Here is a 245,341-nt window from a genome sequence, read left to right as displayed (position 1 = left end):
CTGTTGTTTTAACTCCATGGATATAACAGTCAATGAGACACTGTTTTCCCACTAAAGCGGCCACACCCAGTGATTTGTTTGAATTTGTTCTCATTTTGGCACTTAAATTCTCTTACCCCTTTATGCCCCTTCTGTTGGCAGTCTTTCTTGTGTTTGCCCCAGTGGCGAGCCTGACATAACTTGGAGCAATATAGGGCTTTTTGGCAGGATGTGCACACTCTTAAATTATGACCATATTTGAGACTGGACTCAGCTTCCTGTGATGCAAATAGGATCTTCTGTCTAAGATCCAAAACATGAATTAGAAAGTTCTGAGGTGTCTCCTTACTGACTTCCGACATCAGTTGCTTGTACAGCTCTGTGGCACCCCTCTCCTGGTAATGTGAACGAAGGATTCTTCTCAAGGTAGGCAGGGTTAAGTTTGCTTTGCCCTCTAGATAGCTGCGTAGCTGCATACCAGGTACAGTTGCTTTAATCACTGCATGGACTATTTCGTGTTCAGGGACATTTTTCTTTTTTCCATTCTTGATTTGATGGGCTAGGCTAGAAAACTAAGTTTATCTTTCTGGCCTGGTTCCCCAATCTGACCAGATATTTTGAACTCCCTTTGCCAAAGAAGTGATTGGGTAAGATCTTTTGTCGGGACACTGCCCTGGAATGTCTGATCTTTTTGACTCTCTGTCTGTACCTCTTGTTTTGATTCACCCTCTTTTGGCTGTAAGGATAGCTGTAAGGCTAACTGGAGTGCTTCGATCTGTTTTTGCAATTTTTCTTGTTCTGACATCTGAGTTACATGCAATTCCTTTTGCTGTGACTCTACTGTGTTTTGATTTGACAACTGAATTTCAGTGATTTTGTCTTTAAGGTTAAGGAGAAATGACATACCCTGGTCTTCAAGTTCCTCTACCTCATCTCTTTCAACATACTTTACAATATGTGCAATCAGAAATGAGCGACTCTTCCCCAAAACATTCTCTCTTTGCGTACCAACAATTTTTAGAAAGTCACATACTGCAATCAAATGATCACTCTTGAGTGAGTAAAGTGTCCCCACTACTTCCAGTCTTAAGTCCTCCAGTGTGCTCATGTTGGTTGTGAATAAGTGGTCAGTGTAAAGCAGAATGTCTACTTGGTTGGGAAGAACTGGCAGCTCTCCTGGTTGGATAAGGAACCTCAGATTACTCGCACTCCTGCCCGTCCGGTTATGAGACTACTGCACACTGCCGACCTCCTATCGTTGTCGTTGTGGTTGCAAGGTGGGATGTCGTCACATGGCACTACATCGATCGGCAGGACCAGGAACCATCCATCCTCGCTGGGGCCTCCAAAATGTTGCACCCCTGAAGAAGGGGAAATTAGGACATCAATAAAAGACCACACGAACTCATACTGCTGTCTATGCGTTGAGCTGTATTGGCTGTGACGCACAGCGTAGTTCGTGTCAGCTACTACCTGCAGTTTTTGATTTCCCCCTACTGGACACTCCTTGAATTACACTTTTCTTCACAAGTTAATCCACAGGATTCAAAACAATAACCTTAACTGTAATAATAACATCGAATTATATAAATCATATTGATTTTAACTCTTTCTATTTATATTCACGTTGAATCAAATTGATTCTGTAACACTTTTTTTTAAAGATCATTTTGATCTTTTTAACCACTACACTTACGGCACTTCCCATTCATTCCTATGGTATCTGTAAATGGCCAGTGAGTGTCACACTCTGAAATTTAATAGACGCTAAGGCTGTGATTGGTTATTAAGGGAGATGTAATACAGACCCTCTCATCTCCCTATAGTAAGAAAATCTCTGTTTCACCCCACTAGCAACGGCCCTGGCACAACAACACAAGAGGTGGGATTTGTTGCATGAACCATTCACTGACAAACATAAGCTGTCATATCCAATCGTAATGCGATGGAGACATTGTCGCCTCTGACATGACTTTGTCCATTAATTTTCAATTACCCCCCACCAAACTCACCACAGGCTTTAGGGGGTCTGGTTAAAACTCAGTGGGCTCAGGGGGGGGGCGAGAGAGACGCAGACTGCCACTGTAACTTTACCTGCTGGGGTCGACAATGTTTCTTTAGAAAAGCAAATGATTGATACACTTTTTAATGTTATGTTTTGTAATTGCCATTGTTTTGTTTTTGTACTATGAATTTTTTTCTCATCCAATATTTCAATGAGACACTGCCTCCACTTCTATATATCAGAAGTGCCAATGAAAGCTACAATTTGCCTTTTGCCGATGGCCAAATATTTGTTGGCCAAAACTGTGTTGCATAAACATTAATGTTAACAAGTACAGCACCATATTATAAAGCTTTACAAAATTGCAGAGGTAAGCAGTTGGGTGTTGGATATTTTGTTGTGCTTAAAATGTAATATTTAATTTCATTTGAAATCATTTTATTAAAGTAGTCCTTACAGTGTCTCTGTAGGGTTTTGATAGAGCAGATTTTTTCCTTTTGCTGAGTTGCACACTGATTAGCACAGGAAATCTTCGACCCTTTCGGTTACTGCCAACACGTCTTAACCGCTATATAACCGCCTCTAAACCCAGTGCATGATAAACATTACAAGGTAGAGCAGGAACCACATCAATACGTAGTCCTTACAAAAACAATCTGGAAAAAAATACAACGGATGTACACATCCAAATAGATATCTTAATATTTTAAAAGAATCTGAAACCAGAAAATCAAATCAATAATCTCTAATTATGCAACTATTGTCTACACAACAGAAATTCAGCTCAGACCTCTTCACACTGATAAAAAAGTTTCATGAAATTTTGTGTTTATGTTTCACCTGCCTAAAGGTGCGATAACATCTACCGTTGTTTCGTGGGTGAAATCCAGTCATTTTGAAAGCTTTCTTCATGATGTGGAAATAGACTTAAAACGAAACTTTTCGCAATGAATTCAGGTTGGCCACATGGATTTGCCACGGTGACCAACAGAAAGCTGCCTAGTTTCATGTTTCAGAAAAATGTATGGTACCCCTGTAAGCACCAGGAAACCACAACAGCTCGGTAGACTTTTCAAATAAGCTCTGCACCTTTCACACTCTTATTCTTCAGTTTGTTGCACAGATGAATAACAAAAATAAATCTGAACAACTACATCATTTTTCTCACTTCTTTTTTTTAACTGCATTGCACGTAGATTTTTGTCTTAGCCTCGCTAAGAGGAACTGATTATGCGTATATGAGAAAACAGCTTAAACATTATTTATTCCCATGAGAAGAGATTTCATGACAAACATTTGCATTAAATTTACACCATCAATTGTTAAGAAAAAACAGTTTAAATACTAACACTCATGACCCAATCAGCAATAAACCAAGTCCCTCTTAAATATCTATACTGACGTGGTGGAAATAAAAACTCCAGCAATTTGCATTTCAGAAATATACGTTTAAGAAAACATGTCTCTCTGTGATAAATTTAACGTTTTAAGGAAATAGAGAGAGAGAGAGCCTGTTATTGCAGTTTGTGGTTTCTCAGCATGTGACATGCTAGGTTTTCTCTACTTTGCCCATCACTTGTGCACAGATGGCAAACAGCACAGAGGTGGCACTCTCTGAAGTTACAATGAGCTTCACGAGCGATTACAGCTCCACGAGCGATTACAGCTCCACGAGGGATTACAGCTCTGCTCACGTTTTTCCAACAAACTTCACAGATGAGTATGACTACTACACCATTCCCGATGAAACGATGGACATGACATTGCTGCCCATGTCCAATATCTACATTCCTGTGCTGTACATCATCATGTTCCTCACTGGCTTCTTTGGGAACCTGTTCGTTATTGTGGTCATCGGCAAACGGCGTAAGAACAAACGTCTTGTGGACACCTTTGTGATGAACCTGGCGTTGGCCGACCTTGTGTTTGTCTTCACGTTGCCGTTGTGGGCGGCTTCGGCCTATTATGAGGAGTGGCCCTTCGGTGAGGCCATGTGCAAGATCAGCAGTTTCATCATTGCAGTCAACCGCTTTTCCAACATCTTCTTCCTCACCTGCATGAGCGTAGACCGATACCTGGCTGTGGTGCGTCTCATGGACTCTCAGTATCTGCGAAGCAGCAACTGTGCTCAGATCACTTGTGGCGTAGTGTGGATCATTTCTTTCTTCCTAGGAATTCCATCACTGGTGTACCGTAAGCTGGTAGACGAAATGTTGTGTTCGGAGGATTCGAAATCCCCTTTCGTCCAAGGAATGAATCTTCTGACCATATTTCTAACCTTCCTGCTCCCTGTACTGATTCTCTGCCTCTGCTATGGGTCGATTTTGGTTAACCTGCGGCGTCACTGCCACACCGCCGCAAACTCACGCGCAGAAGCCAGAAGACGGCATTCGGTCAAGATCGTGTTCGCCATAATCGCTGCCTTTTTGATCTCCTGGCTACCTTTTAATTTGTTCAAGACCATCCAGGTCATCCTACTGATAAAAACAGGAGAGCTCAGCAGCGAAACAAGGGAGATCATGATTAGTGGACTCACGCTGTCCTGCTGCCTGGCATTTCTCAACAGTTGTGTAAATCCAGCCATCTACTTCTTTTTGGATCAGCATTTCAGGCGCAGAGCTTTGAACCTCTGTGTTAGCTGCCTGGTTCAAGGAGATGCGAACCACAGCTACGTCTCATCTAATTCCCTCTCTAATGGCACATCTGAGACTTATCCTGGAAGTACATCGACCCGCGGGCGGCTTTTTTCACTTACTCTTAAAGACTGAAACTTGCTTTTCAGTTTTCAGCTCTCTTTCTTTATCAGTGAAACTATCAAAAAAAGCTGACGTTAAGATCTTTAGTTTTAAGCATTTGCTTAAATCAGATTTTAATTAATCATTTAGAGCATTTAATATGAGCATTACATAAATTCTTACATTTCTGAGCAATGTATACACAGATTATGCATTAAACAATTTAGTAATGTATACATTTTGACAAAAAATATTCAGTAATTTAGAAAACATCAATCTACTTGGTCATTGTGCAGTGTGAATTTAGCTACAATCATAAATATCCAGACTTTGTGTTTATAGGCTTCTAGCAACTTCTAGCAACAGTTTCTTTTTTATATGTACATGTCAATATATGCTAAATCATAAAATACTGCATATGATTTTGCATTTATGTATAATTTTTGAGCAATGGTCTATACATTAACTAATTTCTTACATAAAAATACATTATGCATGGTGAACATATCACTTACTGTACAAAGATTAATTCAAATGTACTGCAAGCAATGAGAGCATTCACATACTTTTTATAGTAATCTTAATCAGTCATCTAGAAAGCCTCATGGTTATTATATAGTGATTTAGTTAAAATATTCCTAGATACAATTTTAATATAAATGTTTTCTTTTTATATTTACTTGTGCATGTATGTGATGTAATAAAATGTCTTAGAGTTATCAAAGTCTCTTTCAATTTTATTTAGAATATTGTAGCATACACAAAACACTCGAATCATTATATATGCAAACTCTTAAATTTAAATAACATTTTAGCAGCCTTTATCTTTTGTTTTACAGCAAAATCGCCTACCGTTCGTCAAGGCGTGTTACGATATAGCATCCCAGTTGAAAATCATTGTACTCATCATTACTACAATTGCTGAACAAATGAGGATGGCATTGGTTTTAGAACAAAGGTTTCATTTTATTCTGAAGAAATTTTCTCATGAGAAACTGAGTGGGCTGCAGCGAGACTTGAGAGTTCAATGCTTCGCACTTGGTGGTGGTATGGCATCGCAGTTCCCCTTCTAAATGAATCACACAGCAGGTTTTGAAACAAGATGGTTCTCGCATGCACCGCTCAAAAGGCAAACTCAGGTCACAACTTTCGTCTTTGGAAAAATTAAAGAATGCACTGCGTTAAAAAGGAATGAAAAATGCTGGCCCAAAATAAAACACAGCGAAAGGAAGAAAAGCTACCAGCCACGAAAACGTCTTTCCATTGCCGTGTGTTGCCTTCCACAGCAAAGTAAATAATTACATAAAATGATTTATTTTTATAATTATTTTATTTAAAAATTTAAAAAGAAAATTCAAATGATCTGTCAGAGTAAGAGTTAACAAGTGCCAGCGTCAGTGACTCATTTCAACAATCGAGTAGGATGTTTCTGAAAGTTCAATGGTTCATTGTTTTCTTTTAGGCATGGCACCTAGTTTTTAAATAAATCATCAGATTTACTGATGATCACGGAGTTGCCCGTTATCACTAAAGCTGTACATTCATACAGCATAAAAAATCTTAGAATACAAATAATATAAAAAAATAAAATAATTAAATTATGCACCAGTGCAATTTTCTGAAATTTTTGCTTCTTTTTTAAAACTAAATAATTCATTGAAACAAATACAATCTTGAGTAAACATTTTATCCAGCCTCTGTTCAACTGACCCAGGTTCATTAACTTTGCTTACTTGTTTCATGTGCCATCAACAAAAACAGCGCCGCTTTACCTCGACACATCAATCCCACATGTTTTTTCTAAGAAAAAAAATAGGTTATGACCTATGTTTTACTTCTATGTTCACTTTTTTACAACTGCCCTCACCGACCACAGTTTAAGTTGACATAAGAACCCCGGTGAGAATGTTATTTCACAAACATTCTCATGAACGTCTTTCCCCTTCGTTGCAGTTACTGCTTTGATAAGCTACTCTCGGGTTGATTGTGAATCCTCTTTCACAACTTGTTATTCTGTCCACAAATTTAAAGACACAACAAAGGAAGTTTGTTAGTAAAACTGAAAGGTTGGCATACTGTATGAGATCATATCTCTTTTTTTAATATATGCATGTTTAGATTAACAAAACAGTCTCACTGTTTCCGGTTACTGAAAATGAAAAGATAATTATATATATATATATATATATATATATATATATATATATATATATTTTATAGGTACTTAATGTACTATAAAAATTCAAATAGAAAACAAAGTATTACTTTAAATATCTCAACTTTATACATTTTTCACGTTTTTTTTTTTGTTTTGTTTTTTCAGCTCTGTGTAATATGTGGAAATTTTTAAGAAAAAGTCATCTAGATAAGATCATAGGAAATAAGAAAAAAAGAAGTTGTACACGCCACTTTCTTGCACCAGTTCACTCACAGGGTGCTTCGGGGGTTTAGGTCTAGGCAAAGGCATTAATTTTGTCCACAGAAACGCACAAATTTACTTTACTCAGGAAACACATTTTCACAAGGTTTAGGCGGCCACAGCTTCTATTTACTCTCTGCGGTAAATGGACTGACAAAACGACTCAGTAGCACTTAAGCTTATACTGGTTATTCACAAAAAAAAGTTTTTTATTCATAATTTAAACTTATAAATGTGTGTACACTTGTTGGGTTTCCCTGTTTTATGGGGACATTTTTTCTATACTGTACAAACCGTATTTTCTATCCCCTAATCAGTGGTGTATAAAGTACCTGAAAGCCATACTTAAGTAAAAGTACAGATATCTTACCAGAAAATGACTTTAGTAGAAGTTGAAGTCACCGTTTAGAATATTACTTGTATGTGATATTTATTGTACTTAAGTACAAAAAGTATTTTTTAAATCTTAAATGTACTTAAATATCGAAAGTAAAAGTACAAGTAAATGCAAAATGGAAAAGATGCATATATATATATATATATATATATATTTATACACAGCATGACTAGCAAGATTGTATTTTTGGTTAAGAATCAGAAGTACTTCGTCTGGTACTTAGTGACTTCCATTCCAACATAAAACATTTCTGAAATCTGCATTTAGATGTGTTTACCAATGTATCTCAGAGGGGACATGGATGCATTTAAACTGCAGTTACAGATGCATAAATAGGCCTAATGTTTTGTTTTTAACATACAACTATTATTTAAATAAATTATTTAAGACATGAAAAAATAGTCGAAATGTGAAAACAAACCCGCCAGTAGGTGGCAGCAAGTGGGTGTTAATCATAGACTGTAAAAATGTTCATGAGTGAGTCATTGAGATTCAACCGATTCATTCAAGAACAAGGCAATTTGACTGTGTTAATGGGTGAAGCAAAAAGCTGATTCATTCAATAAGTAAACACCGTCCATTGCTCAGAGACGCAAAACAGCGCTGTGATCTTTGTTTGGAATTATTTTTGTTGGCAAAATTGAGCTAAAACAAGTAGTAATATGTCTAAAATATAAGTCACTTATTGCTTTACTGAACTTAATTATAATTAATGTGTGATTTGGTGATATATCCTACTTGATTATGTCAGATAGCTCATCATTATGCAACACTTACCATATTATCGCATAAGATATACAGTATAACGCACACCCCAGACTCGGAAAATGAATCAGCCGCAGTTGTGCACGCACTTGTTTGCACATGTGCAAAGGTGTTTTAGTTGTGTAACATGCAAGTGCCAGACCACTGATTCGTCAAACCTGTTTTTCTGCAGTCAGTGTTCTTCTGACTATTTTGTAGTAAGTAACGAATATGGGAAATGTATTGGAGTAAAAGTATACATTTTAAGTAGGCTGAAATAGAAAAACTCAAGTAAAGTACAGATACTCATAAAAAAAAAAACACTGGCCTAACCCCTTCACACAAAACTTTATGCATTTTTAGATTTTAAAAAAACTTCTGTATGAATTATAAGCTTGTTTCCTCTTGTTGACTGAAAAATGTACTCAAAATGTCAAAGTTTACTGGTATTACTATACATCTGGTGACATTCGGTCCCCATCATGTAAGGAAAACCAGTACACACACTGTAGTTATCATACTTTTTGTGGAGCCCATTCGGGAGAATAAAAATGAATCATTCTCATTTTCACACCTTGCTGCCAAAATGTAGGGTAGAGTTGGGGAAAATGCCCCCTTAAGAACTGTGTCATTTAAATGTGTTCAGAAACATTATCATAGTTTTAGTGAGAACATGAATTATAAAGAAAGTATGAAAAATGTCCAGAGTTTTCATGTTATTAGATTTTTAACAAAGATTACATTTACCAAGTCAGACAAAGCTATTTGCTTTAAACAATTTCAGCAAATCAGAGTACAGGCAGATTTAGCTTATTAATTAATTAAAAAAGAATAGAATCAATACTTATGAATGACAAAATTATAATAGCCAATTTGAAACATTTTGTTAGCTAATGCTAACTGGCTGTCTAACTAGCTACCTGATGCTAACATGAAGTAATTTTTAAATTTAAAATCCAAAAAATGTTATTCAACCAACTAGTTAGAATTCTTTTGATAGAAAAAAAGGAATTTGAAGTTCAGAACAGAATAACTACAGTAATTGCCCCACCTGGCTAGAGGTGTTTTACCCTACTTACTATGTTTGAGAAAAAAATGTTGTAATTCTTAAAATATAAATATATTTTTATTAAATAACACATACTCCCTATCTACAGGCCTTATTGTTCTTATATCATTTATAACTGTGATATTCTACAAAACAACAAGCTTTAAAACACTTTTTTCTTACTGATGAAAATTAAATCATTTACTGTGAAATCCGTTTTCTCTTCAGTACATCACCAGTGTAAACTTCATGGTGAAAACTTCTACATCACTCTTGTAAACATAGTTACAATAAAAATCTGTATTGATTTCATCTTGTGGTTATTTTGGGAAAAACAGTAGGGGGATGTTATACCCCATAGGAGCATTTCCCCCCACTCTACCGTATGTGGCTAATGTGTGACTCATTATAGTAAAATTCAATCCAAGTTTACAGTATGATTTGTCTAGAGACACAGATCAAAAGAACTAGAAATGAGTTCAATCACTTGCAGAGTAAATGTTTTTCCTCTTAGGGGAAACCACACAGTAGGTTCTGGCAAAGCACTTCAGGAAAAAACTGACAAACCCGAATTACACAGAACTGTTACTCCATTGATAAAAAAAAAAAAAGGTTCTGAAGCAATTATGCAAAAGTATGTAAAAAGTATCTTTTTTTTTTTTGTAATACTGACTGAAAACATGAATTGTCTCATTTGGGCCCCAAGTATTTAAAAAGTATCTTTTTTTCTGTAATACCGACTGAAAACATGAATTGTCTCATTTGGGCCCCAAGTATGTAAAAAGTATCTTTTTTGAAAACATTGTCTCATTTGGGCCCCAAGTATGTAAAAAGTATCTTTTTTGAATTGTCTCATATGGGCCCCAAGTATGTAAAAAGTATCTTTTTTCTGTAATACCGACTGAAAACATGAATTGTCTCATTTGGGCCCCAAGTATGTAAAAAGTATCTTTTTTTCTGTAATACCGACTGAAAACATGAATTGTCTCATTTGGGCCCCAAGTATGTAAAAAGTATCTTTTTTGAATTGTCTCATATGGGCCCCAAGTATGTAAAAAGTATCTTTTTTTCTGTAATACCGACTGAAAACATGAATTGTCTCATTTGGGCCCCAAGTATGTAAAAAGTATCTTTTTTTCTGTAATACCGACTGAAAACATGAATTGTCTCATTTGGGCCTCAAGTTAACTCATAAAGTAAATGAAACAATACTAACTTAGATCTGTTTCAACTTTTGTATAAACGAATCTTGGTAGATTTTTTATCTGTTTATATGTTTCATCATTATCATTTTTGTCAACTACCACAAAACCCTGAAGAAGAAACCTCACAGCTCGCTGCTGACATCTCGCGGTAGGTTTTGGAAGCATGTTGTGTGCTTTACAAGTTGACGGCAACATCAGTTATCTTAGGTAATTATTGATACCGTTATCATATGACTAAACTATTAGTGTGATTTAATATTTTAAGAACTTTTCACATTGCAACCCAGCTGTTATTTTAAACAAGCGGTAGCTACAGGCACTTTGTTTCTTGACTAATCACAGCCAGTTGTCGAGGAACAGCCAACCAATCATAGCGTACTTCAGTGTTTACCTCATTATATATTCATGGACGTTGTATAGAAACTTTCACAGGTTGCATATCCAGTCATGTGTGACGGAAGCCGTTTTTCTTCCTGTTTGTTACAGAAGACGCAAGACAGCTGAGAGATCTACGTGGTGACATTTCCGCAGACAGACACTATATGGAGCTGTTATTACAGGATTTACAAATGTATCGAAACCTGTTTTACTAACCAAGTATGTGGGGTGTGAAACCAGTGACAACACAGGGTTAACTTCATCTTTATATAACGCTTTCGGTATTCAGCTCTTTCCTTATGAAATAAGAAAACTGAATACTGCAGTGGAAAGTTATTCTATGTTCAAATGCGCTTCGGCAAATCAATTAACATTTCTCTGAGGCTGGCGCATGAGCGTTTACTGTGAGACAGTCTCCTTTTCAAGGTGAAACCTTTCATATGTTAATAAAAGGCACCAGCACCCTGCAGTCTCATAATGGCACATTACATTCTACCTCCTCTGCCTTTCAAAAGACTTGATTGCATGCAGCTCAAAGGCTCATTTTATAGAAATGCCAAAAGCCCTCATTTCCTATCCAATACAGTGCCGATGTGTCGTTTGCAAACGATTTAGGACATTAATAAAATAGATCTAACTGGACATGCTGCTCAGCATGTGCTCAGTTTAACAGTGTGCGATTTGTGAATGAATCTTTTGAACCGGTTCACCAAATCCGTCTGAACAATTCCTGAGTCAACAGTTCAACTGACTACTGAACTGAAAACCCGGGATTTGAATGATGGGAAGAATTTGCTGTCGTGGTTGCATACAGAGAGATTACAATAAACACACTAATTATTAAAAATATATATATATAAATATATTAATGAACATTAACCATGGTTTTATTACAGTAAATGTGTAGTAACAATGTTTTTTTGGCGTATTGATTACCATTTGTAAAAAAAACAAATGCCATAGTAAAACTATGGTTAGAATACCAAAACCATGGTAAATTTGTACTTGCCATGGTTTAACTATAGTAACCATGTTTTTTGGGGGGGTTTACTTGTAGTAAAACCTTGGTTAACATTCGTGGGGGTGAATATAATAATTATTAATAATCAGTGTTGGGGAAAGTTACTTTTTAAAGTAATGCATTACAATATTGTGTTACTACCTAAAAAGTAACTAATTGGTTACTTATTAGTTAATTGGTTCATATGACTAAACTATTAGTGTGATTTAATATTTTAAGAACTTTACACATTGCAACCCAGCTGTTATTTTAAACAAGCGGTAGCTACAGGCTCTTTGTTTCTTGACTAATCACAGCCAGTTGTCGAGGAACAGCCAACCAGGCATAGCATACTTCAGTGTTTACCTCATTATATATTCATGAACGTTGTGCAGAAACTTTCGCAGGTTGCATATCCAGTCATGTGTGATGGAAGCCATTTTTCTTCCTGTTTGTTACAGAAGATGGTTACTAATTGGTTACTTTTTATGGAAAGTAATGCATTATGTTACTTTTGCGTTACTTTTTAAAGTAATACATTACAATATTGCTTTACTACCTAAAAAGTAACTAATTACTTGGTTACTTTTTATGGAAAGTAATGCATTATGTTACTTTTGGTTACTTTTTAAAGTAATACATTACAATATTGCTTTACTACCTAAAAAGTAACTAATTACTTGGTTACTTTTTATGGAAAGTAATCATTATGTTTTTTTTTTAAAGTAATACATTACAATATTGCCTTACTACCTAAAAAGTAACTAATTACTTGGTTACTTTTTCTGGAAAGTAATGCTTTATGTTACTTTAGCGTTACTTTCAGTGCTTGAAGTGGAAAAAAAGAAGTGCCGGTACTCCTTGCCCCAATTAACACACGCTTTGACTCTGAGTACTGGCAACATGTCAGAAGTGCTAGTACACACAAAAAAGTGCCAGAACACGAAACACTAAAATACAGAAGTGCCGGTAATGGCCCACTTCAAGCACTGGTTACTTTTTAATGTAATGCATTACAATATTGCATTACTCCCTAGAAAAGTAAGTAATTACTTGGTTATTTTTATGGAAAATAATGCTTTATGTTACTTTTGTCTTGCTTTTTAAAGTAACGCTTTACAATATTGCATTACTACCTAAAAAGTAACTAATTACTTGGTTATTTTTATGGAAAGTAATGCTTTATGTTACTCTTGCGTTACTTTTTAATGTAATGCATTACAATATTGCATTACTCCCTGGAAATGTAACTAATTACGTAAGTAATGCATTATGTTACTTTTGCTGTACTTTTTAAAGGCTTTACTGTATTGCGTTACTCCCTAGAAAAGTAACTAATTACTTGATTACTTTTAATGGAAAGTAATGTGTTATGTTACTTTTGTGTTACTTTTTAAAGTAATGCATTACAATATTGTGTTCCTCCCTAAAAAAAAGTAACTAATTACTTTACCTGGTTACTTTTTATACAAAGTCACATGTTATGTTACTTTTGCTTTACTTTTTAAAGTAATGCATTACAATATTGCACTACTCCCTAAAAAAGTAACTAATTACTTGATTACTTTTAATGGAAAGTAATGCGTTAGTATTTTTGCTTTGCATTTTAAAGTAATGCATTACAAAATTGCGTTACTCCCTAAAAAATTAACTAATTACTTTACTTGGTTACTTTTTATGGAAAGTAATGTGTTATGTTACTTTTGCTTTACTTTTTAATGCATTAGAATATTGCGTTACGTCCTAAACAAGTAACTAACTGATTACTTTTTATGGAAAGTAATGCGTTATGTTATTTTTGCGTTACTTTTTAAAGTAATGCATTACAATATTGCGTTACTCCCTAAAAAAGTAACTGACTGATTACTTTTTATGGAAAGTCATATGTTATGTTTCTTTTGTGTTACATTTTAAATCTGGGCAGGGCCTGCTTGTTTGTTTTGAATAAAATGAAATTCTATTTTTGGCAAATGTAAAAGCCCTTTTACACCAAAAGTGAAATGAATAAACCTCAGGCTGAAGGAAAAGTAATTTCACGTCTGTACAGTAGAATGTAGGAGAATAAAGTTTAACATTTTTAAGCAATAAAAAAAAACATGAAGCACATATGTTAATCAAAAGTAATTTTTGCTTATTAGTATGGTTGAATTGGATCAAAGAAGGTTGGCAGCAAAGACATCAGTTAATAAAATGGGATTAAATTACATAGAGTCTAGAACAACAGTAACATCATGTTCACACAGTGCACACAAAGCTGGCACAGGAGTCAGTAAATATATCAAAACTTAATTTTTGATTAGTAATATGCTATGAACTTCATTTGGACAACTTTAAAGGCAATTTTCTCAGTGTTTTGATTTTTTTGCACCACCAGATTCCAGATTTTCAAATAGTTGTATCTCGGCCATTGTCCTTTCCTAACAAACCACACATCAACAGAAAAAGAAATGCACGCTTATGACTGGTTTTGTGGTCCAGGGTCACAGAACACAAAGTAACTGGCATTACATATTTGAAAAGCTCCAATATTTTATTGTTAATTATAAAGTAATGCGTTACTTTACTAGTTACTTGAAAAAAGTTATCTGATTTTGTAACTCGCGTTGGTTGTAATGCGTTACCACCAACATTGTTAATAATATAACCGGTTCACAAAGTTGTTTGAAAGAACCGATTCGGGAAAATGAGTCGGATTTCTCATCGCTAGTTCAGTCAGCGCTGTGAAAAAAAAGTTTCTGGAGGGGTGAGGGGCGTACCATTGTGACATGGCGGGGGGGATATGATTTTAAGTTTCCTTAAAAGTGCTGTCGCATAAGACATAGAATAAAAGACAGGTCTCGCACTTCTTCCGACGTCTGATGTTGACTTTGCTGCTTTACGAATTTCTTTTAAATGCTATTTCTATTCTCGGAACCATCAATGAGAATCTACGTGAGAAGCAACACCTTTAGTTCGCGTGGTTTGGTATCGTCCATTCTTCAGCGTCTCGCTTACATCAATTTGGAATGCGGCGCTGGAGAAAGCGTGGATAAATAATATCCCATGATAATGCATTGCGTAAAGATTTGACGACTCTGAGTAGCTTTTCCTGTTATGACGACAAAAGGTATGGTAATATTTTACTTAATCGATAACACATACACATAGCCTTATCTAACACAGCGCACCAGATGAAAGTTGAGCTTATACAGCACAGCCAACCAAAGTTTTACAAGTATTCAAACTCTTCAAACTAGTCAAAGTTGGACATCTATAAAGAAAAGTTATAAGCTATATATTTACTAATACGTAGTTTTAAAGCACCACGCATTTAAGAAAACTGAACAAAGTAACAGTAACCCGACTTTGATTTGAATTATTCTGGAAAATGCAACAAAATACACTGATTCAGATTTTGCAGCTATGACAAATGCAGGCTTTATGTTGAAAATATTTTATTTTTAATGAATTGTGATACTCTGGATGTTTAATTAAATTTAATTTAATTAATAACCAGAGAACAGTTTCCTAATCCATATTGTAAACTTTTAAGTACAATTGAAGTGATGCCTTCATACAACCTGCAATTTAATTAGTTACTAAGAAAATTAAGTTTTAAGCTCTAATAACTCATAAAGTTGAGAAGAAGTGACAAAATGATATTATATTGTGAAACACAGAATGGAAGTTAGTCAGCTCTTGTGATAGTTGTTTATATGGAAGTATAATATTGTGTGCACAGTGTAGAGAAGTTATAAAGCTTTGTTTCAAAGGAGGAAAGAAACCTGCACAGGTATTTTAGCTGCCACGTGAGAATCACATGCTTATATTGTTTTATTGTCTAAACCTGGATATTATTTTACACACCATTCATTAATTCAGCTGGGAACATGCATTTCTACAACGGGGGTTTGGTTTGATGGTTACAAAGACACAATGAGTCTCAAAACAGATCTACAATTTTACCTTTGAACTAATAAAGTCAGTGCTCTACAGCCTCATTTTATTATTTAGGTGTGTTGTTTCTTGTGTAGGAAAGACAGCTGAACAATTTTTCCTTGTGTAATTCTGTGGAATCCAGCGATCAGTGTGATTCAGAGCATCAAGGGTGATTTGAGTGGGCCGGCATCAGAGGGAGGTGTGTAGACCAGTGAACGTGAATAGCCCTGGAATCTGTGGCTTTGTTGGTTCATAGCCAGGGTCGGCCAAACCGGAGCCAAGCAGCGTGTGTGTATTGTTTGCTGCCGACAGCTCAGTTTTAAGGCTCTCATTAGCACCTCTGGATGTGGCCTAATACCATGACAGGCGCTGGAGTGATGTTTCTATTTCATACCTTCCTTCCCATACAAAATATCTTGTACTGTATGGTGTCCAGAGTAAAAGCGGTCAGTCTAGAAAAGTGAGTGAGTGGTTTCCTGTCTTGTAAACAAATGTATCAGCATCATTCGGCTCTTGTAAACCTGAAGGAATTAGTCAGAAATAGTCTTTTATTAACTGCATCACTGTTACACAGTCGCATACGTAAAATATCTATCTGCTGTCCTGTGCGGTGACACAAAGACTAAACAGGAACCGACTAAAGCCATAAGTAACCATAACACACTGATTTCAAAGAAACACTGCACTTCCTCTTGGATAAAGAAAGGGTGATTAAAATGATATTGTTTTTCATGAGTAATAGATAAAAGAACATCAATGCAATGCTGCCCTGTGTATTTATTTATTTATTTATTTATTTATTGTGGCAGTAATATTCCACTGTTTACATAGAACTATTCCTCAATACAGGTTAAGCTTAATCGACAGTATTACTGGCATAATCGTTAAATACCACAACAGTTAATTTTAATTCGTTTCTTGTTTGTAAAAGCAAACGTCAAGGTTACAGTGAATTACAATAATTATTCAGTTTACTTGAGCTGTAAACTTGTTCCTGTCACTTTTTCTTTGTTAGGGATTTAGTCATGGCAACAAAGTTGTAAACTCAGATATAACCTTACACTGAAAAGACTTTCATTAAAGGAGAAGTTCACTTCCAGAACAAAAATTTACAGATAATTAACTCACCCCCTTGTCATCCAAGATGTTCATGTCTTTCTTTCTTCGGTCGTAAAGAAATTATGTTTTTTTTTAATGTTTTTTGGTGCCCCTTCCAAAATGTAGTTTAAATGCAGCTTCAAAGGGCTGTAAACAATCCCAGACAAGGAAGAAGGGTCTTATATAGCAAAACAGTTGGTTATTTTCTTTAAAAAATTACAATTTATATACTTTTTAACTGCAAATGCTCAACTTGGTCTAGCTCTACTGAACTGTGTGCATTCCTGTTTATGACAGTTAGGGATGTCAAAAAACTCCCATCTAATTTTCTCCCCAACTTCAGAATCGTCCTATATCGCTGTTTTACCTTTTATTAAGGGCAGTTGACCTTCTTTGCATGTTCACTTTGTAAACACTGGGTCGGTACTTCTGCAGCGATGTTGGATGATTTTAAAGATTTTAAAGATGGGAGTTTTCCGACATACCATAACTGTCATGAACAGGAATACACACAGTTCAGCAGAACTAGACCAAGATGAGCGTTTGCGGTTAAGAAGTATGTAAATTGTAATTTTTTTAGAAAACAACCGATCGTTTCGCTAGATAAGACCCTTCTTCCTCGGCTGGGATCGTTTACAGCTCCATCTGAGATCGTTTGAAGCTGCATTTAAACTTTGTTTTGGAAGTTCAAACTCGGGGCACCATAGCAGTCCATTATATGGAGAGAAATGCTGAAATGTTTTCCTCAAAAAACATAATTTCTTTACGACTAAAGAAAGAAAGACCTGAACATCTTGGATGAAAAAGGGAGTGAGTAAATTATCTGTAAATTTTCATTCTGGAAGTGATCTTCTCCTTTAAGTGTGAATTGTGAACCAGATTTTTAAAGGAGACCAATTATACCCTTTTTTCACAATATGTAATATAAGTCTCAGGTGTCCCCAGAATATGTCTGTGAAGTTTCAGCTCCAAATATCCCACAGATCATTTATTGTATAATTTTGAAAATGCCTATTTTGAGTGGAAGCAGAAACACGCTGTTTTCATGCATGGCTCTTTAAATGCAAATGAGCTGCTGCTCCCCACCCCCTTCTTCAAAATAGGGCTGTGCCTTTACAGCTCCTACCTCAGATATTCTGCTGAAAAACGTCTGTTTGGTTTTGATTATCATGTCTATTGCTCTGACATCATGCGTTTTAAACTAACTTCTGATATAGGATTTTCTGAGCGCACAAATCTGAAGAACGCGCACAGAAAGTGGCTGTCATACAGCATGTGAGTACTAGTTCTCTTTCATGTCTTATTGCGCTTAAACTGTCAAATACACACAAGTTTATGTTAAAAACACATTAGTTGCAAAAGCAGTGGATTATGAAGGTAAACATCTGGTAAAGAAATCACGTTTATATTAGATCTGTGTGACAGCTGCGTAATATACAGTAAATAAATCAATAAATGCACTGCACTCTTGTCTCTTCTGAGGCTGGGACTCTAAATAATGTTCTGTGAAGCCAAAGACAGAAAGTTAGCATGCTTTGCTTAAACTTTTGCCATGGCGTTAGAAATGGTACATCGTTTTCACTTGCAAAAACAAAATGACGGCATTGTGGGTGAAAACATGCAGTTTAAGGGGCGGTGATATTATAATAAGATCCCTTTCTGCTCTTTGCCTATTATAATGATTATATTCAAATGTGTGCTACGTCCTGGGTGAACTAGCCACAAAGATTTTCCACTAGCAGACATACCGCCCAGTGAAACAGAGTGAGTTAAGCCAGGATCTGTGAGGTTCGTTTCATCTGCTGAGTCTTGCCGCAGTTGTAACGAATATACGTAGGGAAAGTACTCCTGAGGTTTGAAGCCTGAGGGATTCGTGCTGCGCTGCAGCGCTGGTGGTACAGCGCACGACACGTCAGTCCACATCAGAGAATCCATCTGTACTTTGGCTCATTTGAAACCAATTTCCACTTTACATCCTCTTTCTCCCAAAAGGGAGCCTCGCGGCCACACAAGTACCAAATGCCAGGGTGCGGTGTTGGTGTTCACAGGCCTCAGAGATCCTCCTCTCACACGGCAAAGCTTTAATTATCCAGTGTCATACTACGGATACTAGTTAGAAGTCACTAATTACTGACATTGACCCACAGAGGGTATATTTAGGATCTAGTTTGAGGCCCGTCCTATTCCTATTAAGGCTAAATGTAACATTTCCTCATGTTTGAAAATAGCAGTGTCACAAGATGGTTCGTGGAATGTTGTTTTGACAAAAGTCTTGCTATGGTTACCCCTTAGTAAACCATTTTCATCTTTTCTAATATCTGCCCTAATCCTACTCATCTGTCTGACATAATCCGTCTTCTTAAGAGTAACATCCTATTTCTATTTACACGCTATGCTTTAGATTGCGCCGCTACACTCGCAGTACATCAGATACCTTTGTTGTAATTTTATATAGAGTAGTTGTTAGACTGTAATTTAGTTTCACCTTATGGTCATTGTCTTTATGCTAATACTTTAATTGGTACAGAATGTTTTGTCTGCTAAACTAAAAACATGCTTCATGTGGTAACATTTAATTCACTTGTTTAATTCAGGTCAAAAGTATTATAGTGTTATTATGTTTTTACAGTGTGCATTCTGTCTCATGCATAACGTTACTGAGAATAATGCTTAGATATGTTTAGTTATGTAGTCATAAACTTTATATTTAATATATATTACCACTAGTGTATGTATTACACTACCATTCAAAAGATTTATTCAGCAAGGATGCATTGAATTGATCAAAAATGACACTTTTACTGTACATTGTTGCAAAAAGTGCAGTCTTAAATATATGCTGTTCTTTTCTATACATCAGCACAAGCATAATAAGAAAGTATTTTTGAGCACCACATCAGCGTATTAGTATATTTCACCATATTTCTGACATCGAAGACTTGAGTGAAACCTGTTGAAATTTTGCTATTACAGGAAAAATTTTCATTTTAAAATACATTAAAATAGAAAAACAGTAAATTGTAACATTTGATCAAATAAATGTAGCTTTGGTGAGCAAAGAGACTTATTTCAAAAACATTTTTAAAAATCTTCCCCTTCCCAAACATTTAAGGTTGTGTACACTACCAGTCAAAAGTTTTTAAACAGTAAGATTTTTAATGTTTCTTAAAGAAGTCTCTTCTGCTTACCAAGCCTGCATTTATTTGTTCAGAGCTACAGCAAAAACAGTAACATTTTGAAATATTTTTACTATCTAAAATAACTGTTTTCTATTTGAATATATTTTAAAATGTCATTTATGCCTGTGATTTCAAAGTGTGAAAAAACATTATACTGACTAAGTTTTTGAATAGTATGGTGTTTGAATGGTATATTGTTACAAACGCTTTTTATTTCAGAAAAATGCTGATCTTTGGATCTTTCTATTCATCAAGGAATCCTGAAAAAGTGTTTTCAACTATTTTAAATATTTATAATAATAACAAAAAATGTTTCTTGAACAGCAAATCAGCATATTAGAATGATTTCTGAAGGATCATGTGACACTGAAGACTGGAGTAGTGATGCTGAAAATTTAGCTTTGATCACAGGAATAAATTATATTTTAAAATATATTCAAATATAAAACAGTTATTTTAAATAGTAAAAATATTTTAAAAACGTACTGTTTTTGCTGTATTTTGAATCAAATAAATGCAGGCTTGATGAGCAGAAGAGACTTTTAAAAAAAAAAAAAAAAAAATCTAACTGTTCAAAAACTTTTGACTGGTAGTGTATGTGTGTAATCTTTGTAATGTTTTGACATCTATATTTCGTTGTATAAATTGGCAAAAGATGCCATATTTTATGCCTTAATATATGCATTTTGTACATCTTAAATGCAAATCAAGTAAATTTTCTCCTCAAAGACTATTTCTCGTTATTTTTCATGCCTGGTGTAGACAGGTCCTAAGTAAAGGTTAATATGCGACCGTCACAGTTCACTGGTGTTCCCAGCGTGCCTGAGCTCCCTGACTGAATGGGCAGGATGGGGGAGATCCCCACAATAATAAAATCCTCTCCGGCTCCCATACGTGCTAATCTAACATATCCCACATCCTCGGGAAGAGGCGAGATATGAATCTGCAGGCTTCCATACAATCTCAGCTTTAACGTGTAGACAGCTAATCCTATGGAAATCCAGTGGATGTTGCACTAAAAAAACAATGTATGTATTCTATTACAACTGTCTTGCTCAGTTTGTTAGTTTAGATGTGTGACCCATTGCTGCCCTTGCAGACTTCACTGCTACATAACTTCACATGTGCTTTTGACATGACCCAAGTAACCCTTTTACAGCAGGAGTCCTACTCGCTTTCTTATGAAAGCCTGTTTCCACTGCTGAATATAAAGTTAAAAAAGGTTACTGTGACTTTTTATCTCACAATTCTGACTTTTTTCACATAGTTCTGACTTTTTCCTCAGAATTGCATGGTATAAACTCAGAATTCTGACTTTTTTCATGCAATTCTGAATTGTGAGAAAAAAGACTGATATGTTCTCAGAATTGCGAGTTTATGTCTTACAATTCTGACTTCTATAACTGGCAATTGCGAGTTCATATCAGAATTCTGGAGAAAAAAGTAAGAAAAGGGAGATGTAAACACGCAATTACGAGAAAACCTACAGGAAGATGGAAAAAAAAAAAACGATACTAGAATCAACTAATCAGTGTCGTTCCACTAGTTACCAGATAAACAAACACTAATTAACTGTTGTTGTTTTCTTAATCATCCTTTATGCATTTTCTGTTCTTAAAAACTGTTCTCGGAAAGTTCCCTACTAAATATCAGCTGTGTTTTCCTAATTTGTCTGAAATAGTACACTTGGGCCTACAGTTTCTCCAAGCAGGGAAGTCCCTTTGGGATTTGTTTTGACACAAATAACATGATCCAGAAAATTTAATTGCTTCCTACATAAGTCTTGTGGCTAAATCTGGTCAGTTCAGAGGTCAGTGCTCAATTCAGTGTTTGTGGAACCCAGCCCATGGTTATGTTAGGCAAAGACAAGTAGTGATTTCTGCATTCAGCCATCATTTTTCAAACCCTTATGTTGTTCTAAACCCGTATGACTTTCTATTTCTAATTTGTATGGACTCAGAAAACCTGATGTATACTGTAGCTCATGAATCTAATTAAACTGTGATACTTTAATGGCATTTTGTATTGTTTTTGAAGTTTGAAAACTTTTAAAAAGCTGATGATTTAACCCTGTTGTTTGTATGTTATTTTAATATATTGGATGTCAAGATATAGAAATTAGGGAAAGTACTCCTTGTTTACTCAAAGTACTCAAAGTTTCTTTCTTTTAAATCAAATGTAAGTTCATGTCCCAGTCACATTTTTTTTTTTTTTTTGGTTAAATAAACATTACTTACACTATCAGAAAAAGAAAAACCTTGTTCTATTTATTAAAGTATGAATCTCAAAAAGTTAGTGTTTTTAAGCATTTCACATTTTTTCCAAAATAACTCGAGGCAGTAACAATTTAAACGTTATATTTCATTTGTGAACTTATGCTTAGTTATTCTTGTCAATAATTAACTTTTAACTATTTGATTTTTTGGATCATAAGTCAGCTCAGTAAATATTGGTCACAGACAATTTCACTAAGCTGATTACTCACTAAAAACTCCCACATATCATGTTTTCATGCCATTTGAAGTTTGATTTTGCCTTGACAAAGAGGTTATATCTAAGTGTGTGAGTTGTTTACTTACTTTTTTGAATTAGTATTCCCATTAACGCCATTATATTGTTCATTCAGACTGATTCGTTAACACGGAATGCGCACGTATGCAAGAGGCAAGATTTATCGCATGAACCAATTATAACTGAACATAACCAGTCATATCCAGTCATATCACAATGGAGACATTGCATTCTCTCACTCAAACTCAGTGGGCTCAGAAGAGGTGAAAAAAGACGAGGACTCCCGCTGTAACTACCTGCTGGTGTTGCTGTCAGACAATGTTTTTTTAGACTGGTAGAAGTTATTTATATTCTTTTTAATGTTATATTTTGTAATATTGCCATTGTTTTATTTTTGTACTACAATTTTTTTTCTCATTCAAAATGTTGAGGAGGCTCTGCCTCCCTTACCTCCTCAGAGGAAACGCCCCTGATGTGAACATGCGGTAGCCAAATTTTTTAACACAGAGTAATGGTGTAGACTAGTTGTGAAACCAGATACTGGTATGCTCCAGCAGTCTTGTTTCCTTGGACGATAGGATACTATCCCGTCTGGCAGCCGTGGTGGCTCCTATAGGCGTTTAACTGGCATTCTTGGAAAGCCAGTGTGAGAACAAGGATCCTGAATGTATGTGAACGATGCATGAGAGCAGCAGGTGCAGCGTCTCCCACAGTACTCTGGAGAAGCGTTCCTTTGACATCTGTGTGTGGGTTGGTTTCCTATTGGGTCAGAATGTCAGAGTGCAATGATTGTCTACACAATGCCTCACTGAGGTAACTGTATGCATGACAACAGCATTTGCATTACAGTACTGTTAAAAGAGTATCACTGAGGGTTTGTTTGCTTATCTTTAAATCAGTTGGTTAGCTTTAATGCAGATGGTGAATTGGGGTAATCTGGGACACCTGTACTCTGACAAAAGTAGGCTGTAGAAATCAGATGCCCAAAAAATATTCAAGATTATTGTAATTCCTTCTTTATACTAAATATAAATGTAATCCATATGAGTTTTTGAAGAAAGGCTAATGGTTTGAAAAAGTGTTGGCCTATGTGTTACCATTAGAGGGCAGTAGGATCTCATTAAAACACAGACCTGTGAAGGCCTATGCTAAAGAGTCCAAAAGTCTAATAGCACCAGCAAAAACGTATGTGTTTTGCATTTTTCTCATTTAATACACCTTTTCCATTGCTACGTATCCAATCTGACTGAAGTTAAACCAAAATAATTTAATTCCTACACATTTTTCTCAAACCTTTGCTCCAATATCAATATTTTAACTGCATCAGCTCCTCATTTGTGTGAAACCTGATGATCATATTAAAATCAAGCATCATTTTAGAAGATCTGAAGAGCATCTTGACCAAAACGTTTTTAGGGCTTTTTTAAGGAGTAGTTCACTTCCAGAACAAAAATGTTACAGATAATGTACTCACCCTGTTGTCATCCAAAATGTTCATGCCTTTTATTTTTCAGTCATGAAGAAATTATGTTTTTTGAGACATTATTTCCATATAGTGGACTTCAATGGTGCCCACGAGTTTGAACGTCCAAAATGCAGTTTAAATGCAGCTTCAAAGGGCTGTAAACAATCCCAGCCAAGGAATAAGGGTCTTACCTAGTGAAACAATCTGTCATTTTATAAAAAAAGAATAAAAATTTATATACTTTTTAACATCAAACGTTCTTCTTGTCTAGCTCTGCGATGCGCATGCGTACTCTGTGTAATCCGGGTCAATACAGTTAGGGTGTGTCGAAAAACTCCCATCTCATTTTGAACTTCAAAATCATCCTACATTGCTGTTTTACCTTTTTTTTTACCTTGTTTGACCTTCTTTGCATGTTCACACTGGGTAAACATTGGGTCGGTGCTTCTGCAGCGATGTAGAATGATTTTGAAGTTGGAGGAGAAAATGAGATGGGAGTTTTTTGACACACCCTAACTGTATTGACCCAGTTTACACAGTGTACGCATGTGCATCACAGAGCTAGACGAGATGAGCATTTGAGGTTAAAATTTTCATTTTTTTTAGAAAATGACTGATCGTTTTGCATTGCTGCATTGAATAGTCTTTGCATTTTGGAAGAGTCCTTTGAAGCTTGAAACTGCATTTTGGCACCATTGAAGTCCACTATATGGAGATAATTCCTGAAATGTTTTCCTCAAAAAACATAATTTCTTCACGACTGAAGAAAGAAAGGCATGAACATCTTGGATGACAACAGAGTACATTATCTGTAAATTTTTGTTCTGGAAGTGAACTACTGCCCTTAACCCTGGGTTATCTTTGTTCCAACCCCGCTTTTACCCACTGGGTAAATGAACATTTCACACTTGTAATTAATTGGGGTTTTAGTGGGGTTAACAGCATTGCATTTTACCCGGGGTTATTTTTTTTGTTAAATAAACATTTCAGCGTTTCATTCTTACATTTATAGTCCAAAAAGTCTTTGGGTAAAGTATGAGCAGTGTGAAATGTAAAGCAAGATAACCCAGGATTCTGTTTACTGAGTTTTACAATAACCCAGTTAACTATTTCAAGTGTGAAAAGCCTATTGTTTATTTCCAAGTTTGAATTACATTTCGCGTCCAAGATTTTCAATGTGGTCTCGACTTAGATGCCTTGTTTACACTTTTATGATGTGATTTCAACACTTGCTACATACTTGTATATGCACATGCTGATAACAAAGACAACAGAAGTTATTAGCCTTCATCAAGTGTGTACAGGAGGTGTGACACTGAGATATCTCTCTCTCTCTCACACACACACACACACACACAGAGGTATGCGCAAGACGCGCCCAGGTTCATTTCACAGTACGAACTCCTGCTAGTGCTCATCCAGAGTCAAGAGTGCAGTGTGGAGCTAGACATCTAATGGAAATCAACTGATTTTGTTTGGATACATTCATACTTTAAGGGCAATCAGCGTTTTACAATATGTGAGTAGTTTTATGTGATAATGACTGTAGTTTATCTTATAATCTAAAATGCTTAGAGCTTTCAAACACAGTTGTCTTGTATTCACTTTCTGTTGTTGAGAGCATGTTCTCACTGGTTGTGTCATGTGTTAATTGGAATTCTCACAACATTTTTGGGATTAGTTTATATGTTTTAATTATGCTTTTTCTAAACATCTGGTTGACTGACTTTTCTACTTAATCAGTTATCGGTTAATATTAAGTCTAATAAACACCAACTTTTTTAAGCCATTCAGTTTCAGTTAAGAAACGTTAACTTAAAAGTTATAGCGCCAAGCAAAAACAAACAATAAAACAACTTTGCAGGATTTTTTTTGTTTTAATATTACAACTACAACTACAACTAATAAAACGCAGAAATAAAAACTCATTCCCACTATAAACATAACTGCTACTGGTTATAGGATAGTGGAACACATTATTGGTAGAACAGGTAATAAGAGTTAGAATAATGTTGAGATGGCTGAGTGGATTCAAATAGGTATTATGATAGGGAGACAAATTATTATGAGGGGATGGCGGTCAGCAGGTTCACCATCTTTGGGTTGCGGAACTGGGGAAGGTGGCCGCATATGAAAAAATGTCATATAGATTACTCGAAAAAATAGAGGTTTACGAGAGAAGGTGGGGTAGATATTTGGCATTCCTTGAGGTTCTTTAAAATCCCTGTGGTGAGATGCATTGTAAGAATGTAAATGATTTATTCTGTTATAATTTGTGCTATCTTTCTCTTTTTTTTATTTTAAGTTTATTAGATATATTGTGTTTGTTAGATCTTCAATAGCAATTTACAAATAATTGTACCTGACACGTTGTTTGGGTGGGCTAGGGGAAGGGGTATACGAAACATTTGATTATCTGTAAATTGAATATACTGTTTGCCCATTGAAGAAAAATAAAAAGTATGAATCATAAAAAATAAGAGTTAGAATAAAACCTTATTAACATGAGGATATTTCTTTGCGTTGTTTCTCTTTAAAGTTTGTGATATCGATAATGACTGACCCGATTGCACTATTAGTGACTAATTAGAGAGCATGTTGGAGTTCTGCAGTTTCGAAGTAATAAACTCACAGCTGTAATGCGCTGGCAGTGATCCGACAGCTGACCAATTATAGACAGAATAACTGACATCTGTTAATCATTGTCCCAACTGTAGATATTCACAGCTTACTCAGGAAATTGTCATAGTGACGTAGAATAACACGTTGAATAACATTTTGACATACTGACAGGAAGCCAGTGAGACTCTTGGATTTGTCACAGTCATACACCGCAGAACATGTGTGTCATAAGCTGGAAGCGGTCTGGACTTTGGCACTGTGACACATAATGTTGGGAAATACCACAGAGATCTATATATGAGTTGTTCTTGACTATACAGAGAATATATATTAGGGCTGGCTAAAAAAAATATTGATTTGTTGAGTTTAATTGATTCTCATTATTAAATCTCAAGAGTCCGTTAGTCTGGCCTGTTTTCAGGTAATGAACAGAACATTATGGCACACCTTGCATCCAATAAATCGCAATAAGCTTTGTGCACTGTTACTTTAGACAAGAAACAAAGTAACAGATTTCAAAATCTGTTGTTTTATTACAGTATTCAAACCAGAAATGCCGTTTTGGCACTGTTTAATGTGGAGTAACAGATTGCTGTAGTGCCTTAGTTTAAGAGTGCCTTAGTAAACATGAATGAACATCCGAAGGTATGTTAAAAGAAAGAGTACAACTTACAGAAATCCGTATCTTGTCTTATGTTGTGTTTTAACTGCGGAAGGATATTCTTATAACATATTTGTTGTACGTTTTACTGTGCTTCAGTGTTTGATATATGTTAGAATAAATCCATCAAGTTTTTATGACAGAAACATAAAAAAAACACTAATTGGAGTAGAAGTATAATTATGTAATTGTAACCATATTATTATAAAAACTTCATTGAGTGTAATTTAAGCGTTTGTATACAAATCAGTTAATTTTACTAATCAAAAATTAAGTTTATATATATTTACAGTAGGAAGTTTACAAAATATCTTCATGGAACATGATCTTTACTTAAAGGAGAAGTCCACTTCCAGAACAACAATTTACAGATAATGTAATGACCCCCTTGTCATCCAAGATGTTCATGTCTTTCTTCGATCTCATTTGAGATCGTTTGAAGCCGCATTTAAACTGCATTTTGGAACTTCAAACTCGGGACACCATATCAGTCCATTATATAAAGAAAAATCCTGAAATGTTTCCCTCAAAACACAATTTCTTTACGACTGAAGAAAGAACGAAAAAAATTGTGCTACTTATGACTGGTTTTGTGGTCCAGGGTCACATATATATAGTTAATTCAGTTGTAAATTCCTAAATGTTGCCATTTTAGGTTACTATTAGGTTACTACAAGTATAAAAATGTATATAGAAATAAAAGCATTTTCTATGTATAATGTTATGTAAATGTAGGTGATGTGAAAACCAGTTTGTAGCTAATCACAATTCCTGATAACTGTAAGTAGTGCGAGAAACTGTTGTAAAAGAATCGAGGTTAATTAATTACAAATGAGTGCAATGAGGCATAGCAGCCCTCTTCATTAACCTCTTCTGTTGGGAGCATTCCAGTGTTGTAATCTAAGCACAGCACAGCCTTGTTCCTCCTGGAAATGGACATTTTTTCAGATACAGATGGATGTTTAAAGGAAGAATACTTACTTGAATGGCCTCTTAGATAAAGCTCACCCTGAGCTCCTGCTGACGGCGCATAGCCGAGAGGCGTAGTTAGACTGTGATTTTTAGAGGGACTGTGAAAACTATTGTCTCCTGGAATCCACTCTGACCCCTGCGGCTCTGGGTCAGGAGACCCATCACGTCCGAGGGGCTGAGTGGTTTCACGAGATGAGTTTTTATTCACTTTGACTTGAACAACTAAATTAGTCTCTGGTGAGTGTGATAAAATTAGTATTTACTTTTTAGGAACTCGTGAAGTAAGAGATAACCGAGGCTTTCACTTCGAAGACCACTTGACCAGCCGTCATGGAAGGAAAAGAGGAGATCAGTGATACTGACAGTGGGGTGATTCTGCATTCTGGTAGGTTCATCATCTTACAGTCACATTGTATGCGGTATTACATAGCATGTGGCTGTGAGCTTAAAGGGATGGTGACAATTCTGTCATCATTTACTCACCCTCATGTTGTTCTAAACCTGTATGACTTTATTTCTGTACTTCAAGAATAAATCCTAAAATTGTCTGAAATGCTCTTAAATCATAACACATAAATAAAATTATATTTGTAATACACATGTATACACTATCCTTCAAAAGTTTGAAGTCAGTACGTTTTTTTTTCTAATGCCTGGAATAAAAATGCATTACAAATTCCACAGAATATTAAGCAGCACAACTTAAATTAATTGATTTCTGAAAGATCATATGACACGTTTTCGATTCTGAAAAGGAAAATTATGTAAATTACACTTGTAATGGTGTAACGGTTGAATCGGAAGCAACGCTTTACCAGGTTTTTGAAAAGCCCTTTTGAACTGGAACAACTCAGTCCGTTTCTTACAAAGGGACATAATGTAGACCTAGTAATCACATTGTTTTTCTGTGCATTCATAAGTTTCTTTTTCTTGTCTTTGCTCAGTTATCTCTTTGTGCGCAGTCGCATGATTGATTGAAAATGTATGTTCAAGAATTCAGTAGATAAGCTCTCTAGACGTGCCAGAGGCATTTGCTTCCAGTCCCCGGATACAGAAAAAATAAATCCTTTGTTGTCACTCATTTAGCCGGTTTCATTGACTGAAACCACCAGTCATTGCCTTCGTTTTCATTTTTGATCATATCAGAGTTGTTGATGAACATTTGTTTCCTGAAAGTCTACACCAGGTTTGAGATATGCCCTCGCTCAAATGCCGATCCTAAATTGGTATCTTTAGAATTTTTTTTTTTTAGATATCGTAATTCGGTTACGATTTAGAGACAACATTTAGAGTTACACTACCAGTCAAAAGTTTTTGAACTGTAAGATTTTTAACATTTTTTAAAGAAGTCTCTTCTGCTCACCAAGCCTGCATTTATTTGATCCAAAAGTACAGCAAAAACAGTAACACTTTTAAATATTTATACTTTTTAAAGTAACTGCTTACTATTTAAATATATTTTAAAATGTAATTTACTCCTGTGATTTCAAAGCTGAATTTTTAGCATCATTACTCCAGTCACATGATCCTTCAAAAATAATTTTAATATTCTGATTTGCTGCTCAAAAAACTATTATTAGTATTAACTTGAAAACAGCAGTAGCAGTAGTCACTTTTCATCCTTGCTAAATAAAAGTATTAATTTTTATAATTTCTTTCCAAAAAAAAAAAAAATACTGACTCCAAGCTTTTGAATAGTATAGTGTTTAATGTTACAAAAGCTTTTTATTTCAGATAAATTTATTTCTTTCTATTTATCAAAGAATCATAAAAATGTAAATATTGATAATAATTGTAATAAAAATGTTTCTTGAACAGCAAATCAACATATTAGAATGATTTCTGAAGGATCATGCTGAAAATTTAGATTTGGTCACAGGAATAAATTACATTTTAAAATATATTCAAATAGAAAGCAGTTATTTTAAAGAGTAAAAATATTTCAAAATTTTACTGTTTTTGCTATACCTTAAATCAAATAAATACAGGCTTTGTGAGCAGAAGAGACTTCTTTAAAAAACAGTAAAAATCTTACGGTTCAAAAACTTTTGACTGGTAGTATATATCATCTATACTGACTGTACTCATGTTGAAACAAAAACTAATTCTGTATATAATTGCTGATTTTCTGTCATTGTTTTGAAGCTGCTCCTTATCAGGGTGTGTTTTATGTGTTGCAGGGCCTGACAGCCCCACCACAGTAATGAAGGATGTGAATACTCACACTCGGGTCATGAAACTCAAGCAGCAAGCTCTGGAGGACAGGCTGAAGATGTGCTTACTAGAACTCAAGAAACTCTGCATCAGAGAGGCCGTAAGTCACCGTTCAACACTCACTGTTCCACTAAAACTCTCCCGAAGAAAGATAAGGGAATTAAAGAGGACTTCCACTGCTCACTGATACCATCAAGTTTTTTTTAAAATTTTCCGGCCAAAAAACTTCTTCCGAAGGCTTATCAAACGCAAATCAACCAAGGGTTCATCATCTGCAGACCCTGAGGCTTTGTGCAGTATTAGTCCTTTAGATAAGAAGTCACAGAAATGCATCATTGTTTCCTGTTGGTTTCACGTGCTGTGGCTTGTCCAGGTGTTCTTCAGTGTCTGATGACACCTTTATGTCACAATAAGTCTGAAGTCAACAGTGTGTGTATCATCTGTTTTTGAAGGGCCTCTATTGTGGCTTTTTAAAGATCTGTGGGCTTGAGGTTTTTGTCTCAAAGAGAATTGTATCTAACCATATGTTGGCGAAGGAGAAGATAGATGGCTCGTTTAGGTTGGCAGGTAGGGCTCTTGGTACATCTTGAGCAAGAACTAAATCTTTCAACAACAGGCTTGCATAATGTAGCGGTTGAAAGCTGTAACTTGTCCCGACTCGCTGAAAGGTTTCATACCAGAGAAACAGGAATTCTAGTTAAAAGCCTGTTCGTGATAACATGCCTGTAACTCTTTTTTCAGTTTTACTTAATTGATTTATTAGCATAATTACTGTATACGTACAAATTACAATGACAAATTACAAATCGTCTTGACTGCCACAAAAAGTTAAAAACCAGTCTTGAAGAACAGCTGATATTCATAATTTTTATTGTGTATTTAATTGTGTTGCTCATTTCCTCGATTTTCATATTACATTTGTCATGCATTAAAGTTAATCTTTAGAAGCTTTAATAATTAAATTTAACAATAAGGGCTGTGTTTTGACACAAATTGCATGATTTGATTAAATTCTGATTTAGAAGTTTGCAATTCGATTAGATTCAGTATCAGTTATTTTGGATATACACTACCAGTCAAAAGTTTTTGAACAGTAAGATTTTTAATGTTTTTTAAAGAAGTCTTTTCTGCTCACCAAGCTTGCATTTATTTGATCCAAAGTACAGCAAAACAATTTTTTGCTATTTAAAATAACTGTTTTCTATTTGAATATATTTTAAAATGTAATTTATTTAATATTAATAATATTGTTAAATGCAGTCTTTAGCAAATCTCAAAATGAATATGCATTTTTCAGATTTACTTATATCATTTTAAAAAAGTAGTATAGAATTTTAATAGTGTAGTAAAATAATATATAGCATTTTAATATCTGCCAATAGTGGCCAAGTGGTGGAAGTTTAATATTGTTGCATTCCTGATCAATTCCGTCTTCTTCATCAGGAACTCACAGGACATTTGTCCTCAGACTATCCCCTGTTACCTGGAGAGAAGCCCCCTCAAATTCGCCGGCGCATCGGAGCTGCTTTTAAATTAGATGAGCCAAGTATCCTACACAGAACTGAGGTAAACATCTGAACTGACACTTGATCTATATTCACTGAAAGATCTGGATTACAATCAGCTGTTTCCAAGTCTGCAGACATCAAATGTACCCATCAAGTTTATATAAGTCTAAATCTGATGAATGTGCTACACAGAACTCTGAGCTGAGCTCTGTGGAGGCTGATCTGGCTCTTCAGCAGCAGATATACGTGGCGGCCCAGAGACTGTGCCAGGAGGAACATCTCAGCAAAGCAGTGAAGAGGAGTCGTCTACAGCAGTACCAGCGGGAGGAAAGGAAACTCAAAGAGCTACAGGAAGCTGTGTTCAGGCTGCGACTGGAACATGGCCGATCCTCACCACGCCCTGGCATGATCGCACAGAGAGGATGTGAGTGGTTTATTCGAACGCACACTTTTACATTTTTGTGGGGGTTTTCTTTGCACTTTACTCCACTATGTAAGGAGTTATCAGCTCGGTTATCAAAGATCATGTTGTTCTTATTTTATCTATGTTTTTACTTCATAGGTACTTCAGATGATAGCTCATTGTCAGACTCAGCAGTGCTGGATGAGGGTATGTGAAAACCATATTTGTGCAGAATATGTTATATATATATATATATATATATATATATATATACACTACCAGTCAAAAGTTTTTGAACAGTAAAATTTTTAATGTTTTTTTTTTTTTTTAAAAGCAGCAATATTGTAAAATATTTTTACTATTTAAAATAACTGCTTTCAATTTGAATATATTTTTAAATGTAATTTATTCCTGTGATCAAAGCTACATTTTCAGCATCATTACTCCAGTCTTCAGTGTCACATGATCCTCAGAAATCATTTTAATATGCTGATTTGCTGCTCAAGAAACATGTTTTAATAATATTTTTATTATCAATATTTAAAATGGTTGAGTACATTTTTGTTTCAGGATTTTTTGATTAATATAAAGATAAGAAATTATGGAAATTAATACTTTTTTTTAGCAAGGATGCTTTAAATTGATTAAAAGTTTATATTTAAGTTAAAGTATAAAGTTTATAACAATACAAAAGATTTCTGTTTAAGATAAATGCTGTTCTTCTGAACTTTCTATTCATCAAAGAAACCTGAAAAAATTCTACTCAGCTCTTTTCAATGTAATGATAATAATAAATGTTTTTTGAGCAGCAAATCAGAATGTTAGAATTATTTTTGAAGCATTATATAACTGGAGTAATGATGCTAAAAATTGAGCTTTGAAATCACATGAATAAATTACATTTTAAAATATATTCAGATATAAAACAGGCATTTTAATTAGCAAAAATATTTCAAAATGTTACTGTTTTTCCTGTACTTTGGATCAAATAAATGCATGCTTGGTGAGCAAAAGAGACTTCTTCAAAAACATTAAAAATATTAGTGTTCAAAAACTTTTGACTTGTTGTGTATGTATGTATATATGCATCTCTGGAGTGGAGGATGTGCTGCAGGACTGTGTTTCATTATTTTTTTATTTTGTTTCATTTTCTTAATGTAGTATTCATGTTTTTTTGTCAATAACCCTTGTTCATTTAAATAATCTCTCTCTCCTTCATATTTCAGAGGAATTGTCTTCCCAGCTTTCTTCAGAGCCGCCTGCTCCTGCTGTAGACCTTCACCCTCCACCTCTAACTAACTCTCATCCCCCTCCTTATACACCTATAGTCCCCTCCTACCGGCCCCTGGAGCCCATTGTTCGTCAAACCCCCCCACAATCCCTAGAGGATTTGCCCACATGCCAGAGTCCGGACTTAGAGACTGACCCTGCCCCCATTCAAAACTCTCCCTGGATGGAGAGTAGTTTGGATCAGCCCTATCAGAAAAAGAAAAAATCTAGTAGCATCAAATCCAGGTACATATATCCTTTTTAATTCTTTACATTTAACCAGTTGTTAAATGTCAAAAGTGTGTCATCCATGACCTTTGTAAAGCAATTTTGACTCACCTGGTCATTAAAACATCACATAGTAATTTTTGGGGTGGGTATGACCACACCTCCTTTTTTGTAATGGCTATTAAGCCAAACATCTCAAAGTTGATTGATGGAACACATGCATTGTTGTCAGCAGAGTACGTCATAAGAAAACTACAGCTGTACTGTTTTTGTCTTCATAATGGTAAAAGGAAGTCTTTTTGTTTTTCCACATGTAGTAGTCCTGCTGTTACCCCTACGCTGCCTCCTCTGGAGGTTTGTCTCGCGGAGGCCGGGATACCTCTGCAGATACCCACCCATGCTGCCCTGAAACACACACAGTCCTGCAGTGCACCCTCGACTCCAGAGATGCACCTGCGCAGGATACACTCTCTTAGGTTTGATCTCAATTTTTTATGTTTTTGAAAGCAACTCTTATGCTTACTAAGGCTGCATTAAATTTAATCAGAAATAGAGTAAAAGCAGGAGTATAAACCCTTATTTATTTTACAAAAAATATATTTTATAGAAGTACAAGCCTTATTTATTTCATATATAATTCGCTGCATTTTATGATCAAAATATACACTACCAGTCAAAAGTTTTTGCACAGTAAGATTTTTAAAAATTTTTAAAGAAGTCTCTTCTGGTCACAAAGTCTGTATTTATTCGATCCAAAATGCAGCAAAAGCAGTAATATTGTGAAATATTTTTACTATTAAAAATAACTGCTTTCTGTTTGAATATATTTTAAAATGTAATTCATTCCTGTGATCAAAGCTACATTTTCAGCATCATTACTCCAGTCTTCAGTGTCACATGATCCTTCAGAAATCATTCTAATATGCCGATTTGCTGTTCAAGAAACATTTTTAATTATTAGCAATATTTAAAATAGTTGAGTACATCTTTTTCATGATTCTTTGATAAACAGAAAAATCCAAAGATCAGCATTTATCTGAAATAAAAAGCTTTTGTAACATTATACACTATACCATTCAAAAGCTTGGAGTGAGTATATTTATTGAAATTATAGAAATTAATACTTTTATTTAGCAAGAATGCTTTAAATTGATCAAAAGTGATGATAAAACATAAACAAATGGTTTATGTTTAAAATAAATGCTGTTCTTCTGAACTTTCTATTTATCCAAGAAACCTGAGAAAATTCTCAGCTGTTTTCAGCATTATAATAATAATAATAAATGTTTTTAGAGCAGCAAATCCAAATATTACAATGATTTCTGAAGGCTCATGTGACTGGAGTAACCATGCTAAAAATTCAGCTTTGAAATCACAGGAATAAATTACATTTTAATATATATTCAAATTCAAACAGTTATTTTAAATAGTAAAAATATTTTCAAATTTTACTGTTTTTGCTGTTCTTTGGATCAAATAAATGCAGACTTGGTGAGCAGAAGAGTCTTCTTTAAAAACATTAAAAATCTTACTGTTCAAAAACTTTTGACTGGTAGTGTAGTAAAAACAGTAATATGGTAATATGTCACTGCAGTTTAAAAAAAAACTTGTTTGAACAGTTTTAATATATATTCAAATGTTACTTTCTGTGATGCCAAAGCTGAATTTTTATCAGCCATTAGTCTTCAGTGTCACATGGCCCTTCAGAAATCATTCTGATATTTTGATTTGGTGGAAATGTTAAAAACAGTTGTGCTGATTAATGTTTTTTTTGGAAACTGTTATACATTTCTTTTTCAGAATTCTTTGATGAATAAAAATAACAACATTTATTGCAATTTGTAATATTACAAAGGCCTTTACTGTCACTTTTGATCAATGTATTGCAATTAATTTCTTAAAAAAAAAAAAAAAAAGAAAGATAAATCATACTGACCCCTAACTTTTGAGCAATAGTGTATACTTCAGATAACATGTGTTTTATGGATATTATGGCCATCTCAAATCTTGACAACTCTATTAATTTCTCTTCATAACAGAGTTCCCAACACTGAACCCAACCCGTATGATCCCGAGCGGGAACGTGGGCGCTCGAGGGGCCCCAGGAGACGGTTGACAGAGTTTGCAGTGACACCATCAGATTACTCTCCTATGAGTCTAAATCTTGGAAACCCTTTGTACTACTCCAGTTCTGAGGACAGCAACTCAGAGCACTCCGTGCAGTCCTACACCAGCTCGCCCTGCCAGGAGCATCCTGGGGAACTTCCATGGCCCCACCAACCCCACTACGGATATCAATATGCCAGCTTTAATGACAGCCATGTACCACAAAGATGCTCTCCTACCCACTTCTACAAGAACCCTCAGTACCAGTCCTCACTGAGTTTTTCCAGAGGGTACGTGGAGGACGGATGGGGTCACCCCTTGGAAATGGACAGCGGAAGGGCATACATAAGCCACCAGGCCCCGTCGCCTGTTTATTCTTCTAATGGTCACTATGAGTACTACTACGGCGAGGCTTTGCCTCCACAGCAGCGAAGTTGCAGGTTGTTACCCACCCATGTTAAACTGTCACGGGCTCCTTCGCTGAGAGAGTATCCACACCATCCTAGCAGAGGCCTGCCACGGCAGGTAGTGTCGGAGGAGCTCAAATCATGGCACCAGCGCAACCAACTCAGACCGCCTCGACCGCACTCGCTGGACCGGAACAGGCAGGGCGCGCTCCGCATCCGAAATGTGCCTGGGCAAGAGTCCCCGCTTTCGCTTTCCCAGCACCACCGTTTCCAGGAACAGCAGGTAAATACTCGTTCCTCACAGTCACTCAGAATAAATGTGCGGAAAATTTATTGACCTGCAAAGAGAAAGGAAAAAATCTCCAAATACGTAACTATCTTGGCTCTTTATGAGATAGAATAGAGCTGTATCGCCTTTCTGTCAAGTATCAGTCTGTTGGGAGAGGAATTTCCAGAAAGGGCAGATCAGTTACGCACTGCCCAGGCCTGCCTAAGGAACAGGGAAAGGTGCGCTTGACGTTCTTGCTGTGTCAAAGTGAGATCACTACTGGATCTAGGTGTGGTGTTCAGCTATGAAAGAGCTTTTGATTGGAATTAGTGTAGGGAATGGCACAATAGCAAACCAAACACAAATCATAATTGTCTTTTTGTTGTTTATGGTTGCCCAGTGACATTAGAACACAATGCTGTAAATCACTGCACACTACTGTTCAATAGCTTCAATATTATATATAAATACACACACATACATGTATAAATTATATGTAAAATAAATTAATGACAAAGTATGAATGACTACTGATTCACTGTGTTCAAAAATAAGTAAATAAATACAAAATCAAGAAAATGATAAGATCCTCTGTCACACATGAGGAAATAAGGAAATAAAACCTAATGATGGATAACATGTCACTCTCTCCTCTCAGGTAGTCTTCTCAGGTTTCCCACAGTCATGTATAAACTTGAAATATCAGGGAATTTTAAAATTGGGCTTTCCAGGGATGTCATTGGAGTTCATAGAACCGGCTTGGTGTGTCCCTGCCTGTAAAGGATTAGTTCAATCAGAATTAAAATTTCCTGATAATTTACTCATTCCCATGTTATCCAAGATGTTCATGTCTTTCTTCTTCAGTTGAAAAGAAATTAAGGTTTTCAAGGAAAACATTCCAGGATTTTTCTCTATATAGTGGACTATAGTGGGTTGAAGGTCCAAATTTCAGTTTCAATGCAGCTTCAAAGGGCTCTACACGATTCCAACCGAGGAATAAAGGTTTTGTTCAACAGAACGATTGGTCATTTTCTTAAAAAAATAAAAATGTATATACTTTTTAACCACAAATGCTCATCTTGCACTAGCTCTGCAATGTGCGTTTTCGACTTCACACGTTACGTTACCGTGTTGGAAAGGTCACATGTGACGTAGGCAGAAGTGCCGACCCACAGAGTACAAAGTGAACGTGCAAAGAAAGTTAAACTCCCGTTACAAAAAAAGTTAAAACAACAATGTTGGGAATTTTTGAAGCAGTGTTAATTTAGTTGACAAATCATTTTCATCATAATTTTCATCAACAACATTTTTTTCACCATCGAAACTCGAAACCGAGACGATAACAAAATAAAAATCATTTTGAATGACAAAAACTGACAAAATTTATGGACATTTTCGTCAGCGAATGAAAACAAGACAAAATTGTTAGGGAGGGACCATCATAGATGAACGTAAACAGTTGGGAGAATATCTGACACATATCAATACATGTATCCGTGCATTCAGATACTCTCCAAAATGGCATTACGGTGACGCGGAGGAAACAGATTGTTGAATAAAGTTATTTTTGTTTTCTTTGCATAAAAAAAATATTCTTGTAGCTTTGTAAAATTATGGTTGAACCACTGATGGCAGACGGACTATTTTGACGATGTCTTTCATACTTTTCTGGGCCTTGACAGTGTTATTTACTTGGTAGTCAGTGGGACAGTCAAAAACCTTCTGGTTTTCATCCAAAATATCTTAAATTGTGTTCCGAAGATGAACAGAGCTTTTTTACGGGTTTGGAACGACATGGGGGTAGTGATTAAGGGAGAAGTCCACTTCCAGAACAACAATTTACAGATAATGTACTCCCTTGTCATCCAAGATGTTCATGTCTTTCTTTCTTCAGTTGTAAGGAAATTATGTTTTTTGAGGAAAACATTTCAGGATTTTTCTTCATATAATGGACTAAGTTTGACCTTCCAAAACTGAACTTTCCAGTTTAAATGCGGCTTCAAACGATCCCAAATGCGGATGTAAACAATCCCAGTCGAGGCAGAAGGGTCTTATCTAGCGAAACAATAGGTTATTTTCATTAAAAAAATACAATTTATATACTTTTTAAGCTCTGATTGTATTTTCTCCCTCAACTTTAAAAATCATTTCAAAATCATCCTACATCAAAGTGAACATGCAAAGAAGATCAAACACCCTTAACAAAAAAGGTAAAACAGCGATATAGGACTATTTTGAAGTTGGAGTTTTTCAACATACCCTAACTGTCTTGAGCCAGAATACACAGAGTTCAGGGAGAGCAAGACAAGATGAGCGTTTGACATTAAAAAGTATATAATTTGTATTCTTTTTATGAAAATAACTGATCGTTGAAGTGGACTCCTTTAATGACAAAATGTTCATTTTAGGGTGGAGTAACCTTTAATATTAATCAAGCAACAAAAGAAAGACAGAAAATCACTAACTGCTCTTGACTGAATCACTTTAGTAGCACTAATAAAGATTCATCTATATGAATTTATATAAATAAATATACCTGCTTACTGTAAATTTACTCTTATGCTATTTAGTTGACTAAAATATGACTAAAACAAATGGCAGAAGACTTGTCAAAAGACTATGACTAAGACTAAATCAAAATTTGCTGTCAAAATTAACACTTTTAAAGTTGGAGGTGGAGTTTTTCGCCTACCCTAACTAATCACACGTGATTAACTTGATTATATAATGTGTGTGAAGTCATAAACACGTCGCAGAGCTAGTGCCACACGATTTGTGGTTAAAAAGTATATCGTTTTTTTTGGGGTTTTTTTAGACAATGGTTGTTTCACTAGATAAGACCACTGAAACTGTAATTCAACCCATTGATCCCCATTGAAGTCCACTATATGGAGAAAAATCCTGGAAGTTTTTCCTCAAAACCTTAATTTCTTTTCAACCGAAGAAAGAAAGACATGAACATCTTGGATGACACTGGGCTGAATAAATCAGGAAATTTTAATTCAGGAGCAAACTAATCCTTAATATATAATAATATTAAAATATACATTTTAGAAGAACTTTACAGTAGATTGTTAACTGGGTTCAATTACAATAGCGAAAAAGTGTGCGATTACACACTTCATTCCACTCACATACTCTGCTCCAAATGCAACAAATACTTCATCAGATGGATCATTTGCTTACTTTGAGTATATTTGGATTGTCACACAAAGGTTTTCATTCCACTCAAAGCTTTCCCCATTCTTCACGGTCATGAACTTTCCCATTAACACAACAATCTAGTGGGAAAACATGCAGTCAAGGTTGTTCTGCTGTTCATTCCCATTCAAGCTCACTGTGTGAACTTGATATGTAGGTGAGCATTCCATTCCTCAGGGACAAAAGCTTGATTGGACGGAAGGAAACCGTGATAGCGGCCCGGCCCATTAGCTCCTTTATTTCTCTAGAGAAAGCCAGATAAGTTGTTTAGCCAATGCACCTCTATACCGACTTTACTATCTCCTCAAGCAACATTTTAATAGCTGGCATGTTCCTAGCTGAAACCGATAGGTTTCTGTGTTAACTTCTTTTATCCTGGTCCTCGGCGTTGAATTTAATCGTACATAAGGTGATGAGAATACACCGGTAAACCTGAGCATATGCTGTGGTGTCATTCACCAAACTAAAGTCCTTTGTTAAGATGTCAGAAGGATAAATCCCAAAGACCTAATGCTGTTCACTTTAATCCATTACTAATTGGAGTGCTAGTAAAGCACTTCAGAATACTGTTTTTATAGTATGGAAGTAGGCATATTCAGACACGATTGTTTCCCCCCAACTGATGACCCTATCAGAACATATTTCTGATTTGCGACACGCCATTTGAGAACTACTGATTTAAATCAATCCCAAACACAAACTGTTTCTCAAATAAGAATGAGGGTGCCCGTGTTATTTGGGTGGGAGTCAGGTGATTTACACTACAGTCATAAATGTGCAATCAGACACCTAGAGAATGCAGTGCACTTGTAGCAACAAGTCACGTAACAAATGATTGAACATTCCCTGCTGAATATATTTAAGTTGAAATATGAATGCCTTCGGGATACGAGTAAAACGAGGAACTTGGGTTGTTCAATGACATATTCACTCATTTTGAAATTTTACAGAAATCACAGGAATTCAAAACCACAAACTTTTTAGATGATTTGGTTGGTTGGTTTAGTCATTCGGTCTAAGGTATTTAGATTATATGTGGGAACATCAGCACTTCCCGAGACGCACATTTGCTTCATATCATGTCATGCAAAGATTTACAGAGTCGTGTGTTGCGAATGCAAAGGCAGCTGGGCTTGTCTTGAGGAGTACTACTCAATTATCTTATTATTTGAGAAACATTTAGCGTAATGAAAGACACTTTGATCTCTCGTTCTGTAATTCTTTTGGGATAAAAAATCTGTGCATACAATCTAAAATCATTCAATAACACTCTTTCTGGTTGTAAGAATACACTGAGCTCTGATTTAAGACCCAGCTGTTGTGTAACCCAGGCCTGATTTATGACACACCTTCAGACAACACTATAGAGTTGCTGAATGTGCAGTCACTCATGAGTCTACATGTAGTTAAGGGTTACTAGAATGTTAAACCAATGCAAACAGATTTTCCTATGGACTGACCTCTTTTCTTTTTGCTTTGCTCCTTTAGAAACGGGTCGTTCTGAGGACTCCAGACCGGTTGTATGAGGATGACTCAGAGGTCGCCAGCCAGGTGTGAAACCATGGACTCCCTTCTGACGACAGTCCTATTTATTCGATAATTTATTGAGCTGATGGATTAAAGTGTAGAGTTTTTTTGTAACATCGAACTAAAATATCTAGGGGTATGTCAAGACAGTCATCACTTTCTATGAAATGCCTGGTCTCAAAATGTCTGAGAGTTTTACTGTGAAAGACAATTTTAAAAAATGTTTTATAGATGTTTTTATAGATTAACTTACTTATTGATTTTTTTATATGATGAAATGAAATCTAATTTGCTACTAAGCGTTATGTTGTTTGGTTAGTGTGTTGATACTAAGATAAAAAAAAATAAAGTTATATGAATAAAGATTCTGTTTGTTGATATATGATGTAATCAGTGTTTATTCTGATTAGTTAATACAGTGACTTTTGTATATGGGCCATTCCACAGAATTTGTCCAAAGTTGAAGAGTTGAAAATGTCTTTTTCTGTATAATATCTGTATAATATCCAAGGTACACATTTCTAGTAATTGTGCAGTTAATTCTCATATTGTACTTTCAGAAAATTTTGAAATATTTGTCCTTTCCCTAAACTTGTCACTACCAAAACACAGTAATATATAATTTAATAAGAAGGGTTATATTGATCTATTAAGATTTTGCTTATATTTACATTGTAAATATATTATTTTGCTATTTTACTAACATTTTTTCAGAGGTAAATTACATTTTTAACAATGTTATTTATGAAATCTGTTGTATTTTGAATCCAATTTTTCTTGTAAAAGACAAAAAGTTGGTCATACTGATTTCAAAGTTAAGGATTCATTAGTCTGAATATACGTTCCAAAAACTATCATAACATCTCATTTGATATTTCAGTATACATTATTTTTGACAAAACATCCCATGTTTCGGTCGTGACTGCACATTTTTGGTAGTGACAGTAATGCTGTGGTAGTGACCACATCACATTACAGAATTTTAATTTGCATACTAAAACATACTAAAATTTTAAAAATTTGCATAACTGTACTAAAATTTTGTTTATTTCCCCCAAATAAAGGATTTTGTGTTCCCTTTGTCACTACGAAAATAATGATGACATGTTTTGGTCACAAATGTTTCGGTAGTGACAATTTTAGTTACTTTTGAAGCTAGCTCAAAGATGCTAATCAGCACATGGTTAGCACAGTTCTGAACAGCTGTACACATATAAAAACGAAATGTTATGGAATAACTCCCCAAAAAAGTGTGCTTAATGGAAAAAGTGTTCGGTTTTGACGTTCCTTAAAGTTGCACACAGATTTGTCAGACTTTTGAACACATTTACCTCCTGAATCATGTAGGGACTCAGGAATATTTTCTGATCATAAATGTAGGGGTGTAGTTAAAATCAGTCTTAGCCAATGGACTTAAAACATACACTGTTTTGGTACTGACATGAACATGCACTTTTTTACATAAAGTTTTATAATTTACAAAGAAAATATAAATATTTTTTTTTGAACGTGAAGAGTCAGAAAGATACTTTTAAAAACAACAATGGAAAAAATACAAAAAATAATTTCAATATCATTGTCATACGTTGAAATTTGAGAGTTGGGGTTCGGGACAGCCACCTCCCAATTGAAAGTGCCCAATAAATGATGCTTTTATAAATATATTAAGCCTACTGATATTTTAAATATTATTATTTCAATAGAAAATAGCAGGATCTTGGTAAACATCTACGATTTGAATACTTAAATGCTTTTTAAATGTGTTTTTGTGGTTGTGGGACAGCAGTTTTGACCAATTCTGTAGAATGGCCTATATGCAGTACAGTGTATGGTTGATCTAAAAACTAAACATATAAATTTCCATATGATAAATGCTGATTATAAAAAAAAAAAAAAACGTCATCTTTGAAATTTACTAAACTGCCTCACAATGATTTTGGCGACAGCACCATTCTTAAAAATCACGAATTGGAGGGAAAACATAACACTGCAAAACCTGCAGTTAAAAGGGTAACCATTATATCAGATTTGCCTATAGTATTGTTCGTATAATGCAAAAAAAGGTCGATATCCATTTAAACACAGAAATCTACGGAAGTAGTGCCTCAATGGGATTGTCACGTGACAACTGTTACTTTTCTCATCGCTGATCGGGATGAGCCTATCACAGTGATTACTGCTTTACCACTGTTCACTCAATTATGATTGTAACGCTTCTTTCACATTTTATAAAATTGGTGGGGAGACGTATCAAACCACACAGTTAATTAGTATATTTAAAGTACATTTTAATATAGCTAAAATGTTTACAATAAGACAAAAACGTCTTGAGGTGTTTGAATGTGGCTAGGACCTGGCGCGCCCTCTTGACAAAGACGGGTATTTCTTTCATATGAATAACAGATAACAGATAACAGTTAACTAGCATTTCAGCATAGATGAAACGACGCCGCGAACGACTTTGTGTGTGTGTGTGTGTGTGTGTGTGTGATTCATCTTATTGGTCACCTGCAAACAACACTGCGCTGCAATAACGCAGAGAAGTACAGCCTAAACTCCATCCACATGCTATAACGATTAGCCTTCTAGCGCTTTGATTAGTTTACCTCGGTTCAGTTGTCATTCGTGAGTGAAGAATCAGCCTGACTAGTGTTTACCGGTGTAGCTGTAACCCGTCAAATCTACTGTTGATTTTAGACAGTACTACAATGGATAAAACATTCACGCTGCATTCAGACCAAGCCGAAGACGTCGCTACTTCTTGTAGTTTCCGCCAGTTTAAAATAGAACATTTTGATCTCGATCTTAAAGTGGTCTTTGAGACGAAAACCATATCAGGTACCGAAACGATACAGCTGCAGTGCATTCAGGACGGTCAGAGCGAGCTACAGTTGGATATTCATCCAACACTATCTGTGCATGAGATCACTTTCAGTCATAATGGAGGTGACTGGACCACAACAGAATTTCTGATTCAGGACTTCACCAGTTATGGGACAACACTGGTCGTGAAGTTTCCAAGGGCTTTCAATTCAGATGACAAACTTAAACTTGCAATTAAATATACAGCTACTAATGGACCAGGGGTAAGCATGCAAACTAGTTTTTAATATTTCTGTTCATATTGACAGTTCACAACAGCCTGAGGATTTCATTGTGATCAAAACTGAAACTTAGGTGTCATGAGACCTAGAAGGAAGAATACTTGTTCTCCAAACAGCCTTTAGTCAGTTTCGGTCTTCAGATGAGCATTAATAATGCCAAAATGGTTAAATTATTGTACAAGCAAGCATGCATCACTTCTCTGTAGATGTCATGGCTGGACCCAGTGCAGACGGCTGAGAAGAAGCTGCCATTCTTGTACACATCTGGGTTTCCTGTACTGAACCGGAGCCTGTTTCCCGGCTTCCATACGCCCATGACAAAGAGCACTTACTCGGCTGTAGTGCAGGTAATGTCTCACCAAGCGCATGTATCTTCTTATAGGTGTGTTGGCTGGAACCAGAGCAGACTGCGGGAAAGCTCAAGCCTTATGTTTTTACTCAAGGCCAGGCTGTTCTCAACCGCTCCTTCTTCCCTTGCTTTGATACTCCAGCAGTCAAGAGCACCTACTCAGCAACAGTTCAGGTGAGGCCATTTGGCCGGTCAAATTTACAGATATGAAGAGGATATGGGTACATAGATGTAAAAGCTTGCATCTTATTCAATATGACGGATGTATTTGAGGTATAAAAAAAGTTCTTAGTGAAAGTTTGGTTTTGATTTATTTTGATTCTTATTTTATATTTTTGCATAAATTATATTTTGGGGTCAAAGTTGATTAATACTTTTATTTTGCGTGGAAACATTCAATTGATCACAAGTGGTAATGTTACAAGAATTTCTCTTTCAATCAATGTATCTAATGTAATGTAAACATTGGCAATCATATTGTTTCTTAATCACTAGATCATATTGAAATGATTTCTGAAAGGTCATGGGACACTGAAGACTGGAGTAACTGAAGTTGAAAATTATTTTCCCATTACAGAAATAAAATATATTTAAGTACAAAACAGCTATTTTATTTTAAAATAATATTTTTGACTAAATAAACCCAACCTTGGTGAGTTGGAAATGTCTTGGAAAAAAATGTCTTTTCCCACAAATTGTATATGTATGGAAATTATATAATATCCAAGGTACACATTTCTAGTAATTGTGCAGTTAATTCTCATATTTTATTTTTATATAGTTTTGGAATATTTGTACTCTCCCCAAATTTGTTACATATAATTTAAAAATAATTGTTATATTGACCTATTAAGATTTTGCTTACATCTTCCTATATTTCTATAAAAATATATATTTTTTGCTATTTTATTAAAGTTTTTTAGAGATAAATCAATGACAATTACAAAACAGTATTTCAATTGTGATCTGTGAGATTTGTTGTTTTTTGAATTCAGTTTTTTTTTTGTAAAAGGCAAAAAATTGATCGTACTGATTTCAATTTAAGGATTCATTATTTTGAATGTACATTGAACCAAACACTATCATAACATCTTAGTTGATTATCAGTATACTGTATTTTTGACAAAACATCTCATGTTTCAGTCATGACAGGACATTTTTGGTAGCGACCACATTACATTACACAATTTTTGCATAATAAAACACTACTAAAATATACTAAAATGCAAAAAAATTGTATTGCATAACTGCAATTGCATAACTGTACTAAAATTGTGTTTATTTCCTACAAATAAAGGATTATGTCACTACCGAAAATATGATGACATGTTTCGCTCGAGACTGTTAAGTGTGCTTATTTATAGAAAAATGGTTTTCAGGAGTGACATTCTTTAAAGTAAAACACAAATTTTAGAGACTTTTGAACACATTTACCTCAAAGTGATGGGTCCTGTCTACTCACCATGTAGCTATGAGAGAGAGGGACACATGAATATTTCCTTATCATTAATGGTAGGGGTGTAGTTAAAATCAGTCTTGGCCAATGGACTAAATCATACACTGTTTTGGTAGTGACATGAAAATGCAGGACACATTTTTACTTAAAGTTTCATAATTTACGAAGAAAATATAAAATGATTTTTTTTTTTACTTTAAAAAAAAAATCAAGAAGATATTTTTAAAAACAACAATGGAATAAAATAAAAAAATTATTGTAATATCATTGTTATACGTTGAAATTTAGGGATTAGTGTTTGGGACAGCCACCTCTTAATTGCAAGTACCCACTAAATGATTATTTTATATATATTAAGCTTACTGATATTTTAAATATTATTGTGGGTTTCAATAGATAATAGAAAGATCTTAGTAAACATCTAAGATTTGAATACTTAAATGCTTTTTAAATATGTTTATTGTTCTGTTTTGGTTGTGGGACAGCAGTTTGCACCAATTCTGTAGAATGTCCCAAATGTATGTATAAGTGAATAGTATATTATAAATTGACGTCAGTCAAAAACACCTGTACAATAATATTAACCAGTCCTTATTTTTGATTTAGCAGTAGGTTCACATTCAGATTCTCAAGAAGAAAGAGCACAAGAATTATCAGATCTGCTTTTTCTCTAACCTACATGATAAGACTCTTGAGTTTAATTTCTTATCATTGCACTTTGCACTCTCAAACACAGTAGCTTCTTTCTTTGATGTTCCTCTTTCTTATTATCAGGTCCCTGATGGCTTCACAGCGGTTATGAGCGCTAGTAAATGGGAGCAGAGGAAAGCAGATGGCGCTTTCCTGTTCAATATGGAGCATCCCATTCCCGCTTACCTGGTAGCTCTGGCAGTAGGAGACCTGCAGTCTGCTGAGGTGGGACCCAGGTAAAAATATCCAGAATCTTTAACCACAAAGAAGTCCTATCACAAGGTTTAAAGGAGAAGTCCACTTCCAAAACAAAGATTCACATATGATGTTCTCGCCCCCTTGTCATCCAAGATGTTCGTGTCTTTCTTTCTTCAGTCGTAAAGAAATTATGTTTTTGAGGAAAACATTTCAGTATTTTTCTTCATATAATGGACTGATATGGTGCCCCAATTTTGAACTTCCAAAATGCAGTTTAAATGCGGCTTTAAATGATCCCAAATGCAGTTGTAAACGATCCCAGCCAAGAAAGAAGGGTCTTATCTAGCGAAACGATCAGTTATTTTCATAAAAATAATACAACTTATATACTTCTTATTGTCAAACACTTATCCTGTCTTACTCTGCCTAGACTGTTTTCCCCAGTTAGGGTATGTCGAAAAACTCCCATCTCATGTTCTCCCTCAACTTCAAAATCATCCTATATCGCTGTTTTTTATCTTTTTTGTTAAGGGTGTTTGATCTTCTTTGCATGTTTACTTTGCAAAGACTGGGTCGGTACTTCTGCAGCGACGTAGGATGATTTTAAAATGATTTTTGAAGTTGAGGTCGGAGTTTTTCGACATACCCTAACTGTCTTGAGTCACCATACCAGTCCATTTGAAGAAAATTGTGAAGAAAATGCTGAAATGTTTTCCTCAAAAAACATAATTTCTTTACGATTGAAGAAAGAAAGATATGAACATGGATGACAAGGAGGTGAGTACATTATATGTGAATCTTTGTTTTGGAAGTGGACTTCTCCTTTAAAGTCTTTATTGCTCTTCTGAAATAAATAAGTTCATTGTGCTAGTTCACCCAAAAATGAAAATACTATTATTAATTATTCACCCATAAGTCGGTCCAAACCTGTAAGACCTTCATTCATCTTCAGAACACAAATTAAGAGATTTTTGATGAAATCCGAGAGCTCTCTCACCCTTCATAGACAGCAACACAACTGACACGTTCAAGGCCCAAAAATTGTTGAATTAATTCGTTATTTTAGTTCTCCTTGCGTGAGTATTCTCGTTCCTTCATAACATTATGGTTGAACCACTGATGTCACATGGACTATTTAAAAATGTCCTTACTACCTTTTTGGGCCTTGAATGTGTTGCTGTCTATGTAGGGTCAGAAAGCGCTCGGATTTCAGCAACAATATCTTAATTTGTGTTCTGATGATGAAAGGTCTTACGGTTTTGGAACAACCTGAGAGTGAGTAATTAATGACAGAATTTTCATTTTGGTGTGAACTGTCTGCTTAAAAAACTAAATTATATTTGGTTTTGGTGCAGAAATACTTTACTAACATTACATGTGGGCCAAATAATTTAAAATAAGCATTTAAACAATAATAATTATTATTGTTATTATAATAATCACTTTTAACTGCATTTTCAGGACACGTGTCTGGACCGAGCCTTGTTTACTGCAGGCAGCCAAACAGGAATATGACAATGTGATTGAAGAGTTCCTGTCTGTGGGAGAGAAACTGTTTGGACCCTATGTTTGGGGAAGGTGGGATATGCTTTAACAGCTTCATAATTCAAATGGATCTGACTTTAAACAAGCCGATTAGCACTTTTATTCAGTAAACGATATACTGTAATTGTTTAGATATGATGTGCTGTTCATGCCTCCATCCTTCCCTTTCGGTGGGATGGAGAACCCCTGCTTGACCTTCGTCACACCCTGTCTGCTGGCCGGCGATCGATCTCTCGCTGACGTCATTGTACACGAGATCTGCCACAGCTGGTTTGGAAACCTCGTCACTAACGCCAGCTGGGGTGATTTCTGGCTGAACGAGGGCTTCACCATGTATGCTCAGCGCAGAGTTTGCAGGGAGATTTATGGTATGCTATACATTATTTGATTATCTGAGTATTTCACTAATAAAGAATTCATTAAAAAGTAATATTTCATTTTTAGGAGAGGCTTATACGTGTCTGGAGGCAGCGACCGGTAAAGCTCTTCTACGTCAGCACATGGACAACACCGGAGAGGACCATCCTCTCAATAAACTACGGGTTAAGATTGAACCAGGTAGAACCACTAGAGTATTACTTAGAAAAAAAGTGGCAGTCTCACATAACTTGGTTTGTAAAGAACTGGTATGACCGCCTCTGTGTTTCTTCTTTGCAGGTGTTGATCCTGATGATACCTACAATGAAACGCCCTATGAGAAAGGCTTCTGCTTTGTTTCCTACCTGGCCCACCTCGCAGGAGATCAGTCACGCTTTGACGCATTTCTCAAGGTTACCTGAACAATAATCTTACAGAAACTGTTTATAGTTATCTTTATAGTTGTCGTTCTCGGTGTGAACGGCCTTTAGGCTCACCAAGGGTGAATTTACTCGATTAAAAGTACTTTACAAACAGTAATATTGTGAAATGGTATTATAAACGTAGGGCCCTAAGATTTCTGTGATGCGGAAAACACAGACGAAGTCGCAGAATCTAGTCACGGAAATGGAATTTACTGTATATCACAGAACGTCACGTAATTTGCTTTTGGATGAATATATCAAAAGTAGTTTAGTACATTTACATTAAAACGTGATATGAACTAGTGTCTGTTAATATTAAGCAGCAAAAATACTATTTAAAAATGAATCCTGCATGTTCTCTGTGTGAATGAATGACGCAAATACGTGGTTCTCAGCCTCGGTTTTCACCATATCATATACAAGCAGAAACTTAAAAGGTCTTCACAGCAAAAAAAAAAAAAAAAAATTAAAACGGTATTTTTTCAAGGAACATTTACCAAAAATTCTGAAAACAAAAAAAAAAAAATAATAATAATAAATGTTTATTTTTTTAAATAAAATTAACTAATTAGAAATGATTTTGAATATTCAAATTTAATGGAACCACTGAAATGGAATCCAGAAAATTAATGGAAAACTGTTCCATAGGGTATTTTATAGGGCCTTGAAATGTAATTTTGTTAAACCTTGATTTAACAATTGATGAATTGCTGTTAAATTGTATATTTTTCATGATTTCAATTAATTAGACATGCTTTTTGATTAAATTATATATATATATATATATATATATATATATATATATATATATATATAATTTAACCATTTAAACAAAAGTCTAGAAAAAAAAAAAAAAAAAAAAAAAAAAAAAAAAAAGGTCCAGAAGTCCAGAAAATGGAATTTGGAATAAAATAAAATTTGCGAAAAAATGGATTTCATAGGGCCCTACAAATAACTAGTTTAAATATTTGTAAGTGTATTTTTTTTCCTGTAATAGCAAAGCTAAATATTCAGAAGCTATTACTTCCGTCCTATACTGGTATAGTTTTTATAATTATTTTTAATTGGCTTGATTTTGATTTTTATTAATTTAAACATTACTATTTAGTGTTTTTGTTGTTGTTCTTGGTTTTAGTTCAGTTTAAGTTTTTATTTATATCCAGTTAGTAATTTTAGGTCTTCGACTTTATTTCAGCCTTATTTCAATAACAAAAATCTGCTCACATTTCTTATTATCAGTGTCAAAAAAAACAGTTGTGCTGCTTAATATTTTTGTGTAAATCATGACACATTTTTTCTAGATTATTTGATTTAGGGAAAGTCCTAAAGAACAGCATTTATTTGAAATTGATTTTTATAACAATTTAAAAGTAGTTTTATTTAATGTGTCATTGCTGAATAAAAAAAAATGCTTTAAAAAAAAAGATTACTGACCCCAAACATTTTAATGGCAGTTTAAATGAATGAAAATATGTTAATAAGTATGTTAAACAGTAGTTCTGTCTTTTCAAGGCTTATGTGGACAAGTTCAAGTTCAAAAGTGTGTTGGCAGAGGATGCGTTGGAGTTCTATCTGGAGTATTTCCCAGACCTGAAAGAGAAGAATGCCCACAAAATCGAGGGTGCGGAAACAAGACCATTAGTAGCATTTCCTTGTCATAAAATCACAAAGCACAGTCTAAATTCATACTGTTTAGTGAGACCGCCTTTTGTCATCAGCTTTTGTTTTTTCTCTGTTGCTTTGTTAGGTCTGGATTTTGACAGCTGGCTCAACGTGCCTGGTTGGCCTCCATACGTGCCTGACCTCACTGCTGGTCAGGAGCTAATGAAACCAGCAGAGCTGTTAGCTGAAATGTGGGTCAGTCATAACCTAGACTTGGAATCTATCTGCAAAACTGATATAAAGCCATGGAAGACCTACCAGACTGTCTACTTCTTGGATAAGATCCTTGAGAAATCGCCGCTTCCAGATGGTGCAAATAACTTTTTATGTTTATGGTTTATTTTTGCATTTTAAGTGTGTAAATTGAATATATCCATATAATATTCACATATTAACAGGTCACATAAATAAGCTGGAGGAGTGTTACTCACATATTATTGAGTCCAACAATGCCGAGCTGAAATTGCGATGGGCCCAGATTGTTGCAAAGAACCAGCATATACCAGGATTCCAACATATTCGTGATTTCCTCACAAGCCAGGTCAGAATCTATTTTAGGATCACTTGTATGAATAGAGATCGGTTGACCTTCTTTTAAAAGACTGTTTTTTATATTTTCACTCAGGGGAAACAAAAGTACACCTTACCGGTTTACCGAGCCCTTTGGAATGGATCAGAAGAAACAAAGGCTCTAGCGATGGAGGTTTTCTCAGCCACCTCGAGTCAGCTTCACTTCAATGTCCGCAATTATGTAAAAAAGATAATAACTTGAGCATAAATGAATTCGAAAAATATAAGGGAAAACAATGTATGCAATGATCTACTTTTAAACGCACCTTGATATCTTAGAATGATGGTGCTTTCAGCATTGATATAACAATTTGTATTAATTATTCAGGAAATTGTTTCTACATTTTTGAATTTGTGAATCAGATTTAAATAAAACATTGTCTGGGCATTTAATTGCTTTCACGTTTTTACATTTTAAATTGTATTGCATTTTTATAAATAAAAAAATACATTTCTGAACAAAAAAGAAATCAGAGGATATTAATTATTATTAAGATTTTTAATGTTTTTTTAAAGAAGTCTCTTCTGCTCACCAAGCCTGCTTTTATTTGATCCAAAGCACAGCAAAAACAGTAAAATTTCTAAATATTTTTAATATTTAAAATAACTTTTCTATTTGAATATATTTTAAAATGTAATTTATTTGTGATCAAAGCTACATTTTCAGCATCATTACTCCAGTCTTCAGTGTCACATGATCCTTCAGAAATCATTGTAATATGCTGAACATGTTTTATTATTATTATCAATATTTAAAGCAGTTGAGTAATTTTTTTTATGATTCTTTCATGAATAGAAAGTTCCAAAGATTAGCATTTATCCAAAATAAAAAAAAAAATCTTTTGTAACATTATACATATATATGGTGTATAATATAACATTATACACCATATATATATACATATATATATATATATATATATATATATATTTTTTTTTTTTTTTTTTTTTTTTTTTTTTTACAGTCATGTGAAGAAGTTAGGACACCCTATTGAATTCCATGGTTTTCCGTATCGGGACATCATAAAAAAAAATGGTCCTTGGCTGGTCTTAAAATTTCGAAAATAAAACCTCAGATGAACAATAACACATGACAAATTGCACTGTGTCATTATTTACTAAACAAAAATAAAGCCAAAATGGAAAAGCCATGTGTGACAAAGTTAGCACACCCTTACTGTTAACATTGGAATTAAGAGGGTAAATAACAGTCGAGCACTGATAATCAAATACCTTTGATTAACTGATCATCAGCAAGTCTGAGCGCCTCTATTAAACCAAAAGCTTTGGCAGTGTGCTGGTCTGGAGCCTTCAGGTGTGCATTAACACATCAGGTAAGACATCAGCAATCATCTTAGAGAAGCAATTGTTGCTGCCATCAATCTGAGAAGAGTAATACGGCCATTTCCAAACAATTTGAAGTTTATTCACAAGTGGAAGACATTTAAAACAGACACCTTTCCTTCCAGAAGTGGACGTCCCAGAAAGATCAAGATCAGACTGTGTAAAGCTCAGAGAAATGGCAAACAATCCAAGAACTACACCTCAAACTCTACAGGCCTCAGTTAACATGTTAAATGATAAAGTTCATGACAATACCATTAGAAAAATATGGGACAAAAATGGCATGTTTGGAATGCTTTGCAGAAGAAAGCCTCTTTTATCTAAAAAAAAACATTGCAGCACAGTTTAGGTCTGCAAAGTTGCATCAAAACACGAGTCTTCTAGAATAATGTCCTTTGAACAGACGAGACCGACGTGGAGATGTTTGGCCGTAATGCACAGCTTCAAGTCTGATGAAAACCTAAAGAGCATATCAGCACAAACACCTCATACCAAAAGACAAGCATGCTGGAGGAGGGCGGATCATTTTGGGCTTGTTTTGTAGCCACCAGACCTGGGCACCTCACAGTCATTGAGTTGGCCATGAACTCCTGTATATCAAAGTATTCTGGAGTCAAATGTGAGGGCATCTGTCTGACATCTAAAGTCGGGCCAAAATTGGGTCATGCAACAGGACAATGATCCCAAGCACACCAGCAAATCTACAACAGAATGGCTGAAAAGAAAAGAATCAAGGTGTTGCAGTAGCCCAGTCCATGTCTAGAGCTCATCCTGGCTCAAATGCTGTGGTGAGAGCTGTGCATAAGCAAATGCCCACAAACCTCTGGAGCAACGCTGAACAGAAGAGTGGTCCAAATTCCTCCAGAATGATGTGAGAGACTGATAAAGTCACACAGAAAATGAATGCTTCAAGTTATTGCTGCTAAAAGCAGATCTGTCCTAACATTGTCGCACATGGCCTTTCCTTCTTGGCTGTATTTTTGTTAAATAAATAATGACACTGTGTGATATGTCATGTGATGATGTTTATCTGAGGATTTATTTTACAAATTTTAAGACCTGCCAAGGACCAGATCATTTTTTATTATGTCCCGATACAGAAAACCATGAAATTCAATAGGGTGTCCGAACTTTTATATATATATACAGTACATTTTTATTGTTTCTTTTTTTTTTTTTTTTTTTTTTTTTTAAGAAATTAATACTTTTATTCACCAAGGATGTATTAAGTTAATAATTAAAAGTTTATTAAAAGTTAATAATAAATAATTTACATTGTTATAAAATATTTATATTTTGAATAAACACTGTACTTTTTAAACTTGTTATTCATGAAAAAATCACAGGTTCCAAAAAATATTTGGCAGCACAACTGTTGATATTATCCAACATTGATCATTCTAATAATAAATCCGCATATTAGAATGATTTCTGAAGGATCATGTGACACTTAAGACTGGAGTAACAGCTGATAAAAATTCAGCTTTTCATCACAGGAATAAATTCTATTTTAAAGTATGTTAAAATAAAAAACATTATTTTATATTGTAAAAACATTTTGCAATATTACTGTTTTTTTCTATATTTTTAATAAAATAAATGCAGCCTTGATGAGCATAAGAGACTTCTTTAAAGACTATTACAAGTCTTACTGACCCCAAACTTTTGAACGGTAGTGTGTGTATATATATATATATATATATATATATATATATATATAATTAAATTTATTTTTTGAGAATGAAATGATTACTAGAAATTAATACTTTTATTTAGCAAGGATGCTTTAAATTTATCAAAAGTGATGATGAGGACATTTATAATGTTACAAAAAAGTTCTACTTAGCTGTTTCAACATAATAATAACAAATGTTTTTGAGCACAAATCAGAATATTAGAATGATTTCTGAAGGATCATGTGACTGGAGTAATGATGCTAAAAATCCAGCTTTGAAATCACAGGAGTAAATTACATTTTTAAATATATTCAAATAGAAAACAGTTATTTTAAACAGTAAAAATATTTCAGAATTGTACTGTTTTTGCTGTACTTTAGGTCAAATACATGCAGACTTGGTGAGCAGAAGAGACCAATTAAAAAAAAAAAAATCTTACTGTTCAAAAACATTTGACTGGTAGTGTACATTTTCAGGACTTTTATTTTATCTGGTTTTACGGGTTTCCGGTGTTCACTGAGACAGACGCCGACAATATGCATTTGATGGTGTTACAATGTGGATAGGATTACGCAGAACGGAATGCGCTGTTCGAATCGCTTTTTTATGCGCAATAACTGCGCAGCGTGGTTTACCTCCAACACAAAGCTCCCAGTCTGCATGTTCATGGGTGTGCCGACGAATGTTTAGGCTGAAGATTCGCTCTGACTGAATCTCCGTGCAGAAGTCGATCAGCCGTCATGAGTTACGCAGTGGTAAGTCATAAAGCTTTAGTAATTAAACAGTAAAGTTAAATTGTAGCAATGAACTACTATTGAGAGGAAATACTGTTTGGCATGCCACCAAGTTTGTTTAACATGGCATTGCAGGTTATCAGTTCATCATACTGACTAGTCATGGCACTAACTTAAAGATATGCTCTGCAGTCATTTGTATTTAAATGACAGTTTCTGTTGTAGAAAACTAAATCAGCAGACAGTTCTAGTTGAAATAAGATACCAAGGTAGAAACGTCAGAGTTTATTCTAGGAAGCAACGTTACAGATGATTCATTCAGGCATTTGAATTAGCGGAGAATGTTATTTTTTAAGTCACATTTCTGTTGTGTATTGCAAATCAGTGAATGCATGTTTAGCGTTTATTTATAATTTATCATTTTCTGTTAAATGTTTTTAAGGTGGGTTTTAGACTGTGTTAATGTTTTTTTTTTTTATTATTATTTATTTATGTACTTATTGCTTTTTTTATTGAACTTTAACGAAAACTACATACAAATACAACAATATATTTTACATACAAGAGCACATATATCCTTACATGTCAGGGGCAGTGCACATATGCATGTATAAAAGAATACAATAAATTAATAAAGGTAAAAAAAAATAAATAAATAAAAATAAAATGAATAATAATAATAGACTGTGTTAATGTGCACTAATCTGTATTTTAGTCCACTACAGTTGCAGTGACGGTTGGAGTGGTGCTGGTCTCAACAGCAGGTCTGCTGGGTTATTATTACTTTAACAGGAAAAGGAAACCACAGATTACCCTGATTAATCCTTCCGAAAAATACAAATTGAGACTAGTAGACAAAGAGGTATTTGCGCTGTCTATTTATTTCCATGTGCTAGAATTTATATTTGTGGTACTGACAAGATGCTACCAAAATAATGCATTTTTCTGTTTCTACAGATCATAAGCCATGATACCCGCAGGTTTCGGTTTGCCCTGCCCAGCCCAGAGCATATTTTGGGATTACCAGTAGGTAAGTAGTGTTTGAGGACTGGCTGGTTGGTCAATTGTATCTCTGCTGCAAATACAAAGGTTGCAAGGTTTTGTCTTAAGCGTGCTGAAATCCCACACCTGTCCTGTCTGGTATACTGCTTTGGATAAGAACTGTGTGCTAAATGATAAATGAGCTTAGGTTTTGAAAAGCAGCTTGTTTAAACGTGCATTTGCTTGAGAGTAAGCATACATTTGGACATATTTGACGGCACTAAATTCAGGCGTGGACGAGGTCCATAACATGAGCTGACTAATAAGAAACGCAAACCACATCAGTTTTGTAGTAAAAAAAAAAGACGGATGTGAAGCACCGCCTGCTTGCTTGTCAATCAACCTTTGCACTTAAAACAAGGGTTTAATTTGAATGGTTTTCCTCACATATCAGGGCCATGACACAGATCATGCACACTGAACGTAATATATTGATTTAGTACAGCTATTTGACAAAAATAATTATAATATACAGTCATGTGAAAAAGTTAGGATTGAATTTCATGGTTTTACATATCAGGACATCATTAAAAAAAAACCCGTCCTTGGCTGGTCTTAAAATTTTGAAAATAAAACCTCAGATGAACAACAACACATGACTAATTGCACCGTGTCATTATTTACTGAACCAAAATAAAGCCAAAATGGAAAAGCCATGTGTGACAAAGTTAGGACACACTTACTGTTAAATTGGAATTAAGAGGGTAAATAACAGTCAAGCACTGCTAATCAAATACTTTTGATTAACTGATCATCAGCAAGTCTGAGCGCCTCTATAAAAGCATAAGCTTTGGTAGTTTACTGGTCTGGAGCCTTCAGGTGTGTGTTAACACAATGCCGAGGAGGTAAGACATCAGCAATCATCTTAGAGAAGCAATTGTTGCTGCCATCAATCTGAGAAGAGTAATACGGCCATTTCCAAACATTCTGAAGTTTATTCACAAGTGGAAGACATTTAAAACAGACACCTCTCCTTCCAGAAGTGGACGTCCCAGAAAATTCACCCCCAGATCAGGCCGTGTAAAGTTCAGAGAAAATGGCAGACAATCCAAGAACTACACCTCAGACTCTACAGGCCTCAGTTAACATGTTAAATGATAAAGTTCATGACAATACCATTACAGAAATATGGGACAAAAATGGCATGTTTGGAAGGCTTGGCAGAAGAAAGCCTCTTCTATCTAAAAAAAACCATTGCAGCACAGTTTAGGTCTGCAAAGTTGCATCTGAACAAAACACAAGTTTTCTAGAATAATGTCCTTTGAACAGACGAGACCGAAGTGGAGATGTTTGGCCGTAACGCACAGCACCAAATTTGGTGAAAACCTAAAGAGCATATCAGCACAAACACCTCATACCAAAAGACAAACATGCTGGAGGAGGGCGGATCATTTTGGGCTTGTTTTGTAGCCACCAGACCTGGGCACCTCACAGTCATTGAGTTATCCATGAACTCCTCTGTATGTCAAAGTATTCTGGAGTCAAATGCGAGGGCATCTGTCCGACATCTAAAGTTGGGCCAAAATTGGGTCATGCAGCAGGACAATGATCCCAAGCACACCAGCAAATCTACAACAGAATGGCTGAAAAGAAAAGAATCAAGGTGTTGCAACAGCCCAATCCATGTCTAGAGCTCATCCTGGCTCAAATGCTGTGCATAAGCAAATGCCCACAAACCTCAATAAACTGGCGCAACGTTGAAAAGAAGAGTGGTCCAAATTCCTCCAGAACAATGTGAGAGACTGATAAAGTCACACAGAAAATGAATGCTTCAAGTTATTGCTACTAAAAGTGGATCTGTAGGCAATTGACTCATTGTGTGTCCTCACTTTGTCACACATGGCCTTTTCCTCTTGGCTGTATTTTTGTTAAATAAATAATGACACAGTGTGATATGTCATGTGATGATGTTGATCTGAGGATTTATTTTTCAAATTTTAAGACCTGCCAAGGACCAGATCATTTTTTATTATGTCCTGATACAGAAAACCATGAAATTCAATAGGGTGTCCTAACTTTTTCACATGACTGTATATATAAATAATAAATATTTCTTGAATATTTATAAATCTTTATTTACATCATTTAAAAAAAATGGGTCAGTAAAGGTTTTTATTTTTTTATTAATTATTTTAATGTAGCAAGGATGGATTAAATTAACCAAGGGACTAACAACATTTATAATATTTCAAAAGATTTCAAATAAATGCTGTTCTTTTGGGGAAAAAATCTTTGTTTTCAAAAAAATATAGAGAAGTATGAGGAATGTGAGAGGAGAAGTTCACTTCCAGAACAAAAATTTACAGATAATTTACTTACCCCCTTGTCATTGAAGATGTACATGTCTGTCTTTCTTCAGTCGGAAAAAATAAATAAATAAATGTTTTTAAAAAATATTTCAGGAATGTTCTCCATACAGTGGACTTCTATAGTGAGTATGGCGAGTCTGCGAGTTTGAACTTCCAAAATGCAGTTTAAATGCAGCTTCAAAGGGCTCGAAACAATCCCAGCCAAGGAAGAAGGGTCTTATCTAGGGAAACGATCAGTTATTTTCTATAAAAATTGACAATGTATACTTTTTAAACCTCAAATGCTCATCTCGTCTAGCTCTGCGTAAACTCCATGTATTCTGGTTCGTGACAGTTAGGGTATGTTAAAAAACTCCCATCTCATTTTCTCCTCCAAATCATCCTACAGAAATGGCATTTAGCCTATTTTTCGAATTTTCAGAAAATATCCCAGCAAGACATCTGACGGGTTTTCCCAGATCGTATCATATGATATATATATATATATATATATATATATAGTGTGTGTGTGTGTGTGTGTGATATGTGAAACGTTTTTGAACAGTAAGATTTTTATTAATGTTTTTTTAAAAAACAAAAGCACAGCAAAAACAGTACAATTCTGAAATATTTTTGCTATTTAAAATAACTCTTTTCTATTTGAATATATTTTAAAATGTAATTTATTCCTGTGATTTCAAAGCTGAATTTATAGCATCATTACTCCAGTCACATGATCCTTCAGAAATCATTAAAATATTTGATTTGCTGCTCAAAAAAACATTAATTATTATTATTATTATTATTATTATTATTATTGTTAAAACAACTAGCAGATTTTTTTTCAGGTTACTTTGATGAATAGAAAGTTCAGAAGAACAGCATTTATCTAAAATAGAAATCTTTTGTAACATTAAAACTATCTTATCATCACTCTTGCTAAATACAATTATTCATTTCTAAAATTAATAAAGCTTTTTATTACAAATAAATGCTGATCTTTGGATCTTTCTATTCATCAAACAGTCCTGAAAAAATATGCTCAACTGTTTTAAATATTGATAATAACAATAAAAAAGTTTCTTGAACAGCAAATGAGAATATTAAGTTACCAATTGTAAACAGTAGTGTGTCTCCACTTGTGACGGGATCATGTGATACAGATGTTAATACCTGGTGTAAACAAGAACTTGATGGACAGACTGGGGTGTGTATCAGCTGTTACTAGTAAAGTACTCTTTCTCTCTCAAGGCAAGCATGTTTACCTCTCTGCCAGGATTGATGGTAATTTGATTGTGCGTCCCTACACACCAGTGTCCAGTGACGATGACAAAGGATTCGTTGACATCGTTGTAAAGGTTCTGACTGTCTGTATTTCTTATAAAAGCACTTGCTGTTTTAAATGGTTGAAATGAGCTGACATATTTCATTCTGCAGATTTATTTTAAGAATGTAAACCCAAAGTTCCCAGAAGGGGGAAAGATGTCCCAGTACTTGGAGAGTTTGAGGATCGGAGATGTGATTGACTTTAGAGGACCAGGAGGTTTGCTGGAGTACAAGGGCCAAGGTCTGACTCAGCACATTTTCTGTCAATATTTGAGGTTAATTTAGTTAAAGTATTTGCACAGCGGTTTACACCTTACATCTACATCTCCACCCAACAGGTCAGTTCGCTATACAGGATGATAAGAAGACCCCTGCTGAGACTAAAACTGCAACAACGTTGGGTCTTATAGCTGGAGGAACAGGTAGAGCCTCTTTCCCCTCATTTCTAGTCATAATAAAGCTGTATGATCACTAAAATCATTCGTCTTCCTTCCTTTGTAGGCATTACGCCAATGTTGCAGCTGATTCGTGACATCATTAAAAATCCAAGTGACACAACGACATGCAGCCTGCTGTTTGCCAACCAGGTTGGTGTTTCCTTAGAAGTGGGATTGTTTCAAATTATTAAAGGGATAGTTCACCCAAAAATAAAAAATCTGTCATTAATTACTCACCCTCATGACGTTCCATACTCGTAAATCCTTTGTTCATCTTCGGAACACATATTAAGATATTTTTGATCAAATCCAAGAGCTTTTTGTCCTTGCATAGACAGTAACGTAACCCAGAAGGTAGTAATGACATTGTTAAAATAGTCCATGTGACATCATTGGTTCAACTTTAATGTTAATAAGCTACATTTTTGTGTAAACTACCCCTGATGAAATATCCATGCTGAAATGGTTTGTTCATAAACAAAGTATTAAATTTAAAAAATGTTCAAACAGATTCAACTGCTTGGAGAGTCTAAAATGAATCTGTTTACCTTTCGTCTGTCCTCCAGACTGAGAAAGACATTCTGCTGAGGGATGAACTGGAGGAGATTCAGGCGAGGCATCCAGATCGCTTCAAACTCTGGTTCACGGTGGACAGAGCTCCTGCAGGTATATGACTTCCTACCTAACGTACAAGATGATAAAACTTGGTATACACTACCTTTTTACCTTTTTGGGGTCGGTAAGATTTTTTTGTGTTTTTGAAAGTCTCTTATGCTCACCAAGGCTGCATTTATTTGATTAAAAATACAGTAAAAACAGTAATATTATAATTCAAAATAACTGTTTTCTATTTTAATATACTTTAAAATTCTATTTATTTCTGTGATGGATCAGTGTAATGCATACTTGCTAAAATAAAATTATTAAAAAAGTTAAAAAAAAAAAAATTTACTGACCCAAAATTTTGGAACTTTTTTTTTTTTACAAGTTAAAAATACATTTAATACGGTAATTCATACATAAAATGACTTGACATCTAGGGACCTATGAAATTAGTTTTTTTTCTTAAATTCCATTTTATTTTTTCCAAATTCCATTTTTTATTTTTTACATTTATTATTTGTTCTGGGTTTTAATTTTTCTCTAGACTCTGTTTTAACGGTTGAAATAAATTGTATTAATCAAAAAGCATGTGTAATCAACTGAAATTATGAAACTTACACAATTTAAGCAATTTATTAAACGTTTAACAATAATTACATTTTTAAGGCCCTATGAAATATGTTTTTTTTTTTTTTTTCAAATGAAGTTTTATTTTTTTTCCCAACGTCTGTGGTTTACATGATTTTTCTGTGTTTTATTTTAATGGTTCCATTAAATTTTAATAATCAAAATCTTTATTATTTAGATCTGTAAATAATTGATTTGATAAAAGAAAATATATATAATTTTTTTTTCTTCAGAAATACTAAAAAAAAAAAATCCGGTAAATTTTTATGCTAAATATTTCCTAAAAATAATGTTTTAATAATAATTGTATTATTAGCAGTAGTACTTGCATTACATTAAGTAATATACTTCTGTCACAATTTCTTAAAGTTAAACCAAATTTTTATTTTGACGGGTTGTTGTAAAGACCTTTAAGTTTCTCTGTTTGTATTTGATATAAGGATAGTTTTTCTCAAAAGAAATGGTAAAATGCTCATGATATGAGCTCTGGAGATTTATGTTTATGTGTTCGTGTACTCGTATATTGGGGCGGCAGAGACTAAAAACACCACGAGCGTCACGCTCACTTCAAAATGTCTGTAGTATTTTGTCTTTTGCTGCTTAATATTCAGAGACTAGTCCATATCACGTTTTGATTCAAGTGTATTGACCTACTTTTGATTTATCCATCCAAAATTTGGCAAATTCCGTGACGTTCCACATTACACAGTAAATTCCCTTTTTATGACTGAATTCCGTGATTCCGTTCGTGGAGTTCATAGGGTCTTAGACATCCTATGATGAGTATGATTTTTAATTTCTGAATTAAAACTCATTTTGATATTTCATTAGGTCCATAAAGTCAAAAATGTCAAATGTGATACAACTTTTTCAAAAAAGGGAAACCAACATAAAAACAAAAAGTATGATTCTAAGAACTTGGAATGCTTTTTATATTAATTTTTTTGTTTTATTTATCATATATGGTTTGTCTTTGACACTGACCTGCATTTATGTTTCTGCAGAATGGGAGTACAGTCAGGGCTTCATTAATGCTGAGATGATTCAGGAGCACCTGCCTCCACCCAGCGATGACTCTATGATCCTCATGTGCGGTCCACCTCCCATGATCCAGTTTGCTTGTAATCCCAACCTGGACAAACTGGGCTACCGGCAGAGCCAACGCTTCACCTATTAGACCGTTCTCAAAGCTCAGGGCCCAGACACAATTTACTCTAAAGATACTAAATTGCGCACAATCGTATTTAAGCAAATATGGCATTACAAATCTGATCATATATATAGGAAATATCCATTTTATGGACAGTATATAATAAATATTAAATGCCTAAGTGCTAGTCCGTCCAGGCATAATTGGTTCTTCATATTAAAAGCCTGTAATTCTGTAATACAATACAGAGATGGTCTTTTTACTGACTACAGTGGCTTGATATGCCTATAAGCTTATAATAATATAATCGAATTTAATGCACTTAAAAAGGCACGTGTGTTAAGTCACCTGCTTCCTGAATATTATAATTAATGTGCCTGACATAGCTGGCTTTCATGTTTGATGTATGTATACATTGTTATACAATGCCTTTGCTGTCACTGGAGTATTTTTGTATGCATGCTACACTCCTTACATGTTTATGTTAAAATGCAATTCAGTTGTTTCATATCAAATGCACTAAAGAAGAAGAAACAAAGAAGTGCTTATTAAAGTGTTTTCACTGGCATCTTCTTGTTTTTAATTCCTCTTCCCTAGCATTAATGTATGTTGTGATTGTACGATGCTCACGTTTGCATTTACTGAGATTATAAAGACGGACTAGGATGAGGATTGGGGATTATAGGACATTGTAAGCCAAGGCCAGCTGGTTGAACTCCATCTTGAAAGACTGATAGTAGGATTTTTATCTTCCTAAAGCCTGGCAGCACGTGCTGGATAAATGTGACCATCACACAAGCGCTTCAGTATTTTCTGTGGATGTTGAACCGCCACTGTCTGGTCTTTTACAATAAAATAAATCACCTCCTGGAGATTACTGCTCTAAATTTGGAAACATCCACGAGAACCATCAAATAAATGGGTTAGTGCCCCTAAAGAGCGCTTTGGGGACTACGAACTCACCTTTCTCCAGCAGGCGGCGCCACCGCGGCTTCATTTCAAAGACGAGCCAGTCGGAACTCGCCGTCTGACATACAGCAGCTTTCAACTCTTTATTTCTCCATCCTGCTGGTGTTTGTTGGCCATCCGGAAGAGATCTCATTTCTTTAACAACAGATCTGGACATCAGGTAACCGCCTGCACGATAAAATGCATCGTTATTCCAAATGTAACGGCAAAATACTGATTCCTATGTTGTTGTGAACGCATTCAGACACAGTAGTTTAGCGGTGCGCAGCGGTTTTTGTGTCTCAATGCTAACCTGCTCTATTACAACAGCTTTGGGGTTTTAAAGGGGCTTAATTTTGTACTAATTAATTAAGCGTTCATATAAACAGTTTTGCAAATCACATAGTTGTTGTTATATCATCATTATTGCTATGCTGTGTATGGTGTAAGTGTTGATCATGACGTGTACCGGTGTTTTGGCTGCTCGTCCCCTAAAATTTAAAGCCCGTTGTTAGCCAGCAGGCTAATTACCGTTATAAGCTGTATAATGCCATACAGAGACTAATGGCTGTTATATCGGGTTCATTTCGAAATCTTCTGAGCTGCCTAACTTACCTAGATTGTGTATTTGGAACCATATGTGCGTTCGCACCTTCGATTCGAATTAGTGGTGAGTGTTTTGATTCATCCCAGTGACTCGAATCTTTTTAACTCCGTTTACAAATAGAATCGTTTAGTGGCTCTTCCGCAGACGGTTGAGTGAGTTGATCAAGAGTAAGTTGACTCAACCGATTCTTTCCCAAGTGTTATATACGGGTCATTCTACAGAATTGGTTCAGAGTTGGAGTTGGAAACATCTTTTTTAATTTCCAAATTTTGTATGTATACAAACTGTATAATATCCAAGGCAGGGGCGTTTTTAGGATTTTAAAACATCTGGGGCTGGTACCAAAACATCAGGGGCTAGTGGTGGTGGATGGGAGCTGACATCATACTTGCGTAAAATTTTGTTAGACACGGGTGGGTGAACCTGGACGATATAATTTAAAGGTAAATTCATTAATCTGGTGCACTTTAAGAGTTAACAAATAAAAGCTCCAAGTTAAACCATGTCTAGTGTGCAAACTGAACAAAGAAAAAAGGTCTGATACTCTGAAAACATCGGATCATGAACTGATCGTGTGAGCAAAGTCATACTGTGCTTTCGATTTTAGTTAATTTGACAGATACTTTGCCAAAGCAGTGGCACAAAACAGCGTTGTTACACTATAAAAAATAGTAAATAGTAAATCACTGCAAATAGCAAATAAAAGTATTATAACAAAATTATAAATTTACAAAAATACATTACACGAATACAATAATACATTTGAAAATGTATTTACAACTGTAACAAATATATATTTGCATGCAAAAATAGGGCCCCATTTTATTTTTTCTGTTTTAATTTTTCTGGACTCCTTTTTGATGGTTAAACTTAATTTTATTAATAATAATAATAATAATAAAAAAAAATATAAAACGTGTAATTAATTAAAGCAATGAAACTTTAATGGCAATTTATCAAAAGTTATGTTTAGGGCCCTTTGTTACCAAATTTGTTTTGGCATGTCTATTTATTTAAATGCATAAAACAACTTTTTTTTTTTTTTTTTTTATTCCTTATGAAATTCTGTGTTGTGTATTTAAATTTTTCTGTTTATCAAATAAAGGCATAAGATATTTATTTATCTTTTAATTGATAAAAAATAAATTTTATTTTTGGCAAATAAAGGGGATGTACTATTAAAATTTAAAAGATGGAAGAAATATTGTGTAACAAAGTTTTATTTATTTTTCAACAGTAGCAGTAGTAGTAGTACTATGGTACGTACATTCTACTGAATGATAAAAGTAATATATATAAAAAAAATAAAGTAATAATAAAGTATAAAGTAATCTGGCACAATGTCAACGAGCTAAACCGAACCTTTATTTTGACGGGTTGCCATGAATACCTTTAAATTTCTGTGAGTAAATGACCCTGGTTTTACAAAAATAAAACAGTGAAATGCTCACGAAGTACTCTCAGAGCACTTCTGGAGATCTTGTTCATGCATTTTTTTATGGCAGACGCTGAAATCACCGCGAGCGTTACGTGTGTGTAGTAAAGGAAACTGCGCATACGTCTGCACCATTCATTCATAAAGAGACACATAGAACATGCAGCATTCAAATTTAAATGGTATGTTGCGGCTGAATATTAACATATACAAGTCCATATCGCAATTTGATTAAAGTGTAATGACGGCTTTTGATTAATTCATTCCAACTTTGACAAATTCTGTGAATTCCTTGGAAATCATAGGCCGATATCAACCCGTAAAAACATTCGGGGCTAGAGAAAAATCTTTCGGGGCTCGAGCCCTGAATGATTAGCCCTAACGACACCCCTGATTGTGTAGTTAATTCTCGTATTGTATTTTCAGAAAGTTTTGAAGTATTTGTCCTCTCCACAAAGTTAAATTGGAAATACAGTAATATATAATTTAATAAGAAGGGTTATATTGACCTATTAAGATTTTGCTTACATCTTGCTTGTAAATATATTTCTTTGCTATTTTATTCAAAAGTTTTCAGAGGTAAATTATGAGATTTGTTATGATTTTCTTTGTAAAAAGTTGATCATTCTGATTTCAAAGTTAAGGATTCATTCATTTGAATGTACATTGAACCATAAACTATCATAACATCTTAGTTTGATAATTCAATATACTTTATTTTTGACAAAACATCCCATTTTTCGGTAGTGACTATTTCTTTGGTAGCGACCACATCACGTTACAGAATTTTAACTTGCAAACTAAAACAACATAATGAAATATTAAAAATGTTGTTTATTTCTACCCAAATAAAGGATTATGTGTTCCCTTTTGTCACTACCAAAACAATATCGGTCATGACACTTTTAGATACTTTTAAACCTAGCTCAAAGATCTCACAGTTCTGAATAGTGGTATACATATTAAAAACTAAATGTTATGGAATAACATCCAAAAAAGTGTGCTTAATTGCAGAAAAAAGGTGTTTGGTAGTGACGTTCCTTAAAGTTACACACACATTATTAAACTTTTGAACACATTTACCTTAAAAATGATCGGGCCTGTCTACTCACCGTGTAGCTATGAGAGAGAGGGACACATGAATATTTTATGATCATAAATGTAGGGGTGTAGTTAAAATCAGTCTCAGCCAGTGAACTAAAACATACACTGTTTTGGTAGTGACATGAAAATGCTAGACACATTTTTTTAATATAATTTACAAAGAAAATGTAAAACAAATATTTTTTTGAACTTCACTTTTTAACAAAATCAAGAAGATAATTTCAAAAACAACAATGGAATAAAATGCACAAATTATTTCAATATTGTTTTCATAAGTTGAAATGGTTAGGGATTGGGACAGCCACCTCCCAATTGAAAGTACCCAATAAATGATGATTTTGTATATATTAAGGTTAATGATATTTTAAATATTATTGTGGGTTTCTTAGTAAACATCTAAGATTTGAGTATTTTAATGCTTTTTAAATGTGTTTTTTTGCTTGTGGGACAGGAGCTTGCACCAAGTCTGTAGAATGGCCCATATAAATGTGTTTGTCTATGGTTGTTCCTTTTTTGTCAACTTCTGGACTCTCGACAACTGTCTTAAAATAAAGAATTTCGAGAACGTCCTTACATCATTTACAAGTACATAACATGTCATTCATTTTCACACATCCACGATTCTCAAACAAAATGTCTGATTTGTTCTTGAGCAAAATCAGTTTTGTTAAATTAGAGCGTAACCATGTCTGCCCACATTTTCAGTGGCTTTGGTTCCCAAACAAGTTTTCAACCCCTAAGGATTTTACAAAAGTCTTTGTTTAAGAGTCATGAGAGCCATGACCCAAACCAACCAGCTACACAGTAAATCATAACATTGCAAATTTTGATTTGAAAGTATTTGAAGATCAAAGACAAAGGCATTGTACTTAAAGGCTTTAAATGAAAATTCCGTCATCATTTACTCACCCTCATGTTGTTCCAAACCTGTATGAATTACTTTCTTCTGTTGAACACAAAAGAAGATATTTTGAGGAATGCTAGTAACCAAATAGTGGCTAATAGTCATTGACTTTAATTGGAACAACATGAGGTGAGTAAATGATGACAGAATTTTCATTTTTGGGTAAGCTATCCCTTTAATGAGTAAGAAAAAACACCTAAAATCCTGTGAAGCATTGCGAATGACATAATTTAATTAATTTATTGCAAAATATGCTAGTTTATACAAATATTTAAGTAGTACACAGTACCTGAAATAATGTGGGCCAGAGTATGTGAGCGGAGCGGAGCGGCAACAATTTTCCCTCCACGCTCCAGCTCCGCTCCGGATTCACCATTTCCTACTCCACGCTCAGCTGATCGGGAACACTGCTCCGCCTTCGCTCCGAGGAAATTTACAGCTAACGTCGTATTTCAGTATGTTTTGAAATATCACATAACATATATTACAATAAAATAAAACAAAATAAAATACTAGGAGATAAGTTTTGTGGCTTATTGGACCACAAGTAAATCCATTACTAAGATAGCAACTGCGTGTGTAAATGTCCTGTCAGTTAAAGGGTTAGTTCGCCCAAAAATGAAAATTCTGTCATTAATTACTCACCCCCATGTCGTTCCAAACCGGTAAGACCCTCGTTCATCTTCGGAACACAAATTAACATATTTTTGATGACATTCGACAGCTTTCTGACCCTGCATAGACAGCAACGCAACTGACACGTTTAAGGCTCAGAAATGTAGTAAGGATATGGTTAAAATAGTCCATGTGACATAAGTGGTTCAACCTTAATTTGTGACTAGGGCTGGGTGATACGGGCAAAAAAATTATCACTATAATTTTTTTATATCAGTCAATACCATGATAAATGTCAAATCTTTATTTCTTTCAAGTTTAAAGTCAGATTTTTTGCTCCAAAGTGAAAGTTGTATAAACCCAGACCATTAATTTTCCTTAACAAAATAAATATCTAAATAGAAAAAATAATTTCTGCGTGTTCTAGTGAGTTTTCAAAATAAAGAAACCGGTTTGGGTTGTCTGATAATGATAATGATAATAATAATATCACTTTTTTTTGTCTCTTAGAAATGCACATTTGATAGTAGCTTTAGAATGCAGAGGTAAATTTTTGTTCATTATCAATCAGTAACATCTATAAAAATTGTAGCAACCTCAGTTTTATATGGTTAAATTTATTCTGACCCAGTTTTTTTTAATTAAGCATTGGTCTCCCATAGTAGCAAGCATACATTTTAAATCATGATAAACAGAGTTAAAACCACACATAATGGTACCTCAATACCATGGTAAAAATATAACTACATGGTTTTATAGGTAGCCTATTTGTATGAAAACCGGAAGTCTAAAAACATTCAGTATAAATGCACACATGCTATAGCTTACTCACAAATACATACATACTATAATCATATACCATTACTCCTGTAATAAAATTCAATGTGAATATCCCACATTGCTGCCACAATACCATGGTACTACAGTAAATCCATGGTAAATGATGGCGATGTGTAGATTGAAAAGCCTTCTGTCTCGTTGCACACAGCTTTAAACTAGTTTGAATCACACAGTCATTTGTGTTCATCGCTGAATTCAAGTGTTTCACACTAGATCTCACAGCGGTGTTTAGTGCTCGTGTGACGGAGTAAATGTATCTTCTCTAGTGAGCTCACACAGCGCTGCAGTTTGAACTTTGGTCTGAGCGGATAAACGGTCTGTGTGGCGCTATTCAAATGAGTCACGCTGTTTCGTTCTGCTTTTGGCACAAAAAATTATATCAAACATTTATCAAACTATTCATATCGTTTTATCAAGGAAAATTATATCACGATAATTATCGCTATCGAATTATCACCCAGCCCTATTTATGACACTAAGAGAATACTTTTTGTGCACAAAGAAAACAAAAATAACAACTTTATGACAAAATGTTCATTTTTTGGGTGAACTATCCCTTTAACAATCTTTTAGCTCACAGTAAGCCTGCCTTTTATTAGATTTATAAGCTGCTGTTTAAAAATCAGTTCCACAATGGAGAAAATTAATGAGATTTTTACTACAGAAACTTAACTGTTACAGTGAATGATTTAAAAAAAAACACAAACTGTAATGTCCCTGTGATTTCCAAATAAGCTGTCATGGTAAACAGCTCTTTAGGTTTTAAAACGCAGCTCATGTGAACTACTTTGTAGCATTGAGAGCTGTGATAATGATGCCTGTGTTTTTTTTTTTTTCTTTCCCAAGACTGAATGCAATTTCACAGAGAGGCAAACATCAGGATGCAGGTTTAGACCTGCCTGTGTTCAAAGCTCCTGCAAGAGGTAAGCCGTCTCTGTTGTTTTTACGGGTCACTGATGTTGTCATGACTTGACTTTGGCAGTGAAGTTTTGTTTTGATTGAATGTATTACTTTTGCCTCTCAGTGAACTGAAGTGGAGGCTTCAGAGGTCTGCGACGGGTCACTGATGTCAGGCCAAATCAGGTCTGCCAGTCATGCGGACTGCCAGGTCACGGAGGAATGCCACGTCCCAGCCGATGTGGAACTGATGGAGCTGGGTCCCCTGCTGGAAGAAAACGACGGCCCCGTAGGAGCCAAAGGAGTCCAGTCAGAGGCAAGCCACGTAATTATTAATCTGAATACATTACAGAGTCTTTCATATTCAGTGCCAGCAGTGTTGCATGCCACTTTTTAAGCTCTGATTGTATCCACAGGGAGCAAGCGGTCTCGCTGATGATGAAGAGGAGGTTGAAGAAGTCGGAGAGGTTCTGACGCTGCCACTGCAGGCTCACCATGCAATGGAGAAGATGGAGGAGTTTGTGCATAAGGTGTGATCGTCAAGCACAACCTTTTGAAAGCTTAAACAGAAATGCTGAAATTAATGCTTAATTTTGCTTCTGCAGGTCTGGGAGGGCCGCTGGAGGGTCATTCCCTTTCACGTCCTGCCAGAGTGGCTGAAAGACAACGACTACCTCCTGCACGGTCATCGGCCTCCCATGCCCTCGTTCCGTGCCTGCTTTGGGAGCATTTTCAGGATCCACACAGAGACCGGGAATATCTGGACTCATTTGTTGGGTAAGATTAGGGTTACGGTGTCAAGCCGTCACAGAGAATAGTGGCTATTGTGCACCTCATGCATATATTTAGTGCATTAAGTATGCAGCAGATCAATTACAAGGACAAACACTGCTCTAATTTTGAGAGCATGCAAGATCAGGATAAACCTTTTACTTGTACTGAAATATAATATTTTATATTAACAAATGAAAAAGAAATTTGTCATTAAGGTTACAACATTGAAATAATTAATAAAAAATATATATAATATCAATGTATAATAGTGTCCATCATAAAGATGTGTATGCCTTTTTTTGTTAATAATAAAATAAATAAAATTAAAAATGCTGAATAAAATAAATGTTATTATTAATAATTCTTAAATATTAATATTAAATTATAAATAATCTAAAACCTTAAACAAATATTATTAAATAAATAAATAAATAAACATATTATATATATATATATATATATAGTAATTAAAATAAAGCCCAGTTAAAATATAACTATTAGATATAAAAACATAAATATTAAACTAAAATATAAAATTAATAGAAATATTGCCTTGGCAACTAACTGAAATAAATACGTTTAGGTACTGAAACTAAAAATGGAATTAAAAGAAAAAAAAAACAAATAAATAAATAGTAAACAAAATTAACAAAAGCATAAAACAAAGTGACCCAAACTTAAACTAAATTGGAAATAAAAACTGAAAATATAAAAATAACAGTTAATTCAAATGATTAATAAATACTAAATACTACTAAAATAACACTATGATCATCTTAGAAGTGTAATTTTTCTCATTGGCTTCATATGATTTTGAAAAACTTTTGTACCATTTCATTCAGGTTTACATTTAATTACTCAAAATGTCATGTGGTATAATCAAGTAAGATGTAATAAGTGTACACATCTTAAACATTATTTTAATAACAGTCTCAAAATGTATTTCTTCATTATGACATCAGGAAAGTTGATATTTTTATTTTTTAAATTATAGAAATTAATACTGTTGTTACTACTAACACCAATACTACTATTTATTTAGCAAGGATGCTTTAAATTGCTCAAAAGTGATGATAAAGATATTTATAATGTTACAGATGATTTCTTTTATTCATAAAAGAAACCTGAAACAATTCTACTCAGCTGTTTTCAACATAATAATAATAATAATAATAATAATATGTTTTTTGAGCAGCAAATCAGAATATTAGAATGATTTCTGAAGGATCATGTCACACTAAAGACTGGAGTAATGATGCTAAAAATTCAGCTTTGAAATCACAAGAATAAATTACATTTTAAAATACATTAAAATAGAAAATAGTTATTTTAAATTGTAAAAATGTTTAAAAAAAACTTACTGTTACTGTTCAAAAACTTTTGACTGGTAGTGTTTTTTTTTGTTTTGTTTTGCTTTAAATAAAATGAGCATCATATTGACCCATTATTGTCTTTCCCCCCCCCCACAGGGTTAATCTTATTCTTGTGCCTAGGCACACTAACCATGCTAAGGCCCAATATGTACTTCATGGCCCCGTTGCAGGAGAAGGTGGTGTTTGGAATGTTTTTCTTGGGTGCAGTGTTGTGCCTCAGCTTCTCCTGGCTTTTTCACACTGTCTACTGCCATTCTGAGAAGGTCTCTCGCACTTTCTCCAAGTAAGTTTATTGTCTTGTTATTAACCGATTCATGTCATAGTCAAAATGTCTTTAAGTGACTCTGTTTCTCTTGTTTTCTCTCACGCAGACTAGACTACTCTGGCATTGCTTTGCTGATCATGGGCTCTTTTGTACCCTGGCTTTACTACTCCTTCTACTGCTCTCCTCAGCCGCGTCTCATCTACCTCACAATCGTCTGTGTGTTGGGCATTGCAGCAATCGTCGTTGCCCAGTGGGACCGATTCTCCACTCCCCGCCACAGGCCCACCAGAGCAGGTGGGCAGTGACCTATTTGCCATAACGAGTCAATTTAGGTAGTAGAAACAGAAATATTAAAAAAAAAAATAAAAAAAGAATATAGAAATATTGCCTTGGGAACTAACTGAAATGAATAAGTTTAGGTTTAAGTGCTGAAACTAAAAATAAAAAAAAATTAATAAATAAATAAATAAAAGTAAACTAACTAAATTAACAAAGTAACCCAAACTAAAACGAAAATAAAAACTGAAAATATAAAAATAGCAGCTACTTCAAATGATTAATAAATACTAAATAATAATAAAATAACACTATGATCGTTTTTGTCTTAGAAGTGTACTTTTTCACGTTGGCTTCATATGATTTTGAAAAACTTTTGTACCATTTCAGTGACTAAATTATTGATCAATTTAGATTTTTGTGGTGACTTTTAAACATCAAATATCATCCGATTGGCTGCGATTGTGTCACGTTGCACAGCACTTTTGCATTCAGTTTGTCTTACACCTAATAAATACATTGTTAATCCACCTGCATCAAGACATGGTTATAATAGTTGACTATAACTAAAACTATTTAAAAAAATGAATTGCTTGAAATAAAATATATGTTAACTGAAATTAAATATGAAATGAAAATGTTACAAATTTATTTAGTTGTCAAAGCAATATTTCTTATTTATTTATTTATTTAATAAAAACTATATAGACATTTAATAAAATATATAAAAATGACAAAAACAACAAAATTGCTGAAAACTTTAATAAATATAAGAAAGACATGCAAAATTCAAAATATGAAAAAAACTATATTTTGTCATTAAGATTACATTATTAAAAATTAATATCAGCAAGTGACAAAGGGTCTATGATAAAGACACTTATGCCAAAGTAGTTATTGTTACCTAAAACTAAAGCTATATACATATATATATATATATATATATATATATATATATATATATATGAATTACTTATTTTAGTAATTAAAATAATTAAAATAGAACTATTCAATATAAAAATATTAATATGAAATAAAATATGAAATTAATAGAAATATTGCCTTGGCATCTAGCTGACATGAATAAGTTTAAACTGAAGTACTAAAATAAAAAATGAAATATAAATAAATTAAAGCTACATAGTAATATTAAAAATCAATATTTAAATAAACAAATAACACTAATAAAATGAACAAAAGCACAAAACAAAGTGACCAGAACTCTAAACTCAAATGAAAATAAAAACTGAAAATATAAAAATAACAGTTAATTCAAATTATTAATAAATACGAGTGCTGTTTCACAATTAATTGCGATTAATCGCATCCAAAATAAAAGTTTTTGTTTACGTAATATATGTGTGTGTGTACTGTGTATATTTGTTATGTATATAGAAGTACACACACATGCATGTATATATTTAAGAAAAATGTTACGTTTATATATTACATATATTTATTAATAATATAAATTATGTGAATATAAATATATACATGTAAATGCATGCAAGTATTTTTAAAATATATACTGCATGTGTGTGTATTTCTAAATACATAATAAATATAAACAAAAACGTTTATTTTGGATGCGATTAATTGCAATTAATCATTCGACACCACTAATAAATACTAAATAATACTAAAATAACACTGTGATCATTTTTGTCTTAAAAGAGTATTTTTTTTTTCTTGTTTGCATTTTGAAAAACTTTTGTACCGTTTCAGTCAGGTTTACATTTAATTACTCAATGTCATGTGGTATAAGTGTACTCACATATTAAATATTATTTTACAAACAGTTTCAAAATCTATCTCCCTGATATTTTTGACTTTATGCCACACAGAAATATTACAAATACATTTTACAGTGCCTCAATGATACTAAAAACATTGCATCAAGACGACAGTGCATTCATTCATAGCATATTGTTTCTCAAACATGTTTTAGGAGTTTTCATGGGTCTTGGACTGAGTGGGATCGTCCCCACCATGCATTTCACCATTGAGGAGGGTTTCGTCAAGGCTACTACTGTTGGACAGATGGGCTGGTTCTATTTAATGGGCGCCATGTACATCACAGGTGCTGGGCTGTATGCTGCACGCATCCCAGAGCGCTATTTCCCGGGCAAGTGTGATATTTGGGTAAGTAAATGTGTTTTTTGTTTTGTGGTTTTCATAATCCTGTCCTTAAATATTAAGCAACATGCACTCACCTAATTTTGCTCTCTTCCCAGTTTCACTCGCACCAGATATTCCACGTGCTGGTGGTGGCAGCGGCCTTCATCCATTTCTACGGCGTGTCCAACCTGCAGGAGTTCCGCTACGGTCTCGAGGGCGGCTGCACTGATGACACTCTCCTCTGAAGGCCCTACAAGCACATTTCTTTTCAATTAGGATTTTTAGTGCCCACATTTTTACTCATTCCTTGATTTGTTATTTACCTTTGAGTTTTTTCCTGATTGTTTCAACCTTTCTTTTTTTCCTGTTACAAAGAGTCCATAAATTTTCATTTGATGAACGTGGTTAAAGGGCACCGTAGGCTGAGCAAGTATCCGATAGCTGGAACATGATGACCCTTGTTATCATCAAACTTTAATTTGAGCACAATCTCTTGAGGTTTGAATTCGTTTCTTTTGTAGTGAAAAGCACTTTCATTGAGCTGTAAAGTTGCCCCCTCAGAAAATACCGCATATACGTTTTCTAAGTGTAAACAAACAACTCTTTGGGCGCACACCCAAAGTATTGCCCAAACTTTGATGAATAGATCAATGTCTTTGACATCCTTGTATTCATACTGACTGGAAAATGCACAAAGGGCAAATAAGGGTTTGAGGGTTTTGGGCAAAATTTACCTGCTTTGAACACTCAAAATTTTTAACCTTTAGGTCAAATGAAAATATAAACAGGTCAACTGTTGCACCTTACAGCACAGATATTGAATTTCATTGTTATTAAGCCTCTCTGCATGGGTTCATCTGTGCAGTCTGTAAAATATAAACTTTCCTGTAAAGTATAAGAATATTCCTGTGCCTTAGGCCACTGGAAATAGGTTTAAAATAGATGGGCCAAAACTACAGTGTAGTAAATTTGATTAGCTTCAAACATAGCTAGTTAGTTTACTTAGCAAGCAATCCAATCGCATTATTAAAAGGTTACATAAATAACAAAGATAAGTTTGACCTTTACTGATAATCTTTCTCGAACTGCTGTTTGTAAAAAAGTAGTGTTTGATCCTTTTTACGAAATAAGCTAACTGTGTGGCTTTACGACAAAGACTAAACTATCCATATATTCATGTGTTACGTGTAGAGGTGGTAAATCATTTACATTTAACTGAAATGTGAAATGTTTCAATAAATATTTATGGATCATACTTTGGGTTTCTGTTATTTGGTGCATTTATACGACGGAGAAAAATTGTTCAGGTAACAATAGAGATTCCCCGGAAGCCCGTTTTTATTTCACTTTCATAAAACACTCTCCCCGAAGAGGACGTTATTTGCTAAATATATCGAAATAAATAATAAAATATGCAATAATCTATGTGTGATATGTTTCCATTGTGTGTGTACACGATTACAACGCTTGAAAATGGAGTCTGTGTGTGTTAATCTGAGCGGAACCTAAAATTCGTAGCTTGTTTTCAACCGGTCTGCTTTAGCGGTTGTTCAACTATTAGCAATAGCCGACACTAGTCCGCTAGTATTTTCAAACTAGTGTCTATTATTGTGTTTAAACCTAAGTTACCATATTTGGGTAATACGTCTGTTTTAGACTGTATCAGTTTTCCTCATGGTCTGACTCGGAGGTGAGTATTCTTCCTTACTAGTTACTTATTTAGCCAGTTAGCTATTTATATACCATATTAGATATACTGACAGACAGACCTAAAGTAACACGTTAATTTCTGAATGGTCGTATGTTCTGTTTTCAGTTTGAACTCAGTTGTTTACTAACATGGATGACAGCAAACAGACCTCTCCCGAGGGATCTGTAGACCCCTCTCTCGTCTCAGAAGATGGTAAAAATGTAAAAGCAGTGTTGTGCCAGAGATGTGGCTCCAAAGTGCTCTGTCCAGGCATGGCCCTGTTTGCAGAAAAGGAGGTAAATTATTTTAAATATAGTTATGGTTCATGTTACATCACATCATATTTAAATGTAATTTACACTAATTAAGTCATTTTTAAAATTATAGTCTGTTTGCACAGCTGAGTTGTAGTTTTAAACAATTTATGTTATGTGTGATGATGATGTTATCTCAAAACTGGTGTGTTCTATGTTTTCCATGCAACTTTCCATTTACCAGCTGTTTCTGCCTGCAATGAGAAAGAAAACCTCCATTGCTCAGTCAGACGGGGTGGATGGGGACACACTAACCGCTCACTGGCTGGTTGACGACATGTACACATTTGAGAATGTTGGCTTTACAAAAGATGTAGGCAAAGTGAAGTACCTTATTTGTGCGGATTGTGAGATCGGACCCATTGGTTGGCATTGCCTGGATGACAAGAAGAGCTTCTATGTGGCATTGGACAGGGTGAACCACGAATAGAGCATGTACTGAAGTCACTGTTTGGGAAATTCTATGATATTCAACGACATAACTCGAACGGCTTTCATATTTGAACTACTGTAGGTCTTGCTTTTGTTATTTTTGCAGAGTTTGGATAAACGTAGCTGTTTCTGTGTACTGTATTTTTATTGTGACATTTTCATTCTCACCAAACTGAATGCTTACATGTACAACTTCACCTGTTTATTGTTGTAGTCTGCCATAAAGAAATGCAGACGATCCTTTTAAACATTCCTTAATGCAAGGCCTTTCCATCCTTCTTATCTCTTTATGAATAACACATGAAGTTACTTTGTGTTTGAAAAGATTTAGAAGGACAACGGTTCTTGTTAAAAAACAATAATTCATCCTTGACCATTTCAGCAGACCCTTGCAATATTAACTGAAAAATGAAATAAAACTCTAAATGTTTTGTAGAAAATTTGTCCTTTAAAAAATGTGTGTGTGCTATTTTTCATACATTATATTGAAATCAAATCTATATATGTGGTTTTGTCATGTATCATATTTTAACAAAAATAATACTTTATATATATATATATATATATATATATATATATATATATATATATATATATACTACCAGTCAAACGTTTTTTAACAAAGATTTTGAATGTTTTTAAAGAATTCTCTTCAAGCTGTTGTAACATACACTGTACAATTCAAAAGCTTGGAGTCAGTATTATTTTCTTTTTTTTTTTTGAGAAAGAAATTAATACTTTAATTTAGCAAGGATACTTTAAAATAATTAAAAGTAATGATAAATACATTTATAATGTTTCTATTTGAGATAAATGCTGTTCTTCTGAACTTTCTATTCATCAAAAAACCTGAAAAAAATTCTACTCAGCTGTTTTACACATAATAATAATAATAATAATATGTTTTTGTTGTTGTTTTAAGCAGAAAATCTGAATATTCAAATGATTTCCGAAGGATCATGTGACTGGAGTAATGCAAAAAAAAAAAAAAAATCAGCTTTGAAATCACAGAAATAAATTTAAAATGTTACTGTTTTTGCTGTACTTCGGATCAAATAAATGCAGGCTTGGTGAGCAGAAGAGACTTCTTTAAAAAAAAACATAAAAAATCTTCTGTTCAAAACTTTTGACTGGTGGTGTATATATAATATTTATCTAAAATATATGTATAAACAATATTTATCTGTGTCAGTGTATGTATGTGTATATATATATATATATATATATATATATATATATATATAAGAACCATTCAGTCAAAGGTTTTTTAAAGAACCATCTCTTTCTTATCTTTTTATAATCTGAAGAACCGCTTTCGTGAAACAGAAAGGTTTTTCAGATGTTAAAGGTTCTTTATAGAGCCATTCAGACAGAAAAGGTTCTTCTACGGCATCATGACACCTATATTTTTAAGAGTGTATATATATATATATATATATATATATATGAAGAGTTCAGATGCAAAACCAGCTAAAAGCCATCTCGGTCAAAAATTAGATAATGATACTGAGTGAATGCTCCTGACACATATTATATGTCCATCAAATACTTTTACTTCAAACTCGCTAAATTCCAGCCTCAGCCCAATCAAAAGTACCAGTGCTTACATAGAAACCTATACAATGTAGCCAGAAAGAAATGCGTCAGATGGATTTAGAGGCTTTTGCATCTGAACTCTTCATATATATATATAATATATATGTACGTATATGTACACAAACACACATAAATATGTATAAAATGTATCTAATCACCCTAAATGGATGTGCTGCTGTGATATTAATGAACATTTATGAAAAAATAAGCCATGACATATACTGATTTCAGACAAATGAGCAAAGATGATTTGTTCTTTTCAGTAAGTATCCTTGATATTATCGGTAACAGGTCAGACTACTGCTGCCACACCTCAGCCTGCCTCGGTAGAATAACTGTGGCTGTTTCCTGCGATAGGCGGATCAGGGAACCAGGGATATCTGTCCTGTGTTATAGGGGGCGACAGCTTCCGAGTTGACGTGTGGTACGTGCTCATAGATATCGCTCGCATGGAATACTACGGTGGATGTTGATGGACCTTATGCACAAAGATATGTAAAGACAAAAGTCGACCGCATCGCCAGTACGGTGAGATACTTTCTGTCTTGGCACAATATGTCGTTTTCCGTTGAAGGATCCTGCATTCCTAAATCGGGTCATGTGACGGTTCAAATGCCCACGGATTATGTATTCAAACGGTTTTTGATGTGCAGTTTGCACGATGTCACCCCGCTCCAGAGGTTAATCGTAAATTTAAATGTCAATCGGGTGGAGAGTGGCTAAATTCATCGTCCCTGGACAACATCTGTTACTTCCGAGTGGGTAACTTGAAAGAGTCCATTTAAAGAAGTAGTTCCTGTGAAAACGAAGCTGTGTTGTATCAATCCGCGCAAGTCACTTCTCTAATTCAAAGGCAGCCTACTTCTGCATTTTTAAAAAACACTTCAGGGGAGACGTTAAAACGTACAAACGTACATAAGTTTTTGAGGGGTTTGACATTTGTAAAAGCTTTGTTTTGGACCTCAGATTTTAGGAGAGTATTGTCTGTTACTTAATATGTTTACGCCATCGCGAGGAGATAAAGCAAAGGCGTTTGAAAATAAAATCTGGATGACTTTTCAGAAACAGCTACGTTTAGTCAGATTTGAAATGTAATAGCATATTTTGTTTGCTAGAATACAATTAATTGACGTCATGTATATTTATTGCCTATTACTGACCAATACAAAGTCAAAAGCTTTGTTAGATCGTTACATAAATGTTACGATATTGAACAATGCGGGTTTTTCCACTTGCCATACCTTATGGAAATTTGAAGTGTACATTTTACGTTCAAACAAAAACAAAAACTTTTTTTTAAAAATCTACACTGGTGAAAATGTCGGATGGAGAAAGGAAATCCAACGTCTCTACTTTTGAAAGCGGAAGGCTACAAAGCACTGTAACGTCAGCACTCCGTCTGTGTGTACGTTTCCCAAAGTGGATGAGGATGTTAATTGTCGGAGTTCAGGTGTAATCATTCTTTAATATGGCATCTTTTCGAGTCTAATTAAAACATTTACTTCAACTTCAAACAGTTTACTGCAGTTTCTACATGTCATCATTCGGATCAAGTTCCCCAGAATGACCCATTCACGACCCAACGAGTTTATTCCACCACCGGAGTGCCCTGTCTTTGAGCCCAGTTGGGAGGAATTTGCCGACCCTTTTGGGTTCATCAACAAAATACGTCCAATTGCAGAAAACACTGGCATCTGCAAGATCCGACCGCCCCCGGTAAGTTTCTTCGACATATAACAGAACTGTCAAATGCACGCCAGCTCTCGGTCGTCTTTTATACTCGCAGATCGCAGATCCCGAAACACTTTTTCTGAAGACAGGTTTTTCAACATGGCGGATTGCGGCTCCAGCCATTGCGAACGTTCGTAACGGCGTGTGCGCGTGTACGCGCAGCTACTAGCTATGCGTGAATGCTCGCGTGTGGTTTACTCCAATAGCGACCACAATAACATCACTTACTTTCTCTTGAAGAGAGTTTTAGCGCATTCTTGCTTGCTTTTGTGCACCACGACTGGTTTTTTGACAGATACTTTTAATAAATGTTTGGTTGATGGAAAATGTTGAGGGACAGAATCTAGTGATTGTTATTGTCTTACAAAATCTATGTTGGCCAGAATGCATCCACCCAAATAAGAACAATCATCGATAGTGAATTTCAAATTACCTGGGACAAATATTATACAACTTTATTTTACATTTAGTTTAGAACATTTCGCGAATAACCTGGACTTTTTGGTGAACATTGTTTTTGAAACCATGCAACTTCCTATTTTTACCTTTTAACGTCAAAGCATTTGCGTTTAAATATAACATTTTATTTGGTTCTCTAATGTTGAAAGATGGTGTAAAAGTGTCTGTTTATTAAACAAAAGTCGATAAAATGCATTTTGTACTGTTTATTCGGTGCTACGGAAATACTGTCTTGAGTAACAATGGCCACTATGCTAGCAAATAACATCAAACCACTCAATTTGCCAACACACTTCTGTGTTTTATCAAATATCTTAAGGTTTAAGTTGTATTTTGAAACAAACGTGAAAATATTGCTGAAGTTTGAGGTGGCGTTATTGGTCTCCGCCGTTGTCCTCCATGTTGTGCGAGTTGTGTATTTGCATTTGGCCATTGAAACTGAAATTTGATGTAAATAACAACGCAAGCGAAAAGGGAGATTCCGTTTATGTCGCGTTTTAACCGTTACACAGTTGTTGTATTAGCTATGCATATTTTTTTGTTTGTCTTGCTCACAATTGTTAACACCCTAAAACGGCCTCAGTGGAAAGATAAAGAAATGTATGGTAGTCATCTGTGACCATCCTAGTATGTTATACTGCAAATATGCTTATGACTGATGTTTTAGCACGTAAATATAGCTAAATAAAATGTTAATGGTTCCTGAATCATGCCAGTGGACCTCTGGACCCTTATGTAACTTTATTTTATATGTATGAAATTAATACCTACCTTGTGACGTATAAAGAAAGTGCTTTAGTGATAAACATACCGGGACCTCTTGAAATTAAGACAAACGTGTTATTGTTTTGAGTATTGAACAGTATTTTTTTTAATCATCTTGATGTGTATTAAATGTTACTTGTATCACTTTCACGTTGTATTCATAATCATCATTGTTCAATAGAAAGATGGCATAATGAAAAAACCCTCATGCAGATATAAGCACAAATACTTTTCTTAAAGCCATTAGACATAAGTTTAACACTTGTGGCAAATGGTAAACATTAAAGCTTAACACGTTTGTTTTTTGTGTGTGTGTCAGGGTTGGCAGCCACCATTTGCCTGTGATGTGGACAGACTGCATTTTACGCCACGCATTCAGAGGCTCAATGAGTTAGAGGTGAGACCTTTTTCTATTTATCTGCTTATTTTGTATTTGTAGATTTGCTCTTGTGGCCTTATTAAACCTAAACCAAAATCAGCAACCAGTGTGACCACTTTTTGATCTGCTGTATTTAAAAACACAGGGTTTAGTGTCAACTCTGAAAAGGTCACAAACAAAAATAAAATTCACAATAAGGCCTCATTGTTGCTAACTAGCTCTATTGGTTGCTCTATGGTTGGTTGGTTGGTTTGTCTTTTTAATATACCATACTGTTGACAAGTTTGGGGTCAGCACGATTTTTAAAATGTTTTTGGATATGCTTTCGATGCTTATGATGGCTGTGTTTATTTGATTAGTAAATACAGTACAAACTGTAATAATGTAACATCAATAGGTGTTTTCTAATTTAATATTTTAAAACGCACTTTATTTCTGTAATGGCAAAGCTGAGTTTTCAGCAGGCATTACTTCAGTCTTTAGTGTCACGTGATCTTTCGGAAATCATTTTAATATGCCAATTTGGTGTTCAAGAATAATAAACATTGAAAACAGTTGAGTTGCTTAGAAATCCTTTGTAACTTGTCATAAACTTTGATGTATTTAATGCATCTTTGCTGAATAAGTGTATAAGATCTAACTCCAAACTTTTGAACAGTAGTGTAATTTTTGTAAATATAAAAGAGTTCTTATAAAATGAATATAAAATGCCAAGATGCTTTCTCATTTGCAAACCAGGAGCTATTGAAAGAGCAAGGACTTTGTTTGATTTTTGTTGTCTTGTATTGTTTTATAGGCCCAGACCAGAGTGAAGCTCAACTTCTTGGACCAGATAGCAAAGTTCTGGGAACTGCAGGGTTGTACGTTGAAAATTCCTCACGTTGAGCGCAAAACTCTGGACTTGTATGTCCTTTACAAGGTAGGACTGAGGTTATGTCACCTTTAGCAGCCATGTGCAAAGTCTAAAGCATATTACTATTAATTTAGCACACTAGAGTTCAACACACTGTCCTATACTTTCTCAGTGGCCTTTTTGAAAATCAAATATGGATGTGTTTGGTGACCCCATGTCTCTGTCTAGCTGGTCAAAGAGGAGGGAGGCTTTGATGTGGTCTGTAAAGAACGGAGATGGACCCAGATTGCACTGAGGATGGGCTTTGCTCCCGGCAAAGCGGTTGGCTCTCACCTTCGGGCTCACTATGAGAGGATTCTATACCCATATTATTTGTTCCAGACAGGAGCTAATCTTATGGTGAGGTCACTAAAGCGCTTGTATAACTTTCCCCTTTTCAGCCTTGTGTCATTCAGTTTCCATCTCTTGTCCTGATAAATGTTCTTTGTTATGGTGCACACATGACGGGCATTGTCCATGATTTTGTTTTTGGCAAAGAACTCTGTATCTGAACAGGAAGAGTGCCCCAGTTTTATGAAGCATTGTTGATAAGCGACCTAGTTTATTTTCACCATATATATTCAGAGCAGATTAGGGGCACACACAGTATTTAACATAAAAATCTACGGGACATAAACTTGAGGTTGTGTTCCTGTGCATGTTTTTATAGGGTGTCATTTGTAGTTTGTTTTTACTCTTTAAGTAGTGCATGGCAGGTTGTTCGTCTGTGTTTTGGTGTTCCTGCGGGTTCAGTGGTTAACAGCTTTTTTTGACATGCATGTTTTTCAGTGCTGTACCCACAGTCCCCTCCCCCTATCCATAAAGGGGTGTGAATTCATTCAATGAGCTCTAGGTTCTCTCGCCTGCTGCTTTTACCCCATGGTTAATACCCTAGGGGTGATCTGCTTTGCCTCTCACTGTTACTGGCTTTAATAATGTCCACCCTGCTGTCATGTGGCTCTCTGGTTAATTAGATAAGAGTGAAACCACATGTGCACACTTATGCATTTGTGTTCTTTAAATTTCCATTGTAAATGTATTCGCTTACAACTTGCATGGTGTCAGCGTTAAATATCTTTTTCCAACAGAACTCTCAGAAGCCAACTCTGACTAATGACACCAAAGACAAGGAGTACAAACCTCACGACCTGCCCCAGCGTCAGTCGGTGCAACCAGTGGAAACCTGCACTATCGCCCGCAGAGCTAAACGGACCAAGGTAAAGGATAGATATAGAAGTCCAATTCATACCTGGAACATTTTGTTCAAACATTGATTCTTGACATTGTCTCTCTTCATAGGGCCGCTGTTTTAAATCAGAACCGGGTGAGGTGTGCGAAAACAAACCCAACCTTAGGAGGCGAATGGGCTCATATGTGGCAAAACCAGAATCAGGTACAGATCAGTATTTTTTATTTCTACATTTTGTCACAAAAATCGCTTTGCATGTCCATCATGGCTAGGTATTACATTTACATATTACATTTCCATAAAATCAAAATTGAATTTGTTTTTGGCTTTGGTATGAATATGTTAGCTTTAAGGTTATCTGTAAGTTAGTGTGCTCCAAAACGATAACAAAATTCGCATTTACAAGATATAAGCATTTAAAACTTACAGTCTCTAACTTCCGGCAATATGGATCAGTGATTTAGATGACATCACCATGCACTTCTGCATCCCATCAAACTTTTTTGTCCAAGGAAATGCTCCCAAGAATTCAAAGCATCTGCCCCCTACACTATAAATAGACGCTGAAGCTGCGACTTCAGAATTTGTATTTTCTTTACAGTAAATGGCACGTAGTGCACTGTATAGGGGATGGAGAACGATTCAGACAGTGTAAATATGCGTTCAGTTGGGGCGAATGAAGTCTGGTTTCGTGTTGTCACACGAACCACTGCAGCATGCACACTCTGCTCCGGTCCATATGCTCAGCGGATCATATGCACGGACCACAAAACGTATCGGACACATTTGAATTCTATACAGAATGCTATTTTATATAGAAATAATGTGATATGGATGAGATTGTGGCTGTCATATGCTGTCAAATGCAGCTTTACTAAGCTCAACAGCTCTGGCCCAAGCTAAGATGTAAACGAAACGCTATTGGGTATTTAAGAAATGAGGGCGGGATATGTCCCGACCTGTCTTCCTGTTTCAGTTGAAGTTACATCAATACATAGAATAACGCTGCGTGTTTCAAAGCACTTCAGTAGACTTTAACATCCATCTAATTTTTTTTTTTTGAATACTTTCATTCTGCATGGAAGCAATAAATTAAGTAAAATCTTTTCAAATGATCAGAAAATTCTGACTGCTTAAAATTCAGTTTTACTATCACAGAAATAAGCTATGTTTTAAAATGCATTATTAGTAGAAAATAATTATTTAGTAAAATTATTTCACAACATTACTGTGTTTCTGAATTTTTGAATAGTAGTGCATTTCCACATTTTAATCTCACTGCAATGTGACAGTTCAAACTTATTTACTTTACAAATTTCTTCCAGTTATGACAATTCCAGTGCAGGTGAAAGAAGAACCCATTGAGCAACAAGTTGAAGGTGAAAAATCAAAGGTGAGGTCAGAGTACCATTTGGATTTCACACAACAGAAAGTATGTATTGCATTCCTTTATGACAATGTTTGTTTTCCTCACAGGTGGAGCAGTACATGTGCTTGGTATGTGGGGGTGGAGGCGATGAAGATAGACTATTGCTTTGTGATGGGTGTGACGACAGTTATCACACTTTCTGTCTGATCCCACCCCTCCACGACGTCCCCAAAGGTGACTGGAGGTGCCCCAAGTGCCTGGCTCAGGTGAGCCACTCCCAACTGTCTACGTTTGATTCTTTGTTTGTTTAGTGGCCTCGTATGATAGTAATGTAACCTTTCATTAAATAAATACAAAAAAGCTTTTTTATAACTAAATTACAGCTGCTTCTGTTTGTCTGTACTGGAATGTATTTAATAGTCATTTGAATTTAGTTTGGGATCATCTGCCTTTCTGCTCTCTCTTTAGGAGTGTGGTAAGCCACAGGTAGCATTTGGGTTCGAGCAGGCCTCCAGAGACTACACCCTCCGCACCTTTGGCGATATGGCTGACTCTTTCAAGTCTGACTACTTTAACATGCCTGTTCACGTATGTTAAATGACACTTTTGTGTGACAAATATGGTTGCATGCCATATGGAATATAAAGTGATTAGCCTTATCGTCCTATCGGCAGATGGTTCCCACAGAGCTGGTGGAAAAGGAGTTCTGGAGGCTGGTTAGCACCATCGAGGAGGATGTTACTGTAGAGTATGGGGCTGATATTGCTTCAAAGGACTTCGGAAGTGGCTTCCCTGTTAAGAACGGCACATTTAAAGTCTCACCAGAGGAGGAGGTACAGAAATAACCTGAAATGCCTTGTTTTTTGAATCTTAAATGCATGTTTTATCATCACATTTCTTGTTGTCCAGGATTATCTGAGCAGTGGCTGGAACCTCAACAACATGCCAGTGTTGGATGCATCTGTGCTGACTCATGTCACAGCAGACATCTGTGGGATGAAGCTCCCATGGCTTTATGTGGGCATGTGCTTCTCCTCCTTCTGCTGGCACATTGAGGACCATTGGAGTTATTCCATCAACTATCTGCACTGGTAATCCACTCACACGTTCCAAATTGAAAGTAACCTATTTTTCTTGGTAGACTGAGTGAGTGTATCTGCTCTTCAACAACTTCCATGTGCATGGCTTGTTTAGTGGGTTGTGTATGCTTCATTTGAACAGTTTCTGAGATGAAACCAATTCATGCTCTGAGACTGTTGTTTTTCCACTCACTTTTGTTGTTTTGATTTGCAGGGGAGAGCCAAAGACGTGGTATGGCGCTCCTGGCTATGCTGCTGAGCAGTTGGAGAATGTGATGAAGAACCTGGCCCCTGAGCTCTTTGAGTCTCAGCCAGACCTGCTCCACCAGCTGGTCACCATCATGAACCCAAATGTGCTCATGGAGCATGGAGTACCAGTGAGTGGAGTTATGGACTAAACAAAGACCATTAATAACACAAGATGGAGCACATAATCAAGTTACCTCATCTTTTCTTCCTTTAGATTTACCGTACAAACCAGTGTGCTGGCGAGTTCGTCATTACTTTCCCGAGGTCCTATCACAGTGGTTTCAACCAGGGCTTCAACTTTGCAGAGGCAGTCAACTTCTGCACAGCAGACTGGGTAAAAGTCGCTTAAAGTCAGCATGAAATTTTAATTAGGATAAGCATACTGAATTTAAATGCTGTCTTGCGTTTCAGATGCCTCTTGGTCGTCAGTGTGTCGAGCACTACCGATCCCTCAACAGATACTGTGTTTTCTCCCATGATGAGATGACCTGTAATATTGCCGCCAAGGCAGACTCTCTAGAGTTAGAACTGGCCTCTGCTGTCCAGAAGGACATGTGTGCCATGATTCTGGAAGAGAAGATGCTCCGTGAAAGAGCCTATAAGCTGGTGGGTGGCTACTTTTAAAGGCAGTTAGCACATTTTTAGCTACAATAGCTGTACTTCATAACCCAGTTGGTTGAATAACCACAAAATATATATCTTGTATACAAGCCAGAAGTTTACATACACCTTGCAGAATCTGCAAAATGTTAATTATTTTACCAAAATAAGAGGGATCATACAAAATACATGTTGTTGTTTTTTTTTGTTTTTTTTAATTTAGTACTGACCTGAATAAGATATTTCACATAAGATGTTTCATATAGTCCACAAAAGAAAATAATAGTTGGATTTATAAAAATGACCCTATTCAAAAGTTTACATACACTTGATTCTTAATACTGTTGTTACCTGAATGATCCACAGCTTTTTTTGTAGTAGTTGTTCATGAGTTCCTTGTTTGTCCTAAAAAGTTAAACTGCACACTGTTCTTCAGAAAAATCCTTCAGGTTGCATAAATTCTTTGTTTTTTTTAACATTTGTGTATTTGAACTCTTTCCAACAATGACTGTGTGTTCTTGAGATCCATGTTTTCTCAAGCTCAGGAAAACTGAGGGACTCTGTCTATTAGTATACAGTAGTATGCAACTACTACAGAAGGTTCAAACACTCACTGATGCTTCTGAAGGAAACAATGCATTAAAGGCTCATCGGATGCAAAGTTCACTTTTACATGTTGTTTGAACATTGTGTGTTGGCAGTGTATGTACACATCTACCCTATAATAATAAAAATCCGTGCAGTGGTTTTTAATTAATCAGTAAAAATAAAATCCCCTTTTTCAAATCGATCCATTCTCAGAAGCCTGTCGGTGTGGCATCAGGCCACTCCCACGATAGTCGATTGACATGAGCGTCTTACCTCAGAGATCAGCTGTAACAGTCCGACCTACATTGTTTTGATGCTGGAGCAGGAATGTAAGTTAGACAAGAATATCTCTGATTGAGCGATTGAGGTGTTGTGTTGCTGGATGTAATATTGAACATGGTGGTCATTTACTCCTGACATCTGAGCCGCTGAAGATGCAGTGGATTACGTTTGTTTGTGAAAGTAACGCGCCTACCGTTCTACATAAATTGCGTCTATGTTCGCGCAAATCATTTGTGATACAGCTTCACCTACAGCAGAAGTTTTTTTTTTTTTTTGAATTTCTGCAATCACCTTTCCTAATAACCTGCTAATTAGCAAGTTTCACAGCTAAACGCGCTAAATGTGGCTAAAGTAAACAATCTCTCGCAGCTCGTTACTCCACAGAGAGAAGAGAGGGTCGGGGTGAGCAGAGCTCATTTGCATTTAAAGGAACAGTCCCTCAGAATGGGATGATTTTTGCAGAGCTCATTTTGACAAGGTAATTGAGAATTTTTAACTAAAGTGTATTATAGACTTTTCATTAAGACCCTAAAGAATCATATCAACTTGTGGAAAATGGGCATTCGATGACCCCTTTAAAAGCTTGGGGGTGAAAACTTTTGGAATTTGAAGATCAGGGTAAATTTAACTTATTTTGTCTTCTGGGGAACATGCAGCTTCTGAAGGGCAGTACTAGATGAAAAAAAAAAATATATTTAGGCAAAGAAAAATGTACACATCCTCATTGCGTTCAAAAGTTTACACCCCTGACTCTTAATGCATGGCTTTTCCTTCTGAAGCTTCAGTGAGCGTTTGAACCTTCTGTAATAGTTGCATATGAATCCCTCAGTTATTCTCAGTGTGAAAAGATGTATCACAAAATCGTACAGTCATTGCTGGAAAGGGTTCAAATGCACAAAAATGCTGAAAAAACAAAAAAAATTGTGGGACCTGAAGAGCTTTACTGAAGAACAACTGGCAGTTTAACTGTTCAGGACAAACAAGGAACTCATGAACAACTATCACTAAACAAAAAAACAAAAACACAGCTATTGTTTTCTATTGTGGACTTTAAGTAAACATCTTTTATGTGAAATATCTTATTCAGGTCAGTACTAAATAAAAAACATGCATTTTGTATGACCCCTCTTATTTTGGTAAAATAATTAACATTTTGCAGATTCTCCAAGGTGTATGTACTTCAACTGTATTTATCAATCTAAAATAGTACTATTTTATATGTTTATTTACTTAAAGTAATTAAACCTGTTGTCTCTACTCGCTTTGTTTGCATTCATGGTCTGTCTGTCTATTACTAATTGATCCCATTGTGTTTGTTCTGTTCTCTAGGGCGTGTGGCACTCCCAACAGGTTGACTATGACTTACTGGCAGATGAGGAAAGGCAGTGTGCTAAGTGCCGGACCACCTGTTACCTGTCTGCCATCACCTGTCCCTGTAGCCCCGACCAGCTGGTCTGTCTCCACCACATCGAAGACCTCTGCTCTTGCCCTGCAAGAAGCTACACGCTCAAGTATGTGTTTGCAAAAGCATAGGACATGATAGATCAAATGCAGAAGAGTTCTTACTTTTATTTAGCAGGTTTTATTAAATTAACCTTTTTGTCTTTTACTCACACAGCTATAAATTCACACTTGCCGAACTGAAGCCATTGTTTCAGGCTTTGACGGCTCGTGCGGAATCTTATGAAGACTGGGCATCTAAAGTTAACAAGATTTTAAAAGCTGATCACGACAATAAAAGTGGTGGGTTATTGTTACAATGTGTTTGTCTTTAACCCTTAGAATCCTTTCATAACCCTTTAGGAAGTTACTAGTGTAAAATATTTTGTTTAGACAGAATTTGCATTGGGGTTGCAGAATTTTACCATTTTTGATACACCAAGTTTTGAACTCTTATAACAGTAGACTGAGTAGGCTCCACTGTGTGAAAACAATAGAAAATAGTTTGACCCCTTGAAGTCCAGTATTGCATTTTATTACACTTTAATTCACATACGTTTAAATTTTGAACGCTTTGTACAAATGTAGCAATTCTGCTACTATGGATCTTTTGAGGGTTAAATGCACATTTTATCTGAAATAAAGGATTCGTCTTTCTTATTAGATTTGGAGGAACTTCGTTCATTGATAGTAGAAGCAGAGAAGAAGACGTACCCTGAGACTGACCTGCTAAGTCATCTGCGTCAAGTCATTCAGAATGCAGATAGGTGTACCACAATGGCTCAGCAACTTCTTAACGGCAAGAGACAGACAAGGTACATTATTCTTGTCTCTATAATGTAGAACTATCTGAAGTTCTTGCTTTTTAAAGGGATAGTTCACCCAAAAATGAAAATTCTGTCTTTAATTACTCACCCTCATGTTGTTTCAAACCTGTAAGGAAATAAAAATTCATCTTCAGAACACAAATTAAGATATTGTTCAAGGCCCATAAATGCAGTAAGGACATCATTAAAATAGTTCATGTGACATCAGTGGTTCAACCGTAATTTTATGAATCAAAAATATCTTAATTTGTGTTCCCAAGATAAATGAAGGTCTTACGGGTTTGGAACAAGATGAGGGTGAGTAATTAATGGCGGAATTTGTATTTTTGGGGGAACTATTCCTTTAACTAGTTTTAAATGGATGCAAATATGTATTTCTGTATTTGTTTTAATAGGTATCGCTCCGGTGGGGGGAAATCTCAGAACCAGCTCACGGTGGAGGAACTGAGGTCGTTTGTCAATCAGCTGTATGACCTGCCCTGTACCATCCGGCAGGCTCCTTTCTTAAAGGTACCTAACCATACAACATGCTTAGTGTAATTTTCCCAGATCCCAAAGCTGTTGATCTGACATTTCCTTTCTCTACTTCCTTTTCAGGCTCTTTTGAACCGCGTTGAACAGTTCCAGCAGCAAAGCACTGATCTCCTGGCTGAGGACATGCCTGGTTCTTCGGCTCTCCAAGCCCTTCTAGATGAAGGTGCAGGTCTGGATGTGGAGTTGCCTCAGCTGGCGGTGTTGAGGCAGAGGCTGGAGCAAGCCCGCTGGGTGGAGGCCGTTCAGGAAGCCAGCGATCAGCCGGCTGACCTCAGTCTAGACTGCATGAGGAGGCTCATAGATCAAGGGGTGGGCTTGGCACCACATGCCTGTGTGGAAAGAACCATGGCTCGTCTGCAGGAGCTGCTCACTGTCTGTGAACACTGGGAAGAAAAGGCCCATAACATGCTCACTGCTAGGTTTGTATTTAAGTGTTATTGTTAATTAGATTTTAAAGGGGTAGTTCACCCAAGAATGAAAATTGTCATTTACACGCCCTCAAACTTGTTTTATAAGGAAATCTGTATAATGAGATTTCTGTCTCTTCATTGCAAGTCTATTACACCAAAAATGTAATGCTTTAAAAGTTTGTACAGGGAAAGAAGGAAAACATCCGTTGTGTTCTGAAACGAAATGAATTTCTTATAGTTTTAGAATGACATGAGGGTGAGTAAATGGTGACACAATTTCCACTAACGAACTTCAGTGGCACATTGCAAACTCTTCGCCACTTTTATGACCAAGATTTCAGAAGTGAAAAAGGTCGTAGTGGTTTAGGTTTGTCAATGTGCATGACTAAGTTGATTGTGCAACGAAATAATTTGCAAACTATTCTGGAAATATTTTTCTTGCAAATTGTTTTTCCTATTGCATGCTCTTCCAACATGCATGTTGTTAAAAACACACACACACACACACACACACACACACGGATGGTTGAGCTAGTTGTGATGGGGAATAAAAATGTGCAGGGTTAGCATTTTGACTTAAAGCTGCTTCCTGGCAGATTAGCTGCATCGGTCCAGTGCGTCACCTACACTGTCCATACATTGTTCAAAGTACTGGTCAAAAGTTTGGGGACAGTAAGATCTTTGAATAGAAAGTTCAAACTGAATTTTTCGTATAGAAATCTTTACTGTCACTCTTCATGAGTTTAATGCATCCTTGCTGTATAAAAGCATTAATACATTTAAAATATATAATTCTAATTTAAATATGTTAAAATGTGTGTGTGTGTGTATATTTGTGTGTATATTTGTGTGTATATTTGTGTGTATATTTGTGTGTATATTTGTGTGTATATATATATATATATATATATATATATATATATATATATATATATATATATATATATAAATAAATATAAAAATACTAGCCCAGTAAAGTAGGTTAGTTCAGTATATTTAAAGGAAAGCAGCTTTCCCCCTATTTAGATACTTATTTTAGATGTAGTTGTTCTTTACAAAACATTTAATCTTTTAAAAATTACTTGACCTGTAAAGTAATATAAACTTTCCTTTGTTTTTTGCTTATTTTAGGCCTCGTCATAGTATTGAGACTCTTGAGGCAGCTATACAGGAAGTGGACAGCATCCCAGCTTACCTGCCCAGCTGTATTCAACTTAAAGACTGTGTAAGCAGGGCCAGAGAGTGGATAATGGAAGCAGATGCTCTCCAGGTATGTTTTGCATATTTCTGTAAAGCTCTATTATTTGTAACCCTATGATTGGATGCATAGAACATGTGTAACATGTACAAGTAGCACTGAGTCTATTTAAACATTTATTGCTACAGGCTGGAGGCCGTATTCCTGGTCTTGCTGCCCTGACTGAACTAGTGGCAAGAGCCAGAGGTATTCCGGTAATGCTAGAACCACTGACTCGACTGGAAAGCTTAGTATCTGAGGTACAGGCCTGGAAGGAGAGTGCAGCTAAAACATTCCTGTTGAGGAACTCATCCCATTCTCTCCTTGAGGTACATACTTATTCACATCCTAAATAAGTATCATTTAGGGATGTAACGATTTTAAAATCTCATGGTACGCTAACACCTCAATATCCACGGTACAATAATTATAGCAATATGTAAAAAAATTAATTAATTAAATTTTGTACATTTTTAAAGTTAGTTTCTTCTATCTAATGCACTTTGAGAGTTCAAAATCCATGTTCTTAACTAAGAAAACTTTAGAAAGTCGATTTATATAAAGCAATAACAACAGTTTTATATTATTGGTATTCCTATGACAGTAATAGCCATATTTTGTAAAACAATTGCACTGTAAAATAAATGAAAATGAATATTTCATAGATATGTTATACTTGCTTTACAATACAGTAGGAAAATTACAATACTTCTTTCCCAATTTCTACACTTGAAAGAGATATTTTGAATTTGGACCGCAGTAATGTTACCCATTTAAACTGCTACCTGTCAGCAATTCATACTGCACTTTAAGCTTTTATTTTGACGGAAAACTCCAGCTTCAATGAAAACAGGCTTACAAAAACACGTCTCACTACATATCTAGTAAAATGCTGTAATCATCTGCGATGAAAATAAAGTATAACTGGTGGCCGTTGCATTCCCAAATGTGCACGTTAAATGCAATAAACGTGTTCACTGCGTACACTGTGAACTGAGCCGTTCTGAGGTGCGGAAAACACCGGATCACGAGCTGATCGCCTGAACAAAGTGCACGCTTCGCTCCGAAACACGCAACAAAAAAGGACTTGATGAATGGATTAAGCCATATTGTGATTTTGGTTTTAGTTTTTTTGACAGATACTGTGCCAAAGCATAATGGCCCAAAACAACTTTAAAGACATTTTATGTTAGAATACGAAGTTAAAATGTTTTTAAAAACTACACTTTTTGCCTGGAAGACCTATCGTTTCATACCGTCATGTGACCATGATAATATCGAGACCACAATATTGATAATACCGTTACATCCTGAGTTTTGTTGTAAATATTTGTGATTTGTGTGACAAATGTATTGTTCCGTTTTAATTTGTGCTTGTGTCTTTAAGGTTTTGTGCCCTAGGTGTGAGACTGGACCACAAAAGTCTAAGTCTAAAAAACCCAAGGATGCCTCGGTACCCTGCAAGAAAGTTGAAGTAAAACTGGACTCTCTTTTTGATGTGGAAAAGGCACTTTCGACAAGCAAAGATACAGCTTCAGCAGTAAGTTACATTTTGGTATGAAATTAGTGCAGTGAAACATGGCATGCGAGTACTAAACCAAGTTCTCTTTCATGTCTTACTGCGGTTAAACTCTCAAATACACACAGGTTTATGTTAAAAACACACGAGTTACAAAAACAGTGGGTTGTGTCTGTGAAGGTAAACAACTGGGAAAGAAATTGCATGTTTATATTAGATCTGTATGGCAGCAGTGTAATATACAGTAAATAAATTAATAAATACACTGCTCTTTTGTCTCCTCTGAGGCTGGGGCTCTAAATAGTGTTCTGTGCTCGTCTGTGCAGCCAATGACAGAATAGTTAGCAAGCTTTGCTTGAACTTTCGCCATGGCGTTTGAACTGGTACACTGTTGTTGCTTCCAAAAACACAGTGGAAACGTGCAGATTAAGGGTTGGTAATATTAAATTAAGATCCCCTTTCTATGTCACGGAGGGGAGTGAAATCTGTGCGGCTTATTTTCACACAAGCTTGCAGAGAAAAGCTTAGCAAAAAAAACTGACTGGGTTGTTCTCCATTTTCAAAATCGTCCTACATCACTGCAGAAGTACTGACCCAGTGTTTACAAAGCGAACATGCATAGAAGATCAAACGGCCTTCACAAAAAAAAAGGTAAAATGGCAATGTAGGACGATTTTGAAGTTGGAGAAGAAAACGAGATGGGAGTTTTTCGACCTACCCTAATTGTATTGACCCAGATTACACAGAGTTCGTATATGTATTGCAGAGAATAGACGAGGCGAATGTTCAAGGTATATAAAAGTATTGTCAGTTTGTTTAGATGACCAATCGTTTTGCTAGATAAGACCCCTCTTCCTTGACTGGGATTGTTTAGAGCCCTTTGAAGCTGCATTTAAACTGCATTTCGAAAGTTCAAACTTGTGGGCACCACAATATGGAGATAATTCCTGGATTATTTGCCTCAAAAAACATAATTTCTTATCGAATGAAGAAAGACGTGGAACATCTTGGATGACAAGGGAGTGAGTGGTATTTGCTCATACTTGTATGTTCTTCTCCAAACAGATGGCCACTCTGAGTGACGTACATCAGAAAGAGCTGGAGAGCCTGTCTATGTTGAGAACCTCAAATGAGTCAAAGTTTCAGTCTTCGCCCAGCAGCGTGGCCCCTACAGTGTGCTTGTGTCACACCGTCCCGGCAGGCCCTATGCTTCAGTGTGAACTCTGTCGAGACGCCTACCACAGCGGCTGTGTGCCAGGGTTCAAGGACATACAGACAGGGCTACCGTGGCTATGCCCGCTGTGCAAGCGCTCTGAGAAGCCACCTCTGGATAAGGTGCTTCCTCTGCTCGCTTCCTTGCAGCGGATTCGGGTTCGGCTTCCAGAGGGCGATGCCCTGCGATATGTGATTGAGAGAACGGTGCGCTGGCAACACAAAGTGCAGCAGGTTTTGCCAATACAGCATCCGAATGGAAAAGTGAGCATAATATTTAATAATAACAGTTTGAAAATCAATGAAAATGACGCTTTTGTATTTATATTCATGTTCCATTCTATTTGTGACGCAGGCAAGAAACATTTCTGGAATCGCATCATCTCAGACACTGGTAGGGAGCAACAGTTCTTTCTACATGCTTCAGCCGTGTATTCCTCTCAATGGTGAGTCAACCACGCTTGATGTTTTTAATACACACTTACAGAGTGGTTGTAAAAGGAGAGGAGATGTAAACATTTGGGATTGTGTCACGTGTTACAGAGCTCAGTGCTGAGTTGGAGGATCTGTTGGTGGAAGGTCTTCTCCAGCAGGTGACTTTACCTGAGCTCCAGCCGCTTTATAGCAGCCTGCTCAACAGGTTTTTACCATCCCAGAACTCCCTGCAGAGCAGCGAACACGATCACCAGTATCACATTGCTCAAGACCGAAGTCCACCTCACAGGAGCCCTCCGCACAGCAAAGGACAGGTTGGAGGATATTCCTAATTTGTTTACTTGGTAGCATTGTACATTCCTCTGATTTAGACGAGGGATTTCTAAATTTTGCCTAATCAGCCTAACCCATTTGACAAAGTTCAAATTCATGTCACATGACATGCAGGTAAACAAACTATTTAATCTTGGTATTAAAGGATTAGTTCACTTTCAGAATAAACATTTCCTGATAGTGTACTCATCCTGATGTCATCCAAGATGTTCATGTATTTCTTTTTTCAGTCGAAAAAGAAATTAAGGTTTTAGAGGAAAACATTCCAGGATTTGTCTCCACATAGTGGACTTCAGTGGGGATCAACGGGTTGAAGGTCCAAGTTGCAGTTTCAATACAGCTGCGAAAGGCTCTACACAATCCCAGCTGAGGAACAAGGGTCTTGTCATGTTGGAAAGATCACGTGTGACGTAGGCGAAAGTACCAACCCAGCGTTTACAAAGGGAATGTGCAAAAAAAGTCAGACGGCCTTTACAAAAAAAAGAAAAACAACGTCAGATGATTTTGAAGTTGGAGGAGAAAATGAGCTAGAGTACACTGATGAAGAGCTAACAACGTGTGATGTTTCCAACATGATAAAGTCACGGCTGTGCATCGCATGAGCATTTGTGGTTTAAAAGTATCTAAATTTTAGTTTTTTTTTTAAAATGATCAATCGTTTGGCTAGATAAGACCCTTATTTCTCGGATGGGATCGTTGTGGAGCTTTTTGAAGTTGCATTGAAACTGCATTTTGGACCTTCGACCCATTGACTCCCATTGAAGTCCACTATATGGAGAAAAATCCTGGAATGTTTTCCTCAAAAACCATATATATATATTTTTTTTTTTTTTTTTGACTGAAGAAAAAAATCACATCTTGGATGATATGGGGGTGAGTAAATTATCAGGACATTTTTATTCTGGAATTGAACTAATTCTGCCACATAACAAAAAAAAATCATCATGCTTTGATAAATTAGAGTTATGAGGCAAGTTACAGTTGCATTCTGTAATTATTAGGGTGTGAAGAGATCCAATGTGTCTTGTGACAATATCCTTGCAAAACATTTTGCTGTGTTTAGATTAGAGCTGCCTGATTAATCCATAAGTATGGAGATCTCGATTCAAACACCCACGTGATTTTATTCCTAAATGACAACGATTTAGCTTTGTCTATTAGGACTGTTTCACATCGCCAGTGTCAGTGGAACGTGAGAAGCACGTTTTGTCGCTGCCCATGTTAATGAATCAGTGTCGGGGTAAATGTAAAGGCAGAAAGAGCAACACAAACAGTCTTTTTAACCACATTATAATCAGTATTTCTGTGTTACAGACATTAAAAGTAATACTAGTACTGGGATAAAAGTTTATAGTTTGGGTATAAACACTTATTGTCTACAGTAGGGATCAAAACGAAAGTATCTTAACACTTATATGTATTGTAACGTTTATCGTCTTCCGCTAGGTGGTGACAACTGTCCGTTGTATGTCATTGAATCATTCATTCAGATTTCAATAGTCAAAAAAGTCGTAATGAAGTGAGACACTGACTCCTTCATTGAATGTTTTTTTTTTTTTTGTTTGTTTGTTTTTGTTGTTTTTTTTCCCTCTAGAATCGTCAAAGAATCATGGTCTCCAATTTATTAAAAACAACTGGGATTCTCAATTTATCCAGAATCGTGAAGCATGTTTAAATGTTATTACTGCATATAATTCATTAAAATGGAAGTTTAATTTCATAAAGTTCAAAATGCACCTACTTTTTTTTTTTTTTTTTTTTTTTTTTTTTTTTTTTTTTTTTTTTTTGCATTTTCTTTTTCAGTTGAATATTTTTCCCTACATACTTCATCAAGGATTTCTTAAAAGTATAAAAATCTCATCTCATTCTCGTGAACCTAGTCTGGTGTCTCGTCTCGTGGGATAAGTGTCTCGTCACACCCCTAGTAATTATGACTTTTTGTCATAATTAGGACATAAGAGATTCGAAGTCATAATTATGAGACAAAAAGTTGAAATTATGACATACTAAGTCATTAAAAGGTTGAGAAATAATTAAGCCATAATTATGACTTATGTCATCATGACTAAATGTTCAAATTTTTGTCATAATTACGGTTTACCAAAGAATGTTTTTTTGTCTACAGTGCCAGAAATAGGCTTGCATATATTCTTGTTTGATTTGCTTTTATTTTAAAACTATTTTTCAGCATCATTACTCCAGTCTTTAGTGTCACATGATCCTTCAGAAATCATTCTAATATTCTGATTTGCTGTTCATAAAATATTTTTTTTTATTTATTATGATGTTGAAAACAGCCAAGTAGAATTTTTTTTTTTTCTTTGAATTGAAAGTTCAGAAGAACAGCAATTACCTGAAAACAGAAATCTTTTGTTACATTCTTTATCATCACTTTTGATTGATTTTTAAAGCATCCTTGCTAAATAAAAGTAATATTTAAAAAAAATAATAATAATTATACTCCAAAGTTTTGAATAGTATAGTGTATAATGTAACAAAAGCTTTTTATTTCAGATAAATGCTGATCTTTGGATCTTTGTTAATCAAAAAATTCTGAAAAATGTACTCAACTGTTTTAAATATTATTGATGATGATGATGATGATGATAATGATAATGATAATGATAATGATAATGATAATAATAATAATAATAATAATAATAATAATAAAATAAAATGTTTATTGAACAGCAAATCAGCATATTAGAATGATTTCTGAAGGATCATGTGACACTAAAGACTGGAGTAATGATGCTGAAAATGTAGCTTTGATCACAGGAATAAATTACATTTTAAAATATGTTTACATAGAAAACATTTGTTTATTTAAATAGTAAAAATATCTCAATATTTTTGCTGTACTTTGGATTAAATAAATGCAGGCTTGGTGAGCAGAAGAGACTTCTTTAAAAAAAACATTAAAAATCTCAGTGTTCAAAAACTTTTGACTGGTACTGTACATTAGTCCATTATGAATAAAGCCACCTGAGCATTAAGCATGTGAACTACTGCCTATGTAGAAAGTTAAAATCAGGTTCGGTAAATTTTGGGAAGCAGTTGCTTGTGTAGGCAGTGAGACGACTCGACTGATTTTGATTGAATTTGTTCCATCTAGGATGCCGTTCCAGAGACCAAGAAGGAGCCCGAAAAGCTTGAGAAGAACAGCAAGCGGCGTCTAGAGAAAGAAAACATGGAAGGGCAACAAAGAGACAAGATAAAGAAGCCCAAGAAAAAGAAGCCTAAAATGAACAAAGAAAGGAGAAGAGAGGAGAAGCAAACCACCTCGCCCTCCAACTCCCTTTCTGACCTATCGTATTCAGACGACTCCGAGGAGGATTGGTCTGTGTGCTCGGCAAAGCAATGTCAACAGCCAGAAGGAAACGAGGTTAGTTCTAACATAATTGAAAAGCTTAGATTTTGTTTTCTAATCCACTGGGTTATCGTGACACCCTCTGCATGCATGTATAATTAATGCGCTTTCCCGTCTTCCTCAGGTAAACTGGGTCCAGTGTGATGGCAGCTGTAACCAGTGGTTCCACCAGATTTGTGTGGGAGTGTCTGCTGAGCAGGCTGAGAACGAGGACTACATCTGCGTCAGCTGCGCAATAAACGATTTAACAGAATGAGGACCAAAATCACACTTTTTTGGAAGGATAGTCAAAAGGCTCCCCGTTTTGCACATAAGTTACAGCACCAAGAATGCACCAGATTTGATCCTCTTACTGAATCCCGCTCCCTCCGCTCCCCTTGGTGCTACTGCCTTCTTGATAGGACTGTTAACAAAAATCTGTATGATTCTTCTGCTTTTTGTTTTGTATTTTTGAGAATTTCCTTCTATAACATTTTATTTCTTCTGTAGAGAACGTGATGCATAGACGTACCTCAGGGGTTTCCATCCCATAAATGCAAAACAACAGGGAACCTAAGCTTCCCCAAATGTATTTTTGTTCATATTTATTGGTTTGGTTTTGTTTTTCTTTCCCCAGTCACCTTTAGAATTTCTAACATGAATTTGTCAATCCGGGCTATTTACACCAAATAATATTAATTGGACTAAACAAAATGGTCTGAAGTTATTTTTGGAACCCGCTGTTTTGGTACATGTGTCTAATAATATAAAATATTATTTATTTATCCCAGCAATAACTCAGCTGGTTACCCTGATTTTTCAGTAGCTCGAGATCTGCTCTGATCTGTTGCTTGATGCATTAGAAGTGTTTGTACAGAATCCTGATGTAGGTTGTCAGACAAAAAGAGATGTAGCAGGCAGAAGAAAAAGCTGTGTGAAAATATACTTTGTGATGTATACTGTGGCTTTCTTTAAAACTCAAAACAGATCTTTCCGATGTTAATTCAATTGTGGAATAAAATGGTTTGTTCTCACCTATAAATACTGATCTACTTCTGATACCATGAGCCTGCCTTGTCTTCATTTGTGTGCATGAAGCAAACGCGTAGATCTGAGCATCAGGTGGCGACAAAGTAAAAAGCTCTTCGGTGTAGCTGTTCAACCTCCATTCCTCTGGATGGAGCCATTATGGTGGCGAAAGCGCCAATGATTCACTAATGGCAACATTTCATCGTTTCATAGTCCCGCCCTCAACGTGCATTGGCGCGCTGTGCATCCTTCCGTCGGGTCCCCGGTCATCTCTCCGTTAGCCTCGGCAAGACAGGCGAAAATATGGCGGGTATGAACGCGTCGGGTCCCGGCCCGGTTTCGACTCTCGACCAGGTGGATAAAGGACTGAAGGAGACTCTCATAGACGCGTTGAACGCCATTCTGTCGCCGGTGCAAGAAGTGCGTGCTGCGGCGGAGGAGCGCATTAAAGTGTTGGAAGTGACGGAGGGTAAGAACTGACGTGAGATGCTGCCACAACATGCATGACACCATGTGAAGTACAAATTTTTACACACGGGCCTTCCTGGACACACGCTTTTTCATTTCAGACGAACTGTTTTTGATCTTATGATGCTTGTTGACCGCGTTTATCATTCATACAGTCAGGGTGAATTTGTCAACACATCCGCCTGAATTGGGGACCCGAAAGCATGTGCAGCCGAATCCAACATGTTCCCGCATTTTCACTTGATGGTTGTGGAGTCACATAAAAAGATTATAAGCGAAAACTTCGGTTCTGTCGATCTGTATTTAGTCAGTTTCACTTTTAAACTCGCTCGTATGATGCTAACTTCGTGTTCGTGTAAATATGCGTCATGCTTGAGAGAATAAGTTTTCCGTGGTAGTTTTCAAGAATAGTTCACCCCAAAACACAACATTCTGTTATTTACTCACGCGCGTGTTGTTTCAAATCTTATTGTTCTTCACCCTCAGTCACCAGTGACTTCAACTGCATCCTTTTTTCAATAAAAGTGAGTGGTTTATTCACTTTTGTGTTTCGCGGAAAAAAACAGGGCGTCAGAACAGCGTGAGGGTGAGAAGATGATGACACAATTTTTGGGTGAACCACCCCTTAAGAGACTTTTAACAGCTTCTTTTTGTATTTCTAAGTCGTCTTTATTTCAGTCTTGTAAATGAAGTAAAAAAAAACTCCTGAAGTAAAACATTCTGTTTTGCCTTCTGACCGCAATGGCAAAGCAGTGCTGGTAACTTTAGTTTTGTTGGAGTGTCTTCTTTAATATGAGGTCCGTGTACCCACTACTATCATCAAGGTTACATCACCCTGTGTTTTTAAAGTTAAGATATTGCTTAGAGTTTTGTGGCTGTTTCGTCATCTTTAGGGAGAAAAAGAGCAGAATCTTGTTTATGTGGCTGGATGTGAGACAGTAGCTTTGGCCAAAGGGTATGTTTGTGGCAGCAGTATGGGTCAAAATGATCGATTTTTCTTTTATGGCAAAAATCATTAGGATATTATCATGTTCCATGAAGATATTTTGTAAATTCCCTACCATAAATGTATCTCAACTTAATTTTTGATTAGTAATATGCATTGCCAAGAACTTCATTTGGACAAATTTAAAGGCGTTTTTCTCAGTATTTAGATTTTTGTGCACCCTCAGATTCCAGATTTTCGAATAGTTGTATCTCATGCAAATATTCTATTATCATAATAAACCATACATCAATTGAAAGCTTATTTATTTAGCATTCAGATGATGTGTAAATCTCAATTTCAAAAAACTGACCCTTACGACTGCTTTTGTGGTCCAGGGTCACAAAAGGGGAAGGTTTAAGAAACAGTCATTGTAAAAAATTTTGATGTATTTCATTACGTTCTCTTCTTGGCCTATTAGTATATGTTCTCTATTCATTTTCTGAAAGTGAATGGTGCATTACTGTAACCAAGGTATTATTGTTATATTTTTGTTAAAGTTATACTTTTGCATTATTTATAGCTTCCTGCTGTTGACTGGATTTTATATTTTATGACTTTATATTGAGACTTTGTTTTTGTACAGTACAGTAATTCAGTAGAATTGAATTACACTACCTTTCAAAAGCTTGAGGTTTAAAATAATTGTTTTTTATTTTAATATATGTTAGAATATAATTCATGTGATGGCAAAGCTCAATTTGATTCTGCAGAAGTCAATCTAATATGCTAATTTGGTGCTCAAGAATTATTTGTTATTATTGTTAATGTTAAAAACAGTTGTGCTGCTTAATATTTTTGTGGAAGCCTGGATGCTTTTTTGTTAGGATTCTAAGAACAGCATTTATTTGACATTTTTCATAACATTACAAATGTATTGACCCCACGTTTTTGAACAGCAGTGTATTTATGAACTGTACAAGATATGTTTTTATGTTTAGAAAGAAAGAGCCCACATAAAGGTAAAAATGCCCATGATAATCAGTCGGTCAGTGTAACCCAGCGAGTCGCTGGCTGTGGCCTCTCTCAGGGTACTTCTGTGTTTTGGGTGTCAGCAGTAACATTGTCTGTTAGTCATCAGCCTCTCATTGAGCTAAATCCATGGATGATGAAAGATGTGGAAGTGCAGTGTTGCTGTGAATGAAGTATACATTAGAAATGTTTTTTTTTTTATTGTACTCATTTGACCTGGCTTCTGATGCGTTTGTGATCTTAGCTTGTTAGGCAAATTGATTGTTGGTTGTGCTTGTGAGCTGCACCTGTATTCATTTGCAAACTGTTTTGATGTGCTAGTGATTGTAAATGATGTCATTTTTGCATCTGTTTTGTAGAGTTTGGAGTTCACCTTGCAGAGCTCACTGTCGACCCACACGGAGCACTTGCTATACGCCAGGTAAGGCTTGATAACTAGATATTTTAAGCATAAAGTAACAGAAGAACAGCAGTAATACTTAATTTGTTTGCTGTGTTTCTTGTAGTTGGCCTCTGTCATTCTGAAGCAGTATGTTGAGACACATTGGTGTGCCCAATCAGAGAAATACAGACCCCCAGAGACCACTGAATGGGTAAGAGCTGCATATTTATGTCAGGATGTGACACTATCTGAGATGTGATGTTATATTAGTTTGTTACCCATATCCTTTTCTGTTCAGGCCAAAGCTGCGATCCGTGAGCTGTTGCCAAGTGGTTTGCGGGAGGCCATCAGTAAGGTGCGCTCCAGTGTGGCCTACGCCCTCTCGGCTATTGCACACTGGGACTGGCCTGAAGCTTGGCCTGGGCTCTTCAAGCTCCTCATGGACATGTTAGCCAGTGGGGATGTTAACGCTGTACACGGTGCCATGAGGGTCCTCACAGGTAATGACTCTCAGCATGTACTTCCTCACAGTTAAAATAAGTGACAGTGTGTTTGCACTGTTACAAAGCAATTAATTATTATGTGTTTCATAGAATTTACCCGAGAGGTGACGGATGTACAGATGCCAGATGTTGCACCTGTCATTTTGCCTCAGATGTACAAGATTTTTACCATGGCAGAGGTATTACACTCTGCTTAAAACACAGTACAGTCCTTGCTTTTGAGATAATCATGTGTAATGTATAGTACTAACAAAAGCATTGTTGTGTTGCAGGTTTACAGTATTCGCACTCGATCTAGAGCAGTTGAGATCTTCACCACATGTGCTAATCTCATCTGTGCGATTGATGAAGTAGCGAAGGTAAAGTTTCAGTGAAATACTTTTGTTTATAGGTAAACGGATAGCACTTTGGAATTGACAATTAACGCATATAAAATGTCACTTTTTTACTTTTTTATAAAGGAATCCTGACAAAAATGTATCACGGTTTCCATAAAAATATTATTATATATTAAATATTAAAAATATAAAACAGTTTTCAGCATTGATGATAATAATACAGTTGAGGTCAAAAGTTTATATACACCTTGCAGTAGTTATTCCTCCAGGCTTCAGTGTCACATTATTATTATTACATACAAAAGGTCAAATGATGAGGTCAAACGTTTACATACACCTTCTGCAAAATGTTAATTATTTTACCAAAATAAGAGGGATCATACAAATTCATTATTTTTTTATTTAGTACTGACCTGAATAACATTTCACATAAAAGCTGTTTACTTGTAGTCCACAAGAGAAAAAAAAAGTTTAATTTATTAAAAACGACCCTGTTCAAAAGTTTACATACACTTGATTCTTAGTACTGTTGTTACCTGAATGATCCACAGCTGTGTTTTTTTTTTTTTTTTGGAAATGGAAAATGGAAAACTTATTATAAATTGCAGTAATATTTCTCAGTATTATTCAGTATTTTATTCTCAGCATTTTATCATCAAATAAATGCAGCACGGACTAGTAAAGAAACTTTTTTCAAAAACATGAAAATAAATAAATAAATAAATAAAAGTTTTGAACTGTAGTGTATTAATGTTTAATGTCAAATTGTATAAATTAACATTAACCAGAGTTAATAAATGCAGTGTAATGTGTGACTTTCATAATAGCTAATACCTTACAATAAATATTAAATGTATAACTGACATTTTAAAACAATTGTCTTCGATTTTAGGGTGCTGCCAACACTCTGATCTTCCCGGTGGTGCAGCAGTTTACTGAGGCCTTTATACAGGCCTTGCAGATTCCAGATGGCCCCACTTCAGATAGTGGCCTGAAGATGGAAGTGCTGAAGGTGACTAGCTGTTGCATCATGCAGAAAAATACTTTTTTTCCTCGTGATGTGAATGTAATTATCAATAGTTTTCTCTTCGTAGGCAGTGACGGCCCTTGTGAAGAACTTCCCCAAACCCATGGTGTCCTCTATGCAACAGATTCTGCCTATTGTATGGAACACCTTAACAGAAAGCGCCTCATTATATCCATTCAGTGACAGCTTTTATTACTTGTTTAACCTGTCACCATTAAAGGATACTTGTTCCCAGAAATTGGCTGAAAATATACTCACATTCAGGTCATCCAAGATGTAGATGAGTTTGTATCTTCATAGCTGATTTGGAGAAATTTAGCGTTACATCACTTGCTTACCAATGGATCCTTTGCAGTGAATAGGTGCCGTCAGAATAAGAGTCCAAAAAGACCATATGACTCTAGTTCATCAATTAACAGTAAAAAGCTCTGTGTGTTTATGATTTAAAAAAAAAAAAAAAAAAAAAACATCATTATTTTTAAATTAAAACCGATGCTTCAGCTTAAATACCATAATATTGATTTCTCATATCTTGATTGATATCTTGGATAGCCTGAAGGTGAGCAAATTTCATTTTTGGGTAACTGTTCCTTTAAAATCTCAGACATATTTGATGTTTTTATCTGTCCTAGTAATTTCAGTAAAATATTGAACTATTTTGCTTAACCAAGCATGTACTTATGTGAGAACTGAGGTCAACTACACAGAAGAAGTGGATGATCCAGTTGACTCTGATGGTATGTAGCATTAGATTTTTGCAAGAACTGATCGTCATTGTTATTCAGACTAATTTAGTAAGCATTGTCATTGTCACAGGTGAGGTCCTTGGCTTTGAGAACCTCGTCTTCAGCATCTTCGAGTTTGTCCACACACTGCTGGAGAACAAGAAGTTCAAGAGCACAGTGAAGAAAGCTCTACCAGAGCTCATATATTACATCATCCTCTACATGCAGATCACGGAGGATCAGGTTTGTGGGCAGTGTGGGTGTGTGTCATGTCTTTTTTTTTTTTTTTTTTTTTTTTTTTTTTTTTTTTATAGCCTTTATCTTAACATTCTCATCCATCTCACAGATTAAGGTATGGACAGCCAATCCGCAGCAGTTTGTTGAGGATGAGGATGATGACACCTTCTCTTATTCGGTCCGGATATCGGCACAGGATCTGTTGCTGGTGAGAGCACAGGGAGTTTGTTTGTAGGCGTTTAAACGTTTTTCCTCCTTTATGTTGAATGCATCCTTTTGTCTGTCAGGCTGTTGCTGCCGAGTTTCAGAACGAGAGCGCTGCTGCTTTAGCGGCGGCTGCAACACGGCACCTACAAGAGGGAGAGCAAGCCAAGAACACAGGCAGTGAACACTGGTATATAATCATGAAATGTATTTTTTTATTATTATTATTATTTTACAGGATATTTTTTTTAAAGTCAGAGTTAAAACAATATAGTAATAAGAAGAAGCCCCATATATGTGCGGTTCTATATAAATAATTTAAGAATAAAAACATTTTGTCTATTCAGTTGCTTGTCGCATGACCATTAGTCTAAGGGGTTTGGCTGACAAAGCTGGGAACCCCTGCTTTACATGTATCTCTCTTTGGATGTGTAGGTGGAAGGTGCATGAGGCTTGCATGCTGGCCCTGGGCTCAGTCAAGACCATCATCACTGAGAATGTAAAGAACGGTCGTGTGCAATTCGATATGCATGGATTCCTTGCCAATGTCATCCTTGCTGACCTCAATTTACCAGGTAACCTTATTCTACGTTTTCATTTTGATCTTACATCTGTATAAGGCCTGAGTGTAGATCTGAGGATCTGACACCCGTGTTATTCATTTCCCAGCAGCCTCTCCATTCCTGTTGGGTCGGGCCTTGTGGGCAGCCAGTCGCTTTACTGCAGCGATGTCTCCAGAACTCATTCAGCAGTTCCTCCAGGCCACTGTGAGCGGTCTACATGAGAGCCAGCCACCTTCTGTCCGGATCTCTGCTGTGAGAGCAATATGGGGGTAAGACTTTCATTTCCAGTGTCTGGTGTGCAGGGTTTAATAATTTGCACAAAACTGTATGGACTGCTTCTAACCAGGAATCTTATTTTCATTCTGCGAAATGTTAATTGTTTTACCAAAATAAGAGGGATCATACAAAAGGAAAAATTTTTTTTTTTTTTTATGTAGTACTGACATGAATAAGATGTTTCACATAAAATTTGTTACTAATAATCCACAAGAGAAAATAATAGTTAAATTTATAAAAATGACCCTGATTAAAAGTTTACATATGCTTGATTCTTAATACTGTTGTTACCTGAATGATCCACAGCTGTGGTTTTTGTTTAGTGATAGTTGTTCATGAGTCCCTTGTTTGTCTTGAACAGTTAAATTGTTCGCTGTTCTTCAGAAAAATCCTTTAGATGCCACAAATTCTTTGTTTTTTTTCAGCATTTTTCTGTATTTGATACCCTTTCGAACAATGACTGTATGATTTTTGAGATCTATCTTTTCACACTGAGGACAACTGAGGGACTCAACTATTACAGAAGGTTCAAACGCTCACTGATGCTTCAGAAGGAAAAACTATGCATTATGAGCCGAGGGGTGAAAACTTTTTGAATTTGAAGATCAGGGTAAATTTAACTTATTTTGTCTTCTGGGGAACAAGTATTTTCTGCAGCTTCTGAAGGGTAGTACTAAATGCGAAAAAAAGTTAAATGGAAATTAAATTTAGGCAAAATAAGAAAAATGTACACATCATTCTGTTCAAAAGTTTACACACCCAGCTGTTAATGCATCGTTTTTCTTTCTGAAGCATCAGTGACAATTTGACCCTTCTATAATAGTTGCATGTGAGACCCTCAGTGTGAAAAGATGGATCTGAAAATCATACAGTTATTGTTGGAAAAGGTTCAAATACACAAAAATGAAGAACAGCGGGCAGTTTAACTGTTCAGGACAAACAAGGGACTCATGAACAGCTATCACTAAACAACAAAAGCCCACAGCTGTGGATCATTCAGGTAACAACACAGTATTAAAAATCAAGTATATGTAAATATTTGAAATGGGTCAGCTGTTATTTTCTCTTATGGACTGTATGTAAATGTCTTTTATGTGAAATATCTTATTCAGGTCAGTACTAAATAAATAAAATAATATGCATTTTGTATTATCTCTTTTTTGATAAAACAATTAACATTTAGTAGATTCTGCAAGGTGTATATAAACTTTTGACCTCAACTGTATGGCTTAAACAAAATAATTAACAATTTTAGCAAATTAATTATTTTAAATAAATGCTGTTTTAGATGAATATTCAATAACTCTATTACTTTTTTCTAAATAAATCTGTAATTATTTAAAAAACAGTATATTCAGCAAGTATGCATTAAAATGATCCAAAGTGACAGTAATGACATTTAGTGTAGTAAGTATTTTTATTTCAAATAAATGCTTTCTGGTTATCAAAGAACCCTGAAAAAAAAAATCATGATTTCCATGCAAATAGTGATCTCTCTTAATATCTTTTTCACAGGTACTGTGATCAGCTCAAGCTGTCAGAGAGTACTCACGTCCTGCAGCCGTTCCTGCCCAGTATCTTGGAAGGGCTGGTGCAGCTCGCGGCTCAGTTCAGCTCTGAAGTTCTGACTTTAGTCATGGAGACCCTCTGTATTGTTTGCACCGTGGATCCGGCTTTCACCACGAGTGCTGAGAACAAAATCTGCCCGCTCACTATTGCCATTTTCCTTAAGTACAGTAATGGTAAGATCATTTATAGTCAACAGCCCGAATCATTTATAATTTAGTAGATTACTAATCATGTTTCCTTTTCTTTTTTTATGTTAGATCCTGTTGTAGCATCTTTAGCGCAGGACATTTTTAAAGAGCTTGCCCAGATTGAAGCCTGCCAAGGACCCATGCAAATGCGCCTCATTCCTACTCTTGTTAGCATTATGCAGGCACCGCCTGATAAAATCCCATCTGGCCTTTGTGCTGTAAGTCAAACTTCTCATTTTGTTCTACTTCTAGCTGTTTTCTGTAAGTAATACATATTTTTTTGTTCTTACAGACTTCCATAGATATCTTAACTACGGTTGTTCGTAACACTAAACCCCCCTTGTCTGACATGCTTGTGTGCCAAGCTTTTCCTGCTGTGGCCCAATGCACCCTCCGCACAGATGACAACACCACAATGCAGGTAGCATCATTCTCCCAAAAACAAATTCGATGTCTTTTCAGAGTCATGTCAGTTGATATCTAACTCAGATCATCGTTAAATTTCCCAGAATGGTGGCGAATGCTTGAGGGCCTATGTGTCCGTGGCGCTGGAGCAGATTGCCCAGTGGCAAGATGAGCAAGGCCACAGTGGCCTGTGGTATGTCATGCAGGTTGTCAGTCAGCTCCTGGACCCCCGCACATCTGAGTTCACCGCTGCTTTTGTAGGTCGTCTGGTGTCCACTCTCATTGCCCGAGCTGGCTCTCAGTTGGCTGACCAGCTGGACCAAATACTGCGTGCAATTCTCAGCAAGATGCAGCAGGCCGAGACCCTCAGTGTGATGCAGGTACGGTTGGATTGATACCAGAATTTTGGCCTAGGTGCAGTACCACAATGCTGGTACTACACTGATTCGTGTAGTTGATTATGTTTTCCAGGCCTGGGAAAATAGTGCAAATGAAAAGAAAAAACTTGAAAATTACCCTTCTCAAGCCATCCTTGGTGTTTATGACTTTCTTCTTCAGACAAATGTACAACCCGAGTTCTATTACAAAATGTCCTGGCTCCTCCAAGCTTTATAATGGCAGTGAATAGTGGTCAAAATTTACAGATAATTTTCTCACCCCTTTGTCATCCAAGATGCTCGTGTGTTTCTTTCTTCAGTCGTAAAGAAGCTATGTTTCTTGAGGAAAACATTTCAGGAATTATCTCCATTATAGTGGACTTGTGCCCCAAAGTTTGAATTTCCAAAATGCAGTTTAAATGCAGCTTCAAATGGCTCTAAACGATCCCAGCAGAGAAAGAAGGAACATATTCTAAACAAATTGACAATTTATATACCTCAAATGCTCGTCTTGTCTCTTCTCTGCGATGCTCATGCGTATTCTGTGTAACAGTTAGGGTATGTCGTTTTCTTCTTCAGCTTAAAAATCATCCTACTTTGCTGGGTTTTTTTTTTTTTTTTTTTTTTAAAGGGCATTTTTTTTTTTTTTTTATCATCTTTGCATATTCACTTTGTAAACACTGGGTCAGTTCTTCTGCAACGATGAAGGGCGATTTTGAAGTTGGGGAAGAAAACGAGGTTTAGGTTTCGACCTACCCTAACTGTCTTGAACCAGTAAAAAACTGCAGATGTAGGCAAGTGGAGCGTTTGAGGTTAAAAAGTATATAAATTGTAAATTTGTTTCGAAAATGACCAATCGTTTAGCTGGATAAGACCCTTTTTCCTCGGCTGGGATCGTTTGGAGCCCTTTGAAGCTGTATTTAAACTGCATTTTGGAAGTTGGGGGGCACAACTGGCACGATTGAAGTCCATTATATGGAGATAATTCCTGAAATGTTTTCCTCAAAAAAACTATTTCTTATCGACTAAATAAAGACATGAAGATCTTGGATGACAAGGGGGTGAGAAAATTATCTGTAAATTTTTGTTCTGGAAGTGAACTTCTACTTTAGGCTTCGCCTACGTTCTATGTCATCTGCTGGGGTTCTGCTCAGAAGGCCTTTATTAACCCTCTGGAGCTGTGTGGAGTACTTTTTATGACAGATTGATGCACTTTTTTGCTTTAAATTCTTGACGAACTCTTCAACAAATTCCCATAACCTCCAGCCTTTCTTTAAAAAAAAAAGTGTCAGCTAAATAAACGCCTTGTTTCATTATGAAATGAAACTAGAACTGTAAGTAGCTAATTAGTTATTCAGTGTCAGTAATTGGGGATTCATTTGTAGTTAACATGTTAGAACATTTAGTTTCATGTAAGCAGAGAAACACAGGTACAGAAATAGCACACTTAGTAATAAATTGTTTGCTTGTTTTTGCATGTTGAACATTAATTTTCTTATACAACAGTCTGAATTGTGCTGTAGCCGCTGGCTCAAATGAAGTGTGAAATACATTCTCGCTTTTCATTTTACAGTCCCTGATCATGGTTTTCGCCCACCTGGTCCATTCCCAGTTGGAGCCCCTGCTGGAATTCCTATGCAGTCTTCCAGGTCCCACAGGGAAACCGGCCCTGGAGTTTGTCATGGCTGAGTGGATGAGTCGCCAACATCTGTTCTACGGCCAGTATGAAGGCAAAGTCAGGTGAGGGTTTCCAATCTCGTCTGCAGAGTGTTTGAAGAAATTGCCAAACTTCCTTTTGAAATAACACTGTAATCACTATGTCCACAGTGCTGTTGCCTTGTGTAAACTTCTCCAGCACAGTCTGAATACAAACGACAAGCGCCTCCAAGATATAGTCGTCAAAGGAGATGAAATTTTTAATCCGGACGAGGGAATCTGTACACGTTCCAAATCAGCCAAAAGTTAGTTAAAAATCTCTTGAAGGATTCATTCACTTCCAGAAACAAATTTCCTGATGATTTACTCACCTTCATGTCATCCAAGATGTTTATGTATTTCTTCCTTCAGCTGAAAAGAAATTAAGGTTTTTGAGGAAAACGTTTTTCTCCATATAGTGGACTTCAGTGGGGATCAACAGGTTGAAGGTCCAAATTGCAGTTTCAGTGCTGCTTTGAAGGGCTCTACACAATCCCAGCTGAGGAATAAGGGTCTTAAGTAGCAAAACGATCAGTCATTTTTATAAAAAAAAATTAAACGTTTATATACTTTTTAACCACAAATGCTCATCTTGCACTAGCTTAATTGTACACATTATGTAGTCACATTGAAAAGGTCACACATGACGTAGTTGGAAGTACCAAACTAGTGTTTACGAAGCAAACATGCAAGGAAAGTCAGACACCCCTAATAAAAAAAGTAAAACAACAATGTTGTGTAATTTTTAAGTTGGAGGAGAAAATGAGATGTTTTTTTGCCCTACCCTACCGTTTTGGACCAGAGTACACAGAACTAACCAAATGTGACCTTGTCAACGTGATTACATAATCGACTTCACACAAAATAAGCATTTGTGGTTAAAAAGTATATACATTTTAATTATTTCTTTTAGAAAATGAAGCGTTTTACTATATTAGACCCTTATTCCTCTGCTTGGATCTTGTTGAGCTCTTTGAAGCTGCATTGAAACTGCAACCAGCTTGTCTCCATTGAAGTCCACTATATGGAAAAAAATCCCGGAATGTTTTCCTCAAAAACCTAATTTCTTTTTGACTGAGAAAGACAGACATGAACACCTTTGATGACAGTGGGGTGAGTAAATTATCAGGTAATCTTTATTCTAGAAGTGAACTAATACTTTTAACTGCCAAATTAATCATCAATAATTGTTATTGTCTCAGATATCTGACTGATGTGTTTCTCTCAGACCCACAGCGGTGGACCAACATTCCTTTGCTGGTAAAGATCTTTAAACTCATCGTCAATGAACTGTCTTCTGTGGTGGAGGCTAATGCAAATAGAGCAAATCCTGCAGATTGGAGCCAAGGTACTTTTTGGTGTAACTATTTACCTGTAGTATTAGTACACTAAAAAATGCTGGGTTAAAAACAACCCAACTTGGGTTATTTGGCAACCCAGTGCTGGGTAATTATTGGACAGAACAGATGCTGGCTTATATTGACCCAACTTGTTGAGCTAAAAAAAAAATTTTTACCAAACATGCTGGATTATTTTTTAATTAAATCAACTATTGTTTAAAAATTATTATATTGTTGGTTTAAAATGGACTGGAACTTATTAAAAACACACATAGAATTACAAGAGGCAACAGCAATTATCAAAAGATAAACATTTATTAGTAAGCAAGAACACATGGACAAAATACGAGACAAATTAAATTTGAGTGAATACAGCATGGTTTACAATATTACATACATTTAAACTCGTTTAACAAGCATTTTAGACATAAAATTTAACATTTAAAAGTAAAATTTAAATTTTAGTGTATTCAACCGTTCTCTATAATCACTTTTTACCGAAATAGCGCTAATTCTCATGCCAGTGTGTCACCAAAATCTGAGCCAGTGAAGGGCTGCTGTTCACTGGGTTAACTGCAAACTTTAGACCACAACCTTGCGTTTTACTTGTAGCTGAAAGATGCCCATAAACGAATTTGAAATTAAACTCAGTACAATAATGAATAAAATCCATTTATTTTATGAAAGGAAAAAGGTGTATCCAAAATAATACAATTTACAGCACAGAAAAGACTTTATAAATGAAATAAAATGTATAAAAACTTTTATTTAGCTGAAAAAGTGCAAAACGGCGACACTAAGAATGGGTCTCTCCTGTAGAGCACTCAAAAAGCCCACGCTCTTACTGACTGTAACTCAGCAGCTGGGTAGTGTCGTCAGATGGGCTTAACCCAGCGGTTGGGTAGAAGAAAATAACCCAGCATTAAAAATGACCCAGCAACTTAGTTACAGAAAAACTACCCAGCACCTGGATAAAAAATATTAAAAATAACCCAATAAAATGACCCAACTGGCTGAACCCAGCATTTGGGTTAAAAAAAAAAAGCCCACCACCTGGGTAAAAATATTAAAAAATAACCCAATAAAACCCAGCGTTTTGGTTAAAAAAAAAAAAAGCCCAGCACCTGGGTAAAAAGATATATATTAAAAAAAAAACAATAAAATGACCCAGCAAGTTGAACCCAGCATTTGGATTAAAACACTGTAGTGCTTTGATAGAAGGAAAACAGACTTCAGACAGATGATGAATCTACACTTTGAAAAGAAGCTGGAACTGTTGACGGCCTTATTAAAGTTATAAGCATTTGGGTAAAAAAAATAACCCAACACCTGGGTAAAAATATATATAAAAAAATTAAATAAAATAACATGACCCAGCAAGTTGAACCCAGCATTTGGGTTTTAAAAAAAAAAAAAGTAACCCAGCACCTGGGTAAAAATATATTTAAAAAAAAAAAAAAAAAAAAAAAATAAAAAAAATAAAATGACCCAGCAAGTTGAACCCAGCATTTGGGTTTAAAAAAAAAAAAAGTAACCCAACACCTGGGTAAAAATATATTTAAAAAAAAAAATAAAAATAAAAAATAAAATGACCCAGCAAGTTGAACCCAGCATTTGGGTTTAAAAAAAAAAAGAGTAACCCAACACCTGGGTAAAAATATATTTTAAAAAAAAAAATAAAATAAAATGACCCAGCAAGTTGAACCCAGCATTTGGGTAAAAAAAAAAAGTAACCCAGCACCTGGGTAAAAATATATTTAAAAAAAAAAAAAAAAATCAAAAATAAAATGACCCGGCAAGTTGGACCCAGCATTTGGGTTAAAAAAAAAACCCCAGCACCTGGGTAAAAAAAAATATTAAAAATCACCCAATAAAATGACCCAACAGGCTGAACCCAGCATTTGGGTTAATAAAAATAAATAACCCAGCATTTTTTAGTTTATTGATCGATGACACTGAAATGTGGGGCCATCTTATATTAAGTATGTTTGCTTTGCAGACTCTGGTGGAATGTGGGATGATCTGGCAGAGGAAGATGATGATGATGAGGAAGATGAAGGATTAGCAGGACAGCTTCTGTCTGATCTCATTGCCTCCAACAAATACGGTAAAGTCTCATCACAGGGTTAAATTTGCATTTGTCCATTCTAATATTACGTATGTAATGTATTTACATTTAATAGAACGGTGATTGTGTTATTGTAATTTCCCCATAGATGATGATTATTATGAGGATGACGATGAGGAGGATCCAGATGCTCTGAAGGATCCCATTTATCAAATTGACCTTCAGGTGAGATATTTGGCATTGACTCTAAACTATTGCCTTAACCAGACTTCATATCTTCATTGCTCTTGTCTCCATGTTTTTTCGGCAGGCGTATCTGACAGATTTCCTTACCCAGTTTGCTCAGCAGCCTTGCTATAGCATGTTTTCAAGCCACTTGAATGAAGTAGAGAGAAGAGTCCTGCAGTCCATCGGTATATGACCTGTATTCCATTCAACATCAGCTCCTTGTCCTTTGTTTCCGTCTTTACCACTCAGTCATCTTCTCTTCAAACTTGAACATTTGAGTGGACTCGGATTGCCTTTCGGACGACGCTCTTGATCCACCACCCAAAAGAGGACTTAAAGGTTTACGTGCCTCTCCCTGTGTTTTATTGAGGGAAGGAATGGACATTGATTCCTGGGGATGTTATAAGAGCAGGGTGCGGGGGGCAGCTTATTAGCATCCCAGTCAGGACTGTGTGGGTGCATTCGAATCGGATGTCAAAACACTACAGTGCTTTGATAGACCTGTCTAGTATGATGAGTGAATTTTCTGCAAAGGGACTGATAACAGTATAGGGATGATTTAAAAGTATCAACTGTCCATTTGTACCTTCTCACTTTACTAAATCCTGATGGTTAAAAAATCTTTCTGTAGAGGAAGGAAAAAAGACTTCTGACAGATGATGAATCTACACTTTGAAAAGAAGTTGGAACTGTTGGCGGCCTTATTAAAGTTATCCATGTCGTTTGTCATTGTATGGTCTCGTGAGCATGATCTTTATGGCTACACTGTTGAGTGAGCATGAAAAATAATATAGTGTTACCATAGTGATCCTACAGTCTTATTAGCTGTATTGTCTCCAGTGAAGTACGAGAAGAATTTCAAAATAAAAGGCCTGTTAAGGTCTACATTTTAAGTGTCTAGTTTCAAAACTACGTTTTTGGAGATTTAGACATCTGTATGAAAGAATTACATTTTTACTGTAAACAATCTTCATTTACTCTTAAAGATATATTTTGCAGAGTGCAAGAAGTGTTAGTAACTGTACACTGCCATTAAAATTTAACTGATTCAGATGACATTTAAATGGCAATTTTGATTTTCTATATTATATTACATACTACCAATCAAAAGTTTTGGAGCAGTAAGATTTGTATTGTTTTTAAAGAAGTCTCTTCTGCTCACCAAGCCTGCATCTGATTCAAAGTGCAGCAATAACAGTAAAATTGTGAAATATTTTTACTATTTAAAATAGTTTTCTATTTGAATGTATTTTAAAATGTAATTTATTCCTGTGATTTCAAAGCTTAATTTTTAGCATCATTACTCCAGTTACAAGATCCTTCAGAAGTCAATTATAACAAAATGTTTTATAATATGTTGAAAACACCTGAGTACATTTTTTTTTTGTTGTTGTTGTTGTTTCTTTGATGAATAGAATGTTTAGAAGAACAGCATTTATCTGAATGAGATATCACATTTGGTCAATTTAAAAGCATCCTTGCTAAATAAAAAAAAATGCTATTATTTTTTTCCCAAAAAACAAATTATTTATATATATATATATATATATATATATATATATATATATATATAAAATAAGCTTTTTGTGTAGTGCATAATGTTACAAAAGTTTATTTCAGATAAATGCCGATCTTTGGACCTTTCTGTTCATCAAAAATTACAGAAAAAATGTACTCCACTGTTTTAAATATTGATAATAATATTAATAATAATAATAATTTCTTGGAACAGCAAATGATAGTGATTTCTGAAGGATCATGTGACACTGAAGACTGAAGCAATGAAGCTGAAAATGTAGATTTGATCACAGGTTTTTAAATATATTCAATAAATAGTAAAAATATTTCAATTTTTTGCTGTACTTTGGATCAAATAAATGCAGTCTTGGTGAACAGAAGAGATTTCTTTATAAATAAAAAAAACGTTAAAAATCTTACTGTTCAAAAACTTTTGACTGGAAGTGTATAAGATATATATATTTTGCTACTAAGCATTGTTTTGTTTTATAAAATACATTTAATTAAATTAAGGTTTAGGGAAAAAGGAAGGACTTTCACAATTATTATTAACAATTTTACCCTGATAGTGGCACTCTGTATTTGACATTAACTTTGATTTGTGAAAATATGTGACCCTGGACCACAAAACCAGTCTCAAGTCGCTGGGGTTTATTTGTAGCAATAGCCAAAAATACATTGTATGGGTCAAAATTATAGATTTTCGTTTTATGCCAAAAATCATTAGGATATTAAGTAAACATCATGTTCCCTAAAGATATTTTGTAAAATTCCTACTGTAAATATATCAAAACTTAATTTTTGATTAGTAATATGCATTGCTAAGAACTTCTTTTGGCAACTTTAAAAGTGATTTTCTCAATATTTAGATTTTTTTGCACCCTCAGATTCCAGATTTTCAAATAGTTGTATCCCGGCCAAATATTGGTCTATTGTAGCAAACCATACATCAATGGAAAGCTTATTTATTCAGCTTTCAGATGATTTATAAATCTCAATTTGGACAAATTGACCCTTATGACTGGTTTTGTGGTCCATGGTCACATATTATATCAAACTTTGAGGATACGGGTGATGCAACAAAATGCACTTCCAGAGCTCCCCTGCTTTAATGTATCGCAACATATAGTTACACTACGTATTTGTGAATTACGAATTGATTAATACATGTAATTTATGAAATAGTAATTCCTTTGAGAAAAGATACAGTATCGTCTCCACATAAAATGTGAATAACCGTATTTATCTCCAGAAATGTGAACTATTCAGAGGGGCCGAGGCGAGCTGCTACAGGAGCCCACGGGCTCCATTTTTCCTCGTGGAATTTCGCGCGTCTGCGGTCAATCTCCTGAATAATTCCTTTCATTTCCCCCTCATAATATACACAAATTCAAGGCGTTCTCCAGGCGAATTGAACGTCCTTTTAATTTATTTCCTCAATGAGGAGGCTGGTACTGGAGATTTGGCGTGCGGGCGTGTAGCGTCACGGGCGGTGTGTCATTCCACACAGATCGCATGTTCATCACGAAGCCGCTGGATTCAGAGCTCCGCTATCTGCAAGACGTGGCAGATCACATCCTTCCAAGACCTTTTTAAACGATGCAAATGTAACCGCTTTTGTCTGGTGTAACGGAAAGTGTACTGGAAGCAGGATGTCCTTCTACGCCGTCATTATACCGGTCCTCTATATTATTTTCTCGGCTTGGCAGGGTAAGACGATATTGTAGTTTGTTCATAGGCCTCATTTGCGCAAATATTTACTCACACGCATGTTTGGTATGTTTATAATGTATTATCGTCATCAGCAAGAAAACCATTGTATTTATCACATGCTATGTGTAGCTTTTATCTAATGTAATTTATATATACATAGCTGCCGTGGTTACAAACCAGAATGTCATTTCTATAGCAACAGATCTCAAACCCCTCAGATTTGTAAGTTTACATGAGGCTGCAGATGTTTTTCTTCTGCATTCTCTATTGGTAGGTCATTCAATGCAGAACCACTAACTGAAACGTAATCCAAGAGTTGAGACCCTAAAGCAGGTGGTTAACTGACCTACATTTAAGATGCTGCAACTGAAGATGAAAACAAAGATGCAATTTCTGTTAAAAACGGTTTTTAGATAAGGTTTTGTACTCAAAATAAATGTAAGAAATGACTTTCTTAGCAGCACATCAGTAATTATTTGGGTTAGTTAAGTGAGATAACTAATCATGAATTATTGTTTAGTATCCTTATGAATTAATGTGCACATAGTACAATTGTTGCCCCACTGTCTATTTAGGTTACTGTTAACGTGTAGTATTATGTGTTTCATTTAGTAACGCATATTATATTACTATATGTTTCAGTTCCTTAAAGGGTATTTAAAATTTTAAATTGAGACCAGCTGTTTACCTGAAATTTTTTGTTTTGTTAATGCTGTTAATTTGCAGGCCAAGCTACAAATAATATATTATATTATATTATATTATTTTATATTATAACTATATTATATTATTTTATATTATAACTTACCATATATATATATATATATATACCCTAACCCCTAAATTTCACCTTGCAGTTTATTCCACTGTTTTTTAAAAACACATTTTTGATTGTTTAAATAATAATAATGAAATAATATATATATATATATATATATGTAATTAAAATAATATAATAATAATAATAATAATAATAATAATTAAATATAGATATTAATATCACCAAAACATTTGGTGAATTTTCAGTAGTGACACAACTTTTTTGGGAGTAATTCCAAATACTTTGTTTTTTTTTATGTGTGTACAACTGGTCAGAACTATGCTAGCTAACCATGTGCTGATTAAAATCTTTGAGCAGGGCCCAAAGGTATCTAAAATTGTCACTACCGAAACAATAACGACCAATTGTCATTATGTACATGATCAGTTATGCACGTTTTTAATATTGGAGTGTTTTATTAGTGTTTTAGTATGCAAGTTAAAATTCTCTAATGTGATGTGGTCCCTACCAAAACATTACTGTCACTACCAAAAATGTTCTGTCACAACTGAAACATGGGATGTTTTGTCAAAAATAAAGTATATTGAATTATCAACTAAGATGTTATGATAGTTTTTGATTCAGTGTATATTCAGACTAATGAATCCTTAACTTTGAAATCAGTTTGGTCAACTTTTACAAAGAATGATTAAAAAACCAACAAATCTAATAAATTACACTTGAAATGTTGTTAAAATTGTAATTGTTGTTGATTTACCTCTGAAAGCTTTTTAGTAAAATAGCAAAACAATATATTTACAAGGTAATGTAAACAAAAGTTTAATAGATCAATATAACCCTTCTTATTATATTTTATATTACAGTGTTTCGGTAGTGACAAATTTGGCGAGAGGACAAATATTCCAAAACTTTCTGAACATACAATATGAGAATTAACTGCACAATTACTATTACACTATTTGATATTATACAACTGCATACATACAGCATTTGTGGAGAAATATGTATGTTTCAAGATGTTTCCAATTCTGACTTTGCACCAATTCTGTAGAATGACCCATATATATCTTTAACCACTAGTTTTGTTTTATTTCTTTCAGTGAGTGCAAATGAGGACTGCTTGTGGTATGTGGACAAAAATGGCACCTGGCACAATGGTTTTGACTGCCCACTCATAACCTTCTGTTGTGGGAACTGTCACCGCCGTTACTGCTGCCTGGATGGCTTCAAGATGATCACCGAGGCGGGACAGAAGCGCTGCATGCTGTTCCATCTCAGGTACACTTTTCGGGATTGTAGATTATTGACCACTTATTGGCCTAGAGAGGTTCATTAACCTTACATTAGACTGTCTGATAAAAGAAATTTGTTTTTAAAGATAGCTAAGCAGAAGTATAACTTATAAAAGAAATGCTAATCATAATGGTGAAGGAGGTAATTGCTAGATCTAACAGCAAGGATACTCTCATTCATTTAGCAGATGCTTTTATCCAAAGTAGCTTTTTTTCTGAGTTGCTCTTAGGTCATTTAAAATTGGTGTTGGATGAGATGAGTGAAGTTTTCTGTCCTGCCTCTCTCAGCCCTTCCACTATAGCTGGCATTGCTTCATCGATCCTGCTTTTTGTGGCTGCTATAGCAACTATGGTCTGTTGCTTCATGTGTTCCTGTTGTTACCTGTACCAGCGCCGCCAGCAACGTGGCAGAACTCCTTATGAAGGTAAATGCAATTACTTTATACTCTTCACAGTCCATCTTGAATTTACTGCAAATACTTATGAATAATAAGTAAAATAAACAAATTAAAAATCTGATTTTTTTTGTTGAGACACATGAAAGTATTATATATAATATTTAGCATGTATATATATATATATATATTTTTTTTTTTTTTTTTTTTTTTTTTGCTGCTCCTGCTGGGTTGTTGTTATTACATGATATACAACAACCACAAGTTAGTGCTATCAAAATTAGCGCGTTGACACAGGCAATTCATTTTTCCAGTTTAACAGCATTAAAAATATTTAACAGTTACCGCAGGGGCGGAGCTAGGGTTGGGCGTCCCACTCACAACTGCTGATTCAGTCTCTTTCTTTTTTTCTTGACAAGAAGTACGTTTATTTACTCGCAAAACGTCTTTATGACCACATCAAATGGGAGTCATTTAACAGTAAACTGTGGTCAGATGAGATGTTGTCAGGCCATATGTAAGTAAAAACAAATTTTCCTGTCCTATCAGCCATTATATCGTAGCACGCATGCTTCAATTACATGCACAAATGCGGTGGCGTGCGTTGTAGCCTGTATCATTTCACATTAAAGAGCTAATGAAACTACAAGCATACGTGTCAGATCCACGCCACGTTCACCAGCGGCAGCTCTTAAAGTAATAGCAGCCAAATAACCTAATAAACCAGCTGCTGTGATGTCTATTAATCAAAGAACAACAGAAAAGGAAATCGATAACTTTTGTAGCTTTCAGAATTCTTTTATATTTTAGTATTTAGTGTTTGATAATTTTATCCACTTTCTGTGTATTTCTTACTAGCTGAAGGGCACAGGTAAATAATGGGTTTATGTGAAGATTGTTATTTTTAAAGTCTAATAAATGTTTGATAGCTTTAAATTATACTGTAATGCTGAACGACTATAGTCAATGGTTAAATATTAGGAAAAAAATAATTTCGTAGAGACATCAGTATTGGCATCAGTCATACGCACCTTTAGTCATACAAAAATATTTAACAAATATTAAAAATATACTGTCTTTATGTTGTTTAATTCATTTGAAGATTGAATGTGAAATTATTGCAGTGTAAAAGTTTAAAAACTTTGACGTTAGGTGTGCTTAATCATGATCAATTTCAGAAAAAAGTGTTTAATTAATTAGTTAATTTTAATTACAATTTAATTAAAATGATTATTATTAATTTTAAATTAACTGCAGCACTACAAGTACATCCAATCTTACCTGGATATATATACAGCACTACAGTTGAGGTCAAAAGTTTACATATAACTTGCAGAATCTGCAAAATGTTAATTATTTTATCAAAATAAGAGGGATCATACAAAATGCATGTTATTTTTTAGTTTAGTATTAATCTGAATAAGATGTTTCACATAAAAGATGTTTACATATAGTCCACAAGAGAAAATAATAGTTACATTTATAAAAATGACCCTGTTCAAAAGTTTACATACACTTGATTCTTAAAACTGTGTTGTTACCTGAATGATCTACAGCTGTGTTTTTTTGATTAGTAACAGTTGTTCATGAGTCCCTTGTTTGTCCTGAACAGTTAAACTGCCTACTGTTCTTCAGAAAAATCTTACAGGTCCCACAGATTCTTAAAAATAAGTTAAATTTAACCTGATCTTCATATTCAAAAAGTTTTCACCCCCCGGCTCTTAATGGCTTGTTTTTCTTTCTGAAGTATCAGTGAGCGTTTAAACCTTCTGTAATAGTTGCGTGTGAGTCCCTCAGTTTCCCTCAGTGTGAAAAGATGGATCTCAAAATGATACAGTCATTGTTGGAAAGGGTTTAAATACACAAAAATGCTGAAAGACCAAAGAATATGTGGAACAACTATCACTAAACAAAAAAAAGAAAATAGCTGTGGATCATTCAGATGACAAGAATCAAGCATATGTAAGCTTTTGGACGGGGTCAGTTTTATAAATTCAACTATTATTTTCTGTGGACTATATGTAAACTGTAGGACTGTATGTGAAATATCTTATTCAGGTCAGTACTAAATAAAAAATAACACACATTTTATATGATCCCTCTTATTTTGGTAAAATAATTAACATTTCACAGATTCTGCAAGGTGTATATAAACTTTTGCCCTCAACTCAATTACAGTTGCATTGCAATTTGATAGCATAACCACTGGCTTCTTATTGCAATACCACGATTACTATTCAAAAAGCTTGCTTGCTTGAAATTATCACCTACTAACGTGAGTCTCAATTTCAGCCCAGCATATTCCAATGGCCAGCTATCCTGTGGAGCACATGTACGATGCCTCTGGTAAACCTATCGGACATCCCGATTATCCTGGATATCCAATGGTGCCGCAGTATCCAGGTGTCCCCCACCAATATCCTATGATGCCCCAGGGTCCTTATCCTCCAAACCCTCCTGACGCAGGATACAGTCAAGCAGGTATTCAAATCAGAGATCACATACTACACAAAGGTCCCAAAAGGGATTTTTCACAGCTACTTTTGGTTTCCAAGAGAAGCTGTCAGTAAACAGTTCTTAAAAGAACAATTTTTTTCCTAGTATGATGAACGTTTTAATAATCTCTTTTGTTTAGTGGAAGGTTCCATGGTTGTTACCATGAATGCTAATAAGAACCTTCATTTTTAAGAACATATAGTGGAAATATTTTCTCTAAGTTATGTTTTTTGTTTTTAGCTCCTCCGCCGTATTCCCCTCCCCAGTACCCAGGGCATTGAAAGAGCTGAAGTCCCTCATCAGCGAGGAGAAGTTAACCCATACAATGGGTGTTGAAGAGGGCCCATGCTTGTGTGGAATCCCTTGTATGAGAAGCCGTTTTAAAAAAAATGATTTATGTTATTTATTTCTTGATTAATTTGTGGAGTGAAGCATGAACTGACCTCAGAATCGCCTCACGCGTCGGAGTGTTTTCTTGTTTGATGTACAGCTTTCATGTGTCACTAATCAGCGAGACTCCTCCCACTTTAATCCAGCAACTCACAGACTCAAAAGACTGCTTTAAATGTGCCATTATGTTATGTCAGACTCTCCGAAATGGACTGTCCTGCCGTAGAGACTGGCTGCCAGTTCTGAGTCATCCAGGATGTCGTTATCTGTTCAACCAAATAAGAAAAAGCTTGTGTCATTTGCACTTTATTCTGCAATAGACATGCTTAGCTGTCTCTCCCGGCTTGTTTGTTCAAAAAGTATTTATTTGACTGCTAATTCGAGCATGTCATGTGCATCATTAACATCAAATCATGCTGTACGCTTTTCACGTCTTCTAGACAGCTAACATGCGGACATGAGACGTAGGTGTCTTATAGACAATTAACATGCAGTATGTAAATAAGAGAGAACTTACATTAGGAAAGAACTTCATGTTTCATAGCATCCAACCAAATCTCATTCTGTGCATTTGCAGATCGTCATCTGTGTGGATCTGACTTGAAGTTGAGCTGTAATGTTAACGCCCTTTAGATTTGCATGTCTTTAATTGTATCTCATGCTACCTAGGCCAGTTGTCAAAGGAATCACAGAAATGTTTGCATTCGGTTAGCTGTCCGTCTGTGCGTTTTTTATTTGTTTCAAAAAGCTTTTTGATCTGTAAAACATTTCACAGTCATTTATGTTGTTTTGTTACATCTTCACAGTGAGATACGTTTAAACAAATTCCCTTCAGAATTGAAAAATATAAGCTCCAAATTGTGAGATAAAAAGTTGCAATAGTGCGGTCATATTTACCATTGTTCAGCAAATTTTCGAATTTTGCATGCCGATTTCACATTGGGTCCAGCTGGTCGTGCAAATTCGCACTGTTGACCAATGGAAAGCTTTGAATGTGACTTGCGTCACTACACTATTGACAACAGACAACAGAGCTTTTTGTCTGCAATATTTTGTCTAAATTGTGACCGCACATTAAGGTGGGACTTCCACTGCCGCCGTATTGAGAATTTTTCTCATTCGTGTAAGTACAAGTAAACCGTCCTTAATTAATAAGTTCATCATAAACTACACTTTCAAATGATAAATTAGATTATAAATTAAAAGAATGAGACATTCTCATTAAAATGAGCATTGGCTTAAAATAATTCATTAGGTACATTAGGTGTGATTTTTTTTTTTTTTTTTAATTTTTGATGATTTCTGCTACCTCCTCATCTCACATTTGTAAGATTAGTTGTGATGCTTTGTCCACTGTTTAAATAACTTGTTAGTTATTTAAATTAATGTATAGTTAACAGTGTTGGTTTTTGCTATATACAGCATATGCTACTGTATTTGTCACTTTGGAATGTGAAGTACAAATAAGAAAAGGATCTATAAAGAGGAATTTTTACAATGTGAAGTATTAACAGGTATTTTCAACTTGGGGAAGAAAGGCAATTAATACGCTACTAGTGTTTGAACTTGCACTAATCATCGCATAAGAGAGGTCTAATTGAACAGACTGGACAAGGAGTATTGCATAATTCTCTTTTTACAATAAAAACAGAATTGACTTTGTATGCTGTCATTATTTAATGCTGCCTTATGTTTACACATCACACATTTGGAATGTATCACAGATATTTTATATGCTACAAAATACAGTTGAGGTCAAAAGTTTACATACACCTTGCAGAATCTGCTAAATGTTAATTATTTTACTAAAATAAGAGGGATTATACAATATGCATGTTATTTTTTAGTTAGTACTGACCTGAATAAGATATTTCACATAAAATACATATACATATAGTTCACAAGAGAAAATGAAAGTTTAATTTATAAAAAATACTGTTATAAGCTTGAATCTTAATACTGTGTTGTTACTTGAATGATCTACAGCTTTTTTTTTTTTTTTTTTTGTGATAATTGTTTATGAGTCCCTTATTTGTCCTGAACAGATAAACTGCCTGCTGTTCTTCAGAAAATTCCAGGAAAGTCCCACAAATTCTTTGGTTTTTCAGCAGTTTTGTGTATTTGAACCTTTTCCAACAATGACTGTACGGTTTTGAGATCCATCTTTTCACACTGAGGACAACTGAGAAACTCATATGCAACTACAGAAGGTTCAGAACAGAACGCTCACTGATGCAAGGTTGAAGGTTGAAAACTTTTGGAATGTGAAGATCAGGGTAAATTTAACTTATTTTATCTTCTGGGAAACATGTGAGTATCTTCTGTAGCTTCTAAAGGGCAACATTAAATGAAAAAAAAAAAGTGATATTTAAGCAAAATAAGAAAAATGTACACATCTTCATTCTGTTCAAAAGTTTTCACACACTGGCTCTTAATGCATTGTTTTTCCTTGCATATGAGTCCCTCAGTTGTCCTCACTGTGAAAATATGGATCTCAAAATCATAGTCATTGTTGGAAAGGGTTCAAATACACCAAAATGCTGAAGTAAACTTTTGAACAGGGTCATTTTTTAAATAAATTCAACTTTTAGTTTTTCTTATGTAATATATGTGAAATATCTTATTCAGGTCAGTACTAAATAAAACATGCATTTTGTATGATGATATGATATGATGTTATTTTGGTCAAATTATTAACATTTTGCAGATTCTACAAGGTGTATGTAAACTTTTGACCTCAACTGTTATTAAAAAGTAGGCTGAATAAATAAAAAAAAAATAAATAAATTAAAGGGTGAATAATTATTTTGATTGTAAATTATTGTCATATTGTGGTCTGGCGTTCTTCCACTAATTTACTAGGATGAAACAGCATCACTTCAAATTTATGAATAGCCTAAGCTATTCTACTAAACCACATTAAACTCCTATAATAGTACAGCAGCCTATTATAGTATCCAACCTATTTCTATAACATTCTTTAACATCACTGGAAAAATATTGCCAATACTCCAGGAATCCTGATTTCCTTAGTGACCAGGAAGTCACAGTTTGTTTCTGGGATGCTTTTGAGTTTTAGTAAACCAAAGCCTTCCCAATTGCCTTTAAAGGACTATGTACCCCCATCTAAATATGGGCATGAGCTTGCGATGGATTTCAAGGAATGTCCGAGCACCACAAACTCTCGCTGATAGTCCATCGCGTCTAGCGCTGCTCCTGGCGTTTCTTCCACATCTAGAAAGGGCTTTGGTTTGACTCTTCATCCTCCTCATTGATTTTAAACTCTAACTGTTAATGAATAGTATTTCAACGTGAAATAAGCGAAAAACACACGGATATCTTCAGCAAATTCTACATTCGTCTGTGTAGCTACTGAACGCAACTATGTCCCGGAGGAAAGTGAGGGGACTCACCAAAACCGGGCGACAGGTGAGCGAGGACCCGGACCTCGACAATTTACTATCAAACCTGTCGCCTGAAGAAATGGAGGAGCTGCAGAAAGAGGTTTCCGTTGTTCCCGACCCAGACCCGAGTGAAATAATCATTGTGGACCAAACGGATTTAAAACCAAACGCGCCAGTTAAAAAGGAAACACAACAGAGCAGTCAGACCGATGACTTCAGATCCCGCTTTCAGAGAAACCTGTCAACTGAGGTAAAATATTCATTACCTTACAAGTTCAGCTATGAAAATGTGAATGCTGGAGTTTAAATCAACATGCTTAATACCTTAGGAGCTTGAAAGACATGGCAAAACATATAAATCAATAAAATAACGTTTTTAATATGGATGTATTTGTGTCATTTTATAACTGTTGTATGTCTTTAGCCAAAGTCATCTTATTTTTACATCTTGCACGTATTTGTACAACCTTTAAGAATTACTTTAACTGTAAAAGGGGTGATGGTATGTAAATGTTTACTTTGAGAGCCATAACACAAACAGGAGAAATAACCCTAAAGGAGATCTATCTTTGGATGCTAAAGTCTCTTGAAATGTTGGCCCGGTTAAAGTTCCTTGGTTGATTGCTCCTTTGCTCACTGCCTTTTAAGGATAAGTCTGCCAAGGCTGGAGCTTTCCAGTGCAAAACAGTGTAGCTCACAAATCAAACACTCAGCCACTGTGCGAGTTTACATCTTCACTGTGAAACAACTGACTGTGCGTAGTGTAAATATCTAGTGTTCATGCATTACAGCTTCTGTGTTGAAGCACTGGCTTCAGGTGAACATTTTAATGTTGATATGTAGGCCTAAGCCTCCTCCAAAACCAAAAAAAAAATGACATTTGTTGCATATGTCACCTTGTTTGTCCATATTTCATACATGTTTGATCTTCAGGGAGAGCCGAAGAAGGAGAGCCGGAAGCAAGAGTATCTGCGTAAGATGGGCCTGAGCCAAGAGAAGAATACCTCTGTGTCTGACGGCAAAGATGAAGGACTTCAGACCTCTACATCTTCCTTCTCTAAACATGATGGTAGAATGGAGGACAAGGCCCGCAGAGTCACAGAGGGCACCAAAGATGACAAATTTGGCCCAACTGCCCATTCCAGGAAGGATGAAGAAAGTGAGAAGAAAGTAGAAGTGAAGGAACAAAATGATGGGAGTAAATTCAAAGATAGAAGAGAGATGAGAGAAAGCAGTAGCAGTAAAACCAAGGAATTAATATCCAAGCTTCAGGAGAAGAAGGAGGATAGTAAGGAGAAAAACAGAAAGGAAGACAGTCGGAAAAGGGAATCTGGGGAAAGCAAAGCAAAGGAGATGATTTCTAGGATTAAGGAGAAAGAGGAGAAGGAAAGGGAGAGAAAGGAAGAGATTAGGAAGAGAGAGGAAAACAAAACTAAAGGCTATACGTCCAGGTTAGAGGAAAAGCAAAATCAGGTTCTGGAAGACAAAACGAAAGAAGAGAAGAAGGACACAGAAGAAAACCAAACAAGAAGGTTAAGCGAAAAAGTGAAAGACGGCCCCTTGTTGGAAGTAAAGGGACCTCCCGAAAATAAAGAGAAAGAACCTGCAAAAGCTAATGAAAATATGAGGAAGCCGCAAGAATGTAATGCAAAACCGAGCGATGAGAGAACAGGGGATGTTCAGAAGCAAAATCAAATTGAAAATGAAGTTCATGAACCGATTAAGGAAGAGAAAATTGGAAACTGTGTCTCAGACACTATTTCAAAAAGTAAGACAAAAGAGGAGGAAGAGGAGGACGAGTCGGCTAGCATGTTTGATGAAGATTTAGAGAAAGTTCGTCGCAACGATCCAAGCATGACTGATCTCAACGTGAACAATTCTGAGGTCATCAAAACCAAAACGCTTATTCAGTTTGCAGAGGCCTTGAAAAACAACACACACATCAAAGTGTTTTCTTTGGCTAACTGCCGAGCAGATGACCACGTGGCTTATGCGATTGCCGAGACCTTGCGCAATAACAAAAGCATCACTAGCGTCAATTTGGACTCCAATCTTCTTACTAGCAAAGGTGTTATGGCCTTGATCCGTGCCCTCCAACACAACTCCACACTCACTGAGCTACGCTTCCACAACCAGCGGCACATCGTCGGAGGAAAGTCCGAGATGGAAATGACCAAAATCTTGAAAGAAAACACGACTCTTCTGAAACTGGGCTACCACTTTGAGTTAGCTGGTCCTCGCATGACTATGACCAATATTCTTAGTCGCAATATGGACCGCCAGAGGCAAAAGCGGCTGCAGGAACAGAAGCAAGCTCAAGCCCAAGGCAGTGGAGACAAGAAGGACTCATTAGAAGTTCCAAAACCAGGCTTTGGTAAAAGCTCCCCGAAAGCTTCGCCCAGGCCATCTCCTATACCTTCTCCCATACCGTCACCCGCCCCGTCGCCCAAGTTGACTCATAAGAAAAGGGTCAGTGGGCTCGGTGGTGGACCACCTCCGCCGCCACCACCGCCTGGAGGACCACCACCGCCTCCACCTCCAATGTTAGACGGAGACTTCCTGAAGAACTCCCTGACGCCCGTGTCACAAAGGAAGCTAGACGATAGGAGTGGAGGAAGAGGAGGAGCTCAAAACTCAAGGGACCAACTTCTGGCTTCAATTAGAGGCAGCAATATCAAACAGCTCAAAAAGGTAGGAAATAATTCATATACATCTACGGTCTTGCAAGCTACACTTTTTGGATTTATCCCGGACTCATTCAATCTCATATTGAGAGCTTTTTTCATTTTTTCACAGGTTGCAGTACCAAAGCTCTTGCAATAAGCCGACATGCAAAGAGATAATTATGGGTAAAGAAAAAAGACAGGAATGAAAGGACAGACATCTCACAGACCTTGAGAAGATCATTACTCAGAATCTTCCATACAGAGTCTTACTGCTGCCCTATAGTATGGAAGACATGCAAGGACTCGTATACAATTGAATGCACAGCTTCTACCCAGGAGTCTTTGTACAAAATACACTGGACGATAGAAAGAAATGGAAGCGTGGTGCAGTCATGGGTGCTCAGAGGCTTCAGTGGCCTATGGAACTGCAGAGTTGATGCCTTGCTTGTCATTTGCACTAAAAGAATCATTTCATATAATATATTTACTAGTGTGTGTGTTATAATCTCGGTCTGCGTTCCCCTGTCTCGGTCTTGTGTTTAAGGACACAGTGAGCATCGATGCTCCCTAGTTTTTGCAGTGCATTGTGGGATTTTTCAGGGAGTGAAAACTCCCTGATCAAGTGCCCTCACTACTGAACTAGGGAGCTGATTGAGACGCACCCAGGAACTGCACACAGGAAGAGGGCACAGAGAATACACTTTCAAAACAAGAGTCCTTAAACACAAGACCAAGACAGGGAAACACAGACTGAGATCATAACAGTGTGTTTGGTACAGTATGTGTGGATGTTGAAAAGATGTTTGTTTCTGCAATAGAATTGGATCTTCTTACAGCTGACTGAATTTAACTATGTAAGAAAAATCTTTTTTTCTTTGTTTGGGAATCTCTATAATAAAAGCTCTTGCTGATCAGGGAATAAAGGTGGGATTCTAATCAAATATTACAAATAACAGAATACTACAGATTTTTTTAATACCTTATGTTTTGAATGATTGAGTGTTAAAGTAAACAGGATTATAGCATTCAAGAAAAAGCGATGGATAATCAGATCTATGTGAATATGACTGCTTAAACATACAATATTTATTTGATCTGAGTTCTCCTTTAAAATTTTATGTTATCCATTGAGTATATAAATGTTAATCGCTGTTAAGTGTAATTTTGTTTTTACCATCCGTTTGTAATTTATCCAAAAACATTAAAAATGTAGCAAGTTTTTACTTTGGGAATGGAAGCAATCTCTGCACAAAAAAAATGTTAATGTACCTAACGCTTTGAAGACAATATATTTTCATGCTTGCATGATCTCGGTCTCTTCAAGAGTGAAAAGCTATAGCAGAATGTTATGCTTAATGAAATATCAAACATGAATTCACAATCTTGTTTCAGGTTTCAGCTGGGAAATCAAGCTGAGTAATTCAATGTGTGCTATTTAGAAAAGATCGTTTTGGATGAATATGCCAGATAAAGATATGGTTCAACAAACACACCTGATCATGTGATTTTACTTTATAGAGGGTTTGCACTTACGTCACAATTTGGTCAGCTACCCAGATGCTTGGCCATACTGGCGATACCCGGATGTAATTATTACCCGGATGCAATATTTTAACAAAAAAGTTAAAGTTAATAGGTGGTAAAGTACATAGGAGCAGTATTAATTAAGATATTAGCCTAATATTTCAGCTATCTGACTGGAAATGATAAGCACAAACACTAATGTTGTCAAGATTTTTTAGCTTTGGAAATCCTGGTTCAATTTGGCCAACAACAAACACCTTTTGTTCCTCAGACAGTTTTTTGCACTCTTCTCCTTGATTTGTTATAACTTTTGGCAGTCTATTGTACTCCAAATGTTTTTCACATTTGACTGATTAGTACAGCCCAAAACATGACAATAATTGACCATTTTCAGCAGCAATAATCAGCAAAATATGCAAGTTTTGTTCGGTTCAGTGGCATTGTTTACGTTCAGTGGCGCAAATATGGCTGACTGATGATGCGTCGTGAAAACACTGTTATTTTTAGGTCATTGTTAGAAAAATATCAGAATTTTTCATGTCTATTTTTAGTGATACTTTAGATTATTTACTAATATAGTCATTTTTATAGTACATTTATTTTTAGAATATATCTATAGTATACACTGCCTTGCAGAATCTGTGAAAATGTGAATAAGTTTAACAAAATAAGAGAGATCACACAAAATGCATGTTATTATTTATTTATTACTGTCCTGAGTAAGATATTTTACTTAAAAGATGTTTACATATAGTCCACAAGAAAAAAAATAGGTGAAATTATTAAAATAACCCCCTGCAAAAGTTTGGGAACCCTTGGTTCTTAATACTGTGTGTGGTTACCTTTTTTGTTTTGTGATGGTTGTTCATGAGTATCTTGTCTTTTGCATATTTTAACCCTTTCCAGCAGTGACTGTATGATTTTGAGATCCATCTTTTCACACTGAGGACATAAGGACAATTGAGGGACTCAAACACAACTATTAAAAAAGGTTCAAACATTCACTTATGCTCCAGAAATTAACATGATGCATTAAGAGCTGGGGGTTGAAAACTTTTTGAATTTGAAGATCAAGGTAAATTGTACTTAATTTGTCTTCTGGGAAACATGCAAGTATCTTCTCTTGCTTCCAAAGGGCAGTACTAAATGGGGGAGATATTTTAACAAAACAGAAAATTACATCTTCATCCTGTTCAAAAGTTTTCACCCCTTGGGTCTTCATGCATCGTGTTTAGTTCTGGAGCATCAGTGAATGTTTAGTGTAAAGTGTAACCTTTTTTAATAGTTGTGTATGAGTCCCTCAATTGTGAAAAAGATGCTTACTCAGGATCTTTCTCAGGACAGTAATAAATAAAAAATATCATGCATTTTTAATGATCTCTCTTATTTTGTTACAATTATTCACATTTTCACAGATTCGGCAAGGGGTTCCCAAACTTTTACATGCCACTGTGTATATATATATATATATATATATATATATATATATAAGCGTAAATCAGCTTTTATATTTTCTGTTTTAGTTTTCAGTTAATGTTTTAGTACTTTTGCTGTGCTTTAGTAAATTTTATTAGTTTTGGTTCATTTATATTTCTATATAGCTTTAACTAACGTACTTCATGTACTAGAAAGTAGTATTAGTTTAGAATTAGTATTAATTAGTATTAGTTAACACACATCTGTTAACATCAAGGTAATTCTGTAAAGCGGTACTCTACCCAAAAATGAAAATTCAGTCAACATATCTTCTTCACAAAAAAAAAAATTAAGTTGTAGTTTTGTAACGAGTAAATGAAGGAGTAAATGATGACTATTCCTTCAAGGTTATTCACAGAACCTAATGCAATTCTAAGAAATTGTATTAATTTCAGTCTTTTTATGAGGACATAAAAACGCAGTAAAACTTTTAGAGTCCAGATCAGAGCCATAGATAGAATGATTCCAGTGTTAGTGAACAGCTCTTCACATGATCACACAGATCCTAATAAAGGGCTGTAGCATGCATCCAGAGTTACAATGAGTTCCTTGGGCATGGAAAAGTCAGTGACCTAATGCATTGTTGCAAATGCCACGTAATTCTGCTTAGCTCATTTGGTCACTAGAATAAAGAACTATACATGAAGGCTATGTAGGACGGTCAAAGAAACAGAACAACACAAGAACACGCTTTTTATCTTTAAGCCTACTTGTGAGGTAACACTGCAAATGACATCCAATCTGGTCATGGGTTACAACCTAAAAATCTTTTCTCGTAGAATTATACTCTTCAAATAAATAGCAGGTGGTTATTGCATTTAAAGTAAAGCACAGATTACTGAATTGCAAAGGTCTGTTGTTCATCATTTTTTAGAGCCCTTGAGAAGTGGACTTCCTCAGAGTTTGAAAGCTGATTGGAATTGAAGCAAGCTAGTTTATATTTTGATTGCCCCAGACTAACCCTCCGCACTGCTGAAATGTCTATATTTGGTAATTTCTCAATGCAGGCTCAGTCTGCTTCTCATTCCTTTCCCCTTCCTAATAATGGAAACGTAGCCAACAGCCTGTCGGACTCAGAGCAATGACTTGAAGGCGACATGAGGAAGAGAGAGAGATCTTTTAACGCAGAGCCATTTACTAATTTATAATGTTCCTCCACCTCATCCAGGCCCAAAGAAGCTATAAAGGACAAGCTCAGTCTTATTAGCCACTTGACAACACTCAACAAAATATAACATGGGAATTGTGAGGCATAATTGTGACATATAATCTTAATTACAAGTCAAAATGAGCAACTGCTAAATTTAAAAGCACAATTACGCCAAGATTTTACTTGTTTAGGCTAATCCCTGGTGAAAACAATGTGTGGGGGCCATTATACCTTCTAGTGGACACACATTTTGGAGTCCTTTGCTTATTATCTCAGTTTAAATGGTTGTAGTTGGTAGAAATACTGCCACTAGAGGGTCCTCTGTACAAGGAGCACAAAGAACGACACCGCAAAAGAACACGCGGACAACCTGACGTAATCCGCAGGAACAGCACGTGGGTGATTACGTCAGTTCGAACAGGAAAAGAACAAAATGGAGGAGTACGCGAGGGAACCATGGTAAGCCGATAGGCTCAAACAACTTATTGTTTTATGCATTTTTATTTAATTTTTTATTTTTGCTGGTATATCTGTTAAATAGTCTTTATTATTTATACAGTACAATTAATTGTCAGGCTGTTTCGTGCTCGAATTATCGCAATATGGTCGGTTTGATAATCACTGCTAAGCGTGATGTCCTTCAGTGAAGGCTTCATGCTGTCAGTCAAGCACATGACCTTGTTCTGCCGGTATCCTTGATCAGTTTATTTTGTTCTTTTATTATGTTTACTAATAGTATATATTGTTTAAATGGTTAAACTGTTAAAAAAACAATGTTTATTATTTCTGCTAACATATAACGTCAGTTACAGGTCAGTGGAATCTGGCTAGTAGTAAGACGTGAAAGCATAAGCATTAAAATAATGGCATATATTTATTTTTTATAACACTTGTCGACATTGTTATATATAGTACAAAAATGAGTAATTTTAGGGGTGGTCCATTTAATACCATGTTGTTGTTTTTAAACTGTGTTAGTACTTTTTTGCAAGGGTTGTTAGCAGGAAAGATGATTTTTATGTACTATTATTGTTTTTATCATCATGACCTCTTATTTTTCAGCCCCTGGAGGATAGTGGACGACTGTGGGGGTGCGTTCACCATGGGGGCCATCGGTGGAGGGATCTTTCAGGCCGTCAAAGGCTTTAGAAACTCTCCTTCTGTGAGTGATTCTTCATGTTGCTGATACAGTGATGCTGCTTTAAGTAACTGCGTGTAGTACTTCTTGGGTCCAAGATGTCATTGTTTTTGTTTTTCATTGTTTTAGGGAATGAGTCACAGAATGAGGGGTAGCTTGACAGCTATAAGGACCAGAGCTCCACAACTAGGAGGTAATGAAGAGTTCAAAGGTTATCCATCACATGATTGCCACATGTATGCAGAGTGATACACTCTGAAAAACTGAACTGTTTAGGGTTCAGTAAGATTTTTTTTTTAAATGTGTTTGAAAGTTAAACCAAGGTGCTGTTTATTTGTACAAAGTACAAAAAAAACAGAAATACTGTGAAATATTATTAAATTTTTAAAATACTTTTTTATTTAAAAATTTTCAGCAGGCATTACTCTAGTCTTTAGTGTCACGTGATCCTTTAGAAATCATTCTAATATGCTGATTTAGTGCTCAAAAACATTTCTTATTATAATTAATGGTGATAACAGTTCTGCTTAATATTTAATGTAGAAACTGTGATTTATTTTGTTTTAAGACTTTTTGATCGTTGGAGATGCATTTATATATTTTAAACCTTTTTTTTTAAATCCTTTTAACATTATAACATTCTAAAGGTATTTACTGTAATTTTTGGTTTGAGTTAAAACAAAAAAAGAAAATCTTGCTATCCCCAAACTTTTGAAAAGTAGTGTATGGTTGACCTTGTCTGCATTAGTGGTCTTTGGGGTTAATAATATACTTTAAAAATTCTTCTTCAACATATATGTGTCTGTATGTGTGTAAATTTAATAATTATTTCTTTATTTGTTTATATATACAGTACCAGTCAAAAGTTTTTTAACAGTAAGATTTTTAGTTTTTTAAAGAAGTCTCTTCTGCTTACCAAGCCTGCATTTGTTCCAAAGTACAGCAAAAATAGTAAAACTTTTAAATATTTTTACTGTTTAAAATAATTGTTTTCTATTTTAATTTATTTTAAAAGGTAATTTATTCCTGTGATTCCAAAGCTGAATTTTTAGCATTATTACTCTAGTCTCATGATCCTTCAGAAATCATTGTAATATTCTGATTTGCTGTTAAAAAAACATTTATCATTATTATTATGTTGAAAACAGCTGAGTAGAAATTCTTTCAGGTTTCTTTGATGAATAGAAAATTCAGAAGAACAGTATTTATCTGAAATAGAAATCTTTTGTAACATTAGAAATGCCTTTATCATCATTTTATAGTATCCTTGCTAAATAAAAGTATTTATTTCTATTTCTATTAATTTCTTTTTCCCAAAAATATATATAGTATGTATATATACTTACTCCAAGCTTTTAAATGGTATAATGTTACACAAGCTTTTTATTTCAGATAAATGCTGATCTTTGAATTTTTCTGTTCGTCAAAGAATCCTTAAAAAAACTATGTCTGATTAGCAAATTTTTTTTATTTGTCTTTTTTTCCCAACATTTTTTTTTTTTTTTTTTTTTTTTTTTTTTTTTACATTGTCTGCTTCATACATCTTGGCTTTACTTTAAAATATATTACAAAATACAAATGTTTGTCATCATTAGGAAGCTTTGCTGTGTGGGGTGGCCTCTTCTCCATGATTGATTGTGGGCTGGTGAAGGTGAGGGGCAAAGAAGACCCTTGGAACTCAATCACAAGTGGAGCCATGACAGGAGCCATTTTAGCAGCAAGAAGTAAGTCAAATCCCAGAGCAATATGGATAATGATGTTAATAAATATTAACAGTGCATACTTCATCTTTTTATTCTTGAAAAAAAAAAACCTGCATTTATGTTTGTGGTATTGTTCTTTTGTCTCATATCAGATGGGCCAGTGGCCATGGTTGGCTCTGCTGCAATGGGAGGTATACTGCTTGCATTAATAGAAGGTGCAGGAATTCTTCTTACAAGGTTCGCCTCAGCGCAATTCCCAACTGGTAAGTGTTCAAAATCATCCTCTGAAACTGAAGAAAACTTAGAAAAATGTGAATATTCATAAGTAAAAATCAAAATGTCCTATTTTCTCTACAGGCCCACAGTTTGCAGAAGAACCCGCTCCCATGCCTGCTTCATCATTCGGAGACTACAGACAGTACCAATGAGGAGCCCTTTAAAACTCAAGGCCTTTTCTTATTCCATGAACTCATCTAAGACACTGAAGTTACAGTGTGGACCTCATTCATCAACAGAGCATGCCGCCAACCACAAATGACTATGACGAAGGGAATATGAAGGGCAAACACTATTGTTCCTGTCGTTGCGTTTGTTTTCAGTATGCCTTTTGCTAATCTCAGCTTTGATATTGGTCTGTGGGTCACTCTATTTAAGTCAAACATTTTATTTTCTCATTTTGTTGCTGACGCAGCTGGAAATGCTTGCTGAAGCAATAGGTATACTGTTTAAGTCATGCTAGGTTGTTCGCATTGAGCCCTAATTAATTGGCTGTACAAAGTGTGTTTGTTGCGCGTATGTGTGTGTGAATGTGTTAATATCATTCTGTGTGTGGGTGTGCGTAAGAGTTTAATACATGCCTGTGCACTGATTGTTTGCCTTAATGTAAACTTTCTCATGGGCCTCAACAAGATCATATATACATATTGGAGATTTTTATTGACTGTTCCATGCCAAACCTTCTCTTGCAGAATATATTCCTTCACAGTTTACTTTTTGAATTAGCTATTTATTTTCTAGAAGTAAAACGAGATGTTATGCTGTATTGTACTTTAAGTATTTCTCTACAGTGAATGTTAGGATCACAAAGGAGAAGAAAAGGTTTATGAATGGACAGAATTAATTGTCTTCTGGTTGATATATGAGCCAAATTAGGCTGAAAAACATCGTAAATAAACTAGTTATTACTACTACGACGTCTCTGTGTGAAATTCAGTATTTCCCAATGAAAATGGTAATTGCTTGTCTGTAGTACTTTTACAGACAAGATTAGCAAGGTTAACAAGGTTATCTCCTGAGTAAAACTAAATAAAAAAGGTAGTAATATTGTCCACTAGAGGGAGGTATAGACTTGATGCAGAGAAATTGTAACGTTAAAATCTAGATTTGACTAATGTCACCAAATAAGCTGATGTGGAGACAGAAATAAAAATGTAAGACACATCAATTAAATACATTAGTTGTAAGGAGAAATTTAAGTTTCATTGAGCTTTTGACAAAAAAAAATGAAAAATAACAGCTGTCAAAAAGACAATCAACTGAAATAAACTGCAAGAATATCTACATTTCTGTAACTTCCTGATGTCAGAAAAATGTTTGCACGTCAAGGGCAGCTTATAGGCCTATATTTTGTTTTTAAATATATATTAAAAATAGCCATTCAGATTTAGCTTTGAGTCCTCAATTGTATTTGGTTCTAGAGAACGTTTGATTGAAAAAAAAAGAGTGTTATTGGGAGAAACGTTTAAACGTCAGCTAAAAGTTACTTTTGTCAGTGTTTACAAGTAACGTTACACCCACATATAAACCCTGTTGAAAAAACAGCAGTTAGGTAGGTTTTGGTGCTGGTTTAAGCTGGTCCTTAGCTGGTTTATGCTGGTGTAATATACATGAATTTCTGCGTATGATTCATGGAACGAACAGCGCCCTGGAATGCTGGTTAGGTAGGTTTTGATGCTGGTTTAAGCTGGTTCTTTGCTGGTTCATGCTGGTCCTTGACCAGCAACATGACCAGCTTAAACCAGCTAAGGACCAGCATAAACCAGCAAAGGACCAGCTTAAACCAGCATCAAATCCTACCTAACCAGCATTCCAGCATCAAAACATACCTACCAGCATATGCTGTTTTTTTCACCAGGGATGATAAGAACAAACACGAATGTTGTCAGAATTCTTGCCCTTGGAAATACTGGTTCAGTCTGGCCAACCACAAAGGAATTTTGTTGCACTCTTCTCCTTGATTTGTTATAACTTTTGGCAGTCTATATTACTCCAAATGTTCTTCCCGGTCTGACCGATTAGTACAGCCCAAAACATGACAATAATTGACCATTTTCAGCAGCAATAATTAGCAAAATATGTGAGTTTTCTTCAGTTCAGTTTCATTGATTTGGAGTGGTGGGGATTATACTTATTAACAGTGTTGGGGGTAACGCATTACAAGTAAGGCGAGTTACGTAATATTATTACCTTTTCCAAGTAACTAGTAAAGTAACGCATTACTTCCCTGGTGAAAAAACCAGCATATGCTTTTAGGTATGTTTTGATGTTGGGATGCTGGTTAGGTATGTTTTGATGCTGGTTTAAGCTGGTCCTTTGCTGGTTTATGCTGGTCCTTTGCTGGTTTATACTGGTCCTTTGCTGGTTTAAGATGGTCCTTGACCAGCAACATGACCAGCTAAGACCAGCATAAACCAGCAAAGGACCAGCTTAAACCAGCATCAAAACATACCTAACCAGCATCCCAGCATCAAAACATACCTACCAGCATATGCTGTTTTGTTCACCAGGGTTTTTAATTGACAAGAAAATATCTGAGTTACTTTTTTCAAATAAGTAACGCCAGTTACTTTTCCCCCCATTTATTGAGTAAAAGCTGTCTTGTCCCCATGTTGAGAGAAATCGGGAGAATTGTTAGTTCTAGAATAAATGTGAACATGCATTAATTCATCTCACTCACTAAAAACAGATTTAGTATTCCTCAAAATGAATAAAAACAGTGAAATTCAACTCAGAATATGATGCAAACCTGCAATAATTAAATATGTTAAATAATACAAATATCCTTTATGCATTTAATCCCATTTTATTAACCGATGTCTTTGCTGCCGACCTTCGATGATCCAATTTAACCATACTAACCGTACTTTACTTTTCTCAAAGCCTGCGGCTTTTGGTGTGAAAAGGCTTTTACATTTGCCAAAAATAGAAGTTTTTTATATTAAAAACAAATAAGCAAACCCTGCCCAGATTTAAAAAGTAACGCGAAAGTAAAGTAACGCATTACTTTCTATAAAAAGTAACTAAGTATTGTAATTAGTTACTTTTTTAGGGAGTAACTCAATATTGTAATGCATTACTTTTAAAAGTAACTTTCCCCAACACTGCTTATTAACACGAGGAGGTTAATTATGTTGCATATTTACAAATGTGTTTATTTCTGATGAGAGAAAATTCAGTGTGTTTATTCCTTTTCATTCTCTTAGCATGTTGCTGGACAAAAGGCATTCTAGCAGACACGTTTTCCTTTGAAAATTGGACATTCAACCTGCTGTTTTCATTGGTTTTGTTGTTTTTTGTCATTCAGGGTTTTTTTGCTTCTGTGTCTTTTTAGCCATGCCGGTTGACGTCCCTTTATAAGTCATTTTCTTTGACCTTTTACCTCAACATTCACAGGTCCAAGTGGTTTGGCTTGACTTCTGCAATTCCATTTTATTTTCGCTCCAATCCTTCTCATTCAGTAAAAGCATGTCTCCTATAAAAAGCCTTGGCGCTTTACCTCACACTGCTTGCGAGCTTGTTTGGAGACAGCAGCATCAGAAGGAAGGTCAACTTGTGGTGCAAACAGCTCATTAATAATTTAAGGCAGCGAACATGACTGGTTGCTAATCTACATAGCTCCTAAAAAGTGCTGCGATTATTAATTCAGGGCTTTTGAAGCCACTGTGGGAGCGAAGCTTTCTTGATTGTATACAAGAGCATTGAACAAGCTCTGGCCAGGCACTCAAGATGTTTGGTTGAAAGACTCCAAAAACTTTGTGTGTTGTCGGAGATGTGGTTTGTCTGAATGAAGAGGAGAGAGTGCATGTGGCATTTTAAGTTATAGGCGAACGCTTACAGAATGACGTATAGATGCTACTGCAACAATCTCAGACCTCTCTGTCCATCTGTGAGGCCTGCAAAGTAACAAGCTATTAAAAATACTTTTAATTTAATGTTTTCTCACTTGAGGCCCTATGCTTTAAAAGTTTACATGCACTTGATTCTTAATAATGTGTTGTTACCTGAATGATCCACAGCTGTGTTTTTTTTTTTTTTTTTTTGTTTTGTTTTTTGTTTAGTGATAGTTGTTCATGAGATGTTCATGTCCTTGTTTGCCCCCATTCTTCAAAAGAACATTGCTTTAGGTCCCACAATTTTTTTTGGTCTTTCAGTATTTTTGTGTATTTGAACTCTTTCCATTAAGCATTAAGAGCTGGGGGGTGAAAACTTTTGGATTAAAGGTCAGGGTAAATGTAACTTATTTTGTCTTTTGGGAAACATGTAAGTATCTTCTGTAGCTTCTAAAGGGCAGTACTTAATGACAAAAAACATGATATTTAGGCAAAATAAGAAAAATGTACACATTCTTATTCCGTTCAAAAGTTTACACCCCTGGCTCTTAATGCATCAGTTTTCCTTCTGAAGTATCAGTGAGCAATTGAACCTTCTGTAATAGTTGCATACGAGTCCCTCAGTTGTCCTTAGTGTGAAAAGATGGATTTTAAAAATCATACAGTCATTGTTGGAAAGGGTTCAAATACACCAAAATGCTGAAGAACCAAAGAATCTGTGGGACTTTTCTGAAGAACAGAGGGCAGTTCAACTGTTCAGGACAAACAAGGGACACATGATAAACAACTATCACTAAAAAAAAAACAAAAAAAAAAAAAAAAAACAGCTGTGGATCATTCAGGTAACAACACGGTATTACGAATCAAGTGTATGTAAACTTTTATACAGGGTCACTTTTATAAATTCAACTATTATTTTCTCTCGTGGACTATATGTCAACATCTTTTATGTGAAATATCTCATTCAGGTCAGTACTAAATAAAAAAAATAACATGCATTTTGTATGATCCCTATTTCGGTAAAATAATTAACATTTTGCAGATTCTGCAAGGTGTATGTAAACTTTTGACTTCAACTGTACTTGTTCAATATTGGTGCCTAATAATGATCATGATTTTATTGTTCTTCAGTGGATCCAGTCAGCTTTTTATCTTCAGAGAAGATTGTTAACAGCAAAACACTGACATCTCCGAATGTCTCAGTGATGCATTTGTGTCCAGTTTTAATCACTGAATATCATAAATCTGCCATATTTAAATTTTCTCCGTGTTTTTATCACTCTTCTGCTCTGTCCTTCACATCCTGGGAGAATTACAGACCATTTTTACAGATGTGAGGCTTGCAGGCAATTGCAAGGAATAAACGGCAGTTCATAAATGTCATATTAACTATTTATGTGAATAATCAGAGTCTGCCGTGTGAACAGTGGCAAGCGGAAAAAATAAATAAGACGGAATACATTAGACATGACAGCATGATGTACAATAGACATTATCACTGTTGGTGATAATGACCCTCAGATGTTTGGTGGAATGCTGTGCATTTAATGAGGTCTTGGTATGCAGAGCACTACTCTAGGCTTTTGTAACCCAACTTTTGAAAGTGACTGCATTCACTTCTGTGTCATGCCGACATGCAAGAGTTTTGCTTGTAGACTAATTCAAGAAGTATTTTACTGACAGCTTTTGTGGCATAATGTTAATTACCAGAAGAAATAATTTTGCCTATTTCCTTATTTCTTTTAAAAAGCAAAAATCAAGGTTACAGTGAGTCACTTACAATGGAAGTGAGTGGGGCCAATTTTTAGAGGCTTTAAAAGCAGAAATGTGTGGCTTGTAATTGTATAACAGCACTTATATGATTTTTCTGTTAAAACATCTGTATTATTCGAGCTGTTCAAAAATATTTTAAATAACCTTTCACAATCGATCTAAAGATTAAAATAACCATACAGAGATTAACGTTTCCCATACATGTCTTGACCGAGATTTATAAATTGCCAAAAAATTGTCTTTCATCATCAATTGTTTTCATACTTGCTGAGTCAAAATACTTGTCTTTGCAAGTATCCTCGTAAACCGTAGTTTAGGTCTTAAGTGAAAACAAAAAGCTGAGAAAGAAAACACATGTGTAACAGTATATTGGATATACTTTTGTAACTTTATATTAATATTAATCAATTTAATAATATTCTGCAAGGTGCATGTAATATTATATATTATATTATTGTATTATGTATATTATATTATTATAATATATAATATTATTTTATATTATTTAATTTACACAGCGAAGAATATGCAGTGTTTTTATACATTTGACTACTTTATACAAATTATATATGGGCTCTATGCTTACTTTTTTTTTGCACTTGTGCTCTTAACTTAAAAAATTTAGGAACAAGTCAAGTATGTCAACTTTTATGTCAAATTTAAATCAAATTCATAAATGCATGTTGAGATTAATGTTTTAAATAAACAATTTTGAATATAGAAATATTAAATGACTTAAATAACTGAAAGAATCCTTTAAAAATAAAACTAAAAGTGCCAGTAGGTGGCGGCAAGTCACTGATTTAATTACTGAATAATTCATTCATCTGATTCGTTCGAACGGCTAAATTTACTCATTATTAATGGGAAACTGAATCATTGACTCACTAGATTCATTTTAAAATGCACGTTCATTCATAAAGGAAACAACACTGTGTTTGAATGGAGATGTGCAGCGGCTCAGTTGTGACTTTGTTTCAAACTTCTTTTTTTTGACAACGAAATAGAGCAAAATCAGGCAATAGTGTTATAGTCAGACAATGTAAGTCATTTAATATTAACTTCTTTTTTATTGAACTGTTGTATTAAATGAATATCTCATTTACAAACTCTCTTAAAATCATTAAATGCTGACATTCATCTCAGTTCATCGTGATCTTACAAATAAGACTAAAATGGTCACACTGTAGAGCCCTGTATTTATTATTTATGTAATTGTGTAATTACTTTCTTATTCTTTTATAACTGCTGACTGTTTACTAGTATTAGTTTTTTCTAATATTGACACTGACGACAAGAATGATGAAATTTCTATGGTATCAAAAATGCTGATATCGTATTTAAAGCAAAAATAACTATGTTGTGTTATTATATTACTGTGAAATAAAATGACTCATATCGTGTAGCATATATAAGATTTTGGTCATATCGCTCACCCCTTAACATTGCTGATTATGTCTTGTATTGAACTCTGAATTATTCCTATAAATTTAAATTGCATTAACTATCAGAATGAGTTTACTGCTATTCCATAACTCGCTATACATTGACCTACAGGAGGAATGGATTAGTAGTAAATCCGCATGCCACTCAAACCTATGTGTTGTCCCTCGATGTTTAAGACACCACCATTCAAGTCCATTGTAATGGGCAGCAGCTCCTTCCTTAAGGTAGCCATGGTGATCACAAGGGCATCAACCGATGGATAGAGACGCTCTTTGAGCCGTCAGGAATAAAAGAGGAGCAGTTTTGAAGAGGCAATGCGGGGTGATGGAGGAGGGATTCAGGCCTGAACAAAATAAAATGCCCATAGAGAATGGACTGCTTTCAGAGGTAGAGAGGGGTTGGTCTAATTTGCACAAAGTCTTCTCCTTCTCAAACCGGAGCTGACAGCAGACGTTTTTATCAGTGAGGAACACACTGCATGGAGAGAAACACATTCATTTCAATGTGGAGTCCTTGCCAAGGACAATGGCCCAGCAGGATGGAACATTGCCGTCCTTTTCGGAAAATCAGAGTAAACATTATTCCGCCTTATTTATTTGCCGAGCAAACAACCGTGCCCACGGGAACTAAATGTGGCTTTTAAATGAAGGCCAGTGGTTATTCAAAATCCAGGTGGAACTGTTTTTTATCCATGGCTTTTACTTATTTATTATTTTTTTCATGTTCTTTAATCTGTCTTCATGTTACTTATATGGAATGTTTTTTAAACCGTATCTAGGCCTGCTTTTCATTCCTTTTGTCCAACTTCCTCCTTTAAAATATAATACTATATATAGCATTATAAGATACTATATAGTACTATATAGTATATATATTTAATATTTTAAATATATATACTATATAATATAATATATAACTCTTTATAAAGCAAATCAGTTTTTTTATTTTATAATAATTCATAGTAAAACATTTCATTTTAATGACATTTTATAATTTTTTATTTTCCAATAACATATTTTATAATAAAAAATTAAATATGCCATTTTATACAACAGTTCTTTCTGGTCTTTGAATCTGACTGGCTGAAAGGAGTGCAATATTCTGGTGATAACAGAGCTCTAACCATTTCACCATTTTAATTTTATAAATACACTGTTTTTGTGTCACAGAGTGTAGTCTTAAAGGGGTCATCGGATGCCCATTTTCCACAAGTTGATATGATTCTTTAGGGTCTATAATATAATATATATATAATTATAGTCTATAATATACTCAATTAAAAAATTCTTAATGGTAGTGTAAAACAGCACCCTTTTTACCTTGTCAAAATGAGCTCTGCAAAAATCATCCCATTCTGAGGGACTGTTCCTTTAAATGCAAATGAGCTCTGCTCGCCCTGCCTTTTTACTTTCACCAACAACAATGCACTGAGCAGCACTGTCATCGGAAATCACCCTTAACAGATGAAAAGCGGACATTCAAACTAATGTTTTATTGTGTATATGAGACTGAGCTGAAGAATGAATGCTGTATCAGGTGCAGGTAACACACTTTCTCTCTCATTATACATAATACAGTGAGCGAGTGAATAAAGGTGCTTTAAAAGGTTCTTCACACTGACGCCATAAAAGAACCATTTTTGGTACCACAAGCAACCATTCAGTCAAAGGTTCTTTAAAGAACCATCTCTTTCTTACCTTTTCATAATCTGAAGAACCTTCTTCCGCCACAATAAAAACATTTGTAAAACAGAAAGGCTCTTCAGATGTTAAAGGTTCTTTATAAAATCATTTAGACAAAAAAAAATTTTAAGAGCCTAGTTCTAAAGTGACATTTTCAAATTAGCAGCGGAGGCTTGGGCTCAGCCGTTAAACTGTGAAACTGAGATTTGAATCTATGGTGGAAGGAAGTAGTTGACAGAAAAGAGGTTTTTGAAGACAGTCATGTCATTGAACTGTTGTATAAAAACAATATTATGCTTGTAGCCGTGCGATATGGCTGTATATCTGCACGCCGTGTGAATCTCAACCATGCCGATACAGCCATATTGCACTGCTACTTATGTGATATTGCTCATATAAAGAAAAAATATATAAAAAAAATATTTAAAAAGTCTCTTGTGTCTCTGTGTTAAAGATGTAAATATTATTTTTTAAATGCCTTTAGATCAAAACGTTCATGAGATCATTGGAAACATTAGTAGTTTTCAAGTGTTTTCAACTTATAAACCAGAAACCAGAAATGCCTTTTCCAAACCTACTCAGAGGAGGTCTCACATTTTTGTGTGGGATCTGGTTATTGATTACTGTCATGAAGAAAAGTACAACAAACTGTGTCCTCAGGAGGAATGACATCACTGACACCTGTTCACCTCTCCATCTCCAGGCTGAGACGGGCCAAAATCTCACAGGATCTCAATCCAGACATGTCATTCCTCTTGGGAGAACATGCATTAATAAATCATGTCTTTCCATTCAGTGTGTCTGCACATGTCATCTCCTCTTTAGAGCAACATGTTTGTCTCAGGGGCTGTTCCAGCTGCTCATCTCACTGACTATTGTGTCTCTTCCTTCATTAAATCTGTGATCAGAAATGATAATTAGTGACTGACATGTGATTTCAATCACCTGCAAGGCAGTTCAGCTAGTACAGCTTGGATACTAAAACCACATGGATTCGGGCAGTTTCAAATACACATCTGTGTAAAACTAAATATTGTTCTGATCAAAATCATTTTATTAGAAAAAGATTGAAGTTAGCTGTATTGTTGGCACTTGATCACAATGCAGACCTAGCAAACACAAATAAACTCCTTTCTTGTTATGAATCAAATTTAGTCCATTTCTTGATGTTAATTTCCCCACAAAACAGAGAGAAAACTTTACTTGTTTGACTGCAATAGTTTCAGTATCATTAGAGATGCTGCCTGCAGCCCCTGAGATATACAGTATGTGTGGAAGGGGGTGGATGAGTGATTAGATGTCCCCTTCCTCTGATCGTTTGTGCCTCTGTGCAAATAAATAACCTGCGAACGCAAATAAACAGAGGCATCCATCATAAGAGCGTCCCAAAGACAGTGACTGATTTCCGTGCGGGGCTCCTGAGGGAACAGGATACGTGACACTGGCACTTTTATTGTGAGAAATGGCAGCTGCCAGTGAACCAATGTGCACGTGGGTGACATTATCACTGAGATGTGAGAGACGCCTGCACTGGATGGGTGAGCAGGCAAGTGTGTGGCTTCTGCGGGTGTTTTGTTTATCGTTTCACGTAACGTGACTCTGTGTTGATGAATAACATGATTAGACGTGTTTCTTTTTTTCTTCTGTTGCTAGGTGGTTGCTGTGGTGTTCTGGGCGTTGCTATAGAGTGCAACAATCCTAATAATAAAAATCCTATTAATTTCTTCAAATTAGGGAAATTGATTTTTTAATGATAACTTATTAGCTATTAAAGGGTTAGTTCATCCAAAATGAAAATTCTTTTTTTTTAAGATTTATTTTTGGCATTTTTAGCCTTTATTGTGACAGGACAGATCAGTATGGACAGGAAGTGAAGTGGGAGAGAGATAGGGGCGGGATCAGGAAAGGTCCTCAAGTCAGGATTCGAACACGGGACGCCTGTAGCGTAACAGCGCCGTATGTTGGCGCACTGCCCACAAGGCCTTCACGCCAACCAAAACTCTATCATTAATTACTCACCCTCATGTCGTTCCAAACACGTAAGACCTTCGTTCATCTTCGGAATACAAATTAAGATATTTTTGATGAAATCCGAGAGCTTTCTGACCCTGTATAGACAGAAACGCAACTGACACGTTCAAGTCCCAGAAAGGAAGTAAGGGCATTGTTAAAATAGTCCATGTTACATCAACGGTTCAACCATAATGTTATGAAGCTACGAGAATACTTTCTATATACATAAAAACTAAAATAACAATTTTATTCAACATTTCGTCTCCTTTGCGTCACCCTAGCGCCATTTTGGAGAATACCATGACGCATGTGCAGGCTTCGATCTGCACATAAACAACGCATGCACGTGGTGCTTCTGATGTAGAACACGTTGTGGGACTCTCCAAGATGCTGACGAGGATTATTGAATAAGTTATTTTATTTTTTTGCACAACAAAAAGTATTCTTATAACTTCATAAAATTATGGTTGAACCACTAATGTCACATGGACCTATATTGTCTATGTTCTTGGTACCGTTCTGGACCTTGACTGTGGTCTTAATTTGTGTTCGAAGACAAACGAAGGTCTTATGGGTTTGGAACGACATGAGGGTGAGCAATTAACAGTGAGAACTAACATGGCGGCGCCCATCACTCGGCATAGATCAACTAACCCACTCATTATAAAAGTGTTTAAACCTCCAAATACATTTACTTGCACATATTTCGGAATCGGAATATTAGATATTTCATAATACAGTGAGCACGTTTGTGAATATTAATAATAAAAAGGGAAAAACTATATAAAAGTGATACATGTGTCATACAGCGCTATTGTGGCTGCGTTGTGTCACGTGACAAACACGACGCGCCGCCATGGAAACAATAAGGCGATAAGTTCTAAATAATGGTCGCCTAAAAAAAAACTCACCCTGGGGGCTCAGCTAGAATATTTTAAACTCACGTGTGAAAGGGTTAATGACAGAATTGTATTTTTTGGGTGAACTATCCCTTTAAAGGCCGGCACACACCAAGCCGACTTCAAAGAACTAGCGGTGACAAAAGCGTCTAGACAAAAAAATACTGTGCTTGAACAGACTACAGCCCAAACTAACCGAAACAAAGATAAACGTAAACAAAGCCACGTTTGCTTACTATTCTGAATATAAGTTATGTTGATAACTTTATTTTAAGCAGCTCATGTTGGCCTATTAATATACAGATACTGGAATGCTTGGGTAAGATTCATTTACTCATTCGTTTTCATCACTTTCGCTTTAATTCTCCAGCACTGACTCGTTCGCGAAACTAGGCATCCAGGGTTCTCAATTCCCTCAAAGGGACCGATGGGCCCGACGCCGATTCAGCATGTTGAACACACTGAATCGGGAAAACTCCCGCCGACGTGTGGAACACACCAAACAGACTAGCCCAACAGATGCTGCCAGAGAAGAGAGACCATAACCCAAAACACTTTCTATATATGTAGTGTCTGTTTTATTTTACTCGACTTTAACCCAACAATACTGCAACTTGTTGGCTCCTGAATGAAGTCACTTTGGATGAAAGATTTAATTTTAATTTAAATATGTATTAATTTAAATATCTTTAAATACTTGTGTTTATTTATGCCTCTAAGTTCATTTGTATGCATCTAATTGTCTCACTTTTTTTTGGCAGTTGTTTCTTGGAGCACTCAACTTTGCAGTTTGTTCGTGCCCCTGTTAACAGCCCTCTGCTCTCCAGTGCTTCTGATAGTTGCCAGCCTAATAAATACTGTCTCTGTACCCGGCGATCCAGTCCCCTGCCCTCCTGCTCTAAGATTGATCCCTTATCCCCACCCCTTCTTTTCTCTCGTCGCTGCCAGACCCGCAGCTTTAGAACCCATGTGAATAGGTGAAACTCTGAGGCTCCAACAGATGGCCAGAGCTGCCCTGATTCAGTCACACTGCCGCCGGATGAATACCAGCTCAGAGAGCCCAGAAAGAGTGGAAAAAACGGAGTTCGAAGAGCGCAAAAGAGAGATAGAGAGAGAGTGATAGAGTTTCCCCCATGTGTGTGGGAGAATAAGGGGAAACAGGGACGTGTTAATATGCATGAGGGGAAGAGTAACTGTGTGAGAGAGGAAAAGAGACACAACAAGAGAGGGGAGTGGACGATATTGAATTGTAGATTGAGGGACTTCTTTCCTTCCCGCCCTCTTTTATTTATCTGCTATGGAACCACGCCTCCTTCCTTTCACCTCTCCGTGTGTCTATATCAGGGGACCGGCTATGAGAGAGCCCACTTGTACGCCTGGCAGAGGGGGAGTCGAGTCAGAGGTGGTCTGGCCAAGACCGAACAGGTGACGGATCTTCATATCCCTGACTTTAACGCCTCCTGTAGTTCACGAAGGATTCAGAGGTGGGCATCAGTGAGGTACGTGCCTTTGTCTTTAATTATTGCTTTGTACCACCACCTCTGTCAGTAATGGATGCACAGGTATATTCCTCCATTGTTAAAGCGGATTATCATTTTCCACGCTCTCTAGATTATAACAATGTATATCTGAAATGGCTTCAATTTTATATTCATTTTTCTTGGATGCTCCTAAAATGCTTTTTTTTTCTGAATTGATGTCTGGAGAGATTCAGATAGTTTGTTTCTTCTAGTCTTCTCAGTCTCTTCATATTGGTGTCTCCATAGTTCATATCTCAAACGTTCGTCCCTCATACTCTTCGTCTGAACTGGTGCTTACAGCGTATGAGTTGGGTTTGTGCATGATTTTGGCCCTTTTAAGGACTTTAACAAGAGTCTGTCGTCACTCCTTTAAAATGCTACATGACTCATGTTGCATTTTTGATGGTGAAGAACTGCTCTCCGGGTCAAGCAGGTCTCTGATGTTTGGAGTGGTAGAGATTCGCTGGGTAAAATATGCATCAGTGAGCATGTGCTGGTGTTTGCTGTGTGAGGATATGAGGTAATGACAAAGGTGATGGGGGCTGAGAGATCTGTGCCTTAGTCATTCATTATTTAATGTACACTCTGTCTCCGCTCAGCCCCATAACAACTGGCCTCCTTTTCCTCTTCTGCTGTCTGAACCAGAACTGTGGACCGGGTCCTGAGACATTTAGTGCATCAGACCTGTACAGATGAGTTAATGTGGTCAATGCCGCATATTTGTTTCTGTCTGCAGGATTACGTTTTTTTTTTTTTTAATTCAGTTTACATCATAATGATTTTCAATCATTTTGGACCTCCTTACACAATACACCCAAAGCATGTTCTTATAAGATTTCTTAAAAGTAGATCAGCAGTAACTTTAGAGCTGAGTGAAACTACTCATTTGGGACCTCTGTCTGACAGACCAAAAAAAAAAAAAAAAATGGAATTTGATCTAAATTTTCTAATTCCTGAGTGGGAGCTATTTAGGGTTCATTTGCATATGTCCGTTCCAGCCTCAATAGGATTCTTATATGTTGTGATGATATTATACAATTATACAAGTTAGAAACCAGCTATTTTTACCTTCTTTTGTCTACTTGTAACAGTATAGGTTAACGTCTTGTTGGTTTTACAGTGAAAGAGATCACATAATAGATATATGTCATACAGTAGCTTCACTGACTTTATGCAAAGTGCAATCCAGTGTCATGAGAAGTCATAATAATTTGACCAAAATTACAAAATTGTACATTGGTTTATAGACTTCAAACATAAACCTAGCCATGAAGCCTCACTTCTAACCAAAACTTAAAGGGATTGTTGACACAAAAGTGATAATTTTGTCATAATTTACTCACCCTCATGTTGTTCCAAAACTGTATGAGTTTTTTTCTTATGTTGAACATAAAAGAAGATATTTTGAAGAATGCTGGAAATCAAACAGTTGATGGTCCCCACTGATTTCCATAGTATTTCTTTCCCTATGGAAGTCAGTGGGGACCAACAACTGTTTAGTTCTTCAAAATATCTTTTTTTTTGTTTTCAACATAAGAAAGAAACTTATACAGGTTTGGAATGACACGGGGGACAATTTTTATTTTTTTTTTAAATCTAACCATTATTGTAAAATCACCTTTGGTTAGTTTTTTCTTGATTGTTTAGTTGTAGTCAGGACGTAGTTGAGATTCTTGGATTTCTTTCTCCCATTTTAAAAATACCATTTATAAGTTTGTTTCTCCTAGTCTTCTTCTAGATTTCACCATTTTTGTCCATTTCTAACGTAAACCCAACCATGAAGGCCAATCCCTAACTAAATCTATAATTTACCAATGATTGTAATTGGAAAAACCTATTACAGACGAAGTTCACTTCAAGAATGAAAATTTCCTGGTTTTACCCACTTTGATTTTACTTCCTTGTAATCCAAGATGTTAATGTCTTTCTTTCTTCAGTTCCAAAGAAATTAAGGTTTTTGAGGAAAACATTCCAGGATTTTTCTACATATAGTAAACTTCAATGATGGTCAGTGGATTGAAGGTCCAAACTGCAGTTTCATTGCAGCTTCAAAGGGCTCTTCACGACCCCAGTTGAGGAATAAGAGTCTTACCTAATTTTCTAAAAAAAAATACAATTTATATACTTTTTAACCACAAATACTCAGCTTCATGCATTGTAATCACATTGGAAAAGTCTCACACGGTTAGTTCTTCGCCTGTGTACTTGGTTCAGAAAGGTTCATTTTCTTCAAATCTTCAAATTCGTCTACCATCGTTGTTTTAGCTTTTTTTGTAAAAAGCGTTTGACTTTCTTTGCACATTTGCTTTGTAAACACTGGGTTGGTACTTCTGCCTATGTCATGCGTGCATGATTATGTAATGCGTGAAGTCGAGCTAGTGCAAGACAAGCATTTGTGGTATATAAATTTGTATTTTTCTTAGAAAATGACAGTTTGTTTTACTAAATGCACTCTTAAAAATAAAAGTGCTTTAAAAGGTTCTTCACAGCAATGCCTTTGAAAAACCATTTTTGGTTCCACAAAGAACCATTTAGTCAAAGCTTCTTTAAAGAACCATCTCTTTTTTATACCTTTTCATAATCTGACGAACCTTCTTTCGCCATAAAAAAACCTTTTGCGAAACAGAAAGATTCTTCAGATGTTTAAGGTTCTTTATGGAACCATTTAGTCAAAAAAGGTTCTTCTATGGCATCGTGAAGCACCTTTATTTTTAAGAGTGTAAGACTATTATTTCTCAGCTGGGATTGTGTGGAACCCTTTGAAGCCTTCAATCTGAACCTTCAATCCGTTGATCCCCACTGAAGTCTGCTATATGAAGAAAAATTCTGGAATGTTTTCCTCAAAAACCTGAATTTCTTTTTCAAGAAAGACAGACATGATCATCTTTGATGACATAGGGGTCAGCAAATTATTTATTCTGGATGTGAACTAATCGTTTAAATCATTAAATTGCTGATAAGTCGAGTTTTATTAGCACTTTTAAATGTCTAGAGTAAGTACAAGGTTTGATATTTAACAGCAAACTGAGTTTGAGAACCAAGTCGGATGTTGTGGTCAAATGAGCTCAGAAGATCAATAAGTGCAAGATTTAAATAAAATGATGAGAAGCAGTGAGCACATATTATTGATCTACTTATATATTCTCCCAAATATTGATTAGATGGGATGTGTAAAACAATTTTTGTCCTTCTCATTTCTCTCAACATCTCTAATGAAAACCATCAATCGCAGCCCAAAACATCCGAGTGATTTTTTTTTTTTTAATCAAAGAGTCTGGACACTAGACAAATCCGAACCAGCCCAGAGCACATTTATGTGAGACACAAGATCTCATTTACATGAGCTGCTGAGAGCAAAACAAGGCCTGATATGAATCTAAAGTATAATTTGAGCCTGGTGCCCACCGTCTTAAATGTTAATGCTGACTGGAAGTCTTTGATGAGTGATTTGGAGTACAGCACCTCTGGCGGTGCCCTCTGAGGCAGAGAGTGATGTGAATGCATTATTACAAAGCTGTGCCAAGATACGGCAGGTGTCCAGCCGAGATCTGTAATTACATCCAGCCACGGATATGGAGAGCATCAATCTTAGATCAGAATCAGAATTTGTAATCAAAAGGTTTTTTTCCTGTTTATTTCAGTCAAGATCAAATACATGTTTACTGTTTTCTTCACCAATCAGATAACTTGTGAATGTTTTCAATTGCTTTTTAAATAAAAATATGGCATTGCTATAGAAATACCTGTCTCACTGTAGACCACACCTTTCACCCATCAGCCATTAACATTCGATACTAGAATCCATCTCTCGTCTCATATAACCTAAACATCTGTCACGACAACAGTGGTTCATTGGTGCTCAGATTAAATGAGTATATTTGATATGGATGAGTTTAGGTTTCAGTAGATTTACATTGAAAGCTAGAGTTTACTCCAAAATGATAAGTCACTCCAAACCTGTGTGGTTGACTTTATTCTGCAGATAACAAAGAATGTTCCATGAATAATGTTTCAGTTGTTTTTGTGTTATGCAAGGGAAGTCACTAGGGTTCAAAACAACACTGGACCCCGCTGACTTTCAATTTACGGATGAACAAACTAAAGCTTTTAGCAATGTTATTATCCAGAAATGCTCCTAAAACTCAAGTATCATCTCTAATATGTTCAACAAGCTAGTACACCTACACAAAAATTATGTAGGAAAGAGTTTTCACTTAGAAATTGCTTGTAAATTTCATGACTAATTACAAGGAAAGGTCAAGTAACACATTGATTTAAACATGAAATTTTAAAGTGGAAAACTGAAGTAGTGTTTTATTGTAAAGTGAATAATCTTTTTTATTACAACTTAATTTAAAAGTCACTTTTTACAGCGTGTGAATGAAGATACCAAGGCAACCTAGCATCTGTATGGATTGAATATGAGAATGTGCTGCACCATTGATTATCTTTAGATGCTTTGATCTTGATTTTAGCAGGAATAGGGATGCACTGGAGGGACAATAGCAGCGGTGTGATGTGGAAGTACTTGGGAAGGTTCAATAGGGGGGCTGCAGCATTCGGGATGAGCTGCAGAGGTTTGATTACGTACCTTGGGAGACAGTTGTGACGGTCATTGGGACTAATGGTGAACTGCACACCAAAGGCAATTACAGTGACGTTAAAGTGATCTAAAGCATTTGTGGGCAAACAGAGAGTCTATATATAGAGAGTTTGATGTTATCGATATTCATTGAGTACTGTTTTTAAAACTCTGTTCATATACTCTACATGTAAAGATGTGTCTTTTTGCTTATTTTTTTAAAAAAAGTAGCTTTTCTTTTCCTCATTCTTGCCATTCTCCTCAATCACGCTCCCTCAGGGTTCTCCCAACTGAGTTTTATAGGATCTCGCTCAGACTTCAGCTCACATCTACCCATTACTCTCTCTGGCTTTCTCTCGCACGCCGTATCTATCTCTCACTCCCTCAGGAGCTCAGCAGGCTTTGTGGCTGCTTATTAACTTTTATGGAATTATAGATTTCTGAAATTGGATTTTCCCAACTCACTAAAGAAAGCAGATTAGCTGGCTACTCCTACATGCACCGGAGTTTTTCTGGCCTGAAACGTAACTTGAATGTCTGAATGTGGACAATTAGTTTAGATGGCAGGTTTATCTGTCTCTTTCCAGTAGTTTTTTTTTCTTCTCTAGAGGAATCAAATCACAATAGCCTGAGGTAGCTGTAAGTTTAGATGAACACTTTGTCTTTATTTGTAAATGGGGATTAAAGTCAATGTTTGTTTTTCACAAAACAAAAATGAACATGGACTAAAGGGGATTTTATATTACACAGTTAATGCACTGAAAAAAAATAGTGTGAATTTGTTATATATTTATGGATTTTATATACTTTACTTTTACAGTTTCTTACAATATTGTAATACAAAATGTAATTGTATCATATAAGATTACAATTTATACATACCAACATGCAAAAAAAAACTGCTGCTGGGGTGTAAACATAAATAAATCTGTGCTCTTTGGGTGCAGGATTTTTTGTGACATCAAAAAATTCTTAAGTCTAAGGCACTCGAATAATGGGAAAAATATAAAAAGCCTTTATTCACATGGCTTTAAAGTTAAAAACAACACATTTGCACACCGACGCATTGCAGCTACCTCGCCTTCATCAGGGTGTCAATTTACAAACACACTCAGAGTTCGTTTAAGCAATCAGTTCGTCACATGACATAGTCACCTGAACAGGTATCAAAACCACAACAAGAGGATTACTAATCATAATTATAATCACACCAAATAGATTCAAAACAATTCAAAGCACTGTAACAATTCTTATTTCAATACAAGGTAAAAAGAAAACTTGTTTTTAACTTTAAAGCCATGTGAATAAAGGCTTTTTATATTTTTCACATTAACCGGGTAAATGAAAGACTTCTGGAATCGACTTAGTGAGATCTGGACAGAATCAAACAAACATGGCCTGAGGGCCAGTCTGAAAATCTGAAAACACTGTTAAAGCTCCCAATGCATAGGCTACATATTTCTCATAAATTAAAATTAATGAGTTGGTAATGTGCACATTTCTGACAATTATATTAAACCTGTTTTGGTCCCATTCTCCAGATTTGCTAATGATATTTGTATTTCTCTACTAAGCAAATATGCACAATATTTTTTAAGGCATGGGTTCTCCAATCCAAGATGTTAATATCTTTCATTCTCCAGTCGTAAAGAAATTATGTTTTTTGAGGAAATCATTATAGGATTTCTCTCCATGTAGTGGACTTGGTGCCCCCAAGTTTGAACTTCCAAAATGCAGTTTAAATACAGCTTCAAAGGGCTTTAAACAATCCCAGCCAAAGAAGAAGGGTCTTATCTAGTGATACGATCAGTTATTTTGTAAAAAATATTGACAATTTATATACTTTTTAACCTCAAATGCTCATCTCTAGTTTTGCGTGAACTCTGTGTGTTCCGGTTCAGTACAGTTAGGGTATGTCGAAAAACTCCCATCTTATTTTCTCCTCCAACTTCAAAATCATCCTACATCGCTGCAGAAGCACCGACCCAGTGTTTACAAAGTAAACATGCAAAGAAGATCAAATGCCCTTTACAAAAAAAAGGTAAAACAGCGATGTAGGAGCACAAAAGTCCACTATATGGAGAAAAATCCTGAAACGTTTTCCCCTTAAAAAACATAATTTCTTTACGATTGAAGAAAGAAAGATATGAACATCTTGGATGACAAGGGGGTGAGTAAATTATCTGTAAATTTTTGTTCTGGAAGTGGACTTCTTCTTTAAAGTAGTAGTATATTTAATTATTTAGATAATTTAAATATAAAAATATATCAAATCCAAAACACACATTTGTTAAATTAAATAAATATAAATTATTATACATGACCAAAATCTTGTATCATGATATGAGTTATTTTATTTCACAGTGACAATATATATCAACAATATATATAGTTATTTTTGCTGTAAATAAGGTCTTTCTGATATCAAAATATTTGATACCATAGAAATTTCATAGTTCTTATCACCAGCGTCAATATGATGTCTTTGGGACGTGTTTTTTGTTGGTGCGGCAACACATTTCTAGTGTTTATATATTTTTTTTGTTTTAAATTGTTTTGTTCGAAATTAAATGAAATATCACAAAAACTAATACTAGCCTAAATTACAAAACATAACAAAAAACTACAAATAAAACAAATAAACAGTTAGTGATTAAATAAGAATAAGAAACTAATTACAAGCAACAGGACAAAAAACTTCAGTAGAACAAATAAAAACGAAAACACATACATTGTATAAAGTAATCAAATGTTTAAAACTGCATATTCTTTACTATGTAAATTAAATATATATTTCTTATTAATATAGTAGCAAAAGTGATTTAGTCAAGAGCAGTGAGAGGAGATGTAAGGTTGAAAATGGTGATTTAGCTCATGCTCTATGGTCCTGTACAAAAATTCAAGATTTCTGGAAAAGAGTTCATGAACACTTTTGCTTGGTTTCAGATGTTCATATTTCACTATGTCCTAGATTGTTTATATTAGGTGGGTGGACAGACAATGAATTAAGGGACACAAATATAATATCCTGGGTCCAAACCAGTTTACTGATTGGCAGACAAATAATTCTTAGGAGCTGGAAATCAGAGGATGTAGTAGAACTTGCTAGAGTGGCTGCATTCGAAAAAATCTCTTATAAGCAGATGGACAAGCTAAACCTATACTATAAAAAATGGTCCAAGTACCTAACCTATTTGGAAATGGGACAGTAATAACTGGGTGTGAGAAATATTGTGATTGTGACAGTGTAGATGTGATGTATTATTTACTGAATTTATTTATTCCTTTTATTTTTTATTTTTTGTATTTTATTTATTTAATTTTCTCATCATCACATAATGATGGATGCTTCATTTGTATTTAATGATAGCCAAGCTGTGACCTTAAAGCCTTAGTTGGGGATTAGTTGGGGCCGGGTTTGTTAACAGGGTAAAATGCTGTTTCTATACAGAATTACTGTATTCTATCTGCCTGAGAAATCAATAAAAATGTTAATCTCAAGAGCAGTGAGAGATTTTCTGTCTTTTGTTGTGATTAACATATATGACGGACAGTAGGAATATTAGACTGCTATCACTTTAAGAGCTGCAAGATACAATGTACTGTTACACATGTTTTCTTTCTCAGCTGTATGCTTTCACTTGAGACCTGCTGTTTTTATGAGGATACCTTCGAAGACAGGCATTTTGACACATACAAGTGTGTGTATTTAACTGCTCAAGGCCTATAAAGTGCCAAAAATAACTCTGTTCAATATTCCAGCACTCTATGAGTACGTACATTTCTCTTTCACAGCCGATTGCTTTTCAACAGCTTAAAGGGGTCCTATTATGCCTTTTTTTCAAAATCTTGATTTTGTTTTGGGGGTGTACCAGAACATGCTCTCATGCTTGGTGGGTCGAAAAACGCATTATTTTTCACATAATTTACATTATTACAATACCTTTCTCCCAACCTGGCACAAATACCTCGATTAGTTCCGGGTTTAATAAAGGCCAACCTTCCGAAAAAAGGAAATGTGTTATGATTGGCTAACTATCCCTGTGCGTTGTGATTGGTGAACAGCTTAGATGGTGTTTCAGTACTGCCACGCCCCTTGTCAAAGCAGTTACTGCAAGCTAGATTAATAGTGAATCTTACGTTTTAAATATGGATATTTTTCTTACAAAAAAGCATCGATTTGCTACAGGAGACCCCCGGGAGTCATGTGAGACACTTTTTAATATGGATGGATGCACTTTATTAGACTTTATTAGACTCTGATTGCATTTGTCTGAAAGAAGGAAGTCATATACACCTAGGATGCATGGAGGGTGAATAAATAATACGCTACAGTAGTGTTGAGTCCCATCCTCTGCCTGCGAGATCGCTGATACATGATATTATCGTGCTGATTTATTTAATTATTTTACATATTTCGTTTCATTGCCCGAAACCAGCTCCAGCATAAGGCTAAAAGCAGCCTAACATTATCAAAAAACATCATCACTGATCAGCCTAGCCTATTCTAGTGCAAGTTTATGCATTTTAAAAAACACTCGCGTTATAAGTGAAGCTATCTACACAGCATCATGAATACATTTTTTACCACGAACTGCACACGTCTGTGGTGTGTTGCGGCTTGACGCGGCAACCGGAGTGGATCGCAGCTTCGGCATGTGTTTCGACCCCCTGTACTGCACACGTCTGTGGCGCGTTACTGCACTGAAGCGGCCACTCTAGTCAATGCTTGTGTTTATACCCGCCGCGCTGCGGCTCGTTGAAGCGGCTCTCCGCGCTGCATCGCTAAAGTTAGGCTAATCCCCCACCTCGTCGCTACCCTCCTTCCAACAATTCGAATTTCCATAGACAGGATTTAATTTAATGATATTCTAATGGACCACGTTGTGACATCATTGCATGCGGAAAACAAACTTTGTAGTCCAAAGGAGCCGTTCGTTGTAGTTCTTGGAAAGAGATTTTTTAAAAACGAAATATCTCCCCTTCGGAGTGGACTTTGAGATTTGTAACTTTGTAGATCTTTTTTATGCCCACGGATACACACCAAACACTCACTAAAATTCAAAAAGTGAAAAAGCATAATGGCATCCCTTTAAAATCATTTGTTTTTAAACCGCAGTGCTTAAAAACGCATGCAAACGATGCGTTTTCGTGACCACGTAGCACAGCAAGGTCATGTGAGCATGTAACCGGGACAGAGACTATAGTCCAAAATCTCCACCAGTTGACAAATTTCTTACTATTATCATAGCTGTTTAATTGATGTTATTGTTATCTAACAGTTCTATTCTTCTGTTGGAGGATTGGAGTTATGATGATGTCATCATAGCAGATGTGTGAAGGTGGAGTGATGACTGCGAGTGTCAGCTGTTAAAGGATGAATCATGGTAAATCTGTCAAAAGACAGAGATTCATATCTAAGACAAGCGTTTGCTTGAAATGAGCCATATTGAATGACTTGGATAGCACCTGACATGGCTGTGGGTGTTTTTTTATCAAAGTAATAGTCTGTCCCAGACACAGATGTTAAAACACTCAAAGTTTATCAAAGTTGAAGTGTTTCGGGAACGTGAATTTGATACAAGGCCAAAGTAAAATGGCTTATGTTATTACATCTAATGCGATCTGTTATTAATCTCTGAAATACTCGGAAAACATTCTAGTTTAGCTCAGCAAATAGTGTCCTATGTTTGTGTGAGAAAGTGCTTAATGTTTAGACTTACATCCTCCTGTATGCTTGTCTTCTTAGTGTTACTTTCACTATAATTGGTTGTGGGTGGCAGTGCGGTTAAGCCTGATTTGGCACTGGATTGTTGCCTAGTTTCTGCACAGCCCCAGAACAGAAATAGAATGGGGCCTATTAGTTTTTATCTTGCCATGTATCCTGCAGTGAGTCAAACAAACAACCCATTACACAGTTAGCTGTGCAGTAATGATGCACAGCCCTCATAAGAACCCACGTTCAGGAGCATCTCTGGCCGTCACGTCATTTTGAGTCCTCATTTATATTAAATAGCTGCCAGAGTCACTAATAGCCACCTAGGCAGTGGGAGACAGGAAAGATCAGTAGCTCAGGATCCTGTGATCTCATGAGTGTGTGAAGTAATGCAGTTTTCATGAGCTTTCATGAGAGACCTGGCCTCTGGACACAATCAAGACCAAACCAAAGACTAATGCGTTTTCGGTTCTGTACATAATTACATCAGCGTCTGTGGCATCTGAGCATTGACAGATCACACCCTAGGGGTTTAGCGCAATGTTAATGAATTGTAAGAATCGACGTGGCTGTCCATCAGCACATTTGGATTTGAGGCTTGGATTAGTGTTTGTGTACTAAAAGGGCTTTTGCTTGATGAGATTACAGGAAGCAGATATATATTCAGTTATTCTGTTTGAGGCATGATCGTATACTTCAAAAGAAAGTGTGTATACTTCACCTCTCGTCCCTTTTCGGGCTCTTTTTTGAATTTGCCTTCAGAGCAGCAAGATAAAACAGCCACTGCTACCTGGAAGAAAGGGAAAAACTCTTCAAAGACATAGTGAAAGTGTTGATGGATATATATTTTTGTATTATTTTTTTTAGATGTCCCACAAGCCCTTGAAGTTGCACATTTGTGCACATTATTGCATAAAATCCTTTGGTCTTCCAAAGTCTCTCCCCATAAAATCTTGCTGTTTACATAATGGGCGCAAGTACTGGCTGACCAAACATTTTAAAGAGGATTTCTTGTGGCTCATGGGAATGTGTTTATTCTTAATGGAGTTTTAAAAATCTATAAAAATAACCCCGGTGTATAAATATTGTGACAGTAAGGTCAGTTTAAATATATAAACTGCTGTTCAAAAAGGTAAGATTTTTAATGTTTTTTTTTTTTTAAGTCTTTTCTGCTCACCAAGGCTGCGTTTTTTTTTTTTTTTCATTAAAAATACAGAAAAAATTTTAATATTGTGAAATATTATTGCGATTTTAAAATATTTTTTTTCTATTTTAATATATTTTAATAGAATTTATTCCTGTGATGCAATGCTGAATTTTCAGCATCATTACTCTAGTCTTTAGTGTTGCATGATTCTTCAGAAATCATTTTAATATGCTGACTTATCAATGTTGGAAACAGTTGTGCTGCTTAATATTTTGTTGGAACCTGTGATTTTTTTTTTTTTTTTAATTCTTTAATATTTAATATTTTTTATCTTTTTAATATTTTTTATCTTTTGTAACAATATAACCATTTAAACCATTTAAAAAGTTTGTGGTCAATAAATTTTTATTCTTTTATTGAAAGAAATTAATACTTTTGTTCACCAAGGATGTGTTAAATTGAAAAAAAGTGATAGCAAAGACTTATATTGTTAGAAAAGATTTCTATTTTGAATAAATGCTGTTATTTTTAACTTTTTATTCATCAAAGAATCCAGAAAAAAAGCAGCACAGCATTAATAATAAAAGTAACAAATCAGCATATTACAATTATTTCGTATGACACTGAAGACTGGAGTAATGGCTGATGAAAATTCAGCATTGCATCACAGCAATAAATTAGTATATTAAAATAGAAATCTTTCATTTTAAATTGCACTAATATTTCATAATATTACTTATTTTTCTCTTTTTGTTTCTGTTTTTGTTTTTGTTCTGTTTTTTTTTAAATTTGAGCATAAGAGACTTTAAAAATAAAATCAAATTAAAAAATCTTACGTTTGAGTGGCAGTGTGTGTGTGTGTGTGTGTATATATATATGTATATATTTATTTATTTATTTATTTATATATGTATATCATATATATTTAATGCATTCTTGCTGAATAAAAGTTTTAATTTCTTTCAAAAAAAAAAAAAAAGTCTTACTGACTCCAAACTTTCAAATATATATGTTTATGTATAGGCAAGATTTATAGAGTAAAAAACAGTAATAATGTGAAATATTGTGAAAATCTTTTCCACTTTAATATATTTTAAAACTTAATATATAAAAAGGTTTTCAGCAGCCATAATTTCAGTCATTTCATAATGTTAAAAACAGGTGTGCTGTTTATTTTTGCAAATACATTTTTTCCAGAATTCCTAGATTAATAAGACGTTAAAAAAACAGCATTTATTTGAAATATAATTTTTTGTAACATTATAAATGTTACTGTCACGTTTTAACAATTTAATGCATCCTTGCTGAATAAAAGTAACAATTTCTACTGACCCCAAACTGTTGAATGGTACTGTACATATTAAAAACCCTAATCTACGCACACCAGGGAGATCCCCCTGCAATCTAATTAGGAGTCAGATATTAAAACAGTGAGCTGTGTGCTGGGATAATTGATTCTTTCCACTCGGTGCACACGAAACAAGCAGACAGCAGGAGATACCCAGCTTTGTCAACATCGGGCGATGTGCCTGCTTTTTAAAAAAGGCGCCTCAATGAAGCTACGTAGATTGTGCCAACAGACATCCCACACACAAAGGTACGCCACATGCATCCCAGTGTGTATGGGGGGCGACTGAATAACCTCCTGTTTGTATGAGTGGGTTAGCCTGGCAGGTCAGTGGGAAATCATACGCGCTTTGTTTCACCGTCATCGGAGGAACGCTCCAACTGTCTCTCTCTCCTCCGGCAAAACCGCTCAAACCCTGATAATTACCCTCTTCCTTTGAGAGTTATCAAAATGGACAACTCTCCCGCTGCTTTGCTAATTACTTTAATAGGTTTAGATAGAGATTAGCAACAGACTAGAAGCTTAGGGAACGTGTGATGTTGATAGATGTGAATAATTCTTGTTAGCCTTCTTTGAATGTACAATTCAATCTTGTTTATTTCATTTGTATATTCAGCTTTAATCCTGCTGTATTTATGTTTGTGAACAGAACCACAGAACATCAGCTCATGAGCGTTTAGGGTCATTAACTGAATAGGCTATAAGACTACTGCTGTCCACTGACCCTAATGCCAAAGCCATGACTTTGTGTCTGTAGAGTCATTCACGATCACAATTTATGGCCAGTTTTATAGAGGCTGGGTCAGACTCAGTCTCTCATCAAGTACCTTTAGCTTTGTGTATCCTTTCCTCCCTCAAGCAGATTCTACCCAAACCTCTCAATTAGTGGTGGTAACCACCTGCGCTGGTCTATTTGTGAATGTAACGACCATTGTGATCAGCAGGGAAGTAAATGGAGGGGAAAAGCAGTGGAAATTGTGGGAATGGTAATAGTCTTTTTTTATGGATCACAGATTACGATCATCAAAGGGGCAGTTGAGAAGCCCCAGTCTCGCCACGGGGAAAAAGAAGCATACACTAGCCTCAATGACAGCATCATTAACGAAATGGGCTTTAGTGACGCCACATTGATGGCCAGTTACAAAATGGAAGGAAAAAGTGGCTGTTGTAACCAGATACCACCATGTAATGATTAGGTACTAGCTAAATGTATACAGAGTATGTGGGAACTGTGTAATACTACCTCAGGAAATTGCATATTTTCTGTTACTCTTATGAACACCAGAGTTGGGCATGTTACTTTTAAAAGTTAGTTATAAATACTCGTTACTTCTCACAAATAGTAACTGAGTTACATCATTATAAAAGTAACTAATTACCAGGGAAAGTAACTATTGTGTTACTTTAAAAATGAAAAAAATCTAATATTTCAAATAACTTGGATGCCCCCAATATTAAATATGTTAAATGAAGAAAATTTAAATTAAATTTTTAGTTTACTCACCAGACTAATATTAAATATCTGATATAGCTTAATGAGCTTAAAGGAGACGTCCACTTCCAAAACAAAGACTTACGTATAATGTACTCACCCCATTGTCATCCAAGATGTTCATGTCTTTCTTTCTTCAGTCGTAAAGAAATTCAAAATAGTCCTATACCGCTGTTGATCTTCTTTGTATGTTCACTTCGCGAATGATTTTTGAAGTTGAGGGAGAAAATACGACTGGAGTTTTTCGACATACCCTAACTGTCTTGAGCCAGAATACACAGAGTTCAGGCAGAGCAAGACAAGACGAGTGTTTGAGATTAAAAAGTATTTAAATTGATTTTTTTTTTAATGAAAATAACCGATTATTTCGCTAGATAAGAGCCTTCCTCCTCAGCTGGGATCATTTACAACCACATTTGGGATCATTTGAAGCCGCATTTAAACTGCATTTTGGAAGTTCAAATTCAGGGCACCATATCAGTCCGTTATATGAAGAAAAATGCTGAAATGTTTTCCTCAAAAAAGATAATTTCTTTACAACTGAAGAAAGAAAGACCTTAACATCTTGGATGACAAGGGGGTGAGTACATTATCTGTAAATTTTTGTTCTGGAAGTGGACTTCTCCTTTAATGGCAAAAGAGCATCAGTCAAGCATTATAATATGACATTATGAAAACTTTGATTTGCTGAAATCAAAACAGGGAAGATAATAGGTGAGGGCCAGCCAATGAGATTGCCGTTTGTGTATCAGTTCTGCCTACTACCGGAGAAACCGGCAGTTCTTAAAAGCTGAAGAATTCCAAAGGAGCATATGGCATCAATTCTGCATGGTAGACTCTCTTTCACTATATCCTTCTTTGCGTGTGTGTGAGACAAAGTGACGGCTAGTCTTGTTGTGTCTTTACACTAGAGTTTACGGTTTGTCAAATACAGGTATGCTGCACATCCGTTCAGATGAACTGAAAAATAAAATAATTATAATATTATAATAAATTATAGTAACACCGCATTTTATTGTCAGTAATGGGAACGGCGTTGTAACGGGGGGAAACAGTAATTATTTGATTACTCGTTGAAGAAATAACGCTGTTAGTAACTTAGTTATTCTCAACACTGGTGAACACACGGCGGGGACTGACGAGAGGAAATTGTTGAATAAAGTTGTTATTTTTGTTTTCTTTGCACACAAAAAGTATTCTTGTAACTTTATAAAATTAATTTTGGACTACTTTAACAATGTCCGTACTAGTTTTCAGGCCTTGTATGTACTAGTTACGTTGCTGTCGACGCAGAAAGCTCTTTCATCAAAAATATCTTAATTTGTGTTCCAAAGATGAACAGAGGTCATACGGGTTTGAAACTAATTTATAAGATGGCAGGTAGTTTGTAGAAGTCTGTGATTGACAGCAGAAAGTTCAATCTGAGTAAACATGTTGGTGCCAGTCATGGGTTGTTGGTGATATGATTAAAGATATTCATGCACAATTAAAACACAACATGCATGATTTTCAGCAGCTGTTTTATCAATTTGGCACTCATGTCTGACATCGGGTGGATTTATTTCTGTTAAATGTGTTTATGCTTATGCGAGTGTGAGAAACTGCTTTCGATGTGGATTACACATTAACTCCAAATTTCGCAAGACAGTAACAAATGATAATGATAAGAACTGTCCAGGAATACATCTTTAGTACTTTGTTAATCAGAGGCTGCGATGAAATATTATATAAACTATTTAGAAAATAAAAATAGAGATATGCTAAAAGAAAGATGTATAATGCTTCAGCTGTGGGAATTGCCAGTGTGGGCAGCATGCCAATGGAGACTTTGGTTATGCCTCGGTTGTGCCCTAAACAGAGCGTGATTAACAGTATGCGCCTTTGTTATCACACAATCTGAATTTCAGAAACATGTATTTGTACAAGTGTATTTGTTCAATTCATTTGATTCCACTTTGTGTTATTAGCTTTTATGTAGGTTCACTTCTCAATGCATATTGATGTGTTCTTTTACTTATTAGGAAAAATTAGCTTACGCCCTACAGTATTCAAAAAACATCAAGGTCCATATTTCATAACTGTTTCATGCCCAATTAACTGTTTCTTTTCCCATATTCCCGTTTATATCTGTATAGCTGAGATTTCTTATGAAGACTCGGGTCAGCGTGATGGGCATCGGACCTTGTCTAATTCCTCTTTTCAAGTTCCCATCCATCCCTGCTGTTCTTAAAGCCCTTGTGTGTTTTTGGCAATGAGGCCTGTAACATGTATAGATTTTGGAGGGGCTACCACTAAGCCTGCTAATCTAACCACAAAGAGAAGGAAGGGAGAAGGAGAAGAGGATTAGGATGAGGAAAGTCAGAAAATAAAATACCAAGCAGCCGCACATCCCCAGGGACAATCTCAGACGAAGATTAGAAAATCCCCACGGTGGCCACACTGGCAGTGGGAAGCCCATGCGAATTACTGCTAATGTTCAAGTGCTGGAATCCACAGGGGTCAGAGGCGTTGGATGTGATAATTAAACTTTCTGCTGAGTGCTCCTTTGTGGGAGGAATATTGAAGATAGTATTAGTAAATGGAGGCAATTGGGGTTTTTATGGTTTTGAAAATGTACTGTTTCGGTGTTTTACTTTCTTTGCATTGTTGCACCAACAGATAGTGAAAAGTGAATCTTTCATTTGATTCATTTTGATTCAAAATGCTGATTCATTCAGGAACTAAATAAAGGATTAATTCACTTCCAGAATAAAAATTTCCTGATAATTTACTCACCCCCACGTCATCCAAGATGTTCATGTCTTTCTTTCTTCAGTCGAAAAGAAATTAAGGTTTTTGAGGAAAACATTCCAGGATTTTTCTCCATATAGTGGACTTCAATGGTGCCCAACAGATTGAAGGTCCAAAGTGCACACGATCCCAGCTGAGGAATAAAGGTCTTATCTAGTGAAACGATCAGTCATTTTCTAAAAATGTACAAATTTTAGGGCTGTAAGTTTAACACATTAACTTAATTAATTAGTCATGAAAAATAACACAATTAAAATATTTGAACACAGTTAATGCACTGGGCCCGTCCCCACATTTGTAGGATATCTTATATTTCATATAGTTGACTGTTGACAAATATGATGCAGGGCAACAGCTCCACAAATGCAGTTATGCCCTAAAATTTAAGATATTGGTGCAAAACCTGCCCGTTTGTGTTTTGTCTCATATTTATATATACCACACATCACATGATATCACACGAGCAGTAAGACCAATATGACATCAGCGCTGATTTTATCTTGATCTATCACAAGCTTAAATGTGATTTTATACAACAGTTCAGTTGATATTGTGTTATGTGTTTTTGCTAAATTTTGCAGAGTACATATTACCTTTGAAGCCATAGCAGAATTGTTGCATGTCTCTGACCAACACAGCTGTGTTTAGTTTCTCAATGAATCCGCATTTTGAACGAATCATGTGAACCAATGATTCAAAAGGCCTATTCCTAAAGAGAATGAATCAGCCGTTTTAACAAATCAAATACATTTACGCCACCTGCTGGCAGATTTAGTTTCTTATTTAGAGTAATAGTTCATCATAAAAATATATAAATAAATAATAATAATAAAAACATTAAAGGGATAGTTCACCCCAAAAATTTAATTCTGTCATCGTTTACTCACTCTCATGTCATTTTCTCATGTCGGGGGGTCATCGGATGCTAAGTTCACTTTTACATGTTGTTTGAACATTAATGTGTGTTGTCAGTGTGTGTACAAATCTACCCTATAATGATAAAAATCCATGCAGTGGTTTTTAATTAATCTGTAAAAATAATATCCCCTTTTTCAAATCGAGCCATTCTCAGATGCCTGTCGTTGTGGCGTCACACCGACAGAGGCTGCTCCCACTATAGTTGATTGACATGAGCGTCTTACCTCAGATCAGCTGTAACAGTCCGCCCTCTTTGTTTCGATGCCGAAGCAGTGATGTAAGTTAGACAAGAATATCTCCGATTGAGCGATTGAGGTGTTGTGATGCTGGATGTAATAATGAACATAGTGGTCGTCATTTACTCCCGACATCTGAGCTGCTGAAGATGCAGTGGATTACGTTTGTTTGTGAATGGAATGCGCCTCCCGATCTACATATATCCGTCTATGTTCGCGCAAATCATTCATGATCCAGCTTCACTTACAGCAGAAGTGAGTATAACGGTTCTTTTATGAATCTTTGCGATCGTCTTTCCTAATAATGTGCTAGTTAGCAAATTTAGCGGCTAAATGCGGCTAAAGTAAACAGGCTCGTCACTCCACAGAGAGAAGAGAGGGGCGGGGCGAGCAGAGCTCATTTGCATTTAAAGCAGCAGGAATGTTTATGTGTAACAAATTTTATGCTGAATCAAATAAAATATTTCTTTCTAAAGCTACTAGTTGCAATGCCTATAGCTACTTTCTCATTTAACACAATAATAGCTTTAAATGATCATCTGTGGGTATTTTCACAGGCAAATTTAGTTTGTGATTAATTAGATTAATTAATCGAAACATCATATCATTAATTAGATTACAAATTTTAATCGACTGACAGCCAATTTTTTGCTTGTCAAAATGCTCGTTGGAGCATTTCATATCAGTGCAATACAAATTTTGGACTCCATTCTCTATTAAAACAAAACTTTTAGTTAATTAAATGTTTTTGACAGCTAGTTTTTGCAGCAGTTTTCATTAACGATTTATAATCTTGAATTTTGGTGAAGTGATGTTATTTCTGGTTGGGTCACTGGTAAAGATTTATGTGTTTCTTTGTATTCGCCACTGAGCCAGCTTACTGAAATAAGAAACCAATATTGTCTGTAATCATCATTAAGGCAGGGCCATTACCCTTCCCCTCTCCCCCAAGTCATTTAGAGGAGACAAGAAAAATTGAAAGTAATTAAAAGAAAATGAATGACGTGAACTGGCATCCTGTGGCATGACAGAAAGCAGATTGTATGGAAAACTGATACTAATTGTTGGACACAAACAAACAAGTCTCTCACTACAGATTCACAGTAGATGTTACAGAGATGAAAACATCAGGGTTTTATTATGGATATATTCTTAGTACTTGTGGTTTTAATGTGATGAATATTTTGATGAGCAGAATGGTTCTGCTCTCAGTTTCTCTACCCGTAAGGATCTGAGTTACCACTTCTCATTCTGCATTAGAATATGTAAATGAAGTAACTAGTAGTCAGTCTCCGCTCTTGTTTTATTTCTATCTTTCCCAGTGTCTCTTTTCTTTTGTCAGAATAGAATAAGTGCAGCCAGTGCTCCCAGAAGGAGTAATCTTAAAAGATTTTCCTGGCAGATAACAGTGGAAAAACACTTTGTTGTGGTTGAAACCTTTACAAGAAACAATTTTCTCTTCTAGTTGCTGGTTAAGATCCAGATATATGGGATCCACATGAAACCCTCAGAGGCACAATCACAGCACCGCTGATAGTTTGTACAATTGAGGCAACTACTAAAGTAATTTTGCATTTGCTAGTTTTTCCAATATTGTCATAAGTTATTTCATCTGCGTAGTAATTTGTATAAAAGTTAGATTTGAATATGTTCCATTATTTATTTATTTATTTTTTACGTTTTTGGTGCATTTGTTCCCATTTTGCTTTAAAGGGATAGTGTACACAAAAATGAAAATTCTGTCATTAATTACTCACCCTCATGTTGTTCCAAACCCATAAGACCTTCATTCGTCTTTAGGACACAAATTACATTTTTTATTAAATCTGACAGCTTTCTGACCCTGGATAGAAAGCAACACAACTGACACGTTCAAGGCCCAGAAAGGTAGTAAAGACATAGTTAAAATAGTCCATGTGACATCAGTGGTTCAACCGTAATATTATGAAGCTATGCGTATACGTTTTGTGCACAAAGAAGACAAAAATAACTACTTTATTCAACTATTTCTACTCTTCCATGTCAGTCTTCGACGCGCGTTCGAGTACCACGATTTTTTTGGGTCTTGAACGTGTCAGTTGCATTGCTGTCTATGCAGGGTCGGAAAGCTCTCGGATTTCATCAAAAATATCTTAATTTGTGTGTTGAAGATGAATGAAGGTCTTGCAGTTTTGGAACAACATGAGGGTGAGTAATTAATGACAGAATTTTCATGTTTGCCTCAACTATCCTTTTAACTCAAGCTCCATGATCTATCTTTTAACATTTCTTATGTTTTTTGGGCCTAAAATAGATTTCCATCTTCGCTCTCAGACTTTTGGACCCCACTATGTGGCCCCTCTGTCCTTCTGTCACAGGACAGACGGAGGGCGTTAAAGTGGCCTTAGATACCAGGGTGACCCCCACAAATATCCCCCACTGGCCACAGGGCTCAGGACCACCACGCTTGCCTAGTGAATGCCATATGGTTGCCGACGGACACAGAGGCCGGGAACTGGATTCCTCTGCTCCTCATAGCAGGAGTACCACACATATCATTTATTAATCAGTCACCAGTTAGACGCTGTAATTAGTAAGGGCAACAACAATTATTAATATGCCCTACCTAAGGTTCCTGTGAGTTTTAGCCTCATAATAGCAACAGCAGACACATCTCAAAGCACATTTATTTGAATTCATCTAAATGTAATTCCTTAATGCATTTGATGTCTCGCTTCTTTTTCCTCCCTTTGTTCTTGTTTGAAAATCGTGTCAGTGTCATTTGTCTTCAGAGGAAGCATCAAAACATTGCTTTTCATCTGTGCATTATTAGCAGATCGCTATGATAACAAGCAGATGATTATGATCATTAATGGTTATTCTGACCTTTCTTTGGTGTTGTTTGAAGCTGAAACATAAACTTGGATGTCAGTTCAAAGAAGCTCAACTAGCTGGAGGAAGTAATACATTTTTAAAACTTCTATGTGCTTATACAGAACTTCTGTTACATTTAATATGCTGGATTCAAAATATGAATGACAGCATTTGTGACACAAAGTTGATTACCACCAAAATTTGGGGCAATTTTTGGAGCGGAAATATTAGTGAACGCTTTTCATGCCAATATCATGTTAACTTGCATATTACTCACTTTTTTTGCTTTATTATTTTTAAGATTTATTATTTACAAGCTTTATTATTTACAGATTTAAAAAAAAAAATTGTAAGTAAAAATTAATTATTTGTGCGAGCTTAACTTTAAACGGGAATGTTAGGAAATGTTAGGCATCTATTAAAGGAGAAGTCCACATCCAAAACAACAATTTCCAAATAATTTACTCACCCCTTTGTCATCCAAGATGTTCATGTCTTTCTGTCTTCAGTCGTAAAGAAATAATGATTTTTGAGGAAAACATTTCAGGATTTTTCTTTATATAATGGACAATTGTGCCCCTGATTTTGAACTTCCAAAATGCAGTTTAAATGCAGCTTCAAAGGGCTCTAAACAATCCCAGCCGAGGAAGAAGTGTCTTATCTAGCGAAACGATCTGTCATTTATTTTTTTTGAAAAATAAAAAATTGTATACTTTAAGCACAAAAGCTTGTGTAGCACAGGTTCTCAGATGCACGTCCACGGGTCGTTCTTGAACGATTCGTTCATTTTGAAAAAATCTTTAATGTGATTCGTGAAGAACAAGTCGTCTCGTTCAGTCGCGCATGCGCAACATTCTGTTAGGTTCTGTACTGGAATTAGTTCACCTGTTTCGAGTCTTCGGGTTTTTCGAGTCGTTCATTCATCTTATGGGGCTGTCACGTGACACTAATTTTGCTAAAATGAACGAAATGACTCAAAAAGGATCGTTCATTTTGTTGAACGAGACTCAAAGGTCAGAGTCGGTAAAATGATCCAAACTTCCCATCACTACTACAAATCACGTTCACAAGTTCATCGTCCATGTACTCCGGCTAAAAAGGTAGAGTATGGCGAAACTCCATCTTATTTTCTCCTACAACTTCAGAATCATCCAACACGTTGTACCTTTTTGTTTGTAAACAGCGTTTGACTTACTTGCCCTTTCTTAGTCTTTGCGCGTTCGCTTTGTAAACACTGGGTCTGTAGTTCCGCCTACGTTCGGCGTGACCTTTTGACATGATTCAATAGTACGTCGTGAATGCGCATCCCAGAACCTGTGCTACACAAGCTTTTGTGCTTAAAAGGTATACAAATTTTTATTTTCCGAAAAAAAAAAAGACAGATCATTTCGCTAGATAAGACGCTTCTTCCTCGGCTGGGATCATTTAGAGCCCTTTGAAGCTGCATTTAAACTACATTTTGGAAGTTCAAAATTGGGGGCACAATTGAAGTCCATTATATGAAGAAAAATCCTGATATGCTTTCCTCAAAAACCATATTTTTTTTACGACTGAAGACAGAAAGACATGAACATCTTGGATGACAAGGGGGTGAGTAAGTTATTTGTGAATTGTTGTTCTGGAAGTGGACTTCTCCTTTAAGTATTATTAGGTACATTTACTTATTGTACTTTCACCTATTGTAGGGGTGGGTGATATAGACACAATTGCCCAGTGGAAATTTGACAGATTTAACCAGTAGAGATTTTGGACTATCGTCTCCATCGCGGTAGTCCCTACTATTAGGTAGTAACGTGTAAAGCAATGCTTTGTTTCTCACTTGTACAGCTGCCCTTATCGTGTGATGTGTCTCAGAGGGTTACATGTCAATGACGATTACGCGACTTAAAGTGTTGACTCTGACCAGTCTAATTAGTTTAGATGTATGATTTAGAAGCCCTTTGTGTTCGCAAGTGCTGACATGCAGCTTTTCAGCTGTTTATCATACTGCTGATCAAGGCAGAAAACACCATTCGCTTGTGATAATTGTATGTTCAATATTTGCCCTAAGAAAATGCCCCTCTGCAACTGCACACAGCATCATTAAAACTCGCAAATCAATTGTTGTAAGTGCCATGGCCTATATGTTCCACTCCAAACAAGTAGGGAATGATGGATACTGATGTTGACCAAATCCGACGCAAGTCCATTTGGCCACAGCCTACCACAAAAGGGCCTGATGTACAGTATTCAACTGGAGAATCCACATATCCCCCCACCTCACTTTAAACTAGCTGGCAGATAAAGGTCTTCTCCATGAAAGAGGCTTGTCAGACCATTTGCATCTGAATGCCAACTGCTGTTGGCAAATTCAAGGAGACTTTGGAAAGTTTGCATACTGAATTGGAGGGTGGACGCACATTCCCCAAACCATGCCAGCATAGTTATGAGGGCAGGAAGTAGACGGATGGCGGTACTTGAGAGGCCCGGGGCATGAAAGTCGGGTCAAGTGCGCCCTATTTCACCTAAGTCCAATGGCTCTTTGCGGTTTCAGTTGTTCCGCCATGTTTAAGACCTTATGTAAAAATCATTATTACTTTGGTTTGTCAACAAAGCTATTTCTCTTGGGTCTGATTTTGTGATTTGTTAGAGAAAACAACCAAATAAAAATGTTATATCAAATCAAAAAGAAAAAAATGTCTTAAATGTTTTGTAGACAATTGTAAACAATTATTTTTCAAACACTGCAAGAAAAAATATAAATATTAAGCTTTATTTTTTATGACCAGATGACCAAACATGTATACATACATATATATATACATATGTGTGTATATATATATATATATATATATATATATACTGTTTTCAGTCCTCTGTGAGCCATTTTCAAGGCAATATTTTTGAATAATTTAAAAATGTACCATGCATACATTTCATAACTAGCTCAGAATTGAGAAATGTTATTGCATTTTCCCCCTACATTTGAATGAGATTTTATATGAAGTTTAAAATTGGTTTTCTGAAGTCCAAATTGTTTTTTTTTTCTTTCCAGCATTCATTATATCCCTACGTTTGCCATGCAATATCTTGTCAAAATGCTGACAGCAGCAATAACAGGAGCTTTGCGCTAAAGGACAAGCTGGCATGCAGAACAGTAGATCAGATACAGAACATCTGATACTGGCACCATTTTTCCTCAAGCCCCTTGTCATAAATTATTCTCACTGGTGTGGCGGTAATGAAGAGCCTGTAAAATCACACGAGATTGCTTGAAACGTATCTCTCCCATCTCCATGTGAGTGTTTAAAGAATCTGTAGCAATCAGAATGTCGCAATTAACAATGTTAGCATTCCTTTTAAGGACAAAAACATCTCCTGTTTGTCCAGCTAGGGCTATTTAAGATTTAACTCTTTTCTCAAGCTGTTGTTTTTATCAATTGCCAGCAATGAGTCCTGGAGAGGGAGAAGGAGGAGATGAGGGGGGGGCCCGGGGTGAACAGAGCAGCCAAGAGAATTTAAAACAGGAGACCCCCAAGGTCAGACCTCATCCATTCCCCTGAGAGAGAACAATGACGGAGGAGAGAACGGGAATTAACATGGACTGAATGCAGCTGTGTGAGTGTTTGTGAGGGTATGAGAGGAGATGGTGGGAGAAATGGAAAGAGAAAGAGTGACGGGAACAGCACAGACGCAAAAGCTGTCAGATATGTGATAAGATTAAAAATATCATTGGAGGATTTGTTTAGATGAGAAGGTCCAGGGATGAGCAATCCCTCAAGGCATCTCTTCCAGAAAGTTTTGGCTGCTAGTTTGGAGGGTGAACTTTGTGGGATCACCTCTGCCCTGAAAACTGCAGGGTGCCTCGATCTACAGCACGCCTGGCCTTGACCGCCCTGAGGTAAGATTATGAGACTAAGAAGGATAGGATGAATTTTAACCTCTTTCCAAGTTGTTCATATTTCTGCTGCTGCAGCCTGTGTGAAAAAAAAAAAAGCATGGAGCATCACAAGATGTTCCATGTGGATTTGTGTTTCAAAAGTTGACGCTGTGGGAGATTGGTTTCCTGTGGTCTCCAAAACAAACAGTAATTCCTATCTCAGCTCATGTTTCCTTTTTAATGTAACCCATCACAGTTGGTGGTGTATTAGGTTAATGCTGTGTAAAGAAGCTACAAAATCTTCATTTTGTGTTTGATTATCAGTTAACACATTTTTGTTTGACCTCCTCAGAGGACAAAGAACAACTGCTGTGGGTTTTATACAGTAATTCTGGTGTGTTAGAGGTGGAGTGCTTTGTGCTTGTACTGATTTGGCAAATTGACTGCAATTTGCATCTTGTTAAATGTGTAGTGCTGCTTTCACAGAGGAAAATGTTTCTTTTCTGCATCAGTGAATCACAAATGATGGTCTGTAATTATAGTGTTTGTAACAGGTTGTAAATATGGCAGCAATTTCACCTTTAATTTGCCAAATTCAGTGATTAAATCAGTAGTTCTCTATTGGTGTGTTCTGATGAACATTTGAGAAAAAGCAGTGCAACATAAACTACCAGTCAAAAGTTTTTGAACAGTAAGATTTTTAATGCTTTTTTAAAGAAGTCTCTTCTGCTCACCAAGCCTGCATTTGCATTTGATCCAAAGTACAGCAAAAACAAAAAATGTTGAAATATTTGTAATAATTAAAATAACTGTTTTTTTTATTTAAACATATTTTAAAATGTAATTCATTCCTATAATCAAAGCCAAATTTTCAGAATTCATTACTCCAGTCTTCAGTGTTACATGATCTTTCAGAAATGAGTCTAATATGCTATAGAAATTAATAAGCTTTAAATTAGCAGGGATGCTTTAATTAAAAAAAAAAAAAAAGGATAGACATTTATAATGTTACAAAAGATTTATATTTCAGTTCTTCTGAACGTTCTATTAATCAAAGAAACCTGGGAAAAACTATGCTCAGCTGTTTTCAACATAGTAATAATAATAAATGTTTTTTTATATTTGAATGCTTTCTGAAGGATCATGTGACTGGAGTAATGGTGCTAAGAATTCAGCCTTGAAATCACAAAAATAAATTACATTTTAAAATATATTCAAACAGAAAACAGTTATTTTTAATAATACAAATATTTCAAAATGTTACTGTTTTTGCTGTACTTTGAATCAAATAAATGCAGGCTTGGTGAGCAGAAAAAAAACTTCTTTAAGACACATTAAAAACCTTACTGTTCAAAAACTTTTGACTGATACTGTACATGTCAGAAATGTTTATTGTACTTCCATATATTTAGCCAAGTGTTTATTCCATATGTTTTTACAATTGTAATTTTTTTCTTTCAGCTTTTGTCATGTTAAAGTCCCCATGAAATCAAGACTGGCACGTAGTGCACTATATAGGAGACTGAACGATTTAGGCAGTGTACAAACAAAACGTATCAGACCAAACAAAACGTATCAGACCCATTTGAATTCTGCACTGAATGCCATATTTTACTGCGATATGGATGAGGTTGTGGCTGTCATACGCTATCAAATGCAGCTTTACCAAGCTCAAAGGCTCTGGCCCAAACTGTGATAGAAATGAAAGCTGTTGGCTAGTTGAAAAAAGGGGGCAAGACTGCTTGATATGTCCCACCCTGTCTTCCTGTTTCAGTTGAAATTACATGAACACAGAATAACGCTGTGTGCTTCAAAGCAATTAAGTGGACCTTTAATAATTGTGCGTATTATTAATTTCTTTTTAATGTCTTTTTTCTTTGCTATGGTACAATAAAGACTTCTGATTCTTAATATTCTTATTCTTAGTCCCTTAAGCATTTTATACCACATTAAAAACTGCACCAGCTCTGGCTGTGAGGTCAGTGAAAACACGCATCTACACATTTCCATAACAAATTTGTATCAGACATCACATACCCTCCTTTTCCCATTCCATTAACGCCCAACTGTCTTCTCTAATAATGACCCTTTCCTCTTCTAACCTTTGGCCCGTATCATTCACCCTCTCTCTGACTCCTTTTGGCCTGTAGCCCGCTGTCATTAGCATCCACACCAGCTGCCATGTGTTCAACCGAGCCGATCGTTACACTTCGGGAATGAGTCGGTCTCTATGCATCATTAATGATTAATTAATGCCAAGCTTCATAAATAAGATCATTTATATGGACACGCTCCTCAGTTACTCTTCCAGTGGTGACCAAACCCCCAAAGGAGTAGAAGTAGAGGGTCATTTGAGAAGGAGTGTGTGTGTATGTGCCACTGTCAGTAAATACCACTTTGAGTTTATGCTGTATATATATATATATATATTTTTTTTTTTTTTTTTTTGATGAATAGAAAGTTCTAGTTTACATACACTTGATTCTGAAAACTGTGTTTTTACCTGAATGATCTACAGCTGTTTTTTCTTTGTTTGTTTAGTGATAGTTGATCGTGAGTGCCTTGTTTGTCCCGGACAGTTAAACTGTCCATTGTTCTTAAGAGAAATCCTTCAGGTCAAATTCTTAGTTTTTTTTTTTTTTTTAACATTTTTGTGTATTGAACCCTTTCCAACAATGACTGTAAAAGTTTCAAATGCTCACTGATGCTTCAGAAGGAAACTCAATGCATTAAGAGCCGGGGGTGAAAACTTTTTGATTTTGAAGATCAGGGTAAATTAAACTTATTTTGGGCAATACTAAATAAAAAAAAAAAAAAAAAAAGATATTTAGGCAAGATAAGAAAAATGTACACATCTTTATTCTGTTCAAAAGTTTTCACCCCTTGGCTCTTAATGAATCGTGTTTCCTTCTGAAGCATCAGTGAGCGTTTCAACCATCTGTAATAGTTGCATATGAGTCCCTCAGTTGTCCTTAGTGTGAAAAGATGTATCACAAAATCATACAGTAATTGTTGAAAAGGATTCAAATACACAAAAATGCTGAAAAACCTAAGAATTTGTGGGACCTGAAGGATTTTTCTAAAGAACAACAGGCAGTTTAGTTGTTCAGGACAAATAAGGGACTCATGAACAACTATCATTAAACAAACAAAAAAAAAAAACAGCTGTGGGTCTTTCAGGTAACAACACAGTAATAAGAATCAAGTGTATGTAAACTTTTGAACAGGCTCATTTTTATGAGTTCAACTATATATTATTTTCTCTTGTGGACTATGTGTAAACATACTTCATGTTAAATATCTCATTCAGGTCAGTACTAAATAAAAAATAACATGCATTTTGTAAGATCCCTTTTATTTTGGTAAAATAATTAACATTTTGCAGATTCTGCAAGGTATATGTAAACTTATGACCTCAGCTGTATTTGTTTGTTGGTTATTGATTTGATTTTATCAGATTTTTTTTGATTGATTAACTAAAGGGTGCATTGTACTATGAAAACATAACATTTTCTCTCCAAGTCAAATAGATTTTGTGTTTACACAATATTAAATGGACCTCAAGGGGAGAAAAAGTTTAAAAAATGTTTGATATGATCCCTGTAAAAATTCAACTTACCCTTGTTTTGTTTTTCAGGTTGAGAAGAAACCGTGATCTTTCTAACAAGTGTGGGAGGTGGAAGACAGGTTAAAGTCATGGCAGTTGGGTGGACACCAGCCACCCTTCTCCTTGTCTTCATCCTGACATTCCTCTGGCCCTCGGATGGAACCATGTACCTTTCTGGCCAGAGAATGAGGTCTCGTCTTCAGAGGGATCGCCGAAACGTTCGTCCAAACATCATTCTCATTCTTACCGATGACCAGGACATTGAACTTGGTGCGTTGCCCATCTGTGTTTCTCTCTGTGTTCCATCACGTATGTGATTATACAGAGTATGATTCATAATTCATAATTCATTATCATTTCTATTCTTTTCTTAGCATAAGGGCATCTTACACAATCAGTCCTGTAGCCTCAGCCAACTGCTGAGGTCCATTGTGCCAAACATGCTGTTTTTCTACTCGTTTTTTGGCACTTTAATCACTGAAGTGGCAACATAATAGCCTTGCTGCTGGTCTTTGTTCGTGCTTTTCATTCAAACCCTTTTCGGGAGGAAATTTATGGTCAAGCATCTGTTACATAAAACAATCTGGATCTCTTTTTCTCTGTCTCCGTCTTTTTTGAATCTGCATATATTCCCCGTTTTTCCCTACAGGCTCAATGCAGGCCATGAACAAAACAAAGCGCATAATGATGCAGGGCGGCACTCACTTCTCCAATGTGTTTGCCACCACTCCAATGTGCTGCCCTTCTCGATCTTCCATCCTGACTGGGAAATACGTGCACAACCATCACACCTATACCAACAATGAGAACTGCTCATCACCGTCCTGGCAGGCCCACCATGAGCCACACACTTTTGCTGTCCACCTCAACAATTCAGGCTACAGGACAGGTTAGTAGACAGCAAAACTGAGCTATGTTCACAAACTGCTTTCAGTTAAGGCAATAGTTCAAACAAAAATTTAAATTTGCTTCAGATTTACTCACCTTCAGGCCATCCAGGATGCAGATGAGTTTGTTTCTTCATCAGAACAGATTTAGTGGAATTTAGCATTGCATTGTTTGGTTACTAACGGATCCTCTGTAGTGAATGGGTGCCGTCAGAAGAGACTCCAGTCCATCAATTAACATCTTGCCAAGTGAAAAGCTGCTTGTTTGTAAGAAACAAGAGATAGTTCACCACAAAATTAAAATTCTGTCATTAATTACTCATCCTCATGTCATTCCAAACCTGTAGGACCTTCATCTTCAGAACACAAGTTAAGATATTTTTCATGAAATCCAAGAGCTTTCTGTCCCTGCATAGACTGCAACGTGACTACCGCGCTCAAGACCCAGAAAGGTAGTAAGGACATCGATAAAATAGTCCATGTGACATCAGTGGTTCAACCGTAATTTTATGAAGCTACGACAATACTCTTTGTGCGCAAAGAAAACTAAACTAATGACGTTGCTGTCTATGGAGGGGTCAGAAAGTGCTTGGAGTTCATCAAAGATATCTTAATTTGTGTTCTGAAAATGAATGACGGTCTTAGGGGTTTGGACCTTTTTTTTTAATTTTATTTATTTTATTTTTTTTATAAACTATCCATATAATAAGTCTGTTCTGATGAAGAAACAATCTCATTTACATCTTCATTTTCAGAAATTGTACTTTTTGGGTAGACTATTCATTTAAAGGAGTAGTTCACTTTCAGAACAAAAATTTACAGATAATTTACTTACCCCCTTGTTATGTTCGTGTCTTTCTTTCTTCAGTTGTAAAGAAATTATATTTTTTTGAGGAAAACATTTCAGGATTTCTCTCCATATAGTGGACTTCTGTGGTGCCCCTGAGTTTGAACTTCCAAAATACAGTTTGAATGCAGCTTTAAAGGGCTTTAAACTTTAAAAAATTACAATTTATATGATTTTTTTTACCTCAAATGCTTGACTTGTTTAGCTCTGCGATGCATAATTGGAGTCCCCTTCAAGACAGTTAGGGTATGTCGAAAAACTCCCGTTACATTTTTTTCTCCAACTTCATAATCAAGAGTTTTTCGACATACCCTAACTATCTTGAACAAGACTGTTAGTCTCTTGTGCATCACAGAGCTAGATAAGACGACTATTTGAGGTTAAAAAGTACATAAATTGTCATTTTTTTTAAGAAAATAACTGATCGTTTCGCTAGATAAGACCCTTCTTCCTTGGCTGGGATCATTTAGAGCCCTTTGATGCTGCATTTTGGAAGTTCAAACTCGACAGCACCATAAAAGTCCACTCTATGGAGAAAAATCCTGAAATGTTTTCCTCAAAAAACATAATTTCTTTACGACTGAAGAAAGAAAGACATGAACATCTTGGATGACAAGGGGGTGAGTAAATGATCTGTACATTTTTGTTCTGGAAGTGAAATATTTCTTTAAGTCTGACATTTGTGCTTCTGACATTGTATGATCTTAAAATAATCGCTTTCTGTTACAGCGTTCTTTGGCAAGTACCTGAATGAGTACAATGGCTCTTATGTGCCTCCGGGTTGGAAAGAATGGGTAGCACTGGTGAAGAACTCTCGCTTCTACAACTACACACTGTGCCGGAACGGTATCCGAGAAAAGCATGGCACAGAGTATCCAAAGGTTGTCTCCTGTCTCTTTTCAAAGAGCATGACTGAACATTGTATGATGAAACTAATATGTATTTCCTATAGTAGACGGTGCACAACTATCAGATCTTTTCAGCTCATTCACAGTATTTACCCAACACATTTAGGGTTTCATGATGTATTAGTAACAATTTAGATTTTGGGTATGTTCCTGAGGTACTTAAATGCTGCTCTTTTGAACTTTCTATTAATCAAAGAATCCAGAAAATAAAAGTATTATGGTTTCCACAAAAATATTAAGGTGATAGTTCACTCAAAAATGAAAATTACCCCATGATTTATTCACCCTCAAGCCATCCCAGTTGTATATGACTTTTTTCATTCAGCTAAACACAATCAGATATATATTAAAAAATGTCCTGGCTCTTCCAAGCTTTATAATGGCAGTGAATGGGTGGTGAGACTTTGAAGTCCAATAAAGTGCATCCATCCATCATAAAAAGTACTCCACATGACCTCGGGGGGTTAATAAAGGCCTTCTGAAGTGAATCGATGTGTTTGTGTGAGAAAAATATTCATAATCGTAATCTCTAGCTTCTGTTAACTGTCGTATGCGCGTTCACCAGAGAGTGGCGTTCCAGCGGATGACGTAGGCGTAACATAAACTCTGGTGAGAATATGCTAGTCTCATAAGAGCCAAGTTTTGTTTCCAGTAAAGGAAAACCAGTCTCCTCTTTGCTTATATCGAAATCCTCCAACATTTTTTTTTTTTACAAATCCTTGTTTTGCACTACTAATTCATGACCGGTATTTTGTTTTGCTCTCTGTTGATTGAATAAATGCAGCCTTGGTAAGCGTAAGAGACTAATTTTATTTCTTTTACAGGACTATCTGACTGATTTAATCACAAACGACAGTATCAACTACTTTCGTATGTCAAAGAGGATGTACCCGCACAGGCCTGTGATGATGGTCCTGAGCCATGCTGCCCCCCATGGGCCGGAGGATGCAGCACCTCAGTACAGCAGCGCCTTCCCCAATGCATCTCAACACATGTAAGACTTTCTATTTCTCTTCATCTGTCTTTCTCTCTCTCTCTCTCATACACACACACACACACACACACACACACACAAACACTAAGAGAATTCTCAGTCTGCATGAACAGCTTTATGAGGTCTCATAAATCTCATTCAGTATCAATTTTTCAGTCTTCAGAGCTTTATCAAATGTTCTCATGCCGTTTGAGATACGACCGGCTAATAAATAATGCTCACTGTATAGTACTGTTGTAACGAGGTCATGAACGAATCCGGAGACGTAGGATCCATATGCAACCGTTTATTAGACCAAGAGGAGTTAAACAGGCAGAGTTCGGCAACAACAGACTGGTATAGCGTAGGCAAATCCAAAGGGGTAACAATAATCCAGGCGGAAGGTCGGGGCAGGCGGCAATCAACGGGGATAATCCAAACAACAGGCGTGATACAGTTCAAGGCAGGCAGCACAGGTTCACATAAACAATAAACAGTCCAGTCGGTAACAAGAAGGCAGTCCGTGAAAATAACGCTCAGGATTGCTAGCATGGCCAAACAAAACTTCGCGAGGAAGCCGCCGAAGCGGCGTCCTAAAATGGCCGACCGAGCGGAAGTGACCCGGGCGACCCGGAACCGGAAGGCGGGGTCCCAGGTACGGGGTGATGGGTAATGTAGTGTGTTAAAAGTCCGGAGATGGTTCCCGCTGACGGCGGTCGGAGGGAGCCACAGAGACCGCGTCTGTGACAGAGCCCCCCCCCTGCGAGCGACTCCTGGCGCGAGGAGGTGCCCGACGCCGGGGTCTACCCCTCCTACGGGGAGCTGGTCGATCTGGGTGTAGTGAATGGAAGTCCGTAGTGAGTGAGGGGTCCAAGATGTCTTCAACATCGACCCAGGATCTTTCCTCAGGGCCGAAGCCCTCCCAGTCGACCAGATATTGAAGTCGACCTCTCCGGCGTCGGGAGTCCAGGATGGTGTTGACCCTGTAAACCTCCTCGCCGTCGATAATGACAGGGGGTGGCTCCTGTGCGGCGGTCTCGTCTAGGTTCTCCACTCCTTCCGGACCGACAGCAGGCTTAAACAGAGAAACATGGAAAGTTGGTGAGATACGGTACTCTGCGGGGAGAGCCAAACGAAACGAGACGGGTGTAATCTGTTTAATTATTTTGAAGGGACCCACGTACCTGGGACTGAGCTTTTTGCAGGGTAAGCGTAACCGGAGGTCCCGAGTGGAAAGCCAAACCCATTGGCCGGGCTCATACGGAGGGTTGGGTCGGCGATGACGGTCGGCCTGAATCCGGGTACGGTGCACTGCCCTCTGCAGGTGTACGTGGGCTTGATCCCAGGTCTCCTCGCTGCGCTGAAACCATGAATTGACAGCCGGGAGTTCGGAAGGTTCACCTGACCAGGGAAACATGGGTGGTTGGAAGCCTAAGGTACATTGGAAAGGGGTTAGGTTAGTGGCAGGTTTCCGAAGAGAGTTCTGGGCGTATTCGGCCCAGAATAGGTAACGGCTCCAGTCCTCCTGATGATTCTGGCAATACGAGCGGAGGAAACGGATCAATTCTTGATTAAGACGTTCGGCCTGGCCGTTGGCCTGTGGATGGTACCCCGAGGTGAGGCTGATGTTGACCCCCAGAAGATGGAAGAAACTGGCCCAGAGACGAGAGGTGAACTGGGGTCCACGGTCGGAAACAATGTCTTCGGGCAGACCGTAGATACGAAAGACCCAGTTACAGAGTAGCTCGGCTGTCTCCATGGCTGTGGGGAGTTTCGGTAGGGGAATAATTCTGCAACCCTTAGAGAACCGATCGACGATGGTGAGGATGGTAGTGTGTCCCGAGGAGGGAGGCAGATCGGTGATGAAGTCGACGGCGAGATGTGACCAAGGGCGTTGTGGTATCGGTAAGGGTTGGAGAAGGCCGGCGGGCAAGCGACGGGGAACCTTGGTGGTGTTGCACACCGAGCAGCCCCTGATGTGGTTGATAGTGTCCGAGCGCAGCGAGGGCCACCAGAACCTGTTGCTGACTAAACGAAGGGTGGCCTCAATGCCAGGGTGACCTGAGCTGGGAGCAGAGTGGACCTCAGTCAAGACTCGTGAACGTAACTCTGATGGCACGTAAGTACGGTCGTCAGGACATTCAGCGGGTGTAGGGTCCTGGGTCTGTGCTTCCTGAATCTCCGTCAAGATGTCCCAGACCACAGGTGCCACAATCACAGAGGAAGGCAGAACTGTTTCCGAGGAGCTGAGAGTGGTCTCGGGTTCATGAATGCGGGAAAGGGCGTCCGCCTTGGTGTTCTGTGAACCTGGACGATAGGTTACCTGGAAGTCGAAGCGTGTGAAGAACAAAGACCATCTGGCCTGGCGATGATTTAACAGTTTTGCTGAGCGGAGGTATTCCAGGTTCTTATGGTCGGTTAGAACCATAAAGGGATGCTTGGCACCCTCGAGCCAGTGCCGCCACTCCTCAAGGGCTAGTTTAATCGCCAGCAGTTCACGGTTACCCACATCATAGTTCCGTTCAGCCGGGGTCAGCTTGTGAGAATAATAAGCACAAGGAAAAGTCTTGCCTGGCTCTCCCTGCCGCTGGGAGAGAACCGCCCCAACACCTGTGCTGGAGGCGTCCACCTCTACAATGAAAGGTCGTTCGGGGTCAGGATGGTGGAGAATGGGTGCAGTGGTGAACCTGTGACGGAGATCGTCGAAGGCCTGAATGGCTGGTTGAGCCCAAGCTAGGCGGGAAGTACCTTTTTTCACCATGGCCGAGAGGGGAGCTGCAACCGTGCTGAAATGGCGAATGAATCGGCGGTAGAAGTTGGCAAAGCCGAGGAACCGTTGAAGTTCCTTAAGGGTGGTGGGTCGAGGCCAGTTGAGAACAGCGTTGACCTTCTTCTCATCCATAGCCACTCCCTCTGAGCTAATAATGTATCCGAGGAAGGAAATCTTGTCTTGGTGGAATTCACATTTCTCCTCCTTGGCGTACAAATGGTGAGAGATGAGTCTTTGCAGTACCGTTCTAACATGGTTGACATGCTCGTGGAGGGAGTTTGAGAAGATCAGGATGTCGTCTATGTAGACGATGACAAAGCGATTGAGCATATCACGGAATACCTCATTTATGAAGGCCTGGAAGTAGGAAGGACTGTTGGCCAAGCCGAAGGGCATGACCCGATACTCGTAGTGGCCAGACGTGGTTGAGAAGGCCGTCTTCCATTCGTCCCCTGCACGAACTCGAATGAGGTTGTAGGCCGAGCGGAGATCCAGCTTTGTGAAGATCTTGGCGGATCGCAGTTGTTCCAAGGCCGCAGGTACGAGCGGGAGTGGGTAACGATACTTTATGGTTACTTCGTTCAGTCCACGGTAATCGATACAGGGTCGGAGTCCGCCGTCCTTCTTTTTTAACGAAGAAGAACCCAGCCGAAGCGGGTGAGGTGGATGGTTGGATGAAACCCTTAGCCAACTCCTCCTGGATGTAGGTGTTCATGGCCTCCGATTCTGCGTGGGACAAAGGGAAGATGCGCCCCCTAGGGGGTACAGCTCCTGGGACGAGGTCGATAGCACAATCTCCTGGGCGGTGAGCAGGCAGATGGGTGGCCTTGGTACGACTGAAGGCCTCCAGGAGGTCCTGGTATTCGGCAGGTATGGTGTTGGCAGGGGTATGGATCTGAGGCTGGTGGTCCGGCCTGGCCTGAGATTGGAGACAGTGCTGGTGGCAGCGTGGTGACCAGTGGGTGATTGTGCGGTTAGCCCAGGTGATGGAGGGACCGTGCAGGTGCAGCCAGGGGTATCCCAGGATGACGGGTGACTGGGGTGATGCAATGATGAAAAGGCGGATGGTTTCTTGATGTGATGGTTCGATTCGGAGAGTGAGATCGCCAGTGGTGTGGTGAATTCTTCCTGAGCCTAGCGGTCTCCCGTCGAGGGCGGCCACTGTGACAGATGGAGAACAAGGGAGAACAGGAAGGTGGTTAGTAGCGACAAAGTCAGCGTCAATGAAGTTACCAGCTGCGCCAGAGTCAATCAAAGCGTGAGTCGCGATTGACACTTCTCCAAAAACAATGATCACGGGTAACTCGCATCGGTTAGAAAGCAGTTCGTCGCTACTCACCGAGGAAGTTGGACGTGGTGGACGAGTGGGGCAATTAGCCCGAATGTGGCCCGCCTGACCACAATACAGGCACAGGTTGGAGCGGAGCCGTCTCTCTCTCTCCTCCAATGTTAGCTTTGTTGATCCCAGCTGCATGGGTTCGGGACCTGTCTCAGTGGAGAGCGGCGGCAGGGGCAGAGGAACAGAAGAACGATTGGATCTGCGGGCCCGCATCACGTTGTCCACACGAATGGAGAGGTCTATGTACTGTTCCAGCGTAAGATCCTCGTCGCGGCAGGCCAGCTCCACCTGGAGGTCGGGATGCAATCCGCGACGATAATGGAGCTTGAGCGGCTCATCATTCCATCCACTTTGTGCGGCGAGCGTGCGGAAGCTGAGAGCATAATCGGCGGCGGTCCTCCTGCCCTGCCGTAAAGCCATGAGTTGCTCCCCCGCCTCACCGCTCTCGGTGCTGGGCTGGAACACCTCTTTAAACCTCTGCAGAAATGCGGCGAAAGTCGGGAAGGTGGGACGATCCAACCGCCAAACAGCTGTGGCCCATTCCAGGGCTCTCCCGCACAATAATGAACATACAAAAGCTATCTTACCCTCGTCTGTTGGGTAGAGATGAGGCTGCTGGTTAACAAAGAGGGAACACTGCAGCAGAAAGCCTTTGCATTTGGCCGCCGTACCGTCGAATTTCTCGGGGAAGGCTAGACGAGGACTGGCGGCAACGGGAGGAGTGGTCTGCGGTGGTGGAGCCGTGGGAGTGGCGGCGACAGACGGTGTTAACTGTAATCCCTGTATAGCCCTTACCAACTGTCCAGTGAGATCGGTGAGGCGGTCCAGTTGTTGTTGGTGGACCAGGAGGGTGGAGGCTTGAGCCGAAATCTCCGAGGAGAGCTGGCGAACAGCGGCGGGGTCGGCGGACTGCATAGCCTGTGCGGCAAACTCCGAAGTGGGTGGTGACGTGGTCGCTGGATCCATAGGAGGCGAAGTTTTCTGTAACGAGGTCATGAACGAATCCGGAGACGTAGGATCCATATGCAACCGTTTATTAGACCAAGAGGAGTTAAACAGGCAGAGTTCGGCAACAACAGACTGGTATAGCGTAGGCAAATCCAAAGGGGTAACAATAATCCAGGCGGAAGGTCGGGGCAGGCGGCAATCAACGGGGATAATCCAAACAACAGGCGTGATACAGTTCAAGGCAGGCAGCACAGGTTCACATAAACAATAAACAGTCCAGTCGGTAACAAGAAGGCAGTCCGTGAAAATAACGCTCAGGATTGCTAGCATGGCCAAACAAAACTTCGCGAGGAAGCCGCCGAAGCGGCGTCCTAAAATGGCCGACCGAGCGGAAGTGACCCGGGCGACCCGGAACCGGAAGGCGGGGTCCCAGGTACGGGGTGATGGGTAATGTAGTGTGTTAAAAGTCCGGAGATGGTTCCCGCTGACGGCGGTCGGAGGGAGCCACAGAGACCGCGTCTGTGACAACTGTAGCCACTATTCTCATTTCACACTAGCTACTTTTAATGAACCAACTCTTATGACTTATTTGCTCTTGGTTTATTGCAGGAACAGAGGTTTGATTATGTATTCTGTGTACAGTAATTGTTTCCATAGCGCCTTCGGCAAATGAGTTCATATAGTAGGCTCAAGAGAGATATACAGTGCTATTATTATAATATCATGATTTATTAGTTGCATCGGTGTTCATTCGCAAGTCCCATTAGAGGTATAAACCCCATGGCTGGTGCTCTCACTACGTGATTTTGCATTCGATTGCAAGTTTTTCTCATTTTTTTCGATTGCAACAATTTCAGTGTTATTGTTTTTTATGATCATTTTTAGTTCCTCATTCTTAAAGCTGCAGCTGTAATGTGCTTTATGCAAATCAGATCTTCAACAGCAGTGCAAACCAAAAGATGACAATGCATTTGCTTATTACAATATGAAACAGGACTTCAGAATTCAGCACAATGCACAATTTTGCAACAATGACATTTTCAATCCGCAACACAATGAAAATTCTCAGCAACGTTATTCAGCAGCTTCAGCACCATGAAGCAGCACACAATGCACTACACACAAAGCTTCTCCATTCACAGACGTTTGTACCCTCAAGATATGCTCGAAAAATAGAACTGTGACTCAAAATTCCATTTGGCAGAGATATTAAGTTTTATTCACGGACTGTAAAGTGTATTAAACATTTGTAATATCTCCCAATGGCATGGAAAACAGGTTTTAACAATTCTGAAAATGTCCCACACAGAACACCAAGCTACAACCATGCCCCAAATCCAGACAAGCACTGGATCCTGCGATACACGGGACCTATGAAGCCTGTGCACATGCAGTTCACCAATATGTTGCAGAGAAGGAGGCTGCAGACCCTGCTTTCGGTGGATGACAGCGTTGAGAAGGTCACAGATCATGCTAACCTTCTAACATATTTTATGAAGTTTTCAGTGACTCCTCAGTTTACATCATTACACTAGTAGATGACTGCGAGTGACTGACTGAATGAATGAGTCAGTTAAATAATTGATTCAACAACGCTGATTTATTCAGGAACAAAGCAATAATTGACTGTTATATGAGTGAGTCAATAAATCATCACAGGAATAAATATTGCTTTAAATCATATTAACATAGAAAACAGTCACTTCAAATTATAATAATATTAAAGTATATATCTTCGATCAAATAAATGCTTCAGATGGCATTTTTAAGCATTTATTTGATCAAAAATAAAAGTTGAAATGTAGCTAACTAGCCTAGATATTGTAACATGCTGTTTTTTCCCCCCGTAGGTTTACAATATGTTGATGGAAACCGGAGAGCTGGACAACACCTACATCATTTACATGTCTGATCATGGCTATCACATTGGCCAGTTTGGTCTGGTCAAAGGCAAATCAATGCCTTATGAATTTGACATTCGAATCCCCTTCTACCTGAGAGGGCCTAATGTGGATGCAGGTGCCATGTGAGTCAAAGATGTTAAAGGAGAAGTCCACTTCCAAAACAAAGATTCACATATGATGTACTCACCCCCGTTGTCATCCAAGATGTTCATGTCTTTCTTTCATCAGTCGTAAAGAAATTATTACGAACAAGACAAGCGTTTGGCATTAAGAAGTATATATTGTACTTTTTTAAATGAAAATAATTGCAAATTACAATCGCATTTGGGATCGTTTGAAGCTGCATTTAAACTGCATTTTGGAAGTTCAAAATCGGGGCACCATATCAGTCCATTATATGGAGAAAAATGCTGAAATGTTTTCTTCAAAAAACATAATTTCTTTACGACTGAAGAAAGAAAGACATGATTATCTTGGATGACGAAGGGGTGAGTAAATTATTTGTAAATTGTTGTTCTGGAAGTGGACTTCTCCTTTAAGCTCACAGCTTTACTGCAAAATGCTAAAAATAACACGTTGTTAATTGTAAGTTTGTGATCTCCTGCAGTAATCCTCACATAGTGCTGAACATTGACCTTGCCCCTACCTTACTGGACATGGCCGGAGTGGATGTTCCCTTGGACATGGATGGCAAGTCCATCCTGAAGCTGTTAGAAAAAGAAAGACCGGTCAACAGGTGCTTATTACAATGTGCTGGATAATGACACTGTTGTCTTCTGTAGAGATGCTTTTTAGCTGAATTGACTCGTTTCATAATTGATGAATTTCGCAACATTGACACATATTGAACGGAATTGAAACAACACTGAACTGACTTTAACTGGATAACAGCACTGTTGCCTTCTGTAGAGCAGCTTATAACTGAATTTAACTTTTTATTATTTATGAGCTTTACACAGTTATTGGACTAAACTGAACCAGCGCTGAACTATGGAAAAATTAAAAAATGGCAATTATGACTTTTTTTTTAATCAGAATTATGAGATATAACAGTTCCGAGTTATAAAGTCAGAATTGCTAGATATCAATTCTGTGACATTTTTCTCGAAATTGCAAGTTTGTATCTTGCAATTCTCACTTTTTTTCTTGCAATTCTGACCTTTTTTCTCAGAATTGTGGGACACAAACTCGCAATTCTGACTTTTTTTCCTAGAATTGTGAGAAGTCAGTTCTAAATTTTTTCATGGAATTGCATGACATAAACTTGCAATTATGAGTTAGAATCAGTTAAAGCTAGTTAAAGTCAGAACTGCGTGATTCTGACGCAAAATTCTGACCTTTTTTTTTCTTAAAATTGTATGATATAAATTCACAATTGGAAAATAATGATTGCAAGACAAAAACTTGCAATTCTGTCTTTTTTGCTTGCAATTGCACATTTATATTTCTAAATTCTGACTTTTTTCTTGCAATTGTGACTTTTTTGTGAGATATAAAATCACAGTTACAAGTTATAAAGTCAGAATTGCAGAATCACAATTGGGGGAAATAAAGTCAGAATTGCGAGATAAAAACTTGTTATTCTGTTATTTCTACTTGCAATTGCAAGTTTATTTCTCATATTTTTGAGAAAAAAAGGAATAATTGCAAGATATAAACTCAAAATTCCGAGAAAAAAAATCACAGAATTGTGACATCTAGAAATTCTGCCTTTATAACTCGTAACTGCAATTTTATATCATTCTTTTCTTTCTTGCAATTCTGACTTTTTTTTCTGTAGTTACAAGTTATAAAGGCAAAATTGCTAGATTTTTTCTCGGAATTGCGAGTTTGTCTTGTAGTTCTGACTTTTTTTCTTGCAATTCTGACCTTTTTTCTCAGAACTGCATGACATAAACTTGCAGTTTATGAGTTATAAAGTCAGAATTAGGTGATGTCACAATTCTAACTTTTTTCTTAGAATTGCATGATATAAATTCAAGTTAAATGTAATAAAGTCAGAATTGCGAGATAAAAACTTGCAATTCTGTCCTTTTTACTTGCAATTGCACGTTTATATCTCGAATTCTGAGAAAAAAGTCACAACTGCAAGATATAAACTTACAATTTTAAGAAAAAAATCTGAATTGTCAGTTTATTTCTCAGAATTGCACATTTATGTCTTACAATTTTGACTTAACACAATTCTGTTTATATCACACAACTCGCAATTCTGACTTCATAACTTGCAATTGTGAGTTTATATCTCACAATTCTGAGAAGAAAGGTCAGGATTGCATGTTTGTATCACACAATTCTGAGAAAAAAAGTCAGAGTTGCAAAATGTAAACTTGCAGTTGTGAAAAAAAAATTCAGAACTGTGAGAGAAGTCACAATTACCTGTTTTATTTTTTTATTCAGTGGCAGAAATGGGCTTCCATACTAAACTGACTTGAGTTGAATAATGAGACTATTGTTTTTAGAGAAAATCTGAATTGGTTTTAATATTTAAAGAAGTTAACTGATTCTGTTATTTTCCTGTATGGTACTCCAAAGCTGCTCCATAACAGTCTGTACTGTATACAGCACTATATAAAGTAAAGTGACTTAACTTAAACTACATCAGCACAATTCTTTTGTCTTCATATCCTCACAGTTTTACCAGGTTTCATTCCTACAAGAAGGCGAAAGTGTGGCGAGATTCGTTCCTGGTAGAGAGGGGGTGAGTACATTTGATCAGGCCAGATGAACCCATGCATTTTTAATTGAACGCCGTATCACAAACTCTTACACTGTATCGCTCCGAAAAAGATTTTTAACCCATGAAATTGATTAGACACAGCTCCATTAGAGAGGCACCAGATGGCACACTGACATCGGACACATCTGCGTGTTTCAAATAGGGGCTGTATCTAATTCTTTGCTGTTTTTGGGTGGCAACCTGATGTGATCTCTTTCCGATCTACAGGAAGCCTCTGCATAAGCTAGCAGATGGCAAAGAGGTGGAACAGAATTCGCTGCCAAAGTATCAGCGGGTCAGAGACCTGTGTCAAAGAGCTGAGTACCAGACGCCCTGTGAGCAACCAGGGCAGGTAAATATTCACTTTCAATTACACTGCATATTCCCTTGATTATTTTCTGCTATTCATCTGTCAAGTGCTTTCTAAGTAACCGCTCCTCCTCTGTGCAGAAGTGGCAGTGTATTGAGGATCCCACTGGCATGCCGAGGCTGTATAAGTGTAAAGGCATGGCAGGTCTTTATGCACCTCGTGCTTTGGGCCTGATGGCTGCCAACAGGGGACAGATCAATGGAGCTCATTCCGCATCGTCCCACTGTGATTGTGAACCCCCTGTACCTGTCAAGAGGAAGAAAGCACTTACTAAAAAGAGTGAGCCATTTGAGATTGTCGTTCTGAGATTGTCATAGTGTTCTTGCTTGGTTAGCGGTTATAAGAAGGCTGTTTTTCTGTTTACAGAAAAGAATGATTATAATAGTATTACTTTTAGATTGATACAATTGATTCAAAATAGCTAAGTCATAATGTAAAAGGGTTAGTTTGAATGTGGTTTATAATGTATAAAGAACAGTATCTGTTAGGTGATTGTTTATCTCAGTGACAATTTCACGAACTCCTGGAAGTACACTACTAGTCAAAAGTTTTTGAACAGTAAGATTTTTAATGTTTTTTAAAGGCGTCTTTATTGCTCACCAAGCTGCATTTATTTAATACAAAGTACAGCAAAAACAGTAAAAGTTTTAAATATTTTTTATTATATAAAATAACTGTTTTCTATTTGAGTATGTTTTAAAAAAAGTAATTTATTCCTTTGATTTCTGAGCTGAATTTTTAGCATCATTACTCCAGTCACATGATGCTTCAGAAATCATTCTAATATTCTGATTTGCTGCTCAAAAACATTTATTATTATTATTATTATTATTATTATTATTACTATTACTATTATTATTATTATATTGCAAAAAGCTGAGTAGATGTTTTTTTTTCAGGTTTCTTTGATGAATCGAAAATTCAGAATAACAGCATTTATCTGAAATCGAAATCTTTTGTAACATTATAAATGTCTGTCATCACTTTTGATCAATTTAAAGCGTCATTGCTAAATAAAAGTATTTATTTTTACAATTTACAAATTGTAAAAACAATTTACAAATTATATATATGACTGACTCCAAGCTTTTGAATGGTATAGTGTATATTGTTACAAAAGCTTTGTATTTCAGATAAATGCAGATCTTTGGATCTTTCTATTCATCAAAGAATCCTAAAAAAAACATACTCAACTCTTTTAAATATTGTTGATAATAATAATAACTAGATGAGTAAAGTTTGAGAACAAACCTTGAGTTGGCTTGAGAAAGCCTAGCCTGAAAGTTTGAAGCAGTTGTAAAAGTGTGAAAGTATTAACATGTTGTTAGCATGTTTAGCTTGTTGCTTGAATTTATAGGCTGATTACAATGTTGTTAGCATGTTGCTAGCATGTTTTAGCATGATTAACATGTTACTAGCATGTTGCTAGCCTGTTTCTAACATGATTAGCATGTTACTAGCATGTTGCTGCATCTTGTTAATATGATTAGCATGTTTCTATCATGATTGGTATGTTAGTACCATGTTGTTAGCATGATTAGTAAGTTACTAGCATGGTTAACATGTTACTAGCATGTTGTTAGCATGAGTAGCAAGTTACTAGAATGTAGCTAATGTAATTAGCAAGTTACTAGCATGTTTCTAGTATGATTAACATGTTGTTAACATAATTAGCATGTTGCTAGCGTGTTTCTTACATGATTAGCATATTACTAGCATGTTGTTAGCATGATTAGCACGATGCTATCATGTTTCGCATGTGTTAGCATGATTAACAAGTTACTAGCATGTTGCATGATTTTAACATGGTTAGCAAGTTAGTAGCATGTTGCTAGCATGATTAGCATGTTAACAGCATGTTTCCCAAGCCAACCTAATAAAATGTTTCTTTAAATAGTAAAAATATTTTAAAAATTTACTGTTTTTGCTGTACTTTGGATGAAATAAGTGCAGGCTTATTAATTAATTAACTACATGTACTTACTATATGGTTAGGGTTTTGCTTAGGGTTACTTGCATGTAAGTATGCATAACTGTTGAAAAAAAAGACTGATGTTCTCAGAATTGTGTGTTTATAACTCACAAATCTGACATAACTAGCAATTCTGAGAAAAAAAGTCAGAATTGTGAGATGTAAACCTGCAATTATGAGAAAAAGTCAGAATTGTGAGATTAAAAGTTGCAATTACCTTTTAAAAAAATGTATTCAGTGGTGAAAAGGGGCTTAAATGTGATTTATTAAAAAAACACCTATTCTTTTCAGTACAAATGTCTCCATCTGGTGGTTGATTATATTCATTCTCAAATATGATATTTGCAAATATGACAGTTCTATTTAGTAACACATTTTATAAGCAGTGTTTCAATGTTAATTCCAGAGTTGAAGACCAAGAAGAGTTCGCCACGTAATCGTTGGGCTCGCTCCGTCTCTTATCACTTGGACTCAAATGTGTACACTCTGGACCTGGAGAAAGGCTACCAGCCTCTCAACCTCAACTCCAGCCTCATGCTGGGGAGAAAGCAGGCAGTGTATGGAGACAATGTAGAATATAGCGGAATGGGACCAACAGACAACAACTTCAACTCCCTCACGCCACCTGCGGCTCTTAAAGTCACCTACAGGTACAAGACAGACAGTATCAGTAGAAATCTAATAACCACACTCACTTGTTTAAAACCTGAGTTTTCCTTTTTTATGTTTAGATGCTCAATACTAATGAACGACACGGTGAGGTGTGATGGTGGATTATATAAATCTCTACAAGCATGGAAAGACCACAAACTACACATTGAGCACGAGGTAAGATTCTAAAGTTGTTCTAAGACAGTCTAAATGAAAAATAATGCTTTGATTTTACTTTTAACCACCGTTTTCTCCTTAAATAGATTGAGACGTTGCAGACCAAAATTAAGAACCTCAGAGAGGTCAAAGGACATCTAAAGCAAGTTCGACCAAAAGAGTGCGAATGCAACCAAAACATGTAAGCCTCCACCCTTCAAGAAAGGTTTTCATGCTTTCAGACAAAGATCAATTGTTGTCTTGATCTTTTTCACACAATTGACACAATCATGTAATGCTTTCTTTAAAGGAATCAATACAACAGTAGGGCACTGTTTAAACTCAAATCAGGCCGGATGCATTCTGTCAAGTAGGTTTTCATTCATCATCTGTCATAAACTATAAGGCCTTATCACTAACATACAGTTGATAGTGAAGATACCTGCACTTTTATTCTAGTAGAATGGCCTCCAAAGATAAGAAACAGTGGCTGATGAAAGAGCAGAAGCGCAGGAAGAAGCTGAGGAAGCTCCTGAAGCGCCTCCGTAATAATGATACCTGCAGCATGCCTGGCCTCACCTGCTTCACTCATGATAACCAGCACTGGCAGACGGCCCCCTTCTGGACAAGTACTGCATAGCATCGCATATCACATAATTTTTACATCACACAAAGACCTTTGCTTAGTTAAATAATAATGTAATTTCACTTATCTTTTTGTGTTTTCAGTGGGGCCATTTTGTGCTTGTACCAGTGCCAACAATAACACTTACTGGTGTCTGAGGACTATCAATGAGACACACAACTTTCTATTTTGTGAGTTTGCCACTGGCTTCCTTGAGTATTTTGATCTGAACACGGACCCTTATCAGGTAGGTCTTTTATAAACATTTTTAAAATCTTTTTTACACTTTTTTTAATTGTTAAAGAAAATAATGGGGACTGCCATCATTTCCACTCGTGTTTTCTGTGCAGCTGATAAATGGCGTGAGCACGCTTGATCGTGATGCGGTGAATCACATGCACCAGCAGCTCATGAAACTGCGCAGCTGCAAAGGTCACAAAGAGTGCAATCAGGAGACAGGTGAGTCATGTCACATGATGAGTGTCTTGGCATTGATGTTGCATTTCAACATAATAATTATAAACATACATAAACCAATCTGTAACCCAATGATGTCATTATTTCTTACAGGTGGTAAAGAAAGAAACTCTTTGTACGATTACAGGTACGGCTTCATTCCATTTTTGAATGGCTAAATAAAAAAAGATTAGCATTAATGTGTGTACTATTTGTATACATGGTAAGAAATTAATACTTGTATTCAGCAAGGGAGCATTAAATTGATCAAAACTGATAGTAAAGACATTTATAATGTAACACAAAAAATCTGTTTTATAAATAAAATAAAGCTCTTTCTAAAGGCAGTTTCTAAAAAACATATTAAGCAGCGTAACTGTTGTCAACATTGGTAATAATAGGAAATGTTTCTTGAGCAACAAATCTGCAAATTAGAATTATTAAAAACTGAAGTAATGGTTGTTTTCCCATCACAGGAATTAATTACATTTTTAAATATAATATAAATAGTACAGTTTTTTTCTCTCTACAATACAGTGTTTAAATTTTTACTGTATTTTTGATCAAATAAAAAACTTCTAAAAAAGCTAAAATGTAAATTTAAAAATATATTTATTTATTTTATCTAATGTATTTATATAATATTAATATATTTAATTAAGATGAATATATAATTCAATTAATAAATAATAAATACTTTATAATTTTTTTTAAAAAAAATTATTAATTATTAAAAATTATTATAAAGTATTTATGTAATAATTTTTTTGTGTGGGTATATATATATATATATATATATATATATATATATATATATATAATGTATATATAATTTAATAAATAAATACTCTATAATACTATATATTTTTTAAATAAATTATTATTATTATTATTATTATTATTATTATAAATGTTGTATATATGTATATATGTTAGTTTTAAAAATATAAAGTATTTATGTATTACATTTAAGTGTGTGTGTGTGTGTGTGTGTACATACATAAACACACAATTAAATGTAAGAAATAAATACTTTATAATATATATATTTTTAATTATTAATCTATTATGTTTTTTGTTTAGAAATATAAATATATAAAACATTATATATTATGAAAAAGTATTATAAAGTATTTATGTATTCAATTTAATTGTGTGTGTGTGTGTGTGTGTGTGTGATTTGGTTAGTTACTATATGTTTAAATAAATAATTACATTTAATAAATGCTTTATAATATTTTTAAAATTATTATTGTTCAGTTTTTTTGTATAGAAAGATGAATATACAATGAGTAATATAAATATATGTTAGTTTCAAAATTATTATGAAGTATTTATGTATTCAATAATTGTGTGTGTATACATAATTGCATTTAATAAATAAATATTTTATAATATTTTTCAAAATTATTATTAAGTTTGTTTAGAAATATGAATATATGAAAATGTATTGCATTATATATTATTAAAAGTTATTATAAAGTATTTATGTATTAAATTTAATTGTGTGTGTGTGTGAGTGTTTGTGTGTGTATTACTTTAATAGTTAATTGGCTACTATTAGTTTAAATAAATAATTAATTTTAATCATAATATTTTAAGTTAAATAAGTATTAATCATTTTGTTCTTTAGAAAGATTAATATATAAAATTATATTATTTTGCATATCATTAAAATTATTATAAAATATTTATGTATTAAATTTAATTATGTGTGTTTGTATGTATGTATAGATAGATAGACATATATTAGTTATTTAGTTATTAGTTACTATTAGTTTAAAAGGGCTTGTATTTCTTAGTTTATAACGTTTTTTCTCATCTATTTCTTATATATATTTTCTATCTTACCTATTTCTTAACTTTGTTATATGTGTGTGTTTTTGCTGGCATGGTGTGGTGTGTGTGTGCTCCACATGCCTCAGGCCCGTTCATCGTCGAAAGAGGCCAAAAGTGAAGAAACCGTCCTCCAAATCAATGTGAGTTTGTTGTACACACCATCTGCTTAATATAATTCAGCCAGCCAGTTATCAGCACTAATCCTCAGTAGCCCCCTTCCCTCTGTCATACAGTGTGTGTTCATGCTGTCCCTTGCCGCATGAGCAGCTTTTCAATTCTCCTGACATTCCTTTAGACGCACACGTGACGACAAGAGTCCTTCATTACTGATAATAAAGTGTGTTAACAGAGTACAGAGTGGTGCAGAGCGTCCCACTGCCATAATTACACATTGTCCTCATTTTGTACTTGACTTTCTTTTGTCTTTACGTTGTTCATATTCTGCTCAAACCTGAAGTGTCGTTATCAGAGCTAAGATTTGTTATTATCTGTTTACTCAGGGGCCAAATCTGGGAAGGATGGGTAGGTTAGATGTGTATCTTCTATCCACTGTGAAGGATGCGCAGAGGTGAGGAATGTGAACCCATGAACTCCTGACCCGAGGACAGCAAGTAAATGTCCAGCCATCATGAAGTGTGGAACTGGAGAGAGTCGTATCAGTGTGGTCATCTCATTTTCTCTCTCAGTGCAGTTCATTAATTTTTCTTTTTGATTCACTACATTTTTTGTGAACTTTTTAATGAAAGACTTCCGTCATGGAAACCTACCATGAACTTTAATGGAGATGAGCCAATCTCTGTCCAACCAAGCATGTAACATTTTGTGGCTAAGATCGATCACCTTTACTGCTCTCATAAGACAAGAAAACTCACATGGCTCATCAACAAGATATGAACCTGTCATCTATTTTTCAATAAATACATTACTTCTTAATCATTCCTGTAAGAAGACTGTGGGACTCTGATACAGGGCCGCTATACTCTGACTTCTCTGCTGCTGTGGATATTGTAATTACTCTCAAAGTGAAAATCCCAAGGAAACGTCATAATACTTTACACATGTTGTGCTATAATAATGTTAATATCACCTGCAACCTATGTGACTCTCTTAATGGAAATGTTGCTTTTTGAAACATGGTGCTACTGTAAGTTAACACTTGGAACTGAATGCTGCATAGTATGTATTTGAATGTATGTGCAATTAATGTAAATATTAGAATATTTTTACCAGACTGAACATACAGGAGTTTCTCTTTGTGAAAGGAGAGCACCCTCAGTCTAACAAAGGTTTTACGTTTATCTGAATGCACTTATGAATAACATACTAAACAGTGTTTTGAGTAATGATGTGTTATAATAGTTATGATATTTCAGATATTTGTGTAGTTGTCATCACAAACCAATTCCTTCCTTTTTGCTGTTTTCCTTTGCCTTGAAATTTGGAAAACAATGAAGGTGTAGTAATTGGTGAATAAAGTGTTAAATACCCATGTGTACTTCTTTATATTCCCCATAAATATTTTTGTTTCAGAAAGAACACAAAAAAGTTTAATGGAAACCCGTTTCCGCCACTGAATAAAAAATAAAAAAAAAGTTCATTGCGACTTTTTATCTCACAATTTCGGACTTTTTTTTCCTCAGAACTGTGTGACATAAACTCACAATTGCAAGTTACAAAGTCAGAATCATGAGATATAAACTCACAATTACGACATTTTTCTCTGAACTGCATGATATAAACACACAGTTGTGAGACATAAAGTCAGAATTATGAGAAAAAATTACAATTCTGACTTTATTTCTCAGAATTGTGATATAAACGTGCAATTGCGAGTTCTGAAGTCAGAATTGCATAATATAAACTCGCAACTGCGAGTTATAAAGTTAGAACTGCCAGAAAAACTCACTATTCTGACCTTTTTTCTCAGAATTGCATGACATAAACTTACAACTGAGAGAAATTAAGTCAGAATTACGAGAAAAAATGGCAATTCTTACTTAATATATATATTTATATATTATAAATATATATATTATAAATATATATAAATTTGCTACATAAATTTGCAATTGCAAGCTATAAAGTCAGAATTGAGAGAAATGGCAATTCTGACTTTATTTATCAGAGCTGTGTGATATAAAGTCGCAACTGCAAGTTATAAAGTCAGAATTGCGATAAAATTGGCAATTCTGACTTTATTTCTCAGAATTGTGCAGTATAAACTTGCAATTGCGAGTTATAAAGTCAAAACTGTGTGATATAAACTTGCAACTGCAAGTTATAAAGTCAGAATTGAGAAAAAATGGTAATTCTGACTTTATTTCTCAGAACTGTGTGATATAAAGTAGCAATTGCAAGTTATACAGTCAGAATTGAGACAAAATGGCAATTCTGACTTTATTTCTCAGAACTGTGATATAAAGTCGCAATTGCTAGTTATAAAGTCAGAGTTGTGAGAAAAAATGGCAGTTCTGACTTTATTTCTCAGAGCTGTGATATAAAGTCGCAACTGCTAGTTATAAAGTCAGAATTGTGAGAAAAAATTACAGTTCTGACTTTATTTCTCAGAATTGTGTGGTATAAACTTGCAATTGCGAGTTATAAAGGCAAAACTGTGTGATATAAACTTGCAACTGCAAGTTATAAAGTCAGAATTGAGAAAAAAAATGGTAATTCTGACTTTATTTCTCAGAACTGTGTGATATAAAGTAGCAATTGCAAGTTATAAAGTCAGAATTGAGACAAAATGGCAATTCTGACTTTATTTCTCAGAATTGTGTGATATAAAGTCGCAATTGCAAGTTATAAAGTCAGAATTGAGAAAAAATAGCAATTCTGACTTTATTTCTTAGAATTGTATGATTAAAAACTCACAATTGCGAGTTATTAAGTCAGAACTGCGAGATAAACTCACAATTCTGACCTTTTTCTCAGTATTAGTATGATATAAACTTATAATTGCAGGAAACAAAGTCAGACTTATGAGGAAAATCAGCAAATCTGGCTTTTTTGTCAGAATTGTGATATTAACTAGCAATTGTGAGTTATAAAGTCAGAATTGCGAGATAAACTCAGAATTCTGTCCTTTTTTCTCAGAACTACATGATATAAGTTCACAATTGCAAGAAATTAAGTCAAAATTACTAGAAAAATGGCATTTATGAATTTATTTCTCAGAATTGTTGATATAACCTCACAACTGCGATATACTGTATAAAGACAGAACTGAGATAAAAACTAGACTTTTTTCTCACAAATGCGACTTTATATCTCACAGAAAAAAGTCAGAATTGCCATTTCTTCTTGTAATTCTGACTTTTGAGGAGAAAAAAGACTGAGATGTTCTTAGAATTGCGAGTAGAATTCCGACTTTTTTAAACTTGCATAAACTTACAATTGCGAGCTATAAAGTCAAATTTTGAGGGGGGAATTCTCACAATTCTTAATAGCTCGCAATTGCGTGTTGTAAAGACAGAATTGTGAGACATAAACTCGCAATTCTAAGAAAAAGTCACAACTGCGAGATTTTCTGATAAAAAAGTCAGAATTGTGACTTTATTTCTCAGACTTGCGAGATTTTTACCTTTTTTTGTAAAGGGCCTTTGACTTTTTTTGCACGTTTGCTTTGTAAACATTGTTCGGTACGTTTACGTGTAGGTGATTTGTAATGCGTGAGGTTGAGCTAGTGCAAGATGAGCATTTGTGGTTAAAAAGTGTATACATTTGTGTTTTTCTTAGAAAATATCTGATCGTTTCATTAGATAAGACCCTTATTCCTCAGATGGGATCGTGTAGAGCCCTTTGAAGCTGCACTGAAACTGCAATTTGGACCAAGAAAGTCATGAACATCTTGGATGACATGGAGTGAGTAAATCAGGACATTTTCATTTTGGAAGTGAACTTCATACAACATGTTGCCTTGTTCGCCAGCAGATGGCGCTTTTTGAATAATCCGATATAAATCCCTTCAGGCAATCAAACATACGAATCCAACTCCACCTGAAGTTGCACCTGTCGTGTAGTATAATACAAAACCTAAACTGTCCAAAGCATGTAGTTTGTTTTACTAAACTTTTTGGGCGCCACGTTTACTAAGTGTCTAGCAAGTGGCTGTATCTGTGTGTAGGGGGTGGAGAGAGAGAGAAAGAGAGAGAGAGAGGTGCCCACGAGACACCCCCAGCCATCCAGCTCACGCGCACGAAGCAGCACAGGCGCGAGCATTCAGGACTCTGAACACATCACGAAGCCCTCGCACAGGACGTCCGACAGACCTAGAGGATAAAGTTTTACCGTCTTTACTCGGCCCTTTTATACTTTTTGTGGTTTATCCGTACAATGTGAGGAGAATGGCCGGGACAAGGTAAGTTTAAATCTTTTTTTCTTACAATTAAGCAAGTTTTGACACGAGGGGTTAGCGCGGTGTCTCTTCAACGTTACGTTAGCCGCTCAACGAGTTTTAGCTCTGTAAATTAATTATTACTTAACAGGAAACTACAAATACAACTTAATTTGCTATAGAAGTCGACGATAAGTTAGTATGAAGGAAAATGTGAAGATTGTGTGAATGAAATGATGATTTTCCCACGACTTCACGATTCAAGAGGGTTCAGTCCTATGTGATATTTTGGTCAGTTTGCTGCTGTCGATTCAGCATCATTTCTGGAGGTCAACTGTTTGGACTATATGTGTTTGATTTTATTTTTATTGACTCAGGAATCCGCCGAGTAGTATTCCTCTTAATGTTATCTCAGACTGATCTGACCTGATACATGAAAAGATAAACTACAGTGCTCATCTTGAGTCATTTAGCAAAACAGGTTTCACAGCTTTACCTGCCATTAGTTTTTAAAATAGCAACATTTCCGTTTTTGATTTAATCAGTTGATTTAAACACAACTGTGCACTTTGGTCAACATGTCAGATATTTAAATAAATAAAATCAAAGCAATATCAAAGACAGTCTTCATACTTAACTTGCTTTGAGTAACACCACACAGACTCTGGTGAGATTTAAAACAAAGTTTGTAAGTAATTGTGAGCTAAGTAAGTTAAGTAATTGTGTTTATGTATATTTTTCTGTTACAATTACAACTTTTTTTACACATCATCATACAAAAAAAGGGATTGTTTGATAATTTTCCTAATTTTTAGAGTGTCCTGTGGTTTGAGTTTGGTGACATTTATCATGTTTTTATTAAATAGAATGATATTTTTGTCACAGCTATGATATTTACACTTTATGAAGACATTTTTCTTTATTTTTTATTTTATGAAGGTATATGTATGCGCAATTCACTCATACAGTGGAGTGCAGGATTTGTCAGTATTTATGATAAATATGTATGGCAACGTGGTTCATTGTTTTTGATCATCTGATTGTGCTGACAAATGCACATTGTGAGACGTAGAAAGAAGTCTATTTTGCTGAACAAGCCTGCATTTATTTGATCCAAAATACAGCGAAAGCTGTAATATTATGAAATCATTACTCCAGTCTTACGTGTCACAAGATCCTTCAGAAATCTTTCTAATATGCTGATTTGCTGTTCAAGAAACTTTTTTTGTATTATTATGATCAATATTTAAAACAGCTGAGTGCATTATTTTCAGGACACTTTGATGAATAGATAGATCCAAAGATCAGCATTTATCTGAAATAAAAAGCTTTTGTAACATTATACGCTATACCATTCAAAAGATTGGAGTCAGTATATGTTTTAGGGGAAAGAAATTATAGAAATTAATACTTTTATTTAGCAAGATTGCTTTAAATCAAAAGTGATGATAAAGACATTTATAATATTACAAAATAAATGCTGTTCTTCTAAACTTTCCATTCATCAAAGAAACCTGAAAAAAATTCTACTCGGCTGTTTTCAACATGATGATAATAATAAATGTTGTTACTGAGGAGCAAATAAGAATATTAGAATGATTTCTGAATGATCATTTAACTGGAGTAATGATGCTAAAAATTCAGCTTTGAAATCACAGGAATAAATTACATTTTAAAATATGTTCAAATAAAAAAACTTATTTTAAGTAGTAAAAATATTTCAGAATTTTACTGTTTTTGCTGTACTTTAAATCAAATAAATGCACGCTTGGTGAGCAGAAGAGACTTCTTCAAAGAAAACATTAAAATTCTTACTGTTCAAAAACTTTTGACTGGTAGTGTACTTTTTTTCCATTTTGTGGCACATTTTGTCCCAGTACTCAAACATCAGTGTTGTATGAGATATTGAATCTGGTCTAATTCACAGTTGTTATATTCAAAGCTGCTTAATATCGGTTGATGGTTACAGGAAACCGCCAGAAACCTCTTTGATATCCCACAAAACCTTTACTGTGGTTAGAAGCACTGAAGTCACATAATGTGAGCTGGGGACACATGTTGCGTTTGCTGGTGCTGCACTGTCAAGAAAAACACAGAGCATCTGTTTAGTGCAGGGTTACAGATGTACAAATTAATTAAATTCATTAAATTAAAATATAGTCTAACCTCTTTTTCCACCCTGAGCTTGATTATGACACAGACGCTGAAGTGTAAATAGATGAAAAGAGGTGGTTGAAAGACTTCAACTGTTTGATGTAACACACTACCGAGCTTTGATCAGCCGTAGAATTGATGGCTCTCTGTTCCTCGTTCAGAAGCTGAACAGGGGCATGACATTGTCTCTGTACGGCTTAAGTTTCAAGCTTGTTTAAAATGCTTCAGACGGTGTTGTAGTTTTGCACTTCTCTGAAGGAACTCTTAATATGCTTAGAGACTGTTGATAAGCGTTAATGGACACTTTTGTGGTCTGTTCCAGCTAGTAAGTGTGTAAATGTATGTTTTGACAAGCTGAGGTTTATCTTTGATCCAGAATGGGATCTCACAATAGGATGTTTTTCCCCTGTTTGCATGTCTGGTACACAATAGTGTGCAGACAAAGGGAGGACGTAGCATTGTGACAGCAGTTTAGCACCAGTGTTTTAACAAGACCTTTGAGCACAATGTGAAAAGCGCCCAGTGGCCCGTCTCCAGCGCTTTGCCTGAGGGCCAATGAGTTGCTTTTCTGTTCCAGTTTTGTTTGTTTTTTTAGTCTGATATAGTCAGATGCTGTTCTTTTGTGTTGATTTTATACTGTGAATCAATGCGTCACAAATAGTTTTGTGTTTTTTAAAACAATACAGTGAATTTCAGCTGTCATCTATGTCACAGTTTGTTTTTGACGTCTGGCAACAACTTTTAAAAGTGCGATTTTGAAAGGATGTGCACAAAAATGATTTCCAACCAGATTTAAGTCACCTTAAAGGGATAGTTCATCCAAAAATTAAAATTGCTCCATGATTTACTCACCTTCAAGCCATACTAGGTGTATACGTCTTTCTTCTTTCAGATGAATACAATCGGAGTTATATTAAAAAATGTCCTGGCTATTCCCAGGTTTATAATGGCAGTGAATGGGTGTTGAGATTTTGAAGCAAAATAAAGTGCATCCATCTATCATAAAAAGTACTACACATGGCTCCGGGGGTTAATAATGGCCTTCTGAAGTGAATTGATGCATTTGTGTAAGAAAGTATCCATATTTAAAATTAGGTGCAGGTATAGCATAAAAATTAACTTGTCTGAATCAGAAGAGAAATATACAGATTCAGCTTACAGGTCAAAATGGTCAAAAACTGTTCTGAACAAATGGTGGATTTTAATGTGGGACTTTTTCATTATTTATTTCAAAGCCACCCATTTGCACGTTGCCTGCTTTACATGCTGCCAACATTAATGGGCCAACAAACAACAGTTGGAGATTATTTGATGCATTGTTTAATCACAGTCTTTTGAAACACTTTTATTATTATATTAGTGTTATTTGAATTGCTTTGTTGATTATTAGCTTTCGTATACACTACCAGACAAAAGTTTTTTAACAGTAAGGTTTTTAATGTTTTTAAAAAAGTCTATTCTGCTCTCCAAGCCTGCATTTATTTGATCCAAAGCACAGCAAAATCAGTAAAATTATGAAATATTATTATTATTTAAAAAAATGACTATTTGAATATATTTTAAAATGTCATTTATTCCTGTGATTACAAAGCTGATTTTTTAGCATCATTACCAGTCACATGATCCTTCAGAAATCATTCTAAATAAATGCTGATCTTTGAATCTTTCTATTTATCAAAGAATCCTGATGCACTCTGATGTTTTAAATATTGATAATAATATTAAAAAAAGTTTCTTGAAGAGCAAATCAGCATATTAAATGATTTCTAAAGGATCATGTGACACTGAAGACTGGAGTAATGATGCTAAAAATTTAGCTTTGATCACAGGAATAAATTACGTTTTAAAATATATATTTAAATAGAAAGCAGTTATTTTAAATAGTAGAAATATGTCACAGTTTTACTGCTTTTGCTGTATTTTGAATCAAATAAATGAAGGCTTGGTGAACAGAAGAGACTTCTTTAAAAAACATTAAAATGTTACTGTTCCAAAAATGTTGACTGGTAGTGTATCTCCTGTGTTTGCTCAGGATGGGGCACTTAAAATGCAGCTGTTGACTCCACCTTGACAATTCAAACCATTAATGTGCTTATCCTCTGCAAAACTTTAGGCCTTTAGGCAGAAAGCATTTTTTTTAATCTTGTCCCTACAGCAAACATTAACAACTCAATCAGTTGGGCATTCGGGACTCCCGTTCCCATCTCCTAGGAGCTCGCTTTGACAACATTGTCCTTTGAGGTGGTTAGGTGACCTTTGACCCTCCGCCCACCCAGTCACCCAGCATGACCATTGACACTGAGGGGAAATCTGATGCGATGAATTTGATACTTTTAAACACTCCAAATAGTTGGTAGAGTTTAACTTGTTGCCCATATGACACTTAACGGACACGTTATGATAAACTCATCACGTACAGCAGGAATGTCAGCTCAGGGAACAGTTAATCTCTTTTTATCTTACTGAATCTTTACAGTTGTCTCTGTATTTCAGAATGAGATGCTCATTCGAAAGAAGTATACTGACATTGACAGCTGGTAGTAGACAAGTGACTTCTACATCTACGCTGCAAAGTTCAGTGTGTCTTACCCCATCACACATGTCCATTCACGTCTCACTGTTGCTGTCAATGTGCTCGTTTGTCCTGAATAGGGCCGTTGGTGTTATGTGTGTGCATGCCTGCAAATGGCGGGCTTGTCAGATTTGCCCCCTCTAGAAAGAGGTTTTATTGTTTTGCTAACACAGTTGCTGTTTGGGAGTTACAGACTTCCCGCCTTGAGTTAGACGTTTCCGGTAGTACTGTCCACTGAGACAGGAAGTAGATCAGCAGCAGCCATATAGCATATACAGGCAGTGCATCATCCCAATGAGGTCACTTTTCTTTGCTTTATATAGAAAGAATTCCCGGAAAGGGGGTTGTAGTTCAGCATCTTAGACCCCTTATCCTTACCCCAAAGCCACACACACCCCCGCTAAGGCATGACTCGCATTCTGATTGGCCACCAGTGCCGTGAGAGCTTTAATTGTAAAGGGGGTTGTTCCAAATGAATAGAGGCTGATGGTTGAGCTAACAATGCTCTACATTGTCATGTGGCCATTATCCATTAGTAATGGGTGGAATTCTCACGTATTGTCATGCATATGATACTGACAAACTGACTACAATTTGGCTAGACAGTTTAATTCCCTCCTTCGTTAAACCACAACACTTGAGTACTATCTGCTTTAGCTATCATCATCTTGGAAAAGGGAAGAGACATTAGCCATATGATTTCTACATTTACACTGCATAAAAAAGTTTTTAAATAAAAATATCTTAAAGTGATAGTTCACACAAAAATGAAAATTCTGTCATTAATTACTCAGCCTCATATCGTTCCAAACCCCTAAGACCTTTGTTCATCTTCAGAACACAAATTACCTTTCTGGGCCTTGAACAGTTGAGGTGCATTGCTGTCTTATGCAGGGTCAGAAACCTCTTGGGTTTTATTAGAAATATCTTAATTTGTGTTCTGAAGATGAACAAAGGTCTTACAGGTTTGGAACGACATGAGGGTGAGTAATAAATGACAATTTTCTTTTTCGGTAAACTGTCCGTCCATTTTTTTTGACTACTAGCAATAAAAAAATAATTGTCACCAATGTCAATAAATGTCACCGTTAAACATGTTTGTGTTGCAACACAAGTAGGAAAATTATTTTTGCATAATTAAAGGAGTGTTTTGGCATCTCTTCTTAATAAACAAGAAGTGTAGATGAGTCATACCTGCATCTGTGGTTTTATAACACCACACCTCTTGACAAGCTATCAGCGTTCAAAAGAGTGTGACATCACTACATCACAAACTAGTTGTTTGGTTCTGATCTGTGCACACTCTGCAGATGTGATAAAAGTTTGGTTGTAACTACCTGAATTTTGCAGTTTAAGAATTCAAAATACAATTTTGTAATGCAATTATCACTTATGTAAATAACCAACTGGAGTGACATCTGTGTTTAGCTGCATTGTGTACTTGACGATTGAAGTCCATTCTGACAATGAGCAGACAGTTTTAAGAAATCAAAATATTTGGAATTAAATAAAACTTTAAATATGTCATGTAAATACATAGTATTCCTTATTTTAAAATTGACAGGACTTAAAGAATTGGTTCACTTCCAGAATAAACATTTCCTTATACTTTACTCACCCCCATGTCATCCAAGATGTTCATGTCTTTCTTTCTTTAATTGAAAAGAAATTAAAGTTTTTGAGGAAAACATTCCAGGATTTCAAAGGGAACCAATGGGTTGAACTACAAATGCTCGTCTGTTGTCATGTTGAAAAGTTCACGCATGATGTAGGCAGAAGTATCCGCCCTAGTGTTTACAAAGTGAATCTGCAAAGAAAGTCAAAAATCCTTTGCAAAAAAATCTAAAAGAACAATTTTGGATGATTTTGAAGTTGGAGGAGAAAATGAGATGGGAGTTTTTTGCCCTACCCTCTTTTTTGAACCAGAGTGCGCAGATGAATAACAAACCACGCGTGACCTTTCCAACACAATTACGTAAGTGCAAGACAAGCATTTGTGGTTTAAAAAGTATAGTATTAATGTCAGATCATTTCGCTAGACAACACCTTTATTCCTCAGCTGGGACTGTGTAGAAAACTAAGTGATTAGTTTTCCCTCTCATGTTTGTTTTTGTGTAGAAGACTCAACACAGCCAACTTAGCCTGTCCTGTTCTGTATGATTTTTCTCGCTTTCAGCCATGTATCAGAACCATTCCTGTAACTAGTCTGTTAACACACGGCCAGCTATATCAGTCTTCACAAGTTACCCCCAAAGATAAATGAAGCCAGTATAGGTCTGTACAGCCAGGCAGAATAAAAGTGAAACAGACAGGAACAGCTGTATCATGACCTCTGCTGATGGAGGCCTAGTCCGCTCTTTAAGATGAGCTTAACCAGCCTGCACCTTCAATCACTACTGTATATCAACCACACAGCCTAGAAACTAAACATTGTGGTCAGTAGCATGGGATAAATGAAGCATTTGCATGTAACAAGGAAGGGATAGAAGAATAGTATCCGTCTGTTTTCATCCATCTACTATCATTCAAATGTGTATGAGTACAGTTTGTACGTCCAACTTTCCCTAGTATCACGGGGAGCGAGTTACCTCACTTCACAGAACCACAGAATTCCTCTGACAGGTGCAGCAGTTTGTTTTTTATTTGAATAAGCGTGTACACGCTCTTCTCTATTTCGGGGCAGGGCAGTGTCTTTCCATGTGTGTTCTGTTTGTGAAGCTACTCCTATTGTTTGCTTATGTGTGTGCTCAGCTGACACTTTGTGCATTTGTGTTTGAGAGTGACACAGCATGTTTTCTGTACTCAAATGCAACAAATATGCAAGTTAAATAAGTTGCAGGCCATATGTTTGAAATAGTTTCAGAGAGGCAAGCACTGATTTAAAGTTAAAACAGTTGATAAGATAAGATCAAATAAAGAATACATAAAATTTTGCCACACCTAAGCTCATGTAGTTAGGTAACTCCACCTGTCACACAGTCTGCATGTCATTCCACCATACTGAATTGCATTACATCACCTCAGCCCCCTTTCAACGTTTTTTTTTTGATAAATAATCCTTCACAGGAACAGTTTATTTAGAGATAAAGTGGCTGTGTTTAGCATTTTAAGCTAGCTAGAGGTCTAATAAGGTGTCTAAGTTAAAGGCAGGTTCTTTTTTAAACACTTTGGCTTGGCATGGCCTATGCTTGTCAAGTGTCAAACTCAGAATAGTATGTTATTGTTTGGCCTGGCGTTTAACTTTATGACTTTGGCACAGAGAATCGTTGTTAAATTTGTTGCATTTTCCCATACTTTCTGAGTGGTCTCGGGTAGTCTAAATCAGAAACACCTAAGGTGGAATTTCAAAATTGCGCTCCTAAAAAAAGCACTGAATAAAAACGGCATTTGGCCTCATTTTGGAACAATGGATTTAGTCCATTATGTCGCTGTTTTTCAGTGCTTGGAGACGAGCCATTTTACAGCTATTTTTAAACAATGGTTCAGATTTGTAGACTTCAGGAATTTGAAAAATAATTTCATTGTTTTATGTATGAGTAAATATTTCAGCATAAAGAACTAGGGTTAAACAGAGGATGAAACAGCCTTAGCATCACTTTCTCTCATATGCGGTCTGTTTTTGGTGGTGTTACTTTATTTACATGGACATATATGTCTTTTGCACAGGAATAACTACTGGTAGAGAATAGCTTTAAGAGTTAAGAATTAATATTTTTAACTTCATACATTTATTACAGACAGGAAGGTAACAGGATGCCTACTTATTTGTTGCAAGGTTTTTCAATAAAGTAAAAAAAATATCAAACTACGTTTTTTTTCCTCTATTCATGTCAAATATTCAACTCTTACATACTGTTGAAGTCAAAAGTTTACATAGACCTTGCAGAATCTACAAAAAGTTAAGTATTTTACCAAAATAAGAGGGATCATACAAAATGCATGTTATTTTTTATTTAGTACTGACCTGAAGAAGATATGTCACATAAAATATGTTTACATAGTCCACAAAAGAAAATAATAGTTGAATTTATAAAAATGACCCCGTTTAAAAGTTCTCACTGATGCTTCAGAGCCAGGGGGTGAAAACTTTTGGAATTTGAAGATCAGGGTAAATTTAACTTATTTTGTCCTCTGGGAAACATGTGAGTATCTTCTGTAGCTTCTGAAGGGCAGTACTAAATAAAAAAAAGTATGATATTTAGGCAAAATAAGAAAAATGTACACATCTTCATTCTGTTCAAAAGTTTACACCCCTGGCTCTTAATACATTGTTTTTTCCTTCTGAAGCATCAGTGAGCATTTGAACCTTCTGTAATAGTTGCATATGAGTCCCTCAGTTGTCCTCAGTGTGAAAAGATGGATCTCAAAATCATAGTCATTGTTGGAAAGAGTTCAAATACACAAAAGTGCTGAAAACCAAAGAATTTGTACAACCTGAAGGATTGAAAGATAAAATACCATTTTTGCAGATTCTGCATGGTGTTTGTAAACTTTTGACTTCAACTGTATGTGCTTGCATATTTACCCAATAAATATTCTCTCCACCACATGCCTGTTTGATTTTAACAGTGGTCTTGGCAGTCAGCCCTAATGCTTCCTTATGCAACTTTTCACATTCTTTCCTTTTTATTTTTTCACATGTACGCAAATCTGTTTTCTTGATAATATAATGCCAAACATTTGAGTTTGATGAGAAGGAATTTAGCCGTGAGGATTCTTTTGCAGAAACCAAATGCCTCTCTTGAGACGACGCAAATGAGTGAGAAAAAGGTGGGTGGAGTTCAGCACACAAAGACCTCCAGTTTAACTGCTCTTCAATTACACGGCTCCCACCCATAAAGCTCTTGATCTGGTAGCGAGAAATAGTTTCAGCAGAATAGACACTACAGGACAGGATTCTTCGTAATCAGCAGTACTGCTAACTTTACCCATAATTCAAAGTGTCAAACATGCACACACCCTTAGGATTAATGTAGTAACACAAACCCATTGCATTTTCCCCAGGTCATTCGCTGTTTCCCTCAAGGCAAGGCTCAAATATTTAACGGTGATAATGAGGGTAAAATAAAAGTATTGGTGTATTTGAGACAGATGGTGTCCCAGCATGTCTCTGCTGAGACTCAGTCAGGTCTGTTGCTTCGGTTTGCATTTCTCAGCTTACCTGGCACCAGCTGTATCTTAGTCTCTTGGCTTCCATATATCTACATTTGTTTTTTGACGGCACTGATATGTTAACAGATTTGGTAGTTTCATGTAAAAGCCAGAGCAATAAAGAGAGTAGGATTGCTTTGTGTTACATTTCAAGCACCTTTGAACAGGTGGGCTGACTATTTCTGATCCTGAGCCACAGCTTGGGCTGAAGCCCAGGGAACAAATGGACATATGGACATGACAACATACAAGCACACCAGTGGTATAGAGGGCACGTGGCAGGAGAAAAGCAGCACACTTGTGGAGTGGAAGCTGGGCGAATGTTGACATGCCTCACTGGAGTATCATCAGACTGTGCTAAACAGCTAAAGATTTGTCCAAAGGATAATTTACAGTAGCTGTGTCTACATGTCTAGACATCTGGGTGTTCATATCGTCTCTTATTTTATTCAAGTATGTAAGTGTTTGTTTAGTTTACTAAGGTTTGAACCACGTAAGATATCAGTATTTCAACTCTCTCAGAATGAGTCATAGCAAGCCGTTGACTGGTTTAGGTGGCCTAAGGAAGCAATCCTGCCTCCTGGGACGGATAGTCTGAGCTCCCACATGGCTTAAATTAGCACGCTTAAGATTCTCTGCATTGGGAAACTAGATCAAAAGAAACATAATAGGTTTCTCAGAGGGGCAACATGACCCAAATTAGCAGCATTAGAGAATTTTTTTGTTGTTGTTTAGGTCTCCATCAGATGTCACTTTCTCTGCTGAGTGTTCAAGACACATGCAAAACATTTAAGTCTTATTGTAAAATATATTGCATTTATTTGGGTTTAGAATTTTATTTGGAATGGAAGTAGTAACAGGTGAAAAAAAATCTTTCTTGCAGACTTGTTCCTTGTTCCTTAGTCACTATGCTTAGTTACAATTTTTTTGTGTTTTTGTGTAATGTCAAGTGTCTGGTTAAACGTGTTTTTAAACTTTCCACACCTCATTGTCTACGTGTGTGATTCCAAAACAATTGGGTGCTCTTTAGTCCCGCCTTTTTTCCAATCCTGTCATCTGTAAATATTTTAGCAGTCACATGACACACTAAGATTTTAGAGAGCTCAGACCGTAACAAGCGCATCTACTACCAGATGGGAGACCTGACTTGTCTCCCGATACCCTGTGTGTATGGGAATATATGTGAACGCTTTTCAGCTCGCAACTTTGTTTCCTCGGCTGTATCTGCAGATAGGATTATGTGTGTGTTGAGCCAGCATTTCTGAGCGTACACTCTCACACATGGCGCATCTCTCTGTGGCTTTGGCCTAATTCCCTTGATAACACATCCATCAGATTACACTTAAGAGATTGACCGTGAAGCCCGGCCTGTAATTTACAACAGTGCAGCTGTGCCATTTCACTGAGTTGATTTGATTTACTAAAATTCCAATTTACCATATTTTGTTTGGAAAACAATCAGGGTCAATATTATGACAATAAATGTGTTTTGCTAGCTTTTTTGCATAGTGAAATGAAATGATTTAAATGGAAATAATACTCTTTCTCTCTCTTTGTCCTCAGCGCTGATTGGGTGGAAATCCTTGAGCCTCGCTCACAAGAGCGCATGTACGTAAATCTGGCCACGGGAGAGTGTGGCTGGGACCCACCTACCGATGTGCCCGTTCGCCAGGCTGATGGCAACCAGTGGTGGGAACTTTTTGACCCCCAGAGCGGCAGGTTTTACTACTACAACTCTGCTGGTCGCATGACTGTGTGGCACAGACCTCAGGGTGCAGATATTGTCCCTCTGTCTCAGCTCCAGGCCATGAAACGCGGCACTGCGTCCGAACGCAAGGCCGATGGGGGTACTAGGGAAAGGCAACATCAGTCCACAGGGAGTCAAGATAGACGCACCCCTCTACCACCCATGGAGCCCTACACTAAAGAGCCAGAATGTGTCGTCAAAGAGCCTAAACAACAAGAAATGGACAACAGACAAAAACCAGACATCCACAGCAGCAAAGACTCACTCAGGTAGGCTTCTGGGCTTTCTCCGCATGTTATCTTGAGTCTAGCTGTTATGGTTCCTCAAAAATAACTGGCCTTAACCAGAGACCAATTATCTTCAATTTCTGAAATATCACTCTGATTTTCCCTGAAATTAAAGGAACCTACTGGTAGTGCTTATGGCATAATGTTGATTACAAAAAAAAGCAATACCAATTTTTCGAGGATTTAAAAGCAGAAAAAGAAATTATTTTTCCCCTGAGTCCTTGAAATCCTTGAAAGTTTGTGAATCTGAAAAAAAAAATGTCAAGGCCCTGGAAAGTTTTTGAAAATGAACATACATAGATACAGGTCCTTGAAAGTGCTTGAATTTATTTTAAGTTTTCTGGAAAAAAATTTCATATTATTCCCTCCAGTCCACTGATATGTTATTACGCAACACTTTGTGGCCCCACATTAAATCCTTGAATTTGAGGGTATTGCACCTGGAAAGTCCCGACGGATTGCATCGGCTATGGTGATGAAGACAATAACTCCCATGATTCCACACTCAATCACGGAGTCATCAAACTACGCCTTAGTTTCTTTGTTTGTTTTGAATATGTACCCTTTAGTGGCAAAAACATACATATTGTGGCTTTAATACGTATTGTTAAAGGTGATAGATCATACAATTTTTCATTTTTTCCATGTTTAAGTGCTATTATTGAATCCCCAGGGCATTTACCAACAAAGAAAACATGAAAAGGACAACCCAGTAACTAAAAATGAGCGCGTCAGATTTCGCTTCCCCAATGATGTGGTTACTTATAATATCACTGCCCTTAAACTGCATGTCTCAACCCAAGACGCCATCATCTTGATTTCGCAAGTGACAACAGTGCACAGCCCTATTCTGGAAAAGGGGGTGGGGTACAGCAGCTCGTTTGCATTTAAAGAAATGGGCACGAAAACAACGTGTTTCTGCTTGCACTCAAAATGGACATTTTCGAAATAATAATAAATGATCTGTGGGGTATTTTGAGCTGAAACTTCTCAGACACATTTTGGGGACACCTGAGACTTATATTACATATTGTTAAACATAACAGTTCTGCTTTAATGTATTGTGGGAGTATTATTGATTTTTAACTTTTACAAATTGGTCCCATTCACTGTAAATGCCTTACCACAATCCTGATTTTTTTTTAGCTTTTTTAAAAGTGAAATAGGCAGAAGTGGAAATATATTTGTGTTATAATCAACGTTATACCACAAATGCTTTCGAGTGAGCTTAACTTGTACTGATCCAAGAATATTCCTTTAGCTTTTGTTGCTGCCCTCGTTGTGTTTATCATGTGCTCGTAAGGCAGTCATTTAGATAAATTGCTGCCAAATGTGAAAAGTCGATATTTCCTCATAACCCTTATTATGGAGTGCTTTATGAGAGTTAGCTTGTTTCTTCCCAAACCCATCAAACCACCTTCATAACCAGATTCCAGTCATGCCAGCTCTATTTCACCTGGCACTGGGCTGTGTCTGTGTTATTTTAGTGCCTTGTGCTGTACCCAACTACAATCCTTTGGCCATTCATTCTTTCCTAAAACAATCTCTGGGGCCCACCAGATGAAAGCTGCTGGGGTCGGGGCCTAGGGAAAGCCAAACCATTGTGGTTCGAACGTGACTGGACTTTCCCTTTTTCCCGCAAAGAAAAGCGCTCTTGAAGCCATGGTATACATTATCCAGCATATACAGCGGTTCTGTCTATTTCAGGGAAATGTTTAGCAGGGCCTTCGTTCTTTCAAATCCACCCATGGAAAAAGAGTTAATGGAGTCCAATATCTTTACTGCAGGATCCCACTGTAGCTTTTTGGATTTTGAAATATTGTGGCTGCCTGTGGCACGAGCTACTTGGTAAGTGGTGAGCGTTATGAAGAACTGTCCACTTTCTTCACTTTAGACACGCATGACTGCTGTCTCTGGGAGGCCCAGCATTTTTAACCTTTTTGTAAAACTAGTAGGGCAACAAAATTTTTGACCTTTAGGTAAAACTAGAAGGGCAACAAACCACTAATCTCCCACCTCCTGGCCGCCAGTGTGTTTCAAACCTCTCAAGCAACAGAACGTCTCTCTTGGGAACCCCACACGTCCAAGCCTCTTTACGGATGACTCACATTTTTCAAAGGTCATACGATGTACCCAAAACAATGGACAGCTGTGTGTGAGAGAATCAGAGACCATAACTATAGCTTTAGGAGTGCATTGTGCCCAATTTAGCAGTATGATAATATCTTAGTTGTTTTCAAATAACTTTTGTGGGTTGTGTGTGGGGCTGGGAGATACATTGAATATTCATGATATATACTATTGCTCAAAAGATTTCTGAGAAATACTTTTTTCAGCATGGTTGAAAAAGTATTTCAAATGAATGCTGTTCTTTTGAACTCTTTTGAACAATTCATCAAATAATTTTGAAAAAAAATGTCACAGTTTCCACAAAAATAAAAAGCAGCACAACTGCTTTTAACACTGATGATAAAGTTTTTTTGCATTCGAAAATTCAGCTTTGCTATCACAAAATAAATTAAAATTTTAAAATATATTAAAATTGAGTTCTTTGAAATTGCAATAATATTACAGTTTTTTTTGTTTGTTTTTTACCATATTTTCTATCAAATACAGCCTTGGTGAGACTTTATAATTTTAAATTATAAATCTTACCGATCCCAAACTTTTGAGCGCTAGTGTATTTGCTGGCAACACAAAATTAGGCTGCTCTTTATCGTTTGTATTGTTAAAATTATATTATTTATAGGGCCCTATGATTTCTGCAGTTTAAAAAAAGGCAGATAGAATCGCAGAATCCAGTCGTAAAAATGAAATTTATGTGGAATGTCACAGAATTTGCCAAATTTTGGATGTATAAAAGTAGGTCAGCACACTTAAATCAAAATGCAATATGGACTAGTGTCCATGAATATTAGGCCGCAAAAATACTGTTTTTTTGAGGGGGCATTTTGCCATTTATTATTATGAAAGGACAGATCAGAAGTGACAGGAAGTGAAGTGGGACCGAGAGATGGGGGCAGGATCGGGAAAGGTCCTCTAGTTGGGATTCGAACACGGGATGCCCTGAGCGCATCGATGCTGTGTCGGCGCACTGCCCACAAGGCTATCAGTGCTGACGCAAAAATGTTATTTAAAAATGAGTCCTGCATGTTCCGTGTGTCTCTGTGTGAATGAATGGCGCAGATTGCAAATTAGTTTATTACACACATACTGAAGCTCAGTGCATGAGAACATGGTCATAATCTCTAGAACTGTTCACTTCATGAGCATTTTACTGTTTCTTTTGAGAAAAGCTATTGCCATATACAAACAGAAACTTAAAGGTCTTCACAGCAACCTGTCAAAATAAAAGTTCTGTTTAACTAACAGAAATATATTAATGTAATGACAGTACAACTACTAATAAAATTATTATTGAAACATTATTTTATAAAGAATATTTATCATAAGAAAATATTTACCAGAATTTATTTACCAGAAAAATGTAAATGCAGTATTTCTGAAAAAAAAAGACTGTAATAATAATATAAATAGAAAATAATAAAATAATAAGAAATTATTTTTTATAATTTTAAGCCATTAAAATCCAGAATCCAGAAAATGAATGGAAAACACAGAATTTAGTAAAAATAAAACTGAATTTCAGAAAAAAATAAAACATTTCATAGGGCCTTAAAAGTGTAATTTTGGTTAAACTTTTGATTATTGCTGTTAAATTGATACATTTCTTGATATCAATTAATGAGACATGCTTTTGGATTAATATTTTTTAATGTAAACATTAAAACAGAGTCTAAAGAAAAAAATGGAATCCAGAAAAAATTAAAATGGAAAACACAGAATTTGGAAAAAAATTAAATAGAATATGTAAAAAAATAAATAAAGCGGATTTCATAGGGCCCTATATTTAGTAAAAACGTTGAATCTCTAGTTTATTTACTAAAATTCTCATATTAAATACATTTGGTTATAGTGGTTATAGAAGTTTCCTCTGCTGAAAAGTACACACACACACACACACACACACACACATAATATAAATGTGTGTGTGTGTGTATTACTGTAGGAGTTCTTATATATATATACATACATATATATATATATATATATATATATATATATATATATATATATATATATATATATATATATATATATATATGCCCAGCCCCAGCTGACTTGAAAACATCTTATTTAAGTATATTCCACCCAAGGAAAGTGGCTATTTTGGCTCCTACTGTCTGTGTTTGCTTACACCAGAATAAACCAAGGTAATTTTGCTGAATTGCTGTATAATTATTATTGATCTGTTGTGACACATTCGTTGTTATTGTTTCATGCCTCACAGGGAAGGAGTCTCCAATAACGATTTCTGTTGTTTGTCCATCTAAAAATAAAAGCTAGGGAGTGGTCATAAAATATCAGCCTGACAATGATCCAAACAGCACCATCTGTGTTATCATATGGTGTGTGTGGTACAAGCAGCTTCCCCTGATTGACGAACAAAGTACTAAATCTGGTAGTCATCACAGGACACAGTCATAGTACGGCCTAGTACTCTAGTCAGAATTCTGTAAACATGCTAACCGATCCGTATAAACAAACACTTACACACTGACACACACATACAACGTGATCCTGTTTAAATGACGGATGGATGGCTGGCTGGGACGGGGGTGTTTCTGTGAAGGTTATTAAGTGTGGAGAAACAGGAAGCTTAGTTTTTCCACATCTGCACTAGAGATCACAAGGGTTTATTCAACAGTGTCTGTGTTATCTAGCATTCAGCCGTTTAGTAGGTTACCATGGCGAGAAGACTGGAGATTAGAGGACACCTCTGTGCTTCCTTTGCGGTGTGACGCAATGGTGTAACGTAACCCAGGGATGACCTGGGGAAGTTGTGAAGGGGTCATGAAATTCTTTTGTCCTGCAGGCGGACCCCAGGCCGAGTGGCTGCTATAGGAGGACAAGGGTTTTAGTTAAGCACACAAATCCCTGAAGACCAGCTGTTAGGGTTTCCCATAGCCTGAATTGGAGGGGGATCCAAGACATTAAATTAACACCCAACCGTCTCTTTCTGGACAAATGATTTGCTTTAAAGGACTTCTGTCAGATCTGAATAGTATTGATATGAGTGAAATGATTTAGGGATGGAGTTGAAGATAACTGTAATGATGTTGCATACCATGGTGTAGATAACAGATGTCATTGTGATGTTGGTATTTACGGGGATTTCTCAGAAGAGGCTGAAAACCGCTGTGTAACCGTTTGGTTAGATACCAAAAGTGAAAGCTGTAAAAGAGAAAGCACGTTTTATGTCAGTCATGTGCTCATGCTTTCACTTGTGTCGTTCTCACAGGTTGAGGATGTCTGGGAGTTAATAAACAGCTGAAATTGCGAAGGACCTTAAAGATAAATTATTTACTTTTTTTATAGGCTTATTGCTCATGTTCAGAGTGAAAAGGTCAACATTAATATCCTAAGGGAGTATTGCTATGGGGGCATCTCAGATTTCAGAGATTATTTGGCCTGTCTCATGCTTTTACCTTTAAGTGGTCATGAACATTGAGCTGTAAGATTCCTTAAACAGGACTTTATACTATTTTCTATACTTTTTTCGGGAAAATACATGGTGTTTCAGGCAGCTCTTGACCGCATTACATGTCTATATCACTTCACCACATGATTTCAGTTTTTTCAAAGGTCCTTTAAAACAGCAAAATAACCAAAACCCACAATGCCACTGGCCAAATAAATAAATACAGTAAACAATAGGATAAAAATGACAGATTATTTCCATTTTTACTACAAAGTTACATTTTATTATGTACGGAAAGCACATACTCTGTTTCTCCCACTCTCAGTTTGCACACATGTTAGCATACGCGCTAATGTTGCTAGCGCTGCTCTCACAACTTGAAAACTACATGACATTTCTCACAAGCGAAATAACAAAGGCGCTGTTCCTGAAGAAAATTAACTTTAAGTTTCACTATTCATAGAGATGCTCCTGCCGAACATTTTGAGAGATGTACAGACTCCGAGAGGGATGGGCGATATGGGCTTAAAAATTTATCACAATAATTTCTGGTATTTATTGCGTATTCAATGATATCAATGACGATAATTCAGTGAAATCCTGTTTAGGCTCACAATAGGGTGTTGTGAGCATTACTGAGTACACATGTAATGTAATGACTGTTTAATTCACTGGAATGTGAATTAAATTGTTTGTGCTTTCTGTACTGGAAGCTCCTAACATTAAGACGATTTCCTTGGCAATAAAGCTCTTTCTGATTCGGAAGCCAGGGGGCGCCCTTGCGCAGAAACTCCACATATGCTTTATAACATATGCTATATGACGACGCTTCAGGAATCTGTAATCCAGTTATTGCTGTAACTGAATAAAATGCAGATAGAGGAATTTTAAACTGAGGAAACTTTAAGACAATAAACATACAATTGCTACAATATATGGTTTGTCTGTGTTCTTCAAGCAATCTTGGCTATTTTTATAAGGATAAAGTATATTTATAATGCATTGCTAATAGACATAGCCTTTGTAATACTATAAAATAGTATGATTTCAGCCTCATTCTGTGATATGAAACCACTGCTGATCACAAAAGGTTATGTCAAACACTTGACTATGTTATGTTTGAGTTAATTAGGAGAAAAAACATGCCAATAAATGATATCTTTGTTGGACAATAGGTTTGTAAACAGGTGCAAACACATGCAAAACTGCATCACACACTTGCTACTAGTACAGTTAACGTTATTCAAGGTTCAGACCGATTTTTGACAGTTTTGACCAAACCAGTTCCAGATTGGAGCTCCTCATTTAGCGATATACTAGTTTCACATCTGCCTTTAGCATGTCACTCCGCACTGAAATATGTCAACAACTAGACTTTATCGTTATTATCGCGGGAAGACTAATTCTTATCATGGGGAAATGTTTTAATGGTATATCGCAAACGATACGTTATCGCCCATCCCTAATTCACACACTTAATCTCTCTCTCTTTCCGTCTGTCTGCTTGTCTGTCTGTCTAAACTTAGTTATTAACTGCATTAATCTGCTAGCATTTGGCTGCACAGATAAGCACAAAACACTATTTAGAGTCCCAGCCTCAGAGGAGACAAGAGAGCAGTAGAATTATTGATTTCTTTACTGTATATTACACCGTTGCCACACAGATCTAATATACACATGCGATTTCTTCTCCAGCTGTTTACGTTCACAGAAAATCCAGACTGTTTTTGTATTTCATGTATGTTTTTAACATAAACTTCTGTGTATTTGACAGTTTAAGCGCAATAAGACATGAAAGAGAACTTAGTTTTGTACTCACACGCCTTGTGACAGCGGCTTTCTGTGTGCATGCTTTGGATATGTGCGCTCAGTAAACCCTACATCAGAAGTTTAAACTAATGTGGCTTGATTTCATCACTATAGACATGATAATCAAACCCAAACAGAGTATCTGAGCTACGAGCTCTAAAGGTGCAGTCCTATCAGAGATAGTCTTACTATCGGGAGATGAGAGGGTCTGTATTACTTACTATTGAAGAAAGCGTAACGGCTAACTTGGATCACGTGTCCCTTAATAACCAATCACAGTAGAGCCTTGACGTCATTCAATTTCATTCAGAGTTGTGTGACACTCATCTGTCGTTTACGGATACCTTAGGAATGAATGAGAAGCATCGTAAGATGAATCCCACCTGTTGCAAAAAGTCAGTGACTTTTCTTAAAACAGCTTTTTTTTTGGTGTAAACTAAAAATAGTTCAATCCAAAAGTATTGTTTAGTGTAAAACATGTTAAAGATTAGCAGATAGGCTGTTGCCATTTCCTCTAAAAAGCTGTTTATTTAGCGGAGTAAACCCTCTCCTCCATTGACATCCATTAAAAAACGGCCTCTGGTCTCCTTTGCCACGTACTGCCAGACCAGAAACATTAGCTTTAGCCGTTACGTTTTTTCGGCTAATGGTTGCAGGCTTGCCTTCTAGTGGCTTTGGTCCTATTCTGGAAAAGGGGGCGGGGAGCAGCAGCTCATTTGCATTTAAAGAGACATGCATGAAAACAGTGTGTTTCTGCTTCCACTAAAAATAGGCAATTTCAATAAATGATCTGTGGGATATTTTGAGCTGAAACTTATTAGCATTAAAGCATAATAGGTCTCCTTTAAAGACACCAAAGCTGCTCAGTTAAATCTTTTGCACTCCACGTCACACACGTTTTGTGTGTTACTCAGTCTTTTAACTCTGAAAACTAGATTAGTGGCCTAACACAGATCGTCTATGAAAGTAGAGCAATTTCAACTGTCTTTTGTTTTATTTTAGTCGTGCCTTTGGTGTTGCTTAAAATACATTGAGAACAGACTGCTGCCTTGATCCACTGGCTCCACTTTAAACACAGAGAAACTCAAAAAGCCTGGTCCAGCGTTAGTGTTTCTCTAAACCTAGAACGACCCTTTTGGTTTGATTCTTTATGTATTCATCTAGTTGACTCTCAACTCACTTCTCAACCATATCTACAATTATCTATAATGAGGAAAAGTATTTAAAACTTAACTTCCACATGTTTTGGCCACACTCTTGCGGGTCTTGTGCTGTGTACAGTATGTTCACTGTTCGTGAGCGAAGAGGCGGTTTTCACAGCTGTAACCAGAGCTGTGAATTCTCATGCTATCTGATTTCATATCAACAGATGTAGATTAGCGCTGAGATTCCAGAGCCATCTCATTGTCCATATGCCGAGCCGGCCCCCCTTTGACCGCCTTTTCTGGAGATTACAGAGAGTGTGCAGCATTAGCTTGGTGTGAAACATAAAGTGTGCATATTTCAAAAAGTGTTGCTGTGGCAAAAAATAATTAACCTTAATTATTTACGGAGTAAATCCAAATATTGCACACTCTTGTTGTCGTCCCTAGAGATTCCCACCCTTTTAGTGGTCTGGCTTTATTGCTCTTAATAATTTGAATTATCTGCTTAAGTTGTTCTCACGTCTTTTGAGGGTGTGGAAGGAGAGGATGGGCCAGTCACGTGTGCGGTATGTGAAGAAGCTAGACTCGCTGGCTCAGTAATGAGAGGTGTTCAGCTGTCCACAAACAGCTGAGTCCTCAAAAGCTCAGCAGATATCAGGTTTGCTTCATTGAGCAAAGTCTGAGTCAAATGAGTCATTTAAAAAAATTAATACATGTAAAGTATTATAGCAAGGATCTTTTTGAACTCTGTTTTCATGAGAAAATGTAAAATAATAGTACAAATATTTCACAATATTACTGTTTTACTGGGTTTTTGATGAAATAAAAACATTAACCGTAGTAACTTTTGAACCGTAGTGTGTATGAGTGTATGTTTATGTTGCTTAGTCTTTCACATCTGTTTAGAAGATGAATGTCAACTCTGAGTCATGTTTCATGTTTTTGCTATAGGCCATATTTCCTCTTCCTGTTCATACGATGAAAATAGCCCATTATCTCAGTTTTCCTCTTTTGCTGGGGAAGAGATTTGGACGCATTGTCTTGATGTGTTTTCCGATACTGATGGAAAGTCCAATGCGTTCACCAACATAATGAGGTTAGGCACATTTCACTCGCGAAACTCCTAATCTTTTGGTTCTGCTTGGACTGTTAGACACCAGACGGCCTGGGACAAATTGATCCTCCCTGACTAGTTAACCTTATTTTCTTCGCTGCCAAATTAAATTATCCTAAGCGGCTCGACAGGATTTTAACTCTCTTTTTAGTTACGCAGGCCTCCTTTTTCTTCACGTCTGTAATAAAACGCGGTGTCATCTGTGTAATTAGGTTTAACGACTAAATAATATGTACTGGAAGATCTAAATAATCTCACCAAGGGAAAATGCAGAATTATCTTAAGTTTTGAAAAGACATTGCTTTTGTGATTCATAGGTTCAGTCTTTTTGGTAGCAGCTCTCACACTCTTTACCCACAAGGATCTTACTATGGAATGTTATGGGTAAGAAAACCATCGCCATGGCGCTTAACAACCACGCATTGTACCGCTATTTAAACAAGCCCGACGCCTTTGAGTGATCAGTGGCTAGAATGCCAGCGTTGTGTCTAATACCAACCAAAGCAGCCTCCCATGACTAATCTCACTCTCTCTCAGTTTCTCTCTTCCGCTCTCATTTTACTTGTTTTTGTTCTTTGGCGCATTCATGGTCACACAGTACTTTTTTTCTACTGTGGGTACGTATACTGTTCACAACACGTCATGTGTTGGTGCCATGCTTTAGCGTCAGAGAAAGGGAAGTCTTGGTTGCTGTAGTTTTTATTCATTTTTATTTGGGCAAAGTGAACAGAAAGCTGTAGATTTGACAGAAAGCAAACAAGTTAGACAGAATTTAGTTATTTAGTTTGTTTGTATCTTTGACAAATCTTTGACAACTGTATTTACAGTCTGTAAATACAGAGTGTTTTGACTCACCTGTGCATGTGCTGTACATCAGTTAAATGTCAGAGGGTGGTATCAATATGTGTCTAGTTTCACCCAAAGGCTTCAAGGCAATGTATAATCTCACTGTTGGCTGGGGACATGTTTAAACAGGTTTTACTGGCGTCTTTGTCCATGTCTGTGTAAGTTAAATGATGTACTGTAATTATTGCGATTATGTTATTCATTCAAGCCATGTTCCCGTGTTCAAATTATTTATAAAAGGGTTAGTTCACCCCAAAATGAAAATTCTGTCATTAATTACTCATCCTCATGTCGTTCCAAACCCGTAAGACCTTCGTTCATCTTCGGAACACAAATTAAGATATTTTGGATGAAATCCGAGTGCTTTCTGATCCAATGCAACTGACAAATTCAAGGCCCAGAAAGTTAATAAGGACATTATTAAAATAGTCCATGCGACAGTGGTTCAACCTTAATTTTATGATGCTACCAGAATATTTTTTGTGCGCAAAACAACAATAACAACTTTATTCAACAATTTCAGTCAGAAGAGAAAAAAATTGTTGAATGAAGTCATCATTTTTGTCTATGCAGGGTTGGAAATCAAAAATATCGTAATTTGTGTTCCGAAGGTGAAAAAAGGCTTATAGACTTGGAACGACATGAAGGTGAGTAATTAATGACAGAATTTTCATTTTGGGGTGAACTATCCCTTTATTTAAACTAGTTAAATGACAAGAGAAACTCGTGACGTGAATCAAGACAAAACACATATATTAGGATTTCCACAAAATTAGCAGCACAATATCAATGATGGTGATTTTAATAAAAAAGAAATGTTTCCGCTGCTTGAAAAGCTATAAGTGCTATAAAAATAAACAAACACCAAATCAGCATATTACAGTGATTTTTAAAGATTGCTAAAAATCGGTTTTGCCATCACCGGAATAAATTACATTTTAAAATGTATTAAAATAAAAGTAGTTCTTTTGAATTGTAATAATATTTCTCATTACTGTTTTTTTAGACTGTATTTTTGATCAAATATGCAGCCTTAGTGAGCATAGGAGACAAAATCTATGCATGTTAAAAGATTGATTGCATTTATGAGGAACATTTCACAAGTGCAGCAGTAAAGTTGGTGCTAAATTTATATCAGAATTAGTTTTTTTATGCTGTGTAGTTTGTCCTTTGAACTCTTTTAACGGTCATTCAATGTGGCAGGAAATTGAGCTGCCTGCTTGCTCACATCGGCAAAACTCATAAAACAACAGCACATTGAATCCCACAGCCTTACATAAACATCTCTCCTGGATGTTCAGTGTCACATCCTGGATACCCAAATCTACATTACAACATTTAAGCAGTTTAAAATCATATTTATCACTCTGCTGTATTGTCAAAATGACCTTGTGAGGATGTAATGTCACTGTGTCATGCCAAGGCTGAATTTCACAGGAAAGAGCTGCTACTTTGTTTACATTCTTTTCATTGGTGGTTAACATTCCTACAGCAGTGTCCTCTCCGTCACCACCTTGAGAAAACCAACACCATCCAAACACTCGCACTCTGTGTGTTTCAGGTGTCAAGTGTCTCTATCAGTGTGACAGACTTTGAACATTGTTGATTGTTGTGTTGTCACGTCACACCGTCTTTACAATGGCCTTGGGGCTCAGCCAGATGGCTGACTTCCAGTGTTCTTATATGCTGTACCTATCTGGCATCTCAAACGGTTGTTTATCTTCAAATGTGTGAGAAATGATTCGAGAAGAAAAGGGAACAATTCTAATGGAAGAAAATGCCTCAGCGGATGAAAGAGAAGGGAAGTGCTCACCCCCCAGCGATATCCCTTTGTGGTTTCCAAAATGCAGCAGGCGATTATGATAGTCACAGCAGTTTACCTACTGTCTGACAAAACGTACTTATTGCGTAACATACTCTTACCACTTATTTCGTCTTTTTCAGTTTTGTAAGGTACATCTGTTTTGTTTGCGTTTATAGAATGTAAAGGTGTAAGAGGAAGTATTCATGTGAGAAGTGACTCAGTAGAAATCCCCAGAGGAGGTCGCTTAATTCAGAGGATTTCTTGGGGGTTTTTACTGTGGTGTCCAGTACATAAAAGCCTAGTGAAAGCATATCCCTTACATTTTACTTTCAGTATAGGACAGAAGTTCATCTCCTCACACAATAAAGGTAAATGAAGTATTTAATGCTGTCTTTGCTTGATGTCTTTTTAGTGTTTGTATGATTAGGGATCATCTATATGTGTTTGACTTTGTTTTCAAACTTATCAGTTTTGTTGAGTTTTCACTACGTATTTTTTTAATTTGTCAGAAAATTACTATCAAATATTGTTATATTATATGTGACCCCGGACTACAAAACCAGTCATAAGGGTACATTTTTTGAAACTGAGATTAGATATTCATCTGAAAGCTGAATAAATAAGATTTCCATTGATGTATGGTTTGTTAGGAAAGGACAATATTTGGTCGAGATACAACTATTTGAAAATCTAGAAGCTGCGGGTGCAAAAAAAATCTAAATATTGAGAAAATCGCCTTTAAAGTTGTCCAAATGAAGTTTTTAGCAATGCATATTACTAATCAAAAATTAAGTTTTGATATTTACGGTAGTAAATTTATAAAATGACTTCATGGAGCATAAAAATGTATCATTTTGACCCAGAGATTATATCGTTGGCTATTTCTACAAATATACCCATGCTACTTATGACTGGTTTTGTGGTCCAGGGTCATATATTGTTTAATTTTGGAAATTGAGTAAATTAACCATTTAATTTGAAAGCCATGTAATGAAATGTTGTTTTGGGAATAGTGCTTTTAGTGTGTCTTCAGTATGAATCGCTGTCTAGGACTACTGATGTTGTGGATCTTGTTGTGTTTACAAGTAGCGGCAGATTGGCTTAGTGACAATAACATGTTGTAGGCAAACTCTCGAACAAGAACAATTAAAGGAACTGCACTCATTTTCACCACAAAACTTTTAAACTCAAACATTGTAGTGCTTTAAAATCTATTTCAGCTGAACAATCGTGGTTTTGTCTTCCTGACAATGGTATTATGGGCGTTTAAATAGACATTTTTATACTCTTAACAGGCCCTTATTTTCTTAAATTGCTGGGAATTTAGTTTGACTTGTCTGAATGATAAAGGTAACAATGAAGATTGCAGCTTTGGACTTGTTAAAGATGTCATAAAAATGATTGGTTTTGGCATTTTCAATTCTTTCTGTATTTTTGGCATTGCATTGACAAACTAAAATGCATTTCTTTTTGCTTTTTATGACAGGGAGGAGCAAAGAGAATCATCTCAGAGGTGGCAGCCCTCTCCCGGATCCAAAGCCGCCATGTTGGTAAAGGTCAACAGCATTGGCAGAAGCCAGACAAGAGGAACCAGCGGAGCTGCTTCCCTTCATCTCCCACAGAGCAAAGCCACTGAGCATAGTGCCTGCACACTCAATCCTGGCAGTGTCAAATCCGTTTCAGGCTACATGCTGTCTCCACAGGCTTACAAAACCACACCAGGAGGAAAAATAGCAGCAGACTCAAGGCAGGCCCACCACTTGAGGAAGGCGAGCAATGGCAGCTTCTGCCTGGTGACCTCTGCGGACTCAACAGCATCTCTCCGGCCACAGCCTAGTTCACCAAGGCCAGTATCTCCTCAGTATGGAGCAACTGCGCGCTTCTATGATGATCCATCATCTGATTGCCCCATTTATGACGAGCCTCCAGTAGATATGGAAGTTGAGGGTGCTCACCTACACAATGGACCATCCAGACACAGTCTGCAGAAGATGAAACTTCTCCAGCACCCGGGTCAATCTCACAACAGCTCTAGACACCAGAGGAACCCATCGGACTATAGTCCAGCAGGTTTGGAGTGCATCAAGCACATGGTGAATGTAGACCCTAAACAAGGGCTTCTTTCCACCTCACCAATCCCCTCTCCCAGCCCCTCTCCGACCTCAGCTTCCGAATCTCTGCTTCTTCCAACAAGAGGGCTTCAGAAGGAGCCTGCCAGTCTGGAGAAGAAACAATCATGGAGGATCCTAGAAGCAAGTGTTCTCAGAGCCATGGAAGTGCACCACAGCCGGCAGGGCAGCCAAGGATCTCAGGACTATTCAACACCACCACCTCCCGCCGTTAGCTACCAAGACTCCGGTTACTCAACCGGACCATCTCCCAGTCTGCGGAGGAAAAGCAGGAGGAGGATGGGTGCCGGGGCCCAAGGCCGACCCGGGTCCGTGGGCAGCACTGGGGAGCTCACAGCGCTGAATGAGCGTCTGATGGAAGAGATGAGGGAGGTGGTTAGTCGCTCAAACACCATGCGGGAGACCAAATCTAGTCTGGACTCAGAGATGCTGGAGAGCTCTTCCTCCCAGCGCACACACAGTGTGGGACGGTGCTCCTCTAGGGAGGACGTTGCATCTTGTAGCAGGTCACTTAGCAGGACAAGTAACCATTCCAGTATGGCGTTCACACCTCTGGAGATTCCGGGACGTCAGAAGAGGACTTATGAAAAGGTGGACACGCTTGAGAAGAGTCTGACTTTGTCCTCACCTGAGACTGCTGGACCCCCTTCACAGGTACTACATACAAGTTCAGTTTTATTATTCCTTCAGCTTGTTAAACAATTAGTTCATTTCATAATTTACTCACCCCCATGTCATGTTCATGTCTGAAAAGAAGTTGAGATTTTTGAGGAGAACATTACAGGATTTTTCTCCATATAGTGGACTTCAATGGGAGCCAACGGCTTGAGGGTCCAAATTGCAGTTTCAGTGCAGCTTCAAAGGGCTTTACATGATCCCAATCGAGGAATAAGAGTCTTATCTAGCAAAACAATCAGTCATTTTCTAAAAAAAAAAAATTTTTATATACTTTTTAACCACAAATGCTCGTCTTGCACTAGCTCGACCTCCAGCATTATGTAGTCATGTTGGAAAAGACTCTGTGTTTACAAAGTGAACATGCAAAGAAAGTCAAATGCCATTTACAAAAAAAAAAACAAAAAAAAAATGATTTTTGTTAAATGATTTTGAAGTTGGAGGAGAAATGAGATGAGAGTTTTGTACCCTACCCTACCTTAAGATGAGAATTTCTGGTTAAAAAGTATATGAAGTTTTATTTTTTTAGAAAATGACTGATAGTTTCACTAGATAAGACACTTATTTCTTGGCTGGGTTTGTGTACAGTCCTTTAAAGCTGCACCTTCAACCCGCTGGATCCACTATATAAAGAAAAATCCTGGATTTTTTTCCTCAAAAAACTTCCTTTTCGACTGAAGAAAGAAAGACATAAACATCTTGGATGACATGGAGGTGAGCAAATTAAAATTTTTATTCTGGAAGTGAACTAATCCTTTAACACTTTACAATGAGGTTCAATTCTTAAACATTAATTGGGTTTCATGAATCAACAATAATTTTACAGCATTTTTTAAAGATATTTTGAACCGTTTGTCTGAAAATGCAAGTAAATGGGATCCAAAACATTTTTGGGTGAACTGTCCGTTTAATTGTTAAACTAACAATGAATTAGCAATGAACAATAGTGTATTTTAAAATTAAAAACATTAACTGATGTTAGCAAATTTAATCTTATTGTAAAATGTTACAGACGACCTTTCGGTAAACTATGACTTTCTTATAATGAGCTTAACATTTACACGTCCTCTGTGGGAGCAACTTTTACCTTGTTATTTCATAGAGATTTGCAGTCTCGTATAAAATATGTGTATGAACTTTTGGCATAGTGTTTTTTCCAGAGATCTTGAGTTTCAGCATCATTAAAAACCAGACGTCGTATTTGTTTAATCTCCATGTGGGACTGTTGGGAGCGAGCTTGGTTTGGTTGAAGTTTTTCATGCCTGTCTGATTTTTTTTCCCCATGGTCTTTATTAGAAACAGATTATTATGTACACCTTACACCACCCATTATAGCATAACAGTGATGTAAAATATCAGCCTTGCAGTTATTTCAGTCTAAATCATAAATCGCAATGAGGCAACAACATCTTTCTCTTGGGTATTAAACATTGCAGTCAGGCAAGTTAGAGGCAATTCCCCGTCTGCACATGATTCTAGTTAAGGGCAATGATCACTCAAAGGAACGATCACTGCCGCTCTGACCCGTAGCAAAGCTGTAATCTGTCCTCCCTCAGTGATGAATTCTATCTGCATTGTTTAACAGCCAGGCGCCCAGAGGACCGTACTTTCTCAAATGCCTTTAAGACTTAACTACTTCGGTTTCGATCCAGATCAGCTCTGGAAACATGAAAGGGATTATTTTAAAGCTTTGAGACGTACAGGTGCTGATCGTTGCTAATGTTTTCTTTACCTATTTAAAAAGAGACGATGATATCTACTCCCATTGCACCCACCTCTTCCCCTCCCGCTGTCCTCTGATACAAATCCAGCAGTGGTCTGCCATGGTAATGAGTGAAATGCCAGAACGTAGCGGAGCTGCAAAACACGATGCCTATTGAGCAGGAAGGATGGCTACTGTGGCCCATATGGTAGTATCGCTGACACAGACAGGACAGTTGGGTCCTGGATAGGCGTGGTCACTGTACAGACCAATTGTGTGTCTATGGTGCAGCCGATAGGGGTTTGCTACCTGCTGGGGATTGTTCCATAAGCTGATGACATCATAGGTCACCTCATTCCCTGGTGTAAAAGCCATTTCACCACACTGGCACTTCAGTGTGCTAATTCCCAAAATTACTGGCAGACGAGGGTGGATATACAGGAAAAAATCTGAAAAATGTTTTGCTTATAATTCATGGAATATACAACGTATTTTGTTAATTTAAATGAAGCCAAAATAAAATAAAATATAAATAATAGTTTTACATGATTTAATTTAATTTAAATTTTAAATTTAAATTTAATTAGAAATGTTGCCTTTGCAACTATTTAAACTTAAAAGATTTAAACATAAATGGATATATTAAAAAACACTAATAAATAAGACAAAAGCATGTCACAAAATTACTAAAACCTAAACTACAATTAAAATGAAAACCGAAAATATAAAATTAAATTCAACATATTAATAAATACTAATACTGCCATTCAAAAGTTTGGAATCAATACGATTTTTAATGTTTTTTATGAGTCTTTTATGCTCATCAAGCTGTATTTAATCAGAAATACAGAGAAAAGTGTAATATTGTGAAATATTATTGCAATTTCTAATATTGGTTTCCTATTCTAATATGTTTTAAAATAGAATTTATTTCTGTGAATTTATTTCTTTGATTCTTTGATGAATAAAAAATTAAAAAGAACAGCATTTATTTAAAATAGAAATCTTTTCTAACAATACAAGAATTTATTGTTAGAACAAAATAATTTATTGAGTCCAAACTTTTAAATAGCAGTGTATATTGTAATGCAAAATTCAATATTTTTAATTTGTTGTTTTTAACTTTTTATTTATCAAAGAATCCTGAAAAAATTATCACAGGTCCCAAAAAATATTAAGCAGCATAGACTGGAGCATTGATGCTGAAAATGCAGCTTTGCTTCGCAGGAATAAATTATGTTTTAAAGTATATTAAAATAGAAACCTGCCATTTTAAATTGCAATAATATTTCACAAAATTACAGTTTTTATGCAGCCTTGATGAACATAAGAAACTTTTTAAAAACTTTACAAACTTTCGAACTGCACTGTATGTATATGTGTGTGTGTATATATATATATATATATATATATATATATAAATGTGTATATATATATATATATATATATATATATATATGAACTTTAATTGTCTTGCACCTCTATGAATTGTCATTTTTACCCACAGTGTCCTAAAAATTTTACATGAGGTATAAAAGGAAAGTTGGCACACGCTTTGTGTCTGGTTTTTGTAACAGGAATACAACTTTCAGTACAGCGAGAGAGGCAATGACTGCATAAGGGACCTTCTTACAGGACAAAATTTCTCTAGGGATCAAAACGAGGCCATTGCTGGATTTGCACTATTTTTTTTTAGAGACATGGAAGGAGAAACGACTTACTGTAGAAGGACTTTTTATGTCAGCGATTGGTCATACTTCATCTACAGGGGATCCGAATCCTTTATCAATAGTGTATAATGAAGTTTATTGTGTTTTTTTTGTTCATTTACCAGTTTAAGTGCTGATTGGAAGAACTGAAGCACGGTGAAGTTCAGTAAAAAGCAGTCGAACAAAGTAGCTGTGTAAAAATAGCTGTGTTATGAATGATTTTGCATTTCTCATGCTGTTTCTCCTCTTCTATAGGCAGGAACTCTGGAGCCAGTAGTTCAGTTGGAAAGCAGAAAGAAAGGTATGGTGGATAATCGAACGGGCTCACTCGGCCCTCATCGCCACGCAGTCAGCGATAGCAATTTGCAAGCAGGTGATAGTGGGGCGTACCAGCTGTCCTACGCCACCCTCCGTCAACCCCCACCCCCAGACGCCAACATGGCCGACTGGGCCAGCAAGCACCTCAACATGCACACCCAGGGCCTATTCCGCCGCCGAGTCTCCATCGCCAACATGCTGTCCTGGAACCGTGGCTCCATCAAGAAGCCCATGCTGATGACCAATGACCGCACTGTACGCAAAGAAGCCTGCGAGATGTTTAAGCTCGTCCAGGCGTACATGGGAGACCGACCCTCTCGGCTGGACCGGCGCCATGCAGCTCTCCTCATCGTCACTAAGTGCTGGGGCATGCAGGGCCTGAGGGACGAGCTCTACGTTCAACTCGTGAGGCAGACCACAGGCAACACCAGCCCACGCAGCCTGGCAGCAGGCTGGGAGCTCATGGCTGTGTGCCTTGCCTTCTTCGCTCCTTCACCCAAGTTCTGCTGCTACCTGGAAGGCTACATTCAGCGACATATGGAGCCAGCCAATGACAAGAAACGTGAGTTTGTCCATTAAGTATTTCAAAACACGTACACTAGGCTTGTGTGCTTCGCCAAATCAACAAAAAGCTGTCGAGACAGGATACATTCTTGTGCTGTGAAAAAATGAATGAAACTGAAGGCCTCAAGACATTTGTAAAATATGTCCTGCCTTAAAAATGCAAAGAACACATCCTGTGTGAAAGGCCTGCAGGGCCAGCCTCAGACAGATCCATTACAAACAGACAAACTTGACTACAAAATGGATTGCTTTGGTCTAATATTAGGCTTTTGTGCAATGACATGGAAATAAAACAAATAATATATTGACCAAAAAATACACTTTTTGTATTGCTTTAGTTGTTTACCACAATAATGTAATGTCTTGGAATGATCTTCATTATACATAAAGATTATATTAAAAAGATTAATCATTTAATAATAATGATTATATGTATTAAATAGTGCTGTCAAATCGATTAATCACATCTAAAATAAAAGTTTGTTTACATAATATATGTGTGAGTACTGTGTATATTAATATGTACACATATGTATACGTATTTACACGATTTATATTGTATATCACGATCAATCGATTTGACAGCACTAGTATTAAATTGATCAACTGTAGCAGTAAAGACATTTATAATAGTATTTAAAATAATAGTATTTTCGACACCCCGGGTTGCCAGTTTTTCACCCGATCAGAATCAAACCAGTGCAGAAGGATTCTCTAGAGAGTGAATATTAATAATTATCAAAAAAAGCTGAACTTACAACTCACCGTGGCAAAGGGACGCTAAAATGTTCGAAGAGGGCAGGGCCACTTTTAGTAAAATGCCTATAACTCCTGAACTGAATGAGATATATTCGCCAAACTCGCCACACTTATGTAAGAGCTCAGTTTGAGGTCACGGGAAAAAAATTGCAGGAGATTGGTCACTTGGTGGCGCTATAAGAGGGAAAAAAAAACATAAATATGGCTATAACTAGGCAACAGTTTGTCCTATCAACATGAAAATCGCTGTGCACAGTTTTGGTCCAAAGTGCCACAAGAGACTGTGGGGACATTTGCATATCTCAGAAAACATGCCATTGGCCGATTAAGTTTGAGCACCTATTAGACAAGGTTAACAGAGGCTGATAGGAACGGAGCCCCAAAGGTCTGTGAGAAATTTGAAAGAAATCGGCCTGGGGGGCAGTATCGCAATTTTTGAGGGCCTAAACGCCCTCAAACATTGCGCCGTTTTCCACACATACACACGATATTCATATCGTATGATAGACCTCCTCGTTCCGAAAAACTTTGCCCCTAGAACCACTGCTGTCAATCAAACCATCTTTTAAAAGGACGCTCTAGGTCAATAATTATCAAAAACATGTTGAAATTTACACTTTGGGAAGCTATAATGGAGTCCTTTAGAAAAGGGGCCTGTCCAAATATACCCAAAAGCCTAAACGAAAACTCAAAACTTCACGAAACCCGCTGAGCACATGCGACAGGCGATTCTAAACAAGCATGCAAAGCTTCAGGGAGATTAGACCACAGTCATAAATGTTATAAAAACATCATATTTCTATGGTAAATATCCTGGATTTGACATAAATGCTTTTTTAATAATTGATTTAGGTGGTTACAGGCTTGCTAAATAATAAGTAATGTCTTTTCCTTATGTGCTTAAATACCTAAAGAGCTTGAAACCCGGTAATCGCTGCTTCCAGTTCATTTTTTTTTTCATTATTATTTTAATCAAGCAAGAGCACTATTTTATCTGGGTTATTTAATGAATTGTTTTGCTTTTTGTGTTTTCGTTGCAGTAACCCAGTACATATTGGACCAGCAGGATATTAAGAAGAAGAACTCAAAGTCAAGGAAAAAGAGAAAACAGAACTCAGAGGAGGAAACAGAAGGTAGTTTTTCTTTAACTATGGATGATTCCTTATCTGAAAACAAAGAAGAGTAGATTGACTTTTAAAGTCACTTTGTTCAGTTTGTTGAAATTTGATTTGAGAAAAGTTATGTAATAGTTCAACCAGAGATTCACTGCATCACTATGAAATAACAGTGGTGTGCAGGCCTCTGTAAAGCTATATTGAGTGCTTTTCATTTGTAGTTGCATTAGTGGAATCGATTATTTGACATGTCAGTAAAACTATGTTAATTAGCCCTTTCGGGCAGGACACATCACGTGCGCTTGTACAGTAAATGACAGTGCCTCCGTATGGTGACACTTTGACCTTGAGTGTTACCACAGTGAGTGGTCCTGATGATCACATTCAATTTCTGCCTACACATAGCTGTGGCATTGACCGCAGTGAGGATCACTTACACTGGGTTTCACTGCCTGCAGGGGTGGCATAACAGTGACTCACAGCCATTGCTGCATCACTACTCACAAGCCCATTAGACCAGCACCAGCCACACTGGCTACTTGAAGGAGCAGGATATGGCTCATACATTGACCCTGGCCTGCAATGAGTCATTTAGTTGGATCTGATGGGCAGATGTCCAGATGAGAGTGTCGACTTAACAAATACTGCTGCAGCTGGGTGTGAGTCACCTTGGGGGATTCTTGAGGTTAGATCTGGTCTGAGTGTAGGGCTGGCTCCTCAGCTCAGCTGAGGAGTTTATTGGGATCTTAAGTTGGAAGCCCTGATGACAGAGCCATTGTAAAACAGGAATTTACTCATCCCTCTGACATAGGGAGTCGCCACAAAGATCTGTGTGGTCTCATTTGTGGCCTCTGAAAAGATTGTTGTTTCCTCTGGCTTTCCTTCACTTTATTGTTGCCTTTCATTTCAAATGAGGGCAAGCTGTTGTTTCAAAGCCGGACCACCAGCGCTTATTCAGTCATGCAAAATATCAGACTTAAGTCTGCATGTACGAATGTATGTTTACCCTGTAAATGAACTGTTTAGGAAAAAAGAGATCAAGGGCAAATTTATGACGCGGTATCTCTCATTAGACGTAATTGCAGTCTGGTGCACGAGAATTAACAAGAGCTTGTGTCAACATGCGAGTGTGTCACCTGTTTGCTATAAATCTGAAGAGGTGTCGAGTTTGGGGCACATTCCAGAAAAGATGCTTTTTATCGCCGCACAGATTTTTACCATCTGGCTCCTTTAGTTAGGATTGACAAAGCCTGTATTAGAAATGCCCCCTATGGATTTTGCTTTAGAGTTATGAAGCTCTGCTGAGACCAGAGGAATCCTGCTGTGGTTTCTCTGTGGCACAGGCCGCTATAAATTCAGCGCTGCTGGATGTACGATAAATCCCAGTGATTCTACAAGCCTGGAGTTTGTTTTACAATCTGACATCAAGTGATTTCTGGGAATATCATTTATTCCATCTAGTGGAAAATGTTCTGCGACGTCTACTTTTATAGTCCTTGGCCCTTACATAACAAAGGACAAGACAGCACGTTGATGAAACGCAGCGTAGTAGAAAACCCCTCTGTCTATTTCGTCTACTCTAGTTCACATGTTGATCTGATGAGTCACTGCTAACAGAATGTGCTGGCCGGATTTCATCCTCCACACTTTTGATACAGCTAAATCTTCATTTTTCATTCACTGTTAAAACAGTGAGTCATTTTGAAGTGCTTCACTCCTCATGTGCCTCTGAGATCCCATGATCTTTGATTCCATAACAAGCAATGTAGCCAGACAAAGAGAAGTGACTCACTTCTCAAAGTCTTCACCTTGTAAAACAGGTTAGATGTAAATCTGTCAACGATTAGACTGTGCAGGCCATGTGTCTAAGAATAGTAGTAATCATGTCTCATGTCTTTTTTCATCTCCAGCTCTACCCGTCAGCACATATGCCAAATACTGCTACCGGAAACTTCAGAAAGTGGCGGTCACTGGAGGGAAAAAGGTGAGTTTTGAATCACACTAAAGGCGAATTATATTCAAAAAAAGAGAACAAGTAGTAATTTTTCTGTTTTTCAAAAAGGGGCTTCGTAAGCCGAGTTTGGAGGAAGTGGACCACAGTAGGCGTGCCATTATGACCCCTTCGCTCTTCGGCAGCTCTCTAGAGGAAGTGATGGAGCGGCAAAGCGAACTCTTTCCAGACAGGAAGTTGCCGTGGGTGCAAGTGCAGTTGTCTCAGTATGTGCTGGCTTTGGGTGGAGCGCAGACTGAGGGCATATTCAGGTAAGACCTGCTCAAGTTCCTGCTAATTAGGCAGAATAGAAGAGCACTGTAAGAGTGTGTTGACAAGTTCGTAATTATAGTTGCAGAGCTACTAACTTACCTACATTTTTCGGTAATGTGACATTAGAACAGATGTTTTCTAAGAGCGTAGCATACGTTTTGTAGCCTGTGTAACAAATTGATTCAATTACACTGTTGTTTTTGAAAGAAGGCTTATTTTTACCATGGCCGCATTTATTTAATCATAAATACAACAGAACAGTAATATTGTAAAATGTAATTAAAATTAAATGTTTTCTATTTGAATGCATTTTAAAATGTAATTCATTCATGTGATTACAAAGCTGCATTTTTACAAGGCATTACTGCAGCTTTGAGTGTCACATGATCCTTCTGAAATTTACACTAGTTTTTGAGCAGTTTTCTAATGTTTTTAAATTAAAACGTCTTCTGCTTATCAAGCCTGCATTTATTTGATTCAAAGTATGGCAAAAACAGTACAATTTTGAAATATTTTTACGGTTTAAAACAACTGCTTTCTATTTGAATATATTTTAAAATGTAATTTATTTCTGTGATCAAAGCTAAATTTTCAGCATTATTACTGCAGTCATTTTTTTATTATTATTATATTATTATCAGTATTTAAAACAGCTGAGTACATTTTTTTCAGGATTCTTTGATGAACAGAAAGATCCAAAGATCAGAATTTATCTGAAATAAAAAGCTTGTGTAACATTATACACTATACCATTCAAAAGCTTGGAGTCAGATTATTTATTTATTTGGAAAATAAATTATGGAAATTAATACTTTTATTTAGCAAGGATGCTTTAAATGGATCAAAAGTGATTATAAAGACATTTATAATGTTACAAAAGATTGCTATTTCAGATAAATGCTGTTCTTCTGAACGTTCTATTCATTAAGGACATTTGAAAATATTCTACACATCTGTTTTCAACATAATAGTAATGATATAATATTTTTGTGGAAACCATGCATTATGTGTCTTTTGATTGGTAGTGTTTATAAATTAGGTTGTAATTAGGTTTTATTAGAAATTTGGGTCAAAAATATCTATAGCTCTGACTGCAAAAATTAATTATATCTCATAGTAGAACTTTGCACCCTTAAAAATCTTCAAAGTAACTTGTAGAGTAGTTCAATACATAGTTAAACTACAATCAATCTTTTATTTTTAACATTTCAAATTACGATTAAATCGTTACTAGCAAACTACAGTTTTAAAGGTTTAAATGGTTCATTCAAAAATGAAAATTCTGTCATTAATTACTCACCCTCATGTCGTTCCATACCTGTAAGACCTTCTTTCATCTTTGGAACACAAATTAAGATATTTTTGATGAAATCCGAGAGCTCTCTGACCCTGCATAGACAGCAATGCAACTGACACGTTCAAAGCCCAAAAAGGTAGTAAGAACATCATTAAAACAGTCCATGTGACAGCAGTAATTTAATCGCAATGTTATGAAGCTACTTTTTGTGTGCAAAGAAAACAAAAATAATGACTTTAACAATTTATTCGCATGTGTCGTGGCACTCGTGTGAGTGCCAGAAAAGAAAAAACTGTTGAACAAAGTTGTTATTTTTGTTTTCTTTGCACACAAAAAATATTTTCATAGCTTCAAAACATAACAGTTGAAACACTGATGTCACATGAACTGTTTTAATGTTCTTACCACCTTTCTGGACCTTGAACGTGCCAGTTGCGTTGCTGTCTATGCAGAGTCAAAAAGCTCTCGGATTTCATCAAAAATATCTTAATTTGTGTTCTTAAGATGAACGAAGGTCTTACAGGTTTGGAATGACATGAGGGTGAGTAATAAATGACAGAATTTTCATTTCTGGATGAACTATCCCTTTAAGATACTTCCGTAACACCAGTATATTAATGTCTTTTATGCAAAAATTTTGAAAGTAAAAATAATATCATCTCTAATCTCTGTAGGACATTACACATACAGTGTTTTCTAACTCAGCCACTTGTGCATGCTTAACTTTGGAGTGCTGTCTCCCTCTGGTGGTCCTTGAGTGTAACGTTACAATCTCCTCATGCAGGGTCCCTGGTGACATTGATGAAGTTAATGCACTGAAGCTCCAGGTGGACCAATGGAGGATTCCTGAAAATCTGTCAGACCCCAATGTTCCTGGTGAGCAACCATTCTCCAGGAAATACGTACTGGCAATTCATTATATCAAAAACATTTAAACATCTATACCATTGTGTTTTCTCAGCCTCTCTGATGAAGCTGTGGTACCGCGAACTGGAAGAGCCTCTCATCCCCATGAGCTTCTATAAGCAGTGTGTCAATAACTATGATGATCCTGTGGCAGCCATCAGTGTGGTGCAGTCGCTGCCTGAACTCAACCGACTGGTGCTGTACTACTTCATCCACTTCCTACAGGTATGAACAGCACTCACTAAACGCACACTTAAAGGATCACTCCACTTTTTTTGAAAATAGGCTCATTGTCCAACTCCCTTGGAATTAAACCATTGAGTTTTACCGTTTTCGATTCCATTTAGCCGATCTCCAAGTCTGGCGGTAACACTTTTAGCATAGCTTAGCATAGATCATTGAATCTGATTAGACCGATAGCATCTCCCTCAAAAATGACCATATATAATGACAATATTTTTCCTATTTAAAACTTGACTCTTCTGTAGTTACATTGTGTACAAAGACGAAAAATGAAAAGTTGCGATTTTCTAGGTCGATATGACTAGGAACTATACTCTCATTTTGGCGTAATAATCAAGGAACTTTGCTCCCGTACCATGGGTGCAAGAGGCGCAATAAAATTAATGATACGACTCTGCAGCTACACAAACTTAGTGCTGGTCACTTTCAGGCACTGCGTAATATTATTGTACCAGCATAGATTATTGAATCTGATTAGACCGATAGCATCTCGCTCAAAAATGACCATATATTATGACAATATTTTTCCTATTTAAAACTTGACTCTTCTGTAGTTGCATTGTGTACTAAGACTGACGGAAAAGTTGTGATTTTCTAGGTCGATATGGCTAGGAACTATACTCTCATTTCAGCGTAATAATCAAGGAACTTGTTGGGTGCAGCAGGCACAATAATATTACGCAGCGCCTGAAGTGACCGGCACTAAGTTTGTGTAGATGCAGAGTTGCAGTCGGCAGAGTTGACGGCTACGTAATATCATTGCGGCTCTTACACCCATGGTACGGCAGCAAAGTTCCTTGATTATTACAGTGAAATGAGAGTATAGTTCCTAGCCGTATCGACCTAGAAAATCACAACTTTTCATTTTTCGTCCGTCTTCGTACACGATGCAACTACAGAAGAGTCAGTTTTTAAATAGGAAAAATATTGTCATTATATATGGTCATTTTTGAGCAAGATGCTAATCGGATTCAATGATCTATGCTAAGCTATGGTAAAAGTGCTACCGTCAGACCCGGAGATTGGCTGGACGGATTTGAAAACGGTAAAACTCAACTGTTTAACTCTAGGGGAGTTGGAAAATGAGCCTATTTTCAAAAAAAGTGGCATGTTCCTTTAATAGGCTGCAAATGCACAAAATGTATTCTGACTTATTGCACTGCTCTGATCTATATCACATGTCTTCCTCAGGTTTTTGCTCAGCCTGCTAACGTTGCAGTCACTAAAATGGACGTGAACAACCTTGCTATGGTAATGGCTCCTAATTGCCTTCGGTGCCAATCGGACGACCCCCGTGTCATATTCGAGAACACCCGCAAAGAGATGTCTTTCTTGCGAATGCTCATCGTACATCTGGACACAAGCTTCATAGAGGGCATTGTTTAAAGTTCTTGCTATTAATCAGTGACACACAACCAACCTGCTCACAAAAATGACATTAACAAAAAACTAAAGAAAGCCTAGGACAAAAGTACACTTTTAAGGATGATTGTTTGTGGATTTTTTCCATTTTGAGTTGAAAACGAAACAGTTTCACTTCCATTAGTTAGGTGTGTCCTGTCTACTTCATTGATATAAAGACTGTTGAAGTTTAAATTAATTGATAACAGTAGAAATTTCATGCCTTTATCCCAAGTTCTTTGCATGTTCAAGAAATGCATGAAAAATGCAAATCTTCAGTTGCGATGATCATGAATTGTTAATGGTTTACATACATGAATGTGCATTGCAAGGGTCAAAGTTAACAGCAACTTGCATGGATGCATTGTTTTGTGAGCACTCAAATGCTGTTTGCTTGTTTTGTATAGTAAGTCATAGTGACAGGCGGTTAAAAAAAACATTTTATTTTGTTTTTGACAGTATCTTTGTGTATTTGTGGATTTAAGAAAAAAGATCATCTGTTATGTACAGAACAAATGTATGAGTGTCATAGTTTGATGTGAAAGCTTTAACTGTAGAAAAGAGAAAAATAGGTTTTGTTTTGTTAGGGTGTGACTTTTTCATACTCTTATTTTAAGTACAGTATTTTAATAAGTGAAAGTTTTTTATTTTATTTTAAGATTTTTAATGTTCTGTTTTGTAAAAGCTACTATTATTCCCTGATAATCAGGAATGTCATTTATGCAAAATAGTCCAGAGTCTTGGTACATTTTCAGCTCCCATTTGAAATCTGCAACCTCGTACATACCGTTTAGATACTACTTTTGAAAGAGTTTGTAAATGAATTAAATATATTAAGTGATAATGGAATTCTATGCCATTATACAGTATATGATGCCTGTGAAATAGCATTCAAAGAATTAAAATGTAACATTTTGGAAAAGAGTAAATAAAATCCAGGACTTATCTAAAAAGACAGGTGGTACCCTTTGTGTGATCATGTTCTTTTTGAGTGTTTGTATGTAAATAAAGCTTGTAAATAATGCTGCCTATTTTGCTGATGTTACGTATAAATGGAACTGAGTGGTGGTGAGTTGTTGGCAAAAAAAAAAAAAAAATCTAACCACTTTTGTATTTAGTATTCTGTGCTATGGACTGATTGTGTATGAGCAAAATATTCTATACAACCTTTGGATTGTGTATGTATTTTGTGTGAAATGGATGTTGAGGAATATAATAAAGTTTCATAAAGATGTTACATTTATTTGTTTCATTTTTAATGGTGAAGAAAATATTGTGATATTACTCTTACATACAAATTAAGTTCTATACGTTTTACCTGTTATGTTAAATTATGTTCAAAAGTTTAGGGTCCATAAGATTTTTTTTTTAAGTTTTTTGAAAGAAACCACTAAGGCTGCACTTATTTGACCAAAAATACACTAAATATAATAATATGTCTTCAGAATATCACGCAATTCTGAGAAAAAAAAAAGATTTGTGAGTTTATATTTCAAAATTCTGACTTTATAACCTGCAATTACGAGTTTATATAACGCAATACTGACTTATTTCTTTTCAGAATTGCAAGTTTATATTCCGAGTTACTCACAATTGCGAGTTTAACACGCAATTCTGAAAAAAAAAAAATCAGATTTAAGAGTTAATATCTCACAATTCTGACTTTATAACACGCAATTGCTAGTTTATATCATGCAATTCTGAGAAGAAAATAATATTTGCTTAATATCTTACAATTCTGATTATAATAACTTGCAATTCCGTGTTTGTCACGCAATTCTGGAAAAAAAAAAAAAAAAAGATTCGGGAGTTAATATCCTGCAAATTGCAATTCTGACTTAAAGGAGAACTCCACTTTCAGAACAACAGTTTACAAATAATTTACTCACCCCCTTGTCATCCAAGATGTTCATGTCTTTTTTTCTTCAGTCGTAAAGAAATTATGTTTTTTGAGGAAAACATTTCAGCATTTTTCTCCATATAATGGACTGATATGGTGCCCCGAGTCTAAACTTCCAAAATGCAGTTTAAATGCGGCTTCAAACGATTCCAAATGCGGTTGTAAACGATCCCAGCCGAGAAAGAAGGGTCTTGTGTAGCGTAATGATCGGTTATTTTAATAAAAATAATACAATTTATACACTTTTTAATGCCAAACGCTCGTCTTGTCTTACGCTGCCTGAACTGTTTTTGTTCCGGTTAATGAAAGTTAGGGTAGGTCGAAAAACTCCCATCTCATGTTTTCCCTCAACTTCGAAATCATCCTATATCGCTGTTTTACCTTTTTAATTAAGGGGGTTTAATCTTTTTTTGCATGTTCACTTTGCAAAGACTGGGTCAGTATTTCTGCAGCAATGTAGGATGATTTTTAAATGATTTTTGAAGTTGAGGAAGAAAATACGATCAGAGTTTTTCGACATACCCTAACTGTCTTGAGTCAGAATACCAAGAATTCAGGGAGAGAAAGGCAAGATGAGCATTTTATTAAAATTATTTAAATTGTATTATTTTTATGAAAATAACCGATTGTTTCGCTAGATAATACCCTTCTTCCTCAGCTGGGATCGTTTACAACCGCATTTGAGATCGTTTGAAGCCACATTTAAACTGCATTTTGGAAGTTCAAACTCGGGCACCATATCAGTCCATTATATAGAGAAAATTGCAGAAATGTTTTCCTCAAAAACATAATTTCTTTACGACCGAAGAAAGAAAGACATGAACATCTTGATGTTCAAAAACCGATTTGGGAGTTAATGTCTCCCAATTCTGACTTAACTCGAAATTCCGAGTTTATATCACAGTTCTGAGGAAAAAAAGTCAGAATTGCAAGTGTAATTCTGACTTTCTAACTCGCAATTGCAAGTTCATATCACGCAATTTTGAGGGGAAAAAAAAAAAAAAGATTTGCTAGTTTAAATTTCACAATTCTGACATCATAACTCGCAGTTCCTAATTTATATCACGCAATTCTGAGAAAAGTCAAATTTACCAAGTTATATCTCGCAATTCTATTTCTCGACTTTATTTCACAGAAGTTTATTTCTCAGAATTGCGAG

The 245,341-nt window shown here is 36.2% G+C and overlaps 13 protein-coding genes across 18 annotated transcripts; all 13 read left to right on the top strand.

The window, feature by feature from the left end:
- Window positions 1-2,436: 2,436 nt before the first annotated feature.
- Window positions 2,437-5,427, top strand: gpr25 (G protein-coupled receptor 25). Its single transcript, XM_051122622.1, has one exon. The coding sequence runs from the start codon at window positions 3,571-3,573 to the stop codon at window positions 4,750-4,752; it is 1,182 nt and encodes a 393-aa protein (XP_050978579.1). The 5' UTR covers window positions 2,437-3,570; the 3' UTR covers window positions 4,753-5,427.
- A 9,468-nt stretch (window positions 5,428-14,895) lies between these two features.
- On the top strand, window positions 14,896-43,034 carry inavab (innate immunity activator b). Of its 2 annotated transcripts, none has more exons than XM_051122619.1 (10): window positions 14,896-15,016; window positions 28,607-28,721; window positions 30,517-30,650; window positions 31,994-32,116; window positions 32,251-32,482; window positions 32,621-32,668; window positions 33,688-33,976; window positions 34,276-34,434; window positions 35,998-36,754; window positions 41,429-43,034. In XM_051122619.1, the coding sequence occupies exons 2-10, from the start codon at window positions 28,667-28,669 to the stop codon at window positions 41,495-41,497; spliced, it is 1,866 nt and encodes a 621-aa protein (XP_050978576.1). In that variant the 5' UTR covers window positions 14,896-15,016; window positions 28,607-28,666; the 3' UTR covers window positions 41,498-43,034. The 2 variants fall into 2 exon arrangements, with proteins under 2 accessions (XP_050978576.1, XP_050978575.1); XM_051122618.1 differs by lacking the exon at window positions 14,896-15,016 and adding an exon at window positions 25,455-25,600 and having other exon boundaries at window positions 41,429-43,032.
- Window positions 43,035-43,978: 944 nt separating this feature from the next.
- On the top strand, window positions 43,979-52,272 carry rnpep (arginyl aminopeptidase (aminopeptidase B)). 3 transcript variants are annotated; one of them, XM_051122616.1, is made up of 11 exons: window positions 43,987-44,553; window positions 44,954-45,094; window positions 47,151-47,302; window positions 48,726-48,842; window positions 48,942-49,177; window positions 49,254-49,367; window positions 49,467-49,579; window positions 51,104-51,212; window positions 51,339-51,563; window positions 51,652-51,794; window positions 51,879-52,270. In XM_051122616.1, the coding sequence occupies exons 1-11, from the start codon at window positions 44,176-44,178 to the stop codon at window positions 52,023-52,025; spliced, it is 1,875 nt and encodes a 624-aa protein (XP_050978573.1). In that variant the 5' UTR covers window positions 43,987-44,175; the 3' UTR covers window positions 52,026-52,270. The 3 variants fall into 3 exon arrangements, with proteins under 3 accessions (XP_050978572.1, XP_050978573.1, XP_050978574.1); XM_051122617.1 differs by lacking the exon at window positions 44,954-45,094 and adding an exon at window positions 44,778-44,918 and having other exon boundaries at window positions 43,993-44,553; window positions 51,879-52,268; XM_051122615.1 differs by having other exon boundaries at window positions 43,979-44,553; window positions 51,104-51,563; window positions 51,879-52,272.
- Window positions 52,273-55,484: 3,212 nt separating this feature from the next.
- LOC127173022 (NADH-cytochrome b5 reductase 3) lies at window positions 55,485-63,617 on the top strand. The gene is made up of 9 exons (XM_051122625.1): window positions 55,485-55,598; window positions 56,293-56,439; window positions 56,535-56,607; window positions 60,158-60,264; window positions 60,344-60,473; window positions 60,571-60,654; window positions 60,734-60,819; window positions 61,236-61,335; window positions 62,904-63,617. The coding sequence occupies exons 1-9, from the start codon at window positions 55,584-55,586 to the stop codon at window positions 63,074-63,076; spliced, it is 915 nt and encodes a 304-aa protein (XP_050978582.1). The 5' UTR covers window positions 55,485-55,583; the 3' UTR covers window positions 63,077-63,617.
- Window positions 63,618-64,019: 402 nt separating this feature from the next.
- On the top strand, window positions 64,020-76,460 carry adipor1a (adiponectin receptor 1a). Its single transcript, XM_051122624.1, has 9 exons — window positions 64,020-64,178; window positions 70,349-70,425; window positions 70,527-70,715; window positions 70,816-70,929; window positions 71,005-71,176; window positions 72,643-72,829; window positions 72,918-73,105; window positions 75,036-75,229; window positions 75,322-76,460. Exons 3-9 carry the CDS (start codon window positions 70,569-70,571, stop codon window positions 75,448-75,450), a joined length of 1,131 nt encoding a protein of 376 aa, XP_050978581.1. The 5' UTR covers window positions 64,020-64,178; window positions 70,349-70,425; window positions 70,527-70,568; the 3' UTR covers window positions 75,451-76,460.
- Window positions 76,461-76,720: 260 nt separating this feature from the next.
- Window positions 76,721-78,113, top strand: rabif (RAB interacting factor). The gene is made up of 3 exons (XM_051122628.1): window positions 76,721-76,895; window positions 77,022-77,191; window positions 77,394-78,113. Exons 2-3 carry the CDS (start codon window positions 77,045-77,047, stop codon window positions 77,637-77,639), a joined length of 393 nt encoding a protein of 130 aa, XP_050978585.1. The 5' UTR covers window positions 76,721-76,895; window positions 77,022-77,044; the 3' UTR covers window positions 77,640-78,113.
- A 1,487-nt stretch (window positions 78,114-79,600) lies between these two features.
- Window positions 79,601-101,182, top strand: kdm5ba (lysine (K)-specific demethylase 5Ba). Its single transcript, XM_051122610.1, has 28 exons — window positions 79,601-79,765; window positions 80,755-80,953; window positions 82,512-82,589; window positions 83,368-83,490; window positions 83,653-83,823; window positions 84,552-84,680; window positions 84,763-84,856; window positions 85,978-86,045; window positions 86,129-86,287; window positions 86,490-86,609; window positions 86,696-86,854; window positions 86,931-87,112; window positions 87,315-87,477; window positions 87,564-87,683; window positions 87,761-87,955; window positions 90,149-90,330; window positions 90,438-90,562; window positions 90,924-91,074; window positions 91,482-91,596; window positions 91,684-92,039; window positions 93,162-93,300; window positions 93,417-93,596; window positions 94,655-94,807; window positions 95,852-96,262; window positions 96,354-96,444; window positions 96,542-96,747; window positions 99,882-100,151; window positions 100,261-101,182. The coding sequence occupies exons 2-28, from the start codon at window positions 80,801-80,803 to the stop codon at window positions 100,390-100,392; spliced, it is 4,425 nt and encodes a 1,474-aa protein (XP_050978567.1). The 5' UTR covers window positions 79,601-79,765; window positions 80,755-80,800; the 3' UTR covers window positions 100,393-101,182.
- A 170-nt stretch (window positions 101,183-101,352) lies between these two features.
- On the top strand, window positions 101,353-116,426 carry ipo9 (importin 9). Of its 2 annotated transcripts, none has more exons than XM_051122613.1 (24): window positions 101,353-101,613; window positions 103,929-103,990; window positions 104,076-104,162; window positions 104,250-104,451; window positions 104,545-104,633; window positions 104,727-104,813; window positions 105,685-105,804; window positions 105,887-105,987; window positions 106,498-106,556; window positions 106,636-106,787; window positions 106,891-106,989; window positions 107,069-107,175; window positions 107,421-107,560; window positions 107,658-107,817; window positions 109,340-109,566; window positions 109,651-109,799; window positions 109,874-110,002; window positions 110,091-110,366; window positions 111,937-112,103; window positions 112,191-112,324; window positions 113,287-113,406; window positions 115,398-115,505; window positions 115,615-115,691; window positions 115,777-116,426. In XM_051122613.1, the coding sequence occupies exons 1-24, from the start codon at window positions 101,448-101,450 to the stop codon at window positions 115,885-115,887; spliced, it is 3,129 nt and encodes a 1,042-aa protein (XP_050978570.1). In that variant the 5' UTR covers window positions 101,353-101,447; the 3' UTR covers window positions 115,888-116,426. The 2 variants fall into 2 exon arrangements, with proteins under 2 accessions (XP_050978570.1, XP_050978569.1); XM_051122612.1 differs by having other exon boundaries at window positions 101,354-101,613; window positions 107,655-107,817.
- Window positions 116,427-118,519: 2,093 nt separating this feature from the next.
- shisa4 (shisa family member 4) lies at window positions 118,520-125,941 on the top strand. Its single transcript, XM_051122626.1, has 5 exons — window positions 118,520-118,922; window positions 120,807-120,984; window positions 121,287-121,423; window positions 123,686-123,874; window positions 124,130-125,941. Exons 1-5 carry the CDS (start codon window positions 118,865-118,867, stop codon window positions 124,168-124,170), a joined length of 603 nt encoding a protein of 200 aa, XP_050978583.1. The 5' UTR covers window positions 118,520-118,864; the 3' UTR covers window positions 124,171-125,941.
- A 1,483-nt stretch (window positions 125,942-127,424) lies between these two features.
- On the top strand, window positions 127,425-131,841 carry lmod1b (leiomodin 1b (smooth muscle)). Its single transcript, XM_051122614.1, has 3 exons — window positions 127,425-127,933; window positions 128,617-130,374; window positions 130,480-131,841. The coding sequence occupies exons 1-3, from the start codon at window positions 127,664-127,666 to the stop codon at window positions 130,504-130,506; spliced, it is 2,055 nt and encodes a 684-aa protein (XP_050978571.1). The 5' UTR covers window positions 127,425-127,663; the 3' UTR covers window positions 130,507-131,841.
- Window positions 131,842-134,818: 2,977 nt separating this feature from the next.
- Window positions 134,819-138,530, top strand: timm17a (translocase of inner mitochondrial membrane 17 homolog A (yeast)). Its single transcript, XM_051122627.1, has 6 exons — window positions 134,819-134,958; window positions 135,562-135,661; window positions 135,767-135,830; window positions 137,233-137,361; window positions 137,493-137,603; window positions 137,698-138,530. Exons 1-6 carry the CDS (start codon window positions 134,933-134,935, stop codon window positions 137,766-137,768), a joined length of 501 nt encoding a protein of 166 aa, XP_050978584.1. The 5' UTR covers window positions 134,819-134,932; the 3' UTR covers window positions 137,769-138,530.
- Window positions 138,531-150,481: 11,951 nt separating this feature from the next.
- sulf2a (sulfatase 2a) lies at window positions 150,482-200,270 on the top strand. Of its 2 annotated transcripts, none has more exons than XM_051123216.1 (21): window positions 150,482-150,761; window positions 179,361-179,600; window positions 179,980-180,219; window positions 181,794-181,945; window positions 182,797-182,966; window positions 189,312-189,462; window positions 189,853-190,028; window positions 190,514-190,642; window positions 192,542-192,607; window positions 192,854-192,977; window positions 193,076-193,274; window positions 195,374-195,617; window positions 195,699-195,795; window positions 195,882-195,976; window positions 196,085-196,144; window positions 196,237-196,403; window positions 196,504-196,646; window positions 196,750-196,858; window positions 196,970-197,003; window positions 198,781-198,834; window positions 199,195-200,270. In XM_051123216.1, exons 2-21 carry the CDS (start codon window positions 179,420-179,422, stop codon window positions 199,223-199,225), a joined length of 2,622 nt encoding a protein of 873 aa, XP_050979173.1. In that variant the 5' UTR covers window positions 150,482-150,761; window positions 179,361-179,419; the 3' UTR covers window positions 199,226-200,270. The 2 variants fall into 2 exon arrangements, with proteins under 2 accessions (XP_050979173.1, XP_050979172.1); XM_051123215.1 differs by having other exon boundaries at window positions 150,484-150,761; window positions 196,234-196,403.
- Window positions 200,271-202,761: 2,491 nt separating this feature from the next.
- On the top strand, window positions 202,762-243,519 carry arhgap46a (Rho GTPase activating protein 46a). The gene is made up of 10 exons (XM_051122565.1): window positions 202,762-203,054; window positions 214,471-214,923; window positions 228,688-229,984; window positions 233,672-234,296; window positions 236,098-236,190; window positions 238,083-238,156; window positions 238,235-238,434; window positions 240,517-240,608; window positions 240,694-240,863; window positions 242,073-243,519. Exons 1-10 carry the CDS (start codon window positions 203,041-203,043, stop codon window positions 242,265-242,267), a joined length of 3,213 nt encoding a protein of 1,070 aa, XP_050978522.1. The 5' UTR covers window positions 202,762-203,040; the 3' UTR covers window positions 242,268-243,519.
- The last annotated feature ends 1,822 nt before the right edge of the window (window positions 243,520-245,341 follow it).

The sequence above is a fragment of the Labeo rohita genome, chromosome 11 (genome assembly GCF_022985175.1).
Source record: "Labeo rohita strain BAU-BD-2019 chromosome 11, IGBB_LRoh.1.0, whole genome shotgun sequence".
NCBI classification, from domain to species: domain Eukaryota; kingdom Metazoa; phylum Chordata; class Actinopteri; order Cypriniformes; family Cyprinidae; genus Labeo; species Labeo rohita.
The sequence above is the reverse complement of the archived record's forward strand: the minus strand, read 5'-3'. Positions and strand labels throughout refer to the sequence as shown.

Coding starts and splice junctions, on each gene's coding strand:
- gpr25 (XM_051122622.1), top strand. CDS start 3,571: ATGGCAAACAGCACAGAGGTGGCACTCTCTGAAGTTACAATGAGCTTC.
- inavab (XM_051122619.1), top strand. CDS start 28,667: ATGGAAGGAAAAGAGGAGATCAGTGATACTGACAGTGGGGTGATTCTG. Junction 32,483..32,620: donor CATGATCGCACAGAGAGGAT/GTGAGTGGTTTA, acceptor TTTACTTCATAG/GTACTTCAGATGATAGCTCA. Junction 33,977..34,275: donor TCTAGTAGCATCAAATCCAG/GTACATATATCC, acceptor TTCCACATGTAG/TAGTCCTGCTGTTACCCCTA.
- rnpep (XM_051122615.1), top strand. CDS start 44,176: ATGGATAAAACATTCACGCTGCATTCAGACCAAGCCGAAGACGTCGCT. Junction 47,303..48,725: donor TCTGCTGAGGTGGGACCCAG/GTAAAAATATCC, acceptor CTGCATTTTCAG/GACACGTGTCTGGACCGAGC. Junction 48,843..48,941: donor GGACCCTATGTTTGGGGAAG/GTGGGATATGCT, acceptor GTAATTGTTTAG/ATATGATGTGCTGTTCATGC.
- LOC127173022 (XM_051122625.1), top strand. Junction 60,474..60,570: donor GCTGGAGTACAAGGGCCAAG/GTCTGACTCAGC, acceptor TCCACCCAACAG/GTCAGTTCGCTATACAGGAT. Junction 60,655..60,733: donor TCTTATAGCTGGAGGAACAG/GTAGAGCCTCTT, acceptor CTTCCTTTGTAG/GCATTACGCCAATGTTGCAG.
- adipor1a (XM_051122624.1), top strand. CDS start 70,569: ATGTCAGGCCAAATCAGGTCTGCCAGTCATGCGGACTGCCAGGTCACG. Junction 71,177..72,642: donor TATCTGGACTCATTTGTTGG/GTAAGATTAGGG, acceptor CCCCCCCCACAG/GGTTAATCTTATTCTTGTGC. Junction 72,830..72,917: donor GTCTCTCGCACTTTCTCCAA/GTAAGTTTATTG, acceptor TCTCTCACGCAG/ACTAGACTACTCTGGCATTG.
- rabif (XM_051122628.1), top strand. CDS start 77,045: ATGGATGACAGCAAACAGACCTCTCCCGAGGGATCTGTAGACCCCTCT. Junction 77,192..77,393: donor CCCTGTTTGCAGAAAAGGAG/GTAAATTATTTT, acceptor TCCATTTACCAG/CTGTTTCTGCCTGCAATGAG.
- kdm5ba (XM_051122610.1), top strand. CDS start 80,801: ATGACCCATTCACGACCCAACGAGTTTATTCCACCACCGGAGTGCCCT. Junction 90,563..90,923: donor TGATCACGACAATAAAAGTG/GTGGGTTATTGT, acceptor CTTTCTTATTAG/ATTTGGAGGAACTTCGTTCA. Junction 92,040..93,161: donor CATAACATGCTCACTGCTAG/GTTTGTATTTAA, acceptor TGCTTATTTTAG/GCCTCGTCATAGTATTGAGA.
- ipo9 (XM_051122612.1), top strand. CDS start 101,448: ATGGCGGGTATGAACGCGTCGGGTCCCGGCCCGGTTTCGACTCTCGAC. Junction 104,163..104,249: donor CCCCAGAGACCACTGAATGG/GTAAGAGCTGCA, acceptor TTTTCTGTTCAG/GCCAAAGCTGCGATCCGTGA. Junction 106,557..106,635: donor TGATCCAGTTGACTCTGATG/GTATGTAGCATT, acceptor TCATTGTCACAG/GTGAGGTCCTTGGCTTTGAG.
- shisa4 (XM_051122626.1), top strand. CDS start 118,865: ATGTCCTTCTACGCCGTCATTATACCGGTCCTCTATATTATTTTCTCG. Junction 118,923..120,806: donor TATTTTCTCGGCTTGGCAGG/GTAAGACGATAT, acceptor TATTTCTTTCAG/TGAGTGCAAATGAGGACTGC. Junction 121,424..123,685: donor TGGCAGAACTCCTTATGAAG/GTAAATGCAATT, acceptor TCTCAATTTCAG/CCCAGCATATTCCAATGGCC.
- lmod1b (XM_051122614.1), top strand. CDS start 127,664: ATGTCCCGGAGGAAAGTGAGGGGACTCACCAAAACCGGGCGACAGGTG. Junction 127,934..128,616: donor AGAGAAACCTGTCAACTGAG/GTAAAATATTCA, acceptor TTTGATCTTCAG/GGAGAGCCGAAGAAGGAGAG. Junction 130,375..130,479: donor ATATCAAACAGCTCAAAAAG/GTAGGAAATAAT, acceptor ATTTTTTCACAG/GTTGCAGTACCAAAGCTCTT.
- timm17a (XM_051122627.1), top strand. CDS start 134,933: ATGGAGGAGTACGCGAGGGAACCATG. Junction 135,662..135,766: donor GCTTTAGAAACTCTCCTTCT/GTGAGTGATTCT, acceptor TCATTGTTTTAG/GGAATGAGTCACAGAATGAG. Junction 137,362..137,492: donor AGCCATTTTAGCAGCAAGAA/GTAAGTCAAATC, acceptor GTCTCATATCAG/ATGGGCCAGTGGCCATGGTT.
- sulf2a (XM_051123215.1), top strand. CDS start 179,420: ATGGCAGTTGGGTGGACACCAGCCACCCTTCTCCTTGTCTTCATCCTG. Junction 192,608..192,853: donor TCGTTCCTGGTAGAGAGGGG/GTGAGTACATTT, acceptor TCCGATCTACAG/GAAGCCTCTGCATAAGCTAG. Junction 196,404..196,503: donor GACGGCCCCCTTCTGGACAA/GTACTGCATAGC, acceptor TTGTGTTTTCAG/TGGGGCCATTTTGTGCTTGT.
- arhgap46a (XM_051122565.1), top strand. Junction 236,191..238,082: donor CTCAGAGGAGGAAACAGAAG/GTAGTTTTTCTT, acceptor TTTCATCTCCAG/CTCTACCCGTCAGCACATAT. Junction 240,864..242,072: donor ACTTCATCCACTTCCTACAG/GTATGAACAGCA, acceptor TGTCTTCCTCAG/GTTTTTGCTCAGCCTGCTAA.